General features: G+C 35.6%; 1 long non-coding RNA gene and 1 pseudogene across 1 annotated transcript; both read right to left on the reverse strand.

Annotated features, from left to right (window-relative positions):
• Positions 1-1,367: 1,367 nt before the first annotated feature.
• On the reverse strand, positions 1,368-209,903 carry LOC126961163 (uncharacterized). The gene is made up of 4 exons (XR_007728210.1): positions 209,832-209,903; positions 167,768-167,898; positions 13,752-13,845; positions 1,368-1,487 (listed from the first exon to the last, which is right to left on the reverse strand). It is a non-coding gene; the product is annotated as an uncharacterized LOC126961163 (long non-coding RNA).
• A 15,508-nt stretch (positions 209,904-225,411) lies between these two features.
• On the reverse strand, positions 225,412-226,569 carry LOC126960658 (uncharacterized protein C12orf29 homolog; annotated as a pseudogene).
• Between the last annotated feature and the right edge of the window lie 46,813 nt (positions 226,570-273,382).

Raw genomic sequence — 273,382 nt, forward strand, 5'->3', positions numbered from 1 at the left:
TAAACAAAAGCAACCTCAGTTAGAAGATGAATAGGCAGTAATAGGGTAACAATTACATGGCCACTGGCAATAGCAGTACCGGCAGAGGTCAGAAATGGAACTTTTCAATAGAGCCAACAGTATGGTGGAGTCCAAAGCACACCTCAAGTGTAAATAGTGTCTGTTTTCTCTTTGCCAAGGCTCGTGTAAGATCTAGACTGAACTCAGGTTCAGGCTGATTACATAGAAAGCAGAGTTTGTCTCAAGTGTTTCATGTAAGGAAACTATGGCACAGTCAGTTATTATGTGTCAGTGAGAATTCTGCTTAGGACAGCCATGACAAAACAGAAATCTGGACTGTCGAGGAGGTGTCTAAAAAATCATAGTTTTAAAACCATTTATATAGCTATAAAGCAATCACGTAGAATAGAATGGGCTTTCCATCATCAGGGAGGAGTAATAGAACAGCACGGTTCAGGGTGTTACAATGATACAATAGAGACAGAATTGTTAATAGGTCCTGTTCATCATTGGTCTGCCATTGTATAAAGAGGTGCTGTGTTTTATGAGCTTGTAAGAGTGCTGACACATCAAGGGTAACAGAGGTGAGTAGGGAGGCCTAATGTAAGAATAAAGTCTTTGTCCATTAGGGTGGTAGCTGTGGCTTCTGCACACAGGCATGTCACAGGTTGATCAAAATGAGAAACATGACATAAAATGTAATTGAGAGACAAACAGCTATTCTGGAATACTAGCAACAATCTCATTAATTTCATGGCAATATCATTGAAAATGTTTGTCAAAACTGGATAAACTGAGGGCTGGGGGTGAAGATAACGCTTATTTTAATACTTCAAAGGAGGCCAGTGTCTCAGAGGGCCATAAAAGGGGTTCTGAGGTTATACCCGAGAGGAGAACATATAAAGGCTTGGCTAGGATAGCAAAACTAAGAATCCATTGATGCCAATAACCAGCTACCTCTAAAAATTTTCGTATTTTTTTTCCCTTTATTCTTAAGATTGACAAAATTCATTCAAGGCATTTTAGTGTGAGTTTTTTAGTGCTCCAAGATGCTTTATGGCCTAAATAAGTCAGTTGTTTGTACCCATTGAAGTTTAGATTTGGAGGCTTTGTAGCCTTTCTCAGTCAGTACCTTCAGAAGGATTAGGGAGTCTATACAAGCATTCTATTCAGTTTGGTTGCAAAGTAGGGGTCATCGACAAATTGGACAAGTGTGGAGTCCTGGGTAATGATTATAATGTCTCAATCCCTTTGAAGACTTGAGAAATATTGAGGGTGACTTCGCAACTCTTACTGGTATGAGATTCTTGGTTCTCCATATAATAGCAATTAACACGAGGCCAGACAAACTTTTCCCACATAAGGTTTATTAAAACTTATGCCCAGAATTGTTGGGCATAAGGGATACAGTGCAGGAAGAAGGGTTCTTTGGCTGGCTACTGGAGGGTAGGTCCTTGTGGTGTTTTCAGGAGTGTAACATGAATAACCTATGAGGTAAGCAAGCATCACTACAGGCGCAGAGTGAAGTACTGGGTGCACAGGCACAGTAAGAAATCATACTAGCACATACATTGCATGATCAGAAAATAACAAATAAGATCCACCCTGAGCAAGGATCAGGATCTTGCCCCGAGGGGAAGGCTATGGTCAGTCACCTTCCTTGTCTTGTGTGCATGTGGGTGGTAGGGTTGGCTGTCCTGGGTAAGCTTTGTGATGGAATGTTGTTTACCCTATCTTTCTAATAATTTGCAGTATCTCAGCGAGTAAGGGGATGATCATGCAAGGTCTGATGGTTAGTGGGTATGTATGAAAAAATACATTAGTGGGAGTGGGGCCAAGTCCCACATCTACTCTTTCTCAAGTTCAAATCTAGAGACATATATTTTTAGATATTTTTTATTATCATCTAATTTCTAGTATACATTTCTATGTTATTTAACTTTTGTTAGAACACCAAGTAGTCAAAATATCAGAGACTTAACCTAAAAAAAAATACTGTTTGCTCAGATTAATTCAAATGGGTTCAGCTAGGATTCATTTGTCTTCTCACTCTAGAACCTCAGCTTAATGAGTAGTCACTATCCAGAACATGTGTCCTCAAGGTAGAAAGCAGAAGGGGAGATGAAGAAAAATAAAACAAATGTATTTTTTAATGCCTCTGCTGGTACATGGCATAATGTCACCTCTTCTCATATTCAATTAGCCAAAGCAGTCACATGGCCAAGCCCGAATCAGTGAGTGAGATAGGTATACTCCACCCACAGTAAAGCATCGTAAGGGAGAGGAGGAATTAAGAGTTGTAAGAAACCAAAATAGGCCGGGCACAGTGGCTCACGCCTGTAATCCCAGCACTTTGGGAGGCCGAGACGGGCAGATCACGAGGTCAGGAGATCGAGACCATCCTGGCTAACACGGTGAAACCCCGTCTCTACTAAAAAAATACAAAAATTAGCCGGGCGCGGTGGTAGGCGCCTGTAGTCCCAGCTATACGGGAGGCTGAGGCAGGAGAATGGCTTGAACCTGGGAGGCAGAGCTTGCAGTGAGTGGAGATGGCGCCACTGCACTCCATCCTGGGCGACAGAGCGAGACTCCATCTCAAAAAAAAAAAAAAAAAAAGAAAGAAACCAAAATATCTGCAACAATGTGCAGGGTAAAACATTTAATTGAAGGACAGAAAGTGTCTAATAGAAATATATATAATTAATCATTACATTGTTTTATTTATTAGTGTAGACATGGTATGCATACTAAATTCTCATCAATTACAGTTATTAACTTAGTAAACATGTCATACATTTATTAATGTTTTTGTCCAGTCTATTACATAGAAATCATTAGTAAAATAAGTTGCAGTAAATAAAACATGATTTGGAACGGCTTTATTATAAGTCATAAGTACTGTGATTTTTGATAAATGAATTAATCTTTAAAGGTGTGGAGCATAAGAAGTAATACCTGTACTTTTTAATTTAAAAAATAGCACTCTGGTGAATGTTGGTAATACTTTATTTAGAGGAAATACAATAGAAAGAAGTCAGTAATAACTTTAGGGTTTTACATAAGGAATTGGTACCTCCATCCTTAAATGCATCAGTGGTCCCCAAGTTATATTTGTGTTGAAGAGATAAGCCAAATGTCATTACTCTGACCTACAGTGGTTTGTATTTTTAGAAAAGATGGAATAACCAACACTTGCATTTTTACATCTGTGATATGAACCAATAACCCCATGAAATTGGATGAGCACTAAACTTTTGTTAAAAAAAAATGATTAGTCCTATTTTCTAAGATAAAAATAATAAAATATGAAAATATTTGAAGGGGAGATTTTCTTCTTCTAAGCCGTGAATTAGATTTCTTTGAGAAAAAATGTTGAAAGCCACACATTTCCCTGAGAAGATGAAAAACTAAGATGTATTATTTATTATTTTGAACTTAGCAAAGAGAGTGCTAAAAAAATTACATATTCTCCTAAAAACAATTTGCTCCCTAGCATTTTTTCCAACCCCTTTCATTTCTATGTGCAAAGAGAACAGAAGCACAGAGGAAGAGTGTGCCAGTAGTGATGTCAACTACAGAGGAATAAAGTTCATGGGCTGATTTTGAAGCATAAACATCATACAAATCAATGCATTCTAAGGATTGCTGAAACCCAGATCAAATCTAGTTTTTCTGAAGCAATATGTTTCTTTGCTTGAGGCATCAAACACAATACAGCATTACATTATTTTCCAAAAAACTATTTTGTGAGAAATATTCTTGAACTTCAATAATGAATATATGCTCAGAAAGCTCATCTGCCACTACATCTAGATATGCTTCATAATTTAGATTTTGTTGTCATCAAAAATACTAATATATGACATGATATTTTATGTTTACTAGGTTAATAATATGTTGATGAGACATAAGCTCATTAAAAGTTAAAGAAATCTATACACAATGCTACTTCTTCGGTTCTACTACAGTAACAGATAATTACAATCAAAATGAAAAAAATGCCACAATCTTTATGATTTTAAAATTCTCATTTCTAGAATTTATTTTGAAAAATATTTTGGCCTATTGACTTATGCAGAAAAATAACTGGAAAAAATATGAAGGAATAATGCTGCAAATTAAGATTATGCAAAATTACCCAGACTCGTAATACATTTTAAGAGCTATTTAATGAAATTGCAAATAATAAGGCATATGTTTTATATATGTGCTATTTCTTAAGAGCCACAGTAAACTTCAGACAAATTTATGGCTTAATAAACATTTACAATTTCCAATTAAATAGATTAAATACATTTAGTTTGTTTATAATGATATAACTATATGCTTAAATGACAACGATGCTTCTTGAGGAATCAGCAATAGAATTTAAGTATATCAACTCCAAACTGTTGGCCTAATGAGGGCTCAGGGCAGTATTTCCTTTATTCTTCATTAGCTCAAAGGTATTAATCAAGGCTGAAGCAAGTGTCTGATTATAGGGCTGGAAGGAGTCACTTGTATGAGAGGCAAAGAGGTTGAAAGCTATTATATTCATAGGGCTGGTACTTTTATATGGCTTGCCTCGGTAGATTGCTTCTTTGTATTAAAAATTCGATGTGATTAGTGGGCACAATGAGTTTGTGATGAATAGCCTTTTACTTAGTTGGGCACTTTGTTCTGGGAAGACCAGAGATTCTAGTATAGGGCGCAGAGAAAAAGAGAATTTAACTGGTATATTTAGCTTGTTGCTCTAGGCTTTGAAAAGAAAATGAGAAAATGTCCTTTTACTTGTATTTCATTTTTCCTGCCACTGAAATTATAGAATGCTAAAGGTCTTTGGAAATGAGTCAAAGAAGCCAAAGGAAATTCTCCAACTTTGCATGGTTCAAACTGACTCACCAGAGTAGGAGCCTGCATAAGGCTTTGTGGGTGGATGGTGAAGAGCGTCTTGCAGCAACTCTAGAAGCTAACAGTCTCCTAAATGCTATTATTCTAGTAACTTCACACTTCTTTCACCCTAATTATGAAGAGTAAGCATACACATTAAGCTAAAAAATGTCATGGAGTCACAGAGTTAGAGGTGGAACTTTAGGTATTTAGTCTTAAAAATCTGAAAACTGATTAGAGAAGAGAGTTCTCTTTTTTGTTATCTTTGCATTATCTTCACTCTGTATACAACCTGTGTGGAAAGGCTGCATGAGATCTTTGGAAGAAGTATGATCTTCTAGCCCATACTGGTGCTTTTCTTCTTATCTGGATCTGAGGGGTGGAGGTAGGTGAAATAGATTCATTACCTGCATTTAATTGCTCATTATTTTAATTTTCTACAATTTTGTTTTCTTGGTAGCATTAATTAATTGCTTTACATATATCTACCATTTTTTTTCTTCTATTCCTTTTTGATCTTATGTGTTTATTCAAGACTTTATATTTTAGAGCAGGAGTTGAGTGGAAAGTACAGAGAGTTCCCAAATAACTCCTGACTCCACACACATACAGCATCCCAAACTAAATATAACTAAATATCACAGATAAGAGTGGTATATTTGTTACAATCAAGGAATCTGCATTGACATGTCACTATCATCCAAAATCTATAGTTTATATTAGGATTCATTGTTGGTGTTGTATAGGATATGGATTCTGACAATGTCAAATGCTACTTTTTATAGCAACCTATTAACACTAATACATGTATGTAGTATATTTTGAATATTAATATTCAAAGTATGATTTTAAACACTGTGATGACAAAAATCATGGAATATAATAGTAATTGGAAGTGCTATTTATCAATAACTTTTCCTCTTTCCTTTATTGGAGACAGTTCTCAGGATTAAGGGAGGAGACAGAACTAGAAGGAATCTATTAAAGGTAATATTTATATAAACTCTCTGTGAAAGTCTTGTTCTCTGACTTGGATCTAAATAGTGCAATTGTCTAACCCCCATAGTCTAGTCACTAGTAATTTATAAAAAGTCTAAGATGCTGTGAATAAAAAGCCCTTTGTTCCCTTTCACACTTAACCAAGACCTGTAGGAGAAATAGTTATTGGGGAATAAATTCTAGTACTGGTGACACCCTTGGTCTTATATTTTCTCCTTACCCTGTGCCCTACTTTTCTAAAATATGCCTAGTCATTATCTAAAAATCAGTTCATACCTCACCCTGTTGAGGAAGGCTTTTCTTATTACTGTAATGTGATAAAATTAATCACTCCTCATTTTCAGTTTAATACATAATTCTATCAGGGCACTGCATATTAATTTCTGTGTTTACATGAACATCTCCTAGAATAGATTTCCTTAGTTGAAAGCTGGAGGTCTCATTAATCTCTGTTGTGCAGCAAAAAGCACAATGTCCTGCCTGATATATGTGCTCAATAAATAATTTTTATTTGAATTAACTAATGGTTACACTACAACTCATTTTTTATTCCCTTTAGTTGAGACTTATCTTTGTTTCTCCATATGGTTTTTCTGTTATATTCCAAACCATTCGCTGTTCAAATAAACAAAGAAAATGTGACTTTAATTTTTCTATGACTAATCTAATATTTATCATAAGCACCACAATCCCCAGCTGGATAACTCAAGAAAATTAAATTTGGTCCACTTTAGTTAACTCAGTCCAATCCAGTAATTTAAGCAGTCTCTTCTGATGACCCAGTCCTATGTTCATTGTTCTATCATTGTTAAATCTTTGAGATTTTTGCTATGATTATTTTCAAGATAGCATATGTATATGTGGTAGAGATGGGTCTTTAAATACTTCATTATTTATATGACCACATTAGTCTCTGCAGTAATAATGTTGTCTTCTTCTTGGACTAGTGACAGATATAAACAGTTCCTATTAGGTTTTTTGTTTGTTTTTGGGGGGAGGCCAATAAGCTTTTACCAGGAACTGTAATCTCTATTTCTAATCATTGGTCTATTAACTCTTCACTCATTTTGCCTTCATCATTGTGATCTCAGCCATCAAAGTGTAATTTTCAATTAGTTCAAAATATAATTCTCATACATACAACCCAAATATATGGTAAACATGTGTTAAAATGTCAAACGAGAGAAACAGCAACATACTAAACTTGTTGAAAGAAAAATTCAATAAATGGAGTTTTATATATAAACATTCAACAAAAGAAATGCTGAAATACGTTTTCTAAGAGAAAACTTATTCTTATTCATCATCCTTTTGGGCAATGAAATCTTTTTAGTTATCTTTTCTACGGAAGAGAAGTCAACCATGAACATGTAACTTTACAAAGTCTGAATCCCAATAAAGGGTAAATAATGTAATAACAATGGTGTACTTTTAGAGTATTAAATAATATTTGGGTAGACATGTTAGGTAATACTTAAGCATAACATTGGAAAGTCATGTAGTCATCTTTTTTACTTATTTCCAAGTTTCAGATTATTTCTCTTAACAGTGATTGAGCCCTCTAAGGAATTTTGATTTAATTCATTGGATAATGCCTGAATGTCTGAATTCTCACTATGCCATGTGTAGGGCATAGGAAATCAGAAGGCATACAAGAGTTATTTCCCCAAACTCAGATAACAACTCCCCTGTTGCAGGAAGTCAGGGACCCTGAAAGGAGGGACCAGCTGGAGCCACGGCAGAGGAACATAAATTGTGAAGATTTCATGGACATTTATCAGTTCCCAAAATTAATACTCTTATAATTTCTTATGGCTGTCTTTAATCTCTTAATCCTGTTATCTTCGTAAGCTGAGAATATACATTGCCTCAGGACCACTATTGTACAAATTGATTGTAGAACATGCGTGTTTGAACAATATGAAATCTGATTGTAAAACACAGGTGTTTGAACAATATGAAATCAGTGCACCTTGAAAACGAACAGAATAACAGCAATTTTAGGGAACAAGGGAAGACAACCTAAGGTCCGACTGCCTACGGGGTCAGGCAGAATACAACCATATTTTTCTTCTTGCAGAGAGTCTATCAATGGATATGCAAGTAGGAGAGATATTCCTTAATTCTTTTCCTAGCAAGGAATATTAATAATTAATACCTTGGGGAAGGAATGTATTCCTGGGGGGAGGTCTCTAAATGGCCACTCTGGGAGTATCTGTCTTACGCAATTGAGATAAGGACTGAAATACGCCCTGGTCTCCTGCAGTACCCTCAGGCTTATTAGGGTGGGGAAAAGATCCCACCCTGGTAAATTTGAGGTCAGACTGGTTCTCTGCTCTCGAACCCTGTTTTCTGTTGTTTAAGACATTTATCAAGACAATATGTGCACAGCCAAACATAGACCCTCATCAGTAATTCTAATTTTGTCCTTTGCCTTGTGATCTTTATTGGCCTTTAAAGCATGTGATCTTTGTGACCTACTCCCTGTTCGTACACCCCCTCCCTTTTTAAAGTCCTTAGTAAAAACCTGCTGGTTTTGTGGCTCAGGCAGACATCATGGACCTACCAATATGTGATGTCACCCCTGGAGGCCCAGCTGTAAAATTCCTCTCTTTGTACTCTTTCTCTTTATTTCTCAGACTGGCCAACACTTAGGGAAAATAGAAAGAACCTACGTTGGAATATTGGTGGCTGGTTTCCCTGATACTCCTCACTGTAGCTGCTATTGCACTACTGTCTCTTAACATGTTAAAAGTATTTGCTCATAATGTTTCTTCAAAAATATTGTGGGCTTCCTGTTTTAGATATTATGAAGCATACCATTAAATCTGTATCTATCTGCATGTTTCTATTTTGTGGTATCAACTTTTTGGGTATCAGGGTGGGACCAGCAGAAGGGCAGAAGAAGAAAACTCATTCAAGTTATCTATTTCCCTCAGTTCTAAAGCCAAGGTAATAAAGCTTTCAGATTCCTCTCTCTTTCTGGTCAGAACATTCTCTATGTAAAATTTATAATCAAGTACATTAGGCCTGGCTGTCAGAATGTCAATGAAGGACATATTGTAATTATCATTTCTTAATTATTATTTTCTCCAGTCTCATAAAATAGTACAGAAATAAGCTTTGAGTCCCAAATATCATGACTTATTATTAAGTTATTCAAATTATATAAGCCTTAAAGCCATTATCATATTTTTGATACTTTTATGATAAATTTCCAATTTCTAATTTAGTCAAACAAAAGAGTATGTTACACTCTGGTCTCTCTCTAGACTTACCTCTTAGCACTTTTCTCATCATAAGCTATTCTCTAATCAAAATGTGATTTATGCCTGGGTGCAGTGGCTCATGCCTGTAATCCCAGCACTTTGGGAGGCCAAGACGGGTGGATCACCTAAGGTCAGGAGTTCGAGACCAGTCTGGCCAACATGTTGAAACTGTCTCTACTAAAAATACAAAAAAAAATTAGCTGGGCTTGGTGGCAAGCGCCTATAGTCCCAGCTACTTGGGAGGCTGAGGCAAGTGAATTGCTTGAATCCGGGAGGAAGATCAGGCCACTAAACTCCAGCCTGGGCAACAGAGTGGGACTCCATCTCAAAAAAAAAAAAAAAAAAAAAAAAAAAAAAGGGATGTGTCATTTTTCTCTGTGTACTTCTGAGTTTGTCTTGCTAATCATTTTTTTCTTGAAACACACTTCCCTAGCTCTTCTGGCTAAATCTTAGTCATCTTTCTTGTTTTGGCTTAAGAATGACTTCCAAAATACCTCTTGTATGCTATGCTTCTCACAGTCTAGAAATTACCATTGTTCTGTTTGTCTATTTCTGTGTAATGAACCACCATAAGTTTTGTGGCTTAAAATAACAAAAGTCATTTATATCGCTCATGAATCTGCAATTTCCATGGAGCTCTGTGAGAATGATTTTCTCTTCTTCAAGTGGCATTGGTTGGGTTGGCTCTGAAGCAAGACTCTGGTAAAGTCTTTTTCACTGAAGAGTAGGCTATTGCTATGAAGGATGTTCTCTCTGTATTTTAAGAGGATTACTCTTGCTCTCCCATGGTGGAATGTAAGGAAAGGAAATATTTCCTGGATTTTCACTTTGAGAATCTGGTAAGATTCCTGGAGATTAAGAATATAAAACTTTGCCTCTCCCAAGAGCAGCCCTTAGGGGTTTCTTAGTCTCTACACTGTATTAGGCTATTTTTGCATTACGCTAAAGAATACCTGCATTTTATATTTAAAAAGAGGTTTAATTGGTTAACAGTTCTGCAAGCTGTACAATCATGATAACATCTGTTTGGCTTCTGTTGAGGGACTTAGGAAGCTGACAATCATGGTGGAAGAAAAAATGGGAACAGGCACATCACATGGTGACAACAAGGGCAAGACAGTGATGCCACACACTTTTAAACAACCAAATCTCACATGACACTAACTGAGCAAAAACTAACTCATTACCAAGGGATAGAGCTTAATTATTCATGATGGCTCTGGCCCCATGATCCAGTCATCTCCCACCAGGCCCACCTCCAACTTTGGTGATTGCATTTCAATATGAGATTTGGAGGGGTCAAATATTCAAACTATATCACACACTAATCTAACTTAATCTCCAGCAATTCATCAAAATTACCATACAAGTATTCCTCCCAGTTTTTAGCTATAGCACCTTCTTCTCTAGGAAAGCAGATATTTGCTACGACTTTATTAATTCCCCGTCTATAGAGATTTTGGGGAAGTGGTTTGTCCTGAAAACCCAGTTTTCTTATACATCCAAGAAGAGTCGTTGGTTTTTTAGTTTGTCCAGCTTTATCTTTCTGTCAGGACGTAAGTGATAACTTCTAAAGTTGTCTACATATCATATTTAAAACTGAAAGTCACCACAAAATACCATTATGAAAATTAGGACACAGAGTAACATGGCTATTATCAAAATTCGAAAAAATAACAAATATTGGTCATGGTATGAAGAAAAGGGAACTCTTGTATACTGTTGGTGAAAATGTAGATTTGTATAGCTATTATGTAAAATGGTATGGAAGTTTCTAAATAAATCTAAAATAGAACTACTATATTACCCCAGCAATCTCTTTTCTGGGCATATATTCAAAGGAAAAGAAATTGCCATCTCATAAAGTTATCTGCACTCCAGTGCTCATAACAGCATTATTCACAATAGCCAAAATATGGAAACAACTTAAGTATCCATCAATAGACAAATAAGAAACAGTGGTGTGTGGATACAGTGGAATACTATTCAGCCTTAACAAAAACTGAGCTCTTGCCATTTTCCACGACATGGATGGGGCTGGAGAACATTATGCTAAGTGAAATAACCCAGAAACAGAAGGAGAGATGTTGCATTGTTTCACTGATATGTGTAGTCTTTTAAAAAATTAAAAATACAGATATAGAGAGCAAAATAATGGTTACCAAGGGTGGGGAGGGTGGAATGGATTTGGGTCTGAGGTAAAAAGTAGCAGATATGTAAGACAAACAATTCCAGAGATTTAATATACAACATGAGGACTGTAGGTAATGAAATTGTAGTATATATGGGATTCATGCTAAATGAGCAGATCTTAGCTGTTCTTGCCACGGAAACAAAAAGGAACAAGTAACTATGTGAGATGATAGTTATGTTAATTTGCTTCACTGTAGTAATCTTTTTACTGTATATATGTACTCCAAACATCATGTTATATACCTTAAATATACACAATGAAAATTATTTTTAAACAAGAACATTTAAAAATTACACCCAACCTTTTCTCAGCAGTACACATATTTCTAAAATAATAGTTGGAAGAACAATTGGAAGAATATTCATTGAATATAATGGAGTACCTACTACTGAGGCAAGGAAAACAGAAGTGGATGACATAGTAGAAAGGGGAAATAATAAAATACAGTTTTTAAAATTGTGCTAAACTTTTTGTTCAACTGTGGCCTTCATACCAAACCAAAAAAAAAAAAAAAAAAAAAAAAGCAACAAAATACACAATGAGCAATTATTAGTTTACAAAGATGTATTGTATTGAGGTTTGTTAATACATGAATTCAATGAAGATATCAAAGTCAAGACATGGGATCTTTAGGTATCTCCCCTCTATTGTCCACATTTCCAGCTCTATGCTGAGGCTGGTTTGATTCTTTTATTGCTCTATAATGTTGCCATTATCAGTCAGCACTTCACTTATTCCCAGAAACATACAGAAAACCTCTCCTTGGTTTCATTGCCCACATTTGAATTTCTTATAAATACATGGCATTGAACCATGCAGAAAGACAGAAAGGCATTTTACTTTAGTCATCCCATCAGAATTAACCTTAAACATTTCCTTAGTATGTGTCAAACAAAACGGGCATATACAGATAAACCCAGATAATTATATATAACATACTTACCTACAAACTCAATCTCAGCCTGTCAAGTCCTAACTCTTCATTTGATTCTTTAATATGTCACCTGTGATCTGGTATTTATTTCTGATAGCAATACTACCCTACTATACTGTTGTATTGTTCTGTATCCTTCCCACTTTTCTTCATTTCCTGTATCCTACACACACACACACACACACACACACACACACACACACACAGAGGCACACACAGATATTTCTCTCAGATTTCCACCTGATTTTCCTTTCCCAATGTCTTCACACAAAATCAGGCTGTCTCATTTTAATCACAGAAAACCATCAGTCTTCTAGCAGGTTCCTCTTCAAATTCACTTTACCTTATAATTTCCTCTTTAATTTGTCATTCCCTACTCAAGAGCCTACTACAACCTCAGATTCCCTTAGTAGCTGGCACAAAGCTCTTTCCTAGCTTTCAAACTAATTGTCTATTCTTCCTCAACATGCAGTTTCGTTTCATTTATGTGACTCTTTTCACAGTCCCTGAAGACAACCTGCTTATTCTGATTTTTATTCTAAAAATACCTGCTTCTTATTGTACATTTTGTTTTTAGGTCTTTATTAATGTCTTGCACCCAGAACTGGAGTTGTCAGTCTCTCCTTTATCAATCAAAAGTCTACTTGTATTTTAAGAAAAATCCAAATTGTTCTTTTTTTATGAAGGTATTGGTAATTCATTATTCCTTGTCTGTACCTCCCAGCCTTCTTTGTTCGAATATAATTGTACTTATGGTCGGAAAGGAGGACTGAAGAGGGGAGGGAACAATATTTATGGATTATAATGCTACAATTTACATGTTACCTTATTTATTTCTAACAAAAATAGTCTTATGTTATATTAGGCTTATTTTACGTATAAACAAACAGAAACATAATATAGCAAATAAATATCACAGCCAGGATTCAAATTGAAGTCTGTCAGAGTCTAAAACTTTTCTCTTTTAACCAAAGGGGATTTAAAAAGTCACCTCTCAGTGTATCTTTCTCTCAATAAAGCCTAGTTACACTCTCAAGGGGTCTCAGATAATTTCTTTATGTTAGTTTTACATCCCCACTACATTAAGTGGAAGAACAGTGTACTAGTTCATTCTCATGCTGTTAATAAAGACATACCCGAGACTGGGTAATTTATAAAGGAAAAAGGATATTTTTTTTTTGGAGATAGTTGTGCTCTGTCGTCCAGGTGGTAGTGCAGTGGCACAATCTCAGCTCACTGAAACCTATGCCTCCTGGGTTTGAGCAATTTTCATGGCTCAGCCTCCTGAGTAGCTGGGACTACAGGTGCATGCCACCACACCCGGCTAACTTTTTGTATTTTTAGCAGAGACAGGGTTTCATCTTGTTGCCCAGACTGGTCTCGAACTCCTGAGCTCAGGCAATCTGCCCACCTAGGACTCTCAAAGTGCTAGAATTACAGGCATGAGCCAACATGCCCAGCCAGGAAAGAGGTTTTATTTACTCACAGTTCCTCAGGGGTAGGGAGGCCTCAGGAAACTCACAATTATGGCAGAAGGGGAAGGAAACATGTCTTTCTTCACATGGCAGCAGCAAGGAGAACTGCAGAGCAAAAGAAGGGAAAAGTCCCTTATAAAACTATCAGATCCTGTGAGAACTCACTCACTATCATGAGAACAGCAACATGGGGGTACCTCATACCAGGTCCCTCCCACAACACAGGAGGATTATGGAAACTACAGTTCAAGATGAGATTTGGGTGGGGACACAGCCAAACCATATTAGACAAGAAGAGTCACATACATATGTGATTGACATTCATCACTATCTTACAGCTAGTTACTAACATATCTCTCTCCTCTTGTTGATTGTGATTTCTTTAAGAAAATGAACTTTCTCTTCATGATTATAATTTCAAGAAAATGAACAATAAGTGCATAATTTTTCTATCTCTATTAGTTCGATAAATGAATTCATGTATTAAGCAATTAATTAAGAAATAATACATTATTGGCAAAGTAGCTGGCTTTAGAATAATGCTTTGACCTAGTATTAGGCAATAAATGCCAGTTGATTATAAATTGGCAAACAAAAAGGTAGAAATTTTGATTAAACTAGATATGTTATTTTGACATTTTAAAGAGTGATGGTAATATTTTTAAAACAAAATTCCCATTTTTTGTTGTGTCCATTCATTTACTCCATTTACACTTCTAACTCATTTTGGTGTCAATGAGAGAATATCTGACTGCTATAGAAAATACATTTAATAATTTATTTATTTTTATGAATAATGTATTATATAAATCTATATTTTATGTATTAAAAATTTAAGGATAAATATAATAAATATAAGTATAAATAAATTTATAATATAAATATATAATTAAATACATTAAATTAAATCTAGAAAATAAATTATTTAATAAATCTCATATAATAAAGCTACACTGAATTTACCAACAGCTCACTTAAGAATTGGAATCTTTAAATTTTTAAAATTATTATGCCTATACATACGAGAAACCTGTATGAATACTCAGTCTTTTTAAAGCAGATTCCAGAAATGTCTACCTAGTTCATTGATAAAGGTGTAGCATAATATTATAACCTCAAATATTTAAAAATAGGCCCTTATATTTGCTGTTTTTCATTGGAAAAGGCAGACTAAAATTATGGCAAACTCCTCTCAGTCTTGGAGTTTGGTTTTAAATCTTCATATTCAATCAATGACTGAAGTGAATTTTAAAGGATGTTTATCTATATGATTTAAATCTATCACTAAAATATGTAGTTGTAAATTTTGACTATACATAAAAGATTAATTCTCTAAAATGAATGTACTTTCATACTAACAACAATGTAATAAAACAAAGTTTATTGCAATAGCATGGTTAATATGATTGCATACCAAGGAAAATTAATAACTAATTTATGAAATGTGTTTTGTTTTTATTAGCATAAAGAAGATTTAAAATTGTTCTCTGCTTTAAGTACAACTTGTGGAGGTGAGTGGTAAAATATTAGTGAAATACGTCACACATACAATCATATTAACTCTCCTTAAGGCTCAAGGTGACCACCAAGCAGCTGTTGTTTTGTAAGAGAAAAAGAAACATTGTACAATAAAAACAAAAATACAAACTTTGCTTTATATAGGAGAGTAAAACTGAATTCAGCTGCCTTTTGTGGGGACTAAGTTAAAAAAACAGGTAATTGTGCACATAGTTAAAGGCCAAAATAAAATTTATCATATATCCCAAAGATACTGGACTATGTGCTTTCTGTCTTATAAAGTCAAGCTTCATTTATTTATCAAGAAAATATTCATGAATCCTTAATGTTTCTTGTTGACATTTAAAAAATTGATATGACAGAAGATAATAAGGTATACTTGTTAAAAGGCAAATATGAAAAGTAACTTCTGTGGGACTTTTTGGCTTCCACTTGCGTTATATAAATCTGGAAAGAGTATCATTCTCACTCCAGTAAAGAAAAGTCAGAGAATCTACAAAAGCACAAGTTTTCCTGAAGCCTTACAGGGCAAATTACTATGGAATTTTGACTAAAAGAAGTTACATGTAAATATGAACAAAAATATATGGATAAAACAAAATGCCCAGCATCCATTGGGTCAGGGAAATTACACTAGACCCAGAACAGGAGGTCTGTTTTGATCTAGGCTGTATTCTAGGTGTGACCTTGGGCATCCTACAGCATTTGCACCACCTTCAAGTGGTCTCTTCTCAGAGCATTTCTCTTTATTTTCAGGAAAGTTTTCCACTTTTCTGTTTTTCCATTGTTTTAAGATGCCTATATTAGCAATTAATGTGACTCTAGATTGTAATTTTTACCTTCTTTGTGTACATGTTAATGATAACACAAGCTGCAACATCCTAATTGATGCTTGCATTTGACTGCAATATATTCTAATTTGAATATTTTCCAAGTAAGTGGTTTGGGGTTTTTAACATTCTATTGCATTTGTCGTTTATTCAGCAAAATAGACACCTATATATCTTTGCTCAAATTGCGTTGACTATAAACCATAGGGAAAGAATATACAATTAGTATTTAACGTGATAGTATTAGCCTACATATGAATATGCATTTTAGTTTATTCTTGTGATAATTTCATACTGATTTTAGCAGAAAACGACACAAACAAAATGTCCTGTTACATGAGACTTTAAAAAGAATACAAAAGAAAGAAAGAATGTGAGTAAAAGTACTGAGCATTTCCTTAAAAAAGAGTGAGGAATTAGCAACCTCATTAAGATCTATGTTGTAGTATGCAGCTTCTGGACATTCTAGCTGCCTTAAAACACTTTGAAAGCTTTTATGAACTTTCGTATAATTAGGATATGAGTTTTAGCAACTTAAATATGTCTCGAAGACTGCAGGCAGTTTGCCTCAATAGGCAAAGTTTGCAATAATCTGTTTATTTTCTTAAATTCTTATTGTACTTTAGACAAATAGCATTTCTTAAAAACTTCTTTCCCTCAAATAGCTACAAAATATTTTTAGAGTTTTGAAGTTAATTCTCTATTTGTTCAATAACAGTAACCAAAACAGTGAAACAAGTGCAGTTTCTAAATGACATTTTTATGTCTGCAGCCAGCAATTGAAACACTCCCAAACACTGCAATTCCAACAGCATTCTTTCAAAATAATTCTGCAAACCACTGAGCCAATGGCTGCCCTTATAAAAGATAAATAGGTAGTAACTGTAATTTATTTTTGAATTTTCATATTAGAAAGGACAGAGGCTGAAATCATTCTAAAAGGTAAATTCTATGAAAGGTTGATGTAAGTGCATGGTTTTGGTGCCCTTTAGCTAGCCATCTGTATCCTGAATAGAAAATAGTCTACAATTTTTTCAAATGTTGAGTCATATCCCAATTACGCAAGAAGTGATTATCTAACAGCTAAACTATTTAAAAGTTCTAAAATCTCTCCCCACACCCCCAATAATTTGATTTTTTCGTCATTACTTTCTTTACACAGTTTATATGGTACAGTAGGTGGGTTTATTTTCCTGTGTAAAACATATTAGAGTAGGGCAGGGTAATTCTGGTTTCAAAATAGAAGTGTAGAAGCAAGCTGGCTTTACTACTACCGAAAGAAAAGCAAATACACAGCACCAAGGTTATGACCAGCAATGTCCTAGAACTCAAATATGAGGATGAGATAGCTCCCAGAACAACAGAGAAGTGAAAAATCTCTGATAAAAGAACCAATCTTCCATTTCTGTGATGTGCCTTCTAATCTACTGGTACCAAGTGTGTAGAAAATTCCCTCATGTCATGATTTCTATATTGGAAATAATGAGATCAAGGTGAACAATGATCTTCCCTACCATTTGAGTTCCCTGGCAGGAGATATGTTCCTACCTCAACCCAAAGGAAGCACTGTGAATGCTCGAAGGGAGAAATAGTCCTAAGGACAGTCAGAAACAAAGGAGGGAGGTAGGACTACTAACTCCAGCACTAGAAGCTGTTCTTTAACTTGGCTAAAGGAGATGGCAAATCACAGTAGTTGTTCAGCAGCACTACACTGCAGGAACTACATTCCACAAGATCCCTGGGTACAAATCTCTAGACAACCTTTTCATACTGCTATGGTAGTCCCTTTGAAGCCTCTCCTATTCTACACCCTATGTTGTCTGCTAGAGCTAAGGCACACCTGGAATTAAGGCATTATCCAGTGCCAAAAAGGAGCAGTAACCTAGTAGGGGGAAAAATCAGCAGGTGAATTACAAAAAAATTCCAGTCAAACATATCCAGTGAAAACCAAAACAAGCCACACAGAGAAGACTGGAATAAATAAATAATCATTCAACGCAAATACACAGATGTACATCCACATAGCAAATAAGAAATAATGAGTGCCCCAAACAGACAAAGCAAGGAACCAGTAACTGACCATAATAAGATGGTGGTATGTGAGCTCTCTGACTAAGAATTCAAAATAGCATTTCTAAGAAACTCAGTGATCTCCTAGATAATACAGAAAAGCAGTTTGGATCAGAGAAATGTAAGAAGACATTGAAATAACAAAAGCAAACAAACAGAAATCTTGGAACTGAATAACACCTTTGCTGAACTGATACATTTTTTTTTAGAGGTACTCAACAGCAGATCGTACCAAGGTAAGGAAAGAATCCATAAGCCAAAATATAGGTTTTTGAAAATATACAGTCAGTGGAGAAGAAAGAAAAAGAGAATGAGAAGAAAGAAGCACCACCTACAAGATATATAAAATGATGTCAAAAGATCAAATCTAAACATTACTGGTGTTAAGAGGCAGCTGAGCAAGAGCAACGTATAGAAGTTTACTAAAACAAATAATAACAAAAATCTTTCTAAAACTTAAGAAATCTGTAAATAACCAGGTACAAGAAGGTCAAAGAAATTGAATAAGTTGACCTGTATAAGACTACCCCAAGGCATCTAATAGTCAGACTCTCAAAGGTTAAGCACAAAGAGAAGATCCTAAAAGCAGCAAGAGAAAAGAAGCAAATATCCAGAAACAGACTTCTCATTGCAAACTATACAGGCCAAGAGGCAGTGGGATAACATTTTCACAGCATGGAAAGAAAAACATCTACCATCTAAGAATATAATATCCAGCAATATAATCCTTCAAATACAAAAGAGATATGAAGAATTTCCCAAACAAACAAAAGCTGAGAGAATTCACCACCACCAAAACCATCTTATAAAACAATGCTAAATGCAGTTCTTTGATCTGAAAATAAAAACACAAACATGCAAAAAGAATATCTGAAGTTGTAAGATTAAATGATATAATTAAGTATATAGACAATTCCAAAATACTCTAATAATGTAATTGTTGTGTGGCTTCCACTCATATCTCTAACCCAAAAGACAAATCTTTGAAGAACAATAACTTGAAAAAAGCAACTTGTTAAGAGATAAGCAATATAAAAATATTAAAGATCAGAACAGAAATGAATGAGACTAATATAACAGCACAGAAGATCAACAAAATGAAAAGTTAGCCTTTACAATAGATAAGCATAATCGATAGCCTTTAGCTAGACTAAGGAAAAAAAAGAACACTCAAACAGGAAAATCAGAAACAAAAAAGGAAGACATAACAATTCAAACAAACAAAACCAAAATCATTAGAAACTATTATAAAAACTGTAAACCAACAAATTGGAAAGCCTAAAAGAAATGGATACATTCCTAGACACAGACAGCTGACCAAGGCTGAACCATAAAGAAATAGAAAACTTCAACAAACTTATAATAAGTGTCAAGATCAAACCCATAAAAAGGGTATCCCATCAAAAACATCTTAGGACCTGATAGCTTCACTGCTGAATTCTACTAAACTTTTAAAGAAGATCTAATATCAATTCTACTAAAACTCTTCAAAACAATTAAAAAGAAAAGTATATTTCCAAACTCATTAGTTAAGGCCAGCATAACACAGATACTAAACCAGACAAGGATACATACAAAAAAAGAAAACTATGGACCAATATCACTGATGAAGGTACATGCAAAAATCCTCAACAAAATACCAACAAACCAAATCCAGGAGATCATCAAAAAGATTATGTAGGCTAATACTATCGTGTTAAATACGAATTGTATATTCTTTCCCTATGGTTTATAGTCAATGAAATTTGGGCAAAGATATATAGGTGTCTATATTTTTCTAAATAATCTACAAATGCAACAGAATGTTAAAAACCCCAAACCACTTACTTGGGAAATATTCAAATTAGAATACATTGCAGTCAAATGCAAGCATCAGTTAGGATATTGTAGCTTGTGTTATTATTAACATGTACACAAAGAAGGTAAGAATTACAATATACATATATATGTCGTTGTGTATATATAGTTAAAAAACCATACTGCCCAAAGAAATCTACAAGTTCAATACAATCACGGTCAAATACCAAGTCATTTTCAACGAAATATAAAAAATGTGTACGGAGCCAAAAAAGAACCAGAATAGCCAAAGCATCCTGAGCAAAAAGAACAAAGCTGGAGGCATCGCACTACCTAACTTCCAAATACATTACAAGTAGATAGTAACCAAAACAACATGCTATAAAAGTAAACCCATACACCAATAGCACAGAATAGAGAGCTCAGAAATAAATCCATGTATTCACAGCTAACTAATCTGCAACAAAGCTGACAGAAACATACATTAGGGAAATAACCCCCTCTTCAATAAGGGGTGCTGAGAAAACTAGATACCCTTATACAGAAGAATGAAACTAGACCCATATATCTCATCATATATAAAAATCAAATCAAAATGGATTAAAGGCTTAAATCTAAAGCCTGAAACTATGAAACTCCTAGAAGAAAACAATGGGGAAATGCTCCAGGACACTGGTCTGGACAGTTTTTTGTGTAAGACCTGAAAATCCCCAGCTAACTTAAGCAAAAAGAGAGAAATGGAATTACATCAAGCTAAAAAGCTCCTGCAAGGCAATGGAAACAATAAAGTGAAGAGACAACCCAAAGAATGGGAGAAAATATTTGCAAACTATCCATTTAACAAGGGATTAATAACCAGAATTTATGTGGAGCTCACACAACCCAATAGCAATAAAATAATAATCCAATTACAAAATGGGTAGAAGATCTGTGTAGAAATTTCTCGAAAGAAATCACAGAAATGGTCAACAGGTCTATTTTTAAAAATGCTCAACATCTCTAATCATCAGATAAATGCAAATCAAAACCATAATGAGATCTTACTCCATTTAAAATGGCTTACATGAAAGACACAAGGAATAATGAATGTGGAGGAATATGTGGGGAAAAGGGAACCCTCCTGCACGATTAGTAGGAATGTAGACTATTGCAACCACTATGAAAAACAATATGGAGGTTCATCGAGAAACTGAAAATAGAACTGTCATATGATTCAGCAATTCTGCTACAGAGTATATATCCAAAAGGGAATCAATGTATCAAAGAGATACCTGCATTCCCATGTTTATTGCAGCGCTATTCACAATAGCCAAAATATGGAATCAACCTAAGTACCCATCATTGGATGAATGGATAAAGAAAATATGGTGTATATACACATTGGAATGTTATTTAGCCATTAAAAAATGGCATCCTGTCATTTGCAGCATCATGGATGGAACTGGAAGATTATGTTAAGTGAAATAAGCCAGGTAAGAAAGACAAATATAGTGTGTTCTCACTTATAAGTAGGAGCTAAAAACATAGATCTTATGAAGATAGTAAATTGGTGGTTACCAGAGGCCAGGAACAAGAGGAGACATAAAGAGAGATTAATGAATTAGTACAAATATACAGTCAGGGAGGAGAAATAATACCTAGTGTTTCATAGATCAGTAAGGTGACTATATAGTTAACAATAATCTATTCAAAATCTATTTCAAAATATGTGGAAAAGAATAATTCAGAAGTTTCTAGCATAAGAAAAAATAAACATTTAAGGTGATGGAAATCTCAGTTACCCTGATTTGATCTTTATACATTATAATATATCTAAATATCAGATGTACCCTGAAAATGTGTACATCTATTATATATCAATACAGAAATAGAACAGGGAAGGGAAAATTTTCTGAAAGAAAACATAGAAAGCACAAATTATAAAGAAATTATTGAAGAGATTAACTGTACCAAAAATCACAAATTTGGGTATAATAAAAAAAACAGAGTAGGAGAACATATTTGCAACACATAGACATGGCAGATTATTTTTATGTTTTGGAATCTCAATGCAAAGTCTTGGTCCTATATCTCTATCATTTTTGAAGGAGGCTTTGTCTGGCATCCGACCCCTACTTCAGTGTCTCCAGGCTATGGGTTGGCATTAAATCGGCAGTTCACAGTGCCTTTCCTGTGCTCATATTAAGGATATCAGAGAACCCAGGTCTGGCAAAAAAGGTATGTTGCTCCCTCCAACATCCCTATTGTATACAGCTTTCATATTCTATGGTCCTAGGAAATGGGCAGCCTGGTTCCAGCCCACCAACGCTTTAAAGTGTGTGTGTGTGTGTGTGTGTGTGTGTGTGTGTGTGTGTGTGTGTACAGCAGATCACTTTTAGCCCTCATTACCTTTGAAGTTGAGTTCCAGGATTAGATTAGATTGTATAGTGTTCAACATTTGATGGAGATACTTACTGAGTTGTTGGGTATGATTATATCAGTCACTTTCTCTTTTAAATATTTTATCTATCATTGCTATGTGTTAGACTTAGAATGTTCTCAAAGCATGTGTTCACCATGTACATCATCTTGGCTAAAACTTGAATCCTCAGCTCTTTTACCCAAACCATTTCATGTTGCATAAAAAAATCATATGTCCATATGTCAGTGTTGTTCAGAACAGCAAGGATTTCAGTATACACACTAATATTTAATTAGATAATATTCATTTAAACTAATACTGAAATAGAAATTTTCAATAGTCTTACCCTTCTTCATTGTCTTCATTAATTGAATAAGCAATCATAGTTCTCAGCATGAGCTGGCCATTTAAAGTGAAAAATTCTACTGAATATTATGATTCTACTGCTATTTAACATAAATGAGTCTTTGCAATTTTAGTGACAGTTGTATCAATGGAATGCCTGCAGGCCAGAATTCTGTTTGATATTTCTAGCAGGAGGCTCTATAGGAAACTTGACATAAAATAATTGAATGGTTTCAAAGCAAAATAATGGAATAGTTTCAAAGCTTGAAACAACAAAAAGGTTTCAGTTTATTGATTCAGCCCTTTATTCCATCATATTGTACCAATAATTTTCATAATTCTATATTTGGTTTTGTAACATTTACAGTAAAAATATTTTAAAATATGTTCATATGTTTTACTATTTATAATTGATGGCATCTTTTGATATTCCTACTACTAATTTCTGATAATATATTGGAGAATTTGGTTTTATCAGGAAACATTATATTAAGCTCTCCATGTACAGGGATATAGGCAATGTAACGTACTGGTGAAAACTCAGAGTTCAAACCCTGCCTCTACCAATGATTAGCTGTGTGGCTCGGGCCAATAATGTTACCTTTCCAAGTACTATATCAGATAATTATTTGTAAAGAATAATTTTAAAGCACTAGAAAAATATATTGCACAGAGCAAGACCATGATAGTTAATAGCTATTATTTTTATGAAGATTGCCTTCATTATTTATCTTTGAATCCCCAATTGACCTATCACACTCCCTTGCATATTGTAATTGCTGATTAGATTTTATCTGATTATGTATCCCCTTTTAACTAATTTTTCAACCTTAGAATTTTTCATTTTCTGGTACTTAAAAATATTTCAAATAAAAATAATGTAAGTCATGTTCATCATTAAAATGTTATAAAAATACAAATTCTGTTGGCATGCCTTACTTTTAAGATGATGATACTGACCGTGTCTGTAAGTGTACCAGTGGTAAAGGGTAAACTATATGAGTGTAAGCAGCAAACATCTCTCTTTTACATAGTGAGCATGTGAAGCTTTTGGTGTTGATTTTGAAATAACTTGACGGGTTTTTGTTGGTCTGCCTGTTTGCGTGATTGTTTCTGAGACTCAGTATTAGCCTGGATTAAGTTTTTTTCTTCCAAATAGTGAAAGTGAGTGAATGTATCACTTCATTCCTTAGGGAAATCATTCAACTGAAGAACAAGAAACAGAGGGACACAAAGGTTAAGTAACTTGACAGCTAGCCCAGTGAATTGCCTTCTGAACATTACCAACTGTGTTTCCTAGTATCCATGCAAAGATGTACAGTACCTCTTCAAGATAAAATGACTTCCACTTTAGTAAATAAAAGTATACAGGAACACGCATCAATGTCTATACTTTGCTCATGCTTTGTTTACTTCACCTGAAATTTCAACATTTCAAAGGCAGGTTGATTGAGACATTTTATTTTCCTGTGTCCTTTATCATACGTTCTAGAGATACTCTCAGTATCAATTCATCACTTCTTAAAATCAGCTTGATTCCCTAGGAATTAGGTAACCCCCATTTCTGAGAGACTGGATTTCCAGAAAGTATACAGCCAAGGTCGGTTTTTTAAAAAATAATCTTCCAAACCTCCACTGTCTCTTAGTATTTTTAAGTATTCTATAAATATTCTGTATGTATTCTTTCCTAAAGTCATTCCCTCCTAAAAATACACGCTGCTGTCTGTTCTTTATTTGGCAAAACTCTGTTCATCATTACCTTTACCTCACTTTACACACACACACACAAAAGAAAGAATGCACACTTCCCACTCTCCTTAAACCAAAGGATGGTGCACTGCTCTATGGAGTGTATAAAGCTCTGTGGCACCAACCAAACATACAGATGGAGAATATATAGCTCTTGAGAGAGCGTAACAGGAACCAAAAAATGAGGAAGGCTTTGTTATGAGATAATAACAGGGGCAACACTTATTCATCTAAGGCATGTGATATACTCATGCTCATCTTTGCATTCCGTCTGTCTGTCTGACTGTCTACATATCTATCCACTCTTCAATCAATCTATGTTAGAATTAGATTTCAGAAGTGAGATATTAATTACAGTGATTCATAAAATGCATGTCACTTTGAATTTCAAAAAACAGTAAGCCTGGCCTGGTGTGGTGGCTCACACCTGTAATCCTAGCACTTTGGGAGGCCAAAGCGGGTGGATTGCCTGAGCTCAGGAGTTCGAAATGACCCTGGGCAACATGGTGAAACCCAGTCACTACTAAAATACAAAAAAATTTAGCCAGGCGAGGTGGTGTGTGCCTGTAATCCCAGTTACTCAGGAGGCTGAGACAGGAGAATCACTTCAACCCGGGAGGCAGGGGGTGCAGTGAGCCAAGATCATGCCATTGCACACCAGCCTGAGCAACAGAGCAAGACTCCATCTAAAAAAAAAAAAAAAGAAAAAGAAAAACCAGTAAGCCTGATTTTCCTGATTATTTGATAGGTGGTAGCACTTTTCTTAAATTGACTGAGGTAAATCTGCAGTTGTAAGGAATATATACTTACTGTATATAATATGTAAATAATTTATATATTAATGTATGTTTCTTTCAATTATTTTAAGGTGTCATAAAATATAAAAATACAATATTTATGTATTCCTTCACTTACATATAGTCATTTATGCTGGGTTTTTTTTTTTGCTACTATAAAAAAAGCACCATAAACATTCTCTATCTTCCTATATACAAACTGAATGTAGGAAATCACAGAGAACTATGTTGTATGATAGTATTTTCACTTTTCCAACTTTATAATAGATATTTCAAAATTGTTTTCAAATGTGATTATATCACATTATATTGTAACTCCAGCAGAGTTCAGGAATTTCTGTTTATCCTCATCCTCACCAATAATTGCTGTTATTATGGTTTAACTTTTTCTTTTATTTTTTCCCCATTTGATGTTTATTATGCTGGTGATTAAGTTATGGTCTTTTAGCTCCAAATCCACTTTGAAATGCGTTAGCTGGGACTGGCTCCACATTTGTGCTTTGGGAGATGTTAATAGGAAGCACTGGAAGAAACTCAAAGCTGGAGGAAGAAAAAGGGTCTTGCTCCTTCCTGTGTGCTTGCTGTTTCTGTCAGCACCAGCAAACAGCCAACCCTGGCAGGAGCAATTGGTTCGCATTTAACAGCTATTTCGTAGTCACCAAACTAGCCGTATCACACTCCCTCAGTAATATCAGTGCATCAAGAGATCTGAATTCCAGCTCCACAGAGCAAAAGAAGTGCTACAAAATTATTTACTTCAGGAAGAAAATACAGTCACTTCTCATTCTTTGCAGAATAGTCTATAATGTTGCTATGAACACTGAATAAGTGAATATTGAACTATTCCTCCAAGAGGAAATACAGAGTTAGGTTCCTGTGAGCTTCTGGTGACGCTTTCATCAACCAAAACAACATTGTATTTTATAGGTTTGTTTATCCACATCCTTGTAAAACAAGCCAGCCTCATCAGTGTCAAAAACTTGCTTTTCCACATGACCTGTTCCTGTATAATACTTAGCAGGTATTTTCAGATTTCCTCCACAGCCTTCTGATCTGTAGATACTGCCTCTCTTGTAAGTTTAACATATTCCATACCTTATCATCTTTTGAAACTTGAGAAATGGAAACTAACCAGCATAAGCGAGAAGGGCTTAACCTTTCTTGACTCTGGCTTTCAGCCCCACAACAATGCTCTCCACCATACTTTTTCTTTTTTCAACAGAGCATCATCTCATGAATCCATATATTTAGTAGCTTTTCCATCTTTCCAATAGTTACATCACAGGCTATAGATGCCACTTTAGCACTTGCCAGAGTGGTCTCACATACAGAGCAGTGAATTTTCTCTTCCTTTCTCTGGATGTACGGTATTATTGATTCATTAACATTGAACTCACAGCCAACAGCATTGGAACTCATGACTGCACGAAGCTTATCTAACACATGTATTTTCTCCATATGGCACATCACAGCTTTTGTGTGCTTGGGAACACTAGGCAGTATTTCAGCACTATGCATAAGAGATCATTTTAAACCAGAATCACCAAAAAAAAAGACACAGAAAATAAGAAAAGCTTGTCCCTCAGTTGACCACAAAAAGGAAACTTTAGGTCTACTGTCTGAGAGCAAAACCAGGGAGGAAGGGCATTGTCTTCAACCTCAGGTGAGAACGTGTGTGCTGAGTGACTCAGTTTTTCACCACTCTGAGTATGTCCGTGATTTACTGGGAAAGCGTTATCAATACTAAGTCTGAAGTTACAAACAATTTTAACAAATAGGCAAATGATGATGATTGACATCACAAGGAGGAAAGGAGATATAAAAAGATGTTAACCACAAAATTCAGTGGACAAATTTTTAAAAAATTGTCAGTGCTCTGTTAAACCATGAAAATTATGAATAATTTTACATAAAAACAATTGTACTTAAAGCATTAAACAAAAATAATGTATAATAGGGGAAATCAAAATTAATACTTGATATGTTTGCCCATAGAATAGTGTCATTTAAGTCAAATAAGAATATTGAAAAATTAACTGTAATTAAAGAATGGAAGTAGAATTTTACACTCAAGCAATATAGAAAATAAATGGGAACAAATAAAATACAATCAACTCATGATACAGAAAAAAATAGAAAAAAAAAAAGGCAAGGAAACAAATATGTTAAAGAGAAAGCATAAACTAAAAAGTAAAAAGCAAATACATAAATCCTGGCCAAAGAAAATGAAAAAAAACTAAGACAACAATAAAAGACAGAGGTTGGAAAAATCTATATGCTGTTTAAAAATACAATGGCACAGAAGCTGAGAAATAAGGTGAAAAGTTTTACCCAATAAATGCTAATTAACAGAAATATTGACAACAAGCAAAATATAATGCATGGCAAAATGCATTAATAGTAACAAATAATAAAAAGAAATAATCCACCAAGAATATTAGTCATGAACCTGTATTCACTTTAACAGTCTCCAAATTTAATAACAAAACCAATATAATTTCAAGAAAAATAGTAATATTTAACACATCTTTATCAGAAACAGACCTAATAAGCAGACCAAACAAAGAGTTGTAAGAATATAGGAAATATGAATTACATGAGTAAAAGCCGTATAAAAATATTGTACAAAGACCTCTCTACACAACAGGTCAGTATCCATTCTACTCAAATACATGTGAAACTTTTATAACTGATCAAGCTTCAGTTAATTTAGAATTGATAGCAAAACTCAATGGTTCAATATTTTACCTCTTAAAAACTTTATTTTAAAACAATGTTAAACTTACAGAAAAAAATGCAAGTACAATACAAAGAACCTCTTTCCTGATTTGTCATGTACCATATGAGAGTAAGTTGCTAATCTGATGCCTCATCACCCCTGCATATGTTAGTATCTCCTATAAACAAGGACATTTGCCTATGTCGCCATGAAGAAATCATGAAATTTACATTAATAAATTATAAATCTAAATTGCATTTTGCCAGTTGTCACAATAATGTTCTTTATAGTAAAGGCATCAAGTTTGGAATTGTGTATTACACTTACTTGTCATGTCATTATAGTATTCTTCAATAATATCTAACATTTATTTCAATGCTTGTGCATTTGGGGGGATTTTAGGCTATTTTGTACCAGACTTTCCTGTGAAGCTACTCTTTTCCCTTTTCATAATTAATAAATATTTTGTAGAGAAGTAATTCAAAACTATGTAAATGTCCCCTTTCTATTCAAACTTTCATTTACTAGTGTATTAATGTATATTAATATAGACTCATTTTTTTACTATCATTGTTTGTTTGAATGGCTCAAATTCCCTTAGATTTGGCCAGTAGGATCCCATTGAAGCTCGCTTCTGTATCTTTTTGACATGCCCCCATTACTCTTTAAACACGTCCTTACTTTCTGGTATATGAAGATATTTCAGGTTCATCTTGTCTTTTCCCAAACTTGGTGGATTCCGTCATTTCTGCAAGAAACCTAGTTACTTTCGGAAAAGAATGGTATACACATGCTCTTTAGGCTAAACTGCTTATTGGTATGAGGAATTTACTGATATAAGGCACTCTCCATGGATAGAACTAGGGAATGTGTATGTATATATGTGTGTAAGCGTATATGTGTGTGTATATATACACATCTATATAGTCAAGTCTTTCTATCTATAATCTATCATTTATCAATCATAATTTATAAATTTGCATCAGTACTTCCAATTCCATCATAATAGGATAATTTTTTTGTTGTCTACATGTTTGTAAATACCTTTTCAAACAGAAACCTGATCACCATTTTTTAAAGATAACTACTGATATAATCAGTCTCCATTATACAACCAACTTCTGATTGCAGCAGCCTCCCTCTCCCCTCACATGATTACCCTTCTCTCCTGGCTTGGGTTCTGTCTCCTTGTACCATGTTGCCACTCTTTGTGGGCACGCTGCTCGGGCTCTGACACTCTGCCCCAGACTGCCATCAAGAATATACATGTTCTCACTTCTTTTGAGAACTCACTTCAGGCACCCCTATGCATAAGCACCCTACTAAGTCTCTTGGACTCTGACGCTATATGGTAACCAGTCTCTGAGGTGACCTCAGATGATCTGTCTTCCAGTGTTCATAATCTTATGTGGATCCTACCCATAATGTACCAATGTTAGTGTCTGTGACTAATAGCCTAATGCAGAAATTATGGGATGCCATTCTAATAGTAGGTTATAAAAGCTATGGCCTCTCCCTTGGTGGCATCTTCTCTTGGTAGTGCTCTTTTTGCTCTCTCACCATTGGATCAGTCACTCTCAAAGAAGAAAGCTTCCATGTTATGATAACCTCTGCAGATGCCAACATGGGGAGGAAATAAAGCCTCTGGCCAACAGCCACATGGATGAAGTAGGAAGTGGACTTTCCAGCTCTAGTTGAAGCTTTAGAAAAGTCAATGGTAACTTCATGTGAGACCTTAAGTGAAAACCACAGACAGAAGCTGCTGCAGATTCCTAGCTTCCAGACACTGCATGAGACAATAAATGTACGTAGTTGTAAAATGTAAGTTTTGCATTACTTTGTTAGATAGCAATAGATAACAAATAAACATCCCCTGTTTGGTGCTATCCTCTGGCCTCCACATGAACATCATCTTCACCCTGCCTAAGTTCTGACACATCACTCAATCATCCCCACTATGGATACTCTCAGCTCCTACCTGGGTTCTGACACCTCATACTGAGCTTTCTCTTTGCAAAGACAATGTCCTGGTTGTGCTCCACCTAACTGGAAAGTTCAAAAATTGAATTAAAAGGAAGATGAAAGGGAAAAAAGGAGGAAAACCAAAATATTAAATACTGTATTTGGAAATTTAAAACATAAACTAGAAAACACCACAAATAAATAACAGAATCTCTTGTGGTAAACAGGCAAAGCAGTAAAGGAATTTTCAAAGATTAAAGGTATGTGTTTATGTCGATGAAATTAGATAGAGATTTGAATAGATAAACTTATCCAAAAAATATGGTATGAGAGAAAAGGATAAACCCCAAAAACTAATGAAAAACTGTTTTTAAAGTCATACATTAATGAAAAGTAGGACAAATCAATAAGTAATAACAAAGCTAATAAATAGTTTCCTAGAAATGCTAATGAGGTGCACTGACAAAACAGATCCAAAAAGAGAATTATATAAAATAAGCAATATAAGAACTTTAAAGGAGAAATAACTATAGAAAGAATAGATTTTTTCAAATTCATAAGAAAATAATATGAAAACTTGGTAACATATTTTCTAAAAATTAGCAATTCTAGTTTTCAATAAGTATATATTTATATTGTAGACTTTGTATATTAATGGATTATGTTGCTATTTAGTTTACCAAATCTGATTTCGGAAAATATACAAAATTCAGATTGATTTATAGTCGTGAAATAAATTGAAATGGTATTTCGATATTTGTTTTGCACACACACACACACACACACAGAGCCACACACTTCCTTTAAATATCTTGATGGTTTTATAGCTTAGTTCTAAAAATCCATCAACATCCCTGTCATCATCAAAACAATCTAGAAAAGAATAAATAATGGAAAGCTCTATGGAAACCATAGTTTGTAAGAAAGATAAATCAATCCAGAAAAGGGTACAAAAATAATATTAGCAAACCAAATGTGATTGTAAGTATGTAAATACACATATACATATATATGCATGTACATATAAATATGCACATATATTTGTGTGTGTAAGTTTGTTCTAAGAACAGAAAGTGGTTTAACACTGGAGGGCAATTTCAGATAATTCATTGCAGTAACAGTTTAAGGAGAAAACATTTTCATATCAGGAAAAGCACTGGATAAAATTCAGCACCTCATCATTTAAAAAGAAAGGTTTTATAGACAAGAAGCATAGACCATATTCATAATTCGGTAGTGTTCTTTATAAAAACATATGCATTATGTTAATAACAAAAAGTGAAAAGGATTCTCTTTGAATATCAGAAATAAGAGGTGATTGCATGTTTTGCTGATTTATTCAATATCTAACTGGGGAATAAATAAGTAAAAAAAATAAAATTACATTAAAGATAGAAAAAATGAGCAAAACTAACATAATTTACTATTATATCTAAAGAATAGTCAAAATATCTGCAGAAAAGCTATAAAATCAATAGAAAATTTCAGATAGTTATAAGATAAACATTTAAATAAGTTTATATTTAGCAAGATGCTAACAAGAATAGCTATCATTTGTTGCTACTTATACTACTTATTACTATGTGTTAATAAATATAAGAAGAGATACCATTTACAATAACAAATAAAAAAACACAAAGATCCAAAAGAAGAGAAACATAACCATGAATGGCAATTTTCAATATAAAAAGATGGAAAATCATTTTTAATTTAATTAATAAAGTTAATTCCATTCTTATCAAATCCCAACAGGAATATTCACTGGACTTGATTAAATAAAATGGAATGTAATCATGAAATACAAATGGCAGAGAAATGCCATGAGAATTCTGAAGCTGAAAGAAGGGAAGGAATTGGAGGGTTAATAAGGTGGTGATGAGGATAGTTTTTCCACCCTAGATATTAAAATTTAATGTATGGTTACAATAATTTGAACAGACTTCTGGTACAATAATGGAAGCTCTGAAATATAAACTTTCAAATTATAATAAAGAATATATTATATGGAATAGATTCTACACATAGTCTTTAATAAATCTTACAAAAATTGCAATTACTATTAAATACATTTAAATATATTATCAGTGGATTAGAGATTTAGGTGTTAAAGATATAAAACTTTAGGTAAAAGTATAAGTGATAAAGTTGATTATCTCAGAGATAGAAAAAATTTTCTTAGACTGACACCAAAAGCACACATTGAGAAAACAGGGATGTGTTATTCATACATTACAATTAAAACTTCTGTATGGCAAAATACACCAAGAACACACTAAAAAGTAGCAGATGTGTTGAATTATTTGAATGAATTTAAAAGATAAAAACTCTGCCAAAATAATAAGAAAAGACAAACAACCTTTCAGAAAAGTGGGTGTGGGATAAAAATTGCCTAGTAACAAAGAGGAAACAATGGATCACAAAGGCACTAAAGTGTGCTCAATTGTTTGGTAATTAAGATAATACAAACCAGACTAAAATTACAAATTATTTTTACACAGATCATGTTGGCAAAAATCACAAATCTAATAAAATCCAATGTTGGCAATGATATGGTAAATATTTTTTAAACATGATAAGGCCATAAATGGTATATTTGATTTTTGAGAGCAATCTGTTAATAGCTGCTAAATGTCTCAGAAAAAAGACATTTGTTCATGATGAAGGATCACTTTTATGCATTACTGTATCCAATTTGCTAATTTTGATTCAAAGTTTAATGTTAATGTTCATGAGGGGTATTGTTCTGTGATTCTCTTTCTTGTGATATTTTCAGTTTTGTTGTTAGCCTAGTATTGCTGTAATAAAATGGTTTGAGAAGACTTTCCTCCTTTATTTTATGAACAAATTTTGTGGAGATATTGGTATTATGTTCATTTATGTGGTTGTGTGTTGTAGGGTAGATAATTTAAAAATTCAACAACTTTAATTGATATAGGGTTATTAGTGTTTTATATCTGTAATGTTTTAAAATTTCTAAGGTTTTGTGCATTTCCATAAGCTGTCATATTTATTAGCATAAAATTGTTTATGATATCCTCTTTTTTCCTTTTAAGGTCAGTAGGAGATGTAATGATGTTTCCTGTTTCATTCTAGACATTGACAATTTGTGGTTTCTCTGTTCTTTTCCAGATCAGACTGTCCAGATACTTATTTATGTCCTGGATCTTTAAAAATAAAAAAAGAACTATTTTGGTTTAATTAATTTTCACTATCTTGTTCTTTGGGTTTAAATTTTTCCTCTTTTTCCAGTTTCCTAAGGTGTGAACTCTGATTTTGTATATTTATCTTTGTTTAATGTAAACACCAATTTAGCAGCATTTCACAAAGTTTCACAGGTTAGATGTTCATCTTCACTCAGAACAAAGTAATTTTTCAGTTTCTCTTGTAATTTATTCCATGACCTATGGTGATTATTTATGGGTATATTTTTAAATTGCAACCATTCAGTGTTTTTCTGGTGACATCAGCATTTTCATGGCTTAGTGTTGGTATGTTGTATTCATTTCCTAGGACTGCCATAGAAAAATACCATGGACTGGTTCCTTCAACAATAGAAATTCATGTTCTCACAGTTTTGGATGCTAAAATCCAAGATCAAGATGCTGGCAGGGTTGGCTTCCTCTGTGTCCTCGCTTTTTGGGTTACAGATGGCTGCATTCTAGCAGCCTCTTCACAAGCTCTTTTCTCTGTGTGCACACATCGCTGGTGCCTCTCCTGTTCTTCCCAATCTTTTCTTCTTGTAAGTACACAGATTAGATTAGGTTCCTCTCAAATTGTATTATTTAACTTAACCACCTATTTGAATACCTTCTCTGCAAATATTATTATATTTTAATTATTATACTTTAAGTTCTAGGGTACATGTGCACAATGTGCAGGTTTGTTACATATGTATACATGTGCCATGTTGGTGTGCTGCACTCAATAACTCATCATTTACATGAGGTATATCTCCTAATGCTATGCCTCCCCTCTACCCCCTCCCCATGATAGGCCCTGATGTGTGATGTTCCCCTTCCTGTGTCCAAGTGATCTCATTGTTCAATTCTCACCTATGAGAGAAAACACACAGTGTTTGGTTTTCTGTTATTGCGATAGTTTGCTGAGAATGATGGCTTCCAGCTGCATCCATGTCCCTACAAAGGACACAAACTCATCCTTTTTTATGACTGCATAGTATTCCATGGTGTATATGTGCACATTTTCTTAATCCAGTCTGTCACTGATGGACATTTGAGTTGATTCCAAGTCTTTGCTATTGTGAATACTGCCGCAATAAACATACGTGTGCATGTGTCTTTATAGCAGCATGATTTATAATCCTTTGGGTATATACCCAGTAATGGCATGGCTGGGTCAAATGGTATTTCTAGTTCTAGATCCTTGAGGAATCACCACACTGTCTTCCACAATCGTTGAACTAGTTTACAGTCCCACCCACAGCATAAAAGTGTTGCTATTTCTCCACATCCTCTCCAGCACCAGTTGTTTCCTGACTTTTTAATGATTGCCATTCTAACTGGTGTGAGATGGTATCTCATTGTGGTTTTGATTTGCATTTCTCTGAAGGGGAGTGATGATGAGCATTTTTTCATGTGTCTGTTGGCTGTATAAATGTCTTCTTTTGAAAAGGGTCTGTTCATATCCTTTGCCCACTTTTTGATGGGGTTGTTTTCTTCTTGTAAATTTGTTTGAGTTCTTTGTAGGTTCTGGATATTAGCCCTTTGTCAGATGAGTAGACTGCAAATATTTTCTCCCATTCTGTAGGTTGCCTGTTCACTGTGATGGTAGTTTCTTTTGCTGTGCAGCAGCTCTTTGGTTTAATTAGATCCCATTTGTCAATTTTGGCTTTTGTTGCTGTTGCTTTTGGTATTTTAGACATGAAGTCCTTGCCCATGCCTATGTCCTGAATGCTATTACCTAGGTTTTCCTCCAGGGTTTTTATGGTTTTAGGTCTAACATTTAAGTCTCTAATCCATCTTGAATTAATTTTTTGTATGAGGAGTAAGGAAAGGATCCAGTTTCAGCTTCCTACATATGGCTAGCCAATTTTCCCAGCACCATTTATTAAACAGGGTATCCTTTCCCATTTCTTGTTTTTGTCAGGTTTGTCAAAGATCAGATGGCTGTAGATGTATGGTATTATTTCTGAGGGCTCTGTTCTGTTCCATTGGTCTATATCTGTTTTGGTACTAGAATCATGCTGTTTTGGTTACTGTAGCCTTGTAGTATATTTTGAAGTCAGGTAGCGTGATGCCTCCAGCTTTGTTCTTTTGGCTTAGGATTGTCTTGGGAATGCAGACTCTTTTTTGATTCCATATGAACTTTAAAGCAGTTTTTTCCAATTCTGTGTAGAAAGTCATTGGCAGCTTAATGGAGATGGCATTGAATCTATAAATAACCTTGGGCAGTATGGCCATTTTCACGATATTGATTCTTCCTATCCATGAGCATGGTATGTTTTTCCATTTGTTTGTGTCCTCTTTTATTTCACTGAGCAGTGATTTGTAGTTCTCCTTGAAGAGGTCCTTCACATCCCTTGTAAGTTGGATTACTAGGTATTTTATTCTCTTTGAAGCAATTGTGAATGGGAGTTCATTCATGATTTGGCTGTTTGTCTGTTATTCGTGTATAAGAATGCTTGTGATTTTTGCACATTGATTTTGTATCCTGAGACTTTGCTGAAGTTGTTTATCACCTTAAAGATATTTTGGGCTGAGACGATGGGGTTTTCTAAATATACAATCATGTCATCTGCAAACAGGGACAATTTGACTTATTCTTTTCCTAATGGAATACCCTTTATTTCTTTCTCTTGCCTGATTGCCCTAGCCAGAACTTCCAACACTACAATGAATAGGAGCTATGAGAGAGGGCATTCCTGTCTTGTGCCAGTTTTCAAAGGGCACGCTTCCAGTTTTCACCCATTCAGTAGGATATGGGCTGTGGGTTTGTCATAAACAGCTCTTAATATTTTGAGATACGTTCCATCAATACCGAATATTTTGAGAGTTTTTAGCATGAAGGCTGTTGAATTTTGTCAAAGGCCTTTTCTGCATCTATTGAGATAATCATGTGCTTTTTGTTTTTGGTTCTGTTTATATGCTGGATTATGTTTATTGATTTGCATATGTTGAACCAGCCTTGCATACCGGGGATGAAGCCCACTTGATCATGGTGGATAAGCTTTTTGATGTGCTGCTGGATTTGGTTTGCCAGTATTTTACTGAGGATATTTGCATTGATGTTCATCAGGGATATTGGTCTAAAATTCTTTTTTTGTTGTGTCTCTGCCAGGTTTTGGTATCAGGATGATGTTGGCCTCATAAAATGAGTTAGGGAGGATTCCCTCTTTTTCTATTGATTCGAATAGTTTCAGAAGGAATGGTACCAGCTCCTCCTTGTACCTCTGGTAGAATTTGGCTGTGAATCTGTCTGGTCCTGCAATTTTTTTGTTTGGTAGGCTATTAAATGTTGCCTCAATTTCAGAGCCTGCTATTGGTCTATTCAGGGATTCAACTTCTTCTTGGTTTAGTCTTGACAGAGTGTATGTGTCCAGGAATTTATCCATTCGTCTAGATTTTCTAGTTTATTTGTGTACAGGTGTTTATAGTATTTTCCGATGGTAGTTTGTATTTCTGTGGGGTCGATGGTGATATCCCCTTTATCATTTTTTATTGCGTCTATTTGATTCTTCTCTCTTTTCTTCTTTATTAGTCTTGCTAGTGGTCTATCAATTTTGTTGATCTTTCCAAAAATCCAGCTCCTGGATTCATTGATTTTTGGAGGGTTTTTTGTGTCTCTATCTCCTTCAGTTCTGCTCTGATCTTAGTTATTTCTTGCCTTCTGCTAGCTTTTGAATGCATTTGCTCTTGCTTCTCTAGTTCTTTTGATTGTGATGTTAGGGTGTCAATTTTAGATCTTTCTTGCTTTCTCTTGTGGGCATTTAGTGCTATAAATTTCCCTCTACACACTGCTTTAAATGTGTTCCAGAGATTCTGGTATGTTGTATCTTTGTTCTAGTTGGTTTCAAAGAACATCTTTATTTCTGCCTTCATTTTGTTATGTACCCAGTAGTCATTCAGGAGCAGGTTGTTCAGTTTCCATGTAGTTGAGCAGTTTTGATTGAGTTTTTTAGTCCTGAGTTCTAGTTTGATTGCACTGTGGTCTGAGAGACAGTTTGTTATAATTTCTGTTCTTGTACATTTGCTGAGGAGTGCTTTACTTCCAACTATGTGGTCAATTTTGGAATAAGTGTGATGTGGTGCTGAGAAGAATGTATATTCTGTTGATTTGGGGTGGAGAGTTCTGTAGATGTCTATTAGGTCTGCTTGGTGCAGAGATGAGTTCAATTCCTGGATATCCTTGTTAACTTTCTGTCTCGTTGATCTGTCTAAACTTGACAGTGGGGCGTTAAAGTCTCCCATTATTACTGTATGGGATTCTAAGTCTCTTTGTAAGTCTCTAAGTACTTGCTTTATGAATCTGGGTGCTCCTGTATTGGATGCATATATATTTAGGATAGTGAGCTCTTCCTGATGAATTGATCCCTTTACCATTATGCAATAGCCTTCTTTGTCTCTTTTGATCTTTGTTGGTTTAAAGTCTGTTTTATCAGAGACTAGGACTGCAACCCCTGCTTTTTTTTTGTTTTCCATTTGCTTGGTAGATCTTCCTCCATCCCTTTATTTTGAGCCTATGTGTGTCTCTGCATGTGAGATGGGTCTCCTGAATACAGCAAACTGATGGGTCTTGACTCTTTATCCAATTTGCCAGTCTGTGTCTTTTAATTGGACCCTTTAGCCCATTTACATTTAAGGTTAATATTGTTATGTGTGAACTTGATTCTGTCATTATGGTATTAGCTGGTTATTTTGCTTGCTAGTTGATGCAGTTTCTTCCTAGCATCAATGTTCTTTACATTTTGGCATGTTTTTACAATGGCTGGTACCTGTTCCTTTCCATATTTAGTGCTTCCTTCAGGATCTCTTGTAGGGCAGGCCTGGTGGTGACAAAATCTTTCAGCATTTGCTTCTCTGTAAAGGATTTTATTTCTCCTTCACTTATGAAACTTAGTTTGGTTGTTTATGAAATTCTGGGTTGAAAATTCTTTTCTTTAAGAATGTTGCATATTGGCCCCCACTCTCTTCTGGCTTGGAGAGTTTCTGCTGAGAGATCTGCTGTTAGTCTGATGGGCTTCCCTTTGTGGGTAACCTGACCTTTCTCTCTGGTGGCCCTTAACTTTTTTTCCTTCATTTCAATTTTGGTGAATCTGACTATTATGTGTGTTATAGTTGCTCTTCTAGAGGAATATCTTTGTGGCATTCTCTGTGTTTCCGGAATTTGAATGTTGGACTGCCTTGCTAAGTTGAGGAAGTTCTCCTGGATTATTTCCTGAAGAGTGTTTTCCACCTTGGTTCCATTCTCCCCATCACTTTCAGGCATACCAATCAGATATAGATTTGGTCTTTTCACATAATCCCATATTTCTTGGAGGCTTTGTTCATTTCTTTTTACTCTTTTTTTCTCTACACTTCTCTTCTCACCTCACTTCATTCATTTGATCTTCAATCACTGATAATCTTTCTTCCAGTTGATTGACTTGGTTACTGAAGCTTGTGCATTTGTCACGTAGTTTTCATGTCATGGTTTTCATCTCTTTGAGTTCATTTATGGACTTCTCTGCATTGGTTATTCTAGTTATCCTTTCTTCCATTTGTTTTTTCAAGGTTTTTAGTTTCTTCATGTTGGGTACGTAGTTCCTCCTTTAGCTCTGAGAAGTTTGATCGACTGAAGCCTTCTTCTCTCAACTCATCAAAGTCAGTCTCCATCCAGCTTTGTTCCATTGCTGGCGATGAGCTGCATTCCTTTGGAGGGGGAGATGCACTCTGATGTTTTGAATTTCCAGCTTTTCTGCACTGCTTTTCCCCCATCTTTGTGGTTTTATCTGCCTTTGGTCTTTGATGATGGTAATGTACTGATGGGGCTTTGGTGTCTGTGTCCTTTCTGTTTGTTAATTTTCCTTCTAACAGTCAAGACCCTCAGCTGCAGGTCTGTTGGAGTTTACTTGAGGTCCACTCCAGACCCTGTTTGCCTGGGCATTAGCAGCAGAGCCTGCGGAAGATAGAATATTGCTGAACAGCAAGTGTTGCTGTCTGATTCTTGCTCTGGAAGCTTTGTCTCAGAGGTGTACCTGGCCGTGCGAGTTATTAAATGTCAGTCTGTACCTAGTGAGGGATGTCTCCCAGTTAGGCTACTCAGGGGTCAGGGACCCACTTGAGCAGGCAGTCTGTCCATTCTCAGATCTCAACCTCTGTACTGGGAGAACCATTGTTCTCTTCAAAGCTGTCAGACAGGGACATTTACATCTGAAGAGGGTTCTGCTGCTTTTTTTTTTTTTTTAGCTATAACCTGTCCCCAGAGGTGGAATCTACAGAGGCAGGCAGACCTCCTTGAGCTGCGGTGGGCTCCACCTAGTTTGAGCTTCCTGGCAGCAGCGTTTACCTACTTAAGCCTCAGCAATGGTGGGCTCCCCTCCCCCAGCCTTGCTGCAGTCTTGCAGTTAGATCTCAGACTACTGTGCCAGTAATGAGGGAGGCTTCTTGGGCGTGGGACCCTCTGGGCCAGGCATGAGATATAATCTCCTGGTGTGCCATTTGCCAAGACCCTTGGTAAAGTGCAGTATTAGGATGGGAGTTACCCGATTTTCCATGTGTTGTGTGTCTCAGTTTCCCTTGGCTAGAAAAAGGAATTCCCTTTCCCCTTGCACTTCCCAGGTGATGAGATGGCTCACCCTGCTTCAGCTCTCGCTGGTTGGGCTGCACTCACTGACCAGCACCAACTGTCTGACATGCCCCAGTGAGATGAACCCGGTTCCTCAGTTGAAGATGCAGAAATCACTAGTCTTGTGTGTCGCTCACGCTCGGAGCTGGAGGCTGGAGCTGTTCCTATTTGGCAATCTTGGGCACCCCCTCCCTTTGTCCCTTTGTGAATATTATTACACTGAGCTACAGGGGATGGGACTTCAACATATGAATTCTAGAGAACAAAATTCAGCCAATAATATACAATAAACTTTCTCTATGAATTCACTTTCTGCCTATCTGTGTCTTTAAACTTTAAGCACGTCTCTTGAAAAGTACGTATAGTTTTGTCTTGTTTGTTGTTTTTAATCCACTAAGACTATTTTTAAATTTTAATTGAAATGTTTGCTCTATTGTCTTTCTTTTTTTAAGTAACACTATTTTTAAGGTACATATTTAAGATATAAAACATGATGTTTATATACTACAGATAAGTAAATTAACATATTCATTAACTTTCATAGTTACCTCTTTTTCTTCTAGTGGTAAGAGCACCTAAAAGCTACTCTCTTAGCTAATTTTTAATATACGATACTATATTATTATCTGTAATCCTCCTGTAGTACATTAGATTTCTAGACTTATTCCTTCTACAAAATTGCTAATTTGTGCCATCTGACCTACATCTTCCCATTTGCCCTCCACCCTGTTTTAACCACCTTTCTACTATTTTTATTTATTCAGCTTTTTTTTTAGATTTCACATAAAAATGGGATCATGCAGCATTTGTATTTTTGTTTTATACTATTTCACTTAGCATAATTTTCTTCATTTGCTCATTGTCATTACAAATGACAGGATCTCCTTCATTTTTAAGGCTAAATCATATTCCATCATGCACTTATATATGTACCACAATGTATATATTTCTTTCTTCATTTATCTGTTGATGGACACTTAGGATTTTTCTGTACCTTGGCTATTGCCAATAGTGCTGCAATTAACATGGGAGCTCAGATATCTCTCCAGGTGCTAAAGTAATCCCCTTTGGATATATAGACAGCTGAAAAACTACTGGGTCATATGGTAATTCTAATTAATTTTTGAGGAACAATCATATTGTACTACATAATGGCTATATTAATTTACATTACCAACAACAGTGTACAAGGGTTCCCTTTTTTCCACACCCTTGCCTGCACTTCTCTCTTGTATTTTTGGTAATAGCCATTCTAACAGTTGTGAATTGATGTCTCATAGTTTTGATTAGTGATGTTGAGCACCTTTTTGTATAACTGTTGGCCATATTTATGTCTTCTTTGGGAAACTGTCTACTCAGGTCCTTTGCCCATTTTTAATTTTTCTTTTTTTTTCTTTTGCTATTGAGTTTTATAAGTTCCTTATGTATCTTGATATTAACCACTCATTAGATACATGTTTTCCCAATATTTTCACCCTATCTGTAGGTTGCCTTTTATTTTTGATGATTGTTTCCTTGGCTGTGTAAAAGATCTTTAGTTTGATCTAGTTCCACTTTTTTTTTGGCTTTTGTTGCTTGAGTTTTTGGTACCATATTAAAAAAATATATTGCAAAGCCAATATCAAAGAAATTTTCCATTATGTTTTCTTCTAGGAGTGCAATGGTTTCAGGTCTTTTCGTTAGATCTTAAATTCAATTTGAGTTTATTGTGTTTGGTGTGAGATGAGTGTACAAATTTATTCTTCTGCATGTGGATATTTAGTTTTTCCAACACCATTTACTGAAATGTCTATCCTTTCCCCATTGTGAGCTCTTGGTATTCACGTGAAAGATCAGTTGATCATATATAAGCAGATTTATTTTTGGGCTTTCTATTCTCTTTCATTGGCATCTATGTCGACTTTGTGCCTGTAGCCTGTTGTTTTGCTTGTAGGGGTTGGATTGTATCTGTATGTTGCTTTGGGTGATATGGGTATTTTAACAATATTAGGTAATGCAAGGCTGGCTTATAACATATGCAGATTAAATAATGTGATACATCACATTATCAGAAGGAAAAACAAAATCATACAGTCATCTCAATAGACGCAAAAAAAGAAAAGTTTTTGAAAATGTTTAACATCTCTGCATGCTAAAAACTCTCACTAAAAATGTATAAAAGGAAATGTTTATGAAAAGCCCACAAATAATGTCATAATGAATAGGGAAAATCTGAAAGCTTTTGCTTTAAGATTGGTATAAGGCAAGGATGCCCACTCTCACCTCATCTATTAACATAGTACTGGAAGTACTAGCATCAACAATCAGACAATAAAAGAAATAAAATCATCCAAATCACAAAAGAAGTGAAACTATGCAAGTTTATGGGTGACATGATTCTATATGTAGAAAACTCAAAGGATCCTACCAAAATCTATTTGCACTAATAATTGAATTCAGTAAAGCAGCAAGATACAAACTCAATAGCAACATACATAAATTCATCATGTTTAAGAGAATTATGATCAATGAGAAAAATAAAAAAAATCTCATTTACAATAGCATCAAAAAGAATAAAGTACTTAAGAATAAATTTAACCAAAAATCCAAAAGATTTGTGTACAGTGAGAACTATAAAACTCTGATGAAAGGAATTAAAGAAGCTACCAATAGATGGAAAGGTATCCCATGCTCCATTTTCAATTAATGTAATCACTGAAATGATTGGATTTAAGTCTATAATTTATTATAATTTTTCATTTGTCTCTTCTATTTTTGATTTGCTATTCTGCCATTTTTGTCCTTTTATGAATTATCTTTAGAATTCTAGTTTTAATTTTCTTATTTTGCTAGATATACCTTATTGGTTTTGTTTGTGAGTTTAGTGATTGTCTGAGATAATACTATACACATCCTTAACTTTTCAAAATTTATTTGTAATTCTTATTGTAGTGCTTTGCATGAAATGCAGTAATTTTACAAAAGTATAGAGTATAAGTTCGTATCCTCCCATCTTTTATGTTGCAGTTTATATAGACTACACAATTTGACTTCCAAGAATCATATGATTTATAAAGTAGGAGGAAAAAGGCAAAAAACAGTTTTTGTGTTAAATATTTCTGATTATATTTATTTATTTATCTATTTTGGAAAATTTGAGTTTCCAATTGTGTCATTTTCCATACACATGAATAATTTTCCTTCTCATTACTTGTGCAGGTCTGATCACAATGAATTATCTTAGTTTTCTTTCACCTAAAAATGTCTTTACTACACCCACATTTATTTTTAAAGGATATTTTTGCTAAATATCAAATTCTGATTTAACTTTGTTTTCTTTCAGCACTTTAAAGATATTCCTTTTTGGAGGCCTTAATGATTTCCTGTTAAAAGTCCAGAAATTCATTAGTTTACTGTTTTCCTACCTGTAATGGGCTATTTTTCTCTCGAAGCTTTCAAGATTAGCTCTCAACATTTACCTCTTAGCAATTTGATTTCGCACAATTCTTTTTTGGTTTTATTCTACATGTGCTCATAAATCATCTTGTATTTGTACATTTCTATTCTTCATTAAATTTAGGAGATTTTTATATAATGTTATTTCAAATATTACTTTCTGACTCATTCTTTCTCTTTTCCCTTCCAGGATCCAATTATATGTATATTAGACCATGTAATACTATTAAAAAAGTCTCTGAGTCTCTCTTCTCTTCTCATAATATTTACATTTTTTTCTCTCTTTTCTTCACTTTCTATTTTTTTAGCAATCAGTGTTCAAGAGCATTGACTCTTCCTTCTATTTTGCAGTTATTTTTTTCATTTTAGTTAACACATAGTAGTCCCAAGATTTAATTTCGATATTTTAATTGTTTATATTTATCTGCTGAAATATCCTATATTTGTATTCATTGTGATCATATTTTATCTGATTTTATTTGCGTATTCACAAAAGCAACTTGAAAACTTCTCTTTTGGAAGTCTTTCATCTGACTGATATAAATATTTGGTTCAATTTTTTTTTCTTTACTTTTGAGACTGTGTTCCATTTTCTGTATTCACATGTTGTATAAATTTGAATTATAAACTAGACATTATGGACATTATGTTGTAGATAGTTGAATACTGTTTTTATTTTGTGTTTGTTTTTTAATGAGTGTTTATTCCTTAGGTTTCGTTTGGCTGGCTTTAATTACAAAACTGCTTCTTAGTCACAACTCCATTCTCAAATGAGATCTTTGTCTTTTGTTGAGTTGCTCTGGGTGTGTTTAGCTCAAGTACAGCTCAGAGATGAATCAGAACTCTACATAGACATAATCTGGGGATGTCCATTCCGTATATATTCTTCTTGAAATTTTACTACCCTCTTCAGCAATCATCTTTTCCCCGGTTTCAGTTTTCTGTTGGCCCAGGGCTTAAAGATTACAGTTTATCCAACTCCATCACCGACATGTTTTTCATCAATAACTCTGCTGCCATTGTCATGCCATGCCATCTATAATTAGCCCAGGCTAAAAACTGCCAAGATACAATGCACTTGTTCAGTTTTCTCCAAAGTAGTCTGAACTTCCCACAAGAATCTGTGTTTCTATTCACTTGCTGGTACCTTCATATAATTGCTTTTGTATTATACTTTCATGTTGTAGACTTTTCCTTGCATGCTGAATGGTTGCTTTTAGAGTTTGAGGACCTTATACTCCAGAGCAGATATCTTTATCATCTTCTTCTGATTTTACTTTTCTTCTTACCATACATTTTTTATCTTTGATTATTTCTACTTTCCTACTTTCTCTTATCCATATTCTTCTCTTTTAAACACAAGCTACACATTATATTCTCAAATTTTTTCAGTGGTAATCTACATACACATACCTGCCCACACACACATATTTTCTAATATATAGTTATTTAATAACTGTATTTTGATGCTAAACATAACAGGAATCTTTTCATTCTTTAAATATAATAGAATTATTCAACCACATATTCTTGATTATTTATACCTAGAATTTTTGTTTCATGTATGATATATAGAATTTATTCTTATTTGACAGTACACAGTTATTAAAATTTACCACTAAAATTAGCTCACTGTTTTTGGGTGGTTATATTCTCCTGCTTTTACCTGTGTTCATTTCTTCCTGTTAAAAGTTTAACCTTTTGGAAATATTTCATTGAAGTGGTAAATCCCCATAGCTTTTGCTCATTTGTTTATTTTGTTACCATATACTCATTGTTGATGATAGTTTAGCTAACTATAAAATTCTGGAATAAGAAGTATTTCCCATTAGTTCTTCAATGACATGAGTATTTTTTGGACTTTCTTAGTTAGCAAAAGGTGACTACTTATTTCTGAATTTACACCATGGTATCAGCCCCTGCTTAGTTCATTACCATTTTTAGAGATTCTGCTTTTTATTTGTAAAATTTCTTCACATGTTCCTTGACCTAGCTATACTCTTATTCCCAGGATGACCTATGGAACAGGTTGGGGGATAAAACTGAGAATACAAAGGAGCTACATATACATTGACCCTTTCCTAAGCCTCAGTATGGTTAATTGGTAGGGCTTTTACCTATAGCTCCCATACAAAAAAAAATTCAGTCATGAATTCAGACACAGAAGCCAGGAACGCAATTTTCATTAGTTCTACTGTGTAAAATGTCCTCAGATGGAGTTTGTGGAGTTTGAGGTAAGATAGATATAATGGCCAGATACATTTTATAAAACAATATTTATGTATTTTGAAGGATAAACAATTAAAGTTAAAGTATTATCACAGTTGTAAATGTTATGTTTCATATAATTGAAAAGTTCTTTATCACCTAGCCCTTACAGAAAAATATTATTACCAGGAGCAAATTTGATTTTATAACTCTATTTAGCAAAGACATTTCATTGTAGGTTAAGATAAATATTTGTCTCATTTGTAATTATATTGTCTATATTTTTTACTGAACCATTTTTTCCTACTATATTATAGAAATAACTAAGGAAAAAGGAAGAGTTATGTGCCTTATATTACGATGAAGTAGGACACCCACACCTTACTCAACATGTACATCAACACCTGCATTGGAAAAAACCTAAAAAATAAAATATTTACTTAGCAAAGAAACATATTTGCATGAGTCTTACTTTCCTAAATATTACTTTATTTGAAGACACTTGTTTTGGTGTCAAACACTACCTAAATTAAAATGTTTATTTCAATAATTATGGCAAAACAAATGTTTGTTTTGGGCCCAATGTAAATTCACAAATGTTCTTACAAATGTTCCATGGGCCAGCTGTTACTAACACTCCTTTTTAAACTTTCTTTGCCAAGAATTTTATCTACACTGGCTGCCTATTTGAAGACATTCATGAAAATGTTTACCAGGTAGAATGTTATTCATGTTTACAAATGTTGTCTATTCATTATACTTTTTGGTTTCCAAGCATAAATTATTTTCATGTGCATACTTCTTGTTGATTAGTGGATGAAATTATTCAAAATAAAATGGAAGAAAGATATTACGGTAATTCCTTAAAAGGGAATAAAAATGAAAATAAAATTATTCACTTGATAAAGTGCACTAAGAAGACTGGCATTTAAAAAATCTAAGGGGAAAAAGATTAATACAGAAAATTGGTTATTTACAAATAGTTTGAAATGGCTAGGGATGAAGGCGCCAAACTGAGCTTCCAGGTTGATTCCTAGAATGACACAGAACTAGCCTTCTAAAGAAAGTTCTCTCTGCTTCAATTCAAATGCTAGGAAATAGAAAAGCTGCCGCCCCAACTAATGACTCAACGTGTCCTAAGATCCAGGAATCAGGCAATCTAAGTATAATCTCCAGGATAAAAATTTCTCAGTGTTAACATTGCCAGCAAAACTGATGTCCAATGCCCACTAAGCTAGGGATTGAACACTAAACTATCCGTTCTAATGCTACTGAAATAACCACATGCATCCATGAAAATACCTGCAAGCAAAAACAATGGAAGCCGCAGAATCTTCATATCATTTCAACTTTTTATGTTTCAAGAAGGCCCATCAGCTTGGGAGGAGCTGGGATATATGTAGGACATAAACTGTAAGGAGGTCCAGGAATTTTAGACTTTATAGCCTCTACAGAGTAGTCAGTCCCGAAATAAAGGGGTTGGAGTTGCATTTATTGATTTAAGCTGAAATAATTGCCAGGATTCATATTAAAGAGATGGCTTTATCAACTCTACAGTATCATTTCTATAACAGCATTTGACATAAAGTGCAAATCTATTAGCTAATTATGCAAATCGAAATTGCGTATTGCCAAGTAAGACTACTCAATAATTCTATCAAAATAGGCCGGGCGCGGTGGCTCACGCCTGTAATCCCAGCACTTTGGGAGGCCGAGGCAGGCGGATCACTAGGTAAGGAGATAAAGACCCTCCTGGCTAACACAGTGAAACCCCGTCTCTACTAAAAATGCAAAAATTTAGCTGGCCGTGGTGGGGGGCGCCTGTAGTTCCAGCTACTCGGGAGGCTGAGGCAGGAGAATGGCGAGAACCCGGGAGGCGGAGCTTGCAGTGAGCTGAGATAGCGCCACTGCACTCCAGCCTGGGCGATAGAGCGAGACTCCGTTTCAAAAAAAAAAAAAAAAAAAAAAAAGAAATTCTATCAAAATACACTCATGAGCCATTGCACCATGCTGATTTAAATGGCTTCTTCTTTAAGGAGAGAAACTTAAATTGCTGTTTTGCATTAATTCGTCATTATTTTTAAAAATATTTGATGTGGTGTGGATTATGAAGTATTTCAAACCCATAAACTCAATCAGGAAGCATTTACAATTGCAGCTACTATTTATATGTAGACCATTTACTGGTCTTGATCTATGGTACTTCTGGTACCTGATGTATGTATGACTAAGAAACTGGCAGCTATACTGTTTGTTTGGGTCTTGCTTTTTTTTTTTTTTTTTTTTTTTTTTTGAGACAAGGTCTCACTCTGTCACCCAGGTGGTACAGTGGCACAATCTGAGTTCATTGCAGCCTCCACCTTCCTGGTTAAAGTGATTCTCGTGTCTCAGCTTCCTAAATATCTGGGATCACAGGTGAATGCCAACACGCCTGGCTCATTTTTGTATTTTTAGTAGAGATGGGGTTTTGCCATGTTGGCCAGGCTGGTCTTGAACTCCTGACTTCAAGTGGTCTGCCTGCCGCAGCCTCCCGAAGTCCTGGGATTACAGGCCTGATCCACCATTCCTGGGATAGGGGTTTTGCCTTTACAATAATTGACTGCATATATTTTTTCACCTGATCACCTTGAATTGGGTTCATAGAAGCTCTCCAACTCTATGTCAAGATATTCACACTACCATTCCACGTGGCATTCCACTGATTCATTTCAGTGATGACAACATGTAGAAAGGCCTTATACATCAGGATATGGTAGCCACCCTGGTTAGTACAAAACATGCATGCCTGAGAGTGGGACATAAACCTCACAAAACCAGCGATGAAGTGTTAGGGGATTCCAGTTGTCTGAAGCATGGTATGATACTCTTAGAAGTGAAAGACAAGTTGTTTCTCACATCTCCTTTAACTAAAAATCAGCTAATGTTTGTCAGATCCTATTGTACATATGGTATGTTATTGTATTCTATTTATCAAGAAACCAATAAAGCTATCATCCTTGAGTTGGGCCAGATCCTGAGCGGATTCTCTAACTGGTTCAGCCTCTTATATCAAGAATTCTGTCACCCTGCTTTTATGATCTAGCCGATCCAATGATGCTCACTAAGTCTGTGGCAGATCAGGATGTTCTATGGAGCTTGCTTAAAAGCCCATAGAAGAATCACAGCCCTACAATTTTGAAATGAATTGTGCTTTCTGATACACATCCTTTCTCATGCTAAGAAATAATTACTGGTTTGCTATTGGGTAATGATATAACCTGGAAAACCACTGAGTACTTCATGTAAACAGAAGACCTAAGCTCTAATTCAGATATACGTGTGTGTGTGTGTGTGTGTGTGTGTGTGTATGTGTGCTCAGCAGCATGTTAGCATCTAGTAAAAGAATACACATGAGTTGGATTACAGTAAGCCCCAAAGGGTAATTTAAGTTGCTGAAGCAGCTGAACCATACTCCCAAAACATATAATGCTCCTGCAGGCCAATTCTTCTTCACCCACTCTTCACAGGAAATCTATATGAACTAGTTAAGCCACTTGTATACATTACTATACAAAGTGCAGACATCTGTCCTAAGTTGCATCATTTCATTTTCACTCATAGGAGGCCCTAAAGACACTGAGGAATGAGAAACCTCCAAACTTCAAAGTTTATATCTGGTTGTCTACATTGCTCAGAAGAACAAAAGACACTAAGATACGAATCAGTCATGATCCATGATCAGTGGCTACTGGTTTGCTCAATAGTCAGTGGTTTTGAAGGAACATATTAGAAAACTAGTGCCAAGTAGGTTTTAGGGACAGTTATATGAATGAATCTCTTAGACCCAGAGTGTGAGAATACTTGTATGCCATTTGAATAACTACCAATGAGTCCATACCTGTTTCCTCTAAAGTGAAGTGGACAAGATGCCCCATCCTTTAGATATCACTAAATTTCTTTCCTCAGCCACATCAGTGTTTGCTCAATGAGCTAATGCACAAAGTGGCCATGTGTCCAGGGATGGAAATAATACCTGGATTCAGCAACTATAGACATCACTTCATGACAGTGGTCTAGTAACTGATATAGCTAACTGTCCAGTCTACCAACAGCATACCCGAACACAGCCTGCCCAAATGATACTGTAACTGGAATGGGATATAGCCAGAAAATTAGAATCTAATCAATAGAACTTTCCATTGGCCAATGGGTAGCAACTTCAGATAAGTTATCCTATATTACATTAAGCTTCAAATTGATAATTATTTATCCTAATATACTGATAAACTAGAATGTGTTGCACAAAAGAAACATTTACTAATATTAAACATTAGTAAATCCTACTTAGTAAATTCACTCTCTTGGAAAAATCAAAATTATTATGAAGCCTGGCCATTGCTTAGAAAAATTGTAACTATGAAAATATGGATGCAAAACTGAATTATAAGTTTGTCTACTGCTTTTTGAAGGAATGAAATGGACCTTCCTCATCATTATGAATGAGATGTATTGAATCCTTATTGAATGAATGCAGTTTATGGTGGCTGGAGTTCAAGTTCTGTTTAGAGTTTAGATTTGTTACAGTTTAAACCTTAACAAGGAAACTTTAATTTCTTTATTTACACAATGGAAATAATAATATTTGCCTCATGGATTACTTTTTATAAAGACTTAAACCTAGACAGCAAAAGTAAAGTATCTAAAGCTTTCTTTCACAGAGTAGGCCCTTCATGAGTGTTATTTTTCCTCTCTCTTAAATGTCTGAATGATTTCTTTGCACTTATAGCACAAGTTGATTTTATTTTTATTTTGAAATTACAGGTTATATTTGAATACATATATTTATGTTAAAAGTAATATTGAGAGGGTCAGTAGACTCCTTCACCAGTGTTCTGAATGCACCTCACAATAACTTTTCTTTTTATTTTTTTTCTTTTTTTTTGAGATGGAGTTTCTCTCTTGTTGCCCAGGCTAGAATGAAGTGGCACCACCTCGGCTCACTGCAACTTCTGCCTCCTGGGTTCAAGCAATTCTCCCGCCTCAGTCTCCCAAGTAGCTGGGATTACAGGCATGTACCACCATGTGCAGCTAATTCTGCATTTTTAGTGGAGAGGGGGTTTCACCATGTTGGTCAGGCTGGTCTTGAACTCCTGATCTCAGGTGTTCCACCTGCCTCAGCCTCCCAAAATGCTGGGATTACAGGCATGAGCCACCGTGCCCAGCTACAATAACTTTTCAGCAACCACCATCACAACATGAAAACAAATAACCAGTGTCACTTCTCTGTGCTTTGGTGTGACTTCTCCATATAGCAAACTGCTACTTACCTTTCAGTGCAGTATACTGGTTGGCAGCCGTGGTTAGTAATTATCTAGTTTAAATTGCATTTGAAATCCCCAAACATTATGAAACGTTATGAAAAAAATACTTGGCCAGGAGTGGTGGCACATGGCTATAGTCCTAGCTACTCAGGACAGTGGAAGGAGAGGATTGCTTAAGCCCAGGAGTTGGAGGCTGTAGTAAACTATGATTGCTACATAGTTTATGCACTCTGGAGAGCTAGGCACTCCAGAGTGAGACACTGTCTCAAAAAGAAAAAGAAAAAACTTACTCATAGGATGGGCCCAATTCCTAACCTTCTATAAAGCATTGCTACCAACATTTGAAATGTATTTGACATTCTTATAACTGCCATTTTTCAAGCCATTTTACATTTTCCTTTTTGCAGAGGAATGATTGCAGTTAAACTTGCAAGCAACTCTAGCTGAGACTTCCCTGTAACTGTCATAAGTGAGAAATGTTTTAAAAATGAATAGTTTGTAAGGGTTAAGTCTTCTAATAGGAGCTGTTTATTTGTGGAGTTTTAATTAACTTCCCCAATTCTTGTGGAATAACTAGACAGCCTTAAGGTATTTTTTCACTTACTAAATAAATTTAAGTTACTCCCTAGGTTATATCATAATTACACATGGCATTGGTAATTGTCAGTTTGTTGCTAATAAGCAATTATGACTCAAAAGTGTCTTGAAAGGATTGTTGACGTGCCAATATTGTTGACATGAGCTTAAAAGTAGGCTTTACCAGGTTTGCGCTTTGGGCTTTTCTTTAATGTCCTTTGGAATTAGGTGCAATTTTATTTTCACACTTTAACTGTGAAGTAGGCCACTTCAATATTATTTTCTTGTCTTTATTATTTCTTTTTTTCCTATTCTGTAAAGTATTTGCCCCAAAATCCACAAATGACAAAATTCTAAGGGAGATTTTATACTTAGGTATTTACATATGAAGTATTAAAAATAACATTTGACAATACCATGGTGAGGTTATGAAATTTATCCCACAGAAATACTTGCATGCAAAATTACTTACAAACAAGAGTGCACCAAGACATAGTGATATTATAAGGATATTGAAGACAAGCTAATTTTATACCAATAGAGCATGGATCAAATAAATTATTATGTATCTATTTATTAGAGTATTAAAGGAGTAAATATATACATATTTTTATTTTACCTATTAATTTTACATAATATATTAATTATTGTGTTATTAATTTTAATATCTCTAATATGTAAATATATGCATTCAATGTGCTAATTCATTAATATTTTATAGCAGCATATGCTTGTAAATGCAGTGACTCTCTGGAAAGAGACTTAAGGGCCTTATAAATAGTTTGTCTCATTGAAGAAGTACTGAGTGACTTTGAAACAGAGGCAGTCCACTTGGAACAGGTAGACTAAGGTACTTATATAGTGAACTGTTTTTATTTAATAGAGTGCAAATTCAGGGTGTTCACTGAGATATAGTACAAGATGTTAAAAGTCTTTTCTCAAGTTTTCCCTTGATGTTACAAATGTGGTAGTGGCATTGCTGTTTTACTCACCTCCCTCAAAACTCATTGATAATAACCAAATGAAACAAAACAGAGAAAAAAATTGCCACAACTGCAAATCACAATCAGTTGATATCAACAATCAATTAGATAAACTATCTGCCAAATAAAATGAAATATGTTTCAAAATTTTAAGATTACATAGAACAGATACATGCCCTCTTGGCCTTAGGCAGCATGCAGATTTTTCTAGACATAGTCTTGAAAGGTTCATCTAATAATATACCTTTAGTCCTACTGCAATAGTGCTCTATAGAAGAAACTAGAAATATTCTTGCATGACTTCAATTTAATGGTGCAAAAAGTGAGGGGAAGCTCAAAGAAGAGAAGGCAATGTGTGATCTTCCTTAGTGATCTTCTTTATCAGTGCTGACCAAAGACAGCTGAGCAAGTATAGACAACTCACTACATATATGCAGGTTACAGAAGGCCGCCACCAAAAGCCACACCAATCTCTTATTGCCCCAATGAAGGTGATAATAAAATATAAAAGAGGAATATGCCCCAGGAATTAGTATATCATAAATTTGTGAGAGTGTCATCGGAGAACAAAACTGCTAGCTAAAACTTTCAACGCATGCCTTTTCTTTCAATACCTTCTCAGTTATTCTCAAGTGCTGGCTTGCATGGATCTACTCCACTTAAAAAGAAATACCATGAAAGGAACCAACAGTAGACCAATCCAAAAATATGTTTTTAACTAAATGATACATATTAGAGGAGGAATTAACTCCCCCAAATCTTCAGATGTGTAGTTCTCTATATTACCAAATAAATGAATGGTCATGGGTCAGTTTTCTGGGAGAAAAAATTTCTGAGAGAAGGATATTAAAGAAGAAATAATAAGAAAATTAAGGAGATTAGATGTGATCTGATGGATTTAGAGGAAACAACTAGAAAAATAAAATAAAATTGTCACTAAAGGCCAAACGAAATTAAATGAAAGCAGTATCACAAAGGACATGCACAAAGTCTATAGAAATTTTATCAAAACAAAATGATATTAAAGCAAGAGATAAAAGAGATCAGAAAAAAGATGGTAGATATGAAAGAAAGAAAATCCAAATAAGCACAATTTATATTTCTGGGAAATGAAAATAAACAAGTAGAGGATATATAGAAAAAAATGAAATATAAATATATTTATGCACACACACACACACACACATATATATATGATATTACAAATTAAATGACAAAAACTGTGTCCCAGGAAGAACTGATAAAAAGTGATTCATTACTAATCATATCTTGATCAATTTGCTAAACCTCAAACATAATAAAAGTACTCTAGATATACAGACAGGAAAAATTAGTTACGTACTTCAAGGAAAAATCAATCTAAACTAAGTTTTTCAGTTCCCAAAAGTTAATGGCAAAAATGTTGTCAAACTTTATATAATAATTCTGAATGTTATGGTATGTGCTCAAGAAAACTGGCAATCACATGTAAAAACAATGGACAGATAATCTCAAACGTGCAAAAACTCTGATCAAATATGCAGTGACCATACGTCACAGTTTGTCAGAACTCATTTATGCCTATTGTTCTTAATTGGCATTAAAACTGCCAATTAAGTTTTAAACTTGTCCTGGTTTGGATAATATATCATATTGTTATACTAATAATAAACTGTACTCAAAAACTTGACAAAATTAACCATCTAAAATATGTGCACAAATGAAAAATCAGAAATGGTAACATAGAACTTCCAGTTTCAGCTCTAACATCGCAACAACTTATAAGTCATTACTTGGATTCTAAGAAGACAAAAAATTGAACAGAGTAAAAGTCAGTAACTTTTCTTGGCCCATGAGACAGCTGAGGTTTCAGGACAAATCATCTCCCTATACTCAGTAGAGACAGGTGAATATAGTGAGTTACAGCCAGCAGCTTATCTGAGCAGAAGCCACTGGAGCCATAAACTGACAAACACACTTAATAGCAACTTTGACGAGTGGCTGGAGGCTGAGTGTGAACTAACCTGAGAGTGAGAAACTCCCTGGGCTACAGTTTTAGTGGGGTCTACATGTTTTCACAGGTTTGACCTCCAGGAATCCATACCAGGTCTCAAGGTAGAAAGCCAAGAAATAAAACAAAACAAAAACCCCTCCTGTTTTGGCAGAAAGAGGAAAAGTAAACATTTAAAAATACTCCCAGAATGTTCTTTAAAATAAAGAACTACTCAGACTTTAGCATAGCCTTTTCCAACCTATGGGAGGAAAATTAACCAGCTCCAGCTGCCTCTGGCCTAAAAACTAAGAAACACTTATGAAGGTCACAGTTCAGAGACATGGGCTCAGTAAAGATGGAAATTTAATCATAAGATTATAAACCTTTTTCACCTACCACATCATAAATAGGGCTTCAGTATAATAATGGTATATTACCATTAGAGCTATAAGGTGAAGATTATTTTTAAGAAGGAGATTTTTAAAGAAACCCAAAGACAACATGTGGAAAAAATAAGGACATTAGAGGAAATTGATACCTACCTTTACAGCAAACACGAAACACAACACAACTCCTAGTCAGATTAACAAAATCTAAGACTAAAGGCCTGCCTAATACGACATGTGTATCTTTCAACAACAAAAAATACAAGGCATCCTAAAAGGCAAGAAAAAACACAGTTTTAAGAGACAAAGCAAACATCAGAGCTAGATGCGTATATGACAAAGCCTTTAAAATAACAGACAGAAAATTTAAACTATGACCAAATTATTAAGCACTCTAATGGAAAAAGTGAGCAACATGGAAGAATAGATAGGTAATGTAAGCAGAGAGATTGAAACTCAGTGAAAGAATCAAAAAGAAATGCTTGAATCAAAAACACTAACAGAAATGAAGAAAGATGTTGATGATTTATCAGTAGACAGAACATGCCTGAGGAAAGAATCAGTGAGCTTGAAGATAAGTCCATAGAAACTCCCAAAATTGAAATGCAAAGAGAAAAAAAGAAAAAAGCAGAAAAAAAATCATGTAACTATAAGACAATTTCAAAAGTTGTAATATGCATAGTTGAAATACCAAGATGAGAAGAGAGAAGGGAGTAAAATAATATTTGAAATAATAATGGCTGAGAACTTTCCAAAATTTACTACAAACACTAAATCACAGATTCATAAAAACTCAGAGAACATAAAGCAGGCTACTCACCAAAACAATCTATATCCAGGAATGGCCTACTCAAATTGCAGAAAACCAAAGACAAGGAGAAAATGTTAAAAATAGCCAGAGAAAAATAACCTTATTAGTAGAGGAAAAATAAGAATTATAGTGGATTTCATGTCAGAAATCTTGCAAACAAGAAAACAGCAAAGTAAAATATTTACAATGTTGATAGAAAGAAAATCTACCAACCTAGAATTATATGGTGAAATTATCCTTCGAAATGAAAGAGAAATAAAGACTTTCTCAAACAAACACTGGGACAATGTGGTGCCAACAGACCTGCCTTGAAAAAAAATTACAAAAGAAGTTTTTTAGGGAGAAGGAAAATGATACATGTCTACATAGTTGAAAGGAACCATGACAAAGAAGAAATAAATGGAGGTAAAGGGAAACATTTTTTCTTCATCGATCTAATGGTAACTATTTTAATAATAATATTATATTGGATGATTACAGTATATGGGTAAGTGAGAGGAATGAAAGCAATGTTATAAGGAACAGAGGGAGAAGCAGGACTACTCTGTATTATGCTATCTGTACCACACGTGAAGCAGTATAGTGTTATTTCAAAGTAGATTTAGATTTGTTGTAAATACATATTGCAGAAGCTAAGAAAACCACTAAAATGTTTTATAGAGCTATATTTTATATGCTAAGATAGGTGATAAAATTGAATCATATAACATTCTACATTAAAACCAAAGAAGGCAGAACAAGAGCAGAAGAAAAGAAAAGAAAGACACCATAATTTCTTGACACAAAATTGCCAGAGAGGTCCTAGATTTTGCTTTCACATAATCAAAAATCTACTTTTCTTTTCATGCTTAAATAGAAATTATTTGAAAAAGGAAAAACAGACCATCTATACGGGTGAATAACGATTTCCATAATTTAAAATTCAGTGACAGTAATCATGTTGTAATTTTAGTATTTTGTTGCCCACATTTTTATGTGAAAAAAGTCACTTTTTAAGGAATTAAGAATAGACATAGAAACTCATGTTCTAGGTATATAAACTTATATTTGAGGAAACAAATGGAAATGAACCAGTATATTCATATTGTCATGCAAAATTAAGTCCATTTTTTATTTTGAAAAATTTACATCTTTTTAAAACAGACACAAACATTTTTCGCATTGCATAAAAATATTTTTTTAATTCATTCATGGTCATTTCAAAACTTTAAATTCTGATACCCTAAGAGTCATTCATCTTTGATGAACATATTCCATAAGTTTTTGAGGCATTTAAATGCACTGAACCTGCCAGTTGTATGTATATATCATCAGAGGTTTAATTGGAAAAACGAGTTGTTTGTTTGGAAATTTTTTTGAGTAGCTCTGTTTCACACTTCAATTTAACTGGTGTATTTTAAATATTGTATCAGTCAAGGTTATCCAAAGAAACAGAAACAGAATGAATAGGAGAGAGAGAGTATGTGTGTGTATGTGTGTTTGTGATTTACTATAAGGAATTGGCTCAGTAGTTATGGAGACTGGCAAGTCTAAAATTTCCTAAAGTGATATGCCATTTCCATTCCAAAGGCTGAAATCTGTGGCAAATATTCAAATTTGAGTCCAAAGGGCAACAGTTACTGTAGAGCCAGCAAGAGCGGCTGCCCCAGTTCAAAGGCCAGTAGGCAGGAGAATTCTTTCTTATTCAGGGTAAGATAAAGCCTTTTGTTATTCAACTGATCAGATGAGGCCCACCCACATTATGGAGGGCAATGTACTTTACTTGGTCTAGCAATATAAATGTAATTCTCATCCAAAAACACCCTCATAGAAACACTTAGAATAACATTTGACCATATATTTGAATACAGTGTGGCCCAGTCAAGTTGAAACATAAAATTAATCCTCATAGAAATGTAACATTCTTCCAAATAATTTTATTAATAATATTCAGTCATTAGCTAAATTATTTGTACATCTCATCAAAATATTCCATACTATTTTCAGGGTTATTATTGCATATCACTTAGGATTTACCCCTACGTGTCACTCTTCTGAAAAAGCTCTTAAACTACTTACATTTCAAAATAAAGTTATCTATACAGAATTAGATATAATGTCTAAATGTCTCAATTATGACAAGAGAGTTTATTGTGTATGTGTCTTATATTCTTTCGATCTCTATCAGAAGCCATTATGTGGTATCTGTCACACAAACAAAGAAAAGAGTATGGTTTTCCCTAGAAGAATTTGAACGTCTTTAGCAAAGTTTAGAATAATAAATACATATTATTTTTTATAATTTAGTCCTTCTGTTATCCAAGATAATGCTGTCACATTTTATACACTCCAAATTAATTATAACAACAATAAGAGAGAGAACGTGAAACAAGCATTACGGAAATATGCCAAAAGAATTCCAATACTTTCTCGTAGCCCTATTTATCACAGAACACAACACAATAAATAATCAGAGAAATAGGTACTTAGGTGAATCTTTGTTCTTCATTTCTCATGTTATAAAAACACAAATAGCTAACACTTGAATATGGAAATGTCATGTGACCCTCATTCTTTTGGTGCTTATGGATGTAATCCTGTTTAATCTTCACAATAACTTTTTGATATAGTTATTCCTAGCTTTATTTTACGGATGAGGAAACTAAAGCTCAGAGAAGTTGCGTTCCATACCCATCAGCAAGCAATAAGTCAGAATTTAATTCAGATTTTCTGTCTTTGAAATCTCTTATCCCTAGTTTCCATTAGTACTTTCCCCATAAGAAATGTTCTACTTAGTAAAAATAAAAATGTAAAGGTTAAATGATATATTTAATCTAGCACTGGCATGAAATAACACTCTATACAATATATTAAAATGTCATGGCATCAAACTTTCTTAAGTTCAGTGTTTTTATAAATTCATCCAAATTCACATTGAAATTACTCAGTTTATATTATATATCAAATCTCATCAGATTTTTTAGAAGTGCACAACATGTGTTTTTCTGTATTTTGAAAACTTTTTAATTCTTTAACACTAGTAGCATAGATGTATTGATACCATATATGCTAATGTTTCCTTGAGAGAAAACTAAAACTCCAAATCAGTCCTGGTTCAACTTACCAAATAATTATGTTGTGTGCTACTATGTATTTTATCTCAATAGGAGCTTGCATCAGAGGCTACACTCAAAAGAGTCATCTCATAACCTTTCCTGCTAAGGATTAGCAATGAGAATCTGGGAACAGATGTCTGTTAGGTGTCCCTGCATGCCTGAGTGTAGACTATGATCTCATTTTATGCACTATTCTAATATCTTTGTTTTTTTGTTGTTCAGCAGTGAAGCCTGCAGAGAACTGGAAAGAAATATTATTTCCTGTAGTTCACCATCTGTGGACCAAGGGTTTTTTATTTTTCTTTCTTCTTGTGGTACAATGCAATGCATACACCACACAGTTTTGGCCTAAACCAAGTAATTTGTTTCATCTTTAATTTGTAATTGGTTTAGTATACAAGTGCAGATAAATGCAAATTTAATTTGCAGAATGTGCAGAAGGAATAAAGTTATAAGAATATAAAATATATGCTACAAATATTCAGCTAGTGAAGTAAAATGATCACATAGCTTTTATTTGTGAGTCAAAGTGCCTAAAAATACAGGTGATATGGTTGGGATCTGAGTCCCCACCAAATCTCCTGTTGAACTGTAATCCCTAGTGCTGGAGGTGGGGCCTGATGGGAGATGATGGGATCATGGGGGCAGTTTCTAATGGTTTAGTACCACCCACCTGGTGCTGTCCTTCTGATAAGAATTTTCATGAGATCTGGTTGTTTAAAAGTGTGTAGAGCCTTCCCCCTACTCTCTCTTCCTCCCACTCTGGCCATGTGAAGTGCTGGCTTCCCCTTGGCCTTGTGCCATAATTGTCAGTTTCCTGAGGCCTCCCCAGAAGCTGAGCAGAAGCCATCATGCTTCCCATGCAGCCTGCAGAATCATGAGCCAATTAAAGCTCTTTTCTTTATAAATTACCCAGTCCCAGGTATTTATTTATAGCAGTGTGGGAACAGACTAGAAAAAAGACAAATTCATGGTACATATTGACATGAGCATACAGTAACATGTAAGAAGTAGTATTTGAGTTGTTATTCAATATTCAAGTTGAGATAATACAGGTGAAGATGCTTAAAATGGTCACAAAGCAACTTAAAAAAATAATAACAAACACAAAACAGAAAAGGCCAAAGCAAGAGTTAGTTTTCTCATGTGAAGCTAACTAGGGAACTGGGGTGTAACCAGTCATGTGACTGCACAGATCATGCCAAAGATGACTGAATGTCAAAAGCTGTTTATCAAAAGTGGGAGCATGTGGCAGGACTGGGGATCATTGTTGCTTTTGTGGTATGCCAACTTGTATATTTTACCTTATAACACATATCTATGGAATGCCATTTTCAAAAATTTCCCATGCTGTGAAAGTTCTCGTCTGATTCTATTACTATAAAGAAAGGCATATTTTAAAATTTTGCTGCGTCTATAAAGAAATAGACTACTTGACTGAATTATCAACTGAATTATCAACTACATCAGTAGATGTAGATTTTATTGTATCACATCTACATCTGATACTAAGCTTTATTAATACCTATATTTACTCTAAGCTCTCAAACATATCTTATAACCTATTTACACAAATGCATAGGTGAAGTAATTATAAAGCATGGCAATATGATAATTGTATTGATTTTTAATGTTGATGAATGTTCACTTAAATTAGAGCAAATAGTTGTCATAAAAAATCCACAATCATTAAAATAAATTTCAAAACTCAGCAATATTTTACTTAATAAAACTTTACACTTCATAAATCCATTGATATTTTATTTAAAGTAAGTAGCTCAGGGTTTATTAATAATAAAAAAGTCTTGAATTGCCTAATTTAGCTTCATAGAGGTTCCCTGTGCAATTAAACTGTGTGAAACAGAGAATGTTCTTAATAATTAATTACAAAAATTAATGATTAAATAAATGAATGAATGAATAAACCTATGAATATATAGAAAAAGAAAAAGTGGCCAAAACTGCCTAATATCAGGAATACATTGAAAAGTATTGAGAAAAAGTAGAAAATTTCCACAATACTTGTAACATATTGATGTGGATATTTAAGTTCTTATTATTTGAAGTATATACACACATGCATAAATACACACATAAACATACACAAATCATTGAGATAATGAGATAAATATAACTAAGCTGAATATAGGTAGGAGTCAAAACTAATTTTCATCTTGGATTTCATCAGGAAATTGTATGTCCATTCCAAAGTAGGTATCTTTTAAAAACTGCCAATATAATATACCCATAAATACTGTCATCGAGCAAACATCATTTTATAGAAAAAATGTAGATCTTTTAATTGCAGATTTTTGCAGATCTTAATAGCCAAGAAGCATGTGTATCAATAGATATTCAGGGACAGAGGTCTTTGGATTTCACTTGAATTTGTCCTAACACTATGGTAGAGGAAAATCCCAAGTTGGGAAATAGATCTGGCTTGATACGTGTCCAAAGACCCTGATAGAGTAGAAATAAGTCAACAGAGAAGAAAGAGGGTCAGCCTCAAGGAAGACATCTCAATATGACGGTGGAAAAATCTCTATTAACCTTGAGTTCACAGTTCAAAATCACGAAATATACAGGAAATAAGTTATCATAACAAAAAATAAGAAAAGCAATAAAGTTGACCTTACCATTAACTTTCGGCATACAAGACTGCTGAACCATGGGACATAAAATAACTATGTTTACAATATTTAAAGAATAAAAGAGACTGTTTATAACTGGTAGAGGGAAAATTATACTAGAAAAACAAGACAACATGCAAATTTGAAAGAAAACAAAGGAGACGTTCTCTAAGTATATACACCAAAATTAAGATCTTAATGTCAAATAATATGTAAGCAAAAATTAGAAAATTGAATATTAGTCTCAAGAAATTACTCAGGATGCAGCAGAGAGAGAGATGTGGAGACAGAAAATATGTCAGAGAAGTTAAGAATAAAAAGACTTTTTATTTTATTATATTTTCAGAAGCCAAATTAGAGAAAAAAAGGTGATATGATATTTATAAAACTGATGGCTAATAAATGTCTAGACTTTAGGAAATACAATGAACCTTTTGCTGTGCTTTAGGAAACACAGGAAATCTCAAGAATATATTTTTTAAAAGAAGAAATCAAATGTAAGCATATTATGGATATAAAATCCCAAAATTGGTGGTTTAACCAAGCCCAAATTCCTATTCTACAAAGTTATCCTTCTATCTAATTGTGAAATCCCCCAAAGGGATGTCCCATTTAGGGCAGGTCAGTTGTCTACATTTCAAACAGTCATAAAGAAGGAAAAAAGAAAAGGAGCATAATTTCCGTTAAACAGCATGATCTGGAAGTTGTTTATATTGTGCTTTTTGTTTATTTTATCCCTTTGCTAAAACTAAGTCAAGCATGAGGAAATCTGGAAATCATAATCTTTCAATTGGAAGTTATATGCACAGTAAAAAAAAAAAAAAAAAATACAAATCTATTACTATAAAACTGTGCTGCCTGAGAAAGTAGCCACTAGTCACATGTGGCTGTTTTAATTTAAATCAATTAAAATTAAATATAATTAAAAATTTGGTTTCTCATTTCCACTAATCATATTGTAAGTGTTCAATAGCCACATAAGGTTAGTGTTGGAAACAGTAGCTTAAGACATTTTCATAACTCAATACACAACATTCTATGGTCTAGTGCTGCTCTAGAAGGATAGACTACAGATTAAAGGAATTTGTCTTTCTGAGTCATTAGCTTTTCCTTTTGCCACCCTCATATTTATGTGACCCTTTATTTCTACACTTGAAACACTCTCACTCAAGAAAGACACTCACAACATCTTATCCGGTTATATTAATCATGCTCAAGTACAAAATCTTTGGGTTCCGTGCCTTCCAACAGACTCAGATGTGACTATTCTAGTGATCTACATAATGAAAGTTAATTGATCTATCTGTGGCCACCCTATACATAGTGGTGGAGCAGGAAAAGGAAAAGTACATTAAAAATACCATTTAACCAAAGGGAGAAAGGGAACCACCCAGCAGTCACTGCCCCCACACAATTATGAGATTCCTCCCATCTAGCAATCCTGGTTTTTCTTTCTGGGAATTATTCTCTAGTCCACTGTTGCCTTTGGCTCTAGCTGTGGATTTCTGGAAATGCCTTCCTTGGGGCCATAGCTGAAGTGAGCATTGGAGAATATTCTTCCTCAATATCCTGGTGCAGATTTGTGGTGTTACTTTAGAGGTTGAACAATCACAAGCTTTTGCACTCCTCGAGGTCATCTGAAATCAAGGTTCTACATAGGAGCACAAGATTCTTAATTCATTGCCACTGGGCAGATTCTTAGTTTTCTGGCTTAAAACTCTTAATGGGAAATACTTGAGAGTGATTGGTACTAGAGTTGAACCTCCTGCTAATGCTGCCTCTTTTAAAGATACTTGTTAAAATTGCTTCTGGTTGGAGCACAGCAATAAATGGATTTCTAAAGGTTCTCTATCAACTTACATTGCAGGCCACAGGCATAGAGTGCCAGGGCTTTCTAATTATCACTTGATAATGGCAATATTCAAAATATTTTGCATCGTCTTCCTCTAATCTAGCAGGTCAGTGTGTACTAAGAAAATGGGAGGCATTGGCAAACCAAAATTATTGAGAGATGAATGAAAAGAAGTCCAGGATAGTTTCTGTTCTATGATGTATAAGTGAAATTTGATCCTATTTACAAAATTAAAAGAGACAAACTACTTTAGTATCCTCTGGCATTTGTCAGATTTGATGGAACTTGCTCAAACAATTTTAATTCTGCCAAGTGAAGGGCAAACTTACAGGTAGACTGAATGATTTATAGCAGAAAGACTTTTCACTATCTAGTCTATTAATCATTCACTTGTGTGTGAAAAAGTTCCAGTTGTTTCTTAAGCTAAATGAGTGACAGCAGCTTGCAGGTCTAAAACAGCCTGAGTTCTGGCCCTAGCTTTACTACTGTCTTAGCTATGTCAATGCAAGCCTTTTTATTTCTTGCTTGTAAGATGGCAGGTATACTTTAGTCCTGCTATGTGGAATTAAGCTGACAACACAGCTTATGTGACATGCTTTGAACTAGGAAATATTGAAGTAATAGCTGAGTTTTCTTTCTTAAGGCCTAGAGAATGATTTCCTTTCAGCCAGTGGGAGAAATCCTAACCAAGTGTAGCCAGGTGAGAACAAGTAAACAGAACAAGTCTCAATAAGAAGGATAGTTATAATCCGTCGTCTCATTTCACCAGTTGTAAAGATAGCTGTCATAGCCTTTTGGTATTCTACCCAGCAGTGTGGGATTTATAACACAGGGCATTTTATATTAAATAATCTGAAGGATATTCAGCAGAAACATCTATCTCAAAACATTTTTCTAAGTGCATGTTCAAAGGATAGAAATAACAACAATGAAAAATACTTCCCCTGCATTTTCAAGTTTCCAACAAGCTCTTTAAAAACGAAATTTTTAAGGAATTAACTGTACACTTAAAAATGGTTAAAATGCTAAATTTCATGTTACTTATTTTTTATCACAATTTTTAAAGGAATATTTACCAGATTTTAGTTCTCAGAGAAAGCTCTTGGAGAATATGAAAAATCACCTTATTATGTTTATTTTTTATTTATGAAATTTTATTCTTATAAAAATTATATTTGATTTTTAATGAGTGCAGCCGGCCACCATGGCACATATATACCTATGTAACAAACCTGCACGTTCTGCACATGTATCCCAGAACTTAAAGTATGATAAATAAATAATAACCTTATTTTTTGAGTGCTAACTTTAAGTTAGGTTCTATTTGTGACTACATTTACTCTTCACAGGAACTCTTACAGATATTATTCACATTTGCAGATGAGAAGCTAAGGTTCATAAGCATATACAGTTTACCTGAGGTTGTAGAACTAATAAGTAGAAGAGCCAGGATTCAAACCCATACTATTGGCCTGCAAAGTCACTATAAAGAGGCCAAGGCGGGTGGATCACGAGATCAGGAGATCGAGACCATCCTGGCTAACACGGTGAAACCCCATCTCTACGAAAAATACAAAAAAAAAATTTATCCGGGCATGGTGATGGGCGCCTGTAGTCCCAGCTACTCGGGAGGTTCAGGCGGGAGAATGGAGTGAACCTGCGAGCGGAGCTTGCAGTGAGCGGAGATCACGCCACTGCACTCCAGTCTGGGTTGCAGAGCATGACTCCGTCTCAAAAAAAAAAAAAAAAAAAAAAAAAAGGATTCCGTAGACTGTGGAAAAATGGAATAGAACCTCTCAATCATATTACAACTACTTTAAGAGTTTTACTATAATCCATTCCGGAGCAGTTTCCTGAGTGATCATGAAGATAGCACAACCTGAATCCAGCAATCAATGCAAGTAAAAGAGAGAAATAAAAATATCCTGTTGATTGATTGGTCAGTTGGTTGGCTGATTTTAGCCAGTAAAAGCCTTGTGCTGTCTAAGGAAAATAAGACTTTTGTTTAGTATTCAATATGACATCCTATCCAAAGTATGTTTCAACCTGAATCTGTTTGAAGTTTTCTCTCAGAGCTAACTTTTAAAAATGAAATTTCAAGTTATATTTTATCAGAAATGTAGCCTTTATTCAATCATGAAAAACAAATAAAACATCTGCCTGTCATAAAGGGTAAAGACCAAAGATGAGTTATAAATACAGTTTCAAATATACACATACACAAAAGTTATTATACAAATAGAATGCAGGTAGTGAATGCTTTCCTTATTCTTTGCAATTCTTCTCTCTGTTCACTTTTCTCAACTTTACAGCCAATAGTGCTCAGAAAATATTAACTTTGAGAATCTTAATCTTAAAGTCAGATTTACTAAAACTCTTTAAAAAATGATTCAACAGAAAAAACCTGCCTATGACACTTACTGCTTTTTATAGGAGCAATAAAAACCATTCCTCATCATATGCAACCAAGAAAGTCTTTAACACTTAGGTTTAGAGGGTGACAAAACATTTTAAGAGCTGAAGTCTCCATATACAATTTTTTTTTAATCAACAAAACCTCATGACTCACCACTATTCTTTTCCTAACATTAGTGTGATCCAGAAAAAGAGTAAAAGATGTAGCCTGTAATTGCCTTTGGGTTGCTGTAGTATATGCTGAAATAATTGAGAACTGTTTCTAGTATTAGAAGTGGGGAATCTGCATGGGTCTGCAGCAACTCAGCTCTTGCCTACTCACAGGAAAGAACTCAGCTGAGAGGCATAAAGCACAGTGAGAGATTGAGGCAAGTTTTAGAGCAAGAGTGAAAGTTTATTAAAAAGTTTTAGAGCAGGAACAAGAGGAAGTAAAGTACACTTGGAACAGGGCCAAGCAGGCAACTTGAGAGGTCCAAGTGCACTGTTTGGCTCTTGACTTGGAGTTTCACACATTGGCATGGTTCTGGGGCTTCTGTTTCTCCTCCCTTGATTTTTTTCCTTGAGATGGGTTGTCTGCATGCATGGTGGCCTGGGAAGGGGCCACACGCACAGTGTGTTTACTGAAGTTTGTGTGCATGCTCACTTAAGGTGATTTTCCCTTACCAGTGGAGTGTTCCCCCAGAGGAAGGTCACATACCAGTTAAACTCTGTCATTTTGCCTCTTAGTGCAGACGCCTAAGTTCACTCGCCCAGCTCCTGAGATCTTCTCGGGAAGCTGCTGATCACCAGCCTTAGGTGTTTTCTATCTGTTTGGAGACTGTCATTCCCTAGTGCCAGCTGAGACCAATTATTAACTTAGCAAGACAGTTTACCAACCACCTGACTCTCATCTAATGGTAGCCTGACATTAGTAGGGGGTCCCTCTTCTGTCCTGCTCATGTCTGCTTAGCTACCTACTCTAACACTAGGAATCGCATCAGAAACTTATCAGAGGAGGATTTTGTCTGTTTTTTGAAATATTTCAAATCACCTTACAAAATTTATAAATAGGCTAGCAGATAAATAAAGATATCCAGATTGCTAAATACCTAATGATTCAATTTTGGGATGGCCCACTGCAGAAGTTAGCCTACTACAAGGTAGAGGGACATTCGCCACAAGAGACCACCTCCACATTTGACACCAACTGCAAGTTCAGGAGATTTCCAAAACTACCTTCATGTTTGATAACTTTCTAGAAGAACCCAGAACATACTGATAGCTATTATACTTGTGTTTGTGGTTTATTTCAGATAATAAACACAGAATAAAATCATCCAAGAAAAGAAACGCAGGGGGCAGAGTTTAGGAAATTGCCAAACATGGAACTTCTGCCATACTGTCCACATGCAGTCTGGATGCATTTCTTTCTTGGCACTGATATATGATGATATACATGGAGTATTGCCAAAGGGTAAGCTTGATTCAGAGTTTTTATCGGAACACCATCACATAAGTATGATTGATTGGTTGATTGTCCATGCGTTTGGTCTCCTTCTACAAGCTCACTGATAGCCCATGACTCAAAGTCCCCACCATATATCATATTGTTTCACATTCTGGTGTAGCCAGATCCTATCCTAAATCCCATTGATGCTATCTGGCTAGCCCAAGGCTCCCACTAAAACAAAGATTATCTTCCAAAGCTAAGGGCATAAAGCTAACCTCTTTTGGGGCAAAGTTATATGCCCACGTGTATTAGTCGGCTAGGGTTGCCATAACAAAATACCACACATCTAGTGGCTTAAACAACAGAAATTTATTTTCTCACCATTCTGAGGGCTAAAAGTCCAATATCAAGGTGCCACCAAGATTGATTTTCTCTGAGGCCTCTCTTTCTGGCCCGCAGACGGCCACCTTCTTTCTTCCTCCTCATGTGGCCTTTTCTGTGTGCATGCACCCCCCCGGTGTCTCTCCTGTGTGTCCTAATCTCCTCTTGTGGTCAGATTGGATCTAGACCCCCCCACCAAGAGCCTTGTTTTAGATTAATCACCTCTATAAAGACCTTATCTCCAAATACAGTCACAGTCTGAAGTACTTGGAATTAGAACGTCAGCATATGAATTGAGGGGAAAAAATTTAGCCCATAACACTGCCTAAATTCTAAAGTAAGGCCAGTGGCTTTTATCTTGCCTTCTTTACAACACTTAGCACAATTCAAGGTGTATATTACAAATAAAGTCAGCAAATAAGTATTAATTCATTGATTTAAAAAATCACTCTATCTTCTGGAATTCATATGTCACAGGAAAGGATACAAAAAAAGAATTTGGGTGTTTGCTTATTTGTTCCAGTCAGCATCTCAGTTTCAGTGTTTTTGTTCCCATTACAAAGAGACAGAATTAGATATTATAGCTATGTCTGCGAGGGAACAATCATCTTGAGCAAGGTTTTTTTTTTCCCCCCTGTATCTATGAATGTAGTTCCTGAAACATTGACGTGGGGTGAAATAAAATTTTGTTGTGATTATAGAAGAAACTGTCAAGGTAAGGTTCAATATGCTATATATTCAGTATGTGAAAATAGAAAGTCTGATAAAACCAATTTTTAGGTTGTTGATTTGTTTATCTGAAATTTTTTGCAGTTCTGTGAATACTCTGTAGCCATTAGGAAAGCCCTCTTTGTGTGTTTATGTGTTTGACTATCTCTAGTATTCAGTGCTGTAATCTAAGAAATCCCCTATGTTTTAAAGCATGACTTTGAGAATGTGAGGTAGCTTTTTGTTTTTTGTGTGTTTGTTTTACTTTGCTTTGCTTTGTTTTAGAAATAAAACAGTATCACTCTGCTGTCCAGGCTGGAGTGCAGTGATGCAGTTATAGCTCCGCTACAGTCTCAACCTCCCAGGATCAAGTGATCCTCTTGCCTCAGCCTCCTGAGTAATAGGACTACAGGTGTGTGCCACCACACCTGACTAATTTTTTGTCAAGATAAGGTCTAACTATATTGTCCAGGCTGGTCTTAAATTCCTGGCCTCATGCAATCCTCCTGCCTCGGCACTGATATGTAATCTCTTTCCTGGCACCAAGCGATGATATACATAGAGTGTTTCTTTTTTTTCATTCTTTCTTTCTTTTTTTTTCTTTTGAGATGGAGTTTCGCTCTTGTTGCCCAGGCTAGAGTGCAATGGTTCCATCTCAGCTCGGCTCACCGCAATCTCTGCCACCTGGGTTCAAGCAATTCTCCTGCCCCACCCTCCCGAGTAGCTGGGATTCTAGGCTCCTGCTGCTGCTGCCATGCCTGGTTAATTTTGTATTTTTAGTAGAGATGGGGTTTCTCCATGTTGGTCAGGCTGGTCTCTAACTCCTGACCTCAGGTGATCCACCCACCTCGGCCTCCCAACATGCTGAGATTCCAGGTGTGAGCTGCAGCGCCTGGCTACATAGACTATTTCTAACTAGAGGAGCTTACCCAAGCCCTGGTTCAGGGCTTGTGTGCTGGGATTACAGGCATGAGCCACCATGCCTGGTCTGATGTGGCTCTTTTGAAGGGAAGTTTGGTATTATTATCAGAGATCACATTTTTTAAAAAATAGATTTTAATTTTTAGTACTGTTTTAGATTAACTGAAAAATTTTAAAAAGAGAGTTCCCATATACCCTACACCCAGTTTCTCCTATCGTTAACATCTTACTCTATTATGGTGTATTTGTTTTCATTAATGATTAATATTGATATTATTATTAACTAAGGCCCATAGTTTATTCAGGTTTTGTGGGTGTGTGTGTGTGTGTGTGTGTGTGTGTGTGTGTGTTTTCAGCTAAAGTCATTTTTCTATTCCAAATCCTATCCAGGATATGACATTGCATTTAGTTGCTTCCATAGGCATCTCTTGACTGTGACTGTTTCTCAGACTTTCCTTGCTTTTGACGATCTTAATAGATATGAGAAATATTGATTAGGTATTTTTCAAAATATTCCTGTATCCTGTATTAGAATATGTCTCATATTTTAGTGTGTATTTTTGTTGTTGTTCTTTATGATAAGACTCGTACCATGGATTTAGGGAAGGAAGATCACAAGTAAAGTGCCATTTGTGTCACATCTTATCAAGTATGCATAATATCAACATCATAACTGTTGATGTTAGCCTTAATCACCTTACTGAGGTAGTGTCTGTCAGCCTTCTCCCCTGGGAAGTAGCTTTCTGTGTCCCCCTTTCTACACTGTAGTCTGCAGAAAGAAGTCACTGTCCACAGCCTACACTTGAGAAGCAGAAAGTTATAATTCCCCGGCTGGACAATATCCACATAAATTATTTCAATTTCTTTTGCATGGAACATTCTTTTCTTCTCCCCTATTTATTCATTTAGCAGTCTTTTATTTATATCAGAATGGACTCATGAATAGTTATTTTATTTTTGGTGTTCTAAATCAACAATATTTTGTTGTTCGTATTATTTCAACTGAGGCATTGGGAGACTTTTCAGTTGACTTTTATGCTTCTTTTATGCTTCTTTGAGTGACCTAATTTTTAGAAAACATGAAATGGTATAATAAAAAGTTTCCTATTAAGTAAATAATAAATCCAAGAAAATATCTTGATCTTGTTCAAAAAGCCATACATGCCCCTCTATGTTCTCTTTCTCTGGCTATGCTTTCTACTTTTTAAAAGATTGTTTTATAACCATTACTTCTCCCATTGTCAGGTTCATGACTAACCTATACCCCAAATTATTGCATGTTATCTGCTGTTCAGCAAGAACAGATAAACTTCAATACAATGTAAAACAGTGATTCTTTCACATATCCTAGCAATCTTCTCCAACCCTGACTGTAGTTCATCTTAGTAGATTATTGTAGTATAAATAAGTTGTATAACTCAATATTAGGGCAAACTGAAAAACACTGAAAAGAAAACATGTTTTCAGAGTGGGTATGGTGGCTCATGCCTATAATCCTAGCACTTTGGGAGGCTGAGGCCAGTGGATCACCTGAGATCAGGAGTTCAAGACCAGCCTGGTCAACATGGTGAAACCCCCACTCTACTAAATATAAAAAAATTAGCCAGGTGGAGGGCACCTGTAATCCCAGCTACTTGGGAGGCTGAGGCAGGAGAATTGCTTGAACCCAGGAGGCAGAGGTTGCAGTGAGCTGAGATCACTCCATTGTACCCCAGCCTGGGCAACAAGAGCAAAACTTCAAAAAAAAAAAAAAAAAAAAGGAAGGAAGGAAGGAAGGAAGGGAGGGAGGGAGGAAGGAAAGAAGGAAGAAAAGAAAGAAAGAAAGAACGAAAGAAAGAAAGAGAGAAAAAAAAAGAAAGAAAGAAAGAAAGAAAGAAAGAAAGAAAGAAAGAAAGAAAGAAAGAAAGAGAAAGAAAGAAAGAAAGAAAGAAAGAAAGAAGGAAAGAAAGAAAGAGAAAGAAAGAAAGGAAGCAAGGAAGGAAGGAAGGAAGGAAAAGAAAGAAAGAAAGAAAGAAAGAAAGAAAGAAAGAAAGAAAGAAAGAAAGAAAGAAAGAAAAAGAAAGAAAGAAAGAAAGAAAGAAAGAAAGAAAGAAAGAAAGAAAGAAAGAAAGAAAGAAAGAAAGAAAGAAAGAAAGAAAGAAAAGAAAGAAAGAAAGAAAGAAAGAAAACATGTTTTCTATATGCTTTTCTTTAAGGACAAATAATCATGCCAATTTTCATTTAGCTCTGTATCTGAGTAAAACCTCATTTTTGCTGGAACTTGTAAATGCTTTGGCAAATGACTTCTATAGTCTTGGGTCAACTACAATGATTTTAGCATGTGTTCAGTGAAGTTAGGAGATAGTCCAGTAGGCAAAAAATTCCAAAAGGAAATTTGATATTGTATTCTCAGACTCCTGTTTCTCTTGAGCCCTAAAAGTGAACATGCTTTCTGTAGACAAAATGTTTTCATTATATACATTGTTTTACATGGAGCTTAAAATAAACACACAGATGTGATCTGCATTGTTGAAGAAGTGTCTTTATAAACATCAACATCGTTTTAAGTATTAGGCAATGCATATTACACTCTATGTAACCCTTTGAAAACCAACCAAGAAACAGAAAGTCTGATATTCTGGTTGTTAAATAAAAGGAATGAGTCAAAAATAAGATTCTTTTCCCATAACATGAGAGATACATCAATCAGTTTTCTGTATTCTATATAAAACTCTTAATCTAAAAGATTTTCTATTTTTTCTTAATTTCGTTAATTTATTTAGTCAGAGTTCAATGATTTTTATATTAATCAACAGTTTCGCACTCAAGTACTTTATGCCAGTTATCAACAGCAAGATTAATGATAGATACCTTTGATCTTAAAGATCTTTTTGATCGAATGACAACATAAAATGTACCACTTTACCAGGACCTAATATATATTATGAATATGTTAATTCATTTTATTTAGTTAAATTTATATAAATTAAGATTTCAATTATATTTGCTCAACATGTTTAATTCACCCGTAGTATGTCTTCTTATAGTGCCTGTATAATTTTAGGTTGTTCCACATTAACTTTAGCTTGTTGCTGATTCACAACCAGTACATTCTTCTATTCGACTGGTCGTATGTTATTTCCATTTGTCATTACCAGTTTTTTGTTTTCTCTGATATCAGCGCTGCAGAGGAGTTTCCTTCTTTCATTTCTATTTAATTATTCCAATGTTTCATTAGCACTCTACCACAGTTTCTATAGTTTAGTCATATTTACATTTCTGAAAAATTTTAAACATGATCTAACATAAATATTTTCATTAAGTGAACTGTTAGAAACACAGAATTTTTATAACAACTCTTAAGCACTATGTTAATATCTATCATAATAGCTATTCATTCTGAAATGTAAGCAAGTAGTATGACCAATATCCACTTGTATAATTTTGCGGTCAATGTAAGAAGACCCTTATAAAAGTGATGGATGAGTTTATGTCACACGTTGTGCTGATGGTTTCACAGGTGTGCCCTTATCTCCAAACTCATCATGTTGTTTGCCTTAAGTATGTATGGCTTTTTGAAGGTCAACCATACCTCAATAAAAGTGCTTTTAAGAATATTATATCTAGAAGTCACTAAAATGTTCTATGATTTAAAAGGTTAAGTTTTGATACTACAAAATATAAAAAATAAATTATTAATGAAAGTATTACAATAAAATGAGTGTACTTGAAAATAATAAAATTTAAACATGTTGATTTCTTCCAAAAACTGAAATGTTTTAGGATTTCTGGTATGATTATGTGATGATTATATCTTTCTGAGCCATGAGGAAGAAAACAATTTTTGTTAAACAGAGTTAATCAACAGTATTATCAAAATAGGCTTTGACAAGAGATAATTGTCTTAAGAGGAAAGAAAATAAAAAAAACATTGTAACTATGGCATTTCAGTCTCAAAATTAAATATTAAATGGTTGCTACACTAAAGTTTATTTATAAACAATAGGTTTGAAAAAAATAGAAAAACCAAATTAATCAAGTCTCTGCTCTTACAAAGTAGGAGAGGGGAAGATGAATCATTGTGAAATATTCCCAGAACCTTCTCTATCACAAAGTTCTAACTGGGGACAGACTTTACGGGAGCCTTATCCCACCAGCTGAGGGAAGAACATTCATCCTACTCCAGGCACCTCTCGCCTTCCTGTCTCACTTAAGGAGAAAAGAAATGTACAAAGTCAACAGGGCTCTAGACGTCAGGGAAATCAATGGGAAACACTGCAGTCAGTTAAGCTGGAGAAGGCAAGGGATAAAATAGCTGTACCACTGGGAGGAGCATTTGTCAAGGTCACTGTCCCAAGAAACAGACCCACAGAGACACTGAAATTTATTGGTAAGATTACCGAATGTACCCCTTCCCAAGGCCTTACCCCCACACCAACATGGCTCCAGTGTAACAGTCTGTTACACGTAGAAAATCTGCAAGACTCTCATTGGGAAGTGATAGTTTAGGGAAGCCCAAAGTCAAGAGTGGGAACAAAAAGTTATTAAAGGAATTTGAAGCTTCTGGGACCTATGACTACAACAAACATTAAACACTGCCCAATCTCTAGTTAGTTTAGCATGAATTTTTATACAAAATGTTTAATTATCTCAATTTATATTATCTAATATATGTCTCAATTTCAAGCAAGATTAAAAAGCATGTGAAGAAATGCCAAAAGTCTTAAGGAAAAAAATCAAGCATAGAACCAGACATAGCTATGAGACAAACTGGAAGTTTAAATAACTAAGATTAGTATGTTAAAGTCTCTAATGAGGAAATAAATGATATGCAAAATATGATAGGTCATTACAGCAAAGAAATGGAAAATATAGGACTGAATCAAATGAAAATGTTGGAAACCAAAGACAGCATAGTAGAAATGATGACCTTCAAAGTGTTCATTAGTAGATTCAACAAAGTTACAAAAAAACATCAGTGAACTTGAAGACTGGTCAGCAGAAATTATGCAAACTGAAGCACAAGCATAAAACAAGAAATTAGAAAATAGCATCCAAGAACTGAGGGACAATGTAAACCACATAATATACTCATAATTGAGATACCTGATACTGGAAAATGAGAGAATTGGGCAGAGAAAATAATTGAAGAAATAATGGCTAAGAATTTTCTAACAGTAGTGGCAGATATCAAATTGCAAGATGTAATTAAGCTCAGAGACCAAGAAGAAGAAAAAAACTGCTAAAAATCAAGGACGTAGAGAAAAGTATCAAAAGTAGCATGGGTGAAGAAAAGAATATTTTTTCTACGGAGGAATAAGGATAATAATTACACTACACTTGTTGTCAAACTATAAGCAAGCCAGAAGAAAAAAAAATTGACATTTTTGACATTTTGAAAAGAAATGAACCAATGCAGAATTCTATAACCAGCAAAATTAACTTTCAAAGTCAGAGGAGATATAAAAACTATCTCAGGCAAACAAAAACAGTAATATATTTTAATTGCTAGCAGACCTACTTTATCAGAAATGTTTAGGCTGGGCACGGCGGCTCATGACTGTAATCTTAGCACTTTGGGAGGCCGAGCCGGGTGGATCACAAGGTTGGGAGATCGAGACCATCCTAGCCAACATGGTGAAACCCCGTCTCTACTAAAATTCAAAAATTAGCTGGGCATGGTGGCGTGCACCTGTAGTCCCAACTACTTGGGAAGCTGAGGCAGGAGAATCGTTTGAACCCAGGAGGCAGAGGTTGCAGTGAGCCGAGATTGCACCATTTCACTCCCGCCTGGCAATAGAGTGAGACTCCATCTCAAGAAAAAAAAAAATAAGAAATATTTAAAGAAATTCTTTATGCCAAAAGAATGTTTTATGGGTCAGAAACTTGAATCTACACAAAGAAATAAATAGTGGTGTAAATGGATAAGTGGATGTGAAATATAATCATTTTAATGCCATTTTTAATTACTTGAAAATATAAACTATGAAGTAATAATAGCAACAATGTATTGTGTGTTAAGGTGATGTGTAAAAATAAAATATATAACAACAATAGCCCAAGAGTGGTGAGTGTGAATTAGGAATATTGTTGTAAAATCTTTACATTGCGTGTGAAGCTTTATACTATTTTTTGAAGGTATATGCAAATTATTAAAAATTCAAATTTCAAACCCTGGGAGACTGACTAAAATATTTAAATAGGCAAATAATAAAAGACAATAGAAGAGAAGAAGTTGAATCATAAAATATCTACAATTGAATCTAGAGAAGGCAGTAAAAGAGGAAAAATAAAAAACAAAGGCAACAAAATTAGAGTATCTAGGTCTCCTCAAACAATTCCAAAAAAATTAACAGGAATAATTATCCCTAACTCATTCTACAAGGCCAGCATTACCCTGATAGCAAAGTCAGACAAGATGTAATAAAACTACAATCCAACATCCCTGATAAACATAGACGCAAAAATTTTCAACAAGGTACTAGCAAACAGTTTCCAACAGCACATCAAAAAGATAATACACCACGACCAAGTTGGATTTATCCCAGAGATGCAAGGATGATTCAACATATGCAAATCAATAAACATGATATATCACATCAACAGAATGAAAGACAAAAATCATATAATCATCTTGATAGACACAGAAAAAGCATTTCATAAAATTTAACATCCATTCACGATAAAAAGTCTCAACAAACTAGGCATAGAAGGAACATATCTCAACATAATAAAAGCCATATATAACAAAGCCACAGATAACATTAGACAGAATGGGGAAAACCGAACGTGGAAAAGTTGAAAGTCTTTCCTTTATGAACTGAAAGAGGACAAGACCTCCTATTCAATGCAGTAATAGAAATCATAGCCAGAGTAATCAAGCAAGAGGAAGAAATAAAAGGCATCCAAATGTGAAAAGAGGAATTGAAATTATCCCTTTTTTGCTGACATGATTTTATATCTAGAGAAACCTAGACTTCACCAAAAAACCTCCAAGATGCGATAAACACATTCAGTAAAATTACAGAATACAAAATCAATGCACAAAAATCAGTAGCATATCTATACACGATGAACAAACTAGCTGAGAAATAAATCAAGAAGGCAATCCCATTTACAATAGCAACAACAATGACAACAACAACAACAAAAACCTAGAAATAAATGTAACCAAGGAGGTGAAAGATCTCTGAAGTAAAAATACAAAACACTGATGACAGAAACTGAAGAGGACATACAAGAGAAAAATGGAAGACATCCCATGCTCATGGATTAGAAGAATTCATGTTGTTAAAGTGACCATTCTGCCCAAAGCAATCTACAAATTCAATGCAATTCCTAGCAAAATATCAATGCCATTTTTCACAGAATTTTTTAGAATCCTGACATTCATATGGAACCAAAAAAGAGCCCAAATAGCCAAAGCAATCCTGAGGGGGGAAAAAACAAACAAACGAAAAACCTAGAGGCATCACACCGCCGGACTTCAAAATATTTTACAAGTCTATGGTAACTCACACAGCATGGTACTGGTACAAAAACAGATGCATAGACCAATGGAGCAGAATAGAAAACATAAAAATAAATCCACATTGTTACAACCAACTGGTCTTTGACAAAACCAGTAAGACTGTGCCCGGGGAAAAGGATACCCTCTTCAATAAATGCTGCTGGGAAAATTGGGTATCTATACGAAGAAGAATGAAACTGGACCCCTGTCTGTCAACATATACAAAAATCAGCTCAAAATGAATTCAGAACTTAAATGTAAAATCCCCAAATACAAAAGTACTAGAAGAAACATAAGGCAAAGATTTTATGGCTAAGATTTCAAAGCACAGACAAAAGAAACAAAAATAGACAAATGGGATCATATCAACCTAACAAGCTTATGCATAGATAGCAAAAGAAAGAATCAACAGAGTGAAGGAACAACCTGTTGAACACACACACACACACACACACACACACACACAAACACACACACATTTCCATTATAAAGTGGGAAAAAGACATGAATGAACAATTCTCAAAAGAAAATATATAAATGGACAATAAGTATATGAGAAAAGCTCAATATAATTAATCAAAGTATATGAAAAAGCTCAACATAATTAATCATCAAAGAAATGCAAGTCAAAACGACATATTATCTTACCATAGTTAAAATGACTATTATTAAAATGAAAAAAAATAACAGATTCTGGTGAGGTTGCACAGAAAAGGGATCTCTTACACACTATTGGTGGGAATTTAATATAGCCATTATGGAAAATAGTATGAAAATTTCTCACAAAACTAAAAATAGAACTACCATATAATTCAGCAATCCCACTACTGGTTATTTATCCAAAGGAAAATATATTAGTATATCAAAGTGGTACCTATACTCACATATTTATTGCAGCACTATTGACAATAGCATAGATATGGAATCAACCTAAGTGCCTATCAGCAAATGAATGGATAAAGAAAATGTATATATACAAACAATGAAATGCTATTCAGTCACAAAAAAGAATAAAATCATATTATTTACAGTAAAAGATAGGGAACTGGAGGTTATGTTAAGTGAAATAAATCAGACACAGAAAGACAAATTTCAAATGTTCTCATTCATATTTGACAGCTAAAAATGTTGATTTATGGTGGTAGAAAGTAGAATGATAAATACCAGAGGCTGGAAAAGATGTGTGTGGGGTGGGGGAGGGATTAAGTGATGTTCGTCAATGAGTGCCAGCTTAAGAAAGTTTCAGTTCTAATATTCAATAGAGTGAGTATAGTTAGCAACAATGTATTTTATATTTCAAACTGACTAGAAGGGAGAATTTGAAATGTTTCCACTACATAGAAATGATAAATACTCAAGGTGATGGATGCTCCAAATATTTTGACTTTATCATTACACATTCTATGCATGCAACAAAATATCACACACACTCCACAAATATGTGATATATTATGTATCGATAAAAAATAAAGCAGCTAGGAAGACAATAGGTTTTTATCCAACCATTTTAATTATTACTTTAAATGCGAACTTCTAAAAATACACTGAATGACAAAAATTGTCAGATTGGAAAAGAAAGCAAAGAAACCCCATTGTTGGTATAAGACTTAAACAGAGGAGTTTTTAATGGAGAAATATATTTCACAAATATAGTTAACTGGTTTTTACCAAAAGCAAAGAAATTCAATGTAGAAAGCATAGTCATTTCAACAGAAACTACTCAAACAGTTGAACTTTGGCAGGAGAAATATAAACTTTGAGAGATATCTTACACTTCTTTAAAAATTAACTCAAAATGAATTACAGACCTAAATATAAAATATAAAATTATAGGATTTCTAGAAATGGTCATAGGAGAAAATCTATGTAATCTTGAATTATGTGATGAGTTTTAAAAAGGCAACACAAATTGCACAATTCATGAAGAAAAATATCGATAAATTGGTCTTTATTGAAATTCCGATATTTTCTCTGCAACATACATGACTAAGACAATGAAAACACAAGCCTCAGATTGAGATTAAATATTTTTAAATTACATATGTGATGCAGAATGTTAAAACCCCAATAATTAGTAATACTGATATATTGATATTGACATGTGCCTTGAGATACGATTTCATGAGAGAAATAATTTAGCTAGTAATTATCTGTTAGAATCTTCTAGGAAAAAAACTCTTAATCCTAGTCTAATCATGGAGATAACATCAAACCAACCTAAATGGAAAGAATTCTTCAATTGTCTTCAAATTTTCAATAACAAGATTGATAAGGAAAGACTGAGAAACTCCAACACACCAGAACATATAAGGGAATTAAGATAAAGAAAAAGCCAAGTAAAGGAACAGACAAGGAATGCCATTTAGTTATCAGTCCAACCTAATGAAAAGAAAATGCTACTTATAATGACAAACTGCAGTGTGGTGTCATGCATTGGATTCTGGAACAAAGCTGAAATTACAATAAAGTCTCTATTTGGTTAAGTGTTTTACCAATTTCAATTTCTTAGCTTTGACAAATGTGCCAGTTAAGCAAGGGGAAACTAAATCAAGAGTATGCAGTAACTCTGCACCATGCTTGTAACTCTTCTGAAAAACTGTAACTATTTCAAAATTTAAAAGATTATTCAAAAACTTAATTTGGTTTATGTTCCTTATAGCCAAGAGCTACTAAACGTGTATACTACTATAATAGTTTGTGTGAAATCAAAGGAAAATAAATAAAAGAAAGTAACTAAATCTAAAGAGGAATGAGGGCCTTGAAAATAGTTACAAGGAAAATGAATGATTCAAATTCTGATGCTGAGAAAGAATGTATAGTAAAACAAAATAGAAATAACTTAAGTTCTAGTTTTTGCCATTGGAAGAGATAGAGGCATCCCTAACAGAAATGCTGAAAAAAATCAGGAAGAGAAAGAAATTTGAGAAAAGAACTGATTTCTTCAGTTTTGCAAACATTAAGTATGCCTTGATGTGCTGGAAGTGTATGCAATTGTACAGGTCAATGAAGCAGTTATTAGAATGTAACAGTAAGAAGACAGATTAGAACTGGAGATAATGATCTGGTGCTAGCACATAGAAAGATAATAGCTGAAATCCTAACAGTAAATTGCTAAGGTAGAAATTTTTGGAAAAAGTCAAGTTAATGAAAGAGAATGAGGCAGCATAGAAAGGATGGGAATTCTAAAGACACCACTTTAAAAAATACACTAAGAATTCATGAAGAAGAACAATAAAAGGAAATGGTAAAGGAGTAGGGAGGTAACAGGTAAACAATGAGAGGAATATATTACCACCTAAAGAGAAGAGAGGATGGCGAGAATTAGAAGTATTCATTAGTGTCAAGTACTACAGAGACAAGGATCTATGTTGACTGAATGAACACCATAAGGTATGCATACTGAGAAGTCATTGATTACCAAAGGGCTCAATAGAGGGGCAAGGAACCAAAGTAGAGAAAGTACTTCGAGAGGGTAAGAGATGTCACTTCTCTCTTATTTCCTGGGCGACAGTAAAATCTCATTCTCCCTCCTTTACATACAGTGATTACTCCAGCAAAATGGCCCACTCTTGAAAAGCTCAGCAAAAAAAGTTCGTCTGGTGTACATACTTTTTATTTTGTGGAAAGTCCATTTTCATGAAATGAGAAGGGATGCAATTAATAGCCCCAAACTGAAGCTCTAAAAATAAACTATGGAGCTATAAACTATGGAGCTAAGGCTACAATTATATTTAAACATTGTGTTTATGGAAGGGGCAATTAATAAGCAAATAGTGTAGGTAATGTGCATTAAGCAACTGTAGAGATGCAATAGTAAATCAACTGCAGTAGACTTCCTCAAAGATAGAAACATCTAATTAGTGTGATATGTGAATAGACACACACACACACACACACATACACATAACATTTAAACATTATTTTTACAAAACATCTTTGAAATGGAAACCAGTAGTCAGTAGTCACAATCTAGCTGCCAGCAGGCAGAAGACAGTCAAAGCTTGTGTTTGGCCGTCATGTTGGTTTCTTGTTTGTGTTGTTTTGTTTTTTGTTAGTTATTTGAGCACTTTGGGTTGAGGCATATGCTTTGTATTTTACTATATTTAGCAACATTCTTTATTATCTTACTTCTAGGTAACAAGTTTATTGCTCTTCTGTGGCCCTTGAAGGTGGTTCAGTTTTGACTCTTTGTCTGTACATTATATGCAACTATTCTTGTATAACAGAGCAATAGAGCAAGTTTCCTTTTTCTTATTTTTGGAAAATCAAACATTTTGAACCTTTTTAAGTGGAAATGTTTAACATTGTTTTACTTTGGGTTCTGCCATTTTCTTTTTTCTATGTTGACGTGCAAAGTTTCACTTTAGAAATTCCAGTTATGCTTTCTGCCTTTTCTGGATTTGGAAAGAAGCGACAGAAATGCAATAGAAATTCATTATACTGGAATCTATGTGCATGAACAATAGTTGTAACTGCTTGAATAAAAATGCCATGATATTTATATCTAGATTTATAAATATGGAGATTCTGAAGCAAGACCATAGATCCACAATTGTCAAAATAGCTCTAGGCCAATTATCTATCTGCATTTATATAGCTCACAAATAAAAGCAAACCAGGAAATCCAGAAATAAATCAATAGCTATTGAGTGCTTCATTGGAGCTTTGTTCTATGCATATAGCTTACAGCTGTAGCTTTATTGACTGATGTGGATCACTGCACAATCAATATGGCGAGGGCAATATTTATAAGTCGTAAAATCTGGCTGGGACAAACAAATAAATGTGTTTATCCTGTAGTTCACATTACAATTACATAAGAACATGACTTCCATCTGAATTGTTTAAATAATTAAGAACAGATAAGAATTTTCTTAATAACTCAGATTATTTAGATAAAGCCTCCAAAATCATTTCTGCAGTATATATTATATATAATATGCAACTTTTTCTTCATCAGAGTATTTCTAAATACTTCTACTTTAATCAATTTTATGTTAAAAGACTGTATTCTCCCTTTTATTAATTTTTTGTGGTCTAAAATCTTATAATAAAAACCAGAATAGAATATCTATAAGTTACTGAAAGTAAATGTCAGTAGAATACAGGGTAACAAATCTGGAAAATATTTTGGAGGAACGAAATAAAGTGATTCTTCTGTTTAATCCTTAATTAATGGCACCAAAAGGAGGATTGCTAACTGTCTTTCCAAAGAGTGTAACAGAACTCGGAGCCTTCACCAACCCAAGTTTGACCCCAACCTAAAATCCATTGGTTTAGTAGGGGAATAGAGGAGAGATAAAGAGAGACCAGAGAGTTCAGAGAAGTCACTGCTGCCTTAACAGCACAAAAACAGTGTTCACAAAACGCTCTCTCAGAAGCATTCACCAGAGATCGCACTTCAAATATTTGATCATTTCTTTTTCTTTTATTGGACACAGTAAGCAAGGTAGAGAAAAAATCCATACAAAAGCATAGCTGGCTTTTCAAACTGTACTCTCATTCATTCATTCTATTCTTTACGGAATAGCTGTTGAACTAAGCAAAAACCTTTATTTTCAAATAAATTATATAGAATGCATTTGCCTTGTTGTCGCATGTTTGGAAGAAAATACCTAACATCCATTTTGATTTGTCTAAATGTTTTAAATATGCAGATAACAGAACAAAATGACTATCCTCTAATATTTCAGAGATATGTTTTATTGTTTGTTTGTTTTAAAAAAATTTGAAAATAGACTTTGATCTATTTCCAGAGTTTTAATATAGAGAATGTTTGGAATACTTAGCAAATGTTTAGATTATTACTTGAGACCTATGATTACCTGTTCACATGGAATGTGAGAAACATTCTACATCAATGGATACAATTTTATTTCAGCAATCCCTTTTTTAAAAAGTCTAGAATACATATTCACTAGAGGTCTCAACAGAGCACAAACTGACATTCAGAGTCTAGTTACATCCAAAAACCTGTATAGATAGCCCTGAGGAGTTCGGAAGCCACGATGCAGGCAAAGAGAGTTCCAGGGGATGGAGAAAGTCTGTTCAAAGAACATTTGTGAAAGGCTGTAAGGAAATTAAGATAAAGAAAAAGCCAAGTAAATGAATAGACAAGGAATGCCATTTAGTTATCAGTCTAACCTAATGAAAAGAAAATGCTACCTTTAATATTCCTAGATATTTTAAAACATTTTCTATTGGCCCTATACACAAATTACACAAATGTAATTTTTCCTTTGTATCTTTTTTTTTTTTTTTTTTTGAGACAGGATCTCACTCTGTTGCCTAGGCTGGAGTACAGGGTGTGATCTTGGTTCACTGCAATCTCTATCTTTTGGGCTGAAGCAATCCTTTCACCTCAGCCTCCAGAGTAGCTGGGGCTACAGGTGCATGTTCCCATGCCTGGCTTATTTTGTTTACTTTACTTTTTGTAGAGATGTGGTTTCACCATATTGCCCAGGCTGGTCTCAAACTCCCAGACTCAAGCAATCTCCTACCTCGGCCTCCCAAAGTGCTGGGATTACAAGTGTGAACCACCATGCCTGACCTGTACATTTTCTCTTACTAGGCTCTCTGTTCCCCACAGGAGCCATAATGAAGTATCAACTGAGATCATATTTCTCAACAGAAATATAGGACCCAGCAGGAAATCAGTGCAATAAGAATTGTGTATGATATCAGTTGTGGAGACTCTTAGACATACCTTTAGAAATTCTGCAGAGAGCTAAAATACTACCTAAGGAAGAAGTTTCTTGTAAATGGAATTGAAAAATTAAAGTTAAATGACTTTCATTCTACTGACTGAAAGAAATCCTGAGAAAATTTGGGATTCCTTTATTTAAAAGTGTAATATATTGGAGCAGTTTGGCTTTCAACCACAAACAATTCCTGAATCAGACACTGTAAATGAAAGAATCCTCTGTTAGACCTTTGACAAGTCTCTTGCAAAATGCACATACAAACCATGTTTGTCTCCATTTCTTCCTCATTGTGGAACACTTAACATTTTGATTTCCCTAAATTATACCTTTATGTGGGAAAATTATTCTTTTTTTCTTATATTTTTGAAGCATGTATAACTTTAACTTTACCGAAATATCATCTTGCCCATACTAGATCTTATCTGTGCAACAATATCTACTAATGTTTCTGGCATTTATTTGCTTGTTTTTCATTTTTGTTTTTGTTTTGTGACAGGCTCTCACTCTGTTGCCCAGGCTGGAGTGCAGTGGCACAATCACGGCTACTGCAGTCTTGACCTCCCAGAATCAGGTAATCCTTCTGACTCAGCCTCCCAAGTAGCTGGGATCACAGGCGGCCACCGCCATGCCCAGCTTTTTTTTTTTTTTTTAATTATTTGTAGAGGCGGAGTCTCCCTACTTTGCCCAAGCTAGTCTCAAACTTCTGGGCTGAAGGGATCCTCTCACCTAAGCCTCCTAAAGTCCTGGGATTACAGGCATGAGCCACTGTGTTCAATCTATTAATGCTTTCTTTCTTTTTTTTTTTTTAATTTTGGTAAAATATAGCTAAAATGACATTTACCATGTTAACATATTTTTGGTATCCAGTTCAGTGGCATGAAGTATATTCACATTATTGTTACAACCATCACCACTATCAATAACTAGACTTTTTCCTTTTCTCAAATTGAAACTTTCTACCCATAAAACAATAATTTCCCATCTACCCTTAACCTCATTCCTTGAAAGCCACCATTCTACTTTGTATGTCTATGAATTTGACTACTCTAGGTACTGTGTATAAGTGGAATTATAACCACATTTGTCCTTTTGTTTCTGGTTTATTTCACTTTGCATAATGTCATCACTGTTCATCCATGTTATAGCATGTGTCAGAATTTTATTTCTTTTTAAAACTCAATAATATTCACATGTACAGATATACCACATTTTATTTATCCTTTCATCCATTAATGGACATTTTGGTTGTCTCCACCTTTGGTGGACCATTGTGATAATGCTGCTATGAGCATTTATGTATAAATATCTGTTGAAATTTCTGCTTTCAGTTTTTTATGGCATATTCCCAGAAGTTGAATTGCTAGATTAAATGGTAACTCTATGTCTAATTTTTTGAGGAACGTCCATACTGTCTTTCTCAGTGGCAACACCATTTGTACAGTAGGATGCTGTACATCCTACCAGCAATGTACAAGAGTTGCATTTTCTCCACATCCACTTCAACACTCGCTATTTTTATGGTGGATTTTTTTAATTTTAAAATATTATAGCCATCCTGAGTGTTAAATGGTGTTTCATTGTGGTTTTGATTTAGATTTCCCTAATGATTAGTGATGTTGAACATTTTTGCACATGCTTAATTGACTATCTATATATTGTCTTTGGATAAATACCTATTAAGTTCTTTTGTCGATATTTAACTGGGTTGTTTATTCTTGTTGTTGAGTTATAGGAGTTACTGAGTTGTCTTTTTTGAATTGCAAGGACTTACTGTGAGGTTATGTTCCATTAAACCCATTGCAAATTGAAAATATTTTAAGTCAAATTGTGGTTAATACATGTACCCTACTGAACATCATAACTTAGCGTAGCCTACCTTAAACATTTTCAGAACTTTTACACTATTCATCAGTTGGGTAAAATCATCTGGCAACACTATACATTATAGATTATTGGTTGTTTACCCTTGTGTTTGCGTGGCTAATGGAGAGGTAGCTCGCTGCCCAGAATTACACATCAAGAGAGATTTATACCACTTTCTACTGAAGGTATATAGCTTTTGCACCACCACAAAGTAGAAAATTTTAAAGTTTAGTCTGGGTGCAGTGGCTCACCCCTGTAATCCCAGCACTTTGGAAGGCCAAGGCAGGTGGATCACCTGAGGTCAGGAGTTTGAGACCAGCCTGGCCAACATGGCAAAACTCCCTCTCTACTAAAAATAATAAAATTAGCCGGGCATGGTGGTGCATGCCTGTAATCCCAGCTACTTGGGAGGCTGAGGCAGGAGAATCACTTGAACCCAGGAGGTGGAGGTTGCAGTAAGTGGAGATCATGCCACTGCATTCCAGCCTGGGTAACAGAGGAGATTCCACTCTCTTTCAAAAAAGAAAAGAAAAGAAAAATTTTAAGTTTTGAACCATTGTAAAACAGGGACTGTCTCTATGTCCTAAATATTAACCCTTTGTCAGGTATATATGATTACAAATATTTTCTCCCATTCTATGAGTTGTCTTCACTCTATTGACAGTGTCATTTAATGCAGAAATGTTATTAATTTTGATTAAATCCTATTTATTTTGTTGCCTGTGCTTTGGGTACCATTTGAGACCATATTGGTATTATGGTACGTCCAAGAAATCATGCCAAATCAAATGTCATAAAGGTTTTTTCTAATTTTTTTCTTAAAGTTTTATAATTGTAGCTCTTACACGTAGGTTTTTTATCTATTTTCTTTTCTTTCTTTTTTTTTTTTTTTTTTTTGAGATGGAGTTTCACTCTTGTTGCCCAGGCTGGAGTGCAATGGCACAATATCTGCTCACCGCAACCTCCGCCTTCTGAGTTCAAGCAGTTCTTCTGCCTCAGTCTCCCGAGTAGCTGGGATTACAGGTGCGCACCACCATGCCCAGCTAATTTTGTATTTTTTGTATTTTTAGTAGAGATGGGGTTTTTCCATGTTGGTCAGGTTGGTCTCGAACTCCTCAGGTGATCCGCCTGCCTCAGCCTCCCAAAATGCTGAGATTACAGGTGTGAGCCACTGCACCCAGCCTTATCTATTTTCAATTAATTTTTAATACAATTTAAGGTACGAGTACAACTTAATTCTTTCTCATGTGGATATTCAGTTTTCTAAACATCATTTGTTGAGAAACGCTGCTTAAACATTTTTCCTCTTTACCTTTTTCGAAGTAGGTACAAAGCTAGTACTTAAACCTCAGTGTGCATTTATTGTCAATTATTTATAAGTCACACAAGCTATTCAGGAAAGAAAATCTCACATGCTGTTATAATTTATTTGCACCAAAATAGGCACCTATTACATAGTATTCTTTGTCGTTGAATTTTTTGTGCCTGAAAGATGTAAGGTATGTTTTTGTACAGTAAAATAATTGAAGGACACATATATCTGACTCTGAGATACTGAAGTGAGGTGTTAATCTTTAAAAAGATTTATTGAAGAGGTGGAGAATATTATACATAGGAAAACCTCTTGACTATTTTTAGGCTTCTCTTCTCCACCACATTCCACTCATTAAAATATCTAATCTACTAACCTGCTTCACCTCATCACATGCTGACTTTCTGACTGTCAGGCTCCTCTTACTTCAGAGCAGCTCCATACCTTCTCCTGTGTAATCCAGCCTCTCCTCTCAGGTTTTCCCGTTTGCTTCCGTTTTCTACATTTTTCTCAGCAAAACAAAAGAATCTTACTATTGATCTACTTTACAAGAAGAGAGTTGAAGGGCAAGAGAATAATAACATAATTGCCAATATGAGTATTTTATTTTATTTTATTTTATTTTATTTTATTTTATTTGAGACGGAGTTTTACCCTTGTCACCCAGGCTGGAGTGCAATGGCGTGATCTCAGCTCACTGCAACTTCCACCTCTCAGGTTCAAGCAATCATCCTGCCTCAGCCTCCCGAGTAACTGGGACGACAGGTGCCTGCCACCATACCTGGCTAATTTACGTATTTTTAGTAGAGACCAGGTGAAACCATGTTGGCCAGGCTGGTCTCGAACTCCTGACCACAGGTGATCCACCCACCTCAGCCTACCAAAGTGCTAGGATTACAGGCATGAACCACCACGCCAGGCCAATTCATTTTTTTCATTATGACATATAGCATACCCAAAAAATTATATGTGACTTAATTAAATAATGACAAAGCCTTATTTCCTCTAAAGTTCCATGGATACCACTTCTAATTACATCCCCCACCATTTCCCAAAATTTATCCATAATCATGAGTTTGTGTTCAACATTCTTTTGCTTTTCTTTATAGTTTTTACTACAAGTTGTTTTCTAAACACAATAAGATACAATGTTACCTAGCAGACAGAAAAATGTCAAAGTTTGAAAATACCAAAAATGAACCAAGATTTGGGACATGGGATTTTTCATAAACCACTGGAGCATACATTGTTATACAGGCTATGTGTAAAACAATTTGGTATTACTTTATAAATGAGGCTGTACATCCAGCTGTTTTCTTTCTCAAAACTCTTACATATGTACTCCAGGAAAGATGTATTTGAACGTTCAGAGCAGCATTTTAGTGGTATAAATGTTAAACAACTCAAATGTTCACCAGCATACCAGTGCATAAAGATGAAGAGATTCCAATTTTAGGTATCAAAATAAATGATTCTCAAATATTTAGTGTTGTATGGAAAAGCAAGTCAGTGTATAAAATATATGATTTAATATTTTATTATATAAAATATTACATGTAAAAACTCCTTTACCAAGATCATACGGTAGACCTTACTAGTGTTCATTGACCTGTAGTCAATCTCTTTAGGTTATATGATATAGCTTATAAAAGACTATACTTTCTTGCTTTATTACAGTCAGTTGATGTCATCTGTCTAGTAAGGGCCATGATGAGAAGATCCTGATTTAAATAATCAAAGTGCAGATGTGTGGCATTCGTGACTTCTGTTCCACATCCACTGCAATTGAAGGGGCCATGGATTTTAGAGGGTACATCTTCAAATCAGTGAAACCTCCTTCTGCCTAGCAACCAGAGTGATTTGTGGAGTAGAGTCCCTGCTGACCTATAAAAGACATATAGCTTGAATGAGAAATAAGCTTTGATCTGTTAAAATGGTAGGATTAAGGCATTGTTTATTATTGCATCAGGTTAGCTTATTCAACTATTGCAGTTGCCATGATCTCCTGTATGTATTATTCTCAAAAATGCAAGTTTTAAGTAAAAGAAGCCACACAAAAGAAAGTATATGCTGTATGATATCAGTCTTATAAAGTTTTAAAGTAGGCAAAACTAATATATTGTGTTAGAAGCCAAGAAAGTACGTGCCTTTAGGTTTTATTGATTGGAAAGACATATGAGTCGGGTTTCTGGGGGGCCTGGTATTGTTCTATTCCTAATCTGATTGCAGATTCATTCTTGTTATCTCTGCTAATAATTCATAAGGACTGTAGTGATGTCCTCCTATTTTTTGATATTTATAACTTGTACCTTTTCTCTTTTTTGCTTGTGCAGTTTTGTTAGGGCATATTAAATTTTATTAGTCTTTTTCAAAGAAATGAGCTTTGGCTTGGTTAATTTTTTCTATCATATTTTTTGTGTTATATAAATTTCTGTTCTTAATTCTATTATTTCGTTCTATTTTCTTTAGATTCAATTTACTTTTTTTAACTTTGTGGGAGTATAAATGGTAAGTTCATTGATCACAAGCCATAAGAATTGAATAATGCAGGTAGGATTATAAATTAACCTGTACTCATCGCTTTATCTGCATTGCATAAGTAGTGCTTTGTTATATTTTAATTTTCATTTAGTAAAACATTTCCTAATTCCAATTTGTGATTTCTTCTTTCATTCATGATTATTTACAAGTGCTTGTATAATTTCAAAATATTTAGAAATTATCTAGTTATCTTTTATAATAATAAATTATTAAATTTCCAAGTTAAATCTACTGTAATCAGGTAACAAAATATGTAAATTCAAAAAATTAGGGTTTTGCGTCTCACATTAAGTCATTGATGCATTTGGAATTGAGTTTAGTAATAAGATATAAGGTAATGATCCATTATCAGTTTTCCCAGATATTTACTTATCTTGTCTCCATTTATTAAATAGCTAATTATTTTTCCATTAATTTGCCATGCCAAAGCAATTTGTAATGCCAAAGTTGTCATATATCCGATTTTCTAAAATCTAACATATGATTTCTGTTTTATTGCTCTTTTTGTCTACTCCTTAGTCAATATCAGCTATTTTACATATTAGAACATTAAAATAGTTCTTAGGACCTGAAAGAACAAATCTGCCCCCTCCCACCACCTGATTCTTCTCGTTTAGGAGGTTTTGTCACCTCTCCAGATGCTGCTTCTAATTAATTTTGAAATCAACCTGTCAAGTTTCTCATATATAAAAATTATATATATATATCAGTTTGCACAGAATTAATACCGGTATGATGCCATAGTAATCTTTTAATTCACTCAGATTTTCTTTAATGAACTTTAATGTTTGTATTTTATTACAAAATCAGCTTGCATATGTTTTGTGAAACTTGTTACTAGGTAAGATATGTATTTCATTGCTATTGTAAATGGTATCCTGCATGTGTGCGTGTATTTTCAAATAGTGTATTGCTTTTGTATGCAAATATACTGAATTTTTAAATTTAAATTTTGAACTTATTATCTGGAAAACTTGCTATATTATCACATCTGATCAAAGGATTCTCTCTTGATACTTTCAAGCTGTTCTTCCTTTCCTATCTCATATCTTTTTTTTTGTTTAATGACCCTTATTGTACTGACTGGAATGTTCTGATTGTAAATGGAATCCTTTTACCACTTAAGATAGTTTTTCTAAATGCTTCTCAGGTCAAATAAGTTCTTATCTATTTCTAATTGGCTAACAATTTGTCATAAATTCTGGTTGATTTTTTAAATATTATTTTCTTCACTAAATGCGATAATCACTTAGATCTTATTCCCCTTTAATTTGTTATATTTACATATCCTCTAATTTTGAAGCAATCTTGCAGTCATAAAGTGAATCTGTATGTTGTGGCATTTTACATTTTTATAAGGCATTACTGTATTTGGTTTGTAATAATTTGTTTATATCTGTATTTATGTTCAATAAATTTGGATTTTATTTTCTTTCTATTACTGGCCTTGTCTGGCCTTGGTTTAAACATAAAAGTAAATTAAGATTGAAACATACCTTCTTTTTCCTAGTCTTTGAAGACACCTTGTAAAGCTTAATGTTACCCATTCCTTGGATATTTTCTAGAACAATGATGCAAAATTATTTGGATCTGTTATTTTATATGAATATGGGGAGGATGTAAAGGAAGGTTTTAGTCTATCGAATTAATTTCTTTCTTTGAGATAGGCCCATGTAAGTTTTCAAAATTTTTTTGAATTATTTTTGATAATATCTTTCAAGGAATTTATTTTTTCATTTCAGATTTTTCATGTCCATTTCTACACATTTTTCTTTCTACTAATTCTTGAACCAGGAGGCTTAAATATTTACTTTTAGTAATTTTTATGTTTAGGTGTGATTATGTTAGTGTTCATAAACTTGGTGAAAATTTTTTGAAGTTTGTCCAAAAGAACATTTTTTAGACATTATTTGCATTCCAAATCCCATCTCAAACAATGTGAGCTTGAGTTAACAAATCTCAGAGGAAAATGCTTGGTAGGAAATCCTAGTTAGAGACGTACTCAGACACCTATAGACCTACCCAGACACCTACACCCTCTCAGGCTCTACGTCCCCAGCTCCAACATCACATCTTAATCCATGGGGTTTTGTGCTTTCTGGTCTTTTATGACTTCCGAAAAATTTAAATATTTTTCCACAAGTCCAGCCACACAATAAAATATTTTGAAAAATTACCCATTACTGTGCAGTTTTCTGAATGTCTATCTAGTCATTCTGATCATTTCCTTTACCATTTCACCCTTTCCCATTTAATCTAGAATTTTTCGTCTATAACTTGGAGAATAGAAGACATAATAGAACAAAAGAAGATGATTATCTGTTTTTGAACCTTCAAGGCTAAGGATCTCGGACAAACAATAGATTAGAAAATCACTTGGGGATCCAGTTTCTTCTACCCAACTCACCTACTCACCTAAGAAGAAATTAGATTCCTCAGCAAAGAATAATTTTGAAAGTAATAAATAATATTTCCTGAGAGACTCTGAGAAGAGAGGCTTTGTATCTTGCCCATTTACTTTGCTCAACAGTTGATCAGAAGGGGGATGAAACCTTAGAGTAGACATTTTTTGGATTCCCCTAGACAGAAACAGGGTATCAGTATATCCCTTCTAATATGATGTGAGAAAAATGAAATACAAGTGGATATTTGACACATGGATGCATATGAAAACTTTTTTTCTAGACTATGAGATAGCTTTTCTTCTTTTGAGAGGAAGGTATAAGCACCTGAGATAAAAAGCCAGATCGAAATCTGTCTTATGTTGAAAGAGGAGTATGCAGAGCACATGCTATTAACAAGCAATGATACGAATCATGGTGGTACAAAGATTATTCCTCAGAGTCTAACTACTCAGAACATGAGCTCTACCCAGACGAGCACCAGCAGCAGCAGCTTTTCCTAGAAGCCTGTTATAAACACAGAATTTCAGGCCCTACCCCAGTTCTATTTAACCTGAATCTATATTTTAATAAGATCCTACAGAGGATGACAGCAAGAAGCAATGAAAAGAAATGAACAAATAGATGAGACAAAATGTATCCAAAAAGTGACATCAGAAGATGGCACAGTATTCAACACCTCTGTTTACATGATTACTGATTGTCATTATATAAACTCTCCAAGTAACTGAGGGAAGTACAGAGAAGAAGACTAAATTGTTAGAGACCCTGATATTATGAGTTTATTCTAAGATTAAAGGTCTACCTTCAGAAAGATGTGGTTATAAAGGAGGTAAAATATCAGAGAAAATTAAAAGAAAAAAAGTTTTTTTTCTAGCATGGGCTGAAATTTGTTCCTGCCATATAAACTTTATTCCTGCTTAAATCTTTGAGGACAGGGATTATGTTACATAATTTCCAAGTCCCTACCAGCACTTTGCCCAGCATGTTTCAAAAAGGATGTTCTCGATATATGTTTATAAATAAATAGAAATAAATTGGACTGTAAATATTTTTATTGATAATTCTAGTATATTGTTTGTATTTTATATATAATATATATGATAAATATATATATTTTATATATTATTTATAAATTAAACAAATATACATAAATAATAGTAAATAAAGAGTATAATTTATGAACTTATTCACAATTGTTCCTTACCTTAAATATCTCAGTGTGGTAGTTCAGTCAGGGTGATGGGAAAAATTATAGAGAAAAAATTATAAAGACAGTTTTAGGAAACAGACACAAACCTTCTTGGAAGGCCAGGGGATTTGCATAGCTTCAGTAAAAGATTTGGCTGAAGGGAACCTAATCCTCTTACCTTGAGTTAATAGCTTAAAATAGGAGCAAAGGAATGTAAGGGAGTTTATCTAAATAGCTTGTTTACTCATGTGATCCTAAGACCAAACTTTGATCATTTGCCGGCAGGATGGCTCTCTCTGGAGGAAGGCGACCAGATTAATTAGCCACAAGTGTGTTGACTCAAAGCCTTTGTCATTAAATCTGTGCTGAACAAATGCCCACACGACTGGCTTATCAAGGCCAATGCTGCAGACTCAGGCAGCAGAACTCCTCAGTCAGACTGACAGGCAAAGTACTGTGTCAGTGTACTCTTTCATCCATCAGTTGGGTCAGGGTCTGCGGGATGGACCCCCGCAGGTGGTGCCCCAAGTGAGGAAGCTGCAAAAGGATTGCAAGGGATCCCTCCAAAACGAAGGTGAAAAGGACTGCACAGTCAGTGAGTCAGTAAGTCATTGGTGCCTGCTCGAGATTTCCAAATTTGGGGGGGATTGTTCAAGCAAGGGTTTCATCATGGGACAACAGTTATCAGCTCAACAGAAACAGTATATAAAAGTATTGAAACAGTTGCTTAAAGCTAGTGGAGCCTCGGTTTCACAGGCTCTATTAAGGGACCTAATGCTAACTGTTGTAACCCATAACCCATGGTTCACAGAAGACATACTAGCTGTAGAGCTCTGGGAAAAAGTGGAGAGAAATCTTAAACAACACCATGTGCAAGGGCAATGGGTCCCTTAGTCTATGACTATGACTTACTAGAGCCATAGTCTAATGCTACGGGCTCTAGTAAGGGTGGCTGTGGTCCTGCTATATATAGAAGAGCCTAAAAAGGGGAAGAAGGAAGAACCATCACCTGCCTTACCACCTCCTCTTTCCTCAGCCCCGATATTACCGGGCCAAAATAACAAAGAGGAAATGGAGGCTTTCCCTGAGCCCCTTCCTCCAATAAATAGGAAAAAAGACAAGGGATACACTACAGCTATGGCACCCTGTCTTAAGCATGAGGCATTAGAAGGGGAGCTCTTAGCCTTCCCAGTAATGCAAGATCAACAAGGCAATCGGGTATATAAACTCATTTCTTTTAATGCTTAAAAAAAGATAAGAAAAGGCATTAGAGGCCAGAGCTGCGGGGTCAAGCAGGCGATAGGTAGAAAGACAGGCTCTGCAGTGGGGAAGCTCACAGACCCGAAGCCAGCAAGTGCTCCCAAGAACTCAGCCTGCACAGCAGCAGTGGTGGTGATGGGGAGCCAGGCCCAGCGCTGAAGCTGGCCTGCTGGGGAGGGGCAGGATGTGTGCGCAGGAAGGTCCACCCAGCCAGCAGCAGCCACCCGGTGGCAGGAGTAAGGAGCAGCACAAACAAAAAGTGGCACAGGCAAAAAGTGGCACCTAGGCAAGCGCAACTCAGCTGCCACCCTGGGACCCACTCTGCTGCCTCCTGGCAGAGCACAGCAACATTTCATGTGTTCCTTGTATACAAGCAACACCCTAGATTATAACTCTCTGCTAAGATTTAAGTAAAATTTAAGAATTTGAAAGACTTCTTTCTGATAATGGCCACTGTTATTATCTCTCTTTTACCCCTAAAGTGACTCTCCAAATCCAATTTAAGTAAAATAGTAACCCCTGAAGGGAGAGAAATTACAGACAGCCCATGAATTAATTGAGGAGCAATTAAGAGCTGGCCATGTAGAACCATCAAACAGCCCTTGGAATTTGCCCATTTTCATCATTCCCAAAAACTCTGATAAATAGAGACTTTTGCATGACTTACGTACTATTAACATTAATTTGCAAGCTATGGGGCCCCTTCAACAGGGGTTTCCTCCCCCGCAGCAGTTCCTCAAGATTGGCCTATAATTGTTACGACTTAAAAGACTGTTTTTATACCATTCCCATTCCCCTAGCAGGGCAGGACAGAGACAAATTTGCATTTACAATACTAGCTATCAATAATGGAAGACTAGCTTGCTGATTTCACTGGAAAACACTTCCTCAAGGGATACTAAACAGTCCTACCATGTGTCAGTATCATGTAAATCAAGCTTTGCTACCCAGTAAAAAAGAATTTCCTGATTGCAAAATTATTCATTTTATGGATGATATTCTACTAGCAGCCCCAGTGGAGCCAATACTTTTAAGTTTATATACCTATGTCATAAAGAATACACAGTTACGAGATTTAACCATAGCACCTGAAAAAGTACAGATGTCCTCTCCTTGGAAATATCTTGGGTACATACTAACTTCCTGGTCAGTAAGACCTCAAAAGGTTAAATTATATATATCAACTTAAAAACCTTAAATGATTACCAAAAATTACTAGGTGATATTAACTCACTTTGTCCCACCTTGGCATTCCTACTTATAAGCTGCAAAACCTGTTTTCTATCTCAAAGGGCAATACAGATCTGGATTCTCTCAGGTATTTAACCCCTGTAGCACAAAGGGAGATTGAGGAGATAAAACAAGCAATCTCTCAAAGGCAACTAGATCACATAGATATGAAATATTCAGTCCAGTTGTTTATTTTTCCCACTAAACACTCCCCTACAGTGTTAATGGGACAGATGACCCCAGGGCTGTGCTTTCTAGAATGAGTTTTTTGCTCTTATACTGGGACTAAAACACTCTCTTCCTATATCCAGTTACTATATCCAGTTAATCAGTAAAGTCATCTATTCAGGCCACAGGTGATGCAGTCAGTTGTGACGTTATGATCCTGATATCATCAGGATTTCTTTAAGTAAAAAGCAGTTTGAAGCAGTTTTACCCTATCGGTAGATCGGCAATTAGCACTCTCCAATTACACAGGTCAAATAGAGCATGTCCTTCCTGCCGATAAACTCCTTTGGTTCTTATCTCATACTCCTATGATTTTACCTACAAAAATAGTTCACTCCCCCATACTTAATGCTTTAACACTGTTTACCGATGGTTCAGGTAAACATGGAAAAGCAGCAGTTTAATAAAGACCATGTGATTCCCTTACTCAATCTGGATTTACTAGCACTCAAAGAACTGAGGTTGGGGCCTTAATATAGACTCTGGAGACCTTTTCCTCTCAGCCCATCAATATTGTTAGTGACTCTGCCTACTCTATTTGTTGTAGAACCTTGAGAAAGCCCTAATTAAGTCCACTCTGGAGTTCAGAGTGTGATCTTTTTCTTTGACTTCAGCAATTGCTAGATCAATGTACACACCCTATTTTATTACACACATTCGAGCCCACAGCTAACTGTATGGCCCTTTGGCTTATGGCAATTATCAAGCAGACCTTCAGGTTATGACATCACTGCTCGACCAAGCCAGCCAATTGCATCAATTCTTCCACCAAAACTGGAGAAACTTATCTAAACAATTTCAACTTACCCAAAAACTGGCTAAATATTCTACAATGCCCAGATTGTCAGCTCACAGGCATGTCTCATCCTTCAACAAGTGTTAACCCAAGAGGACTAGAACCTAATCAGTTTTGGCAAACAGATGTTATGCACATCCCTGAATTTGGAAAACTTAGATATGTGCATGTATCTGTTGATACCAACACTCATCTAATTAGTGCACATGCTCTTCCTGGAGAGTCCACTCGATATGTCATTAAACATGTTCTTTTAACTTTTGCTTTTATGGGGTTACCCACAAATATTAAAACTGATAATGGTGCAGGTTATGACAGCTCACAATTTCAACAATTTTGTCACATGTGGAACATCCAATATTTCATAGGCATCCCATGTAACCCCCAAGGATAGGCCATAGTAGAATGTGCCCACTCCACTCTTAAAAATATGTGCAAAAACAAAAAAGAGGGAATATGAGTAAGGACCCTGCAATGCTATTGGCACAAGCCTTAGTTACCCTTAATTTTTTGAATTTAGATAATAAATTTCAATCAGCTGTAGAAAAGCACTTTGCTAAAACCTCTCAAGACACAAAACCTACAGTTTTATGGAAAGATGTAAACAGTAATGTATGGTGTGGTCCAAATGAATTGTTAAAGTGGGGAAGAGGATATGCTTGTGTTCACACACCCTCAGGTCCTCTTTGGATTCCAGCACAATACATTAAACCATACCATGGCATCAACGGATACATGCACATACTTAAGTTATCCAAATTCAGGAATGTGTGTAACATCTGTTTGCCATAACTGATTAGGTTCTAGTCCTCTTGGGTTAACACCTGTTGAAGGAGGAGACATGCCTGTGAGCTGGCAATCTGGGCATTGCAGGATAATTTGTTTAGGACCCAACCCAGTACCCAGCCCGGTACCAGAAATGAAGGAAATTAGCCTGCAGGACCCACAGCCCCAGACAATGTGACTTCCTTGGATGATACAAGCCCTGGACATCACCTGGGGGATGCTGAAGAAGACAACTCAAGAGGCTGAACGAATCCTGCTCCAGACACAGACACCATTCACTCCAGATAATTTGTTCCTTGCTATGCTCTCTGTTGTACATTGTAACTCGCATAGGGTATTGATAGTTTTCATGCTCTTGCTTTGTCTGCAACCTGTACCTGCTACATTCTATTGGGCTCATATCTTAGATCCACTTTTCTTTTGCCCTGTCACTTGGGCAGACACTCCCTTCCCAACGTTTAACAACATAACTGCTTGGCTAGGAGGGATAGATTTACCCCCAGTGGGGTCCCTCGTTAATGGCACAAATTGGACTAAGGTGTCAGGTAATGCTGCGTATCACTCTACTATCCTTGCACTGTGTGTAAGTTATAAAAGTTCTAGCATTTACTGTGTACCTTCCCAAACACGATTATGGCTGCATTATGGCAAAGGAAATGCCTTAACAGTCTTAGCTGCTGGTAGCCACAAACCGGGCAGTGCAATCGATGCCAATTTCCTAAACAGTCCTTCCTGTGCTAAAGAACAAAGCCAAGAAAGTAATGGATTCCACTTTAGCTGAGAGGTCTGTCATGGGGGACAAGCCCATAGCCTCCAGTTAGGCAATTATAACATCTTAGACTGGATCCCCCACGGCCATTTGCAGGGCAGCCTTACTGATGTCCTCATCCATCATGGCATCAATCACAGTTTCACAGCCACATCCCATTTCCCTGTGATTTGGGCTGATGGGGGGATGGAATATCCCAGACCCCAAGGAAAGTCCATGACACTTCAAGACACTTTATAGTGCCTGGGACATCTTAGCACTCCCTTGACATCTGGCATGGGACATACCATAATACCAGTCACAAGTATACTATAACCTTTATTCATAATCACATTGATCAGTGCCTAATTTGCACTACCTATCCATATGTTTTCCTCATAGGAACCAATATTTCTATTACACCCCAAAACTCCGTGTTTGTGACCCAGGTGCAGGGACAGGCTTGGTTCACCTCATGTATCACTAATTACAAAATGTCTAATTTAAATATTACTAGTGTCATGATATTAAGGAGACAATCTGAGGCATTCCTACCAGAGTCAGGGTCTGCGGGATGGATTCCACATCTCAGGAGTCTAATTGAATAGTTTCCTTCAGTCTGGTTGAAAATGGAAGTCCCAGGATAAAGGAGAAAGTTTACCACCAAAAAAGTAAACTTTTATTTATATTTGATAATTATTGAACATTGGTCCTGTTTTACAAAGGAGACATGTTAGTATTAATGCCTGGATGATGCTGTCTTTTTCAGGACAAATATTTTCTTTTTCAAATTTCATATAGTCTTTTCTTATATTCATGTGACTTTAAAGAGGAAGATTAGCCTCTATCATTTTGAGATGGCTGTTTGTCACACATGTTTTTTTCCCTCACCATATCTCCAGTAACTTTTAATGCTAAAAACTATAGCTGAGTTGAGCATTCACACCTGAGTGTCAAGTGCTACTCATCATCAAGTGAGAAGAGCACATTAGTGATTTCTGATAAAATGCTTGTCATACTAGCTTTAAAGAGAGCCAAGGAAGTTTGTTAAAGTCAGTATCTCCAAGTTTTGGTGTAAGCCCTGTCACAGCTTCCCTGTTTTTCCAGACAACAGAAAAGTAATTTCTGAAGTACTAGCCGCTACTCCACCCTCCCTGTGTCATAAGTATCTTAAATTTCGCTCACCAACACAACTACCAAGGTGCAAACACAGACATCTACGTGTTGATTTGTTACACCATCTAGACAAATCTATACTCTATTTTATAAAATTGTATATTTTTTAATGTAGCCTTTTTACAAAGCATGGTGAAATATGGTTCTTTAAAATAAATCATGACTAGTAAAAGGACATTAAATTATCTGTGTGAATTTATTAGAGCAAGATGGTTTATGAACAATTTTGACACTTCATATATTTATTTCTATTTATTATTGCTAATAATAACTATTACTATTTGGGAGTGTACTTTAAAAACAAACTTAGTCATTACATAATTAAAGTTTGAGCCATGGAGAACATTTTTGTGCTTAAGAAGGTTTGTGTTTAAGAGGATTTACTTTGGGGGAAAATGTTTCCATAGTAAAATATTACATCTTTGCCACAAATGTATTGTATATGCCACAGATGTATTGTATTTGCCACAGATGTATTGTAGCAATAATTTAAACTCTAAGTTTGCAAAGATCACATAGCAGTAGCAATAATTTAAACTCTAAGTTTGCAAAGATCATCATGCCATTCTCTAAAATATGACTAAATATCTTTACATGTATATGCCTCCCAAACATGAAAACTCAATGCAGCAGAAAATGTCCCCCCAAAAATGTATAATTGCATATGATGTGTCTAAGGATGAATCTATTAAAGTGTATCATATTCCACTCTGCTGTCATTTTATAACATAGAGGGACATTATGCATTGTATGATGCCAAATTTGAATTTATTGGGTTTTTTCCAAGCATTAGACTAAGATTGTGAATGATGTTTTTCTTGAAAAAAAGATTCCATTTTAAAAATATTTTAAAATATGTATTATCTAAGATACAGAAGGGCTGCTAAATTTTCAATTTATTTTAAACAAGAGGTATTTTCAAAGCCAGGTAAAAGCTTGTTGAACCCATGATAGCTTTCTTCTCTTGCTGAAAAAGACCATAAGTGATTATGATTAAGTTGTCTCTGAATGTAAGGAAAATGCTAATTTTACAATCCTACACTGAAAAAAAGTGTCCACTTATATCATTAAGCTTCACTCTTTATGCCTATGTAATTAAAAATAATACAAAAATAAGAGCTTATCATATTGACCTATGTGAAAATTTTCATCGTTCTTAAATTAACTATTTCAACATTTATAGCAAAATAGTAATGATGCATTTAAATTAATGTGTATCAATTTTAATCAATAATTTAAGAATATGATATAGTACATGAAAATCTTCACTAAGAAGTTTATAATACTAACGTTTCTTAAGACAATTGAATAAAAAAATGTTTTAGAGAAAAATCAAGTAATCTTCCAGTATCTCCATGGATTAGATGTAAAGCATTCCAGGATATTCTGTTTACTCTCTTACTTTTAAATATCTCTTGGCAAGGAGATTTCATAAATATCTTTAATATTATATAGTCTTTACTTAGCTTTTAGGTTTGATACCTAGGATATCTAACTCTAATATGATTCCTAACTCTAACCTACAGGTATTCTTCTACAGCTTTTGATGTGTTACTCCACATAATTGAATAAAAATCTCTATGTATGAAGTGACCAAATAACAGATGATATAGGATTTCCCAACAGAGGATTATTTGGCTGGCAATAATTGTAGATCTGGTATATTTTTAAAGAATATTACCTTCTTGTGGAAATAAATCATGTTTTGACCATGTCACTGGGTAACTGGTGATTAAGTACTTTCTACTCATTGTTCTCCATGGTTCAAACTTTCATTATGTAATGAATAAGTATTAAGACTTTACATTGAAATGTACCTAGATTTCAACCTAATTTCTATTTACCAGTTTAACTGAGCTTGGTTTCAATACATATAAAATGGAGATAATTATCCTTATCTCCTATGACTCCTATAAGTTTTAAATGTGTTAATCTTAGTAAAAGTGCCCTGCATATTATTGATATACAAAAATACTCTGAACATTTTTCTTCCTTCTTGATCTGTTAGGAATGGAGTTGAGGCCATCTTATCAAAATCAAACTCTCTGCTAAGCTAGAATTTCTATTTCAAAGAAAAATGGCATTAATCCAATTGCCCACCTCTTCCTTGCGGGCACCCCAGAATTTGACTGTTAGTCTACACACTATCTGACTTAAGCCCATACACACATATTTTAAGTAGTTTCAGTGCTTTGTAGAATACACCACAGGAATCACATCCTACTGTCATTGGCAATTGTGAAATTTCTCCGTGAGTGCCCTGATAGGACTGGGAAAGTGTATCCACAAATTCACTCCCTTTGAGGAAATTCTCAGTTGTAGACTCCTCATGTGCTCAGATTTGTCTCATCAATATATATAGATCTTCTGCCCTCAGACATTTGGACACTGCAGAATGGCTAAGAAGAACAGTTTAATGTGAAATATAGCAAAAGTATTTTGACATAGCTTTTTTCTTTCTAAGTGAACCTCCTCATGAAGAAGAAAAAGAGAGACTTAAGAGTGAAGAATTCTTCTAGTAACCAACTCTATTAGTTCAGCTGGCCTAGAATATGTCTGAGAATAAACAAGACATTTAAAGCATATTGGGCCAGGCACGGTGGCTCATGCCTGTAATCCCAGCACTTTGGGAGGCAGAGGTAGGTGGATCATGAGGTCATGAGTTCAAGACCGGCATGATCAGTATGGTGAAACCCTGTCTCTACTAAAAATACAAAAATGAGCCAAGCATGGTGGCACACACCTGCAGTGCCAGCTACTTGGGAAGCTGAGGCAAGAAAATCGCTTGAACCTAGGAGGCGGAGGTCGCAGTGAGCTGAGATCGTGCCACTGACTCCAGTCTAGGCAACAGAGTGAGACTCCATCTAAAAAAAAAAAAAAAGCATATTGAATATTTATTTCTTTTTATTTGAATTTTGAAAAATAAAGCTGTCTTTGATTATATTTTACTTTACTATGGTGTGAACTGTTTTTGAAGAAAGTTTTGAATCTTATTCAGCTTTGTGTCACTGGAGGCTAGCACAGAGTATGGCACATAAAAGCATTCAAAAAGTCTCTGTTGGATAATTAAACAAATAATTGAAGTGCAGAACTGAGGTAGGAGGCAGGGCTCAACTCTGAAGGCAGGGCTCAGACACCAGGCCAAGTAATTGAGGACTAGCTAAAACAGGGTGGCGAGTGGTAGAAGCAGCTTGCCATAAGGCACACCTACCAGTTTGCCATGTTATTTTACCATTACCATGGCAACACCTTGAAGCCACTTCCCCTTTCCATGGCAACAACCTGGAATTTACTATCCTTTTCCTAGAAATTTCTGCATAACATGCCCCTTAATTTGCATGTAATTAAAACTGGGTATAAATATGACAGCAGAATGGCTTTTCAGCTTTGGGCACCCTACCTAAGGGGTAACGCTACTCTGCAATGATCAGTACCTCTGCTGCTGCTGCACACTGCTGCTTCAATAAAAGTTGCTGTTTAACAACACTGGCTAACTATTGAATCCTTTTCTGGGTGAAGCCAGGAACCCTCTTGGACTAAGCCCCAATTTTGAGATTGTTTTCCTTGCATCAGAACTTAAAAGAATATCAAATAAATTCATGTACTGATGTCTTTATTTCTCATCCAACTGTATAATTGAAAGTAATCTACAACCTTGAATCACCTTTTTAATTTTCTCTCAGTTTGTCCAAGCTGAAATTGATATATCTCCATTGTTCCCACAGCCTGCCTTTTCCTACTAAACAAAATCATAAAATAATAGCACCTGTTATTGATGTGCATATTTTATCTCTATATACAACCATTTCCATTTAATTGTACATTTATTTTTACTCTTTGGCTAATACTGTTTTACATATTAATTGAGGAACATAGACTTCTTTATGAAGACAGTAACTCTATTTTCTATAAAGTAATATGTAATACTTTTCTTTTGACAGAGACAAATTAGTTCCATTCATGGTGACAATGAGTATCAACTATTTCAAAGCACTCTTCTGAATATTTCAGTAGATTAAAATGTAAAGAATGTATAAAAGCTGCTGTCAAGTAACAAGTTTCATAGAAGTTATGAGAAGCATACATTAATATATAAATATTCTTGGTGTTGAGATTTGAAATGATAGAAATCTGAAAATCAGAGGAGATAGTCTAAGAGAGAAAAGAGGTATTTGCAAAGGTTTATATTTACAATGCCATATAATAAGTTCAGCAAACTATGATTAACATAGTTTGCCCAAAGAATAAAATGTACGTTTTAGTAACTTGAGAATTTGACACACCAAGAGATTGCAAATATTAGCATTAGATAAGTTATACTATAACCTTTTATGTTCATGTCCCAGTCAATAGGTGAAAATCAAACTTCATTCATTAAAGCTAAGATCAAGATTCATAAGAAGAAATCCTGCTAAAGTTACTTTCCATCTAATACACCTCATTTGTAGGTATTGAGATTTCTCAGTTTAATGTTTTGATAGCTAATGAATAAAGTTGTCAAAGGGGGATTATGCAATTAATGGCACATAAAAAATAAAGCCACCAGTTTGCATTTTTTTTTTTTTTACAAATTATCATCTCAAACATTGGCTGCAGTTGGTAAACACCTCAACATTTTATTTTTTATCTATGGAATGATATTGACAATGAAATGTAAGTGATGCTGGGGGAGCTCAGCATGACTGGCTCCAATTTTGGATAGAGGTAGGCCAAAGGGGACAGATTAATATCAGTTTATATATGAAAAAGAAGGTAACTTTTGAAGAGTTGGAAAATGTTACTCAATTTCAATGTAATTGGCAGAAAATTGCTACAGGCTTATAGCATTTGCATAAGATTTAGCTTTTTAGAACAAGAAGCATATTGGAAGAGGTGAGCAAATTAGAGTGGACAAATGAGGTCATTCTACTGTGACTGGAACAATAAAACGAATAGAAGGCAAATGCACCGTGTGATACATTTTATCTCACATAGACAGCTCTCCAAAGAGCTCACTGATTTAAAAGAGGTGAAACCATGTAAAAATGTAGAGCTACAATGGCAATCATAGCTGTGGCAGAATATCCTTTATTATTGTGGTTCTCATAGTTAATCCTTCATTGCATGGCATGAACTATGTTGCTTATTTAGCCTACTAATTTTCAGTTACCGTATGCAGCTGTATTACAGGAAGAATCCAAATTAAGCAGTAAGGTCATTTCCTAGCTTCAGCTTAGTGAAAGTGTACATGATCAATTACCTTCTGTAATTTAGAGCAGCCAATGTCCCAGACTGTTTTATTTTATTCTAGAAAGAAAAAGAAGTGATGTGTCACTGGAATAGGCTGCACAAAACAGGTGGAACAAAATAATGTTAGCAATGAATGGGAAATAAAAAGCATAAATTGGTACTTTACATTTTACAATCATACTCTTTCACTACAGACATAAAAATAGGCCTGGTATTATTATGATCATTTATTATAAAAACCTTTAGAGGACATCTTCTATGTGTTAAACACTTTGTTAGACTTTAGAATGCAAAAATAAACAAGATATAATTTATGCCTGAGGGAAGTCTACTGAATAATGACAGAGAACATGATGCTATATGTGCTATGGAATATTAAATGTAAATAAAACAAGCTTTAAAGACAAGTTGGTTAAATTTTGACTGTCACTTTCTATCGTAAAAGAACTTGAGCAAGTTGCTTAGGCTTTCTGGGACATTTTCATCTATAAAGTGTGAATAAATAATATAGCTGGTGAAGAGGCATATTTTGAGAAGACAATGAGACTAAAGAGCTGGATGGGTCTCTAGGGAGGACCTGAAGGTAAAAACACTGACTTAGAAGATACAGGTACACAAACAGTATAAATAAATAAATAAATATAAATAAATAAAGAAATAAATAAATAACCAGTATGTAGGAGAACACTATAATTAAAGAGAGGAAAATGAAGAATACAGCTCTGGATAACACAAACGTGTGGAGTGGGTGAAAGAGAAGCTGGTACACAATAGCTAAGAGAGGGCCAGGTGTGGTGGCTCACATCTGTAAAATCCCAGCACTTTGGAGGCCAAGACTGGCCAATCACTTAAGCGCAGGAGTTCAAGACCAGCCTGGGCAACACAGTGAAATCCTTTCTCTGAAAAAAACACAAAAATTATCTGGGTGTAGTCGCATGTGCCTGTACAGGTATTCAGGGGGCTGGGGCCAGGAAGATCGCTTGAGCCTGGGAGGTCAAGACTGCAGTGAGACAAGACAGTGCCACTGCACTCCAGTCTGGGTGACAGAGTGAAATCCCATCTCAAAAAATAACAATAAATAAAAACAAACAAAACGGTGAAATCCTTTCTCTAAAAACAAAAACAAAAACAAAAACAAAACAAAACAAAAAAAACAACCACCAGAAATTAGCTTGGTGTGGTGATGCAAGAATCAGTATATATTACAGGAACAGAAACTAAAGGAGAATCAATGGCTTTGACTTAAAGGCCAGATCCATGAGAAGAAATGCTTGATGCCCAATTTCACTGCTATTATTATTTTTTTTTTTTTTTTTTTTTTTTTTTTTTTTTTTTGAGACGGAGTCTCACTCTGTCGCCCAGGCTGGAGTGCAGTGGCCGGATCTCAGCTCACTGCAAGCTCCGCCTCCCGGGTTTAGCCCATTCTCCTGCCTCAGCCTCCCCAGTAGCTGGGACTACAGGTGCCCGCCACCTCACCCGGCTAGTTTTTTGCATTTTTTAGTAGATATGGGGTTTCACCGTGTTAGCCAGGAGGGTCTCGATTTCCTGACCTCGTGATCCGCCCATCTCGGCCTCCCAAAGTGCTGGGATTACAGGCTTGAGCCAGTGCCCCTAGCCTATTGCTATTTATTATTAAACATGACTGTTAAGATGTAACATGGGATAACAGAATGAGCACTGGACTAGGAATCAAAAGTTACTACTCCCTGTTTCACTTGAAACTATCATTTCAACTTCTCTCATTCTTAGTTTCTTTAGGTATAACGGTGAGATGGCAACCATTTCTATAACCAGGCTTATCAGGAAAAACGTCAGATAAAATATGTAAAAATGTTCCATAAGTGATAAAAGACTATAGATTCAAAATATTAATGACATTAAAAATGCAGCATAAACAGGAAAATAAAATGTGACATATTCCAAGATATTTTTTAAAGAAGTTCATTTTTAGTTCACAACTGAGGACGAACATTTTCTGTTGTCTTAGTTTAGGTTATTTTTTCAATTTCCTCTTCTCCACTGGACCCTAAGATAAGACTTCCACTCATGCATGCTCTTTAGACACTGCTGATGCCACTATATTACTGTGTCCGGAATTGGTGCCTTCGTGGTCTTGCTGACTTCAGGAGCTAAGCTGCCCACCCTGGCAGTGAGCGTTATAGCTCTTAAACACCGCCTGTCTGGAGTTGTTCATTCTTCCTGGTGGGTTCCTCGTTCTTCCTGTTCAGCGCCACAGCTCATAAAGGCCGCGGACCCAAAGAGTGAGCAGCAGCAAGAGTAATCGTAAAGAGCAAAAGAACAAAGCTTACACAGTGTCAACGCTTACACAGCATGGAAGGGCACCACAGCGAGTTGCCACTACTGGCTGGGGCAGCCTGCTTTTATTCCCTTCTCTGACCCCATCCACATCCTGCTGATTGGTCCATTTTACAGAGAGCTGATTGGTCTGTTTTACAGAGAGCTAGCTGATTGGTCCGTTTACAATCCCTGAGTTAGACATAAAGGTTCTCCAAGTCCCACTAGACTCAGGAGTCCAACTGGCTTCACCTAGTGGATCCCACAGCCTGGCCACAGGTGGAGCTGCCTGCCAGTCCTGTGCTGCGGGACTGCACTTCTCAGCCCTCGGACCGGGCACCACGGGAACAGGGGGTGGCGCCCATCGGGGAGGCTCCGGCCACGCCAGAGCCCACCCCAGGGGCGGGAGGCTTGGGCGTGGCGGGCTGTAGGTCCCGAGCTCTGCCGGGGTCGGGGGGGTCGGGGGGGTCGGGGGGGGCCGGGGGGAGGTGGCTGAGGTCCAGCGAGAATTCAGGGGAGGCGGCTGAGGCCCAGCAAGAATTCCAGCGCGGTGCGGGTGGGCAGGCAGTCCTGGAGGACCCAGTGCAAACTCCGCAGCTGCTGGCCTGGGTACTAAGCCCCTCACTGCCCGGAGCCACCGTCAGGCCACTCTGAGTGCGAGACCCGCGGAGCCCGAGCCCACCCGGAACACGTGCTGTCCCACGAGCGCCACGGGTACCCCTGGTTCCTGCCGGCGCCTCTGCCTCCACAGCTCCCCGCAAGCAGAGGGAGCCCGCTCAGGTTTCGGGCCAGCCAGAGATGGGCTCCCACAGTGCGTGGCGGGCTGAAGTGTTCCTCAAGCGCCACCAGAGTGGACGCTGAGGCCAAGGAGGAGCGGAGAGCAAGGGCTGCTAGCATGTTGTCACCTCTCATTATGAGCAATCAATAAGCCAGTTGCCTTGAAGAGACAATCTAAAACTAATTTCAGAATTCTTAAAAGATAGTAATTTTGAATCTAAAACAGAGCTATTTGAACCAAAAAAGAAACCAAAAAACACTTTTAATTCTTACACAGAATAAAATGGAATTTTTAAGTTCCACAACATCCATTAGTAATTTCAGAGGAATTAAATCAAAACACAAATTACTTGTGCGAAAATTGACATGTAAATATTATTCAAGTCATTCCATTAAAAAATGTCATCGTGTGCCTCATACGTTATTTCAATTTCCTCTTTATTTCCTAATAAACTTTAGAAGTTTCTTCACTAAAGTTTTATTCCTTTCATGAAAGGAGTCTTATTTACATAAGATTTCCAAATGGATTACCATTGGTATATACAAGCTATTAATTGTTCCGTATTCAGCTGGTAAGCACACATCTTAGTGAATTTTTTTGTTACTTTAAACAGATTTTCATTTTATTCCCTTGACTTTTCTGTTTAGGCCATCATAAAGTCTTCAAATAAAGATAATTGTTTTTTAGTTATGAAAGGTTTTAATTTTTACTATTTATTGTGTATGCATTAAGTAAAATTTTATGACAATGTGAAATAATTGTAATAATGGTACTTATCTTCTAATTTTCTTAACTTGTATTTATAAAAGAATCAAGATGTATCACTTTCTAAAGTTGAATGTATTAAGAGTTTGCATCAAATGAATAAAGCCATATATAAGATTAATTAAACTTAAATGATAATTTGAAAGTGGAATTAAACGTGTGCTGTGATTTGAATGTTTGTTTCCTCCAAAATTCATGTTGAAATTGTATTGCCATTGTGATGGCATTGGGAGGTGGGGCCTTTAAGAGGCATTTGGGTCATGATGGCTCCATCTTCATGAATGAACCAATGCCTTTATCCTGGAAGGGGGTTCTCCCTTTCTTGCTCTCTGTCTCACTCTCTTTTTCCCATCCACCATAGAATGATGCAGCAAGAAGTCCCTTGAAAGATACTGGCCTGTTAATCTTAGACTCCCCAGTCTCTGGAACCATGAGCCAATCAATTTCTGTTTATTGTAAATTACTCAATCTGTGGTATCCTGTTACAGCAACACAAAACAAAGACAATGTGCAAGTTTTGATGAAGAATATTTAATAGTGTTTTCCAAATTGTAGGATTAATATAAAAATCATTTTATAGCCAAGGTGTCCAGAATAACAGTTGACTTAAGTGATATATAAATGTATAACTTTCTGATGTTACAGTCTGAGCTTAAGCACAGCTTTATGTCGTGCCTTAAGTCTCACCCATACCTGATTTGGATGAGACTTTGTACTTTGGACTTTTGAGTTGATGCTGGAATGAATTAAGCCTTAAGCAGCTCTTGGGATGAAATGAATAATATTATTTGTGAGAAGGAGAGGAGGTTTTAGAGCAGTGAGTAGAATGTTGTTGTTGAATTGTCTGCCCCTTCTAAAACTCATATTGAAATGTAATGACCATTGTGATGTCACTGGGCTGAAACAGCAGCTGCTTCTGCTGTGTTGTGCTATTGCCGTCATCTGTAAGGTTCCAGATGACTTGCTGTTGTGTCCAGTTTCCAAGCCACAAAATGGAAAACTGAAGAGACAGGAGGAGCCCAACCCTTTCCTTAAGGGCTTGCCCTGGCATGTAAATTTATCATTTTATTCATCCCTGATTGACATAACTTAGTTCCATGGCTGCACTGGCTGCAAAAGGGCCATGGAATGTATTATTTAGCTAGTCAGACAAGCTCCCAGCTTAATATTCCATTACAATATATAAGAAGGGCAAAACAGGTTTTGGGACTCAAGGAAGATAGCTATCAGTATTTGCTAAAATCTTACAGGATTTTGAAATATTAATGAATGCTGATTTTTTTCCCATATTTTCTTGAACCATTTGTTCTCTTCTATGGTCTGAATATTTTTGTGCCCCTCAAATTCATAGTGAAACCTAACCCTCATTGTGACAGTATTAGAAGGTGGGGCCTTGAGGAAGTGATTAGGTCATTAGGGCTCTGCCCTCATGAATGGAACTAGTGCCATTATACAAGACACTCCTGAGATCTAACTAGCACCTGTCGCCATGTTAAGACATAGTGAGACGGTGCAATCTATAAAACAGAGAACCCTCATCAACACTGAATCTCCTGGAGCCTTGATCTTGGATTTTCTAGTCTCTATAACTGTAAGAAATAATTTTCTCTTGTTTATAAGTCATCCAGTTCATGATATTTTTGTTATAGCAGCTTGAATGTACTAAGATACTCTCCATGAGCTTCATCTTCAATTTAGTCTGTGGTGACTATTGTCTCAGAGAAAAGGTAACAGTGCACAAAGTAGGAGGAAATGCATGAGTATGGTTTTTTGAGTTTCAAACACTGAAAGATTCAGTGCATTATGCTTTTTCCTTAAACAATATGTGTAGTGCATATAAATATTTATCACATTAAGGAGGAGGTAGGAGTTAAAGTGAAGTGAAAGAGAAAGTAATACACACCCTATTTGTTGGAGGGAGGTAGAGAAGAGGGAGCAGATTGACAGCGTTTCATGTGTCACCATGTTACTCCTTGGTCCTAAAGAAGCTATCAGATTCTATAGCTGTTTCAAATAATCTCTGGCATAGCACAGAATTATTACAGGTTCTGAAAAATATAATTACATCTACTATCAAATCTTCAACTTTACATTGTCAAAAAAGTCAACTTCCCTCACCCCAGCTTCCATCTAATTTAGTTCTGGACTCTGCAATTTGGGAAACCAAGTGTGTTTTGTTTGTTTCTTTCCACCTTTCTCTTTAGCAATTTGAGGATATGAAAATTCTCATTTACTAGAAAGAGAAAACACAACCACAACCAAAACTTGACAAGTTGCCTGCAAAATGTGTGATAATAGCAGGGAGTAACATTATTGAGGTTTAAAAGAAAACCAAGAACTGGAACAGTTGCCCAGTGCATGTTAATATGCTGTTCTTTTTGCCATAGCTAATTTCTTATTTATGACAAAATCTGTATTGCCTTAGGCAGTTACTTAAAATCGCATTATAGTGATTACCAGGAAGTTTTAGAAACTAAATATAAAGAGTATTAACAATAAATATTGATTGCAGCTGTAAATGAATGTGTGTGAATTTCATTGCCCTTTAAGAAAAGAGAGAGATCGGCCGGGCGTGGTGGCTCAAGCCTGTAATCCCAGCACTTTGGGAGGCCAAGATGGGCGGATCACGAGGTCAGGAGATCGAGAGACGATCCCGGCTAACACGGTGAAACCCCGTCTCTACTAAAAAATACAAAAAAATAGCCGGGCGAGGTGGCGGGCGCCTGTAGTCCCAGCTACTCGGGAGGCTGAGGCAGGAGAATGGCGTGAACCCGGGAGGTGGAGCTTGCAGTGAGCTGAGATCCGGCCACTGCACTCCAGCCTGGGTGACAGAGCAAGACTCCGTCTCAAAAAAAAAAAAAAAAAAAAAAGAAAAGAGAGAGATCATATGCTCCAAGAGGTTGGGTGGAAATTATACAGGTGTTAAGTTTTACATCTGATTTTTGACTGGACTCATGCTACATCATTTGTTTACCATTGGTCATCTAGTTCCAACTCAAAGTTTAATACGCATGTAAGGATTAGTCTATTTTTACTCATCTTTTTTTAAATGAGATGAATTTTGCTACTATATTTGTTCCTTCACACTATGACTTAAAACACTTTTGCTGTATGAATTGTTGAATATTAAAAGATCAGTCACACAAACACAGAATGTTGAAATGACTGCGTTAGAAAATATAATATTCTATCTTTTTGGTAAGTCCTTTAAATACTATAATACATTTTTTAAATTATGTAATTTATATTTTTATGATTTATTGATTTATTCAAGTATGGTCAGGTATTAAGAAAAATACTTTGTAAAGAAAAGTATTTAATCCTGAAGAACACCAGTGAGTTCATCATACCCTTCTCTTGGTTGTATATTGTATTTCATGCCTCCAGTAATGGTACCCCCTCTGTTCTCCTTTGTTTCATGCATTTTAAGCTTAGTTTTGTCTCTTTCCTCCCTTAATATCCTACTCCCCCATAAGTACCTACACCAATGCATTTAATATATATCCTTATCTATGAATTTGTCCTATAGCATATGTAGTTTTTGTGAGAAGAGGAAGTATGGTTTCCAATTTACATAAATGTTAATGTTTTCCAAATCTGTTTCTGTTACCTACTTTTATCATTCATCAACATTTTTGAGATTTATATTGTTCTATTAATAATTAAATTTTTGTTTCCTAATGTGCCAAGTGTTCAGTACTACAGATTTCCAGCACTTTACTGATCCGTTACTATAATGATTGATACCCAAAGTTACCCTCAATTCCCAGCTAACATAAATAAGGCTTTAGTGAATATCCTTTCACATGCCACCTTACAGACCTACGTGAAAACATTTCTAAGCTAAATATCCAGGAGGGAAATACAGGGCCTTAAAGATGCAAACACATGGCTTTATTAAGTTCAGTCAGATTGACCCAGTACAGCCTCAGTAATGTACATTTCCCAGTTCAGAGCTCCCATCTATCAACACCTCCAAGAGTAATTATCCTTATCCATCTTTCCAATACTTGTCACATTATGAAGTAATTTCTCCTATTGTTTAACTTATTCAATTTGTGCTACTCTAATGAGTTAAAGCAATTCTTTATATACTTGTCAGCCATTCAGGCTTCCTTTTTCATTTTTCTCTTGGATCTTCACTCTTTTTGGTGATGTGTAAGGTATTTTTTTGCAGTCTACATATTAGTAACTTGTTAGTTTTAAACATTGCAAAAGTCCTTTCTTCGTGTCATAATCTGCCAAATTTATCTGGAATTTTTGTTCAATATATATTGTTATTTTTGATGTAGCCAAACCCATCATTTTTAAGCCTTGGAAAGCTTATACTTTTAAAATCTTAACAAATTTCCCCAACCTTTGGTCAGCAGGATTATGTTCCTACATTTAAGGGAAGAAACTTTACAAAGAGTCTAAGGTAATCACGTAGGAGTTTACATCTGTTTTCAGATTCCATTTATTTACCCTGTATAAGAAAGTTCACAATAACATGTGAATATAATTATATTAAATCTATTAAAAAATCATGCACTTAACCAGGTAATACAAAATAATACAATGGTAAAAACCATTAAAATATATGAATAAAATAACCAAGATTTTCTTTTTCTTTTCCTTTTTTTTTTTTTTTTTTTTTTGAGGTGGCGTCTCACTCTGTTGCCAGGATGGAGTGCAGTGGTGCAATCTCAGCTCAGTGCAACCTCCGCCTCCAGGGTTCAAGTGATTCTCCTACCTCAGCCTCCTGAGTAGCTGAGACTACAGGTGAGCACCACCACGCCCAGCTAATTTTTTTGTATTTTTAATAGAGATAGGGATTCACCATGTTGGCCAGCATGGTCTCAATCTCTTGACCTCGTGATCCGCCCACCTAGGCCCCCCAGAGTGCTGGGATTACAGGCGTGAGCCACTGTGCCCAATCAAGAACCAGGATTTTCTGTAGGTATCAATGGTAGTTATGAAAAGAAAGTAATTAGAAGAGACAAACAAATGTAAAGCAGTATCCTTAGATGCTTGAATGTGTTCAAATTATGACCTCTCACTTCAGAATTAACCTGAAACCTAAAAGGATGATTGGAATACAAGCAAACACTGTGAGGGATATTGCAGAACCTTTGTAAAAGCAAGTTGAAGGGAAAGTATATGTTCATTTGCAAAGAGATGATCATATTCTCATTCCTTACCAATTGTCAAAATTTCTTCTCTCCACTAGAATATTGGGTACGTACTTCCTCAATAAGTATGCAAAACTACTATCAACATTTAGTGTTGGTGATTTTCCCAGCTATCTGTCATTGACTTTCTATCTATAGGTCTATACTGAGTTCATATGATTTAGAGTAGGGGTCCCCAACCCCTGGGCTATGGACCAGTACCAGTCTATGGCCTGTTAGGAACCTGGCTGCACAGCAGGAGGTGAGCAGCAGGCTAGGGAGCACTACTAACTAAGTTCCACCTCCTGTCAGATCAGCAGCAGCATTAGATTCTCATAGTGAACAGTGCATGTAAGGGTTCTAGGCTACATGCTTCTTATGAGAATCTAATGCCTGATGATGTGTGGTGGGACAGGTTCATCCCAAAACCAAAACTATCTTCCCCCTGCTATCCATGGAAAATTTGTCTTCCACAAAACCACTCCCTGGTGCCAAAAAGGTGGGGGACCGCTGATTTAGAGCCTCTAAAATTATTCCTATATACTTTTTTCCTATTCTCATTTCCAACACTCTGCTTGGATGAGCTCCACACCCGTAACTATCAACAACCACCCATGCATAATCTCCCATTGCCTAAATCTCTCAGAACAATATATCCAGCATAGGTGCTATTTCCCTTAAGAACCTCTTTAAGGTTCTTCTTTCTCCTTTGCTCTCCCTCTTGCTCTTTCTCTCTAACACTATCTCTGTCTCTCTCTTCCTTTCCTTTTTTGACCCACAAAACAATCTCATCCCTATCTGATTGCAGACCCCCTTATAACCCATAACTTACTTCCATAAAAATATTTATAAAAATGAATTTTAAAGATTTTTCTCTCATAACCTAGATATGAAAAAATTATATAAATACTACATGTAGTTTGATGGTTGATATGTTTTTTGTCAGTTGGGGGACGCAGATGGGAAGCAATAGGAAGAGATAGAGAGGAATACAAGAAAATTCCATATTTTCACATCTTTGTTTGACTCTATTTAGCCTGAAGAATAATTTAACTCCAAATTTATTATAAAATGTTATAAAATAACATTTTATTAAAAAGTGCTATTTTGAGACTATATCGTTTCAAATACAAATTTTTATCATAAGCCTTTAGTAACTCAAGATTTTAAAAATTTAATTATCTTAATGTATGTTGTTCATATTTTGAAAGAAAATTAGAATGGAAAAAAAAGAAAGTAGGGCCCCAAATGACAATGCTGCATTTCTTGATACTTTTCTCAATTTTTCTTGCATGATAGTGATTAATGATCCCTGACTTTGGCTGTTTCTTATCAAGTTCCTTCAGGTTCTGATTTAGAAAGTGAAGCTTAACCTTTCTACTCTTGATCAAGGATACAGAGAGGCTTCTGGATAATAACAGACTACAAATGAGAGCTCCTTAAACTGTAAAGATAAAAGCTGAGAAATAAGATAACAACTTTTAAAATCATGAAGTTTATGGATGGGGTAGACATAAACTTATTCCCAAATTTTAGTCTACTAACATCAGGAGAATTGACTGAGATTTACTTAAAAATAACAATAAAATTGTTAAATTGCAAGTCATCTATATATACAGAGCAGTAACAAGTAGTTCATGTAAGTAAATAAATTTAAGGAATTTTAGATAGATTCATAGAGAATAAATTTAGACTTATTCATAGATGATAAATCTGGATTTAATTAACAAAGTAAGGTAAGAATATTTAGAAATCTATGTCTAAATGTAGAGATAAGTAAATTGGGAAAATTTCCACTTCACCTATTCACAAAATATCTGGCTATATAGAACATTTTGTTAATCACAACAAGCATGTTACTTTTTATAAAAATTGTATCTTTGTGCTCTGGATGTTAGATGTGAGGTCTAGAGGTCTGGATATGATAGATCTTTCCATCTTGCCCTCACATATCCTTGGCAGAACTCTACATGCTCCTGGAAAGTGTCCCTCTCTGTCTCCAATATTCCCCTCCCCAACCCCACTCAAAATACTCACTGAGTCACCACCATCATTCGTACAACAATCACCAGCATTAGTCTTCTTAGGCTCTTATCAAAAATAAAAACAAAAACAAAAAACCCAAGATCTTCAGATCCTCTTTAAAAACTAAAAAGACAGGCTGGCCATGGTGGCTCATGCCTGTAATCTCAGCACTTTGGGTTGCTGAGGCAAGCGGATCACTTGAGGTCAGGAGTTCAAGGACTAGCCTGGACAACACATTGAAAGCCCATCTCTACTAAAAATACAAAAATTGCATGGGTGTGGTGGCCCGCTCCTGCAATCTCAGCTACTCAGGAGGCTGAGACTTGAAAATCGTTTGAACCTGGGAGGTGCAGGCTGCAGTGAGCCAAGATCAGGCTATGCACTCCAGCCTGGGCAACAGAGCAAGACTCCGTCTTAAATAAATAAATAAATAAATAAAAGACAATAATACAGGAGTTATTAAGAAATAATTAGGCAGCTAGAAAGGGTGAAACTTCTCGGTGGAATTTTCATTTCATAAAAAGCAGCCCCCAAACTATTTCCTGTCTAACAGAAAGCAGCCTGACAAGTCAGGCACAGACATGCAAAGTAGGAACTTTTATATGTAAATACTGGCAGCTGTACCTGGAAGCCAGGTACATTCAATATGGCATCTCCTGCCCTCTTTTCCTTGTCACCGTGTTTATGGGTATCATCCTAGCCTCCAGGTAGAACCACGTGTACAGGCATTATGGCTGCCGCCAGGTGGAGGCCATATTTGCATAATAGAAGTCTAGGGTGGGAGGGCCAGTCTTTCCAGGGCTAGGTAAATAGCACAGCTGGTCAACCCAATCCCCTGAGCCCTATGTAAATCAATCACTGCCTCCTCAAGCCTCTGTACAAAACCGATTGTGTTCCTTGGCAAATTGGAGACCCTCTTTTGGGTGACCTGTTTTCTCAGCATGAGGAAGCTTTTTCTCTCTCTTTTCTTTTTCTATTAAACTTTGCACTCCTAAACTCACTCCTCATGTGTGTCCATGTCCTGAATTCTTCTTTCTCGACTGAGACCAACAGCCAGGGTACATACTCCAGAAAATGGAGCACTTTCAGCAATGTTGAGTTTACTTACTTGTCAGTCAAGTGAACACACATTAGAAGATGAAAGGCATTGAGTAGGTTAATGAGGGGGAAAGTGTGAGCTTTTTAACTGCTAGAAAGGTGAGGAGTCTGTGGTGGCTGTGCTTGTTTAGGATTAAAAACTAACACTCTATCAGATAAGATAGTCTACACATCTACATACAGTTGGGCTCAACAACATCTATTTGTTATTTGTCATGAAAAAGCCTTCAGTTAGGGCCACTAAATTTCTGACAAACTTGAAACAACTCAAGTTTTTGGTCTGGATTTATTTCGCTAGAGGTGTGTAAGATGAACTCACTGAAATATCTAGAAGTTTGGTCCTTTAATAACTTTATTTGTTTAGAACTAGGTATGGAAAAACACAACATTCCATTTGATACCTCCTAAGCAAGGAATACATTGGTCTCCTAATGAACCTGAAAATTCAGGTTACCCTGATTACCTGGCCTCTAATCTCCTAATCTGATCTCATCTAGCATATCCCCTCAACTCCCAAGACCCTCAGGAAATCATTGTCAATTCTTATCCAAATCTCCTATTCCCTGCAGGTTTTTGTTCATCTGTTTGGGAAGTCCCTCTCTCTTTCTTGTTCAAACTAAAATCTGACTCTGCCCTGATGACTCTGCATCACTCCAGACCCATGAGAAGGTAACTATTTTTTTCTTAAACAACCTCAGACATTGGGCTTCAAAGTGTCCTCTGTGCTCACATTGCTTCTTCTAGTCCATTCTCCTTGTCCTCCAAAACAACAACAACAACAACAATCCCAGCTTTGAATTACATGTCAATAGACCATGTGATAGATTGAGTGGTCTACCCCCATACTGGCACTGGGTTTGTCCCAGTCATTTGCTTTGGCCAATGAAGTAATTACAAACATTATGCAAGTAGGCATTTGCAAATTGCTGACACTTGGGGCTTGCTCTATCTTTGTTTACAGGAATTTTACAATTGCTAGAATGTGTAAGAGCCCAGGCAATTATGTTGTGTACCCACAGGCCCTTGGTAAAGTCATCTCATTGCCCATACAGGCCCCCAATCAAACTTCTAGATATTTCAGTGAGTTCATCTTACCCATCTCTAGCCAAATTAATTCAGAGCAAAAAAAAAAAAAAAAGAAATTCCTAGCTAATCCATAGAATCCTGAGACATAATGGTAACTGTTTATTGTCTTAAATCTGTAATCATAGAATGGATTTTTTTAATATTGCAAAAGCTAATACGGATTACATCACCCAATTCTCTTACTAGACTGTAAACCCTATGAGGACAAAGATAAAATTTTTCTCTCCAATGCTGCAGCTCCAAAGTCTAGAAAATTTTAGATGTTCAACAATTTCTTCTTCAATAAATAAAAAGGTTAAATATATTCTTAGATCAATATTGCCCCAAATTAAGTATTAAAATAAAATAAATATTTACTTTATGGTTCACAGTTCCTGAAAATTAGAATATATAAATATCCTAGAAAATAATTTTGCTAAAACTATAGTAAACTTAAATTTTTTCCAATGCTCTCTTTTGCAACATTAAAGTGGTAGTGTGATAATGATGACATGGTAATGGTAAATTACAATGATTATAACATTAACATCATATAATTGTTGTTATTTATTGAAAATCCCTTGAATCCTCATATGCCATTGAATATTCAAGTGAAACTTCTAAGATAGACAATATTATTATCTCTGTGTTATTGAGGAAAAAACCTGAACCTTCACAATATTAGCCATTAATCCAAAGTCTCACAGTTAGCAAGTGCTCGATTATATATTCAAAACCAGAAATTTCTTATTCCAAGGCATTAGTTATATTCTCTCTCTGAGTGAATCTTATTTATATCCCTGTTCTTAAAATCATTTTTGAGATAGAAGGAAACTTAGAATATATCTGATTCCATTTCTCTATTGAGTAGGTGAGGAAACAGAGAGCAACGAGGTCAACTAATGTGTCCAAAAGGACATAGACAATAATTTATTCAATAAATGTGCCATGAATTTAGAGACTAGTAGCAAGTAGATAACAAATGGAAAAAGAAAAGATGTTTTCATTTATTAAGATTGTACCATGTGCTGGGCACTGGATAAGTATAGTTATGTGTATAACTTGGTTTATTCCTCACAGGATGCCAGTTAGGTAAGTGCATCAGTTCTACTGATGAGTATTCTGGAATTCAGAAGTGACTAGAGGCAAAACAATATGTATGAAATTCAAACATACTTCTATCTGAATTCAAATAGCATGCTTTGTCAGTAAATATACATCAGCTGGGAATTATATTCTTTTTCTGTATTTTTAGCAGTGTCTTAGGAAGAAAGGCAATTTATCTGAAAAAGAATATTCTATTAAAAAGAAATCTCTATGTAAGAAAACTAGGATCTTCTAATATTTTGTTAGTTAAACTAGTGAACAAGAGGAATAGAGGTTAAAACAAAAGTCAGGTCAGAGGAGGAAACATGTTGTTTTAAAAAAAATTATTCAAAAATATATTTCTGAAATAGAGTAAATGTCAGCTATGTGCAACACACATAGTCTATTTCAGAAACATATACATAAATACATAAACATACACATAAATATATAGAATGTATAATTGTGTGTGTGTATATATATACACTATTAAAACAGAATTCATTAGGATTTCACATATATATATATATACACACACACACTATTAAAACAGAATTCATTAGGATTTCACAATAGGTTTTCCATAAATGTCATTTTGTTTTGTTTTGTTTTTTGTTTTTGTTTTTGAGATGAAGTCTCATTCTGTCACCCAAGCTGGAGTGCAGTGGTACAATCTCGGCTCACTGCAAGCTCTGCCTCCCAGGTTCACGCCATTCTCCTGCCTCAGCCTCCTGAGTAGCTGGGACTACAGGTGCCCACCACTATGCCCAGCTAATTTCTTTGTATTTTTTAGTAGAGACAGGGTTTCACCGTGTTAGTCAGGATGGTCTCGATCTCCTGACCTTGTGATCCATCTGCCTCGGCCTCCCAAAGTGCTGGAATTACAGGCTTGAGCCACCGCGCCCAGCCCACAAATGTCATTTTTCTGTTCCAGGAACCATTGTAGGATCCCACATCAACTGTCATGTCCCGTAGTCCCATACACACACTTTTATTCCCCCAGTGCCTTTAAATGTATTGTTCCTTCCCTCCCTTGACTTTTCCTCTGTTGCCTGCCTGGTGACCTTGTCATTTTTTTTTTTTTCCATACAATTTCAACTTTTATTTTAGATTCAGGAAGACCATATGTAAGTTTTTTATATGCTGATGAATATATTAAAATTATAATAAAATTCACTCATTTTTCTTCTGTAATAAAATTTGTTACAGGTTAACAATCTGGAAATTACATCAAGGTTCTGCTTATATAGTACACATAAAAGGCACAATGATTTGTGCCTTTTTAAAATATTTTAAATATTTAAAAAATGATTTTAAAATATCAGGAGGCACTTGTCTTCAAGACTGTACATGAAGGAGTGATTCACCTAGAACAACCCGGCTTCAGTGGCCAGTTTCAGCATTCCATGTCAGTGGTGATCAGTTTACTGAGAAGGAAGCCATGGGATGGGCAAGTTCTTCTAGAGGTAACTGCAGTATTTTAATTACCTAATTGTCTACTTTCTGAACCAGATTGTGAGTTATTTAAGTGATTGAGATTAATAACTGATGAATGAATTAATTAATGGATGAGGCAAGGGTTGGAATAAAGTTACCAAGCGAAAAATTTAGCGTACTTGTAATATATGATACACCTTGGTCAGAGACAGGTCAGGATGATACAATATAGATGAAAACTTACAAAAATGCATCAATATGTAACATTTGAGAAACATATTTTGCACTCAGTGAATCTTTGCTCCAGATACTACAAATGACAAAGAAGATCACAAGTTATTTTTAATTTTTTATGTATTAAATATTATTAAGAATATTATCAAATTAAAGTTTGAAATGCCTCCTATTTCCATGGGTTTAGTGAAATATTAAAATACATTTTAATATACTTCTTAAAATAGCCCCAAACTAGATGAGAGTTATCATTTTACATTAACATAATGCCAACATAATTTCAATTTAAATACATTTCCATATTTTTTATCAGAATTGTGTTTATATTCAAGTTCATTACCTCTTAACAGAGACTTATTCCATTTAGAGGTTATATGAATATGTTAGTTGTTAAGCATACTTACAACAGTTGAAATTTCTTAATTAAAAATTGTTATTGAAATACAAAATGTGCAGCATAGCAGTAGGCAAAGCAAGCCAGATACAATTCTTTTTGTATGTCTTTGGCTGTTGTCTTCTTTCCATTACACTTGAGAACCCAGGAAGATAAGTTAATATCCTTTTCAGCTTAATTTCATTTATTCTAATAATTGTAAATGATATTCAGAAATGCTATTTTTTCTGGGTTTAATTCTAAAAATCTTTCTTCTATACCCTAAAAACCTATCTTCTGTGCTTTCTGAGAAATAGCAAGTGCTTTAATGGGGCAACCACCTTGACTACTTATTGGAAGTGATTTCCTACACAGCCTGGTTGCTATGAATCAGTATTCACATCATAAAAAAATATTAGACTAGGGAAAAATATCACTATAGAAATCTTTGATTAGGTTACTAATTGTATGCTATTAAAGACATGTACCACACATTCAGGATTTAAAACATTATCTTTTGGGACATACTGACAGGCAGTCAGGAAATACATTTTTCAGTTAGAATGTGACCACCAAATACTGTCTTATTGACTGACAGTTGCATTATGAATTTAAGCTGGGGATATAAAGTAGTCAATTGAACTACACATTTATCACTACCTGCAGTTGTGGATAAGAGGAAAATAACTTGTTAACATGGGTAGGTGGAGGTTACAGTTTCCAGGAGCTATTGATTTAGTTCTGTCTGCAACTCAATTACAATTGAGGTGTGTAGGGGAGAGGGAGATTGGGAAACTAAGGCTAAAACAAAATATAAGTAATTATTTAAAATACAGAAAATCATGAGCCAAATGTACAGCATCTGGGAACCTGGATTTAGTCCAAAGTGGACCTTGAAGACCTAGAGCTAGGGTTGCCATTAACAGGCATGAAATCAGTGGCAAACTATTTAAATTTTTTAAGCATTAATGTGTTCATCTGGAAAAAAAAAGTGAAGGGGTTTTAGTAGTTTCGGTAATACCATAAATCAACACTCAAAGTGCTTAATTTTGTAAGGACCATGTTGGAATTCTTGTTTTATTGTGGGCTCTTAAAATCTCATGACACAAAGCATCCATCATTGGTAAAGCCCTAAGTTGGAACTGGAAACAAAGGACATCTTGAAATAAAGTAACATCAATAAATAAGAAAAATTATACAATTATACAATTACTACATATCATACAGAGAATAAAAATTCAGCATTGAAGGTCATGACTCAATATATAATCATAAATTAGAATGCAGAATGGAAAACTCACTGGGTGGACTAATCTATCGAAAAGACAATTCAATTGTTTTTAAGTCAAGCTTTCAGATCTTCCAAAGATGTAAAGGGAAGATAATACATAATTTGAAAGGTTGTCTTTTCTTCCCTTTAGTCTTAATGACTACAGTACAATACCATTTCATTTGGTATGCCTCTTAAGCTCCAAATGCAAACAGAAACTGCCAAAATGTATTCATCAGAATTGCATCATGAAACATATATGATACCCTACATATTTTTCAGAATTTACTATTAAAAAATAAATTGGAAATCAAGCATTGTAATTTTGTCACTGTCCTTGCTATTTGATATTATTTATCCTAGGATTATATAGCCTGAAGACCACTGATTATGACCATAATATATAAAAGAATAACAGAAGGTATTCTCTCTTTTTATTCTTTCTTAATTAATCACATTATCCATGATATAAGTCAAAACCCAAAAAACATAAAAATAATCAAGATTAAAGTAAATAAAAACTGAAATAGAAGAGTAGAGGTATACAATCATTATTAGTAAGTCCTGGACAATTGATAATGATGACATAAAACTATTCCAAGTTGTGTCTTCTGATTATTTTGTTTGATTTTTTTCACCATCAAAAGAGTCAATAACATAACTTTTATCAGGAGAGGAAAAAAATCAGCTTTAGAATGTCAAAAGTAGAGAAAAACTATATTTGTACCATACTATCTTATTGTTGAAATTTTAAGGACTCTTTTGTTCACTAAAATGTAAAACAATTCTATTCATTAAAAATAATTATTTTGATAGAAGGAACATACCTGAATATAATAAAAGCCATATATGACAGACTCACAGCTAGTATTATACTGAATGGGGAAAAACTGAAAGCCTTTCCTCTAAGATCTGGAACATGACAAGAATGCCCGCTGTTACCACTGTTATTCAACATAGTACTGGAAGTCCTTGCTAGAGTAATCAGACGAGAGAAAAAAATGGGGGACATCCAAATTGGAAAGGAAGAAGTTAAATTATCCTAGGTGGCTGATGATATGATGTTATATTTGGAAAATCCTAAAGACTCCACACACACACACACACACACACACACAAAAACTATTAAAACTGATAAACAAATTCAGGAAAGTTGCAAGCTACAAAACCAACATACAAAAACTAGTAGCATTTATATATGCCAATAGTAAACAATGTGAAAAAGAAAAAAATGTAATCCCATTTATAATAGCCACACATACAATTAAATACCTAAGAATTAACTTAACCAAATAAATCAAAGATCTCTGTTATCAGAAGTATAAAACACTGAGGACAAGATGGCTGACTGGAAGCAGCAGCAATCAGAGGCTCCCATTGACAAGATCCAAAACGCATGCTAATCCTACACCAGCAACTGAGATATTCAGGTTCTGTCATTAGAACTGACTAGGCAGCTGGTGTGACCCACAGAGAGAAAGGAAGTGGAGTGTAGTGTGGCAGCCCACCAGAAAGCCACACAGGGGAGGGGAGCCCCCACCCTCAGCCAAGGGAGGCCATAAGTGAGCATGCTACCCTGCCTGGGAAACCATGCTTTTTCTATGAAACTGTGCAACCCACAGATTGGAAGATCCTACTTGTTAGCTCACGCCACCAGGGCCACTGGGCAAGACTCTGCCTAAGCCTGCCACGTTCCCAGAGGGGAAGGTGGCCATCATCACTATCTGCTGTCTAGGCAGGCTGAGCTCCTTGCGGGAGGGGCAGCAGCCAACACTCTAGCTGCAGGGCCTCCTTGCAGGAACCCCAGCAACTCCAGCCAGGGGCTCAGGAACAGAACTCTGATTTCCCTGGGCCTGAGCCCCTGGGGAGAGGGTTGGCCATAGTCTCCACAGACCAGCAGACTTAGTCTTTCTTTCTGCTAGCTCTGAGGAATCTGGGCAGGCTAGGTAAGTGAGTTTCCCTCCAGCATAGCACACCCCATCCCCTCCACCAAGGGACAGCCTAAATGCTTCACTAAATGGGGCTTGTTTCCCATGTCACCCAACTGGATGAGACACCCCAACAGGTGTTGTCAGACATTCTATACAGGAGCATTCCTACTGTTACCAGGTTGATGCCCCATGAAGTTATAGATCCCAGAGGAAGAAGCAGGCACCCATCTTTACTGTCCTCTAGCCTCCTCAAGTGACATCTCCAGGTGTGGGTGCAAATCTGATGAATAGGGCCTGAAGTAAACCCCTGGAAAACTGCAGCAGCCCTACAGAAGAGGGACATGACGACTGAAAGAAAAACATACAAACAGAAAGCAACAACAGTATCAACAAAAAAAGTTCCCACAAAAACGTCATCCAAGGGTCATCAGCCTCAAAGATCAAAACTAGACAAACTCATGAAGATAACGAATCAATGAAAAAAAACACCAAAAACCTGTAAGGCCAGAGTGTCTCTTCTCATCCAAATGATCAAAACACCTCTCCAGCAAGGGTGCAGAACTGGATGGAGGATGAGATAGATGAATTGACAGCAGTAGGCTTCAGAAGATGGGTAATAACAAATTTGCTGAGGTAAAGGAGCATCTTTTAACCCAATGCAAACAAGCTGAGAACCTTGATAAAAGGTTACCAGAGCTGCTAACTAAAATAATCAGTTTAGAGAGGAACATAAATGACTTGATGGAGCTGAAAAACACAGCACAAGAACTTCATGAGGCGTACACAAGTATCAGTAGCCAAATCAATCAACTGGAAAAAGAATATCAGAGATGGAAGACTATCTTGCTGAAAGAAGGTAGACAGAGAAGATTAGAGAAGAAAATAATGAAAGCAAATGAACAAAACCTACAAGAAATATGGGACTATGTGAAAAGTCTGTAACTATGACTGATTGGAGTACCTGAAAGAGACAGGGAGAATGGAACCAAGGTGGAAAACACACTTCAGGATATTATCCAGGAGAACTTCCTCAACCTAGCAAGACAGAACAACATTCAAATTCAGGAAATGCAGAGAACCCTACTAAAATATTCCACAAGAAGATCAACCCTAAGACACATAATCATCACATTCTCCAAGATCGAAATGAAAGAAGAAATGTTAAGGACAGTCAGAGAGAAAGGCAAGGTCACCTACAAGAGAAGCCATCAGACTAACAGTGGATCACTCAGCAGAAACCCTACAAGCCAGAAGAGAGTGGGGACCAGTATTCAACATGCTTAAAGAAAAGAATTTTCAACCCAGAATTTCATATCCAGCCAAACTAAGCTTCATAAGCAAAGAAAAAATAAAATCCCTTTCAGACAAGCAAATGCTGAGGGAATTTGTCACCATCAGGCCTGCCTTGCAAGAGCTCCTGAAGGAAGCACTGAATACAAAAAGGAAAAACCAGTTCTAGCCACTGCAAAACACATGAAAATATAAAGACCAATGACACTATGAAGCAATGGCATCAACTGGTGTGAAAATAACCAGTTAGCATCATGAGGACAGGATCCGATTCACACATAACAATATGAACCTTAAATGTAAATGGGCTAAATGTCCCCAATTAAAAGACACTGACTGGCAAATTGGGTAGAGTCAAGATCCATCAGTGTGCTGTATTCAAGAAACCCATCTCATGTGCAAAGACACACATGGGCTCAAAATAAAGGGCCAGAGGAAAATTTACCAAGTAAATAGAAAGCAGAAGAAAGCAGGGGTTGCAATCCTAGTCTCTAACAGAACAGACCTTAAACCAACAAAGATAAAAAAAAAAAAAAAAAAAGAAGACAAAGAAGGACATTACAAAATAGTAAGGGAATCAATTCAACAAGAAGAGCTAACTATCCTAAATATATATGCACCCAATACAGGAGCACCCAGTAAGTTCTTAGAAACCAAAAAAGAGACTTCCACTCCCACACAATAATATTGAGAAAATTTAACACCCCAATGTCAATATTAGATCAATGAGACAGAAAATTAACAAGGATATTCAGGCCTGGAACTCAGCTCTGGATCAAGTGGACCTTAATAGACATCTACAGAACTCTCCATCCCAAATCAACAGAATATACATTCTTCTCAGTGCTACATAGCACTTACTCTAAAATCAACCACCCAGTTGAAAGTAAAATACTGCTCAGCAAATGCAAAAAACTGAAATCATAACAAACAATCTCTCAGACCACATGCAATCAAATTAGAACTCAGGATTAGGAAACTCACTCAAAATCACACAACTACATGGAAATTGAACAACTTGCTCCTGCATTATTCCTGGGTAAATAATGAAATTAAGGCAGATGTCAAGAACTTCTTTGAAACCAATGAGAACAAAGAGGCAACATACCAGAATCTCTGAGATGCACCTAATGCCATGCTAAGAGAAAAATTTATAGCACTAAATGCTCACATCAGAAAGCTAGAAACATCTCAAATCAACACCCTACATCAAAATTAAAATCACTAGAGAAGCAACAGGAAACAAATACAAAAGTTAGCAGAAGACAGAGTTGAACTAAAGTAGATAGAGACACACAAAAAAACCGTTCAATAGATCAAGGAGCTGATTTTTGGAAAAATTAATAAAATAGATATACCGATACCTAGACTAATAAAGAAGAAAAGAGAACAGAATCAAATAGACACAATAAAAATAATAAAAGGTATATTACCACTGACCCCATAGAAATACAAAATACCATCAGAGAATAGTATAAACACCTCTATGCAAATAAAGTAGAAATGCTAGAAGAAATGCTAGAAGAAATGAATAACCTCCTAGACACATACACCCTCCCAAGACTAAACCAGGAAGAAGTCCAATCCCTGAATAGACTAGTAACAAGTTCTGAAATTGAGGCAATAATAAATAGCCTACCAACCAAAAAAAGTCCAGGACCAAATGGATTCACAGTCAAATTTTACTAGAGGTACAAAGAGAAGCTGATATCATTCATTCAGAAACTATTTCACACAATTGAAAAGGAGGGATTCCTCTATAACTCATTTTATGATGCCAGCATCATCCTGATAGCAAAACCTGGCAGAGACACAACAGAAAAAGAAAACTTCAGAACAATATCCCTGAAGAACATCGAGGCAAAAATCTTCAATAAAGTAGTGACAAGCCTAATCCAGCAGCACATCAAAAACCTTATCCACCACGATCAAGTTGGCTTCATCTCTGGGATGCAAGGCTGGTTCAACATATGAAAATCAACAAACGTTATCCATCACATAAACAGAACCAATGACACAAACCACATGATTATCTAAATAGCTGAAGGAAAGGCCTTTGATAAAATTCAACATCCATTCATGTTAAAAACTCTCAATAAACTAGGTATCGATGGAACATACCTCAAGATAATAAGAGCTATTTATGACAAACCCACAGCCCATATCATACTGAAAGGGCAAAGCTGAAAGCATTGCCTTTGAAAACCTGGCACAAGACAAGGATGCCCTCTGTCACCACTCCTATACAACATAGTATTGCAAGTTGGCCAGGGCAATCAGGCAAGAGAAAGAAATAAAGCGTATTTAAATAGGAAGAGGGGAAATCAAATTGTCTCTGTTTGCAGAAGACATGATCCTACATTTAGAAGACCTCATCATCTCAGCCCAAAAACTCCTTAAGCTGATAAGCAACTTCAGCAAAGTCTCAGAATACAAAATCAATGTGCAAAATTCACACGCTTCCCTATACACCAACAATAGTCAAGCAGAAAGCCAAATCATGAGTGAACTCCCATTCACAATTGCTACAAAGAGAATAAAATACCTAGGAATCCAACTTACAAGGGATGAGAAGGACCTCTTCAAGGAGAACTACAAACCACTGCTCAGGGAAATAAGAGAGGACACAAACAAATGGAAAACTTTCCATTCTCATAGACAGAAAGAATCAATATCATGAAAATAGCCATACTGCCCAAAGGAGTTTATAGATTCAATACTTTTCCCATCAAACTACCATTGACATTCTTCACAGAATTAGAAAAAAACAACTTTAAAATCTATATGGAACCAAAAAAGAGCCTGTATAGCCAAGATAATCCTAAGCAAAAAGAACAAAGCTGGAGGCATCATGGTACCCAACTTCAAAGTATACTACAAGGCATCAGTAACCAAAACAGCATGGTACAGGTACCAAAACAGACATATAGACCAATAGAACAGAATAGAGATATCAGAAATAAGACCACACATCTACAACCATCTGATATTCGACAAACCAGACAAAAGCAATGGGGAAAGGATTCCCTATTTAACAAATGGTGCTGGGAAAACTTGCTAGCCATATGCAGAAAACAGACACTGAACCCCTTTCTTACACCTTATACAAAAATTAACTCAAGATGGACCAAAGACTTAAATATTAAACCCCAAACCATAAAAATCCTAGAAGAAAACCTGGGCAATACCATTCAGCACATAGGCATGGGCAAAGATTTTATGGTGAAATTTCCAAAAGCAATTGCAACAATAGCTAAAATTGACAAATGGGATCTAATTAAACTAAAGAGCTTTTGCACAGCAAAAGAAACTATCATCAGAACAAACAGGCAACCTACAGATTGGGAGAAAATGTTTGCAATCTACCCATCTGACAAAGGTCAGATATAGCGATTTTTCAAAGACAGAAATACCACTCAACCCAGCAATTATAATAAAATAGAATGATATATATTCCTTTGGGTATATACCATTGCATACAATAGCATAACTGCATTTGTATTTTGGAAATATTTTCTTTATACTATAAGGAAGTCTCATTTTTAACTAAAATGATTAGCCATGGGTGATACTACAAAACAAAATGTCTCAATTCATATTCTTATTATTTTAAAATGTGATTTAAATTTCTTTTACATATATATGTGTGTGTATATATATATTAATTTTATATCAGAGTGGTGGCAAGCAAGACTGCCTTCCTACCACAATGGATTCCTTCTACTTGGGCATGTCTCTTAAAATGACTATTACTTTCTTATTATGTTAATATTTTTCTGCATATATAATACTCTCCCTCGGTAGATTTTATATAACGTTTTCAACTCATGCTCTCAGTAAAGGTGACCTTTAAAATATATGTTTCCAAAATAGGAAATGCAAATCTTAATAGAAAATTACATCTATACAAACTAAGAATTCCTGAGGACATACAGGTCACTGTACTTTATTTGTACAGGAAATTTTGAAATACAATAAAATAGAAGTAAATGAATTAAATATCATTTTTATACTAAGCTTACATAAATAATAAAACTAATAAATATAATTTTTCTCAAACTCTAGTAACCTGATTATCCCTCTGACTGTTGTACTTTGAACAATGCTATAAATTTTGATCATACATTATTTATAATTTTCTAGTATAACCTTGTTTAAATGCTGACTATTAAAATAAGCAATGACATTATTGATGAAACATAATGAGAAAACAACAATACCTACCATAAATTGTCCTTTCCAAAAAATATAAAGTCTTGATTATTAATTTGTTATCATGGGGTTGAATACTTAAAGAACTTTTAAATATCAACTACCATATTTTTCATAAAAATCTTTACAGCCATAATCACTATATATGATGGCCTCTATTTCAAAGTAAAGTTTGATACCATGTTTATAGCTCATTATTGTTTGTATTACTTCTGAAGATAGTGGCTCCAAAATTTTATTAAGTTTATTAATGTATTCATTTAGTTTTTCAAATTATAAGTGTGCCTAATCATAGCTGATGTTTGAGTATTTCTTACAGAAAGTTCTTAGTCAGTTGGTGGAAACTTCCCTATTAAGTTACTGAAGGATTTTAGCTCCCGCCATTCTGTGATACAACCATCTGAACATGTCTTCTAAGGTTGTCGAGATGATGAGGAACTTGCAGCAGGCATAACACCTTCTGATTGACTTGACTGAAAGTAACTCACATCACATTTAATCATAGTTCACTGGGAAAAACTGGGTATTGTCCTATCCTAACTGCAAGAGAGTTTGAGAAATGTCAGAACATCATAAGACCTAATTGTCTGTCTCTTCCACTATTACCAAGAACTTACTAGAAAGTACTAAGGTGCATGGTAGATGTTTAAAAAGCCATTTAAAAAGTCTGTGTCTTCTGAGATGACATGTTAGCAACGTAGGTAAAAATTTTTACGAATGTTCGTGTTCTATGTGAAGCAAACATGAGTATAAGGACAAATTCTACATAGGGATTGTGGAAAATGTAAGTAGAAAAGGTAACATTTAATGTGGGATTTAAAGCATGAGGATTTTGTCAAGCAGAGAAGAGGAAAGAGAAAGTTTTAAGTAGAAGTAATAATGCACACTTCTACTCCCCTGAGGTGGTTCAAACTAAGTTCTGGTAATGGCACTCATTCCTGTTGGCTGAAGTTTGGCAACCTGCTGGAGATACTGAATGTGATGGATATGTGGACAGATGGAAAACATATTAAAGCCACTTCAATATACCTTTATTGGCATCAATCAATATGTTCCACAAAATGGGAACATAGTAAGTCATATCTGGGTAGCATAGACAGGGGCATAAATCAGTAATTGCAACTTGTATCAATAGTTGATTATATAATTATATTTTACAATATCATGCATATAAAACTTCAAGACTGATAAAAGGGAAATAGTTTGTTTTGAATAAAGGAAATAGAATTTTAAAAATTGTAGTAAAATTGACCTCAGACAAGTGAGGCAAAGCATTCCAGGCAGAGGAAGCAGCAAGTGAAAGTATGTGGACAAGAACTTTCAGGGTTCATTCAGATCATAACAAATAGGTTGGTATTGCTGGAGATTAAAATGAAAAGAAGATCCCATGGAAGGTAAAATTTTAAGAGCTATCTTTTTGGCAGTAGACTTAGGGCGGGCAGAAAACGAAAGTGATCTAGATGACAAATTTTGAGATCCAATGAGACTACCATGGTGACAGTGGAGAAGAGTACAAGTTGGTTTTTAAGGAGGTGGTTCCAGTGGTTCTTGGTAACTGATACCTCGAGGGAGGCAGGAGGGGGAGTCTAGAATTCCTTCTAGTTTGCTGTTTTCAGCTATTCTTGCAATGCTATAAAGAAATACTTGGGATTGGATAATTTATACTAAAAAATATAATCGTCTCACAGTTCTACAAGCTAGACTGGAAGCATAGCACTGGCATCTGTTTCTAGTGAGGCCTCAGGAATCTTACAATCATGGAGGAAGGCAAAGCTTAACAATCATGGAGGAAGGCAAAGCTTACAATCATGGAGCAGGCACATCACATGGTGAAAGCAGAAGCAAGAGAGACAGAGTGGGAGGGGGAGGTGCTGCACTTTGCAACTGGATCTCACGAGAACTCACTCACTATCTATTGAGAGGACAGCACCAAATGGATGCTACTAAACCGTTCATGAGAAATCCAGCCTCAGCCACAGGATCCGATCACCTTCCGTCAGGCCCCACCTCCAATACAGAGAATTAAATTCAACATGAGATTTGGGCAGGGACAAATATACCAACTCTATCATTGATTGAATTGAACATCCATGTCAAAGGAACTTGCAAGAAAATGCTGACAAATTACAATTTCCCTCATGAACTCACCTGATCCTCCCAGTGGAGCAATCTGAGCTCTAATCCTGTCCGCTTTCGTTAAGTGTTTCTTCTGTCAAGCCCACCCACGTGTAAGGCTGGAGGAGATTAACTTGGCCTATTGTCTCAGACTGTTAAGCTCATTTTACTCCTTCTGATGTGAGTTTATGACTACAGTGTTGAGGGGGAAATCCTTGGCCCAGGTAAAATCCTCAGCCAACAAGGAACAGCATTGATGGATAAACACTACCACCACTTTTCTCTCAGTGGGACAATTCATATGCACAATCAACCTGTCTCCTCCTAGGGTACCCAGTGGGAATGAGTTCACTGTTCCAGGCTGATAATGGATAGTGGAAATTTTATCTATTTTGCCTAAGAGAGTGTCCTATGTACAATAACCTCAAAATGATGAAAGTTTTCTAACTGATATTTGGAATCTCTTTCCCACACCTCTGACATACGGATGAGAAAAATGGGTCAAAGAACCTAAATGATTTGTTAAAGATAAGTGGCAGATTTCAAGATGAAGCCAGGGTCTTTTTAATGATAAGAAACAGAAATGTTAATTTAAAAAGAAAATTCACAAAATATATGAACTAAGCAGGCAATTATTCCCTTTACAATAGAATCCTTTATAAAACACAGGAAATTCCCACCTGTCCAAGTTAACATTATGAAACAACTTACATATATTTTCACTGATTTGTCCAATATTGGTATCCTGCCTTTCCTTTCAAAGAAGAAATTATAATCAAATATAGAAATCTGGAGTAACACATGATTAACTTGGTAGCTCATTTTAGCCCTTTTAAAACATGGCGATTGGTAAGAAATTCAGATACCAAAAATGTTGTATGGATGGGCAGTAAAGGAGATTAAATTGGTTGTCCATGGTTAGGTTTCAAGCAGTTGATGGTGGGATAAGCTTATGAAGAATTTGTTAAAACAATATAACTTAGAAGGGGCATGAAATTTGGGAGATATATTTTTAATCTGCAAATAAAGAGTCTACTAGAAGACAGCAAGTTTAAAAACTTTCATGTTTATTTTTATAAAATATGCTAAGACTTTAAGAGTTTGTGTCAAAAAACATTTCTAAGAAATTCAACGTGGTATATCTATGTTTTACTAGACAATTTTAAGGAGAAATTTCACTGCACTACATAAATGTTAGATGCACAGGAGCTATATGAGTAAGTAGCAATATTTACTCTCTAAAGAAAAGAATAAAATAGGCTGGGCATGGTGCCTCATGCTTGTGATCCCAGAACTTTGGGAGGCCAAAATGGGTGGATCACTTGCAGATAGAAGTTTGAGACTATCCTGGTCAACATGACGAAACACTGTCTCTACTAAAAATACAACAATTAGCCAGGTGTGGTGGCATCGCCTGTAGTTTCAGCTACTCAGGAGGCTGAGGCATAGAATCACCTGAATTCGGGAGGTGGAGGTTGCAGGGAGCCGAGATCACACCACTGCACTCCAGCCTGAGTGACAGAGTAAGACTTTAAAAAAAAAAAAAAAAAAACAACACTAAGAAAGAGACTAATAAAACAATTAGATATCCTATTTTAACTTATTTATAACATACTTAGTCTCTAATCACACTTAAATACTTTAAAATGCCTTTTTGGATGCAGACATTTTAAGAAAAATCTGACTTTTCAAATAGAATAAAGAAAATGGATTTATCCATGCAATAGTAGTGAATAGTGTTGCATACTTAAAAATAAAGTGCATGCAGTTTTTCATAAGCCCATTAACACTATGCAAATAACAAAAGGATGCATTTATTGTCAGATTCTAGACTAGGGTCAAATCCATCTCTCTCTCCAGAAAATCAGAGTCCCCAAAGGAACCCTGTGGATGACTTTCAGAAATTTTGAAGCCACAGCACCTTCGTAAGATCCTCAGCATGGCAGATGTGGTCTTCCCTTCCAAAAAAGTGATGCAAATCATGTATGAGGGAAAACTCTTCTGCTGCTTATACATGTTTGCCTAGATAAAAGGTGGGATATCACCTTCATGAACCCAAAATATTTAGAAGGAAGTGTTGTATCCACCTAATAAGGTCAGGGCTTTAAGAATGAAAGTTTTCAGATGAATGATAACTCCAGCAAAGCAATTTATAACCCCAAATCCTACAAGACTTACTTTGGGTGACACTACTTCTGCAACAGTATAACAGATTATTCTATTTCATTTCTTGCCCTGGCTTAGTTCTTATTATTTTCTCAGACAAGCCTCTACCCAAAACACAAGTGCTTCAGCCTTGACCTCAGGATCATCCAGTCAAGTCAACTTAACTCAGATACTTTTTCAATGCTATTTTATAGGCTTTGTATATACAGACATGAACAAAAAATTGTTACTTCTTTTGAGGCTTTTAGTGAAGCTGAAGGAACAGACATGTTTTTAAATGACTCTAATATGATGGAAAATACACAGGGTGCTAGGTCTTAAAAGATCAGTGCAGGAAAACTTGGGAAGTTGCAGCGCAGTTCAAAGCAGGGCAGGGCTGGTCTTACCAACCTTTGATGATATTTTGTTTTAACATATACACAGCCTAATTACTAAAATGCTTGTCTCATGTCCAACACTAGAAGAACAGTGCCCTGGATAAGTTAGAATAATTTGTTTCCCCAAAGAGATCTTTTAAAATGATAAGTCAAAGGAGCTTGGCAAAACAATATTTTATGGTTCTAACAAGTTCAAATTCCTTATTGAGCCTGAGTCTTCATAGAAATACTTAATGGGAATGAAAAAAACTGAAGGACCATAGGCCAGATATGAGAAGCCACGTAAGACATAGAATACTTCATACTGATTTGCTTTGATTTTCTGCTGCAGGTCACAAGTATATCATCATATAATCATCCAGTTTCCTGGAATAAAGAATAATCTTTCTACTTAATCATTTTATTCAATAGTTAGTGCTTTTTAGCTCCTAGATCTAGAATTTTTGTGAACTATTATTTTTCATAAGACTCCACTCACATTCTATTTTAAATGCCATTAATTTTCTACAAATAACAGGAAATATTGGATAATAACTCTTTTTTATTCATTCACTGTATTTAAACAAACCATTCTCTACTTTTACCATCTCATACTAGACTTAATCAGGCTTTAAGCAGTTATTGAACAATTCATTTAAGTGTATGTAACACTACTCTATCTTCACTTTTCTTTTTTATTGTTATTTATTATGATCTCCTATTCTAACCCCACAATTTCATTTGAATCTTTCTTCACTATTTCACTACATGTAATTTCTATAATGTTCTTTTTTGAGATTTACAAACTAATACATGGTTTTGCCTAACAGTGAGCACAACTTTCTCTTCTATACACTGTATGTTTTCCTTTGTTATTTTCTTTATAACTAGCAATTTACTTCCCTTAGAATTAATTATACTTTTGTATAAAATCTATGCCTTTACCTACATTATTCTTTTTGATTGCTGAAAGCTTTTTATCACACCACATTGCACAGTCCAGATTAAATGATGCACACAGAAGTTGTGCAAAGTTGCTGTTGGCAGTAAATTTTTCCACTGACTTTTTCTTTCTTTTTTTTTTTTTTTTTTTTTGATCTCTACTTAGGAGACACACTATAAATCTCATTTTTTGAACTTTTTAGTAAATATTCAAGTTTTATCATAGTTCATTTTTTCCCACAAAGATTCTTGCTAATTTTTCCCCATCTCTGCATATTCTATCTTAGATGCTTATACAGGAGCGTGCGCTCCATCTTATGTATAAGATGCCCCTGCTTAGCCTCCCTTACACTTTTCTTTAGTTTCCTGGACAAACTCTGTATTAGTCATCCTTACTGCTGATTTGAATTTTGTCCCAAACATTTTTTCTGCTTTCCATACAAACCTTCCAATTTGTGCTTTTTCCTGGAAGATGTTTTTAAATTCGGAAAACGAGTTTGATCACACTCATTGGGTAGCTTCTGTTTAAAAACACAAACTGCATCAACATGGGAGAAAGACATGTAGGAGTTGTTTTCTTTTGGTGAATATTGCAATAGTTTATATTACCTAGTAATTAACTCACATATTTTAGCTTTGAATATACTTTTAATTGTACTTTGTCTAGAGTCAGATTACCTTGGTTTGAGTTTACATTTATGAGCTGCACAACTTTACTCAAGGAGCCTAACTTGATGAACTACAGTTCCAATAACATGAAATGGGGATTTTAAGAATACCTATGACATAAAATTGGTATGAGCACTTGCTAACATTATATTAAAAAAGCACTTGCGTGCAGTGGTTCACGTCTGTAGTCCCAGCACTTTGGGAGGCCAAGGCCGGCAGATCACAAGGTCAGGAGATCGAGACCATCCTGGCTAAAACGGTGAAACCCTGACTCTACTAAAAATACAAAAAATTAGTCAGGCATGGTGGCAGGTGCCTGTGGTCCCACCTACTCGGGAGACTGAGACAGGAGAATGGTGTGGACCCGGCAGGCAGAGCTTGCAGTGAGCCGAGATCGTGCCACTGCACTACAACCTGGACGTAGTGCGAGAGTCCATCTCAAAAAAAAAAAAAAAAAAAAGCACTTGACCTAATCTTTGGCACATAGCAAATTTGAGCTGTTTATATTCCAGCATTATTACACTTCCTATGGCAAATATGTGAAAATAAATACATCATTATTCACCATATTGACGTAGATACTGGAAAACAACACATTCTGTTAATACATAGTTTGAAACAGAAATTTTTCCATCTAAAGGAATATTAAGTCATCTAGTAAGCTTAAGAAACATTAGGTAAAAGTTGAAGTTCTTGGCTACAAGCCTTCTCAGAACTCTACGTGCCTTTGGGGAAAACAGGAAACATTGACCTGTCAGGCCTCTGAGCCCAAGCTAAGCCATCATATCCGCTGTGACCTGCATGTGTACATCCAGATGGCCTGAAGCAAATGAAGAATCACAAAAGAAGTGAAAATGGCCGGTTCCTGCCTTAACTGATGACATTCCACCATTGTGGTTTGTTCCTGCCCCACCTTAACTGAGTGATTAACCTTCTGAAATTCCTTCTCCTGGCTCAGAAGCTCCCCCACTGAGCACCTTGTGACCCTTGCCCTTACCCGCAAGAGAACAACCCCCTTTGACTGTAATTTTCTACTACTTACCCAAATCCTATAAAACGGCCCCACCCCTATCTCCCTTTGCTGACTCTCTTTTTGGACTCAGCCTGCCTGCACCTAGGTGAAATAAACAGCTTTATTGCTCACGCAAAGCCTGTTTGGTGGTCTCTTCATACAGATGCACGTGACATTTGGTGCCGGGACTCAGATCGGGGGACCTCCCTGGGGAGATCAATCCTCTGTCCTCCTGCTCTTTGCTCGTTGAGAAAGATCCACCTACGACCTTGGGTCCTCAGACCAATCAGCCCAAGGAACATCTCACCAATTTTAAATCGGCTAAGCGGATTCTTTTTACTCTCTTCTCCAACCTCTTTCACTATCCCTCAACCTCTTTCTCCTTTCAATCTTGGTGACATCCTTCAATCTCTCCATTCTCTTAATTTCAGTTCCTTTCCTTTTCTGGTAGACACAGAGGAGATGCGTTTTATCCACGAACCCAAAACTCTGGTCCTGGTCACCAACTTGGGAAGACAGTCTTCCCTTGGTGTTTAATCACTGCGGGGATGCCTGCTTGATTATTCACCCACGTTTCAGAGGTGTCTGATCACCACAGGGACACCTGCCTTGATCCTTCACCCTTAGTGGCAAACACCACTTTCCTGGGGGACAAGCACCCCCCCCACCCCTTCTCTCCGTGTCTCTACCTTCTCTTTTCTCTGGGCTTGCCTCCTTCACTATAGGCGACCTTCCGCCCTCCATTCCTCCTTCTTCTCCCTTAGATCCTGTGTTCTCAAGAACTTAAAACCTGTTCAACTCAACCTGACCTAAAACCTAAACACCTTATTTTCCTCTGCAATGCCACATGACCCCAATACAAACTCTACAATGGTTCCAAATAGCCAGAAAATGGCACTTTCAATTTTTCCATCCTACAGGATCTAGATAATTCTTGTCATAAAATGGGAAAAAGGTCTGACGTGCCTGACATCCAGGCATTCTTTTACACATCGGTCCCTCCCTAGTCTCTGTTCCCAATGCAACTCATCCCAAATCCTCCTTCTTTCCCTGCCACCTGTCCCCTCAGTCCCAATCCCAAGCATCACTGAGTCTTTTCAATCTTCCTTTTCTACAGACCCATCCGACCTCTCCCCTCATCCCCAGACTGCTCCTCCTCAGGTCACTCCCCGCCAGGCTGAATCAAGCTCCAATTCTTCCTCAGCCTCCACTCCCCGACCCTATAAACCTTCTATCACCTCCTGTCCTCACACCCGGTCCAGTTTACAGTTTCATTCCATGACTAGCCCTCTGCCACCTGCCTAACGATTTCCTCTTAAAGAGGTGGCTGGAGCTAAAGGCATAGTCAAGGTTAATGCTCCTTTTTCTTTATCCGACCTCTCCCAAATCAGTTAGCATTTAGACTCTTTTTCATCAAATATAAAAACCCAGCACAGTTCATGGCTTGCTTGGCAGCAAACCTGAGACGCTTTACAGCCCTAGACCCTGAAGGGTCAGAAGGTCGTCTTATTCTCAATATGCATTTTATTACCCAATCTGCTCCTGACATTAAATAAAGCTCCAAAAATTAGATTCTGGCCCTCAAATCCCACAACAGGACTTAATTAACCTTGCCTTCAAGGTGTACAATAATTGAGTAGAGGCAGCCAAGTAGCAACATATTTTTGAGTTGCAATTCCTTCCCTCCACTGAGAGAGAAACCCCAGCCACATCTCCAGCACACAAGAACTTCAAAATGCCTAAGCTGCAGTGGTCAAGCACTCTTACAGGACCTCTTCCATCAGGATCTTGCTTCAAGTGCCAGAAATCTGCCCACTGGGCCAAGGAATGCCAGCAGCCTAGGAGTCCTCCTAAGCTATGTCCCATCTGTGTGGGACCTCACTGGAAATCAGACTGTCCAACTCTCCCAGCAGCTACTCCCAGAGCCCCTGGAACTCTGACCTAAGGCTCTCTGACTGACTCCTTCCCAGGTCTTCTCAGCTTAGCAGCTGAAGACTGACACTGCCCAATCACCTTGGAAGCCTCCTGGACCATCACAGACGCTTTTGGTAACTCTTACAGTGGAGGGTAAGTCTGTCCCCTTCTTAATTGATACGGAGGTTACCTACTCCACATTACCTTCTCTTCAAGGGCCTAATTCCCTTGCCTCCATAACTGTTGTGGGCATTGACAGCCAGGCTTCTAAACCTCTTAAAACTCCCCAACCCTGATGCCAGCATGGACAACATTATTTTATGCACTCCTTTTTAGTTATCCTCACCTGCCCAGCTCCCTTATTAGGTCAAGACATTTTAACCAAATTACCTACTTCCCTGACTATTCCTAGGCTACAGCCACACCTCATTGCCACCGTTTTTCCCGGTTCAAAGCCTCCTTCGTATCCTCCCCTTGTATCTCCCCACCTTAAGCCACAGGTGTGGGACACCTCTACTCCCTCCTTGGCGACCAATCATGCACCTCTTACCATCCCATTAAAACCGAATCACCCTTAGCCCACTCAACGTCAATATCCCATCCCACAGCACGCTTTAAAAGGATTAAAGCCTGCTATCACTTGCCTGTTACAGCATGGCCTTTCAAAGCCTATAAAATCTCCTTACAATTCCCCATTTTACCTGTCTAAAAACTTGACAAGTCTTACAAGTTAGTTGAGGATTTGTGCCTTATCAACCAAATTATTTTGCTTATCCACCCTATGGTGCCAAACCCATATATTCTTCTATCCTCAATACCTCCCTCCACAACCCATTATTCTGTTCTGGACCTCAAACATGCTTTCTTTACTACTCCTTTGCACCCTTCATCCCAGCCTCTCTTCACTTTCAGCTGGACTGGCCCTGACACCCATCAGCCTCAGCAACTTACCTGGACTATACTGCCACAAGGCTTCACAGACAGCCCTCATTACTTCAGTCAAGCCCAAATTTCTTCCTCATCTGTTACCTATCTTGGCATAATTCTTCATGAAAACACACATGCTCTTCCACCTGATCGTGTTCAGGTAATCTCCCAAACCCCAACTCCTTCTACAAAACAATAACTCCTTTCCTTCCTAGGCATAGTTAGGTGCTTCAGTCTTTAAATACCTAGTTTTACCATGCTGACTAAACCATTATATAAACTCACAAAAGCAAACCTAGCTGACCCCATAGATCCTAAATCTGTTCACCACTCCTCTTTCCATTCCTTAAAAACAGCCCTAAAATCTGCTCCCACACTAGCTTTCCCTAACTCATCGAACCATTTTCATTACACACAGCCAAAGTACAGGGCTGTGTGGTAGAAATTCTTACACAAGAGCCAGAAGTGCACCCTGTAGCCTTTCTGTCCAAACAACTTAACCTTACTGTTTTAGGCTGCCCCCGACATTATTCCTGATACCACATCTGACCCCCATGACTGTATCTCTCTAATCCACCTGGCATTCACGATTTCCCCATGTTTCCTTCTTTCCTGTTCTTCACCCTGATCACACTTGGTTTATTGATGGCAGTTCCACCAGGCCTAATCGCCACTCACCAGCAAAGGCAGGCTATGCTATAGTATCTTCCACATCTATCCTTGAGGCCACTGCTCTGCACCCCCTCCACTACTTCTCAGCAAGCCAAACTCATTGCCTTAACTCAGGCCCTCACTCTTGCAAGAGGACTACACATCAATATTTATACTCACTCTAAACATGCCTTCCATATCCTGCACCACCATGCTGTTATATAGGCTGAAAGAGGTTTCCTCACTATGCAAGGGTCCTTCATCATTAACGCCCCTTTAATAAAAACTCTTCTCAAGGCTATTTACTTCCAAAGGAAGCTGGAGTCATTCAGTGCAAGGGCCATCAAAAGACATCAGATCCCATCACTCAGGGCAACCCTTATGCTGATAAGGTAGCTAAAGAAGCAGCTAGTATTCCAACTTCCGTCCCTCACTGCCAGTTTTTCTCCTTCTCATCAGTCACTCCCACCTACTCCCTCACTGAAACTGCCACCTATCAATCTCTTCCCACACAAGGCAAATGGTTCTTAGACCAAGGAAAATGTCTCCTTCCAGCTGCACAGGCCCATTCTATTCTGTCGTCATTTCATAGCTTCTTCCATGTAGGTTACAAGCCACTAGCCCGCCTCTTAGAACCTCTCATTTACTTTCCATCGTGGAAATCTGTCCTCAAGGAAATCACCTCTCAGTATTCCATCTGCTATTCTATTACTCCTCAGGGATTGTTTGGCTTCCTCCCTTTCCTACACATCAAGCTCGGGGATTTGCCCCTGCCCAGGACTGGCAAATTAATTTTACTCACATGCCCCGAGTCAGGAAACTAAAATACCTCTTGGTCTGGGTAGACACTTTCACTAGATAGGTAGAGGTCTTTCTCACAGGGTCTGAGAAGGCCACTGCAGTCATTTCTTCCCTTCTGTCAGACATAATTCCTTGGTTTGGCCTTTCTACCTCCATACAGTCCAATCACAGAGAGGCTTTTACTAGTCAAATCACCCAAGCAATTTCTCAGGCTCTTGGCATTCAGTAGAATCTTCAGACCCCTTACCGTCCTCAAATTGACTTCAGGAAAGGTAAACGGACTAATGGTCTTTTAAAAACACACCTCACCGAGTTCAGCCTCCAACTTAAAAAGGACTGGACAATACTTTTACCAATTGCCCTTCTCAGAATTCGGATCTGTCCTTGGAATGATACAGGGTACAGCCCATTTGAGCTCCTGTATGGATGCTCCTTTTTATTAGGCCCCAGTCTCATTCCAGACACCAGCCCAACTTGAACTGCACCCTAAAAACTTGTCATCCGTACTATCTTCTCTCTATACCCTTCCCTTGTTTACACTGCTGGTTTACACTTTTCCTTCAAACTATCATAACTGATATCTCCTGGTGTTACCTCAAACTGCCACCCTTAAGTCTCTCTTAAAGTGGATAGATAATCTTTGCTGACAGGGTACACTCCAATACTTTCACCCTGATGAAGTCCTATTCTTTACTTTTATATTCACTTTTATTCTCATTCCCATTCTTATGCCACCCTCTACCTCTCCCCAGCAATCTCCACCACACTATCAATCTCACTCACTCTCTCCTAGCCATTTCTAATCCTTCTTTCACAAACAATTGCTGGTTTTGCATTTCTCTTTCCTCCAAAATCACCAAGGCCTCGACTTATTCACTGCAAAAAAAAAAAAAAAAAAAAAAAAAAAAAAGACTCCATATATTTTTAAATAAAGAGTGTTGTTTTTACCTAAATCAGTCTGGCCTGGTATATGACAACATAAAAAAAACTCAAGGATAGAGCCCCAAAATTTGCCAACCACGCAAGTAATTATGCTGAACCCCACTGGGCACTCTCTAATTGGATGTCTGAGTCCTGCCAATTCTTAGTCCTTTAATACCTGTTTTCCTCCTTCTCTTATTCGGACTTGTGTCTTCTGTTTAGTTTCTCAATTCATACAAAACCGCATCCAGGCCATCATCAATCATTCTATATGACAAACATTCCTTCTAACAAGCCCACAAATCACCCCTTACCACAAAATCTTCCTTCAGCTTAATCTCTCCCACTCTAGGTTTCCATGCTGCCCCAATCCCACTCGAAGCAGCCCTGAGAAACATCGCCCATTCTCTCTCCATACCATCCCCCCAAAATTTTCGCTGCCCCAACACTTCGCTACTGTTTTATGTTATTTTTCTTATTAATACAATAAGACAGGAATGTCAGGCCTCTGAGCCCAAGCTGAGCCATCCTATCCCCTGTGACCTGCAGGTACACATCTAGATGGCCTGAAGCAAGTGAAGAATCACAAAAGAAGTGAAAATGGCCGGTTCCTGCCTTAACTGATGACATTCCACCATTGTGGTTTGTTTCTGCCCCACCTTAACTGAGCGATTAACGTTGTGAAATTCCTTCTCCTGGCTCAGAAACTCCCCCACTGAGCACTTTGTGACCCCTGCCCCTGCCCGCCAGAGAACAACCCCCTTTGACTGTAATTTTCTACTACTAACCCAAATCCTATAAAACGGCTCCAACCCATCTCCCTTCACTGACTCTCTTTTCGGGACTCAGCCTGCCTGCACCCAGGTGAAATAAACAGCTTTATTGCTCACACAAAGCCTGTTTAGTGGTGTTTGGCGTGTCAGCAACACGCATGACAGACCAAACACATTTGCCTTACGGCAAAGGCACTGTAGGTTTCGTTATACATGTTGGAAAATGTTCATTTGAGGAATCTGAAGAAGAAAAGATATTTGGTGCAAGGCATTATTTTATTACATATTTCTAAAATCAGACTTGTGTGTTGAGGAAATTGATCTGTCAGAGAAATGTAGAAACCTTTGATTCCTGTTGTTTTCATTATTATTTTAAGAGGAGAGCAACTAGGAGATATTAGAATGTTTTTCTGATCATAAGTGTCAGTTTTTGCATTATGTCATTCTTTCATGAAGTAGTATTTTTCCAATAAGGACAATATAATACATATCATATCATATCATATCATATTACCAGAAATGATTTGAGAACATTGTGAAGTTGCCTACAGGTGATCGTTGTATTACCCTTTGGCTTCTTCTGATGATGTCTCAGCCAGATGAGGGGATCAATAATATTAGTATCTTACTTTTTGCTATCATATTAATACATACTTGCTCTGAAGAATAGTAATAAACACTTTAGGGAAAAAAATCATTACTCAGTGCAAATGCATCTCTGAAAACAAAATAACAAAATCTCTAAATAAATACCTTAGAAAATGGCAGAGATTATAGGGAGACAGACATGTAACCTAGGTAATTAAAAATAAAACCTGAAGTTGTCCCTAATAGTATATAGTTTACAGGTTAAAGCAATGGCAGAACTTAATATCTATTGATGCATTCCATTTAAATTTATTTAAAAATATGCTTCAAATTATATTTTACAAACCATTTTTATTATCTGTATGTAATACCAATATGTTTACTGGGTCCTAAAACAGTATCTGGTACTTTGTGGCCTTCAATATATATTTGTTAAATGAAGCACAAATCAAACTACAGACCATTAGCTTTGGTGACATTTTTCAGGACATATAAGTGAGTTTTACATAATTTATCTTCAATGGCCTGAGGGTTTTTAGATATTAACTATGACTTAATAGTAAAACACTTCTGTAGTACACAAGTTACCGATACTGGTAGCTGAGGGAAAACCAAAGGGTAACAAATGATAATCATTCCATTTTAGAAAACAAAACAATGTTTTAATACTTCCCATGTGTAAAAACTGGAATTTCTAAGGATTAAAATGTAAGTGTTCTTGAAAAGTGATATAGAAAGGGTGGCATATTTTCTAAGAGAAGTTATGATATAGCCAAAATTGTTTCTTTTAATAAATATAATTTTTGCCCATTCTATAATACAAATATTGCTGAAAAAGCAATCTTGATGAAGTAGTAAGTACAGTATTAGTTTCTCACTAAGCTATATAAGAAATATTCGTCAATCTTTTTAAATTAGCAGCTAATTAAGAGTATAAATTGACTTCATTGAAATGAATTTTAAAAACCTTCGTTCTGTAGAAACACCATTAAACGAGAAGGTAAATTACAGATTGGTAGACAATAAATATTTGTAAATCATACATCTAACACATGTTTAGAATATAAAAAGAAGGCTTTAAACCATGTAAACAACAACACAGATTAAATTAGAAAATGAGAAAAATACATGACAGATGTTTCACGTAAGAAGATATACAGATGGCAAATAAGCATACAAAAGGATTTTCTATATCATTAGCCACCAGGGAAATGCAAATTAAAACTAAAATAAGATAGTACTACATACCTATATTAATGATGAAAATAAATGCTTGTGAAAACTCCCAATGCTGGCAAAGCAGAGATACCAAATCACTCATATATTGCTGGAGACAATGTAAAATGATACACCCACTCTGGAAAATAGTTTGTCAGTTTCTTTTAAAACAAAAAATGACCTAAAATAAGACCCAAAAATTGCACTCTTAGGAATTTATCCCAGAGAAATGACACTTATGTTCACACAGAAATTTGTACATGAATCATCATAGCAGCTTTATATTTAATATCCATGACCTGAAATAATCCAGATTTCATTTCACAGGTGAATGGTTATACAAGCTGTGATACAACCAAACCACAGAATACCACTTAGAAATATAAAGGAACAGACTATCGACACATAAAACAACTTGGATGAACCTCAGAGCAATTATCCTGAGTGGAAAAAGCCAACCTCCAATGATTACCTAGTGAATGATTTCATTTATATAACATTCTCAAAATGCCAAGACTATAGAAACGGGAAACAGGTTAGTGGTTGTCAGGGGTTAAGATGGGTGTGTGTAAGGATGGCTACAGTTGGGTAGAACAAAGGAGCCATTTGATGATGGGACAGTCTGTATCTTAAATATGGTAAGTTACACGAAGCTACATGTGATAAAATTTCAAAGAAATATATACATTTATAATAATCACTGTATCTATACCCATGAATTGTGAATAAGTTCTGTAGTTTTACCAATGTCAGTTTTCTTGTTTTGGTATTGTGTTATACTTAGGCAATATGCTAATTTAACAATAGGGGAGGCTGGTAAGTCTTCCTTACTAGGCGGTCTGCATGCATGGGACTTCCCTGTACCCTTCTTTGCAATTTCCTGTGAATCTATAATTACTTCAAAATAAAAAGTTAGAAAAAAAGTCACCCAAAAGAAAACAAACGATGCATGGTATATAGGATAGCAATATTGTTTGTTTTCTTAATTGCTATAACAGCATCCAGCATATTGGAGACACTTAGGAACCGGTTAATTACAAAACAGTTTACCAATAATAAAAGCAGCATTTTAAATTCAATCTCACAATTAACATATATATAACATGTTCAGAATGGTTTAAATATTTGTTGTCCAGTTCTAACTTTTGTAATAGATATGCAATCAATGCATCTTAGAGCTTAGCAAATTAGTTTCAAGACACTGATAAGACTGGGACAATAAATCTTTTTTAATTGATATATCATAGTTGTACATATTTTGGGGTACATGTGGTATTTTCATACATGTGTATAATGTTAATGATCAAATCAGGATAATTGGGATACCCATTACCTCATTTATCTTTTTCGTGTGTTGAGAACATTACAATTCTTCTCTTCTAGCTATTTTGAAATATATAGCAAAATATTTTTACCTGTAATATCCTTATTGTACTATTAAATATCTGTATGAAGAAGAATTAAACTAAATCTCCGTCTCTAAGGAGTAGAACTCATTTCTTCTAACTGTGTATTTTTACCATTAACTTCTCTTTATTCCTCCTCTACTCACCTTCCCTTCCCAGTCTCTGGTAACCACCATCGTACTCACTACCTTCAAGAGATCCACTTTTTTAGCTCCTATTTACAATGAGAACATGCAATATTTGTCTTTCTTTCCCTGGCTTATTTCACTTAACATAATGACCTCTAATGACCTCCCTCCATGTTGCTACAAATGACAGGATTCCATTCTTCTTATGGGTGAATAATATTCCATCATATATATATATATACATGATTTCACTTAACATAATGACTTCTAGTGACCTCCCTCCATGTTGCTACAAATGACAAGATTCCATTTTTTATGGGCAAATAATATTTAATCGTTGCGTATATATATGATATATAGAGAGAGTTGATTTTTATATATATTGATTTTATATATATCATATATAATACGTTTATATATTATATATTGATTTCATATACATTTATATATACTGAGTTTTATATAGTTTAGTTGTGTGTGTATATATATAATATACATGTGTGTGTATATATATACATGTACACACACACACACACACAATGTTTTCTTTATCCATTTATCTGTTGATGGACCCTCAGGTTGATTTCAGATTTTGGTTATTGTGAATAGTGCTCAATAAACATGGGAGCGCAAATATCTCTTTGATATACTAATTTTCTTTCCTTTGGTTATGTACCTAGAAGCAGAATTGCTGAATCATATTTTTAGTTTTTTTGAGGAATCTCCACAGCTTTTTTCATAATGGCTGCACTACTTTACATTTTCACCAACCGTGCATAAACATTCCCTTTCTCTGCATCATCACTGGCATTTGTTATTTTTTGTGTTTTTGGTAATAGCTCTTCTAACTGGGATGAGATGATATCTAATTGTGTTTTTGATTTGCATTTCCTTGATGATTAGTGACTTGGACATTTTTTAATGCATCTGTTGGCCATTTGTATATTCTTCTGAGAAATGTCTATTCAGGTCTTTTGTCCTTTTATTAACTGGATTATTTGTTATTGAATTGTTTCAGTCCCTTATTATTCTGGTTATTAATCCCTTGCTGAATGGATGGTTTGCAAATATTTTCTCCCATTCTGTAGGTTATCTCTTCACTTTTTAAATTACCTCCTTTGCTGTGAAGAAGCCTTTTGCCTTGATGTAATTCTATTTGCCTGTTTTTGCTTCTGTTGTCTGTGCTTTTGAGGTCTTCCCAAAAATATCTTTGTCCAGACCAATGTCCTTAGTACTTCCCAAAGTTTTCTTTAGGTAAATTACAAAGTTTCAGTTTCTATGGTAAATTATAAAGTTTCATAGTTTAAGGTCTTACATTTAAATATTTAATCCATTTTGAGCTGATTTTTGTATATATTGAAAGATGAGCATCTAATTTTATTCTTTTGCATATAGATATCCTGTTTTCCCAGAACCATTTATTCAAAAGGCTGTCTTTTCCCCATGTTCTTGGTACCTTTGTGGAAAATAAATTCTTAATTCTCAGAGTTCTTAAGATAATCAAAGTATAACATACACAAAGGTTACAAAAGTGGATGCCATTTATATAAAATAAGTACAGTAACCAAAGAAAATCTTGATTACATGAACACTGAGGAAAAGACTCAAATCCTTCATGTTGCCCAATTTTCAAACTTAGATGCAATATTGATTTTTGCACCTTGTTAAACTAAAACTTACTGCAAGGGACCATTTTTTTTTATTTTCAGGAGACCTTTTAAGATAAGAAAATTGGACTTCATTTTATCTTAATTCACCTGATAAAAACTTTCGCATTGTCTCTCTCATTCTACCCCTTCACTACCTCCCCCATTATGCTCCTTAATAGATAAAGCTTCGCTTCAGACACATAAGAATCAATACAAAACTAAATACAGTGTGCTGCTACCCATCAAGGACTAAATGAAGAAGTATATGAAAAGTCTAGCGCTTTGAGTAAAATCAGTAAAAACTGCCCTTTTGCTACTTAACCTTTAACTAGTCAAAAGCTTATTTTACTAGAAATAAGAGAAGAGTATCGGATGCATTTTCTCAGATGCTGACTCAGTTATAAAAGTAATACAGACCCCCTCAAAACAGTGACTTAAGCATGACTAGAATTTCTGTCTGAAGTGAAATAAATACTTAAGTAGGGTGGTTAGATCGGTTTCATATCTCCATGAAGACATCAGCATCAGGGACCAAGTTATCTTCCAGTCCATCTCTCTGCAAACTCCAGGTTATAGCCTTGATTCCCATGCCGTAAGATGGCTGCTAGTGTAGCAGCTATCTCAAGGTTCTCAGAAGTTCTACATAGGACCTTTATTCACATATCACTCACAATAACTTGGTTAACTAGTATTGCAAAGGCAGCTGGAATTTTCTTTTATAAATGTAGGCAATATGCTCACTAAAATTTATCTTTTTTAAAATCTTAGGGAAGAAAACATACAATGGTTCTTAGGAGGTGAATAAAACCCCCAAAATAGATGCCATATTAAGATTCTCCAGAGAAACAAAACCAATATTAAACATATAATCTATCTATCTATCTATCTATCTATCTATCTATCTATCTATCTATCTATCATCTATCTTTTCTATCCAAAAGCTAGAGATGTAGATGAATACATACATACACACACACATACATACATACATACATACATACAGATTTATTATAAGGAATTGGCTCATACAATTATGGAGGCTGAGCAGTCCCAAAATGTACAGTCAGCATTCTGGAGATTCAGGATAACTAGTGATGTAGTAGTTTCAGTCCAAATCCAAAGGTCTGAAAACCAGGAGAACTAATAGTGTAAGTTCTAGTCTGAGTTTGAAGACGTGAGAAGCAGGAGAGCTGATGGTTTAAGTTCTAGTCCAACAGCAGGAGAAGACTGATGTCTCAGCTCAAGAAGTCACACAGGTGAAGTTTCTTTCTACTTTGCCTTTTTGTTCTACTCAGATCTTCAAGTAATTGAAGGAGGCTTACCCACATTAGGGAGAGCAGTCTGCTTTACTCAGTCTACTGACTTAAATATTAATTATATCCAGAAACATCCTCACAGACATACCCAGAATAATATTTGACCAACTGTCTGTGCATCCAATGGCCCAATCAAGTTGACATTTAAAAATTAACCCTCACAAACATATTCATAACAAAATAAATAGGAAATACTCAAGAAAATTAATCTTTGTATATGTTACTGATCATGTGGTCATAACAGGTATTTATAACTACCTTCTTCCACCACAATTCTGTATTTTCTCCGCATTCAACAGGGTCCTCAGTTGGCTATGGTTCTTTATCTGGCAGGATAACCCAAGTCTGTATTCCTGAAGGATCAGGGCTATTTGTCAACCTGCCTGGATTGGGTTGTTGTAGTTTTCCATTGAGTTTAATCCCAGGATATGGTAATACTTAGAGACACCCCAGGAAATCTCTTCTATTTCAACTACATTCTCCCTTAACTCCATTGTGAAATAGCAAGCCAACTTCCACTCAGTAGTTAGGCTCAATCACTCCAACCAGTTCAGGAACTCCATTCATTATCTAGTGATTCAGAGACATAAGGAGTCCAAAGTGGCTGAACAGCAGTCTAAACTTTCAGGTCAATGCAATCATTGTTTTGTCTTCTAGTAGAAGCAGTCTCCTTTAGAACAAGACCTCTAAGCCAGCAGAGCATAAGTTCATGGGAATAGGAAACAAAATTTTTGCTAACGTGTCACTAGGGAACATAGTGAGTGGTTCCACCCTTATCTCTACTCCCCAACTCACAGATCCATGAATCTTAGCTATAGGAGAAAGAGCACCATATATTGAATGCTGATTTGGAGCATATGCAGCCTTCTAGAGAACCTTTCCTCTTCCCTGGAAGGTATTACCATGTAGCTGGTGCTGTAACTCAGTCTTCAAAAGGCCATTCCACCATTCTATCAAGCCAGTTTCTTCAGAATGATGTAGAACATAATAAGACTGGTGTCTTCCATAAGCATGATTCAATTGCTGCACTTTTTTGGCTGTGAAATGAGTTCACTGATCAGAAGCAACGCTGTGTGGAATGACATGATTTTGGATAGGGCATTCTATAAGTCTGTGGATGGTAGTTTGGGCAAAAGCATTGATGTATGGGAAGCAAATTCATACCCAGAGTACATATCTATTCTAATAAGAACAAATTGCTGCATATCCCATATAGGAGTGGTCCAATCTAATCAACCTGCTACTAAGTATCAGGCTTATCACCCCAGAGAGGACTCAATCTTCATCTCTACCATTGACAGATTGGGCATCTAGAGTAGCAGTAGCCAGGTCAGCCTTGGAGAGTGGAATTCCATGTTGCTGAGCCCAGACATAATCTCCATCCTTGTCACCATAACCATTTCATTCATTTTAACTACCCAATGGGTTCACCTTGCCTGCTGCTTAGACAGAGCCGACTTCTCAAGACAGGAGAATTGTAATAGAGAAAGAGTCATTTATGCAGAGCCAGCTGTGTGGGAGACCGGAGTTTTGTTATTACTCAAATCAGTCTCCCTGAGCATACAGGGAGCAGAGTTTTTAAGGACAACTTGGTGGGTGGGGGAAGCCAGTGGGCCAGGAGTACTGATTGGTCAGGGATTAAATAATAAGGAGTCAAATCTGCCTTCTTGTGCTGAGTCAGTTCCTGGGTGAGGGTCACAAGATTCAGTGAGACAGTTTTTCGATCTGGGTGGTGCCAGCTGACCCATCAAGTACAGGGTCTGCAAAATATCTCAAGCACTCATCTTAGGAACCATTTAGGGAGGGTCAGAATCTTGTAGTCTCCAGCTGCATGACTCTTAAACCATAATTTCTAATCTTGTTTCTAATGTTAGTCCTACAAAAGCAATCTAGTCTCCAGGCAAGAAGGAGGTCTGCTTTGGAAACGGGCTATTATCTTCTTTGTTTTAAAGTATAAACTATAAAAGTTTCTTCTAAAGTTAGTTCATCCTATACCCAGGAATGAACAAGGAGAGCCTGGAGGTTAGAAGCAAGATGGAGTCGGTTAAATTAGATCTCTTTTTCTGTCTCTGTCATAATTTTGCAAAGGTGGTTTCATCATGAGCCCATTTGGGTGATGACAGAGGTGACTGAGAAAAGAGGCTGGCTGGTATCTATAACTGGGCCATTCTATCGACTTGATTAATGAAATTCTGTTCTGTGGAAGCCACCCTTTGTTAAGTATTCACATGGAAAACAAATATCTTTATGTTTTTGACCTATTTAGCTAAGTCTATCAATATACCTTTTCCCCAGATTTACTTGTCACCAAGTTTCCAATTATGTTTTCTCCAAGTCCTTGATCATCCAAAGAAACCATTGGACATGCCCATGAATTGGTGTATAATCAAATATCTGCTCATTTCTCTTTCCATGCAAAATGGACAACAAAGCATACTGCTTGAAGTTCACTTAGTGTCCTGCCCACTGGAGGGGATTTTTCTTCATTACTATTCATCAGGGATAGCCCAGAAACAGGATTTAGTGCTGCCTCTGTCCACTTTTAGATGGTGCCTGCATAGTGTTTGGAATCACCTATAAACCCAAGACTTCCATTCCTCTATAAACTGATTATCTATCATGACAAAACTCCTGTGAAATCATAGCTTCAGGCTGGGAGAGAGCATAGTATAACAGGAGTGGGGGCCGTTGGCATTTGGGCCCCTATTTCATGTAACTTACTTGTCCCATTGGGGCCTGCTCAGACCTGTTCTTGTATATACCACTTTCGTTTGATAATAAAGTGTACACTGCATGCAAAATTTTATGACTTGCTGGGTGAGATGACATGCAGTTCATGACAGGCTCAGGTCTCATGGTAACTTGATGGCCATGGTTAAGTTTTCAGTTTAGTCCAAGCGCTCTTTCTCAAAAGGGTAGTAGTTAACTTTAAAGGATGGCAAAGTGTTACTCCAAAATCCTAAGGGCCTACAGTGCAACTAACCTATAAAGGCCTGCTAAAGTCTCCAAACAGCATTCCTATCTACCACTGACAATCTACCATTGGATAGGCTAGATCATGTGGCCTAAGTGATAGAACCATTGGATAGGCTGGATCACATGGCTTAAGTGATAGAACAGATTTCACAGCAGCTCGGATCTGTTATGGAGCCTTTTCTTGTTCCAGGTCTTACTCAAAATTAGCAGCTTTTCAAGTCACTCCATATATGGTCTGGAGTAACACACTCAAATAAGGCATGTGTTGTCTCCCAAATCCAAAAAAGCCCACTAGGTGTTGTTCCTCTTTTTTGGTTATGGGAGGCAGGGGCAGATGCAATAACTTTTCCTTCACATTAGAAAGGCTATCACAACATGTCCAACATCATCAGACACCCAGATATTTCACTGAGGTAGAAAGACTCTGAATATTTGTTTGATAAAAGTTGTCCCACCCTCTGACACACAAATATTTTACCAATAAATGTATAGTAGTTGCTACTTCTTGCTCACTAGGCCCAATCAGCATAATGGCATCAATGCATTGGACCACTGTGATACCTTGTGGAAGGGAAAGGTGATCAAGATCCCTGTAGAAACTAAATTATGGCATAGGGCTGGAAAGCTGTTATACCACTAGGATAGGACTGTGAAGGTGCATTGCTGGCCTTGCCAGCTGAAAGAAAACTGCTTCTGGTGGTACTTATTGACAGATGGGGTTGGGAGGTGGAGCATTAGCCAGATCAATAGCTGGATACCAAATACCAGGGAATGCAGTAATTTGCTCAAGCAATGAAACTACATTTGTTACAGTAGCTGTAATTGAAGTTATGACTGGTAAGCTTAGGATAATTCATTGTCATTCTCCAAGATCCATCTGTCTTCTCCACAGGAAAGATAGGAGTGTTGAATGGAGATCTAGTGGGAATCACCACTCTCGCATCTTTCAAATCCTTGAAGATGTCACTATTCTCTGAATCTCCCCAGGGATAGAGTTTTTCTTTTGATTTACTGTTTTCCTCAATGGAGGCAGTTCTAGTAGCTTCCATTGGGCCTTTCCTACCATAATAACCCTCAATTTTAGGTTATAGAACCAATGTGAGGATTCTGTCAGTTACTAAGTGTGTTTATTTCAGTTAAGAACTCTGGCAGTAAGGAAATAACCACAAGATGCGTTCAGGGATGCACTGGCCTCACTATGAAACTGACCTGAGCTAAACACTCACCCGATCCCCATAATTCCTTGCTGTGACTGGAGGGCCACAATTCCGTGTAGTCTCTGAAACATGTGATTATTTCCTCTTCCCCAGTGAACAGTTAGTAACCCTAATAAAAGGCCATGGGTCCCTTTGGGGAAGGCTGAAAGAAAGAGTAACAGTATAAATTTTACATAGTATACTCAGATTTTTCATTGAGGAGATCTAGCCTCTCCATTCACGGAGTTCTCAGTCTACAAAGGCTTAATTATGCAAATTGCTTGAGGGAACATGACTCTGTTTTTATAATTTGGGTTGAACTTATTTTTTTTTTTCTTTTTGTTTTTTTGAGACAGAGTTTGACTCTGTTGCCCAGGCTGGAGTGCAGCTGTGTGATCTCAGCTCACTGCAACCTCCATCTTTCAGGTTCATGTGATTCTCATGTCTCAGCCTGCGGACTAGCTGGGATTACAGACATGTGCCACCATGCCCAACAATTTTTTTTTATTTCTACTAGACATGGGTTTCACCATGTTTGCCAGGCTGATCTTGAACTCCTGGCCTCAAGTGATCCACCTGCCTCCACCTCCCAAAGTTCTGGGATTACAGGCATGAGACCCCACACCTGGCCTCGGGTTGAACTTTTATTCGTTGACCTAGAACTTTTCTGCTTATATAGCTCCAGTAAGATTTTAGTCAGCTACCTGTCTTTCACTTCTAGAAACACCCTATGATCAACTAGCAAACACCATAGTTCTAAAAACTCAAATTATTCTAATTGTTATCTCGACTTTCTGTGCATTACAGTAACCACAACCACCTTGCCTTTGATGGTTGAGTGTTGTTACTCAGCCCTGTCACCCCAGGATCCAATTACTCCATTGCTATTGGGTTCCCCAGTTTAGCGACTGTAGTTCCCACTGTAAGATGTGGCCTGCAGAGAAGATCGCAGAGCTTCTCTAGGATGCCAAGCTTCCATTCACAAATTTATTTCTCACAGTGCTTGTAATAGGTACGTCTTCTGGACCCTCCCTGGGTAGGTGAGTAGGTCTTAAATGACAAATTCATGCTAACATCCCAATCTCTCTAATCCTTTGAATCCTTTCCTCTATGATAAATCAAGCTAAGTTCAGCATTTTTAACATATTCATTGTAGGCCACCTATTGGTCCATGTTTCAGTCAAGCAGTCAAACTGTTTAAGCCTTTTCTAACTCCTCCAAATGTAATATTAAATGCAGAATCTCTGCTTAGTGAATCCATATCAATGAATTCAGCGTGATCTAATTTTATGTCTCCACCACCATTATTGTATACTCTTAGTATCCAGTCCCACACATGTTCCCTGAATTTCTATCTGTATATATTAGGTAAGTAGATAGATTAGATAGATAGATAGATAGATAGATAGATAGATAGATAGATAGATAGTAGACACATACATACATAGATACATATACAGATTTATTATAAGGAATTGAATCACTAATTATGAAGGCTGAGAAGTCCTAAGATCTGCACTTAGCAAGCTAGAAACCTAGGAGAGCTGATGGTGTAAATTCTGGTGTGATGGATACTTAGCTCTAGCAGTCATATGTGTGTAGTTTTGTCTTACTCTTCCTTTTTGTTCTACACAGGTCTTCAAGTAATTGGATGAGGTCTGTCCACATTAGGAAGGGAAATCCACTTTACTCAGTCTGCTGATTCAAATACACCCAGAATCACCCTTACAGACATGCAGAAGAAACTGTTTGATCAAATGTTTGGGCACTCCATGGCCCTGTCACACTGACAACTAAAATTAACCATCACAGGAATCACAGAGTTTACACCAGGTTGTGAATTCATTACCGAAAAGGGAATGTATTGACTATCAATTCAACAAAAAATATTGGGGATCTGCAATGTGCGTATTGCCAGATGCTTAGGGTCATCCACAAATGTGGAGAAAATACTTGCTAATCAAATATCTGATGAGACTGGTATCCAGAATAAAGAACTTCTACAACTGAACATTAAAAGACAAATAGCCCAACTTAAAAATGGACAAAGGATTTCGAATAGTCATTTCTCCAAAGAATATATACAAGTGGTCAATAAGCACATGAAAAGTTGCTCACCAGTATTAGCTATAAAGGAAATGGAAATCAAAACCAAAACAAGGTCCCACTTCACAAACACCAAGATGGCTACAATAAAAAAGATAGACAATAATTAGCATTGGTAAAAACGCAGAGAAATTGGAATTCTCAATTGGTTGATTGTGGAAGTCTCCTAAGTTGATGCAGCTTCTCTGAAAACAAGTCTGGCAGTTCCTCAAAATGGTAGACATAGAATATTACATGATCCAACAATTCCAATCCTAGGTATATACCCATGAGAAATGAAAACTTATGTCAACACAAAAACTTGTACATGAATGTTTATATAAGCATTATTTATAATTGACAAAAAGTAGAAACAACCCAAATGTTCATCTAATGATAAATGGATAAATCCAATACGGTATTTCCATGCAATGCAACATTATTTGGCCATAAAAGGAAATGAAGTATTAATATATGCTACAACATGCATGAACCTTGAAAACATGCTAAGTTAAAGAAATCATAAAAAACACACATTGTATTATTCCAATTATATGATGTAAGCAGTATAGGCAAATCTATAGATACAGAAAGTAGATTAGTAGTTGCCAGGAGCTGTGGGGAGAAAGGAGTAGAGAGTGACTGCTAAGGAACATGGGGTTTCTTTTGGAGATGATGACAATATTACACAATTAGATAGTAGGAATAGCTACATAATATTGTGAATTGTCAATAAAATGACACCAATAAAATGACTCTCCAGAAAAGAAATCTTACTGCATGGGGGATAGCAAAGATCAAAACAATGTCAATCAACAGGAGCGGCAGTTACAGGATGTCAACCCCTTGTGCAGTTTGCTGGTAGGTGTTGGGGCTACCAAAAAAGACATGGTTCACAGAAGCACTGGAAGGAATAGCACTCTGCCCACATAAAGATAAGACAGAGAAAAATCAGCTTCAGCAGTGAGCATTGGTCTCCAATGGCCATCGGGCGTCACCTGATGGCCATCGTAGGAAGATTGTTCACACATAGCCCTTCTTGTACAGCAGGTGAAGGACCCCATTTTATTCCTATTGGAAACAGATATAGCAGTGGGGTTGGCCAGGTGTCATATGACACGCACACTTGAAAAGAAGAAAGAAGTACACATCAAACCTGGAAGAGGAAATGATATTGCCAAACAAGGTGATATACCCACATGTTGTGAGGGCTTCTTATCTCCACAAAAGAAATATTCCAGGCATGATGCATGTTCCTGTGCAAGTATGCAAGTTTCTTCAGGCCACATGACCACCTTTCCCAGCATGAATATGTAGTACTAAAAACCACTCAATTGCACAGTTAGATATCATGCCATATAAATTATATATTCCTAAAACTGGTATTACAAATCATAAAAGTGTTTAGGACAAATAAAGATGGTAAGATATAGTATTGTTCCCTCACTTCAAAGACATTGAAATCCAATGAGGATTAGGTAACCAACAGTTATATGTTTCATGTTCTAAAATTACCATGTGCAAGAAGGGGATGATAACAACACATGCAAACATTGTGTAGAAAAATATGAAAACAATGTCAGTCACACATTCAATTGTTAATAGCTCATATGAATTAGAACATACTAAGAGAAAAATCTTCCGGTAGGTATACAGTCAAAAATAATGCATGAGTTTAGGTCGTTTCCTGTCACCCTAACCTCAAATAGAGTACTGCAGGGTTCATTTTAATACATAGTATAGCATTTAGATACATAGCATATCAAGTATTTCCTTTCACTCCCCAATGAGTTTTCACCTAGTGCTTTAATAGAATTAATATCAATAATAATATAATATAATAGTATCAATATTTGTAATGCATTCTGATACTATGGAGAGTATTTGTTCAGTACAAATAACTTTGCATATGTGAAGAAATGATAATATAGTCTACATTATATTTCTATTTTTATATAGAAAGTAGACCTTCCTTTGATTCTTTGATTAAAAAAGAGATTGAAGATTTTAGATTCTATGTTAAAAAGATAACGATTAAATTTTATAAGTTAAAAACGTAACCCTTAAGAAGTGAGAGGTCCAAAGTCAATGTCTGTCAAAATATTTACATTCATTAAAATAAAATAGCCTAAAGTATATTATTGTTATTTTAATTGTCATTAATGCTTACTAAGACAAAACACTTTGCTAAATTTTTAAGTGAATAATGTCATTGTATTAAATAAATACTAATATCGATTTTTCCATTTTAAGTTGAGGGAAATAAGACTAAAAAATATATTTATCCAAAGTTATCCAAACTTTATCCAAAGTTACAGCCAGAATTCATGTACAAGTGAGTCAGAACCCCAGTCTCATATTCAATGCCTATTTCAATTTTTACTAGATCATATATACTACATTATATCTTACTTCAGTATACTATTCAAAAAAGACCAAAAGTAAGAAAAATAGCAATAATAGCAGCTAATATTTATTTTAAATATGCATAGTACTAAACACAATGTTGAGTTTATGGTATCATTAAATTAAATTGAATATTGAGGATATCATATTGAATAGGACATATTAATATTAATGAGTATTATAAAATTAAATTCTATCACTAATGATGTTATGATGACGGTGATAACAAAATTGAAGGAAAGGATATGTAGAGCATTACAAGAGGAGAACTTCAGGTCTGATTCTTAAAAAGTTCAGTTGTTAAGGATTTAGCAGATTCCTGTCTATCAAGTATGTTTTAATGGATATAGAGTATGAGTTTTTTTCTCTAACTGAAAAAAAGATGAAGTACAGGCTGAGTAGTCTTTTTTACAAGGTTTCTTTTTGCCATTTTATATCTTGTAGAAAAATCAAGATTTGTCTGAAGACCAAGCATTATTCCAAGGAGGGGTCAATTTCTACTTTTTTAAGGGTATGAAAAGGGTTTAAAATTACACTAAATATTGCTCAAGCAGTTGAAAGTCAGTTTCATTGTGGACCCTATATTTTTCTGTTTCTCTTTGTCATTACTCAAAGCAATGAGCTAATATTTAAGATCCAATTTAGATATCTCATTAGGGTGAAATTAATTACTTTATTTAGGTCAATTATATTGAACTCTACCCTCAAACATTTTACAGATATTACAGCTTTGTTTGCTTATTCCTTTGTTTAATTTATTTGCCTATAGTAAGAACATTACCTGGGATTTGATTCTGTAAGTTATTTGATTCTGTATATCATCCATTGACTATTCCTTTTTTCAGTTTAATCACAAGCAAAGATAAGATTTTCTATTATTTATTTAATGTAACCTTAGGAATGACTAGATAAATTTTATGGTATAATTTGACACTCATCTGTTGTAATTGTTTTTGAAAGCTTTGATGGTGTTTTGATCCATGTTGGTAAGTAAACAATGTAAACAGACTTGGTGTGGGAGGAGGAGGTACAAAAAACATTAGAATAAGCACTGATTAATTGCACCAAGTGATTAGTTTTAGAATCAGTAACATTTGATTGAGATATTATCCTTTTACTTGTAAATTTCATTCAACTTCACAAAGGCAAATTATAAAAAGCAAGTGATCATTATGTCTTTTATATGATCAGAACCAGAAAAGAATGTTATGAGGGAAAGAGGTGAGTAGGGATGGACCCATGCCACTTTGAGTGTAAGGGTTTGAAACACCATAGTAATTTAGGAATTTCTCCATGAAACCATTTGTTTCAATTAAGTCACTTCCTTTTATAAAAGACAGCAACTCAGCTCAAAATGGCTTCATCAAAGTAGTATTTGGCTGACATTTTCTTACTTCAGGCATGAATGGATCTTGCTGTTCATAGCATGTCAGTCCATAAACTGAATGTTATTGGTTCTGAATCACATGACATTATCTTCTATCCATCTTTGATCCAATCACTATGGCTGAAAGAATGATATGTTCTAATAAATCATCTCTATATTTTGTGATCATTCCTGGAATCAATGCCATCTAGACCTCACAGGCTAATAGTTGATGAGGTCTGGTTTCTCAAGGAAAATTGGCGTACACTTACCATGAGAAAGATGAATGAATGCCAGGAAGACAAATTAACAAGTGTCTACTAAACCATCTGAAAAATAAAAACACTAGACATTAGGTATTTATTGTCATTGATAGAGGCCAGGTGCAATGGCTCACACCTGTAATCCCAGCACTTTGAGAGGCCGAGGTGAGCGAGGTGAGCAGATCACTTCACGTCAGGAGTTTGATACCAGCCTGGCCAATATGGTGAAACCCTGTCTCTACTAAAAATACAACAGTTAGCCAGGTGTGGTGGTACACGCCTGTAGTCTCAGCTACTTGGGAGGCTGAGGCAGGAGAATTGCTTGAGCCTGGGAAGTGGAGGTTGCAGTGAGTTGAGATCGTGCCATTGCACTCCAGCCTGAGTATCACAGCGAGACTCCATTTCAAACAAAACAAAACAAAACGAAACAAAACAAAAGTCATTACTAGAGAACGTAAGACAAGACGTCCTATTGCAAATCTGGCTAGTGTCATTTTAGTTAAAAATGTATTCAGTTAAATAAATCTCTCTTTATCAGCTTCTAAGATACTGTATGACAGCAACATGGCTTAATTACTCTTCTTTCTTATCACATATCATATTGCACAGCATTGTGTACTTCCTTACTTGATTAAACTATTTTTGGATTGCACTGTTGCAAGTTAATTTTGTTAGCTATTGTGTATTAAATAAACTGTTTAATTTATTGCTTTTCTGTCAGTTTTATTTCTTAACACGAAGAATATACTTTGAAAGCAAGAAAGGAACAAAACAGTTGTACTTAAACATGTGGTTTTAATACAGTGGTTTCTAATTCTTTTATGTAGTCAATTATTTTGATTTCAAATGGAATATAACTTAAAAGCAGCTTTGAGAAGCCTTATTAAAAGGAATTACTAAACAGCAGTGCAGGCCTTGGTAACGGAGCACTAACAAAAGGAGAAATTATTAATTATTTAAAAAGCTATTCATGACACTTTGTTCCAAACCACACAATCTTATATGTTTACCTGCTCTGATACCATTTAACAGTTGAAAAATCACTTCCTAATCCCATTCTATTCAAAGGATCGTCAGTGCCCTGCTGGCAGGAACCCTGTGCTAACATTCAGTGTGTAAATGCCTCTCAGCCTATCATTTTCTTAATTTGTTCTATTTGAAAAGCAAATCTACAAACTGACCTTTTAAATGAATAACTACTCTGAAATGGCCTCAAATAATATAACTGATGAATTACCTCCTTTTCTTCTATCTCTTTAAACTGATCATTTTTGTTCTGACATCTCCCAATGTTTCCTGCTACTAAAATGTTCATACTATTCATCCAGTCTTCTGTGGATTTGTATAAATTTACTCCTATGGAGAGCTGGAAGTTCAAAAGGATAATATTTATCTTTATGAAAGGCATGTATGGTGAAAACATCAAGTTAAAATGTGCTCTGTTTGCTTCCAACCTATCCTTCCACCCACATCTCCTGTCAGATTTGAATTATATTCAAGTCATGTTTAACCGTCTACCACATTCTTCCAAAGCATTCTGCATAAGCCATCATTTCCTCAGGTAAGTGTTCCTTGATTTCTGGAGGGACTCCATTTCTATGGTCTCTAGCTTTAGAAAATTGCATACTTTTTACTCCTAAAGATATCAATATTTTCCATAATGTATGCCAGGCCATGTTAAGAGAGAGAATTAAGCAGATGAATAAAGAGATTAGGAGTTCAAAGGTTTGGGATAAGTATTTTGGAAAGAAAAAGCCAGCTAAGATCTCAGAAAATGTTTGATTGCCTTGGGGGTACTGATGGATAAGGTAGCTTAGAGACCATGATTTGAGCTGTCACTAGTTTATAAGCCATTATTATTTCCTGGAGCAGCATTCAGCTGCAATATGATTTGAAAAGTCAGCTGGAAAAAGTACATCAATTTTCAACTTTAGAGATTATGAGAGAAAAAAATGGAAGAGTCATAGCACATCTAAGTTTGAGCATATGTCCATGTAGTAAGTTGTGGATTGGAGTTTTCAGGCAAGCGCTGAAATTGGATAGATCTTTAGAACTATATTGTTGGACATGTTTACCACATGAATGTTAGACTATTTCCCTGATGACAGTAAGAACTAATATCAAGAAGATTATAAGTTGGGACTCATTTCTCTAATACTTAGGGAAAATATAATAATTGGGAGATTAGATATTAAGAGCAGCAGGAGGCAGCCAAATGCCTAGGTAGATAGGGGTGGGTTCCCAGTGAAACCCCACCTCCAAGCCAAAGACTGTTTAAAGCCTCAAAGCCAACCTACAAGTTAAATACATGGACCAGATTAAGAACTTGTCTTCCTGTTTGGTGTACTTTCCTCTGATTGATCCCCACCCTTTCCTAATTGGTTTTCTACACTGCTGTGTTCACCTTTTAGTGGTGTCTTAACTTTAACCTTTTTGCATACTCACAAACCAATCAGCACATACTTCCCATTCTGAGTCCATAAAAAGGCTCGGACCCAGCCACATGGGGGAAATTCCCACCCTCAGGTAGGGCAAACAGCCTCTGTGTCACCTCTTTGCTGAGAGCTTTCCTTTCACTTAATCAATTCTACTCCACTTGCTCTCCAGTGTCCACTCACCTAATTCTTCCTGGTTGTGAGACAAGAACTCAGATATAGCTAAGATATGGAGCAGAAATACCTCAATAATATGATCGTAAAAGAAGTTTTCAAATTGATTATTGCTATACTTCATGAAACTGAATAAAGGGGTTCTCTTTCAATAAAGAAAACAATGGTGTTGATTTAATGCCATTGGTACCAGTATTTCTCCCTGGTCTGTAATACATTAGAGTGGGAGGCTGAGCCATTTCCACTCCAGAGGGTAACAGGGCTAATTGCACTCTGAAGGAAAACTGAGTCTTAGTGAAGGCAAAGGAAGAGGGGAAATAGTTAATTTAGATCCTGAAGCTATATACAAGTTTTAGAGCAGAGTGCTGGGGAAACAAAATCAGAGGGAAGAAGTACTGGCCATCAAATGATGAGTGTGCATAAGAGGATAATTGAAAGCTTGCATTTTCACCATGGTAGAAGGTAGAAGTGAAAAATATTGACCGCTTGATAAAAATAGTGATTTTTGCTAAGAATTTTTCTTGTACCTCTTAAGACATCTCTTCCAAAAAGCTAGTTGGGAAGATTACTTACATTACAATATATCCACCTTCCATTGGAAAAAGTTAGTTGAAATTCCTAGGAGAATTCAGGCTTCAGAAAGTGGCAAAAGTGAAGATGGCTGTAGTGAATTGAGAGAAAAATCAAAGATTCCTAGGTGATTTATATTCTCATACATTCACTTCCCAATGGAAATACATTATCTCTCTGTGGTTATAAAGACAAAACTTTATTGGAAAAGCTGTACAGCCACTGGGGAAATGGCCCTTGGTTAGAATTTCTTTTACGTCACATGGAAGAGATCAATGACTATCCAGTGGGCCTTCTGCCAAGAGAATCACAGCAGGTGGCATTTAATCTTTGAGGATATTTATTGTGTTTTCTCACCATGCTATATATCACTAATTCAATAAGCTCATATTATTTAATTTGTTCTTTTTAGATTTTATTTTTCAATGTTTCTTATAGAACATCATCTTAAATATACATTGTCCACATTCAAGACTTCCAACCAGTAACAATTGCATTTATCTATCTTGCTAGAAATAAAATGACTAAGAATGTAAATTCAAGTAAGAATACGATGGTTTAAAGAATACCTAATATTTCTGCAGGACTAACTAGGTGTGAAAAACTAAAATTTTTTAAGTGCATAATATCGTAACAGTCTTCTTATTGTCATGATTATGTGTGTCCTGTCTTCTATTCAAAGTAAATTCAATTGGTTTGCCAGGAACAGTATGTGATATTTTCCATTTGAGAGAGCAGTGAGTTTACTGTCCTCCAGATAGAGTATTTGATCTTATGAATGCAGATAAATAAAAATAATTGTTATAAAAAAGAGATGGGATGATGAGACAACACATGTTATAGTCTCACTGGGCTACTGACTACAATACTGGTCAACATTAGCCTAGTATGAGACTCCTGTGAATTATAAACTGGTAGATTAGACTGGTGGAGGGCCCATAAGAGGTCATTCAGAAAGCAACGAAGGAGTGCTTTCTACTATATTCCTGCCAAATAACTATCTGTTTAAACATTCTAGTAATGAGATAACTATACTTTTGTTTTCTCTTTATAAACTACTTAAGCCATAGATTTATCTCAAGAACACTTTAGTTATCCCCATCATGATTATCTATTAAGATTATTCTTAAATGTAATGTAATTATTGAAAATAACCACTATATCTTCTAAATTTGGATTATGCACACCTTTGATAAGCATATCTTCTACATTCCCAGGTGGTCTTGAAACCTCCTCCCATTTATCTATGCAACAATATACTTCTGATGTGGTCACAGAATCAGCTCTCAACTTTATTTTTGTTAGGTTTACATTTGCCCAGAAAATATAGCTCTCACACTTTGTCAATTAAAGTATATAAAAAGAGAATACAACAAAATTTTAAAATATTGTATAGTATCTGGTAACTATGATAAAAAATAATCTAATAGTTCCGTTAGACCACTAAAATCAAAGAAGTGCAATAGTCAATAACAAGAATTAGCATGCTAGCAGATTGGTAGATTAAAATAGCAATGGAATAACATTTAGCAATCTCACTAAAATTTACATCTAAATTATAGAAGAAAGTTTTGGTAACCAGATCTTAGGGGAAGGACCCATAGAATTCTAAGAGGAAACTCTTGGAATTTAGGAATGGGTATTAGAACACAACAGAAAATTTGTCTTTTACTTTAATGATTTAATTGAGATGAGTTGATAGTAAACATCAGAACATAGTAATTTAAGTGCAGTATTAGTTCAGAGTCACATAGGAACAAAAATATAATTCAGGTAAATCATTGTATTATTGAATCTGCTATTTTATTTTGTTTTTTTATTCCCTTGATTAGGAAATGGGATTGAATCCCAAACCTGGGCCAGAGCTGTCTGGGCCTGCAGGTAGAACTTCATTTGATGGATTTAGGAACAAGGAACCAAACAAGTCATTACACCAGAATTAAGTTTACTGAATTTGGAGCACTAGTTCATAAAACACTTTCCTGGATTACTAAAGAGTTTATTTACAGTAAAATTTTACTTTAGATTACTTCCCTATATCATCTAGCCCACAAAATGGCCAGTCAAAATAGTCCTATTATGTAATACTTAATGGCATTGTAATTCTGGTCCTCTAACACCAACATTTTAATGAAATGCTACCTTTTTTTCTGTCTGGAATAGAAACAGCTCAATAATTCCAAAGATGCTAATTATATTATATATTTACATGTAATATATTCATGCATTTAAGTCTTGTGATGACGGGTAGTATACTTTGAGCTCTAAACAGTGGTTTTGAAAGAGGAGTTTGCCAAAAGGTACTTGTAAATATCATTCAAGTCACAGTTTGAGTCTCAGTTCTCTATTAAAAGGAAGTAACAATAACTGGTCTACCCTCTTCACATAACCTTGTAACAATCACGATAACTGATGTAAGTGAAAAGAAACTCTGGAAGGCATGAAGAAACTTTGTTCATTTTCTAGTCTCTAGTCTATGTCAAATGTTAGTAACTGATCAACCCATACCAGGAGCACAAGGATTGTGACTTTAATGTTGCTGGGGTCCCGAAATTCCTCCTTAACAATACCCAGTGACTTACTTTTTATTTCTCTTCATTTCACAAAAACAGTATAAGTTATTAGTTGAGAAGAATATAACTTCTACTAGGAACTAACTGTACACAGAATACTAAATATTTAACTTAAGTATATAAGTAGTTATAAAAATAAGGATAATATTAAGTAACATCAAGTAATAACATCTATCATTTGTTAAGCACCATGATAGAACAGTACTATACATTATTAATTTAATCTGTACAACCTATGCTTGAGATATTCTTATCACCATTTTACTGATTAAAATGAAACAAAACAAAAGGAAATTACCATATTTCAGGATGTAACTAGTACACTCAAAATGAAAGAATCACGAATTGAATTCAGGTTGACCTGTCTTTAAACCACTAATAGCCATTATGATTGAGAGTGTACAGCAGTAGGTTTATTTCTGTGTAAACTAACAAGTATCACTTAGTGCTTTAAAAATAATGATAAGGAATATGAGTTCCTCCATTGGTGCAGTCCTTGCTATATTGTTGAATCTTGTTTCAATATCAAAAATTATTCTCTTTTCCCATCCTGGCTAACACGGTGAAACCCGTCTCTACTAAAAATACAAAAAATTAGCCGGGTGTGGTTGCAGGCACCTGTAGTCCCAGCTACTCGGGAGGCTGAGGCAGGAGAATGGCCTGAACCCGGGAGGCGGAGCTTGCAGTGAGTGGAGATCGGGCCACTGCACTCCAGCCTGGGCGACAGAGCGAGACTCTGTCTCAAAAAGAAATAAATAAATAAAAATAAAAATTATTCTCTTTTCAATGAGACATTTAGGTAACCCCAGATAGGTACGGTTAAGGGAATGCCTTTGTGCTAACATTATATGTAACTTATAAATTCATAATGCAGATTCAGTGTTTATCTTTTTCCTAGATACTGTCTAATAAAAAGAAGGTATAACTAAAAATAATACATTGTGTACTTCAGACAAACCAAACTTTTAGTGTAATATTCTTATAGGTCTGTCTTTCATTATGCTTTTTCTTTTACCTGTATTTATTTCAAAACTTCCATCTCTATGATGTGAGTCTAAGTTTTCTGCTGATCGTATTTATTCAAGTACAACTTTTCACTGTTACAACTCAAAGTTTCTAAAAAATTATACTTGCATTGGATATAGGTCTCATACACCTTCCAAAACTCCCTCAACTGCCTCCACCTTAATTCTTCCTGGTTGAAGCGCCACTTCTTCTGGATGACCTCTTCATTTCTAGACGTGGAAGAAATTCTCCACTATGGGTATGAGAACTGGCTTGCTGAGTGGCCACCAAAAGAATGGATGCAGCTTGAAGTTGCAGTGACTAAACTCCCTGTGGGATGAAACTTAATCTGTAGAATATGTGTAGAGAGATGCGGTCGGTAAATTCTCCTGCCATTTGCTCTTCCAGAAATCTGGAGTTCCCCTAAACAAATGATCACCCTGCTGAGTTACCTGCTTTGTCTTTTTGCAGCTCCTCGTGAAGTTAGGAGTCATGCGTCTCATTGTTTTGCATCTTTCTAAGGATCTCTACTGTTTTGAGTTTTTTTACCCTAAACATTCTCTCAAGAAAATCTTTAGTATCTTATTCTTGGCTTTCTAGAAAGCAGTAATACTACTTAAAATTACTTAAAAATTTGTCAATTTTATTTTCAGCACACTTAGGTCAGTGATTTTCAAAATTGTGGTTTTTTGGTGAAGGAACCATTTCTTCAAATACATTCTAAGAAGGAAAGCAACACGCTTAAGTAGAGGAAGAGCTACTAAATTGAAGTAAGAATGTGTGTGTGTGTATGTGTGTGTGTGTGTGTGTGTGTGTGAGAGAGAGAGAGAGAGAGAGAGAGAGAGAGAGAGAGAGAGAAACGTCTGGAATCCTACCTTTTCATCTTGCTTCCCCTTGGGGAAATGCTGAAGTACATCTTAGGAAATCATAGAGCTTAATGCTCAGAAGATGATTTGGAAATAAGTGCTCTATTTCTGATGCTGCTTGTTACTTCACATCCTTGTAAAGATGCAGGACCTTCTGAGGTGTGAGCCTCCTCTAATATAAACTCAGCAGAAAGGCTTGCTAAGGTTTATGGGAATGACAATACTGTCTCCTCTTTGTTATTGTGGAGTGAATTCTCTCTCTCTCTCTCCCTCTCTCTCTCTCTCTCTCTCTTGCTCTGGCTCTGTGCGTGTGTGTGTATGTGTGTGTGTGTGTCAGGATGAGAACAACTTATATTCCAAGTACTCCATAAAAAATCATGTTTCCCCATTTCTTAGAAGATTTTTACTTTTTGTATTTTTTTCCAAGTTACATTGCACACCCACTTTTCACCCACTCTAGCTGTAGCAGCTTGAATTTTCTTACTGGACTCTTACATGTGCACATACATATTTATTATATAAGTATTTTCAAACCATAAAAGGATAAGGAAATATAAAGTATTATAAGAATTATAAGAGCTCTACTAGTTTTTAAAATTGAACTATCTGGATATAATTATACAAAGGCTCTATTGGAATTTGCATTTTATCAATGACCCAAAATTCAACTGAATAAGCGTTTATTGAGCGCATACTTTCTTTAAGATCCTTTACTAAGAAACAGAGTCACCCAAATATAAATGTCACAATCCACTACAAAATATAAACAAGTACACAATGACTCAATTCGTATTGTGCTGCCTGATATCAACAGATGGAAACAAAGGCATTTGTTATGGGAATACAAAGGCATTAAGTGATTAGTATTGAATGAGAGGATCAAGGAAGGCTTCACGGAGTAGACAACAGTTGAGTTGAAACTTGAACTATTTCAACAGCCTAAGAAGATAAAAGGTACAGAGAGAGCATCACAAGCAAAATGTGGAGGTGTGATATGCTCGGATTACAAGTATTCTGAGAACTGAGGAGGCTAATTTTCACTTGTAAAGCAATTACCACCAGCAGTCAAAACATTTTAGAAGGCAGAACGCACTATTACAAATCATGCTGGAGCACTGCTCCACAATGGCAAATTTTAAAAATTCTTGACACATGTTCGGTACATTTTGCACTTGTAAACGTTGTGCAATGTCCAATATAGCTTGTAGGGTGTCTTGATTAAGATCTAGAGGAGAAGTGTGAATGAAGTCCCATGTCTAATTTGTGCCTTAGACATTTGAAATTTCCAACCAAAAGCTATCATTTCATTTGTGTAAATAAGTCAGGGGTCCAAAAATATCATAGAAAAGCAGCTAGGATAACACAGATATTTTATAAGAGTGTCTATCATAGTTTATGGAAAAAAAGGAGGCCCTAATTACTTTTTACCATTTAGAGTCCATGTTAAACCAAGACTCTTCCCAAGGTTTTCACCTCCCATCAATGCTGCCCAGAGAACTTACAAAGGACGTCAGCTGCTCACCCTTTCCAGAGACATCCCTGCTTCTTGACAGCCCTTGTCTCCTTAACATACCTCCAGCCTTCTTCAAGCAGCATCGGGTCTGCTCTGAATCTAGGTCTGTTTAGACTTAAAGTCTCTGCTTCTGTGCTATCCTGAAAGTCAAAGGAGATATTTCCCAATTAAACCAGAACATGTGCAGCTATGCTTGCAAATGTGTCACATTAGCTTGGATTCAAGTATAAGTAAAAAAACCTGTAGTCAACCTCCTACTTACATCTGTGAATAAGCAACTGCAGGGCTGTTCAGGCTAAACAGATGGATGGTCCTGTCAGGAACAGATTGTGGTAGAACTAGGATGTAGGATGAAATGCCACCCCCTCTGAACTGAGAAACATATTCAGCAGCAGGAAAGACGTTCATTTTAATGTAGACATTCTTTTTTAATTCTTCACATTTAACTGATTCTAAGGAAAGGTTAAACCCTTTTGTCCTCCATACATTTTTTTTTCTTTGTTAGTTTCATTTTGTTTCATTTCATTCTACTGGATTCAGATTATATTACATCCACTTTAATAACCACCATCATATATGTTTTAATGCTGCTATATGTATAATCATCAAACATCATTAACTAAGTTTATTAACATAAATATCATAATATATAAAAAGCTTGTAATAGATTTTACATCAGACAAACTAAACAAGTGAAGCTATTTTCAGATATATTCATTAAAAAATGGAAAATTCTTTTTATTAAAAATTATTTGAATTTTATATATCTGAGCAATCCTTAAAATGATAATGTACATAATCATGGAATGTACATGAAATTAAAGTTAATGTGCTTGAAAATATTGTCTTACTAAATTTAGAACCTCTATGATAGTTCATTTTAACAATTTTCTCAAGTTACAATTCTATTTCAAGGTAAAGAAAAAGTTTATTTTAAAGTTTATTTTAAATCAGGTCTATATTCCATAACTCCATCGCTAACAGTTTTATTTACCACATAAGTTCGAATGAAGGGAAAATTTTAAACATCAACAAAATGTGATGGCATCATATGCACTCGGTTAGGTATGTGTTAAACTATCTTATGCATCACACAAGCTATCCATTTTCTTGAGTAACATGGCTCAACTGTCCAGATATTCAGCATTTCAGTAGCATAAAGAACTTTGGAAGAGTTTCATGTTTATATGATTTTGTTCCTTGGTACTCAAGTAAACACATATCAATGTTGGTCAGTTTTTGAATGATTATGTTTTACTTATAACAGTCCCATATATATTAGTAAATACATTCAGTACCAGCTTTTGAGAGCTTATATTATCAGAAATGGCTCAATTGCCCTTAAGAAGATGACCTCATTCTATATTTAATATAAAATTCATCATTTAAACGAAGAGAAGGTCTCAGGGAATTATTATAAAGTTTTATTTCATAGTGAATAAGAAATAATTCTAATGAGAAAGGACACTCATTTGCATACTTTTTCTTTTCTAAATATTAAAAGCCTTTTGGAAATGATGTTAAGAGAAAAGAGAAGAATTCTATTTGGGAATTCATGACTTATTGTAAGGGAGATCACTAATATGATTATATTGATCTGAAAGGATTCTTTTATGAGTATGTAGCATTTTTAAGTAAAACAACTTCAATTTTCATACAGTTTTCCATTAGTTGAGTGAAGCAATTATAGACTGGACTGTAACTTCAAATTTGGGACATTTATAATTACCTCTCTAATTAGAGAGATCATCTTGAAATAGTTTTGTAATATTATAGCCAAGGAGGGAATAGAAGTGGAGAAGGGGTTGTTGGATAAATTACTTGTATTTGTTCAATTAACAGGTGTTTATTAAGCAATGATAAGCAGTGATATGTACTTGGGATACAAAGATTTCTAGGAGCATTAACTGCTCACAGAGAGATCATTGTTCAGTGGGAGAGGTAAATGTGCAAATAAATATATGAATGAAATATAATAAGTGCAATAGTTAAGGAAAATTCCAAGCACAATATTAAAGATGTGGGCTGGTTTCTTCCCACTGCTTAAAATAAATATGATACAAGAAATATAAATCGAGGGAATAACTTTTAAATATAAACTTTTATTCCCCCTTTGGCTGTAGTACTAGGCAAATATTTCAACTGAAGATAGTTTTAAGATAATGTAAATTTGAGAATTATAAGTATCCCAAATTTGAAGTCTAATTCCAGTCTATGATTGTTTAACTCAACTAATGTAAAGATGACTTAATGATTTAAGAAATTTTCTATGCAGAACGAAAAAAATTCAGTTTAAGAGGTTTGATATCCAGAAAGTATGCCTTAGAGAAATGATTGAGAGTATGGCTATATAATCTTGTGCTAGTGCCCCATAAAGATTAGAAGCTCAGAGTATTCAGTAACACAAAGGATTTTTTACCAGATTGAGGGCATGATTCATAGATCTCTTCAATCAAATAACAGGATATCTAGGAAGATTAAGGACATCATCTGAATAATCTCAGCAAAAGCCAAAAATAAAGAGGGGATTATCTAGGGAAAATCTGTGAAATAGCATCTTGACCATTTAACATAATCCATGTGATATACAGAGGAAACTCACAAAGTTCTTGAAAATGTTACATGAGCAGAAAGAGACACAGAGAGAGAGTATTTGAAATGAATAGCTATTCAAGATTCCAAAAATTCTACAAGCAGGAAATAGATAAATATTTAGCTGAAAACACACAGTATATTTTATAATAAAAAAAGAACGGCTCAGAGGATGGAGTTGCTCCAGAAGGCAGAGTCACAAGCCACAGTAAATTATTTTCTGGCCTTGAAACTCAATGGAGTTTATACAATTGGATTTTGGAATTGGTTCAGACTATAGCTCTTTTTTATCTCCCATTTTCTCTAATTTAGAACTGAGATGTCTCTACATATTATCCTGTGCTTGTCCCATCATTTGGGAACAGCCAGTTTGTTTCCTTAGTTTCACAGATCCACAGATAGAGAAGAATTGTGCCCAAAGTGGATATACCCAGAGCCTCACCCATACCTAATTTACATGACATACATAATGAAGTCTGGGACTTCTGGGCTGATGACATTTAGATGGGATTTTAAATTTTTGGTTGATAATATAATAGGTTGAGACTTTGAGTGACTTTGGGATGAGGAAAATCTATTTGGGATGGATGCTAAAACTTGGGAGCCAGAGAACAGACTGTAGTAAGCAGAGTGATATCCCCCCAATAATAACCCTCCACTAATCCCTAGAATCTTTGAATATTTTGTTTCACAAGGCAAAAGATACTTTGAAAATTTTATTGAAGATAAGACCTTGAGATCTGGAGATATTTCTGATTGTGAGGATGGGCCTCATCTAATCACATGAGTCCTTAAAAGCAAATATTTCCTGAATGAGACAAATGACATTATGAGAAGTATTTGATGCTCCACTGCTGTTTCTGAGATATAGAGACTATGTTCTAGAACCTCAGAGAGGTCTCTGTGAGTTAAATGCAGCCGTAAGACAACAGCCAAAAGCCAGCAAGGAAATAGAGAGTTCAGTTCCACAACTGCATGGAAGTGAATTCTACCAATAACTTGAGTGAGTAAGAAAACAGGTCATTCTTAGGGTCTTCAGAAAGAAATGCAGCCACCAACACTTTGATTTTAGCCCAGTGAGGCCAGTTAGATTTCCAACCATGGAACTGCTAGATGATAAATTTGTATTCTTTAGCTATTAAGTCTGTAGTGATTTGTTATGGCAGCAGTAGATGACTACGACAGGTGTTATGAAGCAGATAAAAGTAATGCATAGTCTTCAAAGGAATAAGTAAAAACCTACCAGAAAAGAGCAAGGTAGAGAAGCATGGTTTGGCATGGTGTTCCATATGGAGCTGTTGGTGTTATACTAAGGCAGAAAAATGGGGGACTGATGCTGCTAAAGGTACAGTAAGTAAAATAGCTTTCAAGGAATACATTCCTATAGTGCATCAAGCACAGTAGTAGATAAGTTTTTTTTTTTTTTTTAATATGGAAGATGGAATTGTATAATATTTACAAGAGTTACATATAAAGGTATTATAAATATTTTAGGTGTTTTGGCATATCCAGGTTCAGATACCTAAAGTAGGTTAGATCGATGAATTTCACTCTCAGAAAAAAATTGAGAATCATCAGCATATGGATATAGAAGGTATAATGGCTACAGATAAACTTACCCAAACGGGTTGCTTTGAGTGAGAAGAGATGACGGTCAAGGATGAAACCAAGTAAATATTGTGTGTTAAAAGAATATCCAGGAGAAGAAGCTGGTGATATAACCTTAATGATGTAAGCTAGTGATATAATCAAAATAATTATAATATTCAAAAATATGAGTATTATATGTATGTTGACAAAGAATACAAAAGAAAATAATTTTAACAACAAATTTCTCGATAGCCAAGTCCACCAGAGATGTCAGGTAGACAAAAACTGAAAAACAACCAGTTAGTTGAGCAATTTGATGAGAATATCAATCTTAATAAAAGGATTTCCCATAAAATGGTAAAGTCAGAAGCAAACTTCTCAATATGGTAAAAGATTTCTGGGAGGCAAAGAAGTGGAAAGCGTAGTTTGCAATTTCAAGATGCTTGTTGATGTGTGACAGAGTGGGAAAGTTTTTTTCCTATATAATTTGATATGCCTATTGGCAGAAAAGAAAATGATGACAAGGAGGGAGATTTTGAATAGGATTCAAAAGAGAGGCAAATTAACAAATCTGAAATTTTGAGGAAGGGAATGAGTTCAGGGAAACAGTATGAAAGCTTAGTGTTGGTTGAGGAAGGAAGTTGCCACTTTCTATGAGACCAGAGATAAAAATGAGTGATGATAAAGTTAATGGAATAGCAGAAGAAAGGAGATGTTAGAGACACTTATGCCCGATAACCTTTGTTGTATCCTTAAAATGACATGTGTTTATCTATTGAGAGGAGCATGAGTATAGGGTATGACTACTGAGGAGACTGAGGATAGCTTGTAATACTCTCTGTTATAATCAGTTGGAACTGCCATAGCGTATGAGTAAACTGAAACACTGATAAATTATGGTACTTGCCACATTTACTCATTAAATAGTAACATATAATGAGCAACATATCTATTTAATGATCACATAATTATAATTTGATTTCAGGAAATACAGCTTTAAAATCTGTGTTTACCTTATACAATACTGGTAAGTCAGAGTAACAGAATCATTGAGACTCCAAATTTAGAAGATAATGTTAATGAGAGTCAAGTTGAAGTTAAAACCTTAAGAGCTGGAGAATATAGTACATACAGGGAAGCCATCAGGGAGCTAATGCATGCTGAAAAAAGTGAGAGAGCAAAGACAATGCATTTGAAAAATCGTCGTTGTTATTATAAAACATGTACAATTCCTAAGAGTGCATGGACTGTCATAGAAAATATATCAATGACTAGACTAATTTTACTCCTGCTTCTCAATTATGAAATCTCAATTATTCTTGTACTCCGAATTAGAAGTACTGTATAGGGTAAAGCATCGGTTTTGAAGCTTTATTTCTTGGAATCAAATTATAATTGTGTGATATGTATTTTATGAGCAATCAAGGCAAATAACATAACTGATCTGTGCTTCAGTTTCTTCATATGTAAAATATCGATAAAATGGATATATAATAATTCCTACTTCACCAATATTTTATTTGTGAGAGTTAACTCATAAAAAAAAGTAACATGATTTAGAGCACTGTCCAACACATACTAAGTGCTCAATAAATTTTATCTATAGTTGGTCTGTTAATAGAATCAGTAGTATTGTGTAAATATCTTATCAAACATTTTAAAATGTGTCTTTTTGCCAAGTGAGTGATGATAGCAGTAGCAGTGCTCCCTTTCAAAATTGAAAGTGAGATGTGGGAAAGGAAGCAAAGATGCTCTGAGCCTCAGAATTATGGGATTGTGAACACTTAAATTCATTACTTAATTGAACAATGGATAATATTTTCTGTTTTGATAATGGAGGCAATGAAACTTTACAATTAGCTCAAGTCAGCAGCTCTTCCTTGAAATAATTTTTTGAATAAACTTCTTTTCCACATCCTCTACTGTAACTCCTAAAATTGCTTTCTTGTGTTTAATCCTGCTGACAGACATGACTGAAAGTGTAACACTTGGGAATCCTTTAAAAACAAATGAGGTGAGAAAGATATAACTAAAAGGGGATGACATAGATGGCATTAACTGAGAGAAGTGTCCATCCAAAATGTAATTCTGAACACAGACACACATTAACAACTATAGCTACCTAATGGCTCGTCCAGCAACCTATCTATTTAATGAGCAATTAATCAGTGACTACTATATATCAGTCACTTTGTTGTGCACTTGATAGAAAGGCCCGACACTGGCTCTCCAAAATTAAAAAATCATTTGGATCTTATCATCATCAGAAGAGTCTTCTGGAAATTGGAGGAAGTCATCTTGTGGGCAATAAATTGAGCAGGACAATAATTTAACTCTACTCAACTCTAGAAATCTGTTAGCTAAATTAGAGACCATGAAAGGAGAAACTTGGGCTGCAATTTCCTCAGGGACATTAAAGTTTAATACAAATGAGAGTTATTACAGAGCTGTGAACTTCTTGGGGAAAGAGCATGTTTAAACCCTGAGACCGAAGAGAGTGCTAACAAAGTTTGTTCAGTAAAACTCTGATGTTCTAAGATTAAAAAAAAAAAAAAAAAAAAAAAAAAAAAAAAAGGAATCTGTTCCATCTTTTCTCCTGGAATGAGCCACATTATATCTACTTTGGTTTTCTCTTCCATCTCCCCAGGGTTTTTGATCATTATTTCATTTTACAATGGAAATCCTCTTACTACCTTTCATTCCATAGTTAGTAGTGAAACAAAATAATACTTATTACAATGCAATGGACCTTCTTTTATAACTCTAAATGTATTTTAATTATACATTATACTTATAATATTTACACAATTTTTATACAAAAAGACAAATATTTTCATTCCATTATCTTCTCAGTTTAGTGGTTACATGCCAATGCTTACTCATTCTTTGTTTTATTTCTCTTTTCTACACAGAAAAAAAATTTAATAAAGAAAACAGGTCACCAGAGGAACATTTAACGTGCAATACATTTATTTCTCCCTGATAAAAAATTTGGGCCAATATATTACTCTTATGTTGCAGAAAAAGAATGCCAAAATTGAAGGATCAGGATATACTGATATATTAAAAGACAAAGGATATATATTAGCTTTGATCTGTCCATAAATTCATTTAGTTCTCTTTTCTACAATTATGTTCTCTATACTTGCCTCTTACAACAAATCCAGGGTGTGCAGGCAATGACCTAGTAAATAAGCTCACGAGAGGGCAGGAAAATATGAGGTCAATAGATGATGCAATCTCTCAAACGAATCTAATACTTTTGCTACTGTATCATTCTGATAGCTGACTAGAACATTTAAACACATGAAGCTTAACAACATCTACTGTCTTCTGGATATCAGCACCAACTAAACTTTTACAAGATGCTTTTCTTATGTTCTAATCCTGTTTATTTAAAAATATGAGTGTGCAGAAAAAACCCTACAGATTTATAAGCTGTTTATCTGCTACTTTAACAAAATTATTAATTTTTCCTGACTGTCCTATATCTTTAGATGAGAGTTATAAAGAAAAAAAATAGCTTTCATAAACTAGAAATATCAGCTTTCACCTCTGGCTATTTTCACAGCATTCTAGAAAAAATAGGCTATGGTTTATTTCCATAATCGTATTTTTCAAATAATTTATTTGCAGAAAAACAATGCTATCTTTCTTCAAAAAAATTTAAACAAATACTATATTTATATAGAACTACTTACAATAAATTTTTCTGTTGTGGTTTTTCTCTTCCTAACATATTTCCCTTAATCTTTGGCATTTTTCAAGACTCATATTTGAAGACAAATAAATCAAGATGAAATTAGGAACTTCATTAAATGACACCTATTTCAGGACTTCAAAGAAAAATCAAGCACTGAAGAGACAATGTTTGAGGCCAACCAACTCCCAACTGGCTGCAGCTCGGGCTCTGAATAAGTCAGGGGTAGGAAATATTAGCAAGTGGGAAGAAAGAGTTGACGAACCAATTATGATTTTGAATGGGAAAGAATGTCACCCCTAATTTCTGGCTTTGAAGATAATTCTTAAAACTTTGAAAAAGCAAAACAGCTAAAGAAAAATTACCCTGTGTTTACCTTGTGCTTATGATCTTCCTGTTAGATAATATGACTGTGATGTTAATTTTGTAGACAATGATTTCCTCATTGCCTTTATCTTTTCACAGGACCCTGGAGATGTCAGTGAGGTCTAGGTCTGGGATAACGGATTCTAATTTTTAGAATGACACTCTTCTTCTTATATTATTTCCATTTTTGCAGAGCCATAATATTTTTCTATTATTCTAATGAGTTATAGTAAGTTGACAAACTAATCATAGTAAAATGTCAGCTTTTGGATGAAATCTTGTATATATATGCCAATGATATGCATGTTGCATGAAACCTCAGTGTCTTGCACTAATAGTGTGCCAGATGGCACCATCTTGCTATGGGGAAACCATGGATGTAGTATTATATTTCAAATTAGAATAGGTTGTTCTTATTTTAGATTGTGAAATAGCACTGAAGCTCAGAGATTTTACTGCAATTCAGTTCACCTATGATATTAAAATGGAAATGTATAAGAGATGCCTTAGAAAACTTCTGAGGTTGAAGTGGAACACTTCACTATCTCTATGGAGTTAGAGGGTGGTTCACACTTCAGCCAGGACAAGGAAGTAAGGGTGAGACAGACTTTTAAAGCCACAGATATGACAACTTAAGAACAAAAGATTCAGAGGTAAACTAAGAAAAATGGAGCAGGAACAAGTGGATGACAAGAGCTTAACAGATTTTTGTAGACTTGTAGGGGCTGGAAACAGGCCAATGAATAAGGAGCAAAGAGGGATAGCAGGTTTGATTCTAAAAAGGAAGTAGGCCAGGCTCCTTGAATCCTCATGGTATAGGAGCATTCCAAAATGCAAACAAACTGACTTCCCAACTCACTTGCTATAAAAGCCAAAGTCTACATGACAGCTTCTTGGTCTCCACCTATCTGCCTGGCTCCTTATTACCTTTCTGACCTCATCTCCTACTACTTCCTCCTACATCTCATCCCAGCAGGCACACAGCCCTGTGTATATTCAAACACCCCGTATGTATTCATTTCCTAGGGCTACTATGACAAATTACCACAAACTTCATGGCTTAAAACAGAGAAACTTATTCTGTCATAATTCTTGAGGCCAGAAGTCCAAAATCATAGTGACAGCAGGGTGGCACCCCTCCAAGGGCTTAAAGGGAGAATTCTTGCTTGCCTCTTCCAGCGCCTGGTGGCTCCAGCTGTTCCTTGGCTCGCAGCTGCATCACTGCAATCTCTGTGTTTGTCTTCATGCGGCCTTCTATTCCCCTATGTGTCTGTGTCAAATCTCCCTCTGCCTCTCTGTTATAAAGACATCTGTCATTGGATTTAGGGCCCACTGGATGGTCCGGAATTATCTCATCTCAAGATCCTACTTAGTTATAGCTACAAATAACCTTTCTCTAAATAAGGTTGGATTCATAGATTCTGGGGCTTAGGGTGTGGACATATATATTTGAGTACCACCAGTCAACCTGCTAAATCATATATAATTCTTCATCAGGGAAAGCTTGTTCTTTCTGGTCCCTCTGCTTGGAACTCTGTTTCCATAAATGTGAGTAGCTCGCTCCCTTACCGTGCTCAAGTCTTTAGTGTCATTTCACCTTCTCTGGGAAGACTTTCCAGAATACCTTATTTAGAACTGCAATCTCTTCTCAATCCACTGACTCTTGGCAAATTTTTCTACATAGCACTTATTTCCACTTACTAACATGTAACATAATATGTATTCATTAATTTTTCTATGCCTATTCATAAGTATCTAGGCTCCACAAGAACATGAATTTTAACTGATATTCATTATTTTATTTACAACACCTACAAGAGTGATCAAACTGGAACATAGATTACAATACCTAATGTTTGAATAAATTTTAAAACATTAGCATCAAAAATATAAAATGATGGTTGAGAAATGTGATGACAGTTTAGGAGCTATGGACTTGTAAAAGTTATTTGCAAATTATTTTGCTAACAAATGACCAATATTCAGAATATATGAGTGCATACAAATTAATATTCAAAAGACAACCAAATAGACAAAAAATGAGCTTAAAAAGACCCATCAAAAATAAGTATATTCTAATGCCATTGAAGATATGAAAAAAAGTCATTTTTCTGTTAGAATGATACAAATAAAGTCACCATGTAATACTAGTATATAACTTAAGAAAAGGACAAGTAATAATAGGTTTTGTCACGAATATGGAACAACTAGACTTAATACAATACTGGTCAGAATGTAAGTTGAAACAATGACTTTGGAAAACGGTTTGGTAGTTTGTACTAGAGCTGAAAATAGGCATGTCCAGTAATTCCAGTCTTATACTTCACTCCCAATGAAAGTGAGTGAGTGAGTGAGTGAGTGTAATGTTTTTGGATTATGGTTTTTACTTGCATTCTTGTTTCTGGTCTAGACACCCTTATAATTCAAGTATCTTAATGATAATCAAAGACTCCTCAGCAATTCCTATTGTGAAAGACATGTACAACAGCAATGTTCATAGCAGAACAATTTGTAATAGCAGTTACAAACTGGGAACAACTCAAAGTCAATTAATAGAATAGTGCATATAGTGGCAGTAAACAAACTACGAATATGTTCAACAATAGTGATGAATCTCACAAATATATGAAATTAAAGAAAGCAGGCAAAAATAGTACATCCTATATGAATTCATTTACATAAAGTGCAAAAAAAGGTAAGCTAGCATATATTATCAGGATAACGGTTAACTCTGGGGCTGCAGTGACTACAGGGATTCATGAGGGTACTTCTGGATAATGTTCAATTTCTTTACTTGAGTTCAAGTTACACAGGTGTATTAAATTTATGAGCATACATCAAGCTTTACCCTAATGCTTTTAAACTTTTATGGACAAATACTATGTTTTCCTTTTTAAATTTTTTTTATACTTAAGTTCTGGGATACATGTGCCGAATGTGCAGGTTTGTTACATAGGTATACACGTGCCATGGTGGTTTGCTGCACCCATCGGTCCATTATCTACATTGGGTATTTCTAATGCTATCCCTCCCCTAGCCTCCTGCTCCCCAACAGGCCCCAGTGTGTAATGTTCCCCTCCCAGCATCCATGTGTTCTCATTGTTCAACTCCCACTTATGAGTGAGAACATACAGTGTTCGGTTTTCTGTTCCTGTGTTAGTTTGTTGAGAATGAAGGTTTCCAGCTTCATCTATGTCTCTGCAAAGGACATGAACTCATCCATTTTTACAGATGCATAGTATTCCATGGTGTATATGTGCCACATTTTTTAAATCCAGTCTGTCATTGATGGACATTTGGGTTGGTTACAAGTCTTTGCTGTTGCGAATAGTGCTGCAATAAACATACCTGTGCATGTGTCTTTATAGTAGAATGATTTATAATCCTTTGGGTATATACCTAGTAATGGGATTTTTTGGTCAAATGGTATTTCTGGTTCTAGATCCTTGAGGAATCACCACAATGTCTTCCACAATGATTAATTAATTTACACTTCCACCGACAGTGTAAGAGCATTCCTATTTCTCCACATCCTCTCCAGCATTTGTTGTTTCCTGCCTTTTTAATGATTACCATTCTAACTGGCATGTGATGGTATCTCACTGTGGTTTTGATTTGCATTTCTCTAATGACCAGTGATGATGAACTTTTTTTCATATGTTTGTTGTCCACATAAATGTCTTCTTTTCAGAAGTGTCTGTTCATACCCTTTGCCCACTTTTTGATGGGGTTGTTTGTTATTTTCTTGTAAATTTGTTTAGGTTCCATGCAGATTCTGGATATTAGCCCTTTGTCAGATGGATAGATTGCAAAAATTTTCTTCCATTCTGTAGGTTGCCTGTTCATTCTGATGATAGTTTCTTTTGCAGTGCAGAAGATCTTTACTTCAGTTAGATCCCAATTGTCAATTTGCCTTTTGTTGCCATTGCTTTTGGTGTTTTAGTCATGAAATCTTTGCCCATGCCTATGTCCTGAATGGTATTGCCTAGGTTTTCTTCTAGTGTGTTTATGGTTTTGGGTCTTATGTTTAAGTCTTTAATCCATCTTGAATTAATATATGTATAAGGTGTAATGAAGGGGTCCAGTTTCAGTTTTCTGTATATGGCTAGACAGTTTTCCCAACACCATTCATTAAATAGGGAATCCTTTCCCTATTGCTTGTTTCTGTCACGTTTGTCAAACATCAAATCATTGTAGATGTGTGGTATTATTTCTGAGCTCTCTGTTCTGTTCCATTGCTCTATATATCTGTTTTGGTACCAGTACCATGCTGTTTTGGTTACTGTAGCCTTGTAGTATAGTTTGAAGTCAGGTAGCATGATGCCTCCACCGTTTTTCTTTTTGCTTTGGATCTTCTTGGCTATATGGGCTCTTTTTGGTTCCATATGAAACTTAAAATAGTTTTTTCTAATGATGTGAAGAAAGTCAATGGTAGCTTGACTGGAATATCATTGAATCTATAAATTACTTTGCACAGTACTGCCATTTTCATGATATTGATTCTTCCTATCCAGGAGCATGTAACATTTTTCCATTTGTTTGTGTCCTCTATTATTTCCTTGAGCAGCGGTTTGTAGTTCTCCTTGAAGAGGTCCTTCACATCCCTTGTAAATTCTTTTCCTAGGTACTTTATTCTCTTTGTAGCAATTTTGAATGGGGGTTCACTCATGATTTGGCCCTCTCTTTGTCTATTATTGGTGTAAAGGAATGCTTGTGATTTTTGCACTTTGATTTTGTATCTTGAGAATTTGCTAAAGTTGCTTATCAGCTTAAGGAGATTTTGGACTGAGACAATGGGGTTTTCTAAATATACAATCACGTCATCTGCAAACGGAGACAATTTGTCTTTCTTTCTTCCTATCCGAATACTATTTATTTCTTTCTCTTGCCTGATTGCCCTGGCCAAAACTTTCAATACTGTGTTGAATAGGAATGGTGAGAGAGGGCAGCATTGTCTTGTGCTGGTTTTCAAAGGTAATGCTTCCAGCTTTTGCCCATTCAGTATGACATTGGCTGTGGGACTGTCATAAATAGATCTTATTATTTTGAGATCCATTTCAGTAATATCTAGTTTATTGAGAGTTTTTAGTATGAAGGGGTGTTGAATTTTATCAAAGGCCTTTTCTGCATCCATTGAGACAATCATGTGGCTTTTGTCACTGGTTATGTTTATGTGATGGATTACATTTATTGATTTGCATATGTTGAACTAGCCTTGCATCCTAGGGATGAAGCCAACTTGATTGTAGTGGATAAGCTTTTTGATGTGATGCTGGATTTGGTTTGCCAGTATTTTATTGAGGATTTTCACATTCACGTTCATCAGTGATATTGGCCTGAAATTTTCTTTTTTTGTTGTGTCTCTGGCAGGTTTTGGTATCAGGATGATGCTGGCCTCATAAGATAAGTTAGGGTAAAGTCCCTCTTTTTCTGTTGTTTGGAATAGTTTCAGAAGGAATGGTACTAGCTCCTCTTTGTACTACCGGTAGAATTTGACTGTGAATTTGTCTGATCCTGAGCTTTTTTTTGGTTGGTAGGTTGTTAATCACTGCCACAATTTCAGAACTTATTGGTCTATTCAGGGATTCAATTCCTTCCTGGTTTAGTCTTGGCAGGGTGCATGTATCCAGGAATTTATCCATTTCTTCTAGATTTTCTAGTTTATTTGAGTAGAGGTGTTTATAGTATTCTCTGATGGTAGTTTTTATTTCTGCAGGATCAGTGTTAATATCCCCTTTACATTTTTTATTGTGTCTATTTGATTCTTCTCTCTTTTCTTCTTTATCAGTCTGGTTAGCAGTCTATGTATTTTGTTGATCTTTTCAAAAACCCAGCTCCTGTATTCACTGATTTTTTTGAAGAGGTGTTCATGTCTCTATCTCCTTCAGTTCTACTTTGATCTTAGTTATTTCTTGTCTTCTGCTGGTTTTTGAATTTGTTTGCTCTTGCTTCTCTGGTTCTTTTAATTGTGATGTTAGGTTGTTGATTTTAGATCTTTCCCGCTTTCTCCTGTGGGCATTTAGTGTTATAAATTTTCCTCTAAACACTGCTTTAGCTGTGTCCCAGAGATTCTGGTATGTTTTGTCTTTGTTCTCATTGGTTTCAAAGAACTTATTTATTTCTGCCTTCATTTCATTATTTACCCAGTAGTCATTCAGGAGCAGGTTGTTCAGTTTCCATGTAGTTGTGCAGTTTTGAGTGAGTTTCTTAATCCCAAGTTCTAATTTGATTGCACTGTGGTCTAAGAGACTGTTTGTTATGATTTCTGTTCTTTTGCATTTGCTAAGGAGTGTTTTACTTCCAACTATGCGGTCAATTTGAGAGCAAGTATGATGTGGTGCTGAGAGGAATGTATATCCTGTTGATTTGGAGAGGAAAGTTCTGTAGATGCCTATTAGGTCTGTTTGGTCCAGAGCTGAGTTCAAGTCCTGACTATCCTTGTTAATTTTCTGTCTCATTGATCTGTCTAATATTGACAGTGGGGTGTTAAAATCTCCCACTATTATTGTGTGGAAGTCTATGTCTCTTTGTAGGTCTCTAAGAACTTACTTTATGAATCTGGGTGCTCCCATATTGGGTGCAAATATATTTAGGATAATTAGCTCTTCTTGTTGCATTGATCCCTTTACCATTATGTAATGCCTTTTTTTTTTGTCTTTTTATACCTTTGTTGGTTTAAAGTCTGTTTTATCAGAGACTAGGATTGCAACCCCTGCTTTTTTTTTTTTTTTTTTTTTTTTTTTTTTTTGCTTTCCATTTGGTTGGTAAACATTCCTCCATCCCTTTATTTTGAGCATATGTGTATCTTTGCACGTGAGATGGGTCTTCTGAATACAGTACACTGATGGGTCTTGACTCTATCCAATTTGCCAGACTGTATCTTTTACTTGGGGCATTTAGCCCATTTGGATTTTAGGTTAACATTGTTATGCCTGAATTTGATCCTGTCATTATGACGCTAGCTGGTTATTTTGCCCGTTATTTGATGTAGTTTATTCACAGTGTCGATATTCTTTACAATTTGGTATATTTTTGCAGTGGCTGGAAACAGTTTTTCCCTTACATATTTAGTGCTTCCTTCTGGAGGTCTGCAAGGCAGGCCTAGTGGTGACAAAAATCTCTCAGCATTTGCTTGTCCGTAAAGGATTTTATTTCTCCTTTGATTATGAAGCTTAGTTTGTCTGGATGTGAAATTCCGGGTTGAAAAATCTTTTCTTTAAGAGTGTTGAATATTGGCCCCCACTCTTTTCTGGCTTGTAGGGTTTCTGCCAAGAGACCCGCTGTTAGTCTGATGGGCTTCCCTTTGTGGGTAACCTGACCTTTCTCTCTGGCCACCCTTAACATTTTCCCCTTCATTTCAACCTTGGTGAATCTGATGATTGTGTGTCCTAGGGTTGCTCTTCTCAAGGAGTATCATTGTGGTGTTCTCTGTATTTCCTGAATTTGAATGGTGGCCTGTCTTGCTAGGTTGGGGGAGTTCTCCTGGATAATATCCTGAAGAGTGTTTTCCAGCTTGGTTCCATTCTCCCCATCACTTTCAGGTACACCAATCAAACGTAGGTTTGATCTTTTCACATAGCCCCATATTTCTTGGAGACTTTGTTCATCCCCTTTTTATTCTTTATTCTCTAACCTACTCTTCATGCTTTATTTCATTAAGTTGATCTTTAATTTCTGATACCTTTTCTTCTGCTTGATTGATTTGGCTATTTATACTTGCATATGCTTCATGAAGTTCTTGTACCATGTTTTTCAGGTCCATCAGGTCATTTATGTTCTTCTTTAAACTGGTTATTCTACTTAGCAATTTCTCTAACCTTTTTCAAGGTTCTTAGGTTCCTTGCATTGGGTTAGAACATGCTCCTTCAGGTCAGAGGAGTTTGTTATTGCCCACCTTCTGAAGCCTACTTCTGTCAATTCATTAAACTAATTCTCCATCCAGTTTTGTTCCCTTGCTGGTGAGGAGTTGAGATCCTTTGGAGGAGAAGAGGCATCCTGGATTTTGCAGTTTTCAGCCTTTTTGCACTGTTTTTTCCTCATCTTTGTGGATTTATCTACCTTTGGTCTTTGATGTTGGTGAGTTTCGAATGGGATTTCTTTGTGGAAGTCCTTTTTGTTGATGTTGATGCTATTCCATTCTGTTTGTTAGTTTTCCTTCTAACAGTCAGACCCCTTTGCTGCAGGTCTGCTGGAGTTTGCTGGAGGTCCACTCCAGACCCTGTTTACCTGGGTATCACCAGCAGAGGCTGCAAAACAGCAAAGATTGCTGCCTGTTCCTTCCTCTGGAAGCTTCATCCCAGAGGGGCACTCCCCAGATGCCTGCCAGAGCTCTCCTATATGAGGTATCTGTCAATCCCTGTTGGGAGGTGTCTGCCAGTCAGGAGGCACGGGGTCACAGACCCACTTGAGGAGGTAGTCTGTCCCTTAGCACAGCTCCAGCACTGTGCTGGGAAATCTGCGGCTCTCTTCAGAGCCGGCAGACAGGAATGTTTAAGTCTACTGAAGTTGCACACACAGCTGCCCCTTCCCCTAGGTGCTCTGTCCCAGGGAGATGGGAGTTTTATTTATAAACCCCTGACTGGGTCTCCTGTCTTTCTTTCAGAGGTGCCCTGCCCAGAGAGGAGAAATCTAGAGATTCAGTCTGGCTCCAGCAGCTCTTTGGAGCTGTAGTGGGCTCAACCCAGTTCCAACTTCCTGGCGGCTTTGTTTACACTGTGAGGGGAAAACTGCTTACTCAAGCTTCAGTAATGGTGGATGCCCCTCCCCCCACCAAGCTGGATAGTCCCAGGTGGATTTCAGACTGTTGTACTGGCAGTGAGAATTTCAAGCCAGTGGATCTTAGCTTGCTGGGCTCCCGGGGGGTGGGATCCACTGAGCTAGATAACTTGGCTCCCTGGCTTCAGCTCCCTTTCCAGGGGAGTGAAGAGTTCTGTTTTGCTGGTGTTCCAGGCACCACTGGGGTATTAAAAAAAAAAACAACCTGCAGCTAGCTCAGTGTCTGCCCAAATGGCCAGCCAGTTTTGTGCTTGAAACCCAGGGCCGTGGTGGTGCGGGCACCCATGGGAATCTCCTGGTCTGCGGGTTGGGAAGACCATGGGAAAAATGTAGTAGCTGGGCTGGAATGCACTGTTCCTTATGGCACAGACCCTCATGGCTTCCCTTGGCTAGGGGAGGGAGTTGCCTGATTGCTTGTGCTTCCCGGGGTGAGACAATGCCCCACCCTGCTTTGGCTCATCCTCCGTGGGCTGCACCCACTGTCTAACCAGTCCCAATGGGATGAGCCGGGTACCTCAGTTAGAAATGCGGAAATCACCCACCTTCTGCGTTGATCTTGCTGGGAGCTGCAGACTGGAGCTATTCCTATTCGGCCATCTTGCCACCCACCTATGTTATACTTTTAAAAGTTTTTATTATATTCATCAATCTTGGCACTACTATTCCAGAAGTCTTTTATCTGTCACCCCACCATATGTATAGAGTCCCTCTTTAAGTTAGTGCCATATGTCCTCTAAAGTGTTAGCAGAGAAAATTCACAAATTATCTCTGAAACCACAAATCAGTCTAGGTTTCACCAAGTTTTTAATGTATGTCTAGAGAATTCCAACTGTCCACAAGCATTTCTCTGCACTCTGACACATGGAGATTATAAGGGATTTAACATTCTGTTTAAAAAAATGAAGGAATTGGGTAGCACCTGTCCAGGGAACTGGAATTGTATTGAGAGGTCAAATTTGGGTAATTGATACTTTGTTATTTGTTTCCCTCCCACAGTGCCCTTCTATGCAAAAAGTATCACAAATCTGGACTACTCCACATTCAAGTTCCGTTGTTTTTACTATAATTTGTTTTCTCATATTGTCAGTGGATTGCAAATGTTCTTTCTCCTTTTCAAGGACTACTTCTTCTGTCATCTATTTTTTCCATGCTTAAGACTATTACACAATAACTTTTTTCCTCATTATCTCGTTATTTTCTTGAGCAGGAGATACTTCAGGATGATGCTAGAGAAAGCCCGTGTTGGGGCTTCTTTGCCATAAGCATGTCCCCATTTAATGTATCAATTAGGTACATTATGAATGAGACTTTTTCTAGTGTTAATGGCTCTGAAGAGGAATTGAAATCCACCTTCTTTCTCCCTTATCTATTTTATCAGATGAGGAATGCTGATTTTAATGAAGCTGAGCATTAACTTTATTTGCAATAAGTGGTGGGTAAGATTGTTGAGAATTTTTTTATTATAGTTAATCTGCTCAAATTATAAGAGTTTCTAGACGCGAAGCCAGGATGTAGGTAAAAGCCATAATTTCAGGAAAAAGTCTTAAATGTTCTGATAATATTTTATCTTATTCAAAAATTATTCCTATTTCCAGAGCATACTGTGAGCTCTCAGCAAGTATAAATAATCAATAATTATAGTGATGGTAATAATAATAGTTAAGTCCTTTATACTGTTGGGACTTTGATGCATTACAAAATGCAAGAATCACATAAGCCCTATGAAATAGGTATGATAATTATCCCTATTCTCTTGCTACGAAAACTGAGGAACAGAGATTTAAAGTAATTTGTCTCAAGGTGACACAGCTAGTAAACGTTGGTCACACAGTTGGAGATAATACTTAATTGCTAGAGCAAATCCTAATAGCTGAATGTTTAAAGAAAGCAAGCAGCTTTCTCTCCAGGAAAACAAATTATAATTGAAATCCATAGTATGAAATTGGGATTAAAACCTTATAATAAGATGCAATTTTTTCTTCAAAATGGTGGATGGTTTTCATTTTGTTTTGTTTTTTGAGAAAGAGTCTCGCTTTGTCACCCAGGCTGGAGTGAAGTGGCTCGATCTCAGCTCACTGCAACCTCATCTTCCCAGGTTCAAGCGATTCTCCTGCCTCAACCTCCAAGTAGCTGGCATTATAGGAGCCCACCACCGCACCCTGCTATTTTTTGTATTTTTAGTAGAGTTGGGGTTTCACCATGTTGGTCAGACTGGTCTCGAACTCTTGACCTCAAGTAATCCACCAACCTCGGCTTCCCAAAGTGCTGAGATTATAGGCGTGAGCCACCACATCTGGCCTATTTTCAAGGAAATATAGGATATAGCATTATAAGACTTTTGTAGGATTCTGGGAAATAACACTAAACAGTTAAATATTAAAGAATGTATTTGTACCCTTTGATTAGTTAGATAGGAGGAAAGAGCTTTAGTCATCCATTGAACAGAATAGTGACTATAATAAATAATAATGCATTGTACATTTCAAAATCACTGAAAGAATGAATTTTAAATGTTTTCACCACAAAAATATGGTATGAATATGAGGTGATAGATTTGTTAATTGGCTTTATTTAATCATTTCACATTTTAAACATATATCAAAAGATCATATTGTACCTCATAAATATATAATGTATGCAATTATTTGTCAATTAAAAATAAAAATTTTAAATGATTTATTTTTATCTTCTGTTGATCTAAAAGACAGCATGATGACTATTTTAATTAGTAACTGTTAATTATCTACATTAATCAGATAGACTAATTTGAGATATTAAGAGAGGAATGAAAATATGAACATGAAAATCAAATGATTGATTTTTTGTGTTCTGTGGTGGAGAACACCTAATGCCTATAGACATAATCCTAAATAGATTTTAGAAGAAATTTAAAGAATCGTGTAAGTAATCTTATGACAAGAACTTTCCATTAAATATGAGAAGTTAATGACTCAAGGAATACTGATAAGAATATTGGAAAATGAAGATACAGCAGTGGCTGGCACAGACCAATACAGCTTTGAGACTGGAGTTACATTTTTCAGCAGTTTGCCTAATGGGTTAGTCACAACAATGTGTCAGAGAAGGGCAGAAGATGTTGGAGTTCAGCATCACAGTAAGAAAAATTACTTTGTCAACGTGCAAACGGAAACATTTTGTAGGTTCAGATACAAACAAAATATTTGAACAGATTGGAAAATGTATGCATATATTCTGTAATGTAATCAAAGGAAATTTTTTAACAATACTTCACATTAGCTTCAGTCTGTGACAGTTCTTGTTGAATTTCTGTTACTAATACTAATAAAGAACACCCTAATACCAAAAAAACCCTATTTATAATTTGTAGTTATTCCACATGCATCTGTAAAATTCTTCTAAAGTTTACTCCTCTTTCTCCTCTTCTTCTTCCTCTTCCTCCACCTCCTCCTTCTGCTTTTCTTTTTCCTCCTCCTCCTCCTCCTCCTCCTCCTCCTCCTCCTCCTCCTCCTCCTCCTTTTTCTCCTCCTCTTCCTCCTACTTCTTCTTATTAGGACATTGATACTTCAAAGCTCAGGTCACATAAGGACAGCAGTTGAACCAGTTGCTCCATTATATTTGCATCCTAGCAGTTAGCAGGTACACCTACTTTTGTTTAATTACCAATGATTTTACTTCATTATGAAACATTTATCCCCTGAAACAATGACTGTTCTGAGTAACCCATAAGGGTCTGTGTATTAGCAGCTGAAAACCTACAAACTCCTCTCTTGATGTTGCAAACTTTCAAGATATCCCAGCAATGTGTGTTGTACTTAAAGAATAAAATTAGAAAGTTCATCCTTGTGCATTTTTTCCCAGTTGTTAAGCCTAATGCATCTCATTTGGCCTGAGAATTGCTGTTTATTTATTCTCAGTAGGTACAAGTTACCTAATGACAGCCTAAAATTATGGTGCCTGCTACAATGTTCATGCATATAAAATATTTTCGAACACACACCCACAACCACATGCACACTCCTTGAATATAGTCAGTACTGCAACTGTCGCAGTGAAGTCTTTCTAGGGTGCTAAACTATTGAACAGAGATGACTAATTTCATTCAACAAAATTTTAGTCAGCACCTACTGTGCATTAGGCACTATTCCAAACCCAGTCACCTAGCAACTTACAGAATAGAAAGTGAGCCAGCAAACAAAATTTAACATAAATTATTATACAGTAGTATTATGGGAATACAGAGTTAGGAAGAAATAACTCTTCTTACTATAATCTGTGTACTGAAAAGATATCACAGCAAAGACAACATTTGGGCTGGATGTTGAACATAACTAGGACTTCACCAGAGGAAGGAGTAGGAGTGAATTGTAGCTAGAAGGAACAACTTATGTAAAGACATAGAGGCATAAAATAGGATAAACATGGCCAATGGATGGCAAGTGGTGTGATATGATGAAAGTATAGGATCCATAGGATTGCCTATTGAAACTGTAAATTAGACAGAAATCAGATACTGAAAGGCCCATTCCCATAGACAACGGGATGTGAATATAGTTATTATACAGGTGAATAGGAACATTAGTATGTTATGACAAAAATACAAAGGTAATGAAGGTCAGAAATAAAGAAGTGTCAGTGGAGAAGAAGTAAAAGTAACCCAACTGAGGGAAGGTGCAATTGACAAGGTGCCATAATTATTGACTATCATGATCAAAGCAGATGGAGAAAGTTTCATCGATCCTGATAATCTGGGTTTGAGAATGGCTGGACCAGGCACAATTAAGCAAGCTGAAGAGAAACGCAAATGCATAAAGGAAGATGCTTCTTGAATATTGTAAATTTTGACTTTGAGAAGTTTGTGAACAAGCAAGTAACTTTATCCTGTAGGAAGTTCAAAATACTTGACTGTTTTCTTCTTATCCCTGCCTGGCTTAGAGTGTCAAAAAAGATAAGAACTAGACAATCTGAAATTAGCCAATGTGGAAAAAAATGAGACAGTGCAAAGAAAACCTAAAGTCAGTGTTTACCTTTGTGCTCATAAATGTTTTCTGCCTTTTCCCCCTCCTTGTAATATGTCTTTCTCATTTGTATCTCTCTGACTACATTAAGCACCCAAGTATTCCCTTCGCCAGCATTTTTCGTGCAACCAATCATCTCTCATTACTTCCTCTTTAACGTGAATCAAACTCTCATTCCATACATGTTTCTTAGCTAGACGAGACAAACAGATTAAATTAATTTATGTGCCAGTAATTGATTGTCATTGCCAACTCCTCTCAGGGATATTTGCTAAGATAATTTGCTAAGATTTGAAATTAATAAAATTTAAAGCATTAAAAAGATGTATTTTGGGTCCAAAGGACTCTTAATTTACACACACAAAAAATATTAAGATTGTCAAGTACAAACAGAGGTCAGGCAGAATGAGAAATGATAATAGTTTTTTTAGATTAAAACAATTAGTAATTCAGTTTTAACAAATCAGTTTAGGAGAAAATGAGATAAAAGGTAATCAAATAAAAAAGAAAAGAACCAAATAGTAATTGAATTATGATTCAATTACTAATTCTTCTGTGAAAGATAAAGGTGAAATGTACACTCACTATGATGATACGATCAAGAATTACATTTATAATATTCTTGGTGAGGAACCAAGATAAGAATGACACAGTTATTAATGTAAAATATTCTTTATATAGGAAACGAAAGAACTTTTATTTATAATTTCTAAACTGGCTTTTTCTTAACTAGTTTAAAAAAGATCAATTTAGTTTTGGTAGAACTTTAAAAAACAATGGTAACAAGATCTTGTCAATAGAGTTTTTGACAAACACTGATTGGCTGTTGATTGCATGTGTTACAAGCCTGTGGGTTTTGTTCAGAAGTTTAGAATTGCTAAAGAGGGATGTCTTGGAAGGGTATTAAATGCAAACAATTATAGTCAGGATGATTAACCCAAAAAAATCACATAAAATATTTTTTTAACAAATAGTACCATGATGTCTGTATTAATATAATAAGGTTATTTTTACAACTGAAAGTGTATGTTACTTAAGTCAAATCGTTATAATAAATTCTATCTAAGGAAATTTTAAGTGATAAAAGTAATAGCAATAATGATAACCCTGTTCATATGTTATTTCATTTCTTTGTACGTGTTTTCACATGCCTGGCCTCTTTGTCTTGCCCTGGGTTCTTCTAATAAGGAAGACAATTGGTACGGTTGCAATTTTAGAAATGAGAATACAATTATTACAGCTCTTTCAGGTTACTCAGGCAGTTAGTCACCCAGATTAGATAGATTATATTTTGATAGGAAGGATATTAATTTGTTCAACCATTTAAAAAATATGTATTTTATTCCTGGTTGTGTGCTCAGAGCAGTAGATACAATAATAAAAAAAAAAGTCCTTGACCTTGTAGAGCTAAAACAAAATTAATAATTATTTGTTTAGCATTTCTCCTTTTAGGCTATATGCTATCTGCGAAAGACCCATACCAGTCATATTTACTTGTGTAGACTTAGAATCTAAAATAGAGCCTGAACATAGGTGAAGCTCAAAAACAGTTGTATTCATTTGTTGAAAAATACAGACTTAGTCCTTATCATGTGTGAGACATTCTTCTAGGCAATACACATATCAGTGAACAAAATGCACAAAATTTCCATCTTCATTTAAGTGTGTTATGGAAGAGATAAACAATAATGTGATAAATAAGTAAATATTTATAGTATATTAAATGGCTACAAGTGGTAAGGAGAAAAAATAGGCTTATTAGAGTTCAGAAATATATATATACACACACATACATATATATACACACACACACATATACACACATACATATATATATGTGTATATATATATAATTTTTTTTTTCCTTTTTTTTTTTGAGATGGAGTTTCATTCTTGTTGCCCAGGCTGGAGCACAATGGCACGATCTCGGCTCACCACAACCATCACTTTCTGGGTTCAAGTGATTCTTCTGCCTCAGCCTCCTCAGTAGCTGGGATTATAGGCATGCACCACCACCCCAGCTAAATTTGTATTTTTAGTAGAGACGGGGTTTCCCCATGTTGGTCAGGCTGGTCTTCAACTCCCGACCTCAGATGATCCACCCGCCTCAGCTTCCCAAAGTGCTGGGATTACAGGCGTGAGCCACCACGCCTGACTGAGACATAGTTATTTTTTTTTTAAGACAGTGGCCACCGAAAGGCTCTCTGAGAATGCTACTTTGAGAAACAGTCTATTGTTGGGAAAGAATGAGACATAGATATTTGCGAGTTTCTCAGGCAGAAGAAAAATAATTATAAAGGCAGCGAGGTGCTGAAGCTTCTCTTGCTGGAGAAACAACAAAGAGGCTAGTGTGGTTAGAATAGAGTGAGCAAAGAGGCGAGTTTGAAATGTGACAACAGCATTGCCATAGGCATAGTGTACGGTCTTCAGAACAGACAGCAGTGTTGACCCACTCAAGCACAATTAGGGCAGGACTCTGTGCTCAGTCTTTTCATTTCAAGTCACAGAAAACACAACTCCAACATATTTGAAAAAATAGATTTGTACACATACAAAAAACATGCATAGAAGATGCAGAATTCAATTATGGGGGATTCTAAACTAATTTGCACATGGTGGCCCAGTGTCTTCAGGCTTGCATCATCACATCAGACCAAACCCAACTCTATGAGTCTTTGCAAACGACTCAAGCAAAGCACTGAGATATCATCTGAAATGGATTGACTTGGGTCATGTGTCCATCATACATAAATAATCACATTGCTCAGAGAAATGGGTTATTCTGGGTGACCTAGGGCTGTGTCACATGCTCCTTCCTAATAGCACATGCACTGAGAGAGAGAAACATTCTGGTCTCATCAAGGAAGGATAAAATGGATGCTAGAAGCTAATAATAAATACACTCAACAAGCTCGCAAGGGAAATTATATCTAAGCTGAGAACCATAGAAAGATGGCTCTAGACACGTAGGAAGGGCTTTATATATGGAGTTTTGACTTTATTAAACAGACAATAGGGAAGTGTTGAGGGTTTTTAACAGGACAACAGTGTAGACATATTTCTGTTTTTGAAAAAGTTCATTGAGATAGCAATATTGAGAATGAGTTAGAATGGTGCCATGGTAGATTTGCAAAGACCAGGTTTTAGGCTACTGATATAACAGAAAACAATTGAAATCTGGAGCACGTAGTAGCAGTGGGAAGGAAAAGCAGTGGATACAGCTGAGATGTATTTTGAAGCCAAAATCAACAGGCTTGAAGCTCAGAAGAAAAGAGGGGAGAGGGAAGGAAGGATTGTGTTCAGCAAATCTGATAGCTACTGCGTTATGGAAACAGGAGAGGAAGGATTGTGGATGGTCACACAAGGGGCTTCACAAATTTTGGAAATATTTCATTTCTGAAACTGGCTCATGAATACATGAGTAATCATGTTTTATTTCTTATGACATAAATATATCATATAATGTTTTATTATTTTATATTATATATCACCTTATGCATAGCATTGAGGTTTATCTTCCACTGTGGTTTCAGAGATACCATTACAGGGATTGACTTTTATCTCAAAGAATCTAAATAACTGAAATATGAATTTGACTCTGAGCTAATACTATTTTCTCCTTTTGGCAATTCGTATCATTTAAAACAAATTTTGATTTTTGTTTGATTTTTCTTGGTACAGACTGGATGGTATGCCTTACTTTCTTAAATGTTCAGAAGCTTTTAAAATATGTTGATTATGATTTAATCCACATGTTCTGGATGATTCAGAATTTCTAGCCCAACATTCTGCTAGAAATACATTACTATACCCAGTTTTCAAATATATCAGTAACAACAGTTTTAATAGCATAATTAAATGTCCTGCATCCACTGAACCAGCAGAAATAACATTTGAGTCTTACAGGGTAGTTCTTCAGCATGACTTTGAGCATTTTTTATGGCCAAGAATTCAGGTCCTTAGAGTTTGTTTCTGATATTTGCAACTGAATACCCAGTTGATATAAACACCAATACGCACATTTTATAAATTTCTTCATTTCTGCTCAACAGTTCAAGCCTAGGAGAAGGCTACATTGATCTTGGATTGATATAGGATTAGCTACACTAGAAGAACAGTGAGTACAGAATCAAAGCCAGACATAGAAATAAACTGAGATAGAAAGGGATGAATATAGACAAAGAAAAGATGTCTAGACCAATGAAATAAGGCAATTAAAAGAGGGAGAAGACAAGATAAAATGTTTTATCCAGATTTTAAAAACTCATCTGATTTCAGAGATGAAGTGAATGATGATGATATCATGACTCAGGGTGTTGTCAGGAAAAGCACTTCAGTAAGTAAAAAGGAGGTTATTGAAAATGTGGACACAGAGAACCTGAGGGGCTAGTAAGTTCAACAAATGGTTCACATATTGAGTTACAAGGATGACGAGGCAAAGAGTCTGGTGCCAAAGTATTCAGTGTAAAAGTAAGAAATTAGAATTCCTGTGGTGTTGAGAATGGAGAGGGGGCCATAGCTGATGGGTATGAACATCAAAGTAAAATATGTGTTTAGTGCAAGAGTAGAAGAGCACTGCTCTGAGAGTAGCAGCAGAGCAGATGCTGCTGCCACATTCAACTCTGCAGACAGGCCTGGATTTACCCTCTCCTAGACACTCCTGTCTTTTCTGTATAATGCAGTTCAAATAACTGTTTGCAAATGTAAAATGGGCATGTAATATTACTAAGTGTAACAAGAAAGAGCTAAAATAAGCAAGGCACTGAACTCTCCACATACGTCGTAGCAAAAAGCTTCCATTTTAACTAGAATTCAGAAATGCTAAGGTCCTTTTATTTTAATAAAAATAGGATTCTGCCTGATTTTTATTTTGGCAAAAAAAAAGGAAAGATAATCATTCATTTAAAAATGTGTTGTGATTCCTAGTAAAATAGTAAAATATAAGCCATATTTCTATAGAAAGCTTGTTTTTTTTTTTGTTTTTTTTTTTTTTTCAGTGAGAACGTTATCTGACATTTGTCCAGAATTATATAATCATTAAAAGGGACATAATTCAGAGATGAGTGAAGACAAGCTTTAGGCCTTTTAGTACTCTCTTTTTGTAATTTAATTTAGAGGGGAAAGGGCTATAAATGCAGTAAAATCATCATGAGTTCCCAAATTTGGATTTCCATATGAAAGAAAACCGAATACTCAAGTAAGATAGGACATAGACTTGCTGTATTAAATGAATTTCTTCATTTCTGAGGATAAACATTATATTTCAAAATAATGAAAAATTATATTTTTCAATTAACAAATTATCCATTTCCATCTTTGGTGTTAAGGATAGCTAACCTATTATCTCACATACATATTCCAATTATTTTCATCAGTATTTATTTCTCCAATAACTTCCTTTTATGTTGAGGTTTGATAAGTGATAGATTTTTATTTTATATAGCATCTAATTTTCCCCATAATGTCTATTGTTTATGTTTTTTATTGTCCTGTTTAAAAGCCTTATTCATCCTGAGACCAGATAATCACCTATGTGTTTCTGGTGTTTTTATGAAAGAATCCACTATAAGGAGTTTTAAATCTTTTAGAAATTGTGTTGGTATATGGTGAGAGATTCTGTTCTAAACTCTATTTACTTACTTATTTATTTACTTATTTTATTTATATTTCTAAGTACTTGTCATAACACTACTTATGAATGCACAAAATCCTGCACTGATCTGAAATGATAATTCAAGACAAACTGAAATGTTTATATGTCTTCCAATTGCTATGTGAACTTCTTACTCTGTTCCAATTATCTATCTATTTCTGTGCCATGGTCACAATGTTTCATTGTTCTAGTTTTATATTAATTTTGACATTTGGAAGAGTATGTTTATACTTTTGTTATTCTCACATATATTTCATGCTAGAACATTTTAAAATCACTTTACTAATTAAAATGTGATTTCCTTTTATTGTAATTAAATTAAAAAGTAAAAATTGGTAAAAGCTGACTTTTTAAAATTATTGAATCTTCCCTTTGAGAAATATAAAGTCCTCATTTATGCCAGTCACTGCAATTTTTAGAGCATTCCTATAGACCTTAACAACTACTTAATAAAATACTGTATATGCAATCTTTTTTGCTCATTATATTTTCTAAATTTGGGTAGGGCAGTGCTAGAAGCAGCTGTTGAATATTTTAATAATTATTTATTTTACCCAATATTTTTAGAAGTCTTAATATTTTCAGGGATTCTCTATTTTTAAGCATGTTAAATGTAAATCATTTCAAATTTTTTCTTATACTGTCTTTCCCACCTTGTGTGTAAGCTGTGTCAGGGAATGATTTTCAAATAAAGTTAATCACTGCAGAACATAATCATCCTTGTCTTAGTCCCAAGTTTAATAGTAACATTCTTAGTGTTTCACTAGTAATTAAGATACTGTAATCCCAGCACTTTGGGAGGCCGAGACGGGTGGATCACGAGGTCAGGAGATCGAGACAATCCTGACGAACATGGTGAAACCCCGTCTCTACTAAAAAATACAAAAAACTAGCGGGTGAGGTGGCGAGCGCCTGTAGTCCCAGCTACTCGGGAGGCTGAGGCAGGAGAATGGCGTAAACCCGGGAGGCGGAGCTTGCAGTGAGCTGAGATCCGGCCACTGCACTCCAGCCTGGGCGATAGAGCGAGACTCCGTCTCAAAAAAACAAAAACAAAAACAACAACAACAAAAAATATACTAGCTATTGTTTTGAAATAAATATCTTTCATCATATTAAAGGAGAGACTTGTTTCTATTTTACATTTTTTCAGTTTAGGAGGGAATTTGTATTTATCAAGTGCCCTTGCAGTATCTATTCAGGTCGTCTTGATTTCAGTCTTTGAACTTGTTGATGTGACAAAATACGTTAATACATTTTTTAATACTGAGACACCATTGAATGCAGAAAGCTAATCACTCTGTGTGTATGCCTATGCCTTCTCTGATATCATATAAGTTCTAATATCATATAAGTTCTCCTATTTCACATTTCCAAGAAGAGTCTGTGAGACATAGCCTTTATCTTTTTCTCCGCTGTCTATACAACTCCAAACCAATACTGAAGATTAAGTTTGACTATTTGTACTTTGTTCATCATTTTCCAGCTTTGTTGAGGTATAATTAACAAATTAAAAATATACATATTTGAGGTTTACAGTGTGATACTTACGTATATATACACATTGTGAAATTCTACAATCCAGCTAATTATCATATCCAAAATCTCACATAGTCACCTTATTTTTTTGTGGTGAGAATATTTAAGATCTACACTCTTAGCAAATTTCAAGTATACAATACAGTATTATTAACTATAGTCACCATATTAGTTTGTTCTTATGCTGCTAATAAAGACATACCTGAGACTGAGTAATTTATAAAGGAAAGAAGTTTAATTGATTCACAGTTCCACATGGCTGGGAAGGCCTCACAATCAAGGTCGAAGGCAAATGAGGAGCTAAGTTCCATCTTTCATGGCAGCAGGAAAGAGAATTTGTGCAGGGAAACTCCCATTTATAAAACTACCCTATCTCGTGAGACTTATTCACTATCATGAGAACAGTATGGAGCAAACTGCCCCCATGATCCAATTATCTCCACCAGGCCCTGCCCTTGACACACGGGAATTATTACAATTCAAGGAGAGATTTGGGTGGGGACACACCCAAACCATAACAGTCAGCATGCTGTAGTATATCTCCAGAATATATTCATCCTGCATAACTGAAAGTGTGTATCCTTTGACCAAGATCTCATCATTTCCCCAGTCCCCAAATTCACTGGCAACCACCATTCTACTCTCTGTTTCTATTAGTCTGATATTTCTACATTCCACATATAAGTGATATCGTGTGTTATTTGTCTTTTTGTGCTTGATTGATGCATTAGCATAATGTACTCCAGTTTTATCCATGTTGTCACAAATGACAGAATTTCATTTTTAAGGCTAAATAATATTCCATTGTGTATGTATACCACATTTTCTTTATTACACTGATGGACACTCGAGTTACTTACATATCTTGGCTGTTGTGAATAATGCTGCAATGAACATGGGAATGCAGATATCTCTTCATCATACTGAATTAATTTCTTTCAGATATATACCCAGGAGGCAGATAGCTAGGTCACATGTAGTTTTTGTTTGTTTGTTTGTTTACGTTTTTGAGAAACCTCCATACAGTTTTCTATAATAGTTGACTAATTTACATTCCCCTTAATAATCTACAAGAGTTCCCTTTACTGCATGTCTTTGCCAACAATTGTTGTTTTGTCAGTTTATAATAGCCATTCTAGCGGATGTGAGATAACAACTTATTGTAGTTTTAATTTGCATTTCCCTAATGTTTAGTGACAGTTGAGCACCTTTAATACAGCTGTTAATAATGTGTATGTCTTCCTTTGAAAAACTTCTTTTAAATGAGTTATTGTTTTTCTTTTTTTCTGTTGAATTATTTGAGTTTTTATTTCTTTTGAATTAAGCCCCATGTATGATTCATGAATATTTTCTCGCATTCTATGACTTGTCTATTCACTTTTTTGTTTTCTTTGCTCTGAAGAAGCTTTCTAATTTGATAAAATTTCATTTATCCATTTTTGATGTTATTACTTGTGCTTTTAAGTTCATTTTCAAAAATCATAACCCACACCAATGTTAAGGAGCATTTCTCATATGTTTTCTTCTAGTAGTTTTATGGTTGCAGGTCCTACATTTAAGTCATTGATTTACTTTACATTGATATGCTGTGAGAAAAGGGGAGTCAATTTTATTAAGTTTTATGTGGCCTTAGATTTTCTGCTGCTATAATATAGTGCCACAGCCTGAGTAATTTATAAAGAAAAAAATATTTATTTAACTCATGCTTCTGGAAGCTAGGAAGTCCTAAGGTGTGGTGCTGGCACCTGCTTAGCTATCTGGTGAGGGCTTTCTTGTTGCATCATCCCATGGCTGAAAGAGAAAAAGGCAGAAATTGTGCAGGACAGAGAGAAAATGGGGGGAGCCTACTCTGACCATAATGGCATTAATCCATTCATGAAAGCATAACTATCTTGACCTATTTACCTCTTAAAATGTTCCACCTTTTGATACTATCACAATGGCAATTAAAATCCAACATGAGTTTTGGAAAGGACAAACAATAGTACATGTGAATATCCAGTTTACCTAAAATCATTTATTGAAGAGACTATCCTTTTCCTATTGTATGTTATTGGTATCCTTGGTGAAGATAAAGCAAACATAAATGTACAGATTTATTTTGGGGCAGTCTATTCTCTTCTGTTAGTGTATGTCTGTTTTCATGACAGTACCAAACTGTTTCAATTAATATAATGTTGTAGTAGAGTTTTAATTCAAAAAGTGTGATGAAAAGTATGATGCTTCAGCTTTCTTTTTTTTTTTTCCTCAAAATTGATTTGGATATTTAGGGTCTTTTTTATTTCCAGAAAAATTTTTCTACTTCTATAAAAAATGCCACTGAAATGTTGATAAGGATTATCATTATAGATGATAGATTACATTAAATCTATAAATCACTTCAGGTAGTACTAACATTTTAATAATATTAACTCTTCCAACTCATGAACTCAGGATATATTTCCATTTATTTTTGCATTACACAATTTATCAGCGTTCTATAGTTTTCAGTGTACAGATTTTTCATCTCCTTAGTTAAATTTATTTCCAAGTATTTTATTTTTATACTGTTATAAATGATATAGTTTTCTTGATTTACTTTTCAGATGGTTGGTTGTTAGTGTATAAAAAATACAAGAGAATATTTGTGTTATTTTGTATCCTCCAAATGTACTGAATTCATTTTTTTATTCTAACAGTAAGGTAGCCTTTAGAATTTTCTATATTGAGATAATATCATCTGCAAACAGAGTCAACTTTACTTATTTTCTTATCTGATTGTGATATATATGTTGTAATATATTTTTAATTCAAGAAGTAAAATTTGCCTTTTATTTGTGTATATATATAAAATATGGCATATATCAATATATAAGTTATATATTTCATATATATCCAAATATATAGGTTAATATATATTTATAACCAAATATATATATAAAAATATATATAGCCATATATAGGTATATATAAATATATGTTAACATATATATTAACATATATTCATATCTTTATATAAATCACTTGATTTATATATTTGTATATATAAATATATGTTTTATATATACATATGTGTTGAATACATATTTATATATACAAATATATAAATCAAATGATTTATATAAAGATATGAATTAAGGCAAAGCGAATCAAAGTGAATCAAAGTGAATCAAAGACTTATATGTAAGACCTGAAACCATAAATATTTATATATTTATACATACAAATATACACTTATATATAAATGTCTTTTATTTCATTAACTATTAAGCATTTTATTGAACATAAAATATATATATATAGAAAGAGAGAGAGAGGGAGACTAATTTCTCCAGCTAGAACTTTCACTATGTTGAACAGTAGTGGTAAAAGTGGGCATCCTTGTATGTTCCCGATCTTAGAGGAAAAGCTTTCAGCATTTAACCATTGAGAATGATGTTAGTCATGGACTTGTCATATAACCCAGAAAATTGTGAGCTTTATTGTGTTCAGGTAGTTCCCTTTTCTTCCTAATTTGAGAGTTTTTATTATGAAAGGAGCTGAATTTTGTTAAATGTTTTCCTCTGTTTTCTATTGCAATTACTATATGATTTTTACCCTTCATTCTTTTAATGTCTTGTATCCCATCTATCGGTTTGCATATATTAAGCCATGTTTTAGTCCATTTGTATTTCTATAAAGAAATACCTAGGGCTGGATAAGTTAGAGGATTATTTGGCTCACTGTTCTGCAGGCTGTACAAGAAGTACGGTACCAGCATCTGCTTCTGTTGAGAGCCTCAGACTACTTCCACTCATGGTGGGAGGTGAAGAGAAGCAGGCATATATAGAGATCGCATAGTGAGAGAGGAAGACAGAGAGGAAGGAGAGGGAGATGCCAGGTTCTTTTTTAACAACTGTCTCTCATGGGAACTAATGAGTGAGAACTCACTCATCCCACCCCATGCCCCATCAAGGAGGGCATTAAAACTCTTCATGAGGGATCCTTCCCCATGACCCACACACTTCTCTCTAGGCCCTACTTTCAGCATTGGGACTCAAATTTCAATATGAGGTTTGGAGGATCAAATATCCAAACTATAGCAAACTGTCATTGCATCCTGGGGGTAAATCAAAATTGATCATGGTGTATCATCCTTTAAATGTGCTGCTGAATTTTCTTTGCTAGTATTATGTTGAGGATTTTTCCATCAGCAGCAATATTAGCCTGTAATTTCCTTTATTTTAGTGTCCTTGTCTGACTTTGAAATCATAATAATGCTTACCTCATGTGATAGTTAATACTGTGTCAACTTGATTGGATGGAGGGATACAAAGTATTAATCGTGGGTGTGTCTGTGTGGATGTTGCCAAAAGATATTAACACTGGAGTCAGTGGGCTGGGGAGGCAGATCTAATCTGCTGGGCAAATCTAATCAGCTTCCATCGAATATAAAGCAGCCAGAAAAAGGAGAGATGGGCCTAACCTCCCAGCCTATATTTTTCTCCCATGCTGGATGCTCCCTGCCTTTGAACATCTATAATATATATAAAGAAGAGTTTATTAAGTATTATATATATTAAATATTTTATATATAGGTATGTGTTAGTTCTGTCCTCCTAAGATAACTTGGAGTAATACACCTCATAAAAGGAATTTGGAAGCGTTCTCTTCAGTATTGGGGGAAGTGTTTTAGAATTGGTGTTAATTCTTTAAATGTTTGGTAGAATTCACCAATAAATTCATCAGGTTCTGGGCTTTTCTTTGATGGTAGCTTTTTAATTTCAGATTCAATCTTCTTACCCATTACTGGCTGTTCAAATTTTCCATTTCTTCATGATTTACTCTTCTTAGGTTTTATGTTTCTAGTAATTTATTTATTTCCTCTAATTTATCCAAATTGCTGCCACATTAATGGTTCATAGTAATCTCTTATGTTCCTTTATGTTGCTGTAGTATCACTTGTAATGTCTTCTCTTTCATTAACCATTACACATTTTATTAAACGTAAATATATATTTTGAGATAGAGTCTCCCTCTGTCACCCAGGCTGGAGTGCAGTGGTGCACTCTCAGTTCACTGCAACGTCTGCCTCCTGAGTCCAATCAATTCTTGTGCCTCAGCCTACCAAGTGGCTGGGATTACAGGCATGCACCACCATGCCTGGATAATTTTTGTATTTTTAGTAGAGACAGGGTTTCACCATGTTGGCCAGGTGGTCTCAAACTCCTGACCTCAAGTGATCCATCCACCTCAAACTCCCAAAGTGCTGAGATTACAGACATGAGCCACTGCAGCTGGCCAATATTTTTATTTATTTGAATTTTCTTTCATTTTACAGTGTAAATAAAGGTTTTTCTGTTTTGTTCATCTTTTCAAAAAACCAATTGTTAGTTTTTTAAACTGTTTTAATTTTTTAAGTCTCTTTTTTGTTTATTTCTGCTTTATCTTTATTATTTCTTTCCATCTACTAACTTTGGCCTTTGCTCTTCTTTTTCTAGTTCCTTGAGGTATACAGTTAGATCATTTATTTGAGAGTATTTTTCTTGATACAGGCATTTATTGTTACAAACTTCCCTCTTAGAACTGTTTTTGCTACATCCCATAAGTTTCAGTATATGCTGTGTTTCCATTTCCATTTGTGTTAATAAACATTTTGTTTTCCTTTTTCATTTATTCTTTGTCCCATTAGTTGTTCAATAGTGTATTGTTTGATTTTCATATATTTGTGAATTTTCTAGTTTCATGCCATTGTTGCCAGAAAAGACATTTGATATACCTTCAATTTTTTAAAATTTATGAAGACTTGTTTTGTGGCATAACATATTATCTATCCTTGAAAATATTTTTATGTGTTTGTGAAAAGAGTGTGTATTATGCTACTATTGATGAAAAGTTATGTATATCTATTATGTTAATTAGGTCAACTGTGGTTCAAGTTCACTGCTTCCCTGTGATTTTTTCTGGATACTCTACTCATTGTGAAGGTGGGTTATAAAATCTTTACTATTATTGCATTGCTTTCTGTTTCCCCCTTTTAGGTCTGTTAGCATTGGTATTATATACACAGGTTCTCCAATATTGGGTGCAAATATATTTATAATTATTTTAGCTTCACAATAAATTGACCCCATTATTATTATATTATGACCTTGTTTGTCTCTTGTGACAGTTTTTGACACAGCATCTATTTTGTCTTAGATCAGTATAGTCACCCCATTCTCTCTTCTGGTTACCATTTGCATGAAATATCTTGTTTCTACTCTTTATTTAAAACCTGTATATGTCCTTAAAGCTAAAATGAATCTCTTGTAGGCAGCATATAATTGGATTTTGCATTTTCATCCATTCAACATTCTATGTCTTTTAATTGGAGAATATTATCCATACACATTACATGAATTGTTAGGAATAACTTACTATCGCCGTTTTTGTTAATTGGTTTTTGTTTTATAGTTCCTTTGTTCCGTGTTTTGTCTCTTATTGTCTTCTTTTGTTATTTGATCATTTTTGTAGTAGTATGCTTTGTTCTTCTGTTTTTTTGTGTATCCATTACAGGATTTTTTTTTTTATCATTATTATGACTCTTACATAAAACTTATTATAGTCATAATAATCTCTTTTAAGTTGATAAGTTTGATTGCATACAGAAACTCTACATTTTAACTTCTCTTCCCTCCACACTTTATGTTATTGATGCCATTATTTACATATTTTTATACCATGTATCAATCAACAAATTATTGTATCTTTAGTGATTTTTAATATGTTTAAGGCTTTTATAATAGAATTAAATGTGATTTACAAACCACCATTACAGTATTCTGAATTTGACTATATTCATACTTTTGCAGTGAGTTTTATACTTTCATATGTTATCAAGTTGTTAATTAGTTTCTTTTCATTTCAACTTGAAGAACTCCTTTTAGCATTTCTTGAAAGGCAGGTCTAGTGATGTTGAATACTTTTAGTTTTTGTCTAGGACAGTCTTTATCTCTTCTTCATTTCTTAATGGCAGTTTTCCCAGTACAGTAACCTTGGTTGACAGTTTCTTTTCTTTTTTTCTTTTTCTACAAGACAGAGTCCTGCTCTGTTGCCCAGAGCTGGAGTGCAATGGCATGATCTTGGCTCACTGTAAACTCTGACTCCCAGGTTCAAGTAATTCTCCTGCCTCAGCTTCCTGACTAGCTGGGATTACAGGTGCATTCCACTACTCCCAGCTAATCTTTGTATTTTTAGTAGGGGCAGGGTTTCACCATGTTGGCTAGGCTGGTCTTGAACTCCTGACCTCCTGATCTGCCAGCCTCAGCCTCCCAAACTGCTCTGATTACAGGTGTAAGCCACTGCACCCAGCTGACAATTTCTTTCTTTCAATATTTTAATTTTATAATCCTACTCTCTCTTGGCCTACCAGGTTTCTGCTGAGGAACCTACTGATAGTCTTATGGGATTTCCCTTGCAGGTGATGAATCATTTTTTCTTGCTGCTTTTAAATCATCTATGTCTTTGGCAGAGAAAGCCATTCACCAAGCAGCCTGTCCAGAGATTTTGGGCTGTCTGACTGGCAGGATCTGCAAGTGGGCTTACTGCTGAAGTTTTCTGTTGGGTGGGCCTGATGCCTGGGCCATTGAGCAGGCAGGCCTGGTGCTGGGGTGGTCCTGGAAATTGTATCTTTAGGGATTGGCCTGTGACCTGGTGCCTAGGCTTGCCTCATACAGCTACAAACCTAGAACTCGGGTCTTCAGGGGATGGCCTGAAGCCTGGGGTTAAAAGGGTTGGATTTTTACAGGGTGACCAGGACCCTGAATCATGGGAACTTGCCTGGTGCTGAAGTGGAAATGGAGCCTGAAGATATGGGGTAGGCCTAGAGCCTGAGTATACAGGGGTAAGGCTTACAGCCTGGGTCTGCAAAAACCAGCCTGGCACCAGGGTACACTGGGGTAGGCCTGGTCCTAGAGTCTGTGGCAAAGCTGGGTGCTCATTTTATTCTCTTTTTCTCACACATAGGATATCTGTCTTCTCACTGTGCTGCATGGGCTTGGGGAAAAGATGACATGGGTAATGTGAATCTGCCCTTCCTACCATCTTCAGTGAGTCTTTTCTTATTTTGTGATCCCCATATGTGTCGCCATCTGTCATCTGGATTCCTTGGCACTTATGAAGTTATTCTCATGCATCCATGTTTATTCAACTTGATGTTTCTGTGAGGGGTTGAGTTCTGGGAAAATTTTATTTTGCCATTTTGTTGGTGTCACTCTGTGTGTTTCTTTTGTTTTCATGTTTGTATTTTTTAAGAAATTAGGTCTTACTCTGTCACTCAGGCTGCAGTGCAATGTCACAATCATAGCTTGCCACAGCCTCAAACTCCTAGGTACAAGTGATCCTCCCAACTCAGCCTCCTGAGTAGCTGGGACTACAAACATGTGCCATCACACCTGGATAATATTTTTTAAAGTTTTTAATAGAGATAGGGTCTCACTGTGTTGCCCAAGCTGATCTCAAACTCCTGGCTTCAAGCAATCATCCCGCCTTGGCCTCCCAAAGTGCTGGGATTATAGACCTGAGCCACTGCCCTTGGCCTGTTTTATTTTGTTTTGTTTAATGGACACCTACACCATTTGCCTTTGGATATAGAAAATTCTTCCTGAATTTTAAAATAAAACCTAAATTTTAAGAACAATTTCAAAGATATGGCACTTTTTTGTCCTGCTGTTTACTCACTTTATATTACTTAAAGACTCAAATGTGTCTCCTATTTTTCCTACAATTAACAAGAGAATAGAGTGTGGAGTGTCATTGTAAGAATGGCCATACAACTAAAAGGATGCACCATTTTAAAATGACGTTATCAAATATCTCAGTGAAATGAGACCCACAAGCAATGATAAATATGTCTATTCTCACAAAATTCTCTGCTCCAAGAAATTAACTCGTTTAACACTGAAACACATGCAGATATTGACTTTATGTGGCAAGGATGCAGATAAAAAGAGACTTGCCAGATTTCCTGACAGATCCTAAATGTCAGATCTCTCATTATTTCCCAAGTAATGCTATTACATGGTATTATATGATAACTTTTATTTAGCCACTGTTATTAACCCATCACCTATTAATTAAAATTTTCATGTATAGTTTTCTATAAAATTAGTGTAATCAACTTTACTAATACAAGAGATGGCTTCTCCAACTCTTTCAATAATTCAAGAACCCCAGCCTGAGGGACTCAGTTCTCCTGTGAGTGCACCACAAACTCTTCAGTTAAATAGAGACACTGATTCTCACTGCCACATGAAATTCCTCCTAAAGACTCATCCTCAGAAGTAACTCAGATGTCTTACATTTGTGCTGTGGTTTATCATTCTTTCAGCTCTTCCTCAATAAATTTAATTATTTTTTTTTCCAAAGGGTTCACTCTATACTAAAATGGCTAAACCCAGAGAACATTTTCATTATCTGTCACTTGCCATGAATCAAAAAACCTACCATGATCATTATATCATTCCTCCCCACACACACCCATTCCTGGGCTTTTATGCCCTTTTCTGGATCTCTGGGACTTATTTTATTTCAAGGGACTCATTATTATTATTTTCTGCTCTGATACATCCCAATAGATCTCCCATAAAAATGAGGGTATAGGACTGGTTTCCACCTGCACAAATGTGTATATTCCTCCTTGTAACTATACCAAGGAGTGACAAAGCTTGTACTAAGCAACTGAAACACACACATACTGACACACATGCACGTTTGCCATCATACACACAAACCTAGGTTACTGTGCTCTATTCTGGGAAACTTGGTGCTTTTCAACTTACTTTTGCGTAGTTTAGAGAGACCATTCACAAGTATTTAGAAGCAGTATATCAGTTGTATATTTAGACCAACACTAAACAAGTAGGCCCATTCCAGAATCCTGATAAACATGCTTCTACATACTCATGACAAATATATATATAGATGTGTGTGTGTGTGTGTGTGTGTCCTCATCACTATTTGTAATGAGGTATATAGTGTGGTTAATTATTTTTTCTCACAATTGAAGACCCTCCTCTTGCTTTCAAAAGTTGTGAAATACAACATATTACAGTGATGAAAGCATAATTAATTATTTCTCCTTTCTATTTTAGTCTCTTTCCTAAATCAGTTGGGCAACTTTATTTTAGATCATACACTTGATGGTAGAACAAAGAAATGGCCTTGCAAAAATGTAAAGACAATTTTCTTTATCATTAAAATATTTTGGCTTCAGAATTATTAAAACTAATATATAAGAACTTTTTACATGTAACTAATACAAATTGTTCTTATCTGATGAATAGTTAATATATCATATTTGTTATGTAAAATGTCCTTTATATATTCACTGTGACCTAAAGATAATAAACAACGAGGCAAAAGTGAAACCAGCTACAACAGTGTAACAGATTTAATGCTGTTTGCTTACAAAAGTGAAGGAACAGTTAATAGGAAATGACAAATCTTCATTGATGAAAATTCTAACAGGCTGATACCTATGTAGAAAACCTATTTAGAATTACAATTCTAAGGATACCCACTCTAGGATATTTTCCACATATTTAGGTCAATTTAAGACCTATAAAAATACCTTTTTCCCTTCAGAGAGTTACTTTAATACCTTGTCTAATTAGCAACAAGAGAGCTCAAAGTTTCTTACTACAATAACGTAGTTTACCAACTTGAATTTTAAAAGGTATAACTCCACATTTACATGTGTTTGCATGCTAGGGTTATTAAAAGGGAGAGGTAATTAAGAGGCAGAAAGAAATTATTTTTCTAAATGACCTTTTTTCTACCAATATCTACCAGAATGTTTTTCCATTTATATGTTTTGATTAGCAATGAGGTTGACATCCAATTAATACTAATACCATTCTGTATTGCAGGTAACAAAGCACAGCAAAAAAAGAAAAAAAGAAAAAAAAAGAAAGTGATATTACTTAAACACTATAAAATATATTGGAATTTTGTATTAAAAAGTCATTCTGTATCTATTAGGGTAGTTTTTACTGAAATTATCTTTCTATCAAATATATAATTTACTCTTTAAAATTATTATTTTTCTAATGGGTGCTATTTAAGGGAAAAAGCTTCTTAAACCAATGATTTTTTTTTTTTTTTTTTTTTTTTTTTTACCAAATCCTGGATAGTCTGTCAACAAAACACAATAATGTTTTAAACCATTATTTTGTTATTATTATCCCTTTTCAATTGGAATCCAAGCCTACCTTCAACATTATTAATCATTGGTGAGAGTGCAAACTGGGATAACCTATCTGGGATGCATTAACAAGGCATTCTGAAAAAAATAAAATATATACATATTTTTAATCATATAATTGTACTCTCACAACTGTATTTAATATAATATTTTTAAATATATATAAAATATATGTGTATCAAATCAGTCTTTATAATAGTGAAGCAAGCAATGGGGACAATCTGAATTTCAAATAAGATGTAAACACCTAAATAAATTGAGGCACATCAATATGATGGATGATAATGCAGCCTGTGAAAATAATATGATAAATCAAACTTGATTGATATAGAAAGATATTTTTGCTAAATGAAAAAGTATGTCTTAAAAGAGACATGATGACATTTTTGGTGATAACGGCATATTTATTTAAAGTATGTATAAATAAAATATCTTTTATACAGTATGGGTTTTGAAAATGTATTCTTCATTTTTAATGAAATATATGGGGAAATACGTGAAATATATTTTATAAAGTGAATGTACACACAATAAAAAACTGTACATTCATGCAAATAGCAAAAAGTATAGAACCCTTATTTCTGTGTGGTAAAATTAGCTTACAGTTTTTCTAAAATTTTTAACAAATATTACTATCTTGCAGCAGTAAAAAAAATACTATAATTTAAAATATATACATATATATAGAAAATCTACTGGAGAGAATCTGCATCTGCAGTCTTTAATAATATACGAGAAAGCATCTCTGAAGATCTTGACACACTCCTAATCATCAGACTCATATCTAGGCAGTTGTGATTGCCATGGTGATTTCAAAGCACTTGTTCTGATTCAGAAACGTGAAAATATGAAAACTACTGACTGAACTAAACATGGCTTGAAATATCAAATGTAATGCTTCTGCCTGTGCTTCTGCCCAGGTAGATTTTAGTAGTGCCAACCAATTCAAAGCAATGAACACATTTTTGTCTTCTGAAAGAATAACATTCATAGATTTAAAAGTAAAATGAGGTGGCTTTCTAGTGCTTTTCAAACTTTTCCCCTCTAACAGCAGAACACTGTATCCCAAATAATTCTTATATGGAATATAAAACATACAAGAAGTATCTAAATGTGTACAATGAATCAGAACAGAATTGATTTAAGGGTCAAAGGATGTGGGATACTAGCTGTGAGCTTTCCCCTCAGTCCTCTTTCCTCTCTTCCTGGCAGTTGCCCATCGGGCATCTCCCTAGAACCTACACACTCTGAAGAATTATGTTTGACATTGTTGATTTACAACATGGTTAAGCAAAAAATATGGAACTACGTTTACATTTCTGCAGCAATACATAAACAAATATTATACAGAATCATCCCTTAATGGTAGCAAATTCACTATATAAATGTAAATAATATATTATTATATATGATAGTAAGGAAAATATTGAATACACTCATGCTCAAATATTAGTGTGGAAAAGAATTATATGTATTTCTTATTGAAAATGAAGATTGCTGGAACCAGCCCTCAAAGATTTCAATTTCAAAGGATTCTAATAAAATTGGACCATAAATTGAGGAATATTCACAGAAAGTTTTGCAAAACACAGCTACCTCTGCCTCACGTGCAGACCCTTTTAAGTGTCTAAATCACTAGACTAAAATGGTAAATTTCTCACCTGTTCCAAGAGAAGCTTTTTATAACATGGCTCTCTTCAGTTGGTTACTGAAGAAGTATAGGTGAAACTAGGGGAAACCTAAGGAAAGGAGAAGAGAATACATGCTTCAAATACTAATCAGTGAAATAAAAACAATTAATGTATAATTTTTATATACAATGTTATGAATCAAGTAGATAAACATTCAGTAAAAAAAAAAAAAATAGTACTTTTGAGATAGGGCATAGAAGAACTCAATGGTAGTGTGGAATATATTGTCATTAAAATAAGTCAGAATACAAAGCACAAACCCATCTAACTTAAAATCCAACCTGAACTAGCATGGATAAATTTCTATTAAATATCATTGGACAGAAATGGTGCCCTGTTGTGGTACTTAAGCTTAAGAGTAAACAATTTCGGACTTTGATATAACAGATTTAACTCTACCATGTTTAAGAGATTTTTGTGATAATAAAAATATTGATTAGACTGGGTAATCAAAATTCACATATAAAATTGAAGAAACACTTATAGAAGCAATGTATTTATGACAGACCCATAGCGAATATCATACTGAATGGGCAAAAGCTGGAAGCATTCCCTTTGTAAACCGGCACAAGGCAAAAATGCGCTTCCTCACCACTCCTATTAAACACAGTATTGGAAGTTCTGGCCAGGGTAATCAGGCAAGAGAAAGAAATGAAAGGTATTCAAATAAAAAGAAAGGAAGTCAAATTGTCTCTGCAGATGAAGTTATTGTATATTTAGAAATCCTCATTGTCTCAGCCCCAAAACGCCTTAAGCTGTTAAGCAACTTCAGTAAAGTCTCAGGATACAAAATCCACATGCAAAAATCACAAGCTTTCCTATACATCAACAATAGACAAGCAGAGAGCCAAATCATGAATGAACTCTCATTCACAATTGCTAGGAATACAACTTACAAGGGACATGAAGGAGCTCTTCAAGGAGAACTACAAAACACTGCTCAAGAAAATAAGACAGGACATAAACAAATGGAAAAAAATTCCATGCTCATGGATACGAAGAATCAATAGCATGAAAATGGCAAAACTGCCCAAAATTATCTATAGATTCAATGCTATTCCCATCAAACTACCATTGACTTTCTTTGCAGAATTAGAAAAACTACTTTCAATTTCATATGGAACCAAAAAGAGCCCAAATGGCCAAGACAATCCTAAGCAAAAAGAACAAAGCTAGAGGTATCATGCTACCTGACTTCAAACCATCCTACAAGCTTACAGTAACTAAAACAGCAAAGTACTGGTACAAAAACAGATATATAGACCAATGGAACAGAACAGAGAGCTCAGAAATAATACCACACATCTACAACCATCTGATCTCCGGCAAACCTGGCAGAAACAAACAATGGGGAAAAGATTCCCTATTTAATAAATGGTGTTGGGAAAATTGGCTAGCCATATGCAGAAAATTGAAACTGGACCCCTTCCTTACACCTTATACAAAAATTTACTCAAGATGGATTAAAGACTTAATGTAAAACCCAAAACGATAAAAACCCAAGAAGAAAAGCTAGGCAATATCATTCAGGACAGAGGCATGGGCAAAGACTTCATGACTAAAACACCAAAAGCAATGCCAACAAAAGCCAAATTGACAATTGGATCTAATTAAACTAAAGAGCTCTGCACAGCAAAGGAAACTATCATCATAGTGAACAGGCAACCTAGAGAACGGGAGAACATTTTTGCAATCTACTCATCTGACAAAGGTCTAATATCCAGAATCTATAAGGAACTTAAACAAATTTGCAAGAAAAAAACAAATAACCCCATCAAAAAGTGGGTGAAAGATATGAACATACAGTTCTCAAAAGAAGACATTTATGTGGCCAACAAACATGTGAAAACAAGCTCACTATCACTGGTCATTAGAGAAATGCAAATCAAAAACCACAATGAGATAGCATCTCATGCCAGTTAGAATGGCGATTATTAAAAAGTCAGATGCTGGCAAGGCTGTGGAGGAATAGGAATGCTTTCACGCTGTTGGTGGGAATGTAAATTAGTTCAATCATTGTGGAAGACAGTGTGGTGATTCCTCAAGGATCTAGAACCAGAAATAACATTTGACCCAGCAATCCCATTATGATTATAAGTCATTCTACTATAAAGACACATGTACACATATATTTATTGCAGCACTATTTACAATAGCAAAGAGTTGGAACCAACCCAAATGCCCATCAATGATAGACTGGATAAAGAAAATGTGGCACATATACACCATGGAATTATGCAGCCATAAAAAAGAATGAGCTCATGTCCTTTCCAGGGGCATGGATGAAGCTGGGAGCCATCATTCTCGGCAAATTAATACAGGAACAGAAAACCAAACACCGCATGCTCTCACTCATAAGTGGGAGTTGAACAATGAGAACACAAGGACACAGGGAGGAGAACATCACACACTGGGGCCTGTTGGGGGCTAGAGGGCAAGAGAAGGGACAGCAATAGGACAAATACCTAATGCATGTGGGGCTTAAAACCTAGATGATGCGTTGATAGGTGTAGCAAACCACCAAGACACATGTATACCTATGTAACAAACCTGCACGTTCTGCACATGTATCCCAGAACTTAAAATAAAATTAAAAATTAAAGAAGAAATGTAGATGAACACATACATAAGAAGTGGAATTGAGCACTTGACAAAGCTTTTCAACTTTCAAATTAGAATGTATATTGTATATATACACACATAAGAATGTATACACACATAAGAATGTATACACACATGTAAATATATGTATATAATACACACACACAGAAACAGATACAAACACAAGCATTTTGCCATGGGTGTGGGAAAATAGTACTTTTTAAAGTCTTCAATTGGATATGAAAATTGACCCTATTTTTACAAATAAGAATGGCACAACATGTTTTAATACCTTACATGTGTGCATAAAATTAGGTTAAGGAAACGATCAAGTTAGCTCAAGGACATGTTTTTAGTACATGTCATTTTTGCTGTTTATCTTCAGTGCTCTCCTGCATTTTAATTTTTGTGATCACAACAGATTAAAACCCACATGACTGTAGGGAGAAACTGAGGTCAGTTAAATAAACGGTTTCACTTACACTTCACGTCCTGATAGTAATCATGCAAGGTATTAATCTTTCTATTCCTACCACTTCCTCATAGTCAGAGTCTTCAAGGACATGAGGACCAATAGTTAAAGTAGAACAGTGGGCAGCACACTTTTTAGTAAATGGTCTAACTTTTTAGTAAATAGTAAACCTCTTTACCTTTGCAGGTCAGAAGGTCCCTGTGGCAGCTACTCAATACAGGCAGTGTGGTGAAAAAGCAGCCATAGGCAATATGAAAATAAATAAGTATGGCTGTGTTCCAATAACACTTTGTTTATGGACTCTGGAATTTGAATATCATATGATTTTCTTTCTTATTATTTTATTGGTTTTTATTATTTATTTATTTTTAAATTTATTTTTTATTTCATTAGGTTTCTGTGAAATAGGTGGTGTTTGGTTACATGGATACATTTCTTTAATGGTGATTTCTGAGATTTTGGTGCATGCATCATCCAAGCAGTGTACACTGTGCCCAATGTGTAGTCTTTTGTTCCTCACCTCCCTCCCACCCGTTCACCCAAGTACCCAAAGTCCATTATATCATTCTTATGTCTTTGCGTCCTCATAGCTTAGCTCCTGATTATGAATGAGAATATACGATGTTTGGTTTTCCATTTCTGAGTTACTTCACTTAGAATAATCGTCTCATTTTCTTATTTCATGAAATATTATTGTTCTTTGTGTTTCTTTCAGTCCTCTAAAAATTTAAGAATTTTTCTTAACTCAATAGTCCTACAAAAACAGAAAGTAGGCTGGGACTGGCCCACAGCTATAGCTGTGGATCCCTACTGAAGATTAAGCTATCTCATGATCATAATGGTGCCAATCAGTAAGGATGGCTGTCAAGGCCTGATGCTTAGTCCCTGTAAGAATAGCCATGTGTCAATTCCCAGAGGTATGAAAGTGGGAATCCATATTTTTGCTTCATTTTTTTACTTTGTGAATAAATAAATCTCATGACTTCTGATCACAACTTGAAAATTTGAAAAAAATAACTTATTCAGGACAATAAGAAACAAAAATTTTCCTATTTTGTATAAGCAAAATAGATGAGTACACATACATCAGTAAGTCAAGCAAAGATGACTCATAATTGCAATGAGTTCTACTCTCTCATTGCAACTATGCAAACTATTATTTGAAAATAATACACAGATCCTGGCATACTTTCTCTAAGAACAATGGTAACACCTGCTAATTGCATCTATTTCCATGAGAAGAAAACCATACTTTCAGGTTGGTTACTAGGTAGTCTCAGTTTCCATACAGGAAATATTCTCAGTAGTTTGCAGCATCTGAAGATGTTCATTATGGACTTTTTCATAATAGCTAAAGATTGAAAATATTCTAAATTTTTAAAACTAAACAATTGAAATAACCAAGTATTAAAAATAGAATTGAACAAGGTACTTAAGTCATTATAAAATTATACTTTTCATGTTTAAAAACACTCACTGTCTTCTGGTTACAGTAATATGGCAGATTAATATTAGGTTGCTGAAAAAGTAATTGTGGTTCTTGCCATTACTTGCAGAAAATAATTGCAGCAAAAACTGCAATTACTTTTGCACCAAGCATATAAAACCTGAAAACTATCCCCTAGGTGCAACTAATAATCCCAGAAGAAGTACATCTTTTTTCAATTGTTTAGGGATACAATCAAGTACACAAGAAAAAACAATCTGTGCTCCGATAGTAAAGAAAGTATTGAAAAGCAGAGTAATTAATATGAGAACTGGAAGGGGATTTATTTTATTTAATTTTATTTTTAATTTTATTTTTGAAATGGAGTTTCACTCTGTTGCCCAGGCTGGAGTGCAGTGGGCAATCTCAGCTCACTGCAACCTCCGTCTCCTGGGTTCAAGTGATTCTCCTGCCTCAGCCTCCCAAGTAGCTGGGACTACAGGTGCCTGCCACCATATCTGGCTAATTTTTTGAATTTTTAGTAGAGATGGGGTTTCATCATGTTGGCCAGGCTGGTCTCGAACTCCTGACTTCAGGTGATCAGCCTGCCTTGGCATCCCGAAGTGCTGGGATTACAGGCGTGATCCACTGTTCCCGGCCTGGAAAGGGATTTATTGATCTTGGCACCTAAGGACTTGGGTGTTAACCCTAAGTAGAGGAATAAGAAAAGAAAGAAAGAAATAACCACATATTTTAAAATCACTTAGGTTGTTTTTGAGTTTTTTGATTTTCTTTAACAGTGATGAAAATTAAAATTTTCCACAATAAGAGTCATTCTGCCATACTGTATGCATTCCAACAGTACTCTAGTAATTCTAACTCCATTAACAGTACTCTAGCAATTCTAAAGTATTTTCAATCCCTCTTCTGCACTTTGCACTGTATTCATTGCCTTGGCATTGTGTTTAAAATAACCAAAATATTCTCCCTCTTCAACTCTGTAAAGTCTGTTTATATAGCACCAGCTCAGTGGTGTCTATTATTGCTGCTTTAAAAAAAAAATGTTTGCAATGTGAAGTTCACAGTTTTTATAAAGATTCTCATCTTTGACTCACAATCTTTCAAGCTAATTCAGAAATATTCCACAAACTTTTCAGAAGTGTCCTAAACAATATTAGGGAGAAGTTTATTAAACTTTCACAGCACTGAGTACTGATTTATTCTTTAGTATTGAATATCTCCCGAACATCTACTCTAAGGAGTTCTACGAAAGGCTTGTCATTTGCCTTGGCATGTTTTCTTTTTGTTTTTTTGTTTTTTGTTTTTTGTTTTGAGGCAGAGTCTCACTCTGCTGCCCAGACTGGAGTGCAGTGGCGTGATCTCAGCTCACTGCAACCTGCATCTCCTGGGTTCAAGCGATTCTCCTGCCTCAGCCTCCTGAGTAGCTGGGATTACAGGCATGTGCCACCATAGGCGGCTAATTTTTGTGTTTTCAGTAGTGACAGGGTTTCACCATTTTGGCCAGGCTGGTCTCAAACTCCTGGCCTCAGGTGATCCATCCGCCTGGGCCTCCCAAAGTGCTGGGATTACAGGCATGAACCGCCACACAGGCCTAAAATACGTACTAGGATTGACCTGACTTGCAAAAATGGACTAATTAATGATTAATTTGGAAATGTTCACAAAATATTAAATACCTGATAATTATCAAGATGAAAAGGACCTAATAGCCTCAAATTATCAGTCATGATTTGTCCTCATAAAACTCCAATAATCATAGGCTTTCACAAAGCTTTTCTTCATTATTGCCAAAAACTAGAGCACAAAATTATAGAGCAATTCTAACCAGATAAAGAATGTTTTCCTCCTTTCAAAGTAGATTCTATTAAAGATAAAGAAATAAATGTGTGTTTTGCTAATATTTTTTCTAAATGAAATATCATGTATCATTAGACAATCAGCCCAATGATAACTGACTAAAATTTCCTGATCAGAAAATATTCAGAATGTTGTATTGGTTGAAATTTAAATATGTAGTAGATGGAAAATACAAATTATTTATATAAAAATTGTTTCTATTTACATCTTTGGTCTTTTGTTAGTTTGAATAGGATGATGATTATGTATGCTGAATTGCCTGGAGTTCATAATAGTCTGGTTAAAAATATTGATTGATTTACCAATGGCAGTGTCATCTATCACAAATACTTCCTGCCGTTTCTAAGTCCTCCTCTCTATTTCAAGTCAGGTCCACAGGACTTCTTCACTTTCTCATCTCATATTCAGTTATAGTTTCTAACTTCACACCCATCCCAGAGTCTCTCCAACTCTAGCAAAAATTTTCTGACAAGATTGATGATAAATGCCTACTTTCTGAGTCCAATCAATATTACTTTATGATCTCTATATTAATTGATTTCTCTGTAGCATTTGATACTTTTGAGTCTTTGTCATTCATTACAGACAGTCTCTGACATAGGATGGTATAACAAGACTTTTCAACTTTATTATGGTAAGAAAGTGATACATATTCAGTAGAAACTGTACTTTGAGTACCATACTACCATTCTGTTTTTCACTTTCAGTACAGTCTACAGTAAATTAGATGAAATAATCAACACTTAAATATAAAATAGGCATTGTATTAGATGATTTTGCCCAACTGTAGATTGATGTAAATCTGAGCATGTTTAACATAGACTAGGCTAAGTGATGATGTTCAGCAGTTTAGGTGCATTAAATGCATCTCCAACTTATAATATTTTCAAGTTATGTTGAGTTAATCAGGATGTAGCCCCATCATAAGTCGAGGAGCATCTGCACTTACTTCTCCCTTATTTAGAAACCATGTCTATATTTTTCTCCTGTTTCCAGGCCCCTTGTCTTGGTGTTCATGGAGGATGTCTCCCCTTCCACTAGCTTATTAGGTGTTGTCACCTCCTCAGAATCTCTTTTTGGCCTTCTTCTTTTATCTCTCTGCATATTGTCCCTGGAAAACATTCATCTATTGTTATGATTTCAAATGTCAACTACATGCCAACAACTTGCAAATCTCTATCTATCTTCAGCTTACTTCCAGGTACCAGAATCCTAATGCTTTACAATACTCAGGGTAGAGATAAAAGAAAACTTTTAATTATCAACTAGGATAATTCAAAAATACATATTCATAATGATGAGAAATCAGTAGTTATCAGCTTCCAAAAATATTAAAGTATATATTATATATGAGGAGCTAGAAAGAAAAATTGCTGCAATTTGTAAGGGATACTTATGAGGTTACAAATTTTTAATTTTCTTCTTTAAGATTTTCAGCAATTTTCTAAATTTCCTACAAGGAACATTGATATTACAAAGGCTTGCTTAATATTAGTTTTGTTTACTGAATAAAATGTAGTGTTAATTTAACAGCATAAAGCTCACAAAGCTTTAAAGAAATATAATTAGGATTGAGAATCCTGTATGATCACCATTCTTATAAAATACTTTAGCAGCCAAAAAAGGAGTTGCAATTTGTAGGTCTGTTGTTTTCTATTCCAAGTGTTTATTTTCTCTGTGTGTATCTTCTATCAGCAGATACCATCATTTTGAACCATATGTTTTTGTCACAATGTTTACATAACCTATCTGCTCTACTGGTGACTAACCATGTAGCCTTGACATATTTCTTAGCCATTTTTGACTCAGTTTCCTCATTTGCAAAATGGAGCTAGTAATATCACCTACCTCATAGGGTTGCAGTGAACATTAGATGAAATATTTGCTGCACATGTAATTCATAGCATTATTATTACTATTATTATATCTTAAGCAGATACATTAATTAAATTTTGATCTACTATCATATATATGTGTATATATATGTATCTATTCAATCTACCATTTATATTTTTATTTTTTATCTAAAAATTGAGCATCACAGTTCTATAATCATCATCAATACAGTAATATTGATATTTTACCATTTTTTCATTCAATAAATACATTAATACATAGCTAATCACTATCACGTGCACTTTGTTGAGTAAATATTCCAACTCATTTCATTTTTCACATAAAATGATGACGATTTTATTTATGTCTGCTTCCCCAATAACACTTAATAAACATGCGCCATACCGACATTGAAGAAAAAAACTACAACTCCATTTTTGAATATAAAAAGTCAACATTGTTTTTAAATTTAGAAAAGTCAGCAGGGTGATGCTATGGTTGAAATAGAAGCTAAGAGATTCAACATGTGTTCATGTAAAAAGTAAAACAAATTTAAACAGCGCATTGTATGTCTCAATTACTTTATTGATGACCTTGTTGAAAAGTTTTTTTTTTTTAATTGTACTTTAAGCTCTAGGGTACATGTGTACAACGTGCAGGTTTGTTACATAGGTATACATGTGTCATGTTGGTTTACTGCACCCATTAACTCGTCATTTACATTAGGTATTTCTCCTAATGCTATCCTTCCCCCTGCCCCCCACCCCACGACAGGCCCCCATGTGTGATGTTCCCTGCCCTGTGTCCAAGTGTTCTCATTGTTCAATTCCCACCTATGAGTGAGATGATGTGATGTTTGGTTTTCTGTCCTTACGATAGTTTGCTGAGAATAATGGTTTCCAGCTTCATCCATGTCCCTACAAAGGAAATGAACTCATTCTTTTTTATGGCTGCATAGTATTCCATGGTGTATATATGCCACATTTTCTTAATCCAGTCTATCATTGATGGACATTTGGGTTGGTTCCAAGTCTTTGCTATTGTGAATAGTGCTGCAATAAACATACATGTGCATGTCTTTATAGCAGCATGATTTATAATCCTTTGGGTATATACCCAGTAATGGGATCACTGGGTCAAATGGTATTTCAAGTTCTAGATCCTTGAGGAATCACCACACTATCTTCCACAATGGTTGAACTAGTTTACACTCCCACCAACAGTGTAAAAGTGTTCCTATTTCTCCACATCCTCTCCAGCATCTGTTGTTACCTGACTTTTTAATGATCAGCATTCTAACTGGTGTGAGATGGTATCTCATTGTGGTTTTGATTTGCATTTCTCTGATGACCAGTGATGAGCATTTTTTTCATGTGTCTGTTGGCTGTATCAATGTCTTCTTTTGAGAAATGTCTGTTCATATCCTTTGCCCACTTTTTGATGGGGTTGTTTGTTTTTTTCTTGTAAATTTGTTTAAGTTCTTTGTAGATTCTGGATATTAGCCCTTTGTCAGATGGGTAGATTGCAAAAATTTTCTCCTATTCTGTAGGTTGCCTGTTCACTCTGACAGTAGTTTCTTTTGCTGTGCAGAAGTTCTTTAGGTTAATTAGATCCCATTTGTCTATTTTGGCTTTTGTTGGCATTGTTTTTAGTGGTTTAGTCATGAAGTCCTTGCCCATGCCTATGTCCTGAATGGTATTACCTAGGTTTTCTTCTAGGGTTTTTACGGTTTTAGGTCTAACATTTAAGTCTTTAATCCATCTTGAATTAATTTTTGTATAAGGTGTAAGGAAGGGAGCATTCCTGTAAACCAATAGTAGACAGACAGTCAAATCATGAGTGAACTCCCATTCACAATTGCTACAAAGAGAATAAAATATCTATGAATCCATCTTACAAGGGATGTGAAGGAACTCTTCAAGGAGAACTACAAACCACTGCTCAACAACATGAAAGAGGACACAAACAAGTGGAAGAACATTCCATGCTCATGGATAGGAAGAATCAATATCGTGAAAAATGGTCATACTTCCCAAGGTAATTTATAGATTCAATGCCATCCCCCTCAAGCTACCAATGACTTTCTTCACAGAACTGGAAAAAGAAAAACTACTTTAAAGTTCATATGGAACCAAAAAAGAGCCCACATTGCCAAGACACTCCTAAGCAAAAAGAACAAAGCTGGAGGCATCACGCTACCTGTCTGCAAACTATACTGCAAGGCTACAATAACCAAAACAGCATGGTACTGGTACCAAAACAGAGAGATAGACCAATGGAATAGAAAAGAGGCCTCAGAAATAACACCACACATTTACAACCATCTGATCTTTGACAAACCTGACAAAAACAAGAAATGGGGAAAAGATTCCCTATTTATTAAATGGTGTTGAGAAAACTGGCTAGCCATACATAGATAGCTGAAAATATCTTCAATATAATTAAGAAAGTGAAAATGTGACCAGGTGACCAAAGTTCTTTAATGGGGAAGTGTAAACAATTATAAGAAGAAATAAATTTTCAAAGCTTATTTATTGAAAACAAGGAGGGACTTAGAAGAGGACACATTGTGAGCAGTTTTATGAGAATGCAGAATATGCGTGTGTGTCTGTGTGTGTGTGTGAGAGAGACAGAAAGCAGGAGAATGTATGTTAGTGAAAGTAACAGATAACAGTTTTATGAGAATGCAGTATACACGTGTGTGTACGTGTGTGTGTGAACGTGTGTGTGTGAGGGACACAGCAGGTGAATGTGTGTGTGTGAAAGTAACAGATGTATTGTGTGTAAAAGTTTTTATGGAAGAGACTTGAGTCTCTTCCCCTTAGGAGGGGAAGCATCTTCTGAGGAGGACATGTTTACTGATATTGCAGTGATAGGGTATAAATTGAAGTTTCAAAGTCCCAGAGGGTCAGAATAGTATCCAACCAATAGACAGTGTATACTTTGATACTTTAAAGAAGGAAGGGGTGGCTGGGCACGGTGGCTCACACCTATAATCCCAGCACTTTTGGAGACCGAGGTGGGTGGATCATGAAGTCAGGAGATCGAGACCATCTTGGCTAACACAGTGAAACTCTGTATCTACTAAAAATACAAAAAAATTAGCCAGGTGTGGTGGCGGGTGCCTGTAGTCCCAGCTACTCGGGTGGCTGAGGCAGGAGAATGATGTGAACCCGGGAGCTTGCAGTGAGCCAAGATCGTGCCACTGTACTCCAGCCTGGGCAACAGAGCAAGACTAAGTCTCAAAAAACAAAAACAAAAACAAAAAAAGGAAGGGGTAAGAAAAGTTGAAAATGTAGATATGTTGATATGAATAGCTGGGCGCTGGGATGAGCAAGAAATTAATAAAATTCCTGACTAATGGCTCTCTGAAAAAGAAAGTAAAGCCACTATTGATCCTCGAGTAGATGTTCATTGCAATGGTCAACAAAACTTTTGTAAATGATTTTTCAGTAAATTAGAAAAAAATCTTTGAACATGACATGTAGACAAATTTCTGAATAGCACTGGATGTCTACCTGGAGCTCGAGACCACACATTTGAAATTGTGTAAACTGGCATATTGATGCAATTTCCTTACTAGAGCTATCTGGCATAATGCAGAAGTTGGGGAAGAGGAAAAGGTAGTTAGTTATAAAGGTGGATGCAGTGCAAGGAGCAACTCAGTGCCCTGTAAAATTGAACTGAGGTGGTAACAATAGAGATGACAAGAGTTGGGATAAATTCAAAACAAATACATTTTGAACTAGAGCAGACTGTGGAAAGGGGTGTTTTCTGGCTATGACTGAGTGGATGGCAGAACCACTTACTGAATTGAAGAAGACAGGAGCTATAATGTGCCCAGGGGCAAAATATCAAGAGTTCTATTTCAGACTTAATATAAGGAAACTTATGACTATGGTTCAGAAAATGCATGGGAGGAAGGCAAAATTGAAATCTTTGCAGAGGTTGTAAAATAGGACTGAAAAGTATGAATTGTGTGTTAAGGCAGGGCAGAGGCAATGAAAAGGAAAGATGAATGACTTTGAGAATATTTAAGAAGCAAATATGACAGAATTTGGTTGTTTATTGGATAAGGTATTTTTAAAAGTGAAAGAACTCAGAATTTCAAGCTTGACAAAACGTGTATTATATATTGAGTTAAGAACCAGAAAAATTAGACATAAGTAGCAGATAATAGTCGGCTAGTCTCACCAGTGTTGGTATGTCTAGGGCTCTTTCCTCAGCTCACTCATTCTTGCAACTCTGTATTCTCTATCTGGAGTCAATTATCTAGTCATAAGTTTTTTCCAGATAGTAATTTTTTAGAATTATGTTACTACATGTTTAAGAACTAAAATAATACACACTCATTGAACATGTCTCCTGTACCTAATTTTAATAACTTGGTATGTATCCTTCAATAATTTTCTATATGTTTCCATATAAATTGACATAATCATAAATGTGTGATTATACTAACACTATATTGTAAAAGTTTCTTTGCAGATAATATGTTTCCTAATAATCATATGTGGCTACTGCTCCTATTCCAATAAATTAAAGGTTTATTTCTTAATCAACCAATACTTATAGATCACTTAATGTGTGCCAAACACAGTCCTATGCACGAGAAGTAGCACTCAGAATATATCACTAGACTTAATTTGCTAATATTTCAATCTTTTACCTAACTTAATATGTACTTTTCTTATTACAATAAATAAGATTTTATATCAATTAACATAACATAACCAATCATTTTTGTCTTTTCTACAGTCTACATTGTTTTAAAATGTTGAAATATATAGTTTAAGGCCTTTTCATATCTCAGTAAAATATCATATGGCTTCAGTGTATTTAAAATAATATACCTTTTAATCACTTTCTGATTTCTTCTGTGGTTCTTAGATTATTCAAGTTTTTATTCATTTCTGGGATCAATTTAATTGCTTATATTTTGCTGGGAAAAATCTGTATTCTCATACTTATTGGCACATGATGTTACAAAAGTTTTATACTCAAACATCATTTTGACAGCTATAATTGGTTTATATCTTTTAATATTTAAAAAGTGGTGATCTTCAGGTTTTTAGTACATTTATCTCTTTGTCTTTCTATCTATTTCATACTTTATACCTTCCAGTTGCCTTTTCTTTATTTTTACTATTCATTTTCTAGCTTCATAATTTGAATACTTAATTTAGGATTTTTTTTTAACTTTTATTTTAAGTTCGGGAGTACACGTGCAGGTTTGTTACACAGGTAAATTTGTGGCACAGGGTTTTTTTGTACAGATCGCTTCATCATCCAAGTATTAAGCCTAGTACCCATAAGCTATTTTTCCTGATTCTCTCCTTCTTCCCACCTTCCACCCTCTGATAGGCCCCAGTGTGTGTTGTTGCCTGCTATGTGTCAATGTGTTCTCCTAATTTAGCTCCCACTTATAAGTGAGAACGTGGGTATTTGGTTTTCTGTTCCTGCATTAGTTTGCCTAGGATAATGGCCTTCAGCTCCATTCATGTCCCTGCAAAGGACATGATCTCAGTTTTTTTAGGATTAAATAGTAAATTTATTTTTTAATTTTAACAAATATATGCCATTAGTATGTTCTTAAGTTTTGGGTCACATTGGCAACATTGTCTTTAATTTGTTTTGAAATTATTTTCAGGAATCTTAAGGTTATAGTTCCCTTAAAAAATATATTTGCTATGTTTTACCCCCTTGAAGACGGTAAACAGGACAAAAAGGCATGGATATAAGCATTAGCTAGTGATCACCATTAGCTAGTGACTCTAAACAGTCACTAAGGCTTGAATTCTCTCTTTTCCATATGCCTAACTGGCAGAAGTCCCAAAGGTTTCCCTGATCATACTAATAACTTTATAAAAAGTTGATCATTATTCATTAAAAATTAGATATTTGTAATGAAAATATAAATGAAGTCTAAACCAAAACTCTTAACCAGACTAACTTCAATGTTATGAATTACAAAATCTTCTTGACTGATTACTCTATTGAAAGGATCTTATGTGCTTTTAGAGAAAGATTAAATCCCCCTATAAGAGTTGATAAATTTTAGTCAAAGACTAGAACACAACTTACATAATAGATGATTGGACTTGACAGTTAACAACTTAGTTATTTACACTGTACAATGGAACAAACAAAAATCTTAATATTTCTGCATTTATAGCTGTATTTGACCATTCAGGAATATGTTGGCCTTTATATTTACAGAAATCTCTTAGTTTAAGCCTAAAATATGTATATTTCCTATATGCAACTTTTAAAGATAATGTTTCTATTAGGAGGGTATAAAAAGCTGAAAAAAGAACTCCAAAATTTTTATCCTTCATTTTTCAAAGAAATTGAAGATCTTAAGTATAATTACAAGGAAGAAGTGAAGAACAATATTCTCTTAGAAGAGAAGGTTAAAAAAGAAGAAGAAGAAGAAAAAAAAAACAGCTTTCAGAACAGTTGGGAGTTGAATTAACTAGCCCTGTTGCTGCTTCTGAAGAGTTTGAAGATGAAGAAGAAAGTCCTGTTAATTTCCCCACTTACTAAAGGTCACCTATAAACTTCGTTTCATTTAAATATTTATTAACTTTATATGTTAAAATCCACCTGGAAATAAGCAATTCTCTGAGGTGTAGTGTTTCCTTCTCACTACCTTGTACCTTTACACTTAAACTGGAATTCTTAATAAATGAAATTATACAAAATTTTCAACTCACTATAAAAGTACATATTTGAAGACTTATAATAAGTTATGGCCATCAAATAGGCAATGAGCTCTGGTGAATTTCTCTACATTCATAATGTTTTAAGTTTTGTAAAGAGTATGAAGGTAAATTCAGCAATTCTAATATTTAAAATTGGCATTTATATATACTTATTTATACATATGTTAAGATCCTCAAATCCTAACTATGATATATATAAATACAGATGTAGATATACACACATATAGGTTATGAAGTTGAGCCATATGTTTTGTTAAATATCTAGCAAAATCAAATTGAGCTTAAACTATTTAATTTTGAAAATTAGTGACATTAAATTCTTGGTCTAATTGTTGTCTTTAAATTACCATTCAATTATAGTGGAGTGAATCCAGCCTTTGTACAAGCTTAGGAGCTTACTGTTACTTATGTTTTTATGGCTAGAGATTAAAATTAATTTGCTGGTTTTTAATAAAATTTTAAATAGGTATTTGAAACTGGAAAATTCATTTCTTCACAAATGGTAGAAGACAAATTGATGTTTCACAATGAACAGGAACTTGTGATATTCTTAAACATGGTAGCATATTCGAGATTAAAATATAATGATAATAAACTAATTTTATTTGTATTTTATACATCAAATATTATATCTTTGAGTCTAGCAAATTTCTGATTATCTACTTTTGAAAAATGATTAGACAAACACTTAATATCAAAGGCAGAGTCACATTTGTTCAGGTTCATGTTGATAATAACTACTCTTGAATTCAAGTAAGTATCTTGAATTGATCAGCATAAGCCAAGATGATGATGATGGACCCTGTTTTTTGTTTTCTTTTTATAGCTGTTCTTGTCCTGACATGTTACACATTTGTTTATTTTCTATCTTCCCCATTAGAATGTGAGCTTCATGAAGGCAGACACCTTGTTTTGTTGACTGTTTATGTCCAGCACCTTTATTAAACAGCCATCACTGCAATGCCATACTATTCCTTCAATTTTACCCACTTTGCAACCTTCAAACCAGGACAAGAGATTATTGTGCTTCAATGAAGGTAGATTTCTTATTTGAAATGCTCCATGAGGTAGAAGAAGATGTAATGGATGTTTCTTGCTCCCTAACCCATATGGGTTTCCATTGATATTTCTTCCTATGAGCTCCAGTGTTTGTTCTAAGAGATCTGATAGTGGCACTGCAGTAATTTCCAAAAGTCCAGAATCATCAGCATGATGTTTTAGTACCAGGGCAATTTCAAATTCATAATTAACTACAGAGGAATGCCAGCAATACTGTTTGTTGTTTTTCTCTACTGGTACCCAATCAGGAATGTATCTGTTTTTATTAGGCACTGGGCTCCCATTTATTTGTTCTATTTCCTTTGCTCTGGTATCCAGCAAGGTTTGGAGTCCAGAGCCAGTTTGAAGTCCTCTTCAATGTTCAAATATATATATATATATGTTTATTTATTTTGGGTTTTCATTTGAATGTAGAAAATTTTGAAATCTTTTTTCAACTTGTTTGTTGTGCTTTCTATCTAGTAGAGTCCAAAGCTATGGCTGATCTGATGTTCCCTTTTGGCAGAAGGCTCCTCTTTCACCTCCGTCACAAACATACTGCATTTTCCGCTGCACAGAGCTCAAGCCTTCATGATGAGCCCAACAAGCAGTGCGAGCGGAGGGTGTGCTTTCGAACAGCCCCTGGTCCAGGAGGGGAGAAGCCCTGGAGCAGTCACCAGCGGGCGCTGGCCACTCACTCTCCATGCCCAGCAGCCGCGCTGCTGATCTCATTCTTTTTTATGGCTGCATAGTATTCCATGGTGTGTATGTACTACATTTTCTTTATCTAATCTATCATTGATGGGCATTTAGGTTGATTCCAAGTATTTGCTATTGTGAATAGTGCTGCAATGAACATACATGTTCATGTGTCTTTACAATAGAGTGATTTATATTCCTTTGGGTATATACCCAGCAATGGTATGGGTATATACCCAAAGGAATTGCTGGGTATACACCCAAAGGAATATAAATCACTCTATTATATTATAATTGGTATTTCTGTCTTTAGGACTTTGAAAAATCACCACACTGTCTTCCACAATGGTTGAAATAATTTACAATCTCACCAACAGAGTAAAAGTGTTCCTTTTTCTCCACAGCCTCAGAAGCATGTGTTATTTTTTGACTTATTAGTAATAACCATTCTGACTGGTGTGAGATGGTATCTCATTGTGGTTTTGATTTGCATTTCTCTAATGATCAGTGATGTTGAGCTTTTCTTCATATGATTGTTGGCCACATGTATGTCTTCTTTGAGAAATGTCTGTTCATGTCCTTTGCCCACTTTTTAATAGGGATATTTGCTTTTTTCTTCTTGTATATTTGTTTAAGTTCCTTACAGATGCTGGATATTAGGTCTTGTCAGAGGCATAGATTTCAAATATTTTCTCCCATTCTGTAGGTTGTCTGTTTACTCTTGATAGTTTCCTTTGCTGTGCAGAAGCTCTCTAGTTTAATTAGACACCATTTGTCAATTTTTGTTTTTGTTGCATATGCTTTTGGAGTCTTCATCATGAAATCCTTTCCCATGTCTATGTCTTGGATGGTATTACCTAGATTGTCTACCAGGGTTTTCATAGTTTTGGGTTTTACATTTAAGTCTTTATTCCATCTTGAGTTAATTTTTGTATGTGGTATAAGGAAGTCATTCAGCTTCAGTCTTCTGCATATGGCTAGCCAGTTATCCTAGCACCATTTATTGAATAAGGAGTACTTTCCCCATTGCTTGTTTTGGTCAGGTTTGTTGAAGATCAGATACTTGTAGCTGTGCAGTCTTATTTCTGGGTTCTCTACTCTGTTCCATCTGTCTATATGACTGTTTTGTATCAGTACAATGCTGTTTTGATTACTGTATCCCTGTAGTATAGTTTGAAGTCAGGTAGCATGATCCCTCTGACTTTGTTCTTTTTGCTTAGGATTGCCTTGGCTATTTGGACTCTTTTTTGTTTCCAGATGAATTTTAAAATAGGTTTTCATTTTTAAGTTTTGTGAAGAATCTCATTGATAGTTTAATAGAAATAACATTGAATCAATAAATTGCTTTCAGCAGTATGGCCATTTTCACAGTATTGATCCTTCCTATCCATGAGCATAGAATGTTTTTTCATTTGTTTGTGTTATCTCTAATTTCTTTGAGCAGCTTTTGTATTTATCCTTGTAGAGATCTTTCACCTCCCTGTATTCCTAGGTATTTTATTCTTTTTGTGACAATGGTGAATGGGAGTACATTCTTGATTTGTCTCTCAGCTTGACTGCTGTTGGTGCATAAGTATGCTAGCAATTTTTGTACATTGATTTTGAATTCTGAGACTTTACTGAAGTTGTTTATCAGCTTAAGAAGCTTTCAGGCTGAGACTATGGGGTTTTCTAGAAATAGAATCTTGTCATCTGCAAAAAGAGATAATTTGACTTCTTCTCTTCCTATTTAGATCTCTCTTTTTTTCTTTTATCTTGCCTAATGGCCCTGGCAAGGACTTCCAGTACTATGTTGAACAGGAGTGGTAAGAGAGGGCATCCTTGTTTTGTGATGGTTTTCAAGGGGAAGCTTCCAGATTTTGCCCATTCAGTATGATGTTGGCTGTGGGTTTGTCATAAATGGCTCTTATTATTCAATACCTAGTTTATTGAGAGTTTTTAACATGAATGGATGTTGAATTTTATTGAAAGACTTTTCTTCATCTATTGAGATAATCATGTGCTTTTTGTTCTTAGTTCTGTTTATGTGATGAATCACATTTATTGATTTGTCTGTGTTAAACCAATCTTGTATCCCAGGGATAAAGTCTATTTGATCATGTTGGATAAGCTTTTTTATGTACTGCAGGATTCAGTTTGCCCATATTTTGTTGGGGATTTTTGCATTGAATCCAGGCTACTGGCTTGAAGTTTTCTTTTTTGTTTTATCTCTGTCAGGCTTTGGTATTAGGATGATGCTGACCCCACAGAATGACTTAGAGAGGAATCCCTTCTCCTGAATTGTTTGGAATAGTTTTAGTAGAAATGATACCAGCTCTTCTTCATACATCTGGTAGAATTCAGCTGTGCATCCATCTGGTATGGGCTTTTTTTAGTTGGTAGGCTATTTATTACTGCCTCAATTTTGGAGCTTGTTATTGATCTGTTCAGGATTTAATTTCTTCCCAGTTTATTCTTGGGAGGGTGTATATGTTCAAGAAATTATCCATGTATTCTAGATTGTATAGTTTATGTGCATAGAGTTGTTCATATTCTGATGGTTGTATTTCTTGTGTGGTCGGTGGTAATATACCCTGTGTCATATCTATCATGTTTATTGGAATCTTCTCTCTTCTCTTCTTAGTGGTCTTAGCTACTGGCCTATTTTATTTATTTATTTAAAAAAACAGCTCCAGTTTTACTGATCTTTTCTATAGTTGTTCATATCTCAATCATCTTCAATTCAGCTCTCATTTTGGTTATTTCTTGTCTTCCTCTAGCTTTGGAATTCATTTGCTCTTGGTTCTCTAGTTCCTTTTGTTGTGATGTTAGGTTGTTAACTTGAGATATTTCTAACTTTTTGATGAGGGCATTTAGTGTTATAAATTTCCTTCTTAACACTCCCTTACTTCTGTCCCAGAGATTCTGGTACCTTGTATCTTTGTTCTCATTAGTTTCAAAGAACTTATTGATTTCTGCCTTAATTTCATTATTTACCCAAAAGTCATTCAGGACCAAGTTATTCAATTTCCATGTAATTGTATGGTTTTGAGTGAACTTCTTAGTCCTGAATCTTACTTGATTGTGCTGTGTTCTGAGAGACTCTTATGATTTAAGTTATTTTGCATTTACTGAGGAGTGTTTTTACTTTCAATTATGGGATGAATTGTAGAGAATATGCCCTGTAGCAATGGCAAGAATGTATATTCTTTTGTTCTGGGGTGGAGAGTTCTGTAGATAGCTATCAAATCCATTTGTTTCCATTCTGAGTTCAGGTCCTGAATAACTTTTGTTAATTTTCTGTCTCAAAATGATCTGTCTAATATTGTCAGTGGGGTGTTAACATCTCCCACTATTATTATGTGGGAGTCTAATTCTCTTTGAAGGTCTCTAAGAACTTGTTTTATGAATCTGGGTGTTCCTCTGTTGGGTGCATATCTATTTAGAATAGTTAGATCCTCTTGTTTAATCGAACTCTTTAACATTATGAAATATCCTTTTTTTCTTTTTTGATTTATGTTTGTTTAAAGACTGTTTTGTCAACAACTAGGATTGCAGCCTCCATTTTTTCTGTTTTCCATTTGTTTGACAGATTTTTCTCCATCCCTTTATTTTGAGACTATTTGTGTCACTACATGTGAGATGTGTCTCTTAAAGACAGCATACTAATGGGTCTTAGTTCTTTATTGAGGTTGCCACTCTGCATCTTTTAAGTGGGGCATATAGCCCATTTATATTTAAGGTTAGCATTGATATTGGTTGGTTATTTTGATAACTTTGATAACATTGATCGTTGGTTATTTTGCAGACTTGTTCATGTGGTTGCTTTATAATAATACTGGTTTATGTACTTCAGTGTGTTTTGATCATGGCTGGTAATAGTCTTTCCTTTCCATATTTAGTACTTCCTTCTGGAACTCTTGTGAGGCAGGTCACAGACCAGTGACTTTGTAAGGCAACCACATAAACAAGTCTGCAAAATAACCAGCTAACATCAAGATGACAGGATCAAATCCACACAAATCAATACTTACCTTCAATATAAATGGGCTACATGCCCCACTTAAAAGACATAGAGTCTTAAGACCAAGACACAGGGTCTTAACGCCAAGACCCATTCATATGCTGTCTTCAAGAACACATCTCATTTGCAATTACCCAAATAATCTCAAAATAAAGTGACGGACTACATGAAAATTTGTAAAGAGATTACTCACGCTAACTCCTTAACCATCAAGGATTTCCTTTCTGCTTTTTTCTAAATCAAAATATAGTTATGTGTCACTTCATGACAGGGATACATTCTGATAAATACATTGTTAGGCTTTTTATTATTGTCTGAACATCATAGAGTGCACTTACACAAACCTAGATGGTATAGCCTACTGTATATCTGGGCTATATGGTATAGCCTATTGCACCTAGGCTACAAACCTGTGCAGCATTTTACTATACTGAATACCATAGGCAATTGTAACATAATGGTAAGTTTTTGTGTTTATAAACATATCTAAAGATAGAAAAGGTACTGTATAAATGCAGTATAAAAGGCAAAAATGGTACACATTTGTAGGGCACTTACCGTGAATGGAGCTTGCAGAACTGGAAGTTGCTCTGGATGTGTCAGTGAGTGGTGAATGAATGTGAAGGCCTGGTACATTGCTGTAAACTACTGTAAACACTGTGCAATAAGGCTACATTAAATTTAATATTTGAATTTTTTTTCTTCAACTTTTATTTTAAGTTCAGGGGTATATGTGCAGGATGTGCAGGTTTGTTACATAAATAAATGTGTGCCATAATGTTTTGCTGCACAGATCATCCCATCACCTATGTATTATGCCCAGCATTGGTTAGTATTTTTCCTGATGCTCTCCCTTCCCCTACTACTCCCTTCAACAGGCCGCAGTGTGTGTTGTTCCTCACCATGTGTCCATGTGTTCTTATTGTTCACCTCCCACTTACAAGTGAGAACATGCAGTGTTTGGTTTTCTGTTCCAGAATTAGTTTATTGAGGATAATGGCTTCCAGCTCCATCCACATCCCTGCAAAGGGCATGATCTTGTTCCTTTTATGTCTACATAATATTCCATGGTGTATATGTATCACATTTTCTTCATTCAGTCTATCATTGATGGGCATTTGGGTTGATTCCATGTCTTTGCTATTGTGAATAATGCAGCAATGAAGATACCCATACATGTATCTTTATAATAAAATGATTTATCTTTCTTTAGGTATATACCTAGTAATAAGATTGATGGGTCAATTGGTGCTTCTGCCTCTAGATCTTTGAAGAATCACCACAATGGTTGAACTAATTTACACTCCCACCAAAAATGTAAAAGCATTCATTTTTCTCCACACCTTGTCAGCATCTGTTATATTTTTTACTTTTTAATAATACCTATTCTTACTGGCATGAGATGGTATCTCATTGTGGTTTTGATTTGCATTTCTCTAATGATCAGTGATATTGAGCGTTTTTCATATTTTTTGGCTGTATATATGTCTTCTTTTGAGAAGTGTATGTTCATGTCCTTTGCCCACTTTTTAATAGGGTTGTTTTTTCTTGTGAATTTAAGTTTCTTGTAGACTGAATAGCAAACCTATGTCAGTTGGATAGATTGCAAAAGTTTTCTCCCATTCTATAGGTTGTCTGTTTGCACTGATGATAGTATCTTTTTCTGCACAGAAACTCTTTAGTTTAATTAAATTCCATTTGTCAATTTTGGTTTTGTTGCAACTGCTTTTGACATTTTTGTGAGGAAATCTATTCCTGTACCTATGTCCTGAATGATATTGCCTAGATTTTCTTCTAGGGTTTTTGCAGTTTTGGATTTTACATTTAAGTTTTTAATCTGTCTTGAGTTAATTTTTGTATAAGGTATAAGGAAGGGGTCCAGTTTCAATTTTCTGCAATGGTTAGCAAATTCTCCCAAAACCATTTACTACATAGGGAATCCTTTCCCCATTGCTTTTGTCAGGTTTGTCAAAGATCAGATGGCTGTAGCTGTGTGGTCTTATTTATGAGTTTTCTATTCTGTTTCATTGTTCTATGTGTCTGTTCTTATACCAGTACCATATTGTTTTGGTTACTATTGCCTTGTAGTACAGTTTGAAGGTAGCATGATGCCTCAGTTTTGTTCTTATTGCTTAGTATTGTCTTGGCTATTTGGGCTCTTTCTTGGATCCATAAGAATTTTAAAATAATTTTTCTAATTCTGTGAAGAATGTCACTGATAGTTTAATGGGAATAGCATTGAATCTATAAATTACTTTGGGCAGTATGGCCATTTCTATGATATTGATCCTTCCTATTTATAAGTATGGAATGTTTTTCCATTTGTTTCTGTTGTGTTCTCTCTCATTTCTTTGAGCAGTGGTTTTTAGTTCTCCTCAAAGAGCTCCTTCACTTCCCTTGTTAGCTATATTCCTAGGTATTTTAGTCTTTTTGTAGCAATTCTGAATGGGAGTTCATTCCTAATTTGGCTCTCGGCTTGTCTGCTATTGCTGAATAGAAATGTTAGCAATTTTTGCACATTGATTTTGTATCCTGAGACTTTGCTGATGTTGCTTATCAGCTTAGAAAGCTTTTGGGCTGAAACAATGGGGTTTCCCAGATATAAGATCATGCCATCTGCAAACAAAGATAATTTGACTTCCTCTCTTCCTACTTGAGTATCCTTTATTTCTTTTTCTGGCCTGATTGCTCTGGCCAGAATTTCCAATATTATGCAGAATAGGAGTGATGAGAGAGGGCATTCTTGCCTTGTGCCTTGTCTTGTGCCAGTTTTCAAGGGGAATGTTTCTAGCTTTTGCCCATTGAGTATGATTTGGCTGTGGGTTTGTCATAACTCATTATTTTGAGGTATGTTCCTTCAATATCTAGTTTATTGAGAGTTTTAAACATGAACTGATGCTGCATTTTATTGAAGGACTTTTCTGCATATATTGAAATAATCATGTGGTTTTTGTCTTAAGTTCTATTTATGTGATGAATCGTGTTTATTGATTTGTGTATTTTGAACTAACCTTGCATTCCAGGGATGAAGCCAACTTGATTGTGTGGATAAGCTTTTTTATATGCTGCTGGATCTGGTTTGCCCGTATTTTGTTGAGGATTTTTGCATTGATGTTCATCAGGGATATTGGCCTAAAGTTTTTTTTGTTGTTGTTGTATGTCTGCCAGGTTTTGGTATCGGGATGATGCTGACGTCATAAAATGAGTTAGGGAAAAGTCTCTTGTTTTCAATTTTTTTTAGAATAGTTTTATTAGAAAGGGTACCAGCTCTTCTTTTTACCACTGGTGGAATTCAGCTCTAAATCCATCTTGTCCTGGGTTTTTTGGGGGTTGGTAGCTTATTTATTACTGACTCAATTTCAGTACTCATTATTGTTCTGTTCAGGGATTCAATTTCTTCCTGGTTCAGTCTTGGGAGAGTGTCCAGGAATTTATCTATTTCTTCTAGATTTTCTAGTTTATGTACATAGAAGTGTTGATAGTCATCTGTGGTGGTTGTTTGTATTTCTGTGGGGTCAGTGGTAATATCCCCCTTATCATTTCTGATTGTGTTTATTTGATTTGTCTCTTTTTCTCCTTTGCTATTCAAACTAGCCATCTATTTTATTAATTTTTTCAAAATATTGGCTCCTGAATTCATTGATTTTCTTTGAAGTGGTTTTCATGGTTCTATATTCTTTTGTTCCAACACTGATCTTGGTTATTTCTTGTCTTCTGTTAGCACTGGGGTTTCTTTGCTCTTGGTTCTGTAGTTCTTTTAATTGTGATGTTAGGTTGTTAACTTGAGAGCTTTCTAGCATTTTGATGTGAGCATTTAGTGCTATAAATTTCCCTCATAACATCACATTAGCTGTATTCCAGGGATTCTGGTATGTTGTCTCTTTGTTCTCATTAGTTTCAAAGAACTTCTTTATTTCTGCCTTAATTTCATTATTTACTCAGGAGTCATTCAGGAGCATATTGTTCAATTTCCATGTAGTTGTGTGGTTTTGAGTGAATATCTTAATTTTGAGTTCTAATTTTGTGCTATAGTCTGAGAGACTGTTTGTTATAATTTCAGTTCTTTTGCATTTGCTGAGGTATGTTTTACTTCTAATTATATTATCAATTTTTGAGTAAATGCTGTGTGGCCATGAAAAGAATAAATATTCTGTTGTTTTTGTGTAAAGGGCTCTACATATATCTATGAGGTCCACTTGATCCAGAACTTAGTTTAGGTCCTGAATATCTTTGTAAATTTTCTGTCTCAGTGATCTGTCTGATATTGTCAGTGGGGTATTAAAATCTCTCAATATTATTGTGTGGGTGTCTAAGTCTCTTTGTAGGTCTCTAAGAACTTGCTTTATGAATCTTGGTGTTCCTACATTGCATGTATATATATTTAGAATTGTTAGCTATTCTCATTGAATTGAACCCTTTATCAGTATTTAATACCTTTCTCTTCCCTTTTGATCTTCATTGGTTTAAATATGTTGCACCTGAAACTAGGATTGTGATCCCAGCTTTTTCTGTTTTCCATTTTCTTGATAAGTTTTTCTCCATCCATTTATTTTGAGCTTATATGTGTCTCTGCACATGACATGGGTGTCTTGAATACAGCAGACGAAGGAGTCTGGGCACTTTATCCAGCTTGCTATTCTGTGTTTTTAAATTTAGGCATTCAGCCCATTTACATTTAAGGTTAGTATTGTTATACATGAATTTGATCCTATCATCATGATGCTAGCTGGTTATTTTGTAGACTTGTTTATGTAGTTGCTTCATAGTGTTACTGGTCAGTGTACTTCAGTGTGTTTTGGAAGTGGCTAGTAATGGTCTTTTCTTTCCACATTTAGTGCTTCCTTCAGGAGCTCTTATAAAGCAAGTCTGGTGATAAAAAATTTCCTCAGCATTTGCTTGTCTGAAAGGGTTCTAATTTCTCCTTCGTTTATGAAGCTTAGTTTGGCTGAATATGAAATTCTTGGTTGGAATTTATTTACTTTAAGAATGTTGAATATTGGCCTCCAGTAACTTCTGGCTTTAGGGTTTTAGCTGAAATGTCTGCTGTTAGCCTGATGAGTTTCCCTTTCTAGGTGACCTGATCTTTCTTTCTCCCTAGTTTCTTTTAACACTTTTTCTTTCATTTTGACCTTGAAACATCTGAAGATAATATGTCTTGGGGATGGTCTTGTGAAGTGTCTCACTTGGGGTCTCTGCATTTTCCATGTGCACAATGCAGCTGTACCCTGCAAAACCATAGGAGTGGACCTCCACAAGGCTGTGGGAGCCCACCTATTACATCAGTGTGCCCCAGATACAAGACATGGAGTCAAAGGAGATCATTTTGGAACTTCAAGGTTTAATGACTGCCCTATGGGATTTGAACTTGCGTGGAGCCCATAGAGACTTCATTTTGGCCGATTTTTTTCATTTGAAACAGGTGTCATTTACCAATGCCTGTACCCCCAGTTTTTCTTGGAAGTAATTTGGTTTTCATTTTACAGGCTCATAGGCAGAAGGGACTTGCCTTGCCTCGGATGAGACTGTGGACTTGGACTTTTGGGTTACTACTAAAATGAGTTAAGACTAGGGAAGGAGTAATTGTGTTGTGAAATGTGAGAAAGATTAAATTTGGGACGGGCGAGGGGCAGAGTGGCATGGTCTGGCTTTGTGTCCCCACCCAAATCTTAACTTGAATTGTAATGTGAATTGTAATCTCCATGTGTTGGGGGAGGGACCTCGTGGGATATGATTAAATCATTGGTGTGTTTCCCCCATGCTGTTCTGGTGATAGTGATTGAGTTCTCACAAACTCTGTTGGTTTAATAAGGGTCTATTCCCACCTTCACTCTGCACTTCTCTCTCCTGCCCCCATGTGAAGAAGAACATGTTTGCTTCCCCTTCTGCCCCGATTGTAAGTTTCCTGAGGCTTCCCTAGCCATGCCTAACTGTGATCCAATTAAATCTCTTTCCTTTTTAAATTACCCAGTCTCAGGTGCTCTTTTTGCAGCGTGAGAGTGGATTAATATAACATTCTTACAGCCTGTGAAAACATGCTAGAAATAGGTGCCCATGGAACAAAACAAAACTACAACTTATTTCAAAACATAATAAAGAATATTAAGAAAACTATACAAGATAATAAAGAATATAAAAAAATGAAAAACAGAAGTAAATTAAAAAGAGAAAAATTTATTTTAAAAAGGAAGGCTTAAATAGAAGAAACCACAAAGCAAATGAACATAGAAAAATGTGTCAAGCAGAATAAAAAATCCAAAGGAAAAGAACTTTAAAATATAAAATAAGTTTTAAAAGATGTGAAAACTTCTAGGAAATTGATGAATGCTAATATTGCCTAATAATTTTGAACACCTGAATATTTGGAATATCTGGGAAGTGAAATCAAATTGAAGAAATAAGACAATACCAAAAATATAATTCAAAATATTTCCCAAATGGAATTTGAAACTATATTTTGAAAGGGGGCCACAAAACTAAAAATATTAACCTAATTTTCAACACCAAAGTATATTCTGGTAAAATTATTGCATGCATTTCTTTTCTAAAAATCTTTGTGCTCTTAAAGAAGGAACATGACTTACAAGGGAAAGAAAATTAGATTTAAAAACAGTTTTTACACAAGTAAAAATTGGAATACTTAAATAGTAAAAAAAAAAATTCAGGTATAAGTAAAGAATTTTATCTTAAAAAATAGAAACTTAATCTAAAGTATAAATATAACACTTTTCAACATGCAAAAATCAGGGAACTGTGTTTGCTTGAAAATTTCATAAAGTATCTTGCCAGAGAATAAGCTTTAGAAAATCAAAATGACTGGAAGGACAACACCATGAAGTATGATAAGAAAGGTTTGTGAGCATTTATTAATTATTACATATAGAACCATTTAAGATTAAATGAGTTTTGAGAAGAGCAGTGTATTATGTGTAATAAATAGATGTTAGTTATATCAATGTAGATATAGAATAACTTTTTTAAAATGAGAATGATAGAAGCATATGAAAATTTTTATGTTTTCTATAATTCTATTGGTGTTATCATTAGTATTGTTATTTTAAGTGTGGAAAATATGAAATAAATCTTAGATTTAATCATGGCATATTCTATTTCTATCAATATCTATGTTCCTTAGAACCAATATACTCAATATGTAATCTTGCACTTAATTATGGCATATTCTATTTCTATCAATGTCTATGCTCCTTAGAACCAATGTACTCAACATGTAAATATAACGTAATATAGTAGAATAATAAAATCTCTGGTTTGAATTAGAATTAGAATTTTAATATGAACTCATGAATATATATGTTTGTACCCTAGCTCTGTCCACTGAAATTGCCAAGAAAAACGACTAAATCAATGGGAAGTACCATCCTTACCTTACAGATTTTTGTCTTGAAATATTTCTTTAAAAGAATATAGGACTTTTTTGGAAGGATGCTAGGAGGTGATTAATACAGAAGATAGAATAATTGTTTTCTCTAGGAAGAGGAAGGATGTTGGATTGGGTTGAGGCATATTAACAAGATGTGTAAGATGTTTGGCAAAGGTCTATTTCTTCACTTGGGTAAAGTAACACAGGTGTTAGCATACTGTATTAAGCCATTTATTAGATTTGGATCATCTTATTATAATGTACTGTATGTATGTATGTATGTATGTATGTATTATGTATTAATTGACACCGAGTCTCACTCTGTTGCCCAGGCTGGAGTGCAGTGATGTGATCTTGGCTCACTGCAAGCTCCACCTCCCGGGTTCACACCATTCTCCTGCCTCAGTCCCCTAGAGTAGCTGGGGCTACAGGCGACCGCCACCACGCCCAGCTAATTTTTTGTATTTTTAGTAGAGACGGAGTTTCACCGTGTTAGCCAGGATGGTCTCGATCTCCTGACCTCATGATACGCCTGCCTCGGCTTCCCAAGGTGTTTGTTTGTTTGTTTTGTTTTGTTTTTGAGACGGAGTCTCGCTGTATCACCAGGCTGGAGTGCAGTGGTGTGCTATAATGTACAGTTTTGAATGGTGAAAGTGGAATAAAGAATTTTGTCTTCAAACCAAAACAAAATTTTTTGTCAATGCACCTTCAGTAAACAAGTTATTCAAAGGAATTCTTCACGCAGAAAAAAAAAATAATCTCAAGCAAAAACCAAGTAATAAAGAAAGAAAAGTCATTGAACAAGCAATCAAATCAAAACCTAGTAAGTACTACAATTACAATAATGATGATAATGTCTGGCGGGTTTTAGTATAGGTAGAGTCAAAATACATGATGTCAATTATAAAAACTAGTGGGATTAAGTTTTCTATGTTTTTGGCAACTTTTATGACTACTCACTAAAATTATTAATATATGCTAAAATCAAAGGATACATATTTTAGTCTCTATTAAAAACAACTTAAAAATGTAAAATTAACAAGGTAATCACAGGGAAAGTGAAATGATAAAATCCAAAACAATCCAAAACAAATCAAAAAAGGAAGAAAGGAGAACATAGAACTGTGAAACAAATAAAAATACAGAAAAATTTAGGATATATCAATAACAATAACTGCATTAAATATACATATAAATTAAATATTCTATTTGATGACTAAGACTGTCAGACTTCATAGAAAACAAACACAAACATGATTGTATTCTCTTTCAAGAGGCAAATCTTAAGATTAAGAAGATAAAGACATTAAAATTAAAAGAGATACATGGTGCAATACTATAAGGAACGTTCCAAAGAGTACAATAAGGCAAATAAAATAAAATAAAATAAATTGCATAGGGATTGGAACTCTCATTATTTACAGATGAAATGCTCATGTATATAGAGACTTCAAAGAATGCAACTACAAACTGTTAGGATTATTGAGGGAATTTGGCAAGGTTTAAAATTACAAAGTTAGCATGTAAAAATTATCTGTTTTCGCTATATTATCAACAACTAAAAAATAAAATTAAAAAATATTTTGAATGTGTTCTTGAATATATGAATATATGTGTGTTCTCTGCCCCAGTTTCCTGTGACACAGTTTATAAAAACCTTTGTAGCATCTTGAGTGACATGGGGTTGCAGGAACATCTTCTGTTAATAATATTTGGTCTTTGTCCCCAGTTTCTACACAAGAGTGTAAGACTCTTGGAACCTCCAGAATAATAACAGTGATTTTCTCTTCTAATGAGACTGGTGGCATTGGTCAAGGGGGTATCCCTAGATAGCTTCAGTTTGGGTGCCGGCCACCACAAAGATCCAGGTACAATTAGAGGATCGCAACAACAAAGAAGAAGACACTGATTTCCAAATGAAAAAGGATCTTCTTAATACATTGTACTGGATACATATACACTGGATCTCTTTATGTGGGTGCAGTGGGGATTGGAGAAAGGAAGAATCTTAAACTCTACCTAACACGAATCTTAAAAATAAATCTCAGATGAATGGTCAATGTGAATGTAAAAGCTAAACAAAGAAAGCTTTTAGATGAAAACAAGAAGAGGATCTGCAAATCTAAAGGCAGGTAAATATTTTTAAAATAGGACTTTTAAAGCAAGAACCATAAAGAAAGAGTTGATATATTTTACTGCATTAAAATAAGAACTCTCTGTCAAAGCCTACATTGAGAAAGTGCAAAGACAAACCAAAGCATGAGCAAAAATATTTGCAGTATATTTATCCAACAAATGACTCTTTCAGAATACGTAAAGAAATCCGACAATCAAAAAACAAAAATAAAATCCGATAGAAAAATGGGCAATAACTTGTCCAGGTATTTCATAAAGAAGATATTCATATGACCAATAAACAATGGAAAGGTATTTAATCTGTTTAGCCATTAGAAAATGCAAAATAAAACCACAAGTTACATTGCACACTCATCAAAATGGTTATAATTTAAAAGTCAGGTAAATGTTTCAGAGTGTGTGAAATCAGGATAGTGGATACTTTCTTTAGAGTTGTGTGTTGGAAAATAGTAATTACTGGAAATAGGCACAAGTGGTTTATGGAGTGGAAGTAATGTATAAACCTCTATGGAGTTATAGTAATGTGTTCACCTTTATAAAAGTTATGCATTTATATGTTAAATGAGTAAATTTTTAATTATTTCCTCGAAACGAAATTCCAGGGAAAATCTACTGTTAGAGGATGTTCTACAGTATAATCTAAGGCTAATTATACATATTTTAGAATCACTCCCATAAAATTGTGCCAATTTAACTGCACCAAAAACAGAAGAATTTTACATTTTTGCTAAGTTGATAGAAAATTATACCTTGCTAAAATTGTCACTTTTATGTTTATTTCTTTCTAATTTTATTTACGTATATTTCCTCTTAGAATTTATTAAATGAATTAATTTCTAAAACTATTAATTTATAAGTTTAATTGTTCATCTTTTTGCCGTTCATTTGACCATACTGTCTTTGCTACACACATTGCATCCATATATGCAATTTAATTTTTGCAAATATATGCACATTGCTGTGTGATATTATGTGTATTTTCTTTCATTATAGGCAATTCTTTATTTATATGTATTAAAATTTACAATCGTTCTATTTTGTCTTTCACCATTCTGTACTTAGTAAAATCTCTTACGTATGAAAACAGATCGATTTTCACCAATGCTACAGTTTCCTAGTTTGTTTTTTCCTTGGCATTGTGTGACTTATGAATGGCTGGACATCAGTTTACCACAAGCTTTGTTGTTTAAAATGACATACACTTTTTATTTCAATTTCTATGAGTCAGAAGCCTAGGCAGAGCTTAACTGAGTCCCCTGATTTGAGTAGCTCAGTGTTGTAATAAAAGTGTGAGCTCGTCTGTATTTGCATATAGCAGCTTGGCCGGTCTGCTTACAAGCTCACCCAAGTTGACAGTATGAATTTCCATTTGGTTGTAAGACTGAGCATACTGATATCCTGCTACTTGTCAGCTTGCAGTCACCCTCAGCTCCTATAAGCTTCTAGCTTTTCCTTGTTACATACACTTTCCCAATATCCCCACTTATTCTATTAAACCAACAAAGAGAGCATCTAGAATGAGTTGGCTAGCAAGATAGAGTCTTATATATAAAATAACATAATCATGAGAGTTTCATCCCATTATCTGTGACATATCCTAATAGTTATAAAGAAGTTATGAGCGAGGGTTATATGAACGCATGAACACCAGAAGGCTGGGATCATGAGGTAAAGAACACCTTAGAGTCTGGCCAACAGGTTTATTTACCTCATGCCTGAGATATTGAAGAACTGGGAACTTTCCTCTGTGGCCCACTCATGTAATTGTCCACGACAGCCATTCCTCCTCCTCCCTCTTACACGTGACCTAATCCCTTAAATGCTTCTCTCCATCCCTCTTGATAAAATCCAAATTGCAAAAACAATGGCAAGTAATTGAAAAGTGCAATTTCTTTCTTGAAAGAATTTTCCAGAAACTATACTATAAATCAGGTAACCATCTTATTAAAAAGAAAAAAAATCAGCCCTTTTCCTCAAGTTGGAATACTCCTTTGAAACTTCTGAAGCCCACTATTTTCAAATAAAGAATTATTCCAATAATGAACTGCTTGATTTTTGTTCCATAGCCCATAGGTGAATTAAGATAACTTGGTTTTTATTTTATTTATTTATTTATTATTTATTTATTTATATTTCTTAAGTAGATTTTGCTGATTTCTTTTAACTTCCTGTGATGATGACTCAGAACTTTTATTTTATTTTATTTATTTATTTTAATTTTTTTTTTGGAGACGGAGTCTCACTCTGTTGCCCAGGCTGGAGTGCAGTGGCACCATCTCGGCTCACTGCAAGCCCCACCTCCTGGGTTAACACTATTCTCCTGCCTCCACCTCCAGAGTAGCTGAGACTACAGGCACCTGCCACCACACCCGACTAATTTTTTTTGTATTCTTAGTAGAGACGGGTTTCACCATATTAGCCAGGATGGTCTCAATCTCTTGACCTCATGATCCGCCCGCCTGGGCCTCCCAAAATCACTATTTCCAAATGAAATAATTTAAGACTGGATTTCTCCAGTGTGTTTGACTCTCGCTACTTCATATAAGATTTGATGCAATATTCATCATTCTATAAATAATTTAGAAATATATATTTTATGTCCTTTATCCAATGTACAGGCACTATTTAATTTATCATTGGTATTTTTTTCCAGAAATTTGTTACTGATTTCTCCTTTTAAATCATAATGGTCAAAAATAAATCTCAGGAAGTTATATACTTTATTATGTCTTACTGGCACATACTTTGGTGTCAAATATAAGTAACATTTTGGCATAGGGCTTTTAGAAGAGATATTCCTTGATGGTTTGGTCCAAAGTTAAATATAGTTGTATTAATTCAACTTTGATAATTAAAGAATTTGAATCCTCTCTGGATTTTCTTTGAATGTTAGTGGTGTTAAAAATCTCTAATGTTCTATTTCTGTATATTGTTCTTTCACTCTTAAACATAATGAAAAGTTATTTTTAGAATAGCATTTTGCTCCTTTAGAGATATTTGTTTTCTGTTAACTTGTTTTATGCTTTCTTTATGTTCTCTGTTATTTTGCCATTTTAAAAAAAATCTCCTTTCACTGTAATAGAAATTATACACTTTTCTGGCCTGATGTTTATTATTTTGTTTATGTGTCTTTGAAATTTCTTTTTCTCTAATTTGGTAGGATGGAAATTGAACAAATATGCTATATATTCCACCCTACCAAATGTCTTACAGAATGTTTTATTCCTGTGACAATTTGGAAGAAATATATATTGTTTTTATTTCTACTTGTAGTCACATTTATGTGTATTATGCTTACTTCTCAATATTGATAATAAAACAATTTTTACTTTCTGTTTAATGGAAAAGCTGAATTTGCCATTTTTTTCTTTCTTTTCATTTTCACCTTCTACTCCCAAGTATTTTAAAATTGAATCTAAATATATAGTTTCTCCTTATTAACAAATTACATCTTTTTTCAATAAATCTTAACTTTCATAAAAACTTTGGCATTTGTGTGTTGCTATATACTATTAAAAGAAGTATTTAAGACTTTTGCTCTCGGCTCAGACAAATAAAGAGCTTGGAAGTTTTCACTGTGATTCTTGCAACAAGAAAACATGCTGCACTGAAATTGCTTACTTTTCTTCAACCCATCAAAAAAATTGAGGTTACAGAGCAAACTGCTACCCTGAAATCTGGAGAGACAAGTAAATATAGAGAATATAGAGAATCACAGCTTCAATCAGCTTACTTGAAGAAGAAGACATTGGAGCTACAAACTAATGAGAACCCTTGATTGCTAACTTTGAAGAACTGTGAGAAGCTCAATGTGGAGTGCCATGAAGGTGAAAAACTCCTGGGGCCACAGTCTTAGCAGTCCCCCTTTCTCTCTCTCTCTCTCTCTCTCTCTCTCTCTCTCTCTCTCTTTCTCTTTCTCTCTCTCTCTCTCTCTCATACACACACACACACACACACCACTTTTGTACGTGTTACAGCTAGAAAACCCACCAGGTTTTTACAGTGAAGAGCCGAGAAAAATAATCTTCATCTTCCTGGCAGGGGAGAAGAAAATGCAACCAATTTAAAATACTCCTGGAACATTTTTCCAAAGAAAGGCCAATACTCAGAGGAAAAGGCTTTACAGGGCCTCAGCCAACCTTGGGGGAAGGGCTATTACCCACTGCAATTCCTTGTACACACTGTCTCACATAAGGGAGCAAAAACATAGAAACATTGTGAGGTCAGAGATTCAGGATACAGACTCATTAAAAGGCTGATATTTAATCATAGGATTAGAGAACTCTTCCCCTTCCCTGCATCCTATGCCACGTCACCAGAGCTTCAGTATAATAACAGTGGATTACAATTGAAAGAATCACAATGTACAGACTCTATTTAAGAAGAAATTCTTAGCGAAAACCAAAGACAACAGGGCAGACAAAAAACAGACACTAGAAGAAATTGTAACCTCTAACACAGCTATAGCAGATAACCCAAATCATAGCCAGATTAACATAATCACATTAAAGAAGGCTCATTTACCTCAGCTTCTATTAAATAGGTATGTCATGTTCATATTTCAATGAAAAAATTTCAAGATATGCTAATAGACAAGAAAAACCTTTCAAAAAACACACCAATCATTAGAACAAATTCAGATATGGTGCAGACTTTGGAATTTCCACAATGGGAATCAGAAACAATTATGATTATTATGTTAAGGTGTTAATGAAAAAAGTGGCAAACATGCAAGTACAGATGGGGAATGTACACAGAAAAAAAAACTAAGAAAGAATCAAAAGAATATTCTAGAATCCAAAACATTGTAACAAAAAATAAATAATTATTCCTTTAATAAATAATTTAATTCAATAGTACATTGAAAAAATATGAAAAAAGAATTATTCAACTTAAAGATATGTCAATAGAAACTCCCAAAACTGAAATTCAAAGAGAAAAATAAATAAGAAGAGAAAAGAATATACAAAAACTATAAGATAATTTCAAAAGAGGCAACACATACATAATTGGAATACCAAAAGAAAATAAGGAAGGGTACAAAAAATTTTTGAAGTAATAACGGCACAGATATATATATATATATTTTAACTAGTGACGAACACCAAACCAGAAATCTAGGCAGTTCAGATAACACCATACGGGTTAATAACAAAAACTTTGGGTGCATCTTACCCAAACTGCAGAAAAGCAAAGACAAAGATATCATCTTCAAAGTGGGGACAGTAGGAGACATTCACTGCAAAGGAATCAATAAAATAATTATACTTCTTGCCAGAAAATATGCAAGAAAGAAGAGTATGAACAGAAATATTTAATCATCAACAAAAAAATCATCTATTTAAAATTTTCTAGAACTTCTAGAACTAATAAGCAATTATAGCAAAGTTGCAGAATATAAAGTTGACATATAAAAGTCAATTGCTTTCTCTATTTACTATAGCAAAGACTTAGAATCAACCCACATGCTCATCAATGATAGACTGGATAAAGAAAACGTGGCATGTATACACCATGGAATACTATGCAGCCATTAAAAAAAAAGAATGAGTTCATGTCGTTTGTAGGGACATGGATGAAGCTGGAAGCCATCATTCTCAACAAACACAGGAACAGAAAACCAAACACCACATGTTCTCACTCATAAGTGGGAGTTGAACAATAAGAACACATGGACACAGAGAGGGAAAGATCACACACCAGGGCCTGTTGGGGAGTGGGGAATACAGGGAGGGAGAGCATTAGGACAAATACCTAATGCATGTGGACTTAAAACCTAGATATGAGTTGTTAGGTGCAGCAAACCACCATGGCACACATACACCTATGTAACGTACCCGCACATTCTGCACATGTATCCCAGAGCTTAATTTGAAATTTGAAAAAAGGTCATTTATAATATCACTAAAAAAGAAATACATATAAATCTAACAAAAATATATTTAAAAACCAATATATGAGTAAACTATAAAATGCTAATGAAAAAAGTTGGAAAAGCTCTAAATATGGAAAGATAGCTCATGAATTAAAAGACTCAATATTGTTGGCCGGGTATGGTGGCTCACGCCTATAATCCCAGCACTCTGGGAGGCTGAGGCGGGTGGATCATGAGGTCAAGAGATTGACACCATCCTGGCCAACATGGTGAAACCTCATCTGTACTAAAAATACAAAAATTAGCTAAGCGTGGTGGCGCGTGCCTGTAGTCCCAGCTACTTGGGAGGCTGAGGCAGGAGAATCACTTGAATCTGTGAGGCGGAAGTTGTAGTGAGCCAAAATCACACCACTGCACTCTTGCCTGGTGACAGAGAGAGATTCCGTCTCAAAAAAAAAAAAGGAAAAGAAAAAAGAAAAGAAAGGATAAAAAGACTCAATATTGTTAAAAAGTTCATTTTTCTTAACTTGATCTACTGATTCAATGCCACATTAAGCAAAATTTATTCTATAGTTTATATGAAAAGGGAAAAGACCTTGAATAGCCAACATAAAACTTAAGAACCAAGATTGAGTATATGTGATGTACACAATCTATTTCTAGACTTACTATATGTTTACTGTTATCAAGACAGCATGGTATTACTCAAAGAATATAGAATTATATAAATAGAACAAAATAGAAATGCCATAAATACACCCAAACATATATAGTCAGCTGATCTTTGACAAAGGCAATTTAACTGTAAAGGATTAGTTTTTCCAACAAATGATGTTGGAATAAGTGAATATTGATGCACCAAAACACACCTTATTGAACTTGCACCTTACACAAATAATTAAGTTAAAATTCATCTTAGACTTATAAAATTTCCAGAAGAAAATATGGGTGATCTTGCTTTTGGCTTGACTTTGTAGATAAAATATCAGAAGTACAAACCATGAAGAAAAACATGATATGAGAGTTTTTTAATTAAAAACTTTTACTATGAAAAAGGCACTGCAAAGAGAATAAAAGAAACAAGCCATAGACTAAGAAAAAATCATTCACAAAACAAATATCTGATATGTATGCAGCATATATAAAAACGCTTGAAACTCAACAATAAGAAAATAAACAACCCAATTTTTAAAATGAGCAACATTCGCTATAGCCACACACAAAAATAAAATACCTAGGAATACAGCTAACCAGGGAGGTGAAAGATCTCTACAATGAGAATTATGAAACACTGCTGAAAAACATCAGAGACTACACAAACAAATAGAAAAACATTCCAGCTTATAGATAGGAAGAATTAATGTTATTAAAATGTCCATAATATCCAAAGCAATATACAGATTCAGTGTGATTCCTATCAAATTACTAACGACATGCTTCACAGAATTAGAGAAAAGTATTCTAAAATTAACAAGGAATGAGAAAAGAGCACAGTAGTCAAAGCATCGTAAGCAAAAAGAACAAAGCTGGAGGCATCACATTACCTGACTTAAAACTATACTACAAGGCTACAGTAACCAAAACAGCATGATATTAGTACAAAGAGACACATAGAACAATTGAACAGAACAGAGAGCCCAGAAATAAAGCCACATATCTGCAATGATCTGATCTTGACAAAAACAAGCAGTGGATGGTACTGGGATAACTGGTTAGCCATATGCAGAAGACTGAATCTGGACCCTTTCCTATACAATTCTTGAATAAAACCTAATAAACACCATTCTGCACATCAGCCTTAGGGAAGAATTTATGACTAAGTCCTCAAACCCAATTATAACAAAAATAAAAATTGACAAATGAAACCTAATACAACCAAGGAGCTTCTACACAGCAATGGAAAGTATCAACAGAGTATATAAATATCCCACAAAATGGGATAAAATATTTGCAAACTATGCATCTGAAAAAGGTCTAATATCCAGAATCAACAAGGAACTTGAACAAATTAACAATAAAAAAACAAACCACCCAATTAAAAAGTAATCTAAGGACATTAACAGATACTTTTATAAAGAAGACATATATGTAACCAAAAAGCATATGTAAAGATGCTCAACATCATTAATCATCAGATAAATGCAAATACAAACCACAATGAGATAGACACCATCTCACACCAGTCAGAAGGGCTATTATTAAAAAGTCAAAAAATAGCAGATGCTGGCAAGGTTGCAGAGAAAAGAGAATGCTTATATACTGCTGGTGGGAATGTAAACTAGTTCAGCCACTGTGGAAAGAACTTTGGAGATTTATCAAAGAAAGCAGAGCTACCATTTAATCCAGCAATACTATTTTGGATATATACCCAAAGGGATATACATTACTCTACCATAAAGACATATGAACACATGTGTTCATTCCAGCAATTTACAATAGCAAAGACAGGGAATCAACATAAATGTCCATCAATGGTAGATTGGATAAAGAAAATGTGGTACATATACACTATGGAATACTATGCACTCAAAAAAAAATAATGAGATCATGTCATTTGCAGTAACATGGATGGAGCTGGAGGCCATTATCCTAATTGAACTAATTTAGGACAGAAAACCAGACACCACATGTTCTCACTTACAAGTGAGAGCTCAACATTGAGCACACAAGGACACAAAGAAGGAAATAATAGACACCAGGGCCTACTTGAGGGTTGTGGGTAAGAAGAAGGTGAGGATTGAAAAACTATCTATTGGGCATTATGCTTATTACCTGGATGATGAAGTAATATGTACAACAAACCACCGCAACATACAATTTAATTATGGAACCAATCTGCACATGTACCACTGAAATGAAAATAAATGTTAAAATAAATAAATAAATAGGCAACCTCACCTATTTAAATAAATACCTAAATAAATAAATAGGCAACCTCACCTTCTTGGTGAGGCAACCTCACCAAGAAGGTAACCTCACCAAGAAGGCAACCCCACCAAGATGGTAAATAAGTATATGAAAAAATGCTCAACATAATATGTAATTAAGAAATTACAAATTTAAGCAAAAAAGATACCATTACATACCTGTTACAATGGCTTTGATCAAACAAAACTGACATTACAAAAAATGCTAGCAAGAATGTAGAGCAATAAGAAATATCTTTCACTGATAGCAGGAATGCAAAATAATACAGACACTTTGGAAAACAGCTTGGCAATTTCTTACTGAGAAGAATAAAATTTTACTACATTTTTCAGAAATTGCACTGCTATCCGTTTACCTAACTGATTTGAAAACCCATGTCCACACAAAATGGTGCACATGTAAGTTTTTAACAACTTAATTCATAATTTCCCAAAATTGGAAGCAACAAGATATAACTCAATATGGGAGTATATAAATTATAACATACTCCATATGACAGAATATTCTTCAACAATAAAAAAGAAATGAGCTATTAAGCCATAAAAATACAGGGATGAAACTTAAATACATATCACTAAGTTAAAAAAGTATATAGTCATCTTAGGGTTTATGATTTTCTGGCTAGCAGTTAGACTGTGTTTACCATTTGTTACAACTGTAGGTATCAGGGGCTAAATTTTCCTCTTCTGACCTCATTTTTGTCTCTCACATTACTTTTGAGTTTTCCTAGAGATTTCTTCTTGAAGAAGGTTGAATCTTAAATTTTTTTCAGTTTTAATTTTCAGTTTTTATACAGGAGGTCTGTAGATACAGGGGCAAGGGTTGAGGGGTCAGAAACATTCTGTTTTTCCACATCATATCTCAGTCTTTAAGTGGCCCCGTATCTCTAAGCTGTGACCTTCACAAGAACTTCTCAGCTTCCCTTCAATCCCCTTAGGTGAGACAGGAATCCTGAGGGTTGCTGGAGATGGGTATTTATCTTCCCTTTCTCTGTAGGTAGGTGAGGCTCTGGCAAAACAGTTTCCTTTGAGAACAGGTCTTTGCTATTGAGAACAGAACACAATGAGTGTATTTGAAAATGGTTAAATTCCTCTACTCCTGAAGGAAGCAGGGGCAATTTTATTTTTCTCTTCTTCACCCTAAGTATCTGTGAATATTTGTGCTCCTGTGTTAGGTGCGTATATATTTTGGATAGTTAGATCTTCTTATTGAATTGAACACTTTTAGCATTATGTAATGCCCTTCCTTGTCTTTTTTGATCATTGTTGGTTTGAAATCTGTTTTGTTTAAAATTAAAATTGAAACCCTGCTTTTTTCTGTTTTTCATTTGCTTGGAGGCTTTTCTCCATCCCTTTATTTTGAGCCTGAGTGTCATTATATGTGAGATGGGTCTCTTGAAGACAGCCTACCATTGATTGGGTCTTGCTTTTTTATCCATCTTGCCACTCTGATGGAGTGGGGCATTTAGCCTGTTTACACTCAAGGTTAGTACTGATATGTATGGATTTGATCCTGTCATTGGGCTGTTAGCTGGTTATTAAGTTGGCTTGTTTATGTGGTTTATGTGTGACACTGGTCTGTGTGTTTAAGTGTGTTTTTTTATTAGCTGGTAGCAGTTTTTTCTTTCTGTATTTAGTGCTCCTTGTGAGATCTCTCATAAGGCAGGTCTGATGGTAATAAAGTCCCTCAACATTTGCTTATCTGAAGAGGGTCTTATTTCTCCTCACTTAGGAAGCTTAGTTTGGCTGGATATAAGATTCCTGGTTGAAGATTTCTTTCCTTAAGAATGTTAAATATAGGCTCCCAATCTCTTCTGGCTTGTAGGGTTTCAGTTGAGAGGTCTGTTGTTAGCCTAATGGGAATGACTTCGTAGGTGACCTGCCCTTTCTCTCTAGCTGCCTTTAACATCCTTTCTTTCCTTTCATTCTTGAAAAATCTGACAATTTTGTGTCTCAGAGATACTGTTCTCATGTAGAATTTTCCAGGAGTTCTCTGTATTTCCTGAATTTGACTGTTGGCCTGTCTAGCAAGGTTGGAGAAGTTTTCATGGATGATATCCTGAAATACATTTTTCAAGTTGTTTACTGCCTCCTCCTCCCTTTCAGGGATGCCAGTGATTTGTAGATTTGGCCTCTTTACATAATTCCTTACCTCTCGGAGGTTTCTTTCATTCCTTTTTATTCTTTTTTCTTTATTTTTGTGTGACTATCTTATTTCAGAGAACCAGTCTTCAAGTTCAGAGATTATTTCCTCAGCTTAATTTATTCTGCTGTTAATACTTGCAATTGCATTGTGAAATTCCTGTATTTTGTTTTCAGCTTTGTCAGACTCATTAGGTTCTCTTTTATCTCAGCTATTTCATCCTTCAGTTCCTGTATCACTTTGTTATGTTTCTTATTTTCCTTGAATTGGGTTTCCCCATCCTTCTGAATCTCAGTGATCTTTGTTCCTATTCATATTCTGAATTCTATTTCTGCCAATCCAGCCAGTTTGACCTGGTTAAGAACTCCTGCTGGAGAACTGGTGTGGTCATTTGGAGGACATATGACACCCTGGACATTTGAGTTACCAGAGTTCTTGCATTGTTTTTTTGTTTTGTTTTGTTTTGTTTTGTTTTTTGTCATATCAGCATGTGGGTGTTCCTTTAACTGTCATGGAGATTAAGTACAGTCAGTAGGCTTCTTTTCTGGATGTTTTCACTTGGCTGAGGCTTTGTGTACAGTCTTAATTTGAAGCTGACCTCTTGTCTCTGGTTTCAGAGGGGGTAGGTTAGTGAGGTATTTTTGATGTTGAAGCTTTGATGTTATCCAGCAGATGATGCTTAGGCTTATAGCTCAGCTGGTAGACTCTTGTTTGGTGTGTGGCTCCCCTTTGTTTCCTCACGGCTGCAGCCTTGTTCCCTCTTAGTGCTCTGAAAGTGTGGGTTTCTCTCCCCCTTGAGTGCTGGCTATAGTTCATGACTTGACACTCCTGGGCTGCCCATTGCAGCTCTGGGATCATTGCAGTGTTTATGTTCCCTTTCCAGCTTAGAGGTAGCAGAGGAAGAAATTTTAGCAATAGTTGTGGCCAAGGGTAGTTTTCTTGACTCCTGGGGACTCCACGTCAGAGAGATGCAGGTTAGCAGTCACTCAGTGCAGTCAGCCCAAGATGGAGGGTTTGTGCTGTGGGCCTAAGCAAGGAGAAACATGTCTGGTGGTGAGCCATGGGGTGTGTGTGGGACCCATGGGCAATGAACTCGCCTTCTCTTCTTGGGTCAACTGCAGCTTGTTGGAGGTGTGGAGAAGGGCCTTTGCTCCTTCATTAGTCTGAGGGTGGCAAGAGCAGTTCCACTGCAGAGGCAGTGGCTGAGGCTTTCAGTTGACATTGGAGGCTCTTTCAAGGGAGTTGCTGAGTTGGTACTGGCTCAATAGCTCTGGTGGGGATAGGGGGTGGCTGGAGGCCCAGGACTAGAGGACTGCCGAGTGAGTCTGGCCACTTTTCCGTAGGGTTGCTGTGGTTTGCTTGGGGATCCACTACATTCCTTAGTAACCTCATATTTTCCAGAACCTAGAGATGTCCCCAATTAAGGCTGCAAAACAGGAAAGATGGCAGCCTGTCCCTCCCTCTGGAAACTTTGTCCTAGGGAGGTACAGACCTGTTGCCAGCCCAAAGGCACCTGTAAGAAGTGGCTGGATCCCCAGTTGGGAAGTTCCACCCTGTGAGGAGGAATAGGATGGGGACCCACTTAAAAAAATCATCTGGACACATTTTGGTAGAGCAGCTGTATTGTGCTGGGGGTCCACTTCAGCCCTCGATCACCTCAGACACTCTGAAGCCCAAAGGCTGGAAGAGCTAAGTTGCCCAACAGCAAAGATGGTGGCTTGCTCCTCCCTCTGGGAGCACCATTCCAGGGGGAATTCAGATCTCAGTAGGCTGGAGAGCTTGGGTGGGGGTGGCTGCATGCTGTAGTTGGTAGGTTCCACTGGTGAGTAGGAATGGAATCAGGCATCTGCTTAAAGCAGCAGTCTGGCCACAAGTTTTGATAGAGCAGCTGTGCTATGCAGTGGGATCCCTTCCACCCCAGGTTGGCTCAGACTCTTCAAAGCCTGAAGGCTGGAATCACTAAGGTGCCCAAACAGCAAAGATGGTGGCCCATCCCTTGCCTCAGGAGCTCTTTTTCAGGATGTGTAATGCCACTACTGGTAGCTGGCTGGAATTCCAATCCAGTGTGGCTTCTATTGTGAGGTGCCATGGGAGTGGGGCCTGGGGGCCATCGCTGCTCAGCCCCTGGATTCAGCCTCTTTCCTAAGGGTACATACAAAAGTCTAAGCTTCCATGTTGTTGAAGCTGCCACTACTTTTGCCAGAAAACCCAATTATCTAAGGCTCCAGTGTCTCCATGCATGCCTGAGTGGCCGCTGTGCCAAGACTCCATGTAGCTCTGTCAGATTGAAGGCTGAAGGCCCTGGTGGAGTGGGTTCACAAGGAGATCTCCTGACCTGAGGGTTGCAAAGATCTGTGGGAGAGGCATGGTTTCCTGGGGTCACTCATTTACTCACCACTTCCCTGGGTTGGGGAGGGTCCCCTGGCTCCATGTTGCTCCTAGTTGGGCCATTGTCCTGTCTTGCTTTTCTTCATTCTCTGTGGGTCAATTTGTTTCCTTGATTAATCCCAGTGTGAGTACTTGGATGTTTCAGTTGAAGGTGTTATATTTACTCACCCCTTCTGTTCCTTTCTGGAACAGCCACACAAACTGGCTGCTTCTAGCTAGCCAGCTTGGCCACTCCCCTCCTATCCTTTTCTTAAATAAAAGAAAATAAACTTAGCAATTGACCTGCTGATGTTATATAGCTGGGTGTCATATATGGCAAAGATCAAACTCAGGACTCTTCTGATCCCAAAGTAGGGGCTTGTTCCTATGAAAAATATCCGATTAAAAAAAAGCACACATATGCTTGAAATTCTGTTTTTTACAGTCTCAAAAAAGAATTTAAAAAGCCTAAAATTACTACAGATGCTTTGCCTTCATTTTGAGTAAATCATTTCTTTTTTGAAACTAAATCCATGTTTGTACAAACTCTTCCAGGTTAAAGACTATCTTGTCATTCTCTGAAATTTTCTATTCAACTAATTGTCTTAATTAATTAATATATTAACTTATTTTAAAAATCTAATTTTAAGACTTTGGAGATGCTAAATAACTATAGGTTGAGTAGCTCTTATCCAAAATGCCTTAGACCAGAAGTGTTTTGGATCTTGGATTTTGGAAAATTTGCATATACATTATGAAATGTCTTGGGAATGGAACTCAAATTTAAACATGAAATTCATCTGTGTTTTATATACACCTTATACATATAGTCTAAAAGTAATCTTATACAACATTTTTAATAATTTTATGCATAAGACAAAATTTGTGTACATTGAACCATCAGAAAGCAAAGGTGTCACTATCTCGGCCACCTTTGTGAAGAGTGTGGCTGTTTGGCATCGCCATCATTCTTGACTAAATTTATATGCTACCAATTAGCAATCATTTTATTACTTACAAATAAGAACTTAAGAGTAAAAATATGGCATACCATTAATAGAGTGAGAAAAATAATATGTTCAATGTAACTACGGACAATAGCGTCACCAGAATACCTGAATCTGCTGTTAAACAACTGGAACAACAAACAATAAAAGGTCTTCAGTCTCTATCTATGATGCTGTATTTTGACTAAAAGGTTACTGTACACATTATTTTGTTTCTTGGGTGAGAAGAAACAGCAGAAGCTGTTGAGGGACCAGAAGAGGTCCTCCATGGATGAGGAGGCATTCTGCAGGATGGCTTTTTAAAATATTTCTACCAGAGTTATCTTTCTCATTAATAACAATTTTTGTCTCAGAATTCTCTCTTCTATTTTATAACTGACATGATCTCTGGTTCTGTTATGAATGCATGCTACTCTAGTCCTTTAATAGGCCCATCAACATTTTCACCATGTTGTCTATAGGCACTTTTTCTCTACAGTGTTAACATCACCTTTATAGTCACTAGATCACAATAACCTGGATTCAGAATCATTTCTGCTATTTCACCACCAGCCAGTGAATAAAGTATTGTAGCCTCATTATCAGTGTTAAAACTTCTTCTATATCTACATCTTCCAGCTTACTTAAGAGCTATGAAGGTACATTGTTTTTGCATGTGTGATTAGGTCAATCATTTTTTTCCTCACTTGATGGACAGAATCCTCCAAAATCACCACCTTGTCCGTCATTATCATTGTACGTAGTGACAAGCCAGAGGTTGTGCCAGGCATGCATGCACAACTGTTTCTTTAGTCGCTGTGTTCTAAGCATTGACAATAGCACATACACCATTCTTTATGCTAAACTCCTTCTGAAAACTTTCCATACCCATGCCTCTGTTCATTATTGCTAGAAGGTGTTTTTATATTTACTCTTCATTAATCTAAGGATATTCCAATCATATGGCTAAATTAATGGAGTCACATTTGAGAAAAAGTACATGGCATAAACTTTATTCTTATGAGAATTTCAGCTGAAAGATGAGCAGAACAGTTGTTGAGAAATAATAAAATCTTGCAGTTGTCATCCAGTCTGGCTTCTCTCTAGTGAGCAGAAGCCACTGGTAACAATGTTTGTGACACCAACCAAAAAGATGTCCCTGGTGACTCATGTCTTTTTGTTAGCATAATAAAACACTGATAAGAATTCATTTTTTTGTTTGTTTTTGAAAACTGTGAGGACAGAAATTCTTGCTTATCACAACAAATTTACACTTAGGCATGTCTGCTGCATTAGCACATACCAATGCAGTTATTCTGTCCTTGATATCTTTAATTCTTGTAGGGGCTCTCTCATCAGATGTAGTCAGTGTCTTTCTGGAACAATAATTTCAAAATAGTGATGTTTAATCAGCAGTATAGACTTTTGTTCTGGCATCAAATTTTTATCAGTGATGACCCTGGCCAACTCACCAATGAATTTCTCCACTGCTTCATGATTAGCAGATACTTTTTCAACAAAAATCTTTAAAAATTTAATGTTGTGTCTTTTCTTAAAGTTTTGAAATCAACCTGTCCAATATTCACAGTTTCTTCTAATTTGTGGTTTATTGTAATATGTTTCTTCTTGTCTCATGATCAGTGTACCATCAAGTGGCATGTTCTCACTGACAAGCTGATAGAGCCACTGATATGATTCGGCTGTGTCCCCACTGAAATCTCATTTTGAATTGTAGCTCCTATAATTCCCATGTGTCATAGGAGGGACCCAGTGGGAGGTAATTGAATCATGGAGGTGGGCCTTTCCCATGCTGTTCTAGTGATAGTAAGTCTTATGAGATCTGATAGTTTTATAAAGGGGAGTTCCCCTACACAAGCCCTCTTGCCCGCCTCCATGTAAGATGTCCCTTTGCACTTCCCTTGTCTTCTGCCATGATTTTGAGGCCTCCCCAGCCATGTGGACTTGTGAGTCCATTAAACCTCATTCCTTTATAAGTTACTCAGTATTGGGTATGTCTTTATTTACAGCATGATAACAGACTAATACAGTAAATTGGTACCACAGTGGGGCACTGCTGCAAAGATACCAGAAAATGTGGAAGCAACTTTGAAACTGTGTAACAAGCAGAGGTAGGAACAGTTTGGAGGGCTCAAAAGAAGAAAAGAAGATGTGAGAAAGTTTGGAACTTCCTAGAGACATGTTGAATGACTTTGACCAAAATGCTGATAGTAATACGGACAATAAAGTTCAGGCCGACGTGGTCTCAGATGGAAATGACGAACTTGTTGGGAACTGGAGCAAAGGTGACTCTTGTTATTCTTTAGCAAAGAGACTAGCAGCATTTGCCCCTGCCCTAGAGATCTGTGGAACATTGAACTTGAGAGAGATGATTTAGGGTATTTGGCGGAGGAAATTCCTAAGCAGCAAAACATTCAAGAAGTGATTGGGATGCTGTTAACAACATTCAGTTTTACATATTCACAAAGATACCATTTGGAATTGGAACTTATTTAAAAGGAAGTGGAGCATAAAAGTTCAGAAAATTTACAGCCTTATGATGTGATAGAAAAGAAAAACCCATTTTCTGAGGAGAAAGTCAAGCCACCTGCAGAAATTTGCATAAGTAACGAGGAGCCAAACATTAACCACCAAGACAAGGGGAAAATGTCTCCAGGGCAGGTCAGAGATCTTCACAGCAGCCCCACCCATCACAGACCCAGAGGCCTAGGAGGAAAAAATGGTTTTGTGGGCCAGACCCAGGGGACCTTGCTGCTTTGTGCAGTCTCAGGACTTGGTGCCTGGATCCCAGCAATGGCTAAAAAGGACCAACATAGAGCTCAGACTGTGGCTTCAGATGATGTAATCCCCATACCTCGGCGACTTACATGTGGTTTTAGGCCTGCAGGTGCACAGAAGTCAAGAATTTAGGTTTGGAAACCTTTGCCTAGATTTCAGAGAATGTAAAGAAATGCCTGGATGACCAGGAAGATGTGTGTTGCAGGGGTGGAGCCCTCATGGAGAATTTCTGTTAGGGCAGTGTAGAAGGAAAATGTGGAATGTGATCCCTCACACAGAGTCTTCACAGTGGCACTGCTTAGCAGAGCTGTGAGAAGAAAGCCACTGTCCTCCAGACCCCAGAATGTTAGAGCCACTGACAGCTTTCATCATGTGCCTGGAAAAGCCACAGACACTCAACAGCAGCCATGAAGGCATCCAGGAGTTGGGCTGTATCCTGCAAAGCCACATGGGCAGAGCTGCCCAAGGTCATGGGAGACCACCTCTTGCATCAGCATGACCTGGATATGAGACATGAGTTCAAAGAAGATCATTTTGAAACTGTAACATTTGACTGCCCCACAATATTTTGGACTTGCATGGGGCCTATAGCCCCACAGTATTTCTGACTTGCATGGGACGCATAGCCACTTCTTTTGGCCAATTTCTTCCATTTGGAATGGCTATATTAATCCAATGCCTGTATCCTCATTTAGGAAGTAACAAATTTGCTTTTGATTTTAGAGGCTTATAGGCAGAAAGGACTCATCATGTCTCAGATGAGACTTTGGAATATGAACTTTTGAGGTAATGCTGTAATGAGTTAAGACTTTGGGGGACTATTGGAAAGGCATGATTGGTTTTGAAATGTGAGGATGAGATTTGAAAGGGGCCAGGGGCAGGATGATACGGTTTGGCTGTGTCCCTAGTCAAATCTCATTTTGAATTGTAGCTCCCATAATTCCCATGTGTCATGGGAGAGACCTGGTGGGAGGTAATCAACCATAGGGTGAGTCTTTCCCTTGCTGTTTTCATGATAGTGAATAAGTCTCACAAGATCTGATGGTTTCATAAAGGGGACTTCCCCTACACATCCCCCTAGCCTGCCACCATGTAAGATGTGCCTTTGCTCTTTCTTTATCTTCTGCCCCTCTAGATAATTGTGAGGCCTCCCCAGCCATGTGGAACTGTGAGACCATTAAACCTCTTTCCTTTATAAATTACTCAGTCTTGGGTAAGTCTTCATTAGCAGTGTGAGAACAGATTAACATACCCACTCTAAATACACTGTGAAGTTATTCACTTTTAGCTTCATGTAGTGCTTTTCTAATCTTCCTTAATATGTGTTAATCACTGTCAGCATAGAACTTCAACAATTTATATTTTTGTTTCTTTGGGTCATACATGGTGGTTATTCCAACACCATACCAATTTTCTTCAATAGCTTGACTTTCTGTGCTATAGATAAACATAAATGCTTCCTCTTGTTTTTTCAATCATTGTTACCCAGAGGAGTATATTTATGCCTTTTTGACATTATCCACATTTTTACACCACAGAAAGAGAATCATCAAAACACAGTGAGTAATACAAGTAGGTCATGGCCTTCTGTGGAGCATCATAGGGAACCTGCCTTTGACACATCCAAACTTACATATGTGCCATTGTAATTTCCTTTGTGGGCATGGTTGTAGGTTGGAATCTGGGCTTGCTCAGAAAAGATATATTGCAGATGAAGGGGGCTAGGAGGGTCTCTTTTTCCTTGCAGGTGCTGAATAAACGGTGTGTTCTGCACTGAATTTTGACTGAATCCTGGCAGATGAGGTCACATGTGGAATTTTCTACTTGTAGTGTCATATCAGTGCTCACAAAGTTTCAGATTTTGGAGCATTTTGGGTTTCAGATTTTTGGATTAGAGATGTTAAACCTTTATTAGCTTTCTTTTTTCAAATTAGTAGACTTTATTTTTTGAGCAGTTTTAAGTTTATGAAAAAATTGAGTAGAAGGAACAGAGTTTTCATGTGATCCCTTTTTTCCCCCAGTATATCCTCTGCTATTAATATATTGGATCAGTGTGGCACATTTGTTATCATTGATGAGCCAATATTGATACATTATTATTAAAGTTTATAGTTTATATCAGGGTTCACATTTTATATTGTATGGTTCTGTAGGATTCGGCAAATATATAATTACATGTATACACCATATCATACAAAACATTTTCACTGATATACCTGTGTTCCATCTATTTATATCTCCCCTGTTTCCCCCTGAACTCTTGGCAACTGTAGATCATTTTATAGTCTCCATAGGTTTGCAATTTTCAGAATGTCATAAAGTTGGAGTCACACAGTATGAAACTTTTTCCAATAGGTTTCTTTCACTTAGCAATATTTATTTAAAAGTCTTCATGTCTTTTCATGGTTTGATAATGGATTACTTTTTATAGATGAATAATATTCCATTGTGTGGATATACCATAATTTGTTCATCTATACATCTATTAAAAAATATCTTGGTTAAGCTCATGTTTTGGCAGTTAGGAATAATGTTGTTATAAACATTTATGTGCAGGTTTTTGTGTAGATACAAGTTTTCCTCTTATTTGGGTAGACACTCAGGTAAGATTGCTGGATCTTATGGTATAAGTATGTTTATTCTTGGAAGAAACTACCAAGCTGTCTTCCAAAATGGCTGCACCATTTTGCATTCTTACTAACAAAGAATAATTTTTCTTTTGCTTCACTTCTTAGCCAGCATTTGCATTGTTAATGTTTTGGTTTTCAGCCATTCTAAGAGTTGTGTAGCAGCATCCCATTGTTGTTTTAATTTGCACTTCCCTAATGACATATGATGCTATCTTTTCATATGTCTATTTGTTATTTGTGTATCTTCTGGAATGCAGTATCTATTTAGATCTATTTCTCATTTTTTTAAATTCGTTATTTGTTTTTATTGTACATTATTTTATATTGTACAGTGTATATTACTTTAATGAGCAATTCTTCTTGTACATTCTTATTGTCCATTATTTTAAAGACTCAAAGACATTTAAACTATCAGTTAAGTCAAATATTTTCTTATATATTTTAAAAAATAATATGAATAAAATATTGTATTTTGGCATACTATAAAGTTCAACTTGGCAGAATATTAGCCACTACAATCAACATAATCCTGAGACTCATTTGATATTTAATAAATTGTGATGATTATGATCAAAAATAAAATATGTATACAATAGGAAAAACATGACATTTTACTACTAATGAACCTCTATTTGGTTTTTGGTTTTTGTTTTTTGAGATGGAGCTTCATGCCTATTGCCCAGGCTGGAGTGCAATGGTGTGCAAGTAGAAGCTTGGCTCACTGCAACCTCTGTCTCCTGGGTTCAAGTGATTCTCCTGCCTCAGCCTCCTGAGTAGCTGGGATTACAGGCATGTGTCACCACACCCGGCTAATTTTGTATTTTTAGTACAGATGGGGTTTCTCCATGTTGGTCAGGCTAGTCTCGAATTCCTGACCTCCGATGATCCACCCGCCTCAGCCTCCCAAAGTGATGGTATTACAGGCATGAGCCACTGCGCCCAGTTGAACCTCTATTTGTTATAAAATATCCTAATTTTAGAAATCAGAAATATTGAATAAACAATAGGATTTTAAATTTTTATTCTAATTGGTTAACATTTTAATGTAGACTTTTTTCAGAAATGAAGGCACAAGTTCTGTCTATTTGTCTGAAATAATGAGAGGCCTCACTTTAACAGGTAATAGGTTTGCATTTGGGTTGAATCAACTTATAGCAGAAGTTGGCAATCATTCAACAACTAATTGTGAAAATTCTATTTGATCATCATTCTTTAACTTGCACAGTACTATATAAGTTACAGTGACACATTCAAAATTACCTTTTTATTTTCATTTGGGTAGTCAAACAAACTTTTATATTCCAAGGTGACATTTGAATAAGTTGTACAGCTAGATTCAGATACAAGGCTATTTTTTACATAACAGGAAAATCAATTTTGTAGTCTAAAATAACTTTTCTTTAACTTGGAACATATGTAAATTTTTAAAATAAGTATCAGTCTATTTCTTTACAGAGAAGTTATTTGTGGAATATTAAGTCTATTTTTATATATTTTCAGTAAGGTCGTTTCTCCCTTCACTGTACATTGGTAACAGAAAAAAATTATATGTCCTGTTTCTAGTATTTTAGTGGATAGCATTGGTGGGACATGTGTTTGTATGAGGAATTGATGTCTAATAATGTTATAATAGTTGCTCTGTATTTATTGTTTTGTAGGAGTCATACACTATGCTAAAGACTTTACATAAATTATTTCATTTAACATCATGATAAAATAATATCATAGATTTTTGTATCAGTATCAAAATTTCAAAGTACTTATATAATATCTAATCAGTGATTGAATCAGAATCTTTCATCTACATTATCCTTACTCATGCCTTTATTTTCCACCTATACACACACACATACACACACATCTTCATCTATAAGATTTAACTACCATAAGGTACAAAGGAAGTAAACAATAAAACACTGTAAAAGCCTGAGCCACCATAAGAAATAATTGTGAGTTTCTTTTATATCTGGAGGCCAAAAAAGCTTTCTTAGGGAAAAGTAGAAGCTTGGACCCAACTATGCCAGTCCTGTTTACAGTGGTATATATTATTTTATCACTGCTTTTTATTCTAAAAATATATAACTTTATGGAATTGAACATTATCCATTAGATCATTATAAAAATTTTTCATGTAATTTTATCTATTTATTACCTCAATTTAATCTTTTCATATTAACATACATAGTTCAAATTACTATTTAAATATTAATTTTTAATTAAAAATTCTCCATATCACCGATCCTCAAATAAATGCATATAAAAACCACAATAAAATACCATATCACACCAGTCAGAATGGCTACTATTAAAAAGTCAAAAAATAACAGATACTGGCAAGGCCATGAGAAAAAGAGAATGCTTATATATGGTTGGTGGGAATGTAAACTAGTTCGGCCAATGTAGAAATTTTGGAGACTTCTCAAAGAACTTAAAAGCAGAACCACCACTCAACCCATCAATCTCATTACTGAATGAATATCCAAAAGAAAACAATCCATTCTACCAAAAAGACACATGCACTTACATGTTCACATGGAAACAACCAAGGTGCCCATTAATGGTGAATTAGATAAATAAAATGTGGTATATACACACAATGGAATACTCTGCAGTCTTAAAAAAGAATAAAATTATGTCCCTTCAAGCAACATGAGTTCAGCTGGAGGCCATTATCCCAAGTGAATTAATGCAGTAACAGAAAACCAAATACCATATATTCTCACTTATAAGTGAGAACTAAACAATGGGATCTCAGGGACATAAAGGAACTAAACAAGAGGTACTCAGGGACATAAAGATGGCAACAGTCAAAACTGGAGACTTCTAGAGGAGAGAGTAAGAGGGGGCAAGGGTTGAAAACTAACTATTGGGTATTATGCTCAATACCCAGGTGATAGGATCATTTGTACCTCAAACCTCAGTATCATGCAATATATGCAGGCAACAATCCTGCACATGTATACCTTGAATCTAAAAACTTGGAAAAGAAAAACATAAAATTATTTCTCAAGATAATTTGTCTTAATCTAATTATTTCTAGTAGAATTAAAAAGATGAGAGTAGAATGAGTCCTAAAAATGTACATTCAAATAAAATTCAAAACCACTTCAAAGGTTAAATTATAGAACACTGTAACAAGAAAATGCATTTCCATTCTAGAACTATAATTATTTTTCAATCTGAGTTTGTTTTTCTTTATTCGATTTGCAATTTTAAAAATCAGTGCCTTTGTAATTTTTTTGCTGTATTTCTGAAATGCCATTAAATGAAGAGCATTTTAGTCTTTGTAGCTTGAATATGTAAAATTCAATACTTTGTTCAATTGTTGCAGTAGTATAAGCAACTTGAATGAAAGGAAGTAAATAAACACTCAGCCTGGCGCGGTGGCTCACGCCTGTAATCCCAGCACTTTGGGAGGCCAATGCGGGCAGATCACAAGGTCAGGAGATCGAGACCACGGTGAAACCCTGTCGCTACTAAAAATAAAAAAATTAGCCGGGCGTGGTGGTGGGCGCCTGTAGTCCCAGCTACTCGGGAGGCTGAGGCAGGAGAATGGCGTGAACCCGGGAGGCGGAGCTTGCAGTGAGCCGAGGTCGCACCACTGCACTCCAGCCTGGGCGACAGAGCCAGACTCCGTCTCAAAGAAAAAAAGGAAGTAAACACTCATACTCTAATGACATGAATATTTATTTTAAATGTTGATATGTCAAAAAGTTAAATGTTAGTCCATGTTCCAAAATTATCTTCAGAGTATCCGAATTACTTCAGGATTCTGATTTTCTTTTTTTTTTTTTGAGACGGAGTCTCGCTCTGTCGCCCAGGCTGGAGTGCAGTGGCCAGATCTCAGCTCACTGCAAGCTCCGCCTCCCGGGTTCGGGCCATTCTCCTGTCTCAGCCTCCTGAGTAGCTGGGACTACAGGCGCCCGCCACCTCGCCCGGCTAGTTTTTTTTGTATTTTTTAGTAGAGACGGGGTTTCACCGTGCTGATTTTCTAAATGTTGTTATTTAACTTATTCTAAAAGCATTGAAGATTATATGCATTGATATATTTCAAAACAGTAGATCCTAGAGCTATTTGTATTTCTTTTTCCCAACTAATGTGGTAAAACACAGCAATTTGCCTTCCTTGTGTCTTTAATTATCAGAAGTGTAAAATAATCATTGCTAATTTATATGTGCCACCTGGCAATATCTCAATTCTTTCCTAAGAATTATATGAAGCCATTCATATATATATTCATGGTAATTGAAATGCTGATTCATGGTAATTAATTCTGATTCATGACTTAGAGTATCTTATAGAAAATTGAGGACACCACCAATTTGGTTTTTAGAAAGTTTTGGTACACAGACCAGCTACAATGACTATTCAATTTCTTCACTGCTGAGAAGAGGCAAAAAAAATAGGTTAGTGTTCCTCAACATTTGTATAATTTAAATACGGTTCAATGCAATCTCTCTTAGAGTTTTAAGCAAATTTAGCTGAAGACTTAACCGTTCTACTTAACTTTATGTGCCAAAGTAGTAAATTGTCTTTTAAAATTATTATCAAGTTTTGTCATAGGACACAAAGGTGAAATCACTCACAAATTAACCGTTTGTAATTTGTGATGTGGCCCATTAGGTCAGATTTCTACCAGCTACTTCTGTCTCTTTGCTTCCTATTCTCACTATTTTTGCAAATTAGGTTACAAATCTTTAAAACGGTGATTTAAAATTTTCCATCTTTAAATTTCAGTACGTTGGGGAAAACTTACAGTCTTTTTGTCCTCTATTATCTGTCCCTTTGATTCAAAAATATACATACACAAGTTGTCTTCCTTCAGTCATGAAGACTGCATGTTTTTCAGTATTCTGAGTAAAGACTGGTATGTCATTTCTATTATGTATTTTCCATCTGATACAGATTAAAAATGAATGGTAACATATGGCTAACCAATCTTAAATTTGATTTCCTATGTGAAGTAAGAACTCCCTAAAGAGAAAAGAAAAAAGTATAGTCATGTTTTAAACAGTTTAACATAAAAACAGAACTGTATTTTCTGGGAAAGTAGGTGTGAGCCTGTCATAGATATTCAAACTTTCAATTACTTGAATTAAACTTACATAGGAGCCTACAAAAAATTTTCAAATTTGTCACCAAAATAAATTTAAAATTTAATAATTTACCAGATAATTTAAAAAATATTGTAGTAATCAATATTTTCTAGTCTCAGAATTTATTGTTTATATTTCCCTAAGGAAAAATAATAATAATAATAATTGCATTACTCCACTTTACCTTGATTAATACTATAAAAACAATCTTTATGAAAACAGACATTTTCTGCATTAATGAGAAGTAAAATTGATGTAAAATTTAAGTCTTACAATGATTAAGTCAATTGTTTTACTTTCAAATACTTTTGAGTAAGTATTGAGTATCTGAAAACTCTACATATAACTTAACTTTAAAGAGGAACGTATTTTATGCCTCTTCAGTACAGAAAATTCCTGTTTTGCTAATTGGCTTTAATTTGCTGCTAATTAGATGTTTGTGGAACAGCCCTCATTTCCAGTAACTTCTAAAATCTAAAACTTTTACAACTTGTATTTAACAAAAAATGCTTTTTGAAAGATATTTTTATTATCCCTAATCATACTATAATATAAAACTTGTTTTTATACAGAAATTTCATATGTTCTAACAATGAAAAAAGGAGAACATTGTTGTATAATTTTAGTACAGTTCTTTAGTCTGTTCAGACGGCTATAACAACATATCGTAAACAGGGCAGCTCATAAACAATATAAATTTATTCCTCACAGTTCAGAAAGGTGAGAAGTACAAAATTAAGGTGCCAGCAGATTAGGTGTCTGGTAAGAACTTGCTTTCTTATTGAAGACACTGACAGTGCCTTCTTTCTGTGTCCTCACATGGTGGAACAGGCAATCAAGCTCCCCTGGGACTAGTTTATAAGGGCATTAATCCCAATCATGAGGGCTTCATTTTTGTGACTTAATTGCCTCCCCAAATGCCCCACCTCTTAATACCATCAGCTTGGGGGTTAGGATTTCAATAAATGAATTTTGGGGCAACACGAACATTCATACCATAACATGCAGCAATAAAATAATTGTCTGCTCCTAACATATAATCATAATAGTGCAGCTGAAATAACATAAATATACTTAAAGTACTTGATTTCACTGATTGAATCCTTACATAGCAAATTCTTTCTTGATAAATAATAAAACATTACTTTAGTATAACTTCTGTATACCAACCACTATATAAATACTAAATAGTATATGAATTAAGTTTTGCTCTACAATGAAACCAGCATTCTGCAAGTTGTAAATGGACTTAGCCATCCAGAAAACGTATTAAAAATTAAACAAAGTTAGCTTTGGAATTCTCATAAGAGTATTTTGTCAGAACTGATTCATGATAGTTCTCTTTCTAAAACAGCTCTTTCATGTTTAGTTACATTTCTAACGTATGAGTAAATTTTTAGTTTTAAATTTATTTTTGATCATACCTGTGTATTCTTTTATGGCTATCTATTTTTACAGATAATATTATTGTTCTGAATTTTTTTATGAAGTGTGATATAAAAGTGAAAAGTAAATCTCATATAATCTCATATAATGTCAAAAATCGTGAAACTCATTTTGATTTTTGTAGCAGTTCTAATGGAATTGTCAAGAAAGTAGTAATAATCTAGCAGCATAATTATCTCAGTCAGTCAGCCTGCTTTTTCATTTTCTTCATCCAATCCTACATTTCATTTTCTCTTCATCCTAAATAAAATAATTCAGTTTACTGATTAATGAGCTAGCTGCCTACATCCAATTTTGTTCAATTCCTCCATCATGAGTACATTTAAGTCCTGAATTTAAATTTGTATGTCACTTTTTTTCAGAAATCTTTCTTTTATCTCATTCCTGTTTTGGTCCATGGCAGAGCTAATTATCCTTTGGCAATAGCTTTAAAAATCTTAACAAGTTTAAGATTTTTATATCAAAGATGGAAACCAAGTTCTCATAGTTTTCTATTAGGTATTTTTTTCCATTAAATAAAAGGAAGTGCAGTATGTTCCAACAGCAGTGATTAGAACTTATTAAAATTTTTAAGTGATATGGTAAATTTTAAATCATTGACACTCTTGACTGAAATAGAAACACATTTTAATGATGGGAAATCTATAAAAGTAGGAAAAACAGTCTACTGGCAAGATTTATACATCTCAGTATCTTCAAGTCTTATTTACTTTATGCAAACATATCTAAAAACAAGTTTGGACTCTACTAATTTTATTATTTTGTCTTCATGATGCATAGTTAAATGTTACAAAAAGCATTTCCTTTTTTTTTTATTATACTTTAAGTTCTAGGGTACATGTGCACAACCTGCAGGTTTGTTACATATGTATACATGTGCCATGTTGACGTGCTGCACCCATTAACTTGTCATTTACATTAGGTATATCTCCTAATGCTATCCCTCCTCACTCCCCCCACCCCACAACAGGCCCCGGTGTGTGATGTTCCTTTCCTGTGTCCAAGTGTTCTTAGTGTTAATTATATGACAAAGAGCATAACTCTTTGTGAGAGCTAACTGCTTAGGTCACCATATAATTAAACCACCATGAGTTAATCACAAACTATAATAATATGTTTATTATTGTTGGGGGATGGGGAATAGCAGATATACCAAAGAGTACTCACACCACCAATTTTATAATACTGATCAAAAAAATTTTCACAGGTTAATGGGTACAAGAGAAGAGAAGAGAGTATAGGCAATTCATGGTAATTCATGTAATGGGAAGTAATAATCTAGCTAGAAACCTCTTCAAAATATATCTATTAGTTTAGCATTAACACATCAAAAAATATTTAATCAGACAAAACTAGTTTGGGAGACAAAATTTCCACTTACATTCATTGGGTGTAATTAGGACAGCATTAATCTTAAATTAGAATTATGAACATGTGTGCAATTTTTATCTCCAAATTAGAGCTACATTTTTGGTTTTCTTTAAGTATAATCACTCATAACTTACATACTTCCATCTATGTATGTGAAACTAAATAAAAGTTACAAAATTAGAACTGAGATCTGTATTATCATATTTTCATACTAACTAAATGGATCACTTTCATTTAGTCTTGAAATATAATGATTGTAAAGATGTATAACTGACTTTTCACCTACCTTTTCAAAGACTTTTTTTAACATTGTAATCAAAATAGAGAAAATATTTAATGACTAACATCATCCTTTGAAGCTGACACTTCAGGCATTTTGTAATGAAATTGCTACACCTTCCAAGAAAGTGTACTACATTTGTTTACTCTTACTATGAAAAGCCTTGAGGTAGGAAAAGGAGGCACGGCAATTCAAAAGCTTTCTTTTTGCTAACAGTACTGACCAGGAAATTACCTGCCACATAACAATCTGAGGAAGGTTGTTCCAGAAAAAAACTATTTGAAAATGACAAAGTATGTTGAATGGATATGCAATTTTATGTACCAATTCATTCTGAAATTATAGTAACACATCAAAACCTGTGTCTGAATTGAGTCTTTACTAATATACCCTATGATTCAACATACTAACATCTGTCAAAATATGCAAGAATGAGTCCTTCTTGATGTCACTTTATACTGATGTAAGCTTTATATTTCTCCTTACTATCAAACATCTGTTAGACACAATGTCATTTAAAGTAGTAAGGAAAAGTGTTTCTCTACTCATAACACTTATAGCACTAAATGTGGTTTTTTCGTACCAACCAATTCTCCAACTGTCTACAGTCACCAGTTGAGTATCCAACTACTTAATTTAATCCTAGCATTAACAAACCAGCCTGTGCAAACCCCACAGGTTAAGGGCTCATTCTCACTGTCTGTCCCCACTTCAGACACCAGCCATAAGTATTTGGTGCCAAGGATACCTAAACTTGTCCAACTTGGCAATAATTAGGGGGTTCCCACAACTCTCTTCTCAAGTTCCATAATTTGCTTAATGGTCACAAAACTCAGGGAACACTACCTACACTTACAAGTTTATTATAAAGCATATTATAAAAGATATAAATTAACGATCAGACAAAGAGGTACATAGAGCAAGGCCCAGCAGGGTTCAGAGGAGAGGAGCTTCTGTCCCTGTGGAGTCAGAATGTGCTACCCTTTCAGCACGGGTTTGTGTTCACCAACTGAGAAGCTCTCCAAGCCTTGTAGTTTAGGGATTTGTATGAAAGTATTATCATGTATGAGTGGTGGATTATTCATTTACTTCCCAGCCACTCTTCCCTCCCCAGAGGATGAGGATGTGGGGCTGAAAATTCCACCCTTCTAATCAAGGCTTGATATTTCTGGTGACCAGTGCTTATTAAGAAGCTATCCAGGAGCCCACCAAGAGCCTCATTAGACTAAAAGACCCTCCCATCACCCAGAAAATTTCAAGAGATTCAGGAGCTCCATGTAGGATGCTGCTATCAGCCCCATTACTCAGGAAAAAAGAATTTTTAAATCTCTGGGTCACAAACAAGGAGGCAGAAACCTAATACATATTTATTTTTATATCATAGTTACTAAACAATGTAGCAATAGCTTTCTTTTAAGAGTTATTAGATAAATACAAGCTGCATGAGGGCAAGAAACTTGTCTGGATTGCTTATTGTTGTATCTCAGTGATTAGTACTGTGCTTAGCACAAGGTAGAGATACTCCATGTTTTAATTAAATACTTGCTGAAGAGATCAGGATTGATAATTGTGCTAAAAAATGATGAAAGTCAATTCAAATAGGATTTATTTGTGGTAATCGTCTTTGCCAGTATGTTCTATTACTTTATTATTCTCTTTCACTTTCTACTTATATTTTTATCTGAGATTTTTCTTCCAAATTCTGAACTTGTAACTGTTGGGTTGTATAATATACAGATTGAAGAGGTTTGTCATAGATAGCCTTTATTATGTTGAGGTATGTTCCTTCTATATCAAATATTTGAAGGTTTTTTATCATAAAGGGATGCTGAATTTTATCAATTTTTAAAGCATCAGTTGAAATAATCATATGGTTTTTGTCCTTTATTCTATTGATATTATGTATCACTTTGATTGGTCTGCATATATTGAACCATCCTTTCATTCCTGGGATAGATCCCACTTTGTCATGGTGAATGCTACTTTTAAAATGTTGTTGAATTTGGCTTGCTAGTATTTTGTTGAGGATTTTTGTATCAATGTTCATATGTTGTTGAATTCAGCTTGCTAGTATTTTGTTGAGGATTTTTATATCAATGTTCATCAGGGATGTTGACCTGTAGTTTTCTTTCTTTATGTGTCTTTGTCTGTTTTTGGTATCAGGGTAATACTGGCCTCATAGAATGAGTTTGGAAGTATGCATTCCACCTCTGCATTTTAGATAGATTGAGTAAGATTAGTTATTATTTCTTTAAATGTTTGCTAAAATTCAGCAGTGAAGCCTTCGGGTCCCAGGCTTTTCTTTGCTGGGAAACATTTTGTTATAGCTTCAACTCTATAATTTGTTATTCATCTATTCAGTTTTTGGATTCCTTTGCAGTTCTATATTGGTAGGTTGTATGTGTCTAGAAATTTATCAATTTCTTCTAGATTTTCCAATATATTGGCATATAATTGCTCATTGTAGTCTCTAATGATGCTTTGAATTTCTGTGGTATCAGTTATAATGTCTCCCTTTCATCTCTGATTTTATTTTTCAGAGGGGATCGTCTCTCTTTTTTTCTTAGTTTAGCTGAAGATTTATGAATTTTTTTTTTTTTCCCCTGAGATGGAGTTTTGCTCTGTCACCCAGGCTGGAGTGCAGTGGCGTGATCTTGGCTCACTACAAACTCCACTTCCCAGGTTCATGATATTCTCCTGCCTCAGCCTTCCGAGTGGCTGGGACTACAGGCACCTGCCATCATGCCTGGCTAATTTTTTGTATTTTTAGTAGAGACGGGGTTTCACCATGTTAGCCAGGATGGTCTCAATCTCCTGACCTCGTGATCCGCCCACCTCAGCCTCCCAAAGTGCTGGGATTACAGGCATGAGCCACCGCACCCAGCCGATTTATGAATTTTATTTATCTTTTTAAATGACCAACTTTTTATTTTGTTGATCTTTTGTGTTTTTTTAAATTTCAATTTCATTTATTTCTGCTTTTATCTTTACTATTTCCTGTCTTCTACCAATTTGGGGTTTGGTTTGCTCTTGCTTTTTTCATCCTTTATGACCCAACATTAGGTTGTTTGTCCAATCAGATAAATTTACTCGAATGCATACTTCAGTAGGTCAATTGCATTTTTAGCTCCAAAATTTTTGCGAGAGTTTTAAAAAAATATTTCTGTATCTTTGTTAAATTTATCTGATCAAATTCTGAATTCCTTCTCGGTGTTATCTTAAGTTTCATTGAGCTTTCCCAATTCAAGCTATTTTGAATTCTCTGTCTGAAAGATCACATATTCTGTCACTCTAGGATTAGTCACTGGTGCCTTAGGTTGTTCGTTTGGTGAGGTCTGTTTTCCTGGATGGTCTTGATATTTGTGGATGTTTGTTGATACCTGGACATTGAAGAGTTAGGTGTTTATTTTCATCTTTGCAGTCTGGACTTATTTGTACCCATCCTTCTTGGAAAGGCTGTCCAAGTGTTCAAAGGGAATTGTGTTTTGATCAAAATGTTTGGTCCCTGCAGCTGAATCTACGTTGAGGGCACCCTAAGCCCAGTAAGTATGTGGCCTTTGCAAATTCATAGAGGTACTGCCTTGGCGATCTTGGGTAAGACCTGAGGGGATTCACTGGATTAACATGGAGAGACTTGTTTTTTCCCTTACTTTCTCCCAAACAAAGTCTCTTTCTCCATACTGAACTGCTGGGAGCTGGGGGAGGGGTGACACAACACCCCTGTGGCCACCATCACTGGGACCATACTGAGTCACACTTAAAGCCAGGACAGCACTCAGTCTGATCCAAGGCCCATGGCAAACACTGCCTCATTACTGCCAATGTTCACTCAAGGCCCAGTGACTCTTCCATCAGCATGTGGTGAATCTAGCCAGGCTTGTGTCCTTCCTTGAGGGTAGCAAGCTGACCCTGGCCCAGTGTCTGTCCAGAGATGCTGTCTGGGAGCCTGGGTCTAAAGTCAGGAACCTTGAGATTCTACCTGGTGCTCTATTCTACTGTGACTGAGCTGCTCATGGAGAAGAAATCTCTCCCCATGGCCTGGCTACCACAGGCTTGCAGGAAGTACTGCCTGGCTACCATCAATGTTCACTCAAGTCCCAAGCACTCTTCAATAAGCTTGTGGCAAATACTTCCATGCTTGGGTCTCTCTCTTCAGTAAGCTTGTGGCAAATACTTCCATGCCTGTTCTCCCCTCTATTCCAGGGTGGGCCCAGAAAAGTCCATATATGAGCCAAGGCCTGGAATTGGTGACCCCAGGAGCCCACTTTGTGCTCTGCCCCACTGTGGCTGATCTGGTACCCAAGCTGTGAGACAAAGTCCCCTTTACTCTTCCTTTCCTTTTCCTCAAGCAAATGAATCTCCTCACATGGCCACTACAGTTGGGAATGTGCTGGGTCACACCTTAAGCCAGCAAAGCACTGTACCTCACCCAAGGCCCACAGCAAGTACCGCATGGCTACCGCTTGTGTTCATTCAAGGCAGAGTCTCTTTAGTCAGCAGGTGATGGATCATACCAGAACTAGTCCTTTCTTTCAAGGCAGTGGATTCCTTTCTGGCCTAGGGTGTGTCTAGAATTGTTATGTGAGAGGTAAGGCTTGAAATGAGGACTTCAGGAGTCTGCCTGGTGCCCAATTCTACTATGGCTGAGCTGGTATCCAAGTTGCAAGACAAAGTTCTATTTATTCTTCCCTTTCCTCTTGTCAAGCAGAAGGAAAGAGTCTCCCTAGGGGTTGCAAACTGCACAGCCTGGGGTTGGGGGATGGATGACACAAGCACTCCCTTGGCTGCCCCAGCTGGAGGCTCACTATGTCATATGTACCGCAAATCCAATGACTCTTAGCCCAGCCCAGTATCAGGACTTGCTGGGGAATCAGTCTTTGTGATCTAGATTGCCTTTCAAGTTTAGCACTTCAGGGCATTTTAACCTGTGGTGATGGTGCTAGCTGGAACTCAGGTTCTGACCACTGGGATGAAAAATTCCCCTCTGGCTAAGGATGGTCTGCATGCTCCTTCCATGAGTGCCAGCTGAATTCTGTCCAGTGCTGCTTTTGACTGTGACAGGAAGCACTGAGTTCCAATGGAAAGTCCCATAATCACTGGGCTCTCCCTCCTTTAAGTGCACAGATTCTCTGTTAATGCCATGCAGCCACTGCCAGAAAATGGGGGACAGGTGGTGTTGCCAATTCAAGACTGCCTTTTTTATTCTCTTCGGTGCCTCTTTCCTTGCTATGATGTTAAAACCAACTACTGTGATCATTAACCTGATTTTTTGTTCTTATGAAGGTGATTTTTGCATATATAGTTGTTCCATTGAGTGTTCCAGTGCAGGGGTTGGGGAGGTAGGGTATTGTGGGAGAGTTTTTTCAGCTATCTTGCTCTGCTTCCCTCCCTTTACCTCCTTTTTTTTTTTT

The sequence above is a fragment of the Macaca thibetana genome, chromosome 8, assembly GCF_024542745.1.
Source record: "Macaca thibetana thibetana isolate TM-01 chromosome 8, ASM2454274v1, whole genome shotgun sequence".
NCBI classification, from domain to species: domain Eukaryota; kingdom Metazoa; phylum Chordata; class Mammalia; order Primates; family Cercopithecidae; genus Macaca; species Macaca thibetana.